This window comes from Haliotis cracherodii, unplaced genomic scaffold, assembly GCF_022045235.1.
Source record: "Haliotis cracherodii isolate W230 unplaced genomic scaffold, xgHalCrac1.p SCAF_11, whole genome shotgun sequence".
In the NCBI taxonomy this organism is placed as follows: domain Eukaryota; kingdom Metazoa; phylum Mollusca; class Gastropoda; order Lepetellida; family Haliotidae; genus Haliotis; species Haliotis cracherodii.
The window spans coordinates 47,240,187-47,527,836 of NW_027266266.1; the positions used below are offsets into that span (position 1 = coordinate 47,240,187).

At 40.9% G+C, this 287,650-nt stretch overlaps 12 protein-coding genes across 15 annotated transcripts; 4 read left to right on the forward strand and 8 right to left on the reverse strand.

The window, feature by feature from the left end:
- Positions 1-1,050: 1,050 nt before the first annotated feature.
- On the reverse strand, positions 1,051-4,283 carry LOC139455887 (uncharacterized). Its single transcript, XM_071237431.1, has 3 exons — positions 4,265-4,283; positions 1,600-1,658; positions 1,051-1,278 (listed from the first exon to the last, which is right to left on the reverse strand). The coding sequence occupies exons 1-3, from the start codon at positions 4,281-4,283 to the stop codon at positions 1,051-1,053; spliced, it is 306 nt and encodes a 101-aa protein (XP_071093532.1).
- Positions 4,284-8,358: 4,075 nt separating this feature from the next.
- Positions 8,359-31,444, reverse strand: LOC139455888 (THO complex subunit 5 homolog). Its single transcript, XM_071237432.1, has 18 exons — positions 31,301-31,444; positions 29,530-29,673; positions 27,538-27,654; positions 25,442-25,539; positions 24,262-24,337; positions 23,922-23,992; positions 22,291-22,405; positions 21,085-21,217; positions 19,822-19,899; positions 19,612-19,658; positions 18,394-18,493; positions 16,301-16,412; positions 15,422-15,523; positions 13,678-13,883; positions 12,854-13,045; positions 10,942-11,057; positions 9,378-9,562; positions 8,359-8,731 (listed from the first exon to the last, which is right to left on the reverse strand). The coding sequence occupies exons 1-18, from the start codon at positions 31,415-31,417 to the stop codon at positions 8,668-8,670; spliced, it is 2,073 nt and encodes a 690-aa protein (XP_071093533.1). The 5' UTR covers positions 31,418-31,444; the 3' UTR covers positions 8,359-8,667.
- Positions 31,445-44,644: 13,200 nt separating this feature from the next.
- Positions 44,645-50,447, reverse strand: LOC139455889 (glycolipid transfer protein-like). Its single transcript, XM_071237433.1, has 6 exons — positions 50,280-50,447; positions 49,406-49,461; positions 48,383-48,510; positions 46,802-46,952; positions 45,690-45,767; positions 44,645-45,139 (listed from the first exon to the last, which is right to left on the reverse strand). The coding sequence occupies exons 1-6, from the start codon at positions 50,386-50,388 to the stop codon at positions 45,047-45,049; spliced, it is 615 nt and encodes a 204-aa protein (XP_071093534.1). The 5' UTR covers positions 50,389-50,447; the 3' UTR covers positions 44,645-45,046.
- Positions 50,448-52,241: 1,794 nt separating this feature from the next.
- On the forward strand, positions 52,242-75,895 carry LOC139456563 (trichoplein keratin filament-binding protein-like). Of its 2 annotated transcripts, none has more exons than XM_071238346.1 (15): positions 52,242-52,388; positions 53,986-54,188; positions 55,187-55,295; positions 58,122-58,223; positions 58,520-58,576; positions 59,886-59,954; positions 60,969-61,142; positions 62,870-62,982; positions 64,952-65,018; positions 66,013-66,123; positions 66,319-66,380; positions 67,235-67,316; positions 67,789-67,974; positions 70,180-70,323; positions 73,194-75,895. In XM_071238346.1, the coding sequence occupies exons 2-15, from the start codon at positions 53,995-53,997 to the stop codon at positions 73,221-73,223; spliced, it is 1,500 nt and encodes a 499-aa protein (XP_071094447.1). In that variant the 5' UTR covers positions 52,242-52,388; positions 53,986-53,994; the 3' UTR covers positions 73,224-75,895. The 2 variants fall into 2 exon arrangements, with proteins under 2 accessions (XP_071094447.1, XP_071094449.1); XM_071238348.1 differs by having other exon boundaries at positions 53,986-54,185.
- Positions 75,896-79,789: 3,894 nt separating this feature from the next.
- LOC139455890 (serine/threonine-protein phosphatase 4 catalytic subunit) lies at positions 79,790-98,389 on the reverse strand. Of its 2 annotated transcripts, none has more exons than XM_071237435.1 (9): positions 98,297-98,389; positions 86,728-86,759; positions 85,951-86,074; positions 85,280-85,432; positions 84,521-84,694; positions 83,178-83,304; positions 82,102-82,291; positions 81,378-81,456; positions 79,790-80,505 (listed from the first exon to the last, which is right to left on the reverse strand). In XM_071237435.1, the coding sequence occupies exons 2-9, from the start codon at positions 86,751-86,753 to the stop codon at positions 80,455-80,457; spliced, it is 924 nt and encodes a 307-aa protein (XP_071093536.1). In that variant the 5' UTR covers positions 86,754-86,759; positions 98,297-98,389; the 3' UTR covers positions 79,790-80,454. The 2 variants fall into 2 exon arrangements, with proteins under 2 accessions (XP_071093536.1, XP_071093537.1); XM_071237436.1 differs by lacking the exon at positions 98,297-98,389 and adding an exon at positions 90,095-90,346.
- A 2,872-nt stretch (positions 98,390-101,261) lies between these two features.
- LOC139456564 (flotillin-2-like) lies at positions 101,262-113,316 on the forward strand. Its single transcript, XM_071238349.1, has 9 exons — positions 101,262-101,392; positions 102,957-103,038; positions 103,551-103,765; positions 105,320-105,552; positions 106,930-107,049; positions 108,396-108,610; positions 109,194-109,377; positions 110,656-110,799; positions 111,620-113,316. The coding sequence occupies exons 1-9, from the start codon at positions 101,344-101,346 to the stop codon at positions 111,656-111,658; spliced, it is 1,281 nt and encodes a 426-aa protein (XP_071094450.1). The 5' UTR covers positions 101,262-101,343; the 3' UTR covers positions 111,659-113,316.
- Positions 113,317-126,106: 12,790 nt separating this feature from the next.
- On the reverse strand, positions 126,107-146,848 carry LOC139455891 (ABC-type oligopeptide transporter ABCB9-like). Its single transcript, XM_071237437.1, has 13 exons — positions 146,780-146,848; positions 140,436-141,095; positions 138,671-138,785; positions 137,388-137,518; positions 136,572-136,667; positions 135,566-135,675; positions 134,258-134,455; positions 132,487-132,615; positions 130,469-130,657; positions 129,583-129,756; positions 128,765-128,954; positions 128,034-128,140; positions 126,107-127,634 (listed from the first exon to the last, which is right to left on the reverse strand). Exons 2-13 carry the CDS (start codon positions 141,073-141,075, stop codon positions 127,284-127,286), a joined length of 2,430 nt encoding a protein of 809 aa, XP_071093538.1. The 5' UTR covers positions 141,076-141,095; positions 146,780-146,848; the 3' UTR covers positions 126,107-127,283.
- A 3,827-nt stretch (positions 146,849-150,675) lies between these two features.
- Positions 150,676-165,656, reverse strand: LOC139455894 (actin-related protein 2/3 complex subunit 3-A-like). The gene is made up of 7 exons (XM_071237440.1): positions 165,552-165,656; positions 162,776-162,872; positions 161,850-161,926; positions 160,951-161,019; positions 159,742-159,868; positions 152,671-152,765; positions 150,676-151,088 (listed from the first exon to the last, which is right to left on the reverse strand). Exons 1-7 carry the CDS (start codon positions 165,555-165,557, stop codon positions 151,026-151,028), a joined length of 534 nt encoding a protein of 177 aa, XP_071093541.1. The 5' UTR covers positions 165,558-165,656; the 3' UTR covers positions 150,676-151,025.
- LOC139455893 (uncharacterized) lies at positions 157,258-159,071 on the reverse strand. Its single transcript, XM_071237439.1, has one exon. It carries the CDS (start codon positions 158,785-158,787, stop codon positions 157,258-157,260), a length of 1,530 nt encoding a protein of 509 aa, XP_071093540.1. The 5' UTR covers positions 158,788-159,071.
- A 180-nt stretch (positions 165,657-165,836) lies between the features above and the next one.
- On the forward strand, positions 165,837-174,266 carry LOC139456565 (GPN-loop GTPase 3-like). Its single transcript, XM_071238350.1, has 8 exons — positions 165,837-166,005; positions 166,707-166,815; positions 167,359-167,446; positions 168,259-168,338; positions 168,913-169,153; positions 169,819-169,918; positions 171,784-171,912; positions 172,358-174,266. The coding sequence occupies exons 1-8, from the start codon at positions 165,958-165,960 to the stop codon at positions 172,418-172,420; spliced, it is 858 nt and encodes a 285-aa protein (XP_071094451.1). The 5' UTR covers positions 165,837-165,957; the 3' UTR covers positions 172,421-174,266.
- A 3,764-nt stretch (positions 174,267-178,030) lies between these two features.
- LOC139455895 (adventurous-gliding motility protein Z-like) lies at positions 178,031-189,168 on the reverse strand. The gene is made up of 7 exons (XM_071237441.1): positions 189,060-189,168; positions 187,238-187,547; positions 185,848-185,970; positions 184,736-184,894; positions 183,688-183,803; positions 181,536-181,641; positions 178,031-179,606 (listed from the first exon to the last, which is right to left on the reverse strand). Exons 2-7 carry the CDS (start codon positions 187,529-187,531, stop codon positions 179,415-179,417), a joined length of 990 nt encoding a protein of 329 aa, XP_071093542.1. The 5' UTR covers positions 187,532-187,547; positions 189,060-189,168; the 3' UTR covers positions 178,031-179,414.
- Positions 189,169-195,002: 5,834 nt separating this feature from the next.
- LOC139456566 (putative transporter SVOPL) lies at positions 195,003-266,426 on the forward strand. Of its 2 annotated transcripts, XM_071238351.1 has the most exons (14): positions 195,003-195,090; positions 212,462-212,616; positions 249,367-249,575; positions 251,189-251,287; positions 251,887-251,958; positions 252,975-253,099; positions 255,405-255,468; positions 257,208-257,333; positions 257,632-257,766; positions 259,355-259,502; positions 260,800-260,880; positions 261,269-261,462; positions 262,883-263,086; positions 264,570-266,426. In XM_071238351.1, exons 2-14 carry the CDS (start codon positions 212,523-212,525, stop codon positions 264,597-264,599), a joined length of 1,581 nt encoding a protein of 526 aa, XP_071094452.1. In that variant the 5' UTR covers positions 195,003-195,090; positions 212,462-212,522; the 3' UTR covers positions 264,600-266,426. The 2 variants fall into 2 exon arrangements, with proteins under 2 accessions (XP_071094452.1, XP_071094453.1); XM_071238352.1 differs by lacking the exon at positions 195,003-195,090 and having other exon boundaries at positions 212,289-212,616.
- The last annotated feature ends 21,224 nt before the right edge of the window (positions 266,427-287,650 follow it).

Sequence of the window (287,650 nt, forward strand, 5' to 3'; positions counted from 1 at the left end):
CATGGGTACAATGTGTGAAGCCCATTTTCCGGTCTACCCCGACGTGAAATTGCTGGAATATTGCCAAAAGCGGCGTACAACCATACTCACTCACTCACACGTGATTGTTGACATTGATTATTGCAGTTTAGTTGACCGGGAGGAAGTGAAAATATTTTAGAATATCAAGAAATATGAATATAAATTAAAGTGCAGCTTTAGTTTAATAAACTTACCAATTCTATGTTATATTCTAGGTTAAAGGAAAGGTGTCCCCTGACAATATTGAATATAAAATTCCAGACAAGGAGTCCTAAAATCCGGACATCCAGATCGGACGATTCCGACAGGATATATCCGCCTACTTTTACATACATAACCTTTATGTGACTTGTTCATTATGCTCTCAATGCAGGTCTTGCCATCTCTTCTGTATTTACCGGAGGTGGTGGTGTAGCCTAGTGGTAAAGTGTTCGCTCGTCGCGCAGAAGGCCCTGGGTTCGATTCCCCACATGGGTACAATGTGCGAGCCCATTTTTCTGGTGTCCCCCGCTGTGAAATTGCGTGTATATGGCTAAAAGAGCCGTAAAATCATTCTCAATCATTCAAACTGTGTTTCCCAGTATATGTTCACAAGTTTGGTGAAACCCACGAGAACGATTAATAATAGTATGGTACTGACAAACCAAGGACAGTGTACGTAATAACGTGACCATATAAAGAAAAGAAAAACGGTAGAAAGAAAACAACCATAAAGATTCATTACTGTTTAATAAAGGGAAAATTAAAAGCCAAAAATGGTCCGAAAAGGCCAAAATGTAAAAGGCATATCACACCTTTTAAAGGTTATCCAAAATGTCCTAAATCTATGAAAGGGTCCGAATAGCTAAACCGTAAGTATTCATGAACGTATTTATTCTAAGGATTTAAAAGTATATCAAACTGTCCGAAATGTCCGAAAAATAAAAAGTGTCCAAAATGTCCAAAAAGCACTATATTATTTGAATTTAAAACGTATTATGAAATTAATTATTATGAAACACAAGTTCCAAGGGGTAGCAAGAAGTCACTCTAAGCGTCCATCTTGACACGGAACACTCTCCTCAGGAATCCAGACACACGTGACAGGAGGACTCGAACTAGGGACTGGGTAGGGGCGTTGTCATCATCGAGGTTGATATCGACGAAGTGAGGGGCATCGCAGAGGACGGGGGTAGAGAAAGGGGCGGGGACAGAGGTGGGAGGGATGGGCAGCTCTGACAGGGGTTCAAGGATGGTCATGTATCTCCCAGTAGGACGCTGTCAGGGAGGGAGAGGACATGTAGAGAGTGACAGAAGAGGCAAGTAAAGAAAGAGGAGGGTAGTTGTTTGAAATGGATTACTTACTTAATTAATTGATAAAGCGATTATTATCACGTTAGTAACTCAGTAGAACGTTGATAATAAGATAAGTGTCTATAACTGCCGGCGTGCATTAATGTCCAAGTCAGTAGTAGATATGTTGGCAGGGCGCTGTGTTAGAAACTGATTCAGTGGTTGTAATATTCTCGTGGAACACAAGCCACACAATTACAGTGTCACAATAACTCCAGTTAATTACTGATTGTCTAAGACACCCACTTGGCGAGGAGGGGCCCAGATGTCAAAGTTCAAGGGGAACCTGGTCACGAGGTCAACAGCTGTCAGGAAAGAAAGAAAGAAAGAGAGTCTTAAAATGTGATATAGAGACAGTATAGTGAGTATACTGGACATTATGTAAACGATTTGAAAACGTTTAAAGTGATCCTGCTGATCCATGTGTTGAAAACATATTTGTAAAAACGTGATGGGCTACATTGAATCAATTATCAATACCTCGAAGAAATGTGAGTTATCATCAATACGAATTACTGAAAGTATTGATTTGAAGAAAAACAAAACAGGATATACAGTTGATAGACAAAAGATACACTCTCGGTGCTGAGGAAAACTTACACAAACTTACACAACCACTTGGTAGATAATACACAAAGATTTTATTATTCCATAAATCTTTTGAGCATTAGGATTTGATATTACCTTATTACTATATTGGATTACATAAAAAGAAGTTATGGTATACGATTATATGCTTGTTCGTTGTTTAATGTCACAATCAGTAATACTTTAGCTATACCAGGGTTGGCTCTAAATAATTGAGCCAAGACCAAACAATCTAGCGATTGACACCATGGGCAATTGACCAATGCAATATTGGGATACCATGACATGCAGTCAACTAAGTCACCCATCCTGGCCACCCATCCATTTGGTCGCCTCTTACCACAAGCATAGGTTGATGGGGACCTATATTCTTACCCGTGTTCCCACAAGTCTACCTTACACAGAGGAATGTGAAACATGAAGGAAAGTGCTTTGATGAAAGTATTCTTTATTCAATAAAAAGAACCATGTTTTCTTTCAGACGTGGAGCACAATGATATGTAGTGTTGAGGGTTTTTTGTTTAGAAAATACTTGTCACTCACCCGAAACCAGCGTTAGAAACTAACATTTTTAGTCCACTAGTCCTTATAATGATATAGCAAAACCCTTAAATATGGCAAATTTCTACAAGTACTTATGATACCTCCTTAACCATTCGGCCGTTTGGCAAGGAGGACAGGACTAGTGCCAATTTCTAACATTGGAAACAATATACTCTTCCCCCAGTGTTACATCAGGGAGTCTATATACACCATTATATATGTATTGTCTTCCTGGGATTAATTCTCAGAAAATATATTTGTTTAAATGGACCTTATGGTGTACAGTCACAGTATAAAATTTGGTAGAAGTGGTAACTATAGAGATTTTATTCAAGATATTTATAGATTATTCCAATGTCCTAGTCATAGACTGTTGAATGTTTCAACCAAGGCAGGCAAGCAGTCAAAAATACATCATGACACTGATCACTGTTCAGATATTATGACTGGTGACGGCTGCGGCCCAATTATAACTGATGATAACATTGAGGTAACTTAAAATTAGTCCTAGAATAGATATCCAAGAAGCACCAATTATATGTATAAGGCCAGGGGTAAAAACTAATTTGTTTTAAGTTCTCTAGTCCTCATGATGATTACATATAGCAAAATCCTTAAAAATGGCAAATTTCTGCTAGTCCTTATGATACCTGAACTTTTTGGCAGTTTGGCAAGGACTACGGGACGAGTGCCAATTTCTAATGTTGTAAGGCCATTTTTTTCTGAAAACAGTTTACCATTATAAACGTGGGTAATGGAATGGGTGTGGGATTGGGGTGGAACTATAAGTTAGTTACTTTGGTTTAGTATTGTGGAATATCAAGCACGAATTGCTTACTCTGTCATTGTACCAATTTACCATCATTATATAACTACAAATAGTTGATCACTCGCCTGCTGGCTAACATATAATTACTAACACTAACTGTTACAATACCTGGGCATAAACATGGAGTTTAAAAAATGGCTAGTAACTGACACGACTAACTGGTAGTAAAGGCTAAATTACATTTTAAACAGACAAACAAATCCCTAATACTACTAATATGTAAGGCTACTAATTAATTACAAGGAAAGTGGGCTATCCTGTTGATAATAAAAAAAACATAAACGTTTTTGAGACATGAATCCAAACTTTTAATCGAGGTAATCAAGAATCCCAACCCCCTAACCGGCTGAACTACGAGTGCTGACACAACTAACTGGTAGTAAAGGCTAAATTACATTTTAAACAGGCAAACAAATCCCTAATACTACGAATATGTAAGGCTACTAATTACAGTGAAAGTGGGCTATCCTGCTGACAATAAAAAAAACATAAACGTTTTTGAGACGTGAATCCAAAATTTTAATCGAGGTTATCAAGAATTACCAACCTAACCGGCTGAACTACGAGTACTAAAAATATTCCACCCGAAAATAGGTAGGCCTATATCAGCCTTAGATTATCAGCTCTAACAAAACTGACAAGTAGGCCTATTTGACTATTGACGATGTTTGTTATGTGTTTGTTTGGTTGCTCGTTGTTTGAAATTGAAAAGATACATCGAATAAAACGCTAAAACATTAATTTGTTATCTATAAAAAAACACTAAGAGATTGAAAACGCCTCGATTAACGTGAAACAGACCTTAACATATGACAAATGGTCATATTTGATGGCAGTATTTTCTAGAAGTTTCTTCTTTTCCATAGATCTAGCCTAGATTGAATTAAGAAAATAAATCAGAAAAGAAACCCCAAAAAAGCCAAAATAACTAACTTAGAAATAAAGAAATACCTTGGATGTATGAGCTCATGGTGATTTGAAGCGCAGTTGAGCAAAATACGAAGCAAACAGCAGCAAAATGTAGCAATAAGATAGCAGTATGATAGTCACACAAAATGGCGATATCAAGAGTGAACTGTCGTCATGACGACGTCATAAATCTCGCGAGACTGTCATGGTAGAATTGTACTGGTTCTCTTCCTGATCTGCGTTGTGAGGATCCCAGTTATGTTCCTTGTCCATTGTTAAGCGCCTCGTTCAAAAACAAATTGGAGTTTGGACACAATCAATACATTTGAGACGAAGCAACGCCTCTTTATACGCGCACAAAGGGGGCTTGTCTGCTAGGGTGAACATAGGTATCACAACTAGATATTCACAAGTTGTTTGATATTTTCGAAACCAAAACTATATCATGCAAATAATTATGACGACAGAAAACTGAGTGAGTGAGTATGGTTTCACGCCGCTTTTAGCAATATTCCAGCAATATAACGGCGGGGGACACCAGAAATGGGCTTCACAATTTGTACCCATGTCGGGAATCGAACCCGGGTCTTCGGCATGACGAGCGAACGCTTTAACCACTAGGCTACCCGACCGTCCCAACAGACAGAAAACGGAAGAGAGTTTAATGGGGTAGATGTACTTTAAAAAACCCTAATTCCTTGGTTAAAAAATTGAATTAGTTTACAGACTACATGCGAGAAAACATACGTGTTATGTTAAACATAAGCTTTATTCCACAATTGTGAAATTTTGGGGCGGCGGATAAACCATGTTTATTTAAAAATACGCATAAGATGAACAGAATAATATTGGTTCAATGCAGCAAGGGGTCTGTGACTCGAATACATCCGTGTGGTTTAGATTTGGTTGGTTTGTTTGTTGTTTAACGCCGCACTCAGCAATGTGCCAGCTACATGACGACGGGCTGTAAATAATCGAGTCGGGACCAGACAATCTACTGATTGACAGCATGAGCATCGATCCATGCAATTGGGATCGATGACATGTATCAACCAAATCAGCGAGCCTGACCACCCGATCACGTTAGTCGCCTTTTACGACAAGCATAGTCGCCTTTTACGGGCAAGTATGGGTTGCTGAAGACCTATTCTACCCCGGAATCTTAACGGGTCGTGTGGTTTAGAAGTACGCAGGAAGACATTAATGGCAGAAAACTACTGTCAGACATTTCGAGACAGTTTGTCAAACATCTTCCCGAGGTAAGAGAGTTAATTGACTTTTAAAGTCCAGTTTCCACCCTTGCCGAACTAGGCTGGTATTATGGAATTACATTTTGGCTGAACTTACGAGTCCTCTGTGCATAGTCCAATCAAAAATCATCAGGGGTATTTCCAAATAACGCCATCCGATGAGCTTCCGCCGTTTTCTTTGCCTGTTTGTTTAGGCTGAAGAAATAAACTTTTAACATGCGCCCTTTGTCGAAATCTTCATAGATCATGGGTAACCAATCAGTGTTCAAAAATGCGTAAAACAAATATTGCCTCCAAGTTTACTTAGCTGACCTTGCAGACGGTAGCCCAGTCTCTTGTCACGCTCAGTTGCGTTAGGGAGCAAATCAACTCACGGCAGCTGGTAAGCCCTAGCGGCCAGTGTCGCATTTTTTAAAGTCGAATGAAGAATTATTATTTTTCAGATGGTTCAGTATGGTCTCAATACCAATAACATGAAAAGGGGGCTCCTTCCCGAGGCAAGGGAGTTAACCGACTATAAAAGTCCAGTTTCCAATGGTGGCCTGGAATTCCATCCTAGTTTGGCAAGGTCGGAAACTTTTATAGTCAGTTTACTCCCTGGCCTCTCGAAGAAGCCGTAGAGTAGCTTACAACTATATTTGGGGCGGTGGGGTAGCCTAGTAGTTAAGTGTTCACTCGTCACACCGAAGATCCGGGTTCGATTCCCCACATGCGTACAATGCATGAAGACCATTTCTGGTGTCCCCCACTGTGATATTGCTGGAATATTGCTAAAAGCGGCGTAAAACAAGGCTCACTATCAACAATTATAAATAAGAATCCAGAAACAAATAGCTCCCGTGGTGATACCAGGTTTTCAGCATTATCTACACGAACTGTAACTCATAGATTTGTCATCTGAAATATTTCGTTCGTATAAATTGGCCAAGTACGGCAGTTTTACACACTCTAAAAATGAGTGTTTATATATTAAACGCAAAATTAAACGCTTATTTGTCTCACCTTTTTAAACACCGTTTTGTGTTTATTATCTAAACGATGTTTATGTTATAAACAAGTGTTTACAAACTTAATAGTTTAGTTTCTAAACGGTACTGGTGTGTATAATATAATCACCTAAAGCTGTTTAACCAATGTCTCACCCTTTTAAAGCAGTGTGTACATTGCTACTTGTGCTTAGAAATTAAACAGCTGGCGATTTAACACAAGTAAACAAGTACTGTCAAAGTCGATCTACATGTACTGCAGTGGACTCCACAGGGGTCTAGTACATTTATTATACAGATTATGCTTGAACAGAGAGAGAGAGAGAGAGGGGGGGTGGGAGAGAGATAGAGAGAGATGCTACATGTTGTCACTATTCGGGCTAGTATCTGTCCCTGTTGCTGTAAATAATGCCTATCAAATAGTCTCAAGGCAAAACCGGTCATGTGTAAAGCAAGGTTTGCAAAAGTGAAAGTAGGAATAATATAATCAGACTAAAGGCTGACAACCCAAAGTAAATGTAAAGTAAGTGAAGAGATTTATTCTTGACAGTATATAGACATACCTGGATGACACAAGCTCCTATATTCACAAAGAAAGTTAACTGTTGGAATGTTATCTTTAATGTGACAATAGGAATTGTGTATTGTATAGTTATAATTCACAGTCCGAATAGCAGAATTATTAAACACACAATATTGAACTATCAGTAGAAAACTAAACCCTGTCAGTATATCAAAGTCGGATGTCCCACGACCCTGAATGCAGTAGAATTTACAACTTCTGTTCCACAGGTCACAAATTGGTCAAAATGTGAGCACATGGATCAGTGACTTTCTAAATGTTGGACAAGAAGAGGGGTTCATATCATCAGCTTTGACAATTGCATGGGTAATGGGTTTTTTTTATTCACGAACACCATCAGACTTGGCGAATGTCCGTTGGACACTTTCTGTACATCCTTGTATACCTCGTCAGGTGAAAAAAGCCGTTGATGTTCTTGCATCATAAAAACGCTTCTAACAGGACGTCTGGCTCAGACATCATCCTCATGATGGCAGTCCCACCCTGTGTGGTATTATTTCCTTCACAATCCTGAAATTGCTGCTGTTGTAGAGGATGCTGTTGCAAAATGCACAGCTGTATGAAGCATCCCAGGCAGCCCCAGTCACTTGATGTCCCCGAGCTTTTGTTGTTCTGCAACAAATTTATATCCCTGTTGGCAGCAGGTTTGTTCAACCAGTGTAGGTGATTACCACACACACAATTACGCTGCCACCAAAGCCAAATTTGATTCGCCTGCTTCCAATCGTCTGCTGAAATTTGTCCATTGTGTATCAGTTTCTCCGCTGCTGATAGATGTCTTGGCAAACGAGAACCCTTCAGTTTTGTAGACCCATTAATGTGCCTCACATGTAGGACATGTACATGCGCGGATCTGTGGTTCTCACCTGGTATCATAACTGAACACCTGTGAAGATCCGGGGTCTTCAGCAAACCATACTTGCCCTAAAAGGTGAGTATGCTTGTCGTAAGAGGCAACTAAGGGGATCACGTGGTCAGACTCACTGACTTGGTTGATGCATGGCATCGTATCCCAATTGCATGGATCGAAGTTCATAATGTCAATCACTGGATTGTCTGGTCCAGACTGTATTATTTAGATACCGCAGCCATATAGCAGGAATATAGCTGAGTGCGGCATTAAACAACAAACAAACACAATTGGACGTTGCTGCTTTTTGTTGATTCCAACGATGGCAAATTATTAACGTGGTACTAAATGACATCACATGACATCATCACATGCTTCATGTCGTTGTCTCAATTCTGTGAATCGGTATCACGTACGCTTTTGATTTTAAACGAATATAAACATAACTCACATCTCTTTTGGTAAAGTTTTATTCCAGACATATTTCACATCAAATAAGCACGGTCCGATACCATGGTTACATGGTTACAAAATAGTCAGTACAAGGTTCCAGACATCATTCTCTTGTAATACCACTCATGTCACAAACATAATATGAAAGAAACAAAGTGAATATATCCGACAGTTGCAGCTGCAGTATTAAAAGGGTTGTTGGTTGTTTGACCTCATTGGTCTAAACAATCTCCATGTCTCTGCTGAACTGTATTAGCAGTTTCTGTGTCTTGTGACACCCAGCGGTGTTTCTGGTTCAGCCTGCGGTGTGATTGGCTGGAAAGCTACCGCTGTATAAAAATGCTGAGATCCGGCATGTAGCGATAGGGCTTCTTCCTGTTGGGTCCTCTATGAAAAGATAAGCAGAAAATATGTCATTAGACAAATCTGTAGTCATTGCCTGTTCATTCTAACCATGTTCAAATTTGGTCCCTATTGACTCCATTTGTGACCAACTCGTGATATTCCGGGACAAGCCGAATAGTGACTCGTGCCCCCCTCATGGCCATTTTTGCGACCAGGTTCCGTCTTAGCGCAAACTCACATATATTTCCCCATATATTATATATATTTCAGATGCAATTAAATGCACATCGGGACGTGCAGTATTATACAGTATGATTGAACAAATTAAACTGTGTCTTGGGGATGGTTTTAGATGCAAGACACATGCAAAATCAAAAATTGTTTCTGAGGGATTCTTTGACGAAGAACTTTAAATCATACGCGCATTCTGATTGGTTTGTCGTATTTTCGCACATAACATTCATGGATAGGGGGATGAGTCTTCTTGCAGGTTACGGAAAAGGGCGGGTGGTGACGAATGTATTGACTCGTGTGGGTTATTCAGAGAATTGGTCATCCATGACTTCATTGTGGGCATGTCTTAGCCATGCTCACCCCCGGAAAACATCTTTGGACACCCAAAGGTATCATCGAGTCTCTCATGTTGTTGTCCATGCCATGCCTGTATCAATCACACGAAATATCTCACCTGGCTGTCCGGGGGAACACCTTCTCCTTGGGGATCTCCACAGGTGAGGACACATCATGCGACTCGGTCTCCAGGTAGACGTCAAAACACATGAGGAGACGCTGAAGCTGATTCGACAGCAGCTGACCTTGTGACTTCCTTCCCACCAGCTCCTCGTAGTGGATGTTGACCTCCTCCTCCAGCTCCTAAACACACAAGCGGTGAGTGAGTGTGTGAGTGAGTGAGTGAGACCTTGGGTGGGTTACTAAGTGTTTGTTTGTTGTTTAACAACACACTAGCAATATTCCAGCTATATGATGGCCATCTGTACATAATTGAGCTTGGACCAGACAATCTAGTGATCGACATCATCAGCGTCAATCCACACAATTTGCATACAATGACATGCATGAACCAAGTCAGCGAGCCTGGCGGCCTTGGCCCTGTTCAATAAAGCAAGCTTTGCTCTAAGACAATCGTAACTTCCATACTTTGATTTACGACAGTCATAGCGCTAAGATTGCTTTGTGGAACAGCGCCCTGATCCTGTTAGTCGCCTCTTACAGCAAGCATGGGGTGCTGAAGACTAATTCTAACCGGGATGTTCATGGGTCAGCCAAAATTATAGGCTGGACTTGTGAGAGTGTGGAATCCTTCCTCTCAGCACACAACCGACCAGCCAAGCGAAGTTGCAAGTATGACACAGTGGGCACATGACCAGGAAAGACTGTGCAGATCTTAGGAAGAGTGAGTGAATGTTGTTTTACACCACACTAGCAGTGTCTGAAATAACTGCCTGCCCGCCCGCGGCTGGTAACTTTCCAGACAGGCTACATACAATTTTCTTCCACCTGCCTGACAGATAAATAGATAAATTTCAGACTACTTACGTATTCAGTTTTATTATGTATACTGTAAATTTTAAAATTAATTCAGCTCCAAATTAATACAACTACTGACCTTTCCCCTCCCCACCCCCCAAAAAATGCAACTCAATATTAATGCACCCCCCGCCTCCCATCCATGTATACATATATACTGTAAATTTTGAAATTAATGCATCTCCAAATTAATGCAACTACTGACCTTCCCCTCCCCCCAAAATGCAACATAATATTAATGCGTCCCCCGCCTCCCATCCCAATCTCAAATCTCAATCCTTATGGGTAAATAATCATGTCTGGAACTAGTGATCAGCAATCTGTTGAGGACAATGACAGATGCATTACATACACCCAATCCTCATATAATCAGTTCCTAGACAAGCACGGTGTGATGGGTTTAACGCCACTTTTAACATCATTCCAGTTATATCACGTGTGGCAGCTTAGTGTGGGAGGAAAGCCAAAAGTGATGTAGTTTCAGACGTTAACCACTTGGGTGAAACCCACAGGCACAGGTATGGTGCTGACAAACCTAGAAATATAATTGGGGCGAACCGGGATTCGAACCCACAATCATAGGTTTCTGGCATGCCCAAGGGAGTATCCCAACAGGGACTTACAAGTAAGAAAGACAAGGCTATCACCACACTGCTATATATATGGGTATTTCCCCTTGATTACTGATGTGGTTGGGATGTTACCTTGACATGAATGTCATTGCCAGCATTGCGGTCCGTCTGCCAGGTGATGTTGACAACAAACATGGGTGCCACAGCGGGGTAGTCGGGCGTGATGATCACTTGTGATGTCAGCTTGGCTGTAAGCATTTCACAAAAAAAACTGAAAACATTCAACAACAAAAAGGACTCGAAAAACACATAAACTCCAAGAAGCAGAAACTTTTCATCGCGGTCATTCATGCTAACAGAAATATGTCGGGGATGCTTCAAGGGTGTGTCCTCAATTTTCTATTGTGTCTATTCAGGGTGGCCCAGTTGTCCAAGGCACCGCGATTCGCTGTGCAGAGTTGTGTCCCTTGGGCATGCCAGAAACCTATGATTGGGGGTTCGAATCCAGGTTCGTGACGATTATGTTTCTGGGTTTGTAAGCACAATACCCGTGCTCATGGGTTTCACCAAAGTGGAAAACGTCTGAAACCTGCATCACCATGATCACGTGGAGCTTAAGCTGACACGCCGTGATATAACTGGATTACTGTTAAAAGCAACGTTAAACCCAACTCACTCACTCACTCTATCTATTCTGTTGTGCTTCTTATCTAGGATCAATTTACCTCCATAGCATGGCTTAATTTTGAGTCCGGTTCAATTGGATGCGTGAAATATCTTCAGCAACCCATGCTTGTCATAAGGGGCGACTAACGATATTGCGTAGTCAGTTTTGCTGACTTGGTTGATGCATGTCATCATATCCCAATTGCATGGATCGATGCTCGTGATATCAATCACTGGATTGTCTCGTACAGACTTTTTATAGACCGCCGTCACATAGCTGGACTATTGCTGAGTGTGGTGTTAAACAACAAACATCCCACCACCACCAAACCAGTTCTATTGAGGCAAAGCTAAAAGTAGCCATCCAATCAGGTACACTGTTCTTTTTGGATTGAACAAGCTGAGATCTCACCAGAATCCGACATCTTAAATATAACTGGGAACGCCTTGTAGCATAAGGTGACGTGAGGTGAAATTGGGTTTAACGTCGCGTCCAAGATTATTGCACTTATATAGCAACGTGAATGCACGTGTGTGCGTGTGGCTGCTTGTATTAGTCCGAACTGATGCCGATTTATAGTGCTAGCCCACTGAGATACCATGCCGCAGTTTAACATGAATACCCTACTCAGACACAGTATACAGTAAACAGTATACAGTGACTCCGAGCCCACCAGTCCTTGTTTTAGCCCCTTAATGCCAAGCTCCAGACAGGGTAACAACAAGTACCATCTTTTAACATCTTTTGGTATGATGCGGCCGGGGATCAAACCCCGGACCTTCCGCTCTCCGGGCGGATGCTCTACCACTAGACCGCAGAGGCTGTCTGTAGCATAAGGACTTCACGCCCATCTTGATACTCATACATCTTTCACAGCAAAAAACAACATTGATGACAGCCTCCTGATTAAACTAAACAGATGGAGTGCTCAGAGGTAGGAAGCTGTTATTGGAAGCTGCCAAGTCTGACTACCCGATCCCAATAGTCACCTCTTACAACAAGCATAGGTTGCTGTTGGCCAATTCTTTATCCCTAGGCAGTGTTTGAAAAAAGTGTTGCCTGCCCACCTTCCAAGTTACCTGCCCACATTCAGGCATTATAAATATTGAAAAATAAAAAAAATAAGAGACAAATAACGTCTTGATTCAGTTGAAAAAATGCAAACAGCTACTTGAGAATCTACAAGGCATTATAATAAAACTGAATACATTAGTAGTCTTAAAATTATCTGCCAGACAGTTGGGCAGGTGGAGGAAATTTGATGCACCCCAACAGAAATGTGACCAGCTACTGCAGGCAGGCAGGCAGTTATTTCGGATACTGTCCCTAAGTGGGATTATAAATGTGAATTATCCCAACAAAACAACCAGTACTAACCTGATCCCCTCTCCATAGTCAGGGTGAAGAACATGTCCGTCTCTCGCGCCATGTCGGTAGAAATAGCTGACCGTGTATATGGCAAGGATGCAAAGTCTTCGAATGTCGACCGTTGCCATGACGTCACATGGGACAGAATCTTGGCAGGAAAATTCTTCAAGACATCACTGCTGACCGGGATAGAGTTCCGCTCTGACACAAAGAAGACAAAAACATGACAGCCATGTAGAAAAGGCTCTGTAAGGATAACCACTTCAACCACTTAAAATGTTTGTTGGGGTCTTATAAAAGTACTTGCCAGTTAATTTAACATGAACAGGCTAGAAAACAAACAAACGATTGAAACCATTTAGAAATGAGGACTATTGTGATTCATTTTGTCACCATACAATATATACATGGAGTCAAACCTCGTTTACTTAAAACCAGATAACTAGTATCCACATGATGTAATCAAGGGTAGGCTTGTCAGATCTTCATACAAAAGGTTGTTAGCTAAGACCCTTTTGAAGATTGATTTATTGTTTGTTTGTTTGTTTGTTAAACATCGCACAAGGCAATATTCCTATATATGCCTATATGCTATATGACAGAGGCCTGTAAATAATAGAGTCTGGGCCAGACAATCAAGTGTTTGACATCATCGAACCAGACCCCCCATCCCATTAGTCTCCTCTTACAAACATCGGTTGACTTCACGGGGGAGAGAAGTATTGGATAGGTATTGCATAGAGTAAAATATCGGAGTTGAGTTAGACTGGACTGTTTAGTAAGCAAGGCACTAACAAATGATTACAACCCTAGAGGAACACTCTGGTACTCACCAAGGGAAGCCAGCTGTTGCAGCAGTGACAAACGTGACTTGATCCGACGCCGTAGCTTCTTGATGGTCTGCTGCATGTAGCTGGCACTCACGGAACTCTTGGCCTTCTCCAAGCCGTTGTCTCCCAGGAACTGCAGCCCCCCCAGCCACTGCGCCCACATGTAGGGCCGTCCCACCTCACACAGGTATTCACTGAACTCATGCATCCTGCAACATAGTCAGTGATGTAACCTAATGTTACAGACCCCCCCCCCACCACCACCAGCCACTGCGCCCACATGTAGGGCCGCCCCACCTCACACAGGTACTCACTGAACTCATGCATCCTGCAACATAGTCAGTGATGTTACAGCCCCCCCCAGCCACTGCGCCCACATGTAGGGCCGGGCCGTCCCTACTCACACAAGTATTCACTGAACTCACGCATCATCCAACATAGTCAGTGATGTTACTCAATGTTACAGCCCCCCCAGCCACTGCGCCCACATGTAGGGCCGTCCCACCTCACACAGGTACTCACTGAACTCATGCATCCTGCAACATAGTCAGTGATGTTACAGCCCCCCCCCAGCCACTGCGCCCACATGTAGGGCCGTCCCACAATATCATTAAAAATCAGATCTCTTACTCGATACGATTCTGCATGAAGACCTGTGGCATTTTTCTGTTTCCCCAGATAAAAATTTACAAATCGAGGTGGCAACGAAATGAAGCTGAATTGTTTTAGAAACTGATATATGATTGGCCTGACAACCCATGCATCCTTCATTTAGATTGGGCGGTCATAGTGAGTGAATGAGTATGGTTTTACGCCGATTTTTGCAGTATTCCATCAATATCAAGGCAGGGGACATATGAAATGGGGCTCACGCATTGTCCCCATGTGGGGAATTGAACCCGTGTCTTAGGCGTGATGAGCGAACTCTTTAGCCACTAGCTACCCCACCACCCCCTTGGCACGATCATAATTTGACCAGGTTTCACTTCAAATCTTGTCACAGAAAGATGTTATAAAAGACTTGATTATAATGACGTTGGTTTGTCCTACATCACACAGTTACATCCTTCAGCAGGTACATATACTGAACATAAAGGTGAGGTGAGGTGAAATGGGGTTTAATGTCACATCCAAGATTATTGCACTCATATAGCAACGTGCATGCACGTGTGTGTGGCTACTTGTACTAGTCTGGACTGATACTGATTCACAGAGCTAGCACACTGAGATACCATGCCGCAGTTTAACATGAATACCCCACTCATAATACATAATACACATTATACTGACTCCGAGCCAACCAGTCCTTGCTTTACCGAGCGCCAGACAGGGTAACAACAAGTACCATCTTTTAACGTCATTTGGTATGACACAGCCCGAGATCGAACCTTCCGCTCTCCGGGTGGAACTCTATCACTACACCACGGAGGCAGTCTTGAACAAAAACAGTAGTGAACACTGAGCACACAATTTTAAAAAAAATAGCCCCAAACATGTTTGGTTCAGTATAGTCAGTCAGTCAGTTGTTGATGTTTACCACCTTGTTGAAACCCACAAGCACAGGCTTGGTGCAAATAGAGAAAGAAACATAATCAGGGTGAATTTCGGATTCAAACCCATAATCACAGGTCTCACAGAATTCCATCACCTTTGACCAATAGGCCACCTGTGCCCCTTCTCCTTGGATGAGACACTGTTAAAACGGCTTCTTGATGAATTATACATGTAACTATAAACAGTGACTTACCCTTGTTTTACCAGTTCATACTGGTTGGCCTGATTGGGCGTGGTGTTGCCATGGTCACCAGGGTAGAGTTCATTTAAGATGGAGTCCAGAGACAGCAGGTCCCTGAAGAAACAAAATGTACAACTTTGCAGACTTTACTTACTGAAAGAGTAAAAATGACCTCAATAAGTGGTGAGGGCAAATGGGTTTAACACCATGTTGAAGATTATTACACTTATATAGTGATGTGTGTGTGTGTGGTCTTGTAATCTTCCGAAATAATGCCGGTTTTATAGTGCAAGTCCACAGAGATACACGCCACAGTTTAACATGAATACCCCAAACAGTATACTGACTCCGAGCCGACCAGTCCTTGATTTAGCCGCTTAATGCCGAGCACCAGGCAGGGTAACAACAAGTACCATCTTTTGGTATGACCTGGCAGGGGATCGTACCCCCAACCTTCCACTCTCCGGGCAGATGCTCTACCACCTGACCAGTGTGGCGGTCCGTTGAAAAAAGACATTGTTGGCTTAAGGCAGGTGTATGAATACAACATTCAGAGCTGATGATTCGATGAAACTGTCCACTAAAGGTGAAAACAATAAAGGGCACAGCTTTCTCCAAGATTAATTACAAGAAACAATAAGATGCCAATTCATTATTCCATTTATATACACAAACTTAACCAAGTTGAATCATCTGCATTCAATGGGAAATCTAGCTTCAAACTCGGGTCAGCTTAGGAGAGGGGACCCCGTTAGACAACTGACTCATCGAGTCATGTCATGTTGGCCATGTGATTTCATAAGAGCCAGAATAAGTTCAGTGACACCAGCCTTGTCGGGTGTTTCAAATGAAATAGAAGTATTGTTGAGAGGTGACATATGTCCGGCTTACCCGCCTGATATGGAGTTGGTGATGGTGTCCGGACCACAGTTGACCTTGACATTGACAGTGATGATCTGGAGGACCAGTAGGTAGTGGAAGGTCAGGTGGAGACTGCTGCCATCTGGTGGGAGACAAGGGAGGTAAACAGGTATATACATGACACAATCCTCACACAGCAATACCATGCAGAGGCAGGTGAGGTAATATGATGTTATGTGGGGGGTGAGGTGAGGTGAGATGACGGGATGGGAGGGGTGGAGAGATGAGGTGAGGTGAGGTGAGGTGCTAATGGGGTCAGGTTGATGACATATACTTACATAGTGCATGCATGCATGCCTGCTTGTACTAGTCCGGACTAATGTCAGTCTTACTGTGTTAGTCCACTAAGATACCATACCGCAGTTTAACTTGGATAACCCACAGTATACTGTCTCCGAGACAACCATTCGTTGTTTTATCCCCCTCTTGCCAAGCGCGAGGCAGTGTAACAACAAGTACCATATTTTAAATTCTTTAAGTATGAAGTGGCTGGGGATTGACCCACTTGCCTAGGCTCCGGGCAGATGCTCTATCCACTAGACCACGGAAAAGAACTCCATGCTCTTGGAAAATAGGGGGAGCACACAGACCCAGTCACACAGTGAACAAAAACATCTGGTAGGTGGACACTACCAGGAACTACTTTCACAAACCTCCAGACATAGATACATTGAGTGAGTGAGTTGGGTTTAATGCCGCTTTTAACATTATTCCAGTTATATCATGGCATGTCAGTTTAATGTGGGAGAAAAGTCCAAAGTGATGCAGGTCTCAGACGTTTACCACTTCGGTGAAACCCACGAGCACGGGTAGGGTGATGACAAATCTAGAAACATCATCGGGGCGAACCGGGATTTGAACCCACAATCATAGGTTTCTGGCGTGCCCAAGGGACGCATCTCTGCACAGCGAATTGCGGTGCCTTTGACGACTGGACCACCCGTGCCCCCTAGACATAGATACAATATCTGCTAACTTAATATACCGCCGCCTAATGTTCCCAGTTTGCACAAGAGTTTCTCGGTGTGTGCATTTCTGTTACTAAACATGGATTTGTTTGTTTGTGTTTTTGTTTGTTTGTTGTTTAACGCCACACTCAGCAACATTCCAGCTATATGACGGCGGTCTGTAAATAATTCAGTCTGGACCTGACAATCCTGTGATTGATATCATGAGCGTCAATCTACGCAATTGGGATATGATGACATGCATCAACCAAGTCAGCATGTCTGACCACCCGATCCTGTTAGTCACCTTTTACGGCAAGCATAGTCGCCACTTTTACGGCAAGCATGGGTTGCTGAAGACTACACATGGAAGGACGGTGTGGGGACATGAACCTGGGTCTTCGGCGTAACATCGAATGCTTTAACTACTAGGCTAAGCCACCGTCCTTCCACTAAACATGGAAGGACGGTGGGGTAGCCTAGTAGTTAAAGCCTTCGCTTGTCTTGCTGAAGACCTGGGTGCATGTCCCCACATGGGTACAATGTTTTAAGCCCATTTCTGGTGTCCCCGCCGTGATATTGCTGGAATATTGCTAAAAGCGGCATAAAACCATACTCACTCACTCCCTCCCTACTAAACATGGTAACACAATATTTGGTACTAAGTGATATATTGTGTGGTTAATTCCAGTATTGCATTCATCAGCACTGTTTAAAGATACATCAGAGAGTCAAATTACACCTTAAACATTCATTTCAAGTTTTCTATACGAGCAGGCTTTTTTTACAAAATGAGCGTCAGAACTTCTCTATTTCTCAGGCGGGAGGTAGGGTAATACATGAATTCTTACATGAGTTTCATAAAATCAGTTTGACACACATGTGAGTGTAATCATTTGTTATTACCCAATATTTCTTAATTCTGTCAGGATTTCCCTTTATCAATCTTCAGCTATAATGTCGTTTCTAGTGTGACGTCATTCTGACATTATGTCGCAACAAATTTGGAATGACTTCAACAATCCTGTCCGGATGACGTAATCAACACACTGGTCCACGTGAAGTGAATATTTGCAAATACAATTTTTATGAACTCGGTTATGTGAATCCACCAACCTCTTGTTGTGACATCCAGTATAACAGACAGCGGGTGTTTGCGGAGAACTTTTGCCTTCTTGTCTGTCTGCCTTGCTTCCACCGTCTTCCTCCTCCGCTTCTGCAACATTGGCCGCAAAATCCATATTATACAGTTTGATGGACCAACATTTGTGTTTGGTTTTGAAGATTTCAAGGAAAATTCAGTTCAGATTCAGAGTGGAGCATGAAACGATCTCAGTAAAACTTGCCGAAAGTCAAAGTCTAAGACCGCCATAGGGACGCCTACACTTTTCAGTGGACTTTGATTGGTTGACAGTCTGAATGTGGCTGATGGTTTGTTGTGACATCACATATGCAGGTTTCGGATTACACTTAGAGAAGAACCCTTGACCTATGAGGAATTAAGGATTATCTGTCCCGAGTGAATGAATGGTATTAATCCTGAGCCTTTGGCAAGTGACTTACAGCATTCATTTACAAGGGACAGATAACCTATAATTCCAAGTGAGTCTGTATATGGCTTGTTGACATTTTAAATTCTTAGTTATTCTATAAATGACTTGTTGACATTTAAATTCTGAGTTATTCTATACATGACATGTTGACATTTTAAAGAGAAAATGAACAAAACATAAGAAATATCAACCCTACATAGAAACTTCAGTGAAGGCAGTCAATTGTTCAGATGACGTCACGTAACCAGTGATGACACAATCAATGAATGATGTGATATCGTATTTTTCTCAACAAAGAATCAGAGTCATGTCACATGGCTTCCATCAGCCAATCAACATTCAGAATCATAAAAACGTACATAGCTTCAATCAGCAAATCAACATTGAGAATCACATTAATGCACATGCGCAAATATCGGAAAGTTCATTAGACATGCTCATTCCAGGCTTATGAGTAATATTGTCTTGTAGCCAACTAACCACAAAGTCCCAAATTGAGTTTAAGTTGAACCTCAGGGTTAGAATTGGTCTTCAGCAACCAATGCTTATCGAAAGAGGTGACCAATGGGATCAGGTGGTCACTGACATGGTTGATGCATGTCATCGTATCCCAACTGTGTAGATTGATGCTCATGTCAGTAACTGGATTGTCTGGTCCAGATTTAATTATTTACAGATCGATGCCGAGTATGATATTAAACAACAAACACAAACAAACAAACATACATCAAGAAAAACCTTACATATAGTTGACCTTGAATGTACTTGACCATGAACTCACCGATTTAGATGTCTCCTGCTCCTCTTGATCGCTGTCACTCTCCTCATCTAAAGGACAAGGTTAAATACTAAATGTAACAAACATACCTGGCTTCGAATAACACGATTAAAGCACCAAAAAAGATGTGAAACTTCGGAAACAAAGACACCTTTCCCTTATCAACTAATGATGCCGCATTCACACATTATCAACATAAGTAGTGTGACATACCTAAGTCTGGTGTCGCCGTGGTAACAAGAGACCTGGCAGCATCAATATCTCCTTCTATGGTTACTTTCAGCTGTGTGTCTGGCAACAGAAAGAAGATGATAAATACACAATAATCTCAAGTTTTCTAAACAGGAGGGAGAGTGAGATGGGTTTAACACCATTTTTTAAGTATTGCAGTTATATCTTTGTACAGGGACACCAATACTCACCAATACTCACCACAAGCCTCCTTGTAGACACTGGCCTGTAGGTACAGGGAGATAACACCCATACTCACCACAAGCCTCCTTGTAGACACTGGCCTGTATGTACAGGGAGATAACACCTATACTCACCACAAGCCTCCTTGTGGACACTGGCCTGTATGTACAGGAAGATAACACCCATACTCACCATAAGCCTCCTTGTAGACACTGGCCTGTATGTACAGGGAGATAACACCTATACTCACCACAAGCCTCCTTGTAGACACTGGCCTGTAGGTACAGGGAGATAACACCCATACTCACCACAAGCCTCCTTGTTGACACTGGCCTGTATGTACAGGGAGATAACACCTATACTCACCACAAGCCTCCTTGTAGACACTGGCCTGTATGTACAGGAAGATAACACCTATACTCACCACAAGCCTCCTTGTGGACACTGGCCTGTATGTACAGGAAGATAACACCCATACTCACCACAAGCCTCCTTGTGGACACTGGCCTGTATGTACAGGAAGATAACACCTATACTCACCACAAGCCTCCTTGTTGACACTGGCCTGTATGTACAGGGAGATAACACCCATACTCACCACATGCCTCCTTGTAGACACTGGCCTGTATGTACAGGGAGATAACACCCATACTCACCACATGCCTCCTTGTAGACACTGGCCTGTATGTACAGGGAGATAACACCCATACTCACCACAAGCCTCCTTGTAGACACTGGCCTGTATGTACAGGGAGATAACACCTATACTCACCACAAGCCTCCTTGTAGACACTGGCCTGTATGTACAGGGAGATAACACCTATACTCACCACAAGCCTCCTTGTAGACACTGGCCTGTATGTACAGGAAGATAACACCTATACTCACCACAAGCCTCCTTGTAGACACTGGCCTGTATGTACAGGAAGATAACACCTATACTCACCACAAGCCTCCTTGTAGACACTAGCCTGTATGTACAGGAAGATAACACCTATACTCACCACAAGCCTCCTTGTAGACACTAGCCTGTATGTACAGGGAGATAACACCTATACTCACCACAAGCCTCCTTGTAGGCGCTGGCCTGCATGTACAAGACATACAGTGGTCGGGGAAGATGGTATGCTGTCTCATGCTGCTCGCACACTTCATCGTACTGCATCCCTAGGTAGCCCTGCACTGGCTTTGTGGCCTACAACAGGAACAGCATCCAACATCATCAGCCTCAATCTACCTCTATAATTCCTCTGGACAATGATCATGATAATCATCACATGAGTGAGCACACACAAAGATCTTATGATGTAGTTATAAGTAAACACTCCATAACTTTAGTCAGAAGTCCAAGTGCAGTAAAATCCATTTCAGTGTAGTAGGTCAGGGAATAATAGTTCATATAAGGGACTGGTCATTTATTACAGACAGGTAGTTCCCAAGAGGTGTTGATGCACTGTTGTGTTGAAAATTATTACCCTCCACTAATAGTAGTCATAGTTTTGGATGGCCCTCCCAAAGTCCTTAAAAGACAAAATGCAAACGCACTATATATATTTTTCATTACCCTCAATAAATATATGTTGGTTGGTTGGTTGGTTTGTTGTTTAATGCCGCGCTCAGCAATATTCTGTAAATAATCGAGTCTGGACCAGACAATCCAGTGATTGACAGCATGAGCATCGATCCACGCAATTGGGATCGATGACATGTATCAACCAAGTCAGCGAGCCTGACCACCCGATCCCGTTCGTCGCTTTTAACGACAAGCATAGTGGCCTTTTACAGCAAGTATGGGTTCCTGAAGACCTATTCTACCCCGGAATCTTCACGGGTCCAATAAATATATGTACTATTTTTAATGACCCTCCCCTAGAGATTGTCATATTGTTCGGATACCAGCCCTGATTCCCTCTCACCCACCAACCCGATATAATAAACAGCCGCTCCCTAGCAACACTTAAAGTCTTCAGAAAAAGAGGACAAAAGACTGATGCTGAGGGCTTTCTTCCACAGCAATCACAGTGCTACGATGATCATAACTCCCATACTTAAACAAAGGCTTGTGACAGTCACTAAGATTGCTTCATGATACAGGCCAGGGCCCTGTTCCACAAAGCAATTGTAGTGCTACGACTGTTGTAAGTCTACGTTAAAGAATGGGAGTTACGATCATCTTAGCGCTATGATCGCTTTGTGGAACAGGGCCTTGGCTAGTAGTCTCCAAGGTGGTCCCAACTTGTCAAACAGCTCATGTGTAGCCATGGTTACCTGTAGTATGGACTGCAGCTTGGGCTGGAGACTCTCGAGGTGGTCCTGCTTGGTCTTGATCTCCTGTGTGATGTCCTCTCTCTGAGTCTGAGCCTCCTTCAACTTGGAGGCCAGTCTGCAACAACATGCAACAACAAGTTAAACAACACATAATACTAGGTTAAACAACACACAATACCAGTTTAAACAATGCATAACAACATGCTAAACAACATATAGCAACATGCTAAACAACACCCTACATGGATCAACAACACAATAGTCTTAACAACAAAACACAATTTAAACAAGTATTTGTCACAAAGTGACGAAATGTCCCCCACCTGTATATACACCATAGTACCAAATATGAAGACAATCCAGCGATTAGTTCTTGAGATATCGCGGCAACACCGTTTTCCAACTCCAAAAGCAGATTTGCCTGCTGTGACCTTGAAAATGGGGTCAAGGTCACCAAAACCGACTGGTGTGTGCGGAGTCTGTATATACACCATAGTTCCAAATATGAAAACAATCCAGTGTTTAGTTCTTGAGATATCGCGGCAACACTGTTTTCCAACTCCAAAAGCAGATTTGCCTGCTGTGACCTTGAAAATGAGGTCAAGGTCACCAAAACTGACTGGTGTCTGCGGTGTCTGTATATACACCATAGTTCCAAATATGAAGACAATCCAGCGATAAGTTCTTGAGATATCGCGGCAACACCGTTTTCCAACTCCAAAAGCAGATTTGCCTGCTGTGACCTTGAAAATGGGGTCAAGATCACCAAAACCAACTGGTGTCTGCGGAGTCTGTATATACACCATAGTTCCAAATATGAAAACAATCCAGTGTTTAGTTCTTGAGATATCGCGGCAACAAACAGGTGTGACAACAACAAAACATACGTCATCAATACTGATCAACAACATATAAGAACATGCAACAACAACATAAGACTGATTCAACAACACAACAGGCTCAGTGGCACAGTTCAACAACACTCAACAACACATAAACATACATGCTTGTAACACATTACACACAGACACAGCTCAACAACATGCATGTACAAAAGGCGTAACAATAAACAAGAATACACCCCTGCAACAGCTTTGACAACACACAACATACTTCAACTCTGATTGCACAGAACAGTTGCCTGACAGAACTAGACACAGCAGTAAACGGACAACGACACACATGTATAAACAGAACACTGACTGTTTCCTGACAACTAGACACACACATATATACAGAACACAGTTTCCTGACAACTAGACACATGTATGAACAGAACACTGTTTCCTGACAACTAGACACATATATAAACAGAACACAGTTTCCTGACAACTAGACACACATATTAACAAAACACAGTTTCCTGACAACTAGACACACATATTAACAAAACACAGTTTCCTGACAACTAGACACATATATAAACAGAACACTGTTTCCTGACAACTAGACACACATATTAACAAAACACAGTTTCCTGACAACTAGACACATATATAAACAGAACAGTTTCCTGACAATTAGACACAAATATATAAACAGAACACAGTTTCCTGACAACTAGAAACATATATAAACAAAACACTGACTGTTTCTCAACAACTAGACACATATATAAACAGAACACTGACTGTTTTCTCTGTTCCAGCTCCCAGTCTAGTCTGGCCAGGGTCCGCTGATGTTTGTCCTTCTTCGTCAGCTCCTAGAAACACAATGACAAAACCATTATCAAGTTCTGAACTGTACACGAAGTATTCTCAAATGGTCATCATTTTCTAATTTATTTGAGCAAGGGTAGAATTTTCACTGGCATTATATAATAATCATCCAATACAAATTATTTCATCGTCATCAAAGGCATTACGGGCTATGAGGCAAGAGGCAAGAGGCAACAAAAGTGATGCTGTCATAAAGCTGGAATTTTGCCAAGTGCATCGTTAACCAAACAATCAAAATACATAAGCTACTCACTGGCTTGGAGATGTCTGCAGGCGCCTCCTTGTAGAAGTCTCCCACTGATACCAGCTCAATCTCCTCGTCCTTTGACCTGTACAAGACAAAGTAGCCATGTAACATGGACACGAACAAATAATAATTTGGCTTCCAGTTCCACAAAAACAACACAATTATTCACTGGACATTTCATGGATGACCTCTAACAAAATGTGTTGTGTCTACAAAAGAAAAGAGTATGTCTTGAAGCAAAACAATAACCACCAACAAAACTCCTGCTCCACAATGTGAGCCAAGTATGAGTATCAATGCAGGTCTATGTTGAAGTACAGGAGCACACAATGTGTAAAATACAATGTCGGCTTTGACATATCCACTATTTCCCTACCGAACCCTTATTTTTTTAACTCAAATTCACTTGGTGATCACATCCCAGTGTCCAAAATAGCTGCCTCCCCACTATCATGACTATCCCTTGGCTGACATTTCTGTTGAAATTTATTCTTACCTGCCCTCGAGACACTTGGTGATCTCCTTCTGGAGGTGTGACTTACTTGAACTCGAGACACTTGGTGATCTCCTTCTGGAGGTGTGACTTACTTGAACTCGAGACACTTGGTGATCTCCTTCTGGAGGTGTGACTTACTTGAACTCGAGACACTTGGTGATCTCCTTCTGGAGGTGTGACTTACTTGAACTCGAGACACTTGGTGATCTACTTCTGGAGGTGTGACTTACTTGAACTCGAGACACTTGGTGATCTCCTTCTGGAGGTGTGACTTACTTGAACTCGAGACACTTGGTGATCTCCTTCTGGAGGTGTGACTTACTTGAACTCGAGACACTTTGTGATCTCCTTCTGGAGGTGTGACTTACCTGCCCTCGAGACACTTGGTGATCTCCTTCTGGAGGTGTGACTTACTTGAACTCGAGACACTTGGTGATCTCCTTCTGGAGGTGTGACTTACTTGAGCTCGAGACACTTGGTGATCTCTTTCTGGAGGTGCGACTTACTTGAACTCGAGACACTTGGTGATCTCCTTCTGGAGGTGTGACTTACTTGAACTCAAGACACTTGGTGATCTCCTTCTGGAGGAGTGACTTACTTGAACTCCAGACACTTGGTGATCTCCTTCTGGAGGTGTGACTTACTTGAACTCCAGACACTTGGTGATCTCCTTCTGGAGGTGTGACTTACTTGAACTCGAGACACTTGGTGATCTCCTTCTGGAGGTGCATGGCTTCATACAGCAAGTTCTGCAGCTGCAGGTGGTACTGGTCGATCCTCTGCTTGGCCTGCCACACACACAACAGCAAATATGGAGTTAACGCCACTTATAATATTGCTTGGGATAGTTTTATATCATGTCAGCATAATGTGACAGGAAAGACGAACAAGGCCCAGGGATAATATCCTGTGCAACCCACAAACACAGACAAGATGCATCCAGGACAAATCTGGGGTTGAAGCAGTGTCTGAAATAACTGCCTGCTCGCCTGCCCATGGCTAGTGAAATTTCTGTTGGGCTGCATGAAATTTCCCACCACTGGCCTGACTGTCTGGCTGATACTTTTAAGACTACTTAGTTATGTATTAAGTTTTATCAGAACTCCTTGTAGATTCTCAAGTAATTCTGGCATTATTGACTGAATCAAGGCATGATTGGTCTCTTATCTTTTGCAACTTAAATATTTATGTCCGAGTGGGGGCAGGTAACTTTGAGTGAGTGAGTGAGTATGGTTTTACGCCGCTTTTAGCAATATTCCAGCAATATCACGGCGGGGGACACCAGAAATGGGCTTCACACATTGTACCTATGTCGGGAATCGAAACCGGTCTTCAGCGTGACGAGCGAACGCTTTAATCACTAGGCTACCCGACCACCCCCAGGTAACTTTGAAGATGGGGAGGCAACACTTTTGGGTCACCTGCCCGATAGACTAGGGCAAGCAATTCTGGTCAATGCACTGGTCTTAGCACTACAACTATCGTAAGCTAATGTTAAAGTATGGGAGTTACGATCATCTTAGCGCTAAGATATCTATGTGGAACAGTGCCCTGGTGCCTATCACTCTAAAACTAAATCTAGGGTACCAGCAACTAGCAAACACTAATTCTATTAAATGAAGGACCATTTTAAGTTCCAAATCTTCAGAAAGTGATTTACAATGTTTTCAGTAATCAAAATCACTTAATATCTTAGATGTTGCCAATGCCAGTACTGCATATTACAATATTTTGATAGTCAGCTTCAGATTACAACATTTTTTATTTCGACTTTAAGCTTCCTTTTCATATAAGATGTGTGTTTTTCCAAAAAGATATGTTGACAGCATTGTATGCTCTCAGAAAACCACCTTGCTGTCAAGTGAGGTCACAAGTCAGATAGTGTCAGCACACTATGATCCCTTGGAACAAGGTCTAAGTGCCAAGGTAATAATGCTCGGTAAACCTACTGCAATGTCAATGGTCATGGTCAATGTCTTTAGATCTGTCTTACATTTTTTTGATAGATCAAAAAACACAGTACGTTATTATCTGACGTTATTGACGTTAAGGTTCTGCTATATGCTATCATTATAAGGACTAGTGGACTGAAACTGTTAGTTTCTACCACTGTTTACTGTGTACCATTTTTGACATTACAGCTGACTGAATGCGTGTATCCTGTGAGAGTCAGATGCTGCTTACATTTGTCTGTTTTTGTTTAACGCTGCACTTAGGATTCCAACAATATGAGGTGAGCTAAAATTGGGTTTAACATCGCGTCCAAGATTATTGCACTTATATAGCGACGTTCATGCACGTGTGTGTGGCTACTTGTACTAGTACGGACTGATGCCGATTTATAGTGCTAGCTCACTGAGATATCATGCTGCAGTTTAACGTGAATACCCCCCTCAGACACAGTATACTGACTCAGAGCCGACCAGTCCTTGTTTCACAACCCTAATGCCGAGAGCCAGACAGGGTAACAACAAGTACCATCTTTTAACGTCTTTTGGTGTGATGCTCTACCACTAGGCCACGGAGGCGGTTTCCAACAATATGAAGGCAGCCTGTAAACAATCAAGTCTGGTCCAGACAATCCAGTGATTGACATAATGAGCAACGATCCACCCGCTCAAAATCAACCAATTCACCTTACAGCAAGCATTGATCGTTGAGGCCAAGACACAGGGACCCACAGATGTTGAATTTACCAGTCCAAGTCATAGCGTACAGGTCAATATACAGTATATATCAAATAACGCAAACATTGAGAAACTATCCTGTGTTCTATGAGAACTGACCTCACTGGTCCCCTCTCGGACCTTGCGACAACGGAAGTGAGCAAGACGGTTCAGTTTCTTCAGGACAACAAACTGCAGACTTGCATTGATTCTCTTCTCCTCTATTTCTTCTGCATTCTGTAAATATCCAGACAATCAAAATAAACTGCTGGCCAAAAGAGAGCATATTCTTGAAAATCAGATTCGACCAAAACATTACAAATATTATCAAAACAATACTAGGCTGGTAACAGTCACTGAACCACTGCAAACTTAAGATACAAACACAACTATGATACCCACATCAAACACATCACAGAGCTCCAGATAAGCTGCGTTTCTGCAAAAAATACGCATCAGAAATGCAGAAATATGCAGTAAAATAAAATCCAAACGTATCAAATACGCAACGAACATTACAGATACGCTACAAAAATAAAACTTGTGCGTATCATCAAAATATTGTGAAGTAACCCTGCGTATTCGATTAGCAAATCAGCAACTTATTTTGAAATTATAAACGGGCACTCCGTCGACCTTGCAAAATTCGCCAAACTCCACGATGACAGTTACATCATGATCATTTGCCATCACACTTTCTTGTGGAAGTATCATGGTATTTTTGAGTCCTATAAACATGATAAAGCTCTCGAACCCACATGAAACCAGTTTGCAGGGACTAGATGAATAGTGTTTTTAAATATTTAACTTAAATACCCATATGTGTAAAAACTAGTGGGTAACCGAAATTTGAATACCCAGATAAAATTACTGATACCCAATGATTTTAAAATGCATGGGTAAAATACCCACAACACCAAAAGCTTTTTCTGGAGCTCTGTAGCCACAATCAAACATGTATGTACTTTCTTTTGCCAGGTATTATAAACTAAGCAAACACAAACGGTTAACAATGATATTTTGAACAGTAATTCAGTAAAAGCATGGTTGACAGCTGAGTCATGTTAATGTGAGTGGGGTTTTAAGCCACACTTAGCAATATTCCAGCAATATCACGGCTGGGGGACACCAGAAATGGGCTTCACACAATGTACCCACGTCGGGAATCGAACCTGGGTCTTTTACGTGACGAGTGAACGCTTTAACCACTAGGCTACCCGACCGCCCCCATGTTAATGTGGGAAGAAAGCCCAGTCTTGATTGTTTACTCCTTGGCTTTGGTGAAACCAACAAACAAGAATTATACACAGGATGGATCTAGCATTCCAACCCAGGATAATAGCATGCCACAAGGGATGCCACATGTGCAACAAGGCATGAGGCACCTCAGACAACTGTGGCCTGTCTTGTGGATGAGTTCTGTAGTGTTAATGTGGGTATGAGTCTAATGGCTATTCATTTGCTGGTATCTTTACACCTATTTATCATTGTGTTGTCATGGCAACATCTGTCATGCATGATATATAGCAGGGATTTATCGGGACCTGATCAGAGGCTTATGTCTGCAGCAAATGTCCGTAAAAACTCGAAAAGGAATTACAAATTTCCTAACACATTGTAATGATTATGTTCATTTTATACAGTAATACTAAAGCTAAGGCTTTGAAGAATCTGTATAGTGAGTATAGTGTTTGTTTGTTCGTTGGTTTGTTTAACGCCGCACTCAGCAATAATCCAGCTCTATGATGGCAGTCTGTAAATAATCGAGTGCGGAAAAGACAATCCAGTGATAGAAATCTTGAGCATCGATCCACTCAATTGGATACAATGACATGCATCAACCAAGTCAGCGAGCCTGACTACCTGATCCCGTTAGTCGCTTCTTACAACAAGCATAGTCGCCTTTTATGGCAAGAATGGGTTGCTTAAGACCTATTCCAAGCTCCCAGACATTAAATAGTACGAAATCCTGAGACAAATTGGAAATACACCATAGAAATCAATAAATCCAAACTATGATGGGGGAAAAAAAGGACTTTACAACCATAATACATTGCAATTTTGAACACAGGATTCAAACAAACACATTGTGTTTACCAGTGGCTAACTTACAGCCTCTTTGTTCTGCTTCAGTTTGTTTATGTCCGAGACTGAAGCTCGCATGATGTCACAGGAGGTCTTGAAGACTTCGAGGTCATCGTGTGGGTCATGACTGTCCACCTCCTCCTCCTCCTCCATGTGGAACAGTATCGGCTCCTGCAGGTATATACGTAACCATGGTAACATTAGAACATGTTGAGTGAGTGAGTTGGGGTCTTTGAATAAAGATTCCACACTGAAACCAAAAACCACTGGTGTTTTCATCTTGTTTTCCAAAACCTGTACTGTTTTTTATCTTGAATCCTTATAACTTAACATGTTTAAAGTTCAGTGCCGATTAAAATAAGAACACATATTCTGAGGCAAGTGATTCAGGGAGAGATTGATATGTGGATCTTAAACATTGTTTAAAATACTTATAGGCCTGGGATTTATCTAGATCTGCTCAGAGGCCGATATTTGTCCACACGTCTGAAGCAAATGTCAGTACATATTCCTAAATTGTAATTAAACATTTCCCAGTCTATACTCTTATGGAAATAATGTTATGGCTTTGGAGAGGTAACTTGCATTTCACTAATCATGCATATAACAGGACCAATACAGGAGTAGAGTTTTAAACATTATTGCATTGTATGCAATGCTAAAGTAACTCTGAATTTTGGAAAACAAAAACTGTAAAAAAGACTAATAATCAAGGCATATATGATGCTGAAAGCTCTGATCGAAAACAGGACAATCCGCAACGGTTGTCCGGAATCACTAAAATATTTTTTCGGAGTATTTTTTAAAAATCTTTTATTATATTTTGACGAGGAAGATGATTTCTTCAGAGGACTACTGTTTAAAAAAACATGATTTTCCCCATTTCCGTGGAGATTTCACATCCCTGAATTTGGAAGAAAGAAAAACAAAACAATTCCGAATTTGCTGACAAGGGCACCTTGTTGAGTGCTCAGAGAAGTTAAGTACACTGTAAATCCTACACCGCACATTGGCAGACTTCTTACGGGATGGTTTGTAGCTCCAGGTAGTGACATAGAAAAACTGACACTAAATGATAAAGGGAGGAGCATGACAAGAGGATAACCACAGCTGTAACATGGCCACCGATGTGCTAACACATTAATATGTCTACACAATGGATCATTTTCATACGTTCTCTCAACCAGCTTTGTCATTGTCAACATAACTTCTTGTTCAACAGCTTAACATCATATCTACATACCTCAAGCACGGGAGAATGTAACTAATGATAATAATAAACAAACTCACAAAAACATGTAGATGGCCTCATTTGCGAGTTTGTTTGGTATTATTATTATTAGTTACATGGTCCTGTGCTAAAACACAATTAGACACATAACTTACAACACAATTTCACAATATCATGATGATAGATCTCACCATGGATAAACATTTTGACAATCATTGATTCTGTAATTTAACATGTTTAAGATCTTGATTGTGAGGTTTGCTTGATATTTTTGTAAATCTTTTTTTAGTGATAACATGAGGTGAAAATACAACTTCCATTTAGAGGGTAGTTCATCCAACCAAATTATGCCAATCATGATATCAATACTTTGTTTTGTCATACAAATTAATTAAAAAAGATATAATATATCTCATGTTCCGTTGAGACCAAAATTCGTTGTTCAGTTTTTCGATTGTCCAATAATAACTGCTGCCATTCCATCACCTCCAATGAACGAAAACAGGACAACTAATGCCGAACACTATCTTTTGTGCAATTTTGATAAAAATCGTTTAGCTATCCAACCTTAGACGCCAGGCTGTCGATCGACTTTGTCTTCTTCATGTCTGGGCTGCTAGATGTAATCTCTGGTTTCAAGAGCCGCTTCTTCTTCTTATCCTTTACGTCTAATTCTTTCGACATTATTGTATGTGAACCGGAATACGCGAAATCTGAGCGTGCAAATGGAGTTATCTCCCCTGTACCCTCGCGGGAACGACTCCATATTAGAAAAGCGCGAAATTCAAATCAATATTCATTGCCTGCTGAGCCGTCCCAAATTCTATTTGCATAATTATTTCATTGGTGCACTGACTGATTTTAATTTTCTTTGTTTTCCGCTTAATCAGTGACGAACTTCTTTTATGGCGGAGGAATGTGATTCACGTAAAAAGCATGACTGCACTGATTTAATATATAGAAAATATATAAGTGAAAATATCTACATAAATGACCACCTGTCATTATATGACTTGTCAACGTTGAACTGACGTAAATCAACAGTTTGTGTACGAGCTGTCTCGTGTAGGCCCACATAGTTCCGTCAACGTGTTATGTTCACTGCAGTGAAATATCAGGTGTTATGTTCACTGCAGTGAAATATCAAGTGTTATATGTTCACTGCAATGACAATATCACTTTTCTCAACTTCAGAAAACTCAGTTTTTCTCACTGAAGTATATAATAAATATAGTAATGGAGAAAATATACTACCGGTACATGTGTTGCACGTGTCCTTGTGATTAATTATTTAGTATATTTGTCTTTTTGATACGTGTAAATTGGGTATTACTAAGTTACTCGTCGTATTTAATCCTTTGTCTGTTTTTTTTGCAAGTTCTTGTCTTACACGTGCGGAAGCGGCCATGATGGACAATGCCGTAAACCGGACGTGTATGAGTTTACGACATAGCCTGTCGCGAGATTTTGGAAATCTGGGTACAAATAGATATGGACAGGGTACAAAACGACATGGTTACCGAAGTCTGGGTACAATTTAATATATCGATTTGTACCCAGGGTACATTTCGATGGTACCCAGATCGAGAGCGACTCTATCAGCTACAGTTGTAGGAGATATCATAAGGGAGACCGTGTATCAGGGGCAAAAGTAACACGGGCAACTTATATTAATGCAAATCAACACCAGAAACAACTCTCGCCAAGTTCGTTTGTGCCAAATGAAACATCATCACAGTAGCCTTAAAATTCAGTATCATTTGAGGTTCCATGTCCCGTCGATACATTATTATTTCGGATGAAAGGCGATGCTAGCAAGTGTTACAATCGTACCCAATCATGGTTCAATTGTAACGGGTGGATGGATCAAATGTAACACACAAAGGTCAAATGTAACAAACTGTTTAATATTGAAAATACACTAAAAAAGAACTATGAATATGAATAACTTTGTTTGAACTGGAAACAACTGTACATTCGTCATTCATCGTCATCTGATTGACGTACTTAGCAAAACTGTGTACATTTTGAAGAAGATTTCAATGTAAAATATCACATTGGGAAAACCATACTATAGTGGATTTCTTATGGTTTGCAATGAAAAGACGTTTGGGATTATCTGCCCTTGGGCAGAGGTGAAGGTTGGAGAGAATAAAAATGGCGGTAAGAAAACGACGTCTGCGTTTAGTTGTCTGTGTTATCAAGGAATAGTTCACAAGAATAATTATAGTAGAGGACAGACCCCACAACGCAACAAATCTTTGTTTTGGTGTAAACTCTTCATTAGCCCAATACATGCATGAACAACATTGTACCCATTCTTCACCTGGACGATTATTACTATTAGAAAACTTATCGCAACAAACCATGCAAATGTTCATTTCCGAATCAGAATCACTGTCAGAATCGCAGTTAAAGGGCTTAAAATTCTCCCTTTGTTTTAACGCCAGACGTTTTTGTTTTGGTTTTGGTTTCTTCTTTTCATTTGCCTTTAGTTTTTTTTTCTAACAAGATTCGTACAGGCGTACGTGTCAGTAGGAATTTGGGATTTCTTTCTTTTTCGCCCATCATTTTGTTGTTTGTGGGGCTTTATTACGAGCGCAAATTCGAATCTCCAGAAATGACGTCATGATAGAACAATGTTTTATCATGCAATAAACCACGCTTCGTAAGATACGCTTCGTTCAGCATTGTTCTTTGCGATTTATTGCGTAGCTATCTTATATTTATCCCATTTGTTTTTGTAAACATGAATCTGTTCTACATAAAATTTTATACCAGCATTTAATACGTTTATAAGAATAAATGTAAATATTCATGAAGAAACCTCGACTTTAAAAAAGAGTCCTGATTCACAACTTGCACGTGCATGTTTATGCACCGCGCACAACTTGGATGTTTGCGTGTTTGTTGGAAACATGATACTCAGACACGTGTTTTATAATGTGAACAGCACACAATGTTACAGTTTCTCATAAAAACACTTTTGTTTAACCGTAAATAACCCATAGGCAATACCAAGGCTTGCTGAAAATCAACGTATATAGGCGCCGTGGATATGCTGCAAACAGGAATGGCGCAAAACGGACATTGGCTGCCAGACATTTAATGTTCTTCGAAACACGATATCATACCTTTGGTGAGATTATCTTCAGCAGGGCAGGACTCGTGACTTGCCACGGTCATGTCGTCCATGCACGTGTAATGTCACGTCAATAAGACAACCATATTCGGCTGGGAGCATCTACGGAATCGATACCAAACTACTACATTAACAGCTCAAACAATTCCTGGTTTGAGCCCAGCTAGTGGCAGAACCGTACGGAACCGGCTGAGGGAGCACAACATTCGGCCCCGACGTCCAGAGATACACCACTTTTGCTTCCATGTGACGGTCAGACGCCTAGGCACGCCTAGCTTGGTGTAGCCGAGAGAGGAGATGGGGTTCTACAGTCAAGACATGGGGACAGCATACTTCACAGTTAGTTGTGCAATGGTCTACAGGCGGCCGAGAGAACGTTTTAGCGACGCTAGCGTTACTGAACCTCGTCACTTTGTTGGTTGGAAGTGTAATGGTATGGGGTGGCATCACTACTCATGGGAGACCGTAGCTCACCATTGTTAATAGCAACGTGATATGGTGTACGCTACTTTCTGAGGCAGCATAACATTGCTGTACTGTTTCTCCAGACCTCTCCCATATAAAACATGTCTGGGATGAGATGGAACGTCGCCTACGACAAAACCAGAACCAGCCGGAAACGTTAGCTCAGTTGGATCAATCTTTGGTTGACATTTGGAACAACAGGCAGTTTTTAATCATCTGGTGACGTCAATGTATCCACTGCTGCCTCGCATGTATCAACGCAAATGGTCTTCACACCCGATATTGACATTGTTTATTGAGTTGTTTCACCACCCCTCTTTTAGGGCGTGTCTCTCTGTCTCCCGTTACCTGGTATGGGTTGTGTCAGTGAATTTGTCATGATAAAACATGGATCAGATGATTGGATTGTTATTTTAAAAACATAACATTTACACCACTTTGTATGAAGCACAATTACTTTTTATCGTTAGTATAGTTAAATACAGCTTTGGCGTACAGATGGAAATTTGTTTTTACAACAAGAGGCGTTGCAATTATTTAACACTTTAAAATTCCTTTCATGAGTAGCCTTCGCCATGAACGCTGTGTATTTTCTGATTATAAAGCTGTAATCTCTATATAACTAAGCTATACTCACACGCAAAAGAAAAGCAAGTGGTTTTAACAGAGACCATATAATCTATTATATGGTCTCTGGTTTTAAGCAAAAAGGTAACAAACACGGAACATTAAATTGATACGAGTTTTAGCATGTAGTGAAGCCTGATGGTGTTATCAATATTTTTGGTTGCATTTTGGAAGCCCCATGTAATACGTAACATAAAAAACGAATCGCCAAAACGCACCATTTCAATGAATATGTGGGTATCATGCACCCATTTCTTGCGAAATCGAAAATGCACGAACTGCCACAAACTGTTGTGGGTATAAAACTGTGGCCGATTCTTGGACCTACCACTCCTTGGTCAACAATACCACGCCTAACTCAAATTCAGAGAAACCAGGCTATCGGACGTTTGGAAGCTGGAGAGTCTGTTCAAGACGTTGCCCGTCATTTCAACGTTAACATAACCACAATTTACCATCTCCTGCATCGATACAATGCTACACAGACCACAGATGACCTTCCTCGGAGCGGTCGTCCTAGGGTCACCACACCTCGACAAGATCGGCAGTTTACCCGCCAACACCAGCGACATCCGTTCCTAACTGCAAGTGAAAGTGCTCGACAGACCATAGGAACACATAATCGACACATTAGCCGGGACACTGTGATCCGACGTCTCCGTTCCAACAACCTCAGATGTTGCCGACCAGCACGTCGTCCTGTTCTCCAACCACGGCATCGACAAGCACGACTTCAGCGGGCACAGGGTCATCGCAATTGGCGTCATCGTGAGTGGAGGCGTGTCGTCTTCTCTGATGGAAGTCGCTTTTGTGTCTCCCATGCAGACGGAAGAGTCAGAATTTGGCGACGTCGAGGTGATCGTTTCGCTGACAGAAACATTGTGGAAAGGGATCCATGGGGTGGACCTAGCGTCATGATATGGGCAGGGATTGGATTTAATGAGAGACTTGGACCCATGTGCTTTCTGAATGTTGGTCAAGGTCGGGGACACGGCGTCACTGCTCAGCGGTATATCGACCAAGTGATCAGACCCCAAGTTGTTCCATATTTTGCACAACATCAACAACACATTTTCCAGCAGGACAACGCTCGTCCCCATGTTGCCAGAGCTACCATGGCCTTTCTGCAACAACACAACATCCGTGTTCTACCGTGGCCAGCCTCAGCCCTGATCTGAACCCCATCGAACACTTGTGGGATGAGGTTCAAAGGCGTCTGCACAATGTCCGCCCAGTCCCAACAACTGCCGATGAACTACGCACAGCTGCTCTGGGTGTGTGCAGGAGGATCCCTAGGGCCTTCACAAATCGTCTGATCCACTCAGTGTGCAGGAGATGTGTTGCAGTGATCAATGCTAATGGTGGTCACACCAGGTATTGACTGACATTTTGGGTATTGACCCGAAACTCTTGAAACTCTTAACATTTGAAAATAATAATTGTCATCTGCCTTTTAATCCATTAAACTGTCTTCAGTCAAATTTTTGTCAATCTTGCCCTATTAGTATTTCTTGTCTTTACTGTTGAAAATAAATAACATGCATACTGCATACTCTACTTGCGTTTCTTTTGCATGTTAGTATATATTGGACATCTGTGGTGTGCGGTTGTTCTTTAATGCAATGTTTGTATGACGTCTACTGGAGAATATGCCTATATTGAGAAGGATATATTTATGCTACACAAATTTCAACTTGGATTCTGTAAACTATGGCTTCTAAAGGGAAAGTATCTCTCTTATGTCGTACATTTTTTTCACATCGTTTATAATTGATAAACGTTTGATGCCTTTAATGAAACAAAACCCCATGATTGTGACAAACACGGACATTGGTTGGTTGGTTTGTTGTTTAACGCCGCACTCAGCAATATTCCAGCTATATGACGGCGGTCTGTAAATAATCGAGTCTGGACCAGACAATCCAGTGATTAATATCATGAGCATCAATCCATGCATTTGGGATCGATGACATGCATCAACCAAGTCATTGAGCCTGACCACCCGATCCCGTTAGTTGCCTCTTACGACAAGCATAGTAGCCTTTTACGGCAAGCATGGGTCACACGGACATTAAGTTCCAATTTGTGGTATATTGGACACAAGTAGTAGCGCACTGTAGCTCACCTAGATATTTAGTAAATTATTGTAAAAAAAACAAGATATTCACTGAACAAAAGTTGCAGTCACCGTTTTATATTCAAATAGTTTCTGCATAAATACGAACAAACTAACACTGACAAAATATGATGTCATGACATCATCATGGCTGCCATTTTTGAAATCGGATTTAATCTTGAACAAAGGCAGGTGTCATATTTTTGGGGGGAAAAGCATGTTTCAGATGTTTACAGACGCAGACCATGACATAAGCTCACATTACTTTCAATCAGGTGAGCTACAAATTATGACTCAAGGATAAAACTTTGATTCCACCCATATTTCACCAGGCAACCCAGCTCCAGCAAAGGGACATAACCCTGCACAGCGGGTGGCAGCACATTAGAGCTCGATGCCACTGCTCATCAGCAAAGGAAGATGTGGGGTGCATAAATAACACAACACCAGGCAAATCAGTATCCCCTTTATTGTGTGTCTGCTACCATGCTAGTTACAGTGCAGAGCTACAGATTAGCTGCATATTTGCGTAAAATACTCCCCCAAAATATTCAAAACCCAATTACGTTCAATTAACTTGCGTACAAGAACGCATGCATTAAAGGAAAAACTCAAATGTATAAAAACAGCATGTGTAAATACCCAGTGAAGCTTTTTCAGCATGCATACAACAGAGCTAATTACTAACACTAACACAGTTATGAAATAATTTACTTTCTGAGTCAAGCCTATATATTTAGAACAGTTATACACATGTACACCTGAAACATGATTTCATTTTTTTAAATCTTAAAATGTTCACAAATTTTGGGAAAAACCTAAAAGAGTGATCAATCGATGAGTGAAATAATATTGGTTACCCAATGAAAAATGTTATAACCCAATTTAATAAAAAAACCTAGAGTAAAAACTCAATTGCTCAAAGAGTTATCGGGGTCTCTGCAGTGTGCTACCCCGCTATTTACATTGTACTGGATTGAAAGGAAGAAATGCTCCATAAAGAAAAAGAAAACTAACAGCACAATGGCCACAAGAACCCTCATTTGACAAACAACCTAGCCAAGATTATGAAGTCTATCCAATAAGGCAATGATGTATCTACTGTATTTGACTTTCAAAACCATTCTGGACAAAAACACAGGATTTCAAGGATAAGCCTATATAGAATTTTGTGATTTCTATTTCAGAACTGATACATCTTGATCAAATCTGAAAATAAACAGGTCAACTCAGACAAATGTTTGTTTGTTGTTTAACGCCGCACCTGGAAACATTCCAGCTGTAGGAGTCAGTTAGTATGGTTTTACGCCGCTATTAGCAATATGCCAGCAATATCACGGCGGGGGACACCAGAAATGGGCTTCACACATTGTACCCACGCCAGGAATCGAACCCGGATCTTCGGCGTGACGAGCAAATGCTTTAACCACTAGGCTACCCGACCGCCCCTCCAGCTGTAGGAGGCTGGCCTATAGATAACTGTGTCTAGACCAGACAATTCAGTGATTAATGTGAGCAACGATCCACACCTTCAGGTATGACACCCAAACCAGCCAAGTCATCGAGCCTGACCACCCGATCCATGCGGACACCTCTTATGAACAGCATAGGTTGCTGTGGATCATGCATATCAGACAAATGAGATAAAATTTGAACAAGTATGATTTGACAGTCATTATCTTGGGTAACACTAAATCGGGCTTGTTTAATATACCAGTACAAAGACTGAACATGTGCACATCCTTAGGATAAGTAAGCTCATGAGGTCAGCATGTTGGTCAGAAATAATTGTTTTGTTCAGTGAAGTTAGGTTTTCAGTCATTGTAGTCCTTTGTGTCGGCATGAAGTTAGAGTACTGTAAGTGAGTATGGTTTTACGCCGCTTTTAGCGATATTCCAGCAATATCACGGCGGGGACACCTGAAATGGGCTTCACTCATTGTACCCATGTCGGGAATCAAACCTGGGTCTTCAGCGTGACGAGCGAACGCTTTAACCACAAGGCTACCCGACCGCCCCTCATGAAGTAAGATGAAAAGCCCAGAGTAACATAAGTCATAAATGTTCAGGAAACCCACTATCATGTGTGCTGATAAAATAATGAACATATACATGGCAAATCTAATTTGAAATGACATAACTCTGCATAGACACTTACAATGCCTTACATAACAGGATGCCGTTGTACAAAGCGTTCTTGGCACTAAGGTGATCGACAGGCGTAGTGCTAAGGTTGGTTTGTACAACGGGACCTAGGGCCACATCTGTCCCTTAGAAAGTCAACAGGATACCACTCAAGTACATGATCTGATTTTAATCTCTGTATGTACAATTCATTAATTTCCAGGAATACTGATTAAAGCAATTTGATTACTATCACAGCCGTTCTAAATAATTGACATTTACAGAATGAGCAAATATGAAATTATTTCTTCCCAAAAATGTAAACATTTTTTTAACATCTTTTAAGCAGGACAAATGTGAATTGATACAAGCTGACACAAAATATGGATGATATAAATTCATTATTAGTTTATCAATTTCATATCATTACAAAATAAGCGACCAAAGACTTGTTCTAGGACCACTGTGTTTTAACACCACACTGTGATTTATAGCTTTGAGACAGTTTTGGTCATTCCACGCAATTTAGTAAAAACAAGAATTCCTTGCAAAAAAACAGAATAAACAAGATACAGAATAAACATTCAATGACTTAATTAAGACTTTAAAGCCTCTTTTGATCGATACTTACTAGAATTCCTACTACAGTAAACTACGGTTATAACGAACTCAAAGGGACCATTAATTTAGTTCGTAATAACGATAGTTCGTTATAAGCATATATACAGCATGTCGGTCAGTTCGTTAAAAGCGTGTTCGTTATAAACAAAGTTTACTGTGCATGACGTAGTCACATGACTTGATCCAAGATGTCTGACAGTTGAAATGCTTCTAACGAACAACAGTTATAACAAACTGAAACTAGTGGTCCCTTGGAGTTCATTATAACCATAGTTTACTGTACCTGACATTTAAAGAGTGATTATAACATAATGAATTTATCTTTTTACAACTTCATTAAACTGTAATTTAAACTGCACATACACAAGTTAAAACCAGTTACTCCTCATTCTCTTCAGAATAGATTATAAAACAGTACATGTAATGATAAATAAACTACTGTGTTAAGGACCGCCAAAGTCCTTATTAGTGTACTGGATTCATCGATCAATGACAAAGGTGTTCCCACTCCCGATGTCACCAGTCAAGTGAAAAGTGAAAAAGTTCATTACCAAACCAATCAAACTAGTTCTACTTGGTTTACAGAAACTTGTAGCCAATCAAATGTGATGACACATTTCTCGTTAAAAATGAGGGTCTCTATGGCCTAGGGGCCCTTATTGGGTTGTGGGAAGAATTCATTTATCTTCGAAATACGAAATCAATCATGTTGAACTTACAATCCACCACCAAATAACATTATTCTCAACTCTGCTACATTACTACAGTTAATCAGGGTTGCCATGCCATGACAGACTAACTGTAGCAATGGGAAAGAATCGGGCGGTCCTTAACTTCTTTTGAGTAGTATAGGAGATTTCATGTCAATAATAGCTCACAGCTTCTGTGATATAGTGAGATGTACTCTGAGATAAAACACATTGATAGAACACTTGGGGGTATCACGATCCAGCTACCAAACCATAGATACTTATTGCAATACGTGCAGCATCAATAAATCCCAGCTTTGTTTCTCTATTACCCATGAGTACAGATTATTTGGTCCCAAAACTCCACGTCAGTATTTTGATCAGCCCTAATTTGTTGCTTTTTTAAATAGTTTTTTAGACATTTTCCGCAGGTTTTAATTATAACAAAAATGATTTATTTATCAGGATAGCAATAGTATACTAGATTGGTTTTTTAACATCTTACTAATTTCTAGTTTGCGGAATAGAAAAACTTCAGCTTTCATAAAGCGATTGTTTTATTTTTTTCGCATCTCCATTATTTGGAGTTAGATTCGTAAACCAATTTTTATAAAGTCTGGCCTAAGTTTGATGGTAGCCCGAGTTTTCATCAATCCGAGTTAATCATCTTCCCGAGGCAAAAGAGTTAACTGTGGCTATTACGAGATGTCACTTCTATGGACCAATCAGATTCTACCTCTCGTATCACTTGCATTTGCTAAACAAAACGGCGGCACCCAGTCAAGACGATCTGATTGAGATCAAGATCTATACTGCGATAAAATGAGTCTTACATCGCGAAGTGCATCAAATCATATGAGCACCTTCATTAAATACATGAAAAGATTTAGAAAATATCTGTTGACGAGTTGGCGGTGCACATGCTTTGCAAATCCTGCAATCGACCGAAATCTGCATGACAGTTTATGAAACGGATTTGGATTTCGTTGCACGATTTTGATTGGACTATGCATAGACTCATTAGTCCAGCCAAAATGAAAATCCATAATGCCAGAATTGTTCGGATAGGGTGGAAACTGGACTTTTATAGTCAGTTAACTCTCTTGCCTCGGGAATATGGAGTAAATGAATAACATCATACTTAATGACAATAGTTACAAAACTACAATATTAATCATTACATGTACATCTTTGTATGGACAGCATATTGTGTATCATATCATCAGGCGTATCGATACATCAGTGGATCGTGACACCCCTATAAAATACAATTCATTGTCAAACAGCACAAGCAAAAGTTATCAAATATATATACAAAGCTGGACACAGTTCTGTGTGAAACACCAGCTACTTGGACCCACTGATGACTTGTCTCTACGTCAGCATCTACAGTAAAAACCCTGTTGGTACAGACCCTCCTATTCTCTGTTGATATCAATACAACTGAAATTAAGCAGAGCTCCAGCCAAAGGGGTAGAGAGAACTTGTATCAATTTTTTAGAGATTGAGGTAATCTAAGCATGTGAAAAATCCTGTTTTGTTAATTCAAAGCATTAATTGTTGATTGTTAAGAAAGTTTATCTCTGCAGCTGTTGTAATATGCAGATACTAGCCGACTTGTCTTGCATCAAAACATGGGGTTGTGTACTCACGGGCGTATGACCACGGAGTCGTTGATCACTGCGTCAGATTAACGTGACATTAATGAGTATTTCGGTAATTCGTTGCAAATTAGGTGTGGCAGAGTCGGAGTGCGAGACTGTCAGATTAACAGGTCTAAATAGCACTGATTTAACCATTTCCCATAATACTTGAAATAGCCGATTGTCGGATTAACGAGGGACGGATTAACGAGATGACTGTATATAGGTTTTTGCTCCAGATAAACTGTGAACTTGCTAAAAATGCATATTAATTACAATTAGCAGAATTATTTTTGAAAGAATGTCCACTCAGTTTTGTAGAACTAGCCAATAGGCTAGACCCAAGGGAGGAACAAGATACTGAATTCCCAAAGAAAACTTTAAATATTTATATTACCTGATGTGAATGATAACAATTTATCTGGAACCCGGATTAAGTCATACAAATGATTCTGTAATCAGGAAATTTGATGATCAAGACAATTCCGTATTCGACGTAATAAGCGCCCAGGGTGCTCTCAAAATAAGAAATAGGGGCTCTTATTAGAATAATATTGGTGAGAGAAAAACAGAGTTGAAAGACCATAAATTTTGTGGTTTATGTTGACACCCTGAAATGTTTATATACGACAGATACATTTTTCCAGACTTTATTTGCCTATAATTTAGGGTGCATATAACACATGAGTGCGTATTATACACAAATAAATAAGTTTTGTGTACATCGATCAATAGGAAGGGGTGCTAATTGAGATTGTTCACTAGCCAATATATTAGCAAATATCGCTTATTACGTAGAATACAGTAATTATGTTGGGAACAGTTGAGTCAAGAATAACAGGTTTTCACTGCAGTGAAGAAATTGTGCACATGATCATAAATAGTAACTAATATATATTTGCAAAAACAACAAGTAACGTACAGAACAATTCACAATCCTTCAGGGACTGGTCATTTTGGGGTGCAGGGTGGGGGTGTCCATGAATACATGGTCAGCAGCAAAATATGATAGAGTCCTACCCCCCTCAAGTGACCAGTCCCTAAACATTTTATTTTCTGTAGAATATTTGAAACAGTGGCCATGCAAATAGTAGCAAATATAAAGATATACTCTCAAACAACTATCATTCAGTTGATTAAAAAGTGTTAAGGCCAGTTTCCTGGACAGCGCTGCAAGTAGTGTACATTGTTTGATGCAAATATACCCGATGAGTAGTGGTAGTCCACATCTAAAGCTAAGGATGTATTTGGGCGACATGTTCTGAAAACATGGATTTGTAACAGCTAAGTAAACAAGAATTTAATCCTATACTGAACCAAAAAGTTGGGGGGGGGATAATTTTATAAAATATCAGTCTTCACTCCCAAAAAATAACCCCAAAAATATTCATGTTTTTTTTTGTTCAGTATATTTAAAATATGTACTCAACTCAATACAATTACTTTTATTAATGAAAGTTTTAAGACTTACTCCTTACAAAACCCTTTTTTCATTTTATGGTAATATACTTAGCTTGGGCCAGTCAAAATAATTTTAAAAAACAATTGTATAGCTTGATTTTTTAAATTTTATGAGAAAGAAGTTATTTGCATCAGTTAAATTAGTGGTCGAACCGTACACAGGAATATAAAAAATAGTTTTGTCTAACTCTTTTTGTACCGAAATAAACCCAATAAGAAAGAATCACCCAAACAAAATATGTCTATTAGAGTGTGTCACCCAAATTGACCACATCACACTGACCACAAGCACTCTCTCTACACAGATAACAATAAGCCACATACTGCCAGTGTAGTGTCAGGACACTCACTTCTCCAAACATCTAAGTATTCAAGTTACCTGCAAAAACATTTTCTTAATTCAAGGGAGACACGGCTCAGTGGTCTTGCACCTATGCAGTGCAGATCTAATCTTTGTATTCAGTGCCTTGTGTGCAATAAAGACACTGCTTTTGAAGTCTGTGCCAAAACCTGAGTCTACGAGCCCAAACCTGTCACATGACATCACTCACAGTAATGGCGTTTTGCAAGCCACGAATCGCTTAGAGTAAGCAAATTAATCGCTTAGAGTAAGCAAATTAATCGCTCATACTTGGGTCTGCAACAGCTCGAAGCGCTTTTGCTCTCTTTCAAAATGGCGGCGCAACTTCCGCTTGGTTGCCTTGCCCTAATGAAGAATGTTACAGAAGAGGCTCTATGATGAGCTGATGAAGTTATGACTACTTTGAAGATGTGGTGCAGACTGAGGAGGATGGGGTGTTTGCTGTCTTTGCCCATTTTGAAAACAAAATCCAGTCAAGAATTTCTTGTTCCGCTATCGAACATAGCCACCATTTTGGTTTGAGAGCAGAGCGACCACAGTCAGTGATTGGTACGATTGCAAGCGGCTGAAAGTTAGCGCCCCGTTGTAAGGTTTGAGTGATTACATGCTTGAGTGATTGCGTGCTTGATTGCGTGCTTGATTGCGTGCTTGAGTGAGTGAGTGAGTGAGTGAGTGAGTTCACATCCGCGCTGACTCGTCTCTGTAACACAACTGACACTAAGTTTCGGCCTCCTGAATCAACTTGCACAAAATGATCTCAGCGCTAGGCTTATAAATTAATGGTGAGAATACGAAAAACGTTTTATTTAAGTTCCACAGACACACAGATAAACACTGAGTGAGTGAGTTGAGTTTAACGTCACTTTGAACAACATTCCATTATACCACGGAGTGTCAGCTTTATTTGGGTAGAAAGCCTGAAGTGATGCAGGTCTTAGACATTTACCACTTTGGTGAAACCCATGAGCATGGGTATTACACGATTAGGAAATAGCTGCCACTTTTTGTATTCCTATTGTATATTTGTGACAGAGAGCATGTGTTGGTCATGTGACACAGGTATGTTTATTCCTTGACTCCGAGGTCTTTGATAGTGGCCTCTAGAGTTTTAACATTGTCTCCCAATGATACAATGTACTCCTTTGCATCTGCTATTATCTGAAAAATAGAAAAACAATTATATATACCAGACCTTTATCCTCATGTCAGTGTGTGTGTGTGTGTGTGTGTGTGTGTGTGTGTGTGTGTGTGTGTGTGTGTGTGTGTGTGTGTGTGTGTGTGTGTGTGTGTGTGTGTGTGTGTGTGTGTGTGTGTGTGTGTGTGTGTGTGTGTGTGTGCGCGCGTGTGCGCGTTGTGTAGTGTGTAGTGTTAGGAGTTGAGTGGGTGGGTGTGAGGGGAAAGAGACATTGTGTTGTGTGAGAGGGTGTGTGTGTTGTGTCAGGGGTTGAGTGGGTGGGCATAAGGAGAAAGAGAAGTTGTGTTGTGTGAGAGGGTGTGTGTGTTGTGTCAGGGGTTGAGTGGGTGGGCATAAGGAGAAAGAGACGTTGTGTTGAGTGAGAGGGTGTGTCTGTTGTGTCAGGGGTTGAAAGGGAGGGGGGTAGAGGTAAGACAATGTGGTACATCAGGGGGGGACTCGTGTCAAAAGGGACAAGCCACAAGGGACAAGCCGCAAGGGACAATCCAGTGGGCACACACGTCACTGACTCACCATGTCGTCTGTGATGTCGTCGGAGTCTCGCAGCACTTTGAACAGATCCCTCCTGTATGGGGCAGCAGCAGATAGTGGCTGAAGCAAACACAGACCACGATCACTGCACGGTCCACATGTCTCTCCATTTTCCAAAGGTCTAGGACCCCAGCATATTTTACTGACTTGTCACAGCGAAGTAATTTGCTCATGGTTTCGTGGATCTACCTCTGTGACATATGTAATGACCACAACAAGAGATTTCACTATTTAAGAATTCATTCTCGGTGAGGCTGAGAATCAAAAACCAAGAATCAAGAAAACCATTTTCATTAGTGTGATGTATCCTGCTGGCTCATTGGTCTGAGCTGCTATCGATAACGCTGTAACCAGGCCTTTGCATGGTCAGTCGCTGCCATTTTGTAGTCATGGATACAGGGGAGATAACAATTTGAGAGAAAAACACTTCCATGATTCCGCTGATTTGTCAATCAATTTTGAAGGGAACATTTGTGAAAGAATTTCTAGGTATATTTTAGATTAAATGATACAAATTAGGACTGGGAAGAGTCCAAATTTACTACCCGGGTACCCACTGTAGGTCTGAAGAGATAGGTACAAATGTCCGACTGGGAATAGTTTGACCGTAGCCCTGGCAAAATGTATTTAGATTCTCTTATAAAATGATCTGGTCATGCATACACTGAAGTTGACTGAAGTTTTATCTTTATTCAAACATATAAAGTCAGAAGGAATGTGTACATAGTCAGAAAGAAATGCGAACATCAGTCACTTATAGAGTAACCGTGGAAGTTCCAGATAATAACGTATCACGTGACTAAATACGGGTCGGGGTAGTCCTGTGGGGACCCGGGTCCTGCTCGGGAACGATCCAACCCAAGTACCTGTCCCAGCCCTAATACAAACAATAACAAAACATATTTTTTACCTAATATACCGGTATACAGAAAACACATTGCAGTACATATCGTTTGAAAAGTGTATTGCAGTATAGCAGTATATCGGTAATTTTATACATGCTGTGCAGTCCTACTGCATATTGGACATGTGTTTGTTTGTTTTCCGTCTAACGCCGCGCCCAGCAACATTCCATCAATCTGACAGTGGTTTACCTTGAACAGGGTCCTCATGATGATGTTGTGATATTTATCCAAAGTTAGTTTGTAGGCTCCCATCACAAAGTCACGGACGTTTTCACTTTTAGTTCCATTTTCATGATCTTCAATGAGTAGCCTCAGCATTTCTTGTATAAAGTCCAATCCACTGAAACAGAACACCTGAAGATGTTAACTTAAACCCATACCTAACAATCAGTTCTCACATAACATATCAGGGGCACGGGTGGCCCAGTCATCTAAGGCGCTATGATTCGCTGTGCAGAGTTGAGTCCCTTGAGCATGCTAGAAACCTGTGATTGTGGGTTCGAATCCCGGTTCGCCCCAATTATGTTTCTAGGTTTGTCAGAACCATACCCGTGCTCTCGGGTTTCACTGAAGTGGTAAACATATGAGACCTGCATCACTTCAGGCTTTCCTCCCACATTAAGCTGACACGCCGCGATATAACTGGAATACTGTTAAAACCGACGTTTAACCCAACTCACTCACTTACATATAGATATAAGTAATCAGCAAACACATAAGATATTAGCAAAGTTTTCAATCTCATATACTAACCAGATGGCTATATAACTCACAACTAACAGATGACTGTCACTGACCACTATCCATGCTGACATGATGGCTCCACCACTCACCACTATCCATGCTGACATGATGGCTCCACCACTCACTCACTATCCATGCTGACATGATGGCTCCACCACTCACCACTATCCATGCTGACACGATGGCTCCACCACTTACTGACTTTCCATGCTGACATGATGGCTCCATTACTCACTCACTATCCATGCTGACATGTTGGCTCCACCACTTACCACTATCCATGCTGACATGATGGCTCCACCACTTACCACTATCCATGCTGACATGATGACTCCACTACTCACCACTATCCATGCTGACATGATGGCTCCACCACTCACCACTATCCATGCTGACATGATGGCTCCACTACTCACTCACTATCCATGCTGACATGATGGCTCCACCACTCACTACTATCCATGCTGACATGATGGCTCCACTACTCACTCACTATCCATGCTGACATGATGGCTCCACTACTCACCACTATCCATACTGACATGATGGCTCCACTACTCACCACTATCCATGCTGATCCGATGGCTCCACCACTTACCACTATCCATGCTGACATGATGGCTCCACCACTTACCACTATCCATGCTGACATGATGGCTCCACTACTCACTCACTATCCATGCTAACATGATGGCTCCACTACTCACCACTCACCATGCTGACTCCACCACTCACCACTATCCATGCTGACACGATGGCTCCACCACTCACCACTATCCATGCTAACACGATGGCTCCACTACTCACCACTCACCATGCTGACTCCACCACTCACCACTATCCATGCTGACACGATGGCTCCACCACTTACTGACTTTCCATGCTGACATGATGGCTCCACTACTAACCACTATCCATGCTGACATGATTGCTCCACTACTCACCACTATCCATGCTGACATGATGGCTCCACCACTTAACGACTAACTTTGCTAAGAAAATGTATACCAGGTGACTTTCACTCACTGAGCTAACCAGATGGCACCTATATGGGCATTCACTAAGACTTTATCCCCCCCAGTTTTGCTCTCTTCCAAAATGGCATTCAGTGTGCTGTACTTGACTGTGTCCTGCTGGAACTTCTTGTCAATTTTCTGAAAAAATAAAGACACTCTTAAACGTCTTGGTTCTCTCCATCGAGAGAGTCATATACATAACATCGTTTACGGGTGAGGTGCGTTGAAATGGGATTTAAGACATATTGCACTGACATAGCAACATGCATGCATGTGTGTGTCTGTGTTTTCCAGGTTTATAGTGCTAGCCCACTGAAATACCATGACGCAGTTTTAACAATGTTTCCCACTTTGACACAGTACATTGACTTAAAGCTGGCCAGTCCTTGTTTTATCCCCTTAACACCAAGCACCAGGCAGGGTAACAACAAGTACTATCCTTTAATGTCTTTGGGTATGACTTTTACAGATTTACAAATAATTATTTTTTTGTAAATCAGATCCTTCAATTTAACTTTACTTTGGCAACGATAACAATGCAAGATCAAATCCATATCAATAAGATCATTCGAACAACAATCAAATATAGCTACAATGAAATTCACATTGTATGAAGTTATGGTACAAATGTTCTAGGGTTGCGACGGGTACTCGAGTACCCAATAACGGGTCGGGTAGCATAGGACTCGAGTCCAATTTTCAGGACTCGAGTACCCGTTCAGGGGAGATAACTCTAATCGCCTTTCGTAACTCGTAAGTCACTTCAAAATGGACGACAAAGCGGACAAACGTTCAAATGTTTTAGGTAAACCATGCAGGCATTTAATAAAAAACATAATACCTTAGAATAGATCAATAGATGTTTGATGACCTTTTATTCGCAAAAGCATTACAAATAAGAGGGACAACATTGAACTACGGGTACTCGAGTCTGGTTCGGGTATTGTCTGCCGGGTACTCGAGTACAGTTTTCCTACCCGGTCGCAACCCTAAAATGTTCACTTCAGATTTCTAACAATGTTGATGGTTCTACCTCAATATTCCCTGCAACATCATTCTTCACAAGTATGAAGGTTTTGCCCATCTTGTCTGCAAACAAAAACACAAGAAATTAAGACAAACAAATTTCTGTTTCTTATTCTTTATATAAGTTAACATAACAGAAACAACTCTTGCATATTATTAGCTTTTGGTAACAACCAACAATTCATTTCTTGTTTCAACATAAATTGTACTATAATGAGACCTGCAAGACCACCTTACTGTCACAGCAATTATTGATTCACGCCTCAATGATCATGCTTTCCATTGATCAAACAGCTTCCATAGATCTTGGCCATATATTACTTTATCCGTCTCTAAGTATACCTCATTAGGAGTAGGACCCCATCATCAGACATTTACTTCTTAAGGATTAGGATAAATCATTAACTATTTAAGGGATAGGTATCTTCTAATTGGAGCAACAATATTGGTGCGATTATAGAATTTGTTTGACACTCAATTGGTGTCATAAAAAATACATCTAGCTCAAGAAAAAATATTCAGTATAGGAAAATGCACATTTGAACATGATTCTTTGATGCTTAGGGTTAGTTGTGTTGGGATAGGGTAGGTTAGCCCCAAATCTATCTATAACCATTGAATCATTGAATAGAAATAGATCAAGTGGCGAGCATATTCTACATTGGCTCGGCTCTTCAAAATATATGATTACATCACAAAAAGTTTGCCGGTAAATATTCCTTATTATCATCTTTAACAAAATCACACTTGCATGTTTTGGGAAAAGAATGTGCCCCACAAGAAGCAACAGCCTAGAATTTATTATCGACCTGGAGATGATGTTTTAGCCTACCTGTGTCACACCTGTAATCAGTAGTCAGGCTGGTTTAGACAAAACTTACCGAAGAATATCAACAGCTGCCGTGAAGCGTCTAAAAAAGGTTGTGTCAGGATACGTTTATCCTCTGGAACAGGTAGGAATTTAGGGTCACATTTGCCGAAGAATGTCATTTTGAGTTGATGTCAATTCCTCCGTGAGATACGTACACAGCTGTCGGTGCGTGTGGAAACGGAAGTAATAACAAACAAGTTTAGTACTGTATAACAATATCGTTCATAAACCAGGTATAAACGTTATTCGAACAAGCAGTTCTTCAGTACGTATTGTTCTTTCTTTACATATGACGTGTTTTGTTGGCAGGTTATTCATGGTTTGGTTTTGTATTTTGAGTTCATTATTCGAAATTGAGATTATTATTAATCAATATTAATTATCATGGACATTTTCAACAGTTGAATGTTAAAGTACTGCCATCAACAAAACTATTGTTATCATAATGTCTGTTTCACATTATAAATATATAACAAACCCGTGACTTTCATTGTGTATTATATTTGCTTTTTATTTCCCAAGTGTTTCCCATTGTGTCTTCATTGCTTCGTTCGATATGGACAAGTTTATAACTTTATCTCATATTTATATTTATAGTGCAATGTGAGAAGCTCCGCGAACCCCTAGCCGCTTCTATATTACACATGTTCCAACGTTGAATACTGTTTTCGCCCCGATTATATTTCTAGGTTTGTCAGCACCATACCCGTGCTCGTGGGTTTCACCGAAATGGTAAACGTCTGAGACCTGCATCAATTCGGGCTTTCCTCCCACATTAAGCTGACATGCCGTGATATAACTGGAATACTGTTAAAAGCGGCGTTAAACCCAACTCACTCATTCCCTCATGTTCTTACTGTTGGCACAGTGGGAGAAACGTTGGACTCAGAGCTCCAGATAAGCTGCGTATCTGCGTAAAATACGCATCAGAATTGCAGAAATACGCAGTAAAATAAAATCCAAACGTATCAAATACGCAACGAACATTACAGATATGCTACAAAAATAAAACTTGTGCGTATCATCTAAATATTGTGAAGTAACCCTGCGAATTCGATTAGCAACTTATATTGAAATTATAAACGGACATTCCGTCAACCTTGCCAAACTCCACGATGACAGTTACATCATGATCATTTACCATCACACTTTCTTGTGGAAGTATCGTGGTATTTTTGAGACCTATAAAGGTCTCGAACCCACACGCGGCAGTTTGCAGGGACTAGATCTATAGAGTTTTTAAATATTTAACTTAAATACCCACATGTGTTAAAACTAGTGGGTAACAGAAATTTGAATACCCAATGATTTTAAAATGCATGGGTAAAATACCCGCAATACCAAAAGCTTATCTGGAGCTCTGTTGGACGCAACCAATGCCGTTTCACCAATATTTTCGTTCACCCCGACGAGTTTGGCGTTTTATTTTGATATTTTATGATAGAATTAAAACGCGTTTTATTGACAGCACATTACATTCATTCCCTAAGTGGATGCGGATTATGACTGAGAAAGTACATTTCTATCAATATTAGGTACCCCGTTGATATACGCCGTCAAATCAGCTGCTTCAATCACAGGTGTTTATTGTGATTTGAAAACTCTGATTGACCCATCGGAATCGGAAGTTTGAGCCTGTTTTTTTTCAAATTTGAATGACTAAATGACAAATAAATTAAATAATAAAATTCATAGGACTTATGTAGTTTTAAAAAAATGTACAAAAACTAAAAAACGCCCCAAACATACATATCATGTCTCTTTACGCAAATCTACGTCAGCAGTCGTTTTCCAATATTACTACAACCAGACAAGTCCTTACGTGTGGTTTTATTTTCGTCCATTCCAAGTCCATCACCGGACTTAGCCTTAATGCATTTTGATTGCTTCGTAGAATACGACCCTGAATCGAACCGAATTTTGTCTGTCAAATAATACTGTTTGAAGTACATATGCGCATGCGTCGCACGACCGCCATGAATTAGTTGTTGTCATTCGAAACGAAATTTATGCTCCAAAATATTATAATGTCACGATATTCGGGCGTTAAGTGAGGGAAGTTTAAGTACAAGTTATATATCCTTGGAATATCTAATTACGTGGCAGTAAATAAAAAAATGTAAGTACCGTTGCAAAGTGTGATATATTTGCCTTAGGGATTGGGGGATAGTTTGAGAACATGATCAGTCTTGTAAGGTTTCAAGAAATGTCAGTGCTGTGAGATCGATATTGTTTTAATTGTTTCTAAATGACATGGAACCGTTTTTATATTCTGAAAACTGCCCTAGTGTTTCTATTCATTCTCAGTCACGCATGGTCTGTAAACAAACCACACATAGGGCTGCAACGAATACACAATGAGGCGAATATGATTCATATCACGAATACAGGGTAACAAATACGAATATTAATTCACAATTACAATAACAAGTCAGCAGTTTATGTCTTATTTTTTATATTCAGTGAAACAATAATATTTATTGACATGGTTTGTTTATTATCAATAAATTATACATTTATTTACTGCACTTATCCAGGTACTAGTACCTGCTCAAATGCGACAATGACCAGTGAAAACAATACTATCAAATTAAATATGATTAGAGTGTTGTCATTGAAAGAAATCTATGCATATAATATGTTATGGATATTTTTAGGTACAGGGTATGTAAATATACACGATAGCATATTCATAAATATTCGATTCTAGTGGCCAAGAATAATGAATTCAATTCATGAATGGTTACGGTTCGATTCACCGAACACACGAGTGAATCGGTACAGCCCTAGTAATTGATAACAATAAGATAGACTGAATTGAGAGATTTGCTCACGAGTATTATAAAAAAAAAATACAGTAAGACAAAATGAGCGATTTAAATGGGCCTATATCCCACCTCTGAAGTGAGATATTTAACATAATGGCCAAATCTAGCTGTGTTTTCTTGTTATGCACCAGCTCAATGGCATAAGGTTGCCTTTTATGAACTTCACAGCAACTAAGCTTCCACTTCCCGGGATTGACATTCATAGGCACAAGTCACACTATCCAGTACTGTATATGTAAAGAATCTACTAGCCAAGTCTGAGCATATGATATATGATATGCACTAGTTACCATAGTTGAAAATGTTTTTATTATTTTAAGGTATTATTTACAGATAATATTTCAAAAGAAGTAACTAGTTAATCATGTTTATTGACAGTAAGCCGTTATCACTCGCATCCAGTAATCCACAGATTGAATATCTGGGCCAGTAGAAATATAAAATAATAAAATTTCCCAACCTCTTGTTTTGTTGCCAGCATATTAGTCAAGCCCTGACTCAAGACAAGTCAAAATATATCAAGATATATTTCTGTGCAAATTTCACCTTAGATTTCTGGCAAAAGGGAATTAGTATAGAAATCAGTTATCATGAGAATGTCTCTGAACATATGTTTTCACTCAAATAACAACAGAAAGCTCAATACAATTCATAATGTCCCAAAGTTGATGTACACATGTGACAGCATGCATTTTCAGGACGAACTACTCATACTTGTGTCATGGACTGATAGCCTCATAGTCATATTGTTAAAAAAATTAATAAAGGCTCGGGAAATTTCATTCAGGCATAAGACATGCACAATGTTCGTGGGCAGTTCATCATATTATCACGCATGACTTGTCTATTTATAGATTCATTGTGATTTTATTTTCTAACAAATTTCAGATTTTTAATATGGCATTACCAACAATCCCTGGCTACTGGACAAGCCGGCGCAATATCTACGAGCAGGCGATTGTAAGTCGTCGGAATCATGAGACAGATTTCAGACAGAAGTGGTCTGAAACATCTGACCACTTCAACAAGATGGACATCGATGCCTCCAAGAAGAAGACATGGATGTCTGATCAGTCATTTCAAGACAGGTGGTACATAACTAGACGTCTTCAGGGCGGGGTAGCTCAGTGGTTGTACATTGGCTCGTCACGCCAAGACCCAGGTTCAATTCCAACTTGGATATTATGTGTTAAGGCAAATCTTGGTGTTTCCCAATAGCAGGAATATTTCTAAAGAAATGTAAAAACTGATTGATATTGCTTACCAGTGCTTATACTGCATTCAAATGTTATAGGGGAGTTGTGCAGTGTTGCGTCCCTTGGGCTTGCCAGAAACCTTTGATTGTGGGTTGGAATCCCGGTTCACCCTGATTATGTTTCTAGGTTTGTCAGCACCATACCTGTGCTCGTGGTTTTCACCAAAGCGGTAAATGTCTGAGACCTGCATCACTTCAGGCTTTCATCCCGCATTAATCTGACACGCCATGATATAACTGGAATACTGTTCAGAGCAGGGTAAAATCCCATCTCACTCAAATGTTATAGGAGTTATTGTGAATCCAGGGGCCACAGGTGACTGTGTGGTTGAAAGTATCACAAGTCACTATGCACAGTTGACTCCCTTAGCGGTGCCCATCTTCCTGAGGCAAGTGCATTAACTGACAATAAAAGTCCAGCATCCACCCTTGCAGAACTGGGCTTGAATTCCAGAGTTACATTTTGGCTGAATTGTCGTAAGAGGTGACTGATGAGTTCACACCAGTGAAGATCCGGGGTAGAATAGGTCGTCAGTAACCCATGCCTGTCGTAAAAGGCGACTATGCTTGTTGTAAGAGACGACTAACGGAATCAGCGAATCAAGTTTGCTGACTTGGTTGATGCATGTCATTGTATCCCAATTGTGTGGATCGATGCTCATGATGTCAAACTGGATTGTCTGGTCCAGACTCGATTATTTAGTGCCATCTGAATTTTCCCACTGGATATAAATCAGCACCCGCTTTGGGCACCTGCTTTAGCTATGAGTTCAATGCCAGATTATCTGCTATGAAATTCTGTATGTAAAGTGGTCATCCTATCCCTGTTTGCAGCATGGACGCCTACAAGTCACGGACAGAGAAGGATATCAAAGCTCTCAGCTTGAAGCGGCGCCGATCCAAACTAGCTGAGCTCATACACCAAGAGAATCTCCAGTTTGAGGTAAAGCAAGATAAGCATTTATTCCAATATGGCAATAAGGGATTTCATGACAAGGGTCACTTTTTCGTCAAACCATAACAATATACTCATGACATCAATCACTGGATTGTCTGGTCCAGACTCGATTATTTACAGACCACCATCATATAGCTGGAATATTGCTGAATGCGGCATTAAACAACAAACAAACAAACGAATTCATATAAACCTCCTGTCTAACTTTAATTGTCTTTTAAAAAACATTCTCATCACTGAATCTTAATTGCCATGATTGCTGTCTTATTGGGACAACCCATGTTTGTGTTACTGTGGCAAGAACGCTGTGATGTAACTGGAATACTGTTAAATGCGGTGTTGATTCGCTCTTATTGTAATTCCTGATCCAATGTTTAAGATTAATTCTGAATGTGATGTTATTTTGTCATAACCTAAGTGTAAAAGTTAATAATTGGGCTTAAAAAAATAAAAGAATTGGTTCACAGGCAATTGTTTTTTAAAATATAGTGCGGGCGGGCGGTGTCCTTTTTTTTCTTTTTTTGTTGTTGTTCAAACTAGTATGTAACCAATAAACAGTTGTGTACCATCAACCCGAGAAGGGGGCCTCCCTACAGAAATGTATTCCTTGATGAGTAAAATACTGGAATATAGTATTTGACTACTGTTGGACTATATATTTTTTTTAAATGGAAATAAAAACGAAATGTGTGGCAAAGTTTATGATGATGCGTTTGGTGCCTGAGAACCAAGACTGTTTTTTTTAGCCTTGGGTATGTTGGTGGCAACAGCATGTGCAGCTCCCATGATGTTGAACACTGCTGATTTGTCAGTGCCACACCCTGGTGAAGGGTCTTACTGCTGTATTACATGTACATGATCTGGGACTGAATCACTTCTGGATCTCCATGAGCAGCAGGTAGTCAAGTTGTTAAGTCAATCCCTTGTCCAATCTCATTAAAATCAGATCTTAGTTCTCGCTACCGCTAAACACAGATCTGAAGACATCCAATCTCATTAAAATCAGATCTTAGTTCTCGCTACCGCTAAACAAAGATCTGAAGACATCCAATAAGGGGTCATGTCAGAACGACCTTTCATCCAACCAATTAGAGTTTCGCTTACCAGATCATGAATGTGACAGTCGGAATGTGATTTCTAATCATACAACCTCGAAAACTTTAACACGGGGTATTCCGAACGATAGTTACTGTTTTAACGACTGTATCCATACAATCTAGGCCATCCTTTTGCCATTCCAGAATGTTCTTTTGTTTAGGTTTCAAATTTGTAATCGAGAATTTGTCCAAATATGTTTCGAAGCGTAGTCACCAATTTGAAATTAGTGCCGTAAAGCACGAGAAAGCTGCCTTCTGATTGGTAATTCTATTGGTCGGTCAAAGTTCGCGCAAGGTCAGTCTGACATGACCTGTAATGGGATGTCCTCAGATCTTTGTTTAGCGGTAGCGAGAACTAAGATCTGATTTTAATGAGATTGGACAAGGTCTGATTATAATGAGATTGGAGGACATCCCATTATGTCTCACGTCAGAACAACCTTTCATCAGGTCATCAGACCAATCAGAGCGTCGCTTACCAGATCGTGAAAGTGACAGTTGGAAAGTGTTTTCTGATCATGCAGCCTGTTAGTCATTTCAGTGGTCGGTCAAAGCTGCGAAAGGTTGTTCTGACATGACCCTCCATGTCCTCAGATCTTTGTTTAGCGGCAGCGAGAACTTAGAGATCTGATTCTAATGAGATTGATCCCTTGTCACGCTAGACCTGGATACAGTGTGTTTTGTCTGTTGCCATGATATTATTTTTAGCAGCAGTAAAACCCAACTCACTCCCTCACTCAGGTTCTCGATCAGTTTTAGAAACAGCTCAGCTCATCCCCGATTATCCAGTTGATTTATATACACTCAATTAGGATAAAACTTCACAAGCCAGTCACCGCCTTACCTTCATTTTGATTCACAATATGCCAAAAAATTGCTGGGTATATAAAAATACACATTTTATTACTGATCCTGCATTATGCCTTCACTGCTTACAAAAGCAGAAAGGTAGCTGTGATTGGTCCAGCTGATGAGAAGAAAAAGTGTTGTGTGAGAGATATACTATTGGAAGTTAGTGATAAGAGAAGTGGAGATGGAAGGTGTCACTTCCCAAATGAAGCTATGGTAGCGAATAGATCCAGGATGTTTATCGTCATAGAATAGAGATGATGCTTGTTGTTTGACTGCTACCTCAGGAATGACTGAAAAAAGCCTTGTAAAGACAGCTCTCATGCACTCTCTCACTCATGCACTCTCTCATGGACTTTCACATATACATTCTCTCTCTCATGCACTCTCACTTCAGCACTCTCTCTCACTTCGGTACTCTCTCACTCATGCACTCTCTCACTCATACATTCTGTCTCTCACGCTCTCTTTCTCATGCACTCTCACTTTGGCACTCTCTCTCACTTCGGCACTCTCACGCATGCACTCACTCATGGACTCTCACTCATGGACTCTCTCTCATGGACTCTCTCTCATGCACTGTCTCTCTCATGCACTGTCTCACTCATGCACTCACTCATGCACTCTCACTTTGGCACTCTCTCTCACTTCGGTGCTCTCACGCATGCACTCTCTCATGGACTCTCTCTCATGCACTCTCTCACTCATGCACTGTCTCACTTATGCACTCACTCATGCGCTGTCACTCATGCACTGTCTCACTCATGCACTCACTCATGCACTGTCTCACTCATGCACTGTCTCACTCATACACTCACTCATACACTTTCACTCATACACTCAGTCTGTTTCTCTGCTACTTCAGGCCGAGCTGCGGGGGTATTCGCAAGATAACTACAGTCGTATGGAGGACATGAGGAGTCGAGCAGATGGACTGAAGAGTGCTCGTGAGGAAAAAAGAAAAATTGTAAGACATTTTCTTTTAATATGGCTGAACTTTTTCTCCACATGTTTCAAGATTTCATGCCAAATGATGTAATGTAACCTACTCGCAAATCAGAATGACAGATTATCTGTCCCTTATGAAATGTTGCCAAGACTTGGGACTTAATTCATTGAGGACAGATTTATCCATGATACCTCATAATACCATAGATGGATCCAGAAGGAGGGTCCAGGGGGTATTTTGGGCTAGTACCCCTGTTGTAAGACTCACTACAACTGGGTTGATACACAAACATGATGATGTGGTGTTCTGTGCAGGTGGCAGAGGAGAAGCTGTACGAACACTGGAGGCAGAACAACCCTGACATTAGGAAGGTGAGCTAACACGTGTTTGAAACAGGTCCTCCTCAGTTATCCAGTGTTTTATATGTCCAATCTTTTATGACCCATGCTTGCCATAAAAGGCGACTATGCTTGTCGTAAAAGGCGACTAACGGGATCGGGTGGTCAGGCTCGCTGACATGGTTGATGCATGTTATCAGTCCCAATTGCATGGATCGATGCTCATGATGTCAATCACTGGATTTTCTGGTTCAGACTCGATTATTTACAGACCGCCGTCATATAGATGGAATATTGCTGAGTGCGGCGTTAAACAACAAACCAACCAACCAACCAATCTGTTATGATATATATCTAGAGCCCATCAACCACCTTAGTTTTGTTACAGACAGTGATTGAAACAATTTTAAAACCCAACAAAACAGTTGGTCAGCTGACTCCCAAATGTTGCCTGCCCATCTTCAAAGTTACCTGCCACATTTAGACATTATAAACATTGAAAAATTGTTAAAAATAATAGACAAATAATGTCTTGATTCCGTTGAAATAATGCTAACAATTACTTGAGAATGTACGAGGAGTTATGATAATACTGAATACATAAGTAGCCTTAAAATTATCTGCCAGAATGTCGGGTAGATAAAGGAAAATTTCATGCAGAAATTTCATGTTGAAATAATGCTAACAATTACTTGAGAATGTACGAGGAGTTATGATAAAACTGAATACATAAGTAGTCTTAAAATTATCTGCCAGAATGTCGGGTAGATAAAGGAAAATTTCATGCAGCCAGCCAGAAAAGTTACCAGCCACGGGCAAGCAGGCAGGCAGTTATTTTGGACGCTGGTTATGGAAATGATTATTGTGATAAAACCGGCTCCATCTAAATGCTTCTTATTGAAAATGTCAGCAGCAGCCAAGCCACCCTTTGATATATTCAGTGAAATTAAAATCCAGAATATTTAGGCCGGAGGAGGGAAATGATGTCATAGAGCTGAAATGTTGAGTGTGGCGTTATCAATGGTTATACAACAAACAAACTACTAAGACAGGAGTAGGGAAGTCCTTACGCTACAAGACAGATGTATTTGAAAATACACACTAAAGTCAAGTTGATCATTTCATTCAATAAAGAAGAGCGTATTTTGAATTTGAAAGCGTTGTGTTTTTCGAACCCGACTCATAATGAAGGTTTGATAGCAAATGAATCCAGGATGTTTCTGCTAATGTCATGTTTCATACCTGGATAACCAAGGACATTGACAGGTGCATGTTTAAATGAGAAGACAAGTAAATGGACAAGGTTGGGGTCTCTAGGTAAGATGTTGTTTTGTTTGTTCAGGTGGAGGAGAACCTGCTGCAGGAGCATGTGGTCAGCTCGTGGCCGGACCAGGTCAAGGAGCAGAGAGAGGTGGGTCAGTCAGCCGGTCACCCTTCTTCAGGGTCATCTACAGCATCAAAGTCATAGTCAGGGAAACAGTGGTGATCTAGGCTTCATTTCTTAGAGCTACAATTGTCGTAAGAGTATGGGAGTTATGATTGTCTTAGCCCTTAGATCACTTTTGTGAACTGTTAAAGTCAGTGTGTAATTCAATCAATTTGTAAATAACAATAATTGAATTCGATCAATCTGCATGTAAAGTAAGTCCAAGAAATTTCAGTCAAAGTTGTAATAATGATAACATTTTTAGGCAATTTGCAAACTGACTGAATTTAGACACTGACTGTAACATGTGTAGACTGCCCCTGCAAGATTAGACTGACAGGTTCTCACAGTACAGGCCTGTGCTTTTATGTGTTACCGTATTCGACATGGTAAGCGCCCCGCTCTAATATGCGCCCACAGCAATATTTGCTAATATATTGGCTAGTGAACAATCCCAATTAGCAACCTTTCAGATTGATCAATGTACACAAGACTTATTTATTTGTGTATAATACGCACTCAAGTGTTATGTGCACCCTTAATTATGGGTTTTTAAATTCTGCAAAATATATCTGTCATGTATAATATGCACAGACTTTTCTTTTGTATCATTTCAGTCTGTTAGCATAAACCGCGAAATTTACATCATTCAACTCTGTATTTTTTTCTCACCAAAATTATAGTTCTAATAAGAGCCCCCTATTGCTAATGTTGAGAGCACCCTTGGTGCTTATTGCGTCAACTACGGAAATTACATTTTAAGCAATAACACATCTTTTTAACTATCCTGAACTGTCTGCAGTCAAATAATCCTAGACTTAAAGTCTTAAAGTGATATGCTACTGTCTTATATGTTGTGGGAATGTGGCAAATATGGCTGTAGTTATTTGTATAAAGTGACATACAAACTGTATCACAGAACTCTGTATTTATTGTATGGCTTGGTGCAAGAGCTGTGGTGAGTACTGTGAGTTACACTGGCTGGCTGGCTGTTGACAGAGGATGGAGAGTGCTCGGCGAGAGAAGGAGGAGTATGAGGAGGAAATGGAGCTAGAAAGACAGGCTGCTGTGGAAGCAGAGAAACGACGTGCCGAGGAGAAGCTGGTGGAGGAGAAGAGGTTGAAGGACGTCCTGAAGGAGCAGATGATGGAGCTGAGGAAGAGGGAGGAAGAGGTGAGTAGGGGAGGGGCTTGTGTCAGGGAGGTGGATGATAAAGTGGGAGGGGCTTGCGTCAGGGAGGTGGATGATAATGTGGTTGGGGCTTGTGTTTGGGAGGTGGATGATAAAGTGGAAGGGGCTTGTGTCAGGGAGGTGGATAATAAAGTGGGAGGGGCTTGTGTCAGGGAGGTGGATGAAAATGTGGGAGGGCTTGTGTCAGTGAGGTGAAATATAATGTGGTTGGGGCTTGTGTCCTAAGGTGGGTGATAAAGTGGGAGGGGCTTGTGTCTTGGAGGTGGATGATATTGTGGTTGGGGCTTGTGTCAGGGAGGTGGATGATAAAGTGGGAGGGGCTTGTGTCAGGGAGGTGGATGATATTGTGGTTGGGGCTTGTGTCAGGGAGGTGGATGATAAAGTGGGAGGGGCTTGTGTCAGGGAGGTGGATGATATTGTGGTTGGGGCTTGTGTCTGGGAGTTGGATGATATTGTGGTTGTGACTTGTGTCTGGGAGTTGAATGATATTGTGGTTGTGACTTGTGTCTGGGAGTTGGATGATATTGTGGTTGCGACTTGTGTCTGGGAGTTGGATGATATTGTGGTTGCGACTTGTGTCTGGGAGTTGGATGATAATGTGGTTGTGACTTGTGTCTGGGAGTTGGATGATATTGTGGTTGCAACTTGTGTCTGGGAGGTGGGTGATAATGTGGGAGGGGCTTGTGTTATGAGGTGGATGAGAATGTAGTTGCGACTTGTGTCTGGGAGGTGGGTGATAATGTGGCAGGGCCTTGTGTCTGGGAGGTGGATGATATTGTGGTTGGGGCTTGTGTCTGGGAGGTGGGAGGTGAGATTGTTTCAGTAGGTTGATGATAATGTGGGAGGGGTTTGTTTCTGGAGTCGGATGATATAGTTTGAGGGGCTTGTGTCTGGGATATGGATGATAAAGTGGGAAGGGCTTGTGTTTGGAGGTGGATGATATTGTGGTTGCAACTTGTGTCTGGGAGTTGGATGATATTGTGGTTGCGACTTGTGTCTGGGAGTTGGATGATATTGTGGTTGGGGCTTGTGTCTGGGAGTTGGATGATATTGTGGTTGTGACTTGTGTCTGGGAGTTGGATGATATTGTGGTTGCGACTTGTGTCTGGGAGTTGGATGATATTGTGGTTGCGACTTGTGTCTGGGAGTTGGATGATAATGTGGTTGTGACTTGTGTCTGGGAGTTGGATGATATTGTGGTTGCGACTTGTGTCTGGGAGTTGGATGATAATGTGGTTGCGACTTGTGTCTGGGAGTTGGATGATATTGTGGTTGCGACTTGTATCTGGGAGTTGGATGATATTGTGGTTGCGACTTGTGTCTGGGAGTTGGATGATATTGTGGTTGTGACTTGTGTCTGGGAGTTGGATGATAATGTGGTTGCGACTTGTGTCTGGGAGTTGGATGATATTGTGGTTGCGACTTGTATCTGGGAGTTGGATGATATTGTGGTTGCGACTTGTGTCTGGGAGGTGGTTGATAATGTGGGAGGGCCTTGTGTCTGGAGGTGGATGGTTTTGAGGGTGTGGTTTGTGTCTGGGGGTGCTTGATACGGCTGTGATATAGCTTTATATTGCTGACGGCATTCATTCACTCTTGTGTCACATTGTTTGAGGATAGTGGGGTAGTATCTATCAGTCAAGGTATGAAGAAGGCTGTATGTATTCTGTGTGTGTAGAGAGATGTAAGTGTGCCTGTTCTCTCCACAGACAGCCATGTTGAAGTCGGAGCAAGACAGTCTTCAGCGACAACAGTGGGATTTGGAGCAGTTGGAGGACACTCGGAGGAGGACAGAGGATGCTCGCAAGAAGCAGGAGTTTGGGTAAGTCGCCATCCATGTCCTGCGTTACTGTCTCATTCACTGACTTGATTCAACAGTTTGGTTCAGTGGTTAGGTTCACTAGTTTAGCTAACTGGTTGCGTTGGGTTTGCTTGTTCAGTGTGTGGGTACAGTGGTGGGTAAACTTGCTGCTTCACACTGGTTGATTCACATGCTGGTTCACGCTGGTGGGTTCACTTGCTGGATCACACTGGTGGGTTCACTTGCTGCTTGACACTGGTTGTTCACATGCTGGATTACTGGCTGGTGGGTTCACTTGCTGGTTCACGCTGGTTGATTCACATGCTGGATCACACTGGTGGGTTCACTTGCTGGTTCACGCTGGTTGATTCACATGCTGGATCACACTGGTGGGTTCACTTGCTGGTTCACGCTGGTTGATTCACATGCTGGATCACACTGGTGGGTTCACTTGCTGGTTCATGCTGGTTGATTCACATGCTGGATCACACTGGTGGGTTCACTTGCTGGTTCACGCTGGTTGATTCACATGCTGGATCACACTGGTGGGTTCACTTGCTGGTTCACGCTGGTTGATTCACATGCTGGATCACACTGGTGGGTTCACTTGCTGGTTCACACTGGTTGATTCACATGCTGGATCACACTGGTGGGTTCACTTGCTGGTTCACGCTGGTTGATTCACATGCTGGATCACACTGGTGGGTTCACTTGCTGGTTCACGCTGGTTGATTCACATGCTGGATCACACTGGTGGGTTCACTTGCTGGTTCACGCTGGTTGATTCACATGCAGGATCACACTGGTGGGTTCACTTGCTGGTTCACGCTGGTTGATTCACATGCTGGATCACACTGGTGGGTTCACTTGCTGGTTCACGCTGGTTGATTCACATGCTGGATCACACTGGTGGGTTCACTTGCTGGTTCACGCTGGTTGATTCACATGCTGGATCACACTGGTGGGTTCACTTGCTGGTTCACGCTGGTTGATTCACATGCTGGATCACACTGGTGGGTTCACTTGCTGGTTCACGCTGGTTGATTCACATGCTGGATCACACTGGTGGGTTCACTTGCTGGATCACACTGGCTGGTTCACGCTGGTTGATTCACATGCTGGATCACACTGGTGGGTTCACTTGCTGGTTCACACTGGTTGATTCACATGCTGGATCACACTGGTGGGTTCACTGGCTGGATCACACTGAAGGGTTCACTTGCTGGGTTCACATGCTGGATCACACTGGTGGGTTCACGCTGGTTGATTCACATGCTGGATCACACTGGTGGGTTTACTGGCTGGATCACTCTGATGGGTTGACTTGCTGGATCACACTGGTGGGTTCACTTGCTGGGTTCACTTGCTCGATCCGATGGTGGGTTCACATGCTGGATCACACTGGTGGGTTCACTTGCTGAATCACACTGGTGGGTTTACTGGCTGGATCACTCTGATGGGTTGACTTGCTGGATCACTCTGGTGGGTTCACTTGCTGGGTTCACTTGCTGGATCACACTGGTGGGTTCACTTGCTGGGTTCACTTGCTGGATCACACTGGTGGGTTCACGCTGGTTGATTCACATGCTGGATCACACTGGTGGGTTTACTGGCTGGATCACTCTGATGGGTTGACTTGCTGGATCACACTGGTGGGTTCACTTGCTGGGTTCACTTGCTCGATCACACTGGTGGGTTCACTTGTTGGTTCACACTGGTTGATTCACATGCTGGATCACACTGGTGGGTTCACATGCTGGATCACTCTGGTTGATCACATGCTGGTTCACACTGGTTGATTCACATGGATCACACTGGTGGGTTCACTGGCTGGTTCATGCTGTTTTGCTGGTATTTTGGTTTTTGTATAACCATGTGATAACAAACAAGACAGCAAATTCACATAGAGATATACAGTATAACTAACCTCTGTAGCAACACTGAAATAGAATGTTGTTATTTCTTGCACCGTGTGTGTCGTGTGCTTCAGGCGAATCCTGTTGCGGCAACACAAGGCCCAGCTGATGCGGCGGTCACGGCAGATACAGGAGGAGCTGGTGAGTTACATACAGGGATATGACACAGGGTGTAACATACAGGGATATGACAGGGTGTAACATACAGGGATATGACACAAGGTGTAACATACAGGGATATAACAAAGGGTGTAACATATAGGGATATGACACAGGGTGTAACATACAGGGACATAACACAGGGTGTAACATACAGGGTGTAACATACAAGGATATGACACAGGGTGTAACATACAGGAATATAACACAGGGTGTAACATATAGGGATATGACACAGGGTGTAACATACAGGGATATAACACAGGGTGTAACACACAGGGATATAACACAGGGTGTAACATATAGGGATATGACACAGGGTGTAACATACAGGGATATAACACAGGGTGTAACATACAGGGATATGACACAGGGTGTAACATACAGGGATATAACACAGGGTGTAACATATAGGGATATGACACAGGGTGTAACACACAGGGATATAACACAGGGTGTAACATATAGGGATATGACACAGGGTGTAACATACAGGGATATAACACAGGGTGTAACATATAGGGATATGACACAGGGTGTAACATACAGGGATATGACACAGGGTGTAACATACAGGGATTTTAACACAGGGTGTAACATACAGGGATATGACAAGGGGTGTAACATATAGGGATATAACACAGGGTGTAACACACAGGGATATAACACAGGGTGTAACATACAGGGATATGACACAGGGTGTAACATATAGGGATATGACACAGGGTGTAACATACAGGGACATAACACAGGGTGTAACACACAGGGATATAACACAGGGTGTAACATATAGGGATATGACACAGGGTGTAACATACAGGGATATAACACAGGGTGTAACATTCAGGGATATAACACAGGGATATAACACAGGGTGTAACATACTGGGATATAACACAAGGTGTAACATACAGGGAGGGATATAACACAGGGTGTAACATACTGTGTGCTGACTGACTGTTTCTTGTGTGTTCAGGAACAGGACCATAAGCTGCTGGAGGCTCTGCTAGAGAAGGAGGAGGCTGACCTCGTCCTCCACACGGCCCGAAAGGAGAAGGACAAAGCTGATGCTTCCTGGATGAAACAGGTACACATGTACTCAAATATAGAGTACACAAGAGGAGATGTGTGTGATAACTGTCACCATTGATAACAACTCTGATCACTGCCTGCCATGATGAGAGTCTATTCCACTGGGAGATGACAAATCAGAGACATACACAAAGGCAGCATCTGAAATCTTATGATATAGTTTATATATTTGGCTGACTTGTTGTTTCAGGTGATCGAGGACCAGCTGAGAGTGGAGAAGGCTAGAGAGGCGGAACTGGACATGCTCTACCAGTGAGTTCTGCCTTCTGTCCAAAGCCCCAGTCTAGAAAAGTCCTGCTGCTACTTGTCCATGTACTAAGACTAAAATTCACTGAAAATAGGAGACTCTGTATGTAGTTGCAGGTTGCCAGGGGCTGCATAGGACTCTGTTCTGTTCTATATTTTGGTCATGTTGGGAGTCCCCAGGGAGCAGGTCCCCAGTGTTTCATGTTGGCCCTGTGGGGACTCTGGGTTAGGGCAGGTCCCCCTGTGTTGTGGACTGAACATGGGATTGGGTGATCAGGTTCTGTGATTTACCTGGTCAGTCCTGGGAACTTTTAGTAATACGTTTATGGGGTTCTGAGCATTAATGTATAGTGAGTGAGTGAGTTTGGTTTTACGCCGCTTTTAGCAATATTCCAGCAATATCAACAATATCAGCAATATCACGGCGGGAGACACCAGAAATGGGCTTCACACATTGTACCCATGTCGGGAATCGTCTTTGGCGTGACGAGTGAACCACTAGGCTACCCGACCACCCCCATGTTAATGTGGGAAGAAAGCCCAGTCTTGATGTTTACTGCTTGGCTTTGGTGAAAACCAACAAACAAGAATTATAAACAGGGATGGATCTAGCATTCCAACCCAGGATAATAGCATGCCACAAGGCACGAGGTACCTCAGACAACTGTGGATGAGTTCTGTAGTGTTAATGTGGGTATGAGTCTAATGGCTATTCATTTGCTGGTATCTTTACACCTATTTATCGAACGCTTTAACCACAATGCTACCCGACCACCCCGCATTAATGTATAAGTATAGCACTTAGATAATTTGTGCAAGCTGCTTCAGGAGACGGAGACTGAGCGTCAGTTGTGTTGCAGGGATGAGGCAGCACGGATGTGGCAGAAACGGGAGGCGGACTGGGAGAAGGAGAAGCAGGCCAGAGAGAGGCTCATGCAGGAGGTGGGTGATGGAGTGGGGTGGCGACAGTCTGGAAGCTGGGGTTGGGTTGGGTGAGGTGCTGACTTGTGGGGGCTCAGGGTAGGGTTGGGGCCGACTTGGGGTGAGAGACGTGCCGGGGATGTGTTGGGAATGTGTGGCAACTTGGTGTAGGGTAGGTGCCCCTTTCTCATGAAGGAATTTGGCGCTGGTGGCTGTGGAGAAGGGACACAAATGAGGAGAGATCCAATTACTTCCTGGGGTATGCTTGTGATAGCTACATGATGATAGCTGCATGCAGTTATTGTGGAGATGTGTCACTACCTGGGCACACAAACTTTCTTGGTTTGATTAGATTGATAATTAATGGATGATTCTTCTGTGCCAACTAAAAAGACTGTGAGTTGGACTTTTTGTGTTGTGTCTTGCCATGATGTTCGTGTACTGTACCTTGCTGGTGTGTTGTGGTTCACTGGTGTTATGTTGCTTTGTGCAGGTGTTGGCGAGCAGGCAGGACCAGATTTCAGATAAGATGTTGGTGATCCAGCAACGGGAGGAGGAGATCCTGGAGCAGCGGGAGCAGTTAGTGAGGGAGATGGAGATTGCCAGTCAGCTGACTCGGCGCGACCTGGAGCAGAAGGACGCAGCCCGGGAGGAGCTCAAGCTGAACCTTGCTGAACAGGTGAGATATGTAGTTATATACTTGCTGAACATGTGAGATATGTAGGTTATATACTTGCTGAACATGTGAGATATGTAGTTATATACTTGCTGAACAGGTGAGATATGTAGTTATATACTTGCTGAACAGGTGAGATGTGTAGTTATATACTTGCTGAACAGGTGAGATATGTAGGTTATATACTTGCTGAACATGTGAGATATTTAGTTATATACTTGCTGAACAGGTGAGATATGTAGTTATATACATGCTGAACAGGTGAGATATGTAGTTATATACATGCTGAACAGGTGAGATATGTAGTTATATACAAGCTGAACATGTGAGATATGTAGTAATATACTTGCTAAACAGGTGAGATATATAGTTATATACTTGCTGAACAGGTGAGATGTGTAGTTATATACTTGCTGAACAGGAGAGATATGTAGTTATATACTTGATTAACAGGAGAGATATGTAGTTATACAGTCGTGCCCCGTTTATACGGACACTTGCGTCATTTCACAATTCGTCCGTATAAACGAATTTCCGTATAACTGAAACCAGCTTCTTACTGGAAGAGTTACTTCCCTTCAATTATGCAACTCATGACAAAATTCCTTATACATATTGTTTTTATTAATTTCGGCGAAATCGTTATTAACAGCAACTACGGTCAGAATACCGCTATTGACGCCTTGAAACGAACTTTAGTTGACAGAGAATGGATACATATATCATAAATGACATACTTTGACTCGTTAAAAGTCATATTTGTTTTTGTTTGACGATTCTATGTCAACATAAAATTCTCGCGATCACGCGATCACGTGCGCGTGAGCCTTGACGGTGACTGGTCAGACTGGTTCCATTTAAAAAATAATACCCGAGAATAGCGATCAGCTGCTTCGCTTAGGGTTATCATTATTTTAAATATGTTTAGTAAAGGCTGCATATAATTAAGAAAATAATGGAATATATTATTCCTGATAAAAAAAATAGTTTCAGATACAATTGTTGTCGATCCTTGCATTAAAAATCCTATAAAGTTATATCATTGGGTGTGTCTTTACCGAATCACCGGTCGATTCCAAGAAAACGTGTGTACAGCTGATTGCTGTTTCCGGCTTAGTTTACGAGAAAATACACAAGGTAATCTTAATCCCTAGATATAAAACAATGCCTCGTAATACGTAATACAAAATTCAACCCAAGGTCCAACAAAAGCCAAACTGATACTCAAATGAAAGGAAAATTGAAACTGCTATCTCACGCCTCTGACTTGGTCACTAAAAGCACTATGACAAGGTTTGTTCATCTTGCAATCAGGCAATCTTGAAACCATTGACCACCTGTTACTAGAATGTCAAGACCATGCCCCAGCCCGGGCTAGGTTAAAACAAGAATCTGCTAGCTGTCATAGATCTCCTAAAGCCAAAAGATGCAATAGCGAAGGCCAAACTAACTCTATTTCTGAGAGATGGACAGCTGCTCGAACGTATATAAACAGAGCAGCCAATGATAAAAATGAAATCATATCAATATAAGAAAATAGAAATCATATCAATGCAAAAACAGAAATTATGTGAACACCGAAATCACAATAGATATGTGAACCCTTCTCACACACAGGAGTCCCAAAGAGGGACAGGTCAGCCGAAATTGCCTAGGCAGAAGGCGACCTCTTAAACACCTAATGCAACAACAACAACAACACGTAATGAAGTTCAACTTTGACCTCTGACCTCCACAGACGCCATATTTATCGAAGGGGATTACATGTACAATAAACAAGCTCGTCTCAAACGTAACTCTGCGTCACTGGTTAATTGACTTCTCACGAATCAAAGATATTACCACCAGCGGAAGTGTACTGTCCGGATAAGTGAGACAATTTTGAGTGCATTTCAGTGTTTTGTATATGAAAATGACCGTCCGGTTCCGGAAACTGAATTTCCGGATATACGGGTAAATTTATATAGTAATTATTTCGTTTTGAATGAAAATCGTCCGGGAACCGAGGTTTCCGGATATCTGAAGTCCGTATAAGCGGGGCACGACTGTATACTTGCTGAACAGGTGAGATATGTGGTTATATACTTGCTGAACAGTTGAGATATGTAGTTATATACTTGCTGAACATGTGAGATATGTAGTTATATAGTTCAGTGAATAGATGACAGCTCTCGTTATGTTACAACTGATATGTTTGTAATTTGTCAGGTAACCGCTCGGCGAGATCGTGAGGAGTCAGCGAGAGATCGGCTCCAGGATGAACTAAATGAAGAGAAGGTAGCAGCGGATAATTACGAGGACATCCTTCGTCATGAGACTGACAGGATGAAGATACATGGATATACACCACGGGTAGGTGATATACATCTCAGTTATACACCACGGGTAGGTGATATACATCTCAGTTATACACCATGGGTAGGTGATATACATCTCACATATACACCACGGGTAGGAGATATACATCTCACATATACACCATGGGTAGGAGATATACATCTCACATATACACCATGGGTAGGTGATATACATCTCATATACACCACGGGTAGGTGATATACATCGCACAAATACACCACGGGTAGGAGATATACATCTCACATATACACCACGGGTAGGTGATATACATCGCACATATACTCCACAGGTAGGAGATATACATCTCACATATACACCACGGGTAGGCGATATACATCTCACATATACACCATGGGTAGGTGATATACATCTCACATATACACCATGGGTAGGCGATATACATCTCACATATACACCATGGGTAGGTGATATACATCTCACATATACACCATGGGTAGGTGATATACATCTCAGATATACACTGTGGGTAGGTGATATATACATCACACATATACACCACGGGTAGGTGATACAAATCTCACATATACACCATGGGTAGGAGATATACATCTCACATATACACCATGGGTAGGTGATATACATCTCACATATACACCATGGGTAGGAGATATACATCTCACATATACACCATGGGTAGGAGATATACATCTCACATATACACCATGGGTAGGTGATATACATCTCACATATACACCACGGGTAGGAGATATACATCTCACATATACACCATGGGTAGGAGATATACATCTCACATATACACCATGGGTAGGTGATATACATCTCATATACACCACGGGTAGGTGATATACATCGCACAAATACACCACGGGTAGGAGATATACATCTCACATATACACCATGGGTAGGTGATATACATCGCACATATACTCCACAGGTAGGAGATATACATCTCACATATACACCACGGGTAGGCGATATACATCTCACATATACACCATGGGTAGGTGATATACATCTCACATATACACCATGGGTAGGTGATATACATCTCACATATACACCACAGGTAGGAGATATACATCTCACATATACACCATGGGTAGGTGATATACATCTCACATATACACCACAGGTAGGAGATATACATCTCACATATACACCATGGGTAGGTGATATACATCTCACATATACACCATGGGTAGGTGATATACATCTCACATATACACCACAGGTAGGAGATATACATCTCACATTTACACCATGGGTAGGTGATATACATCTCACATATACACCATGGGTAGGAGATATACATCTCACATATACACCATGGGTAGGTGATATACATCTCACATATACACCATGGGTAGGTGATATACATCTCACATATACACCACAGGTAGGAGATATACATCTCACATATACACCATGGGTAGGTGATATACATCTCACATATACACCACAGGTAGGAGATATACATCTCACATATACACCACAGGTAGGAGATATACATCTCACATATACACCACGGGTAGGTGATATACATCTCACATATACACCACGGGTAGGAGATATACATCTCACATATACACCACGGGTAGGTGATATACATCTCACATATACACCATGGGTAGGAGATATACATCTCACATATACACCATGGGTAGTTGATATACATCTCACATATACACCATGGGTAGGAGATATACATCTCACATATACACCATGGGTAGGTGATATACATCTCACATATACACCACAGGTAGGAGATATACATCTCACATATACACCATGGGTAGGAGATATACATCTCACATATACACCATGGGTAGGAGATATACATCTCACATATACACCATGGGTAGGTGATATACATCTCACATATACACCATGGGTAGGAGATATACATCTCACATATACACCATGGGTAGGTGATATACATCTCACATATACACCATGGGTAGGTGATATACATCTCACATATACACCACAGGTAGGAGATATACATCTCACATATACACCATGGGTAGGTGATATACATCTCACATATACACCACAGGTAGGAGATATACATCTCACATATACACCACAGGTAGGAGATATACATCTCACATATACACCACGGGTAGGTGATATACATCTCACATATACACCACAGGTAGGAGATATACATCTCACATATACACCATGGGTAGTTGATATACATCTCACATATACACCATGGGTAGGAGATATACATCTCACATATACACCATGGGTAGGTGATATACATCTCACATATACACCACAGGTAGGAGATATACATCTCACATATACACCATGGGTAGGAGATATACATCTCACATATACACCATGGGTAGGAGATATACATCTCACATATACACCATGGGTAGGTGATATACATCTCACATATACACCACAGGTAGGAGATATACATCTCACATATACACAACGGGTAGGAGATATACATCTCACATATACACCACAGGTAGGTGATATACATCTCACATATACACCATGGGTAGGTGATATACATCTCACATATACACCATGGGTAGGTGATATACATCTCACATATACACCACAGGTAGGAGATATACATCTCACATATACACCATGGGTAGGTGATATACATCTCACATATACACCATGGGTAGGTGATATACATCTCACATATACACCATGGGTAGGTGATATACATCTCACATATACACCATGGGTAGGTGATATACATCTCACATATACACCACAGATACAAATAATTGGGGGGATATACACATTAGATTACCCCAAGGGGAGGTAATATACTTTAGATTCCTCAATAGATTGACACAACCGATGGGCAACTGTATAATGTATTCTGTTTGCTTTACTTCCACTTGCAGCAACATGGGAGGAGACAAGCATGGATGTGAGGAGATGACCTTGATGGCTGTACATCACACCAGGGAATGGGGGTATACGACCTTGATGGCTGTACATCACACCAGGGAATTGGGGGATACAACCTTGATGGCTGTACATCACACCGGGGAATGGGGGGATACAACCTTGATGGCTGTACATCACACCAGGGAATGGGGGGAAAGGAGGAGACGACTATGAACGGTGTACATCGCACCGGGGATGGGGGGATAGGAGGAGACGACTATGAACGGTGTACATCGCACCGGGGATGGGAGGAGACGACTATGAACGCTGTACATCGCACCGGGGATGGGAGGAGACGACTATGAACGCTGTACACCAAACCGGGGATGGGAGGAGATGACTATGAACGGTGTACATCGCACCGGGGATGGGAGGAGACGACCATGAATGCTGAACGTCACAGCAGGGATGGGACAATGGGGTAGGGTGGGGTGTTGTTTAGTGAAGTACTGCTCAACATGGTCGCACTCACAGTTCCAGACTTGGGAGGTGTGACAGTCATTGAGGTTACACCGAGCTGGATGGTGAGAGATGTAGATGAGAGAATGAAACCAACACTGAGAAAGTTCACCATGTTGAGCATGGAGGTAGGCAGCTTTTACCTCAAAGGTCTTCTCAAACCTCACGCCAGTCACGTAGACAAGGTAGCAGGTAGACAAGTTCCTGGATGAAGAAGAGTTCTAGTTACTGCACCATCACTGCACCATCACTGCTGGAGTATAGTACCAGCCAGGTGTATCAGGCAGGGCCATGATGTCACTCTCAGTGGGCTTGTGTGTCAGTCAGTGTCAGCTGGCTGAACAGTGGTACAGGAAAGCTGAAACCCTCTGTGGTTGCTACAGAATGTGATATTTGACAAATTTAAACAAATTCCTGTGTATGGATGATTGTAAATAAGGTGATGCATGGTGACTCTTCCATGTTGGCTGACATAAGTGGAGAAGGGTCATCTCAGTAACCATGACGACAGCTGGACGGAACTGTCAATGACCCGTGTCACTCAGTGGTCACCCAGTGGCCGATTCATGATCTGACTGCCTTTTTAACTAACATTTTTTACATTTGTATATTCATCATTTCAATATGTTACATGTTTGTGACTTTATTATTTGTTACCATGGTTACATACCGATGTCAAATTGCTGATGTAGATACAGTAACCCAAGATGCAGGCACATGTAGACCTGTGTTCCTCCAGGAGACCTGTGGACCAGTTACCGGCACACAACGTTTGGGTTCATACTGAAGTCAGAACTGCCACATTTGCATTTTCACAATGATGTGCTTTTGTATTTACCTCCTGACTTGGGTATAGGTGCATTATACTGTCTTGTTACTGGTAACTATAAGCTGGAGTCCATCTTCAAACTAGGTGAACATTTCACCCATACCTTTTCAGTGAATAATCCTGCTCTTTTCAGTTTCTGAATCCCAAGGTTTGTCTTGTGAACTCCACTCTGCATTATGCAGGTTCCAGTGTTTACTGGGGGGGCATGGGTGGCCCAGTCATCTAAGGCGCCGCGATTTGTCCCTTGGGCACGCCAGAAACCTATGATTGTGTGTTCAAATCCCGGTTAGCCCCGATTATGTTTCCAGGTTTGTCAGCATCATACCCGTGCTCGTGGGTTTCACCGAAGTGGTAAACGTCTGAGACCTGCATCACTCCTGGCTTTCCTCCCACATTAAGCTGACATGCCGCGATATAACTGTAATACTGTTAAAAGCGGCATTAAACACAACTCACTCATTCACACTCCAGTGTTTACTTATAATATGTTTGTAGGTGCTGCTTCTGTTGAGAACATCCTCTGTTTCTCCAGGACTAGCATCCCTGTTGTTCTCGAAATCTAAGAATACCTGTCCTTGATTTCCATTAACATTTTACCAACCAATCAAACGTTGAGAAAAGGAAATGGGTAAGGGAGACAACTCAGACTGCCTAGACACCAAAGACAACCACAGTTTTGAGGGACATGAAGACATCCTTTCCATCAAATATATTTGAGAGCTTTCTTTTGCGTATCAGTTAGTTTTTCAGCTCTTAATTTCTTGCAAACACTAGTGTAATCAGTGAGACTGCCCACTATGTTGTTGATATCACCAACCCCACATTGAGGCTGGTTTGTAACTCGCATTCTGATTGGTACATTAGACCTAGTAGCTTAGCCAGTCAATTTGGCTGAAGGAAATCAAGGCGCAGGTATTTTGTGATTTGCGAGAACCTCGGGGATGCGTCCAGGGGTAAGTGTTGGTTTACCCTGGAGATACAGAAGATGGCAGAAGTACATTTGTCACATACTCGATACAATAAACTGTCTTAATGTTTTAAATAAAAATGATTTCTAGGCACCAGGTTTATTTTAACCATACTATTAGGATGTAGACCACTGGCACTCTTATAAACAGAGATACCCGGGGTGACATTTCAGTTAGTGTCCCTGTAAATGGTAGCAGGTGCTTGTTGCTGCCAGTAGTTTGTGTGTCGGCAGCTGTTTAGCTAAGAAACATACACATATACAGCCTGGTCGTTGTATTTGCAAACTTTATGAAAAAGTGGATGCAATGTTTTGTACTGTGTACATTTCAATTTTTTTGCAAATTTATTTTGACATTTGTATCAAAAAGGAGACAATGGAAATAGCATGTATATAGTGATTTGTGTGTAGTGTGTCACATTCCTGTACATCAAGTGTCTCCACCTTCATGCCAGTCATCACAAATAAATTATCATGACAAAAATATTTCGTCGTCTTGTCAATGTACTGAAACGACCATGAGTAGAAGCTACACCACTACTTTCAGACATAAGTTTGCACATTGAACTTTTTAGAAGTGGATCTGCAAGTTGTATATTGTCAGGATCGCCTCAAGGGTCTAGGGAGTGTCTGCCCGGAGAGCAGAAAGTTGGTGGTTCAATCCCTGGATGGCGCTCAGCATGAAAAGTGGGCTCGGAGTCAGTGTTAACCTGTGGCATGGTATCTGTACAAGCATCCACACATTTCATCTTCTTGTGCTACTCTGCACGCAGATCCTGGCACAGTGAATTCACCACGAAACTCCCAACACTTCAGATACAGCTCATAGCTTGCAGTAATGACACAACAAGCAAAGAAACAGACATGTTTTATTGTCATAATTCATTCATGTAATAATATACAATTGTTAGAGACTTGTGTGAGCACAGACAGACAGTCATACTGGACACAGCATCAAAATAGGGCAGCAATGTACAGCATGACATATGTACAAGAGGAAACTGGTGGAAACCTGAGAGGCCTCAGTGTGAAACGGTTGTCATAGAAAACCTAAATCATACAAGTTAGCAGGAAGGCTGGATGTTGATGAACGACCAAAACAGGTCCATGTACAACAGATCAAGTTATGGAATATGGAATAGGGGACTGATCTATACACTTATTGCTGATACAGCTGCGACATAATTGTTGTCGAGATCCTAGTGATTACCCTTGTATAACAACGATGGAAATGAACAGAAGCTTTTGGATTTTGTCAACAGGGCTATCACGTAAAAGGATGTTGGCAGGTTAAAGAAAAATGATGGTTTATCAAATACTAGTTTCAGCAATATTGCTGCAGTATTCCAACTTTAGGGGGCCCTGGGGTCCTCGAAGTGTGCTGCTATAGTATTGAATCAAGGGTACCATGTTTTACTTAGGCATGAAAGTCCATGTGTCCTTCCATCACTTGTGTATGATCTGCTGAAAGACAGCTGAAGCCACTCCAGAAACAAGGTACACACACATACGCCACTTCTAGCCATAGACACTCTGATGATGAAGGTAAAGCTAATCTAATGAGCTAACTGATGCCTAAAGTGAGAATGATGCTACTGTACTCTCGCACACTCATCATTTGGTTGGGACAATCTTATTTTTTCCATGTTACACCAAATTGATTATATATATGCATGTAAATATCTCAATGCTTTGCAAACGTTGAAGCATATATATTAGGTCATTTGATTCTGTAAATATGAAACAGTTTGGACACAAGTGTACATTGGCTTATGTGTAAAATAGAAAAATATTTTGATGTTGAGACATGAAAATATGACGGGAGCCTCAGTCAGCCAAATGCATATTGTCCGCCACGTACATGTTTGACAAGTTTATAAACATAATTATTATTCTGCTGTACAAATACCAAAAGTATCTCGTCTTCTAAACCAGTCATAGCCTTCAGCAATCAAAAAGTGAACAGCAAAATCATTACATGTATTCCCCAGTGCATTGCTGGGCCCACACTTTGAGAAGTGCCATATTGTTGGTGCTGACATACAGATGTGTTTCATGCCCATGGGTTTTGATATAAGTCCTATCCCATGTCTGTTGAACTGAGTATATTTTGTATTCCACATACATGGGACTTGTATATGATATATGCTAGAACTATGGGACCTGATATACCATATGCTGCGACTATGGGACCTGATAAACCATACATATCCTGTAACCATGGGAACTGATATACCATATCCTGTAACCATGGGACCTGATGTACCGTATCCTGTAACCATGGGACCTGATATACCGTATCCTGTAACTATGGGACCCGATATACCATATCCTGTGACAATGGAACCTGATATACCATACCCTGTAACTATGGGAACTGATATACCATATCCTGTAACTATGGAAACTGATATACCATATCCTGTAACTATGGGAACTGATATACCATATCCTGTAACTATGGAAACTGATATACCATATCCTGTAACTATGGAAACTGATATACCATACCCTGTAACTATGGAAACTGATATACCATACCCTGTAACTATGGAAACTGATATACCATATTCCATAATACTGGGACCTTGTATATTCAAGTGTGGGGAACGGAGCTCCTGACGCTCCCCCTCCACAGTGGTAATGCTTATTGTAAAGGTAGCTGTTGAATGACGGCTCCTATGATTGTCCTGTGTGAAGCAACAGTGTGGGCCGATCCACACATCTCTGTCATCAACTAACCTATTGAGCCGAGGCAGGAAAATCTATGAACTATCTCCCCTTTGTGCAGGCACTGACAATCATTTCTGGCTGTTTGGTCCAAGTACATGACATTCCGTGTGGTAAAGTCCACTGCCATTCAGTGTCCAGAGGAACATGTAAGGGAGATAACTGTACAACAGGTTGGGTTGCACTGTGGGATACTCACAGATGCATGGACAGAATGGTCCTGTAATATTGTTACATATTGATGAAATTGCCATAGAAAAATATACACCTCTCATCAATGATGTGCAGAGTTTAAACATGTACATACAAGCTGGGGAAAGATGATCAACACAAGAACACAGAAGCAATGACAAGAGATGAGCGTCAACTATTATATTACAATGAGTGATATGCTGTGTTGGTATATGACAAGGTGAAGCTGGGAAGTACTGCTGGTGGACTACACTCACACAGACACCATCCTCATTTATCCAGGGTATAATATCTTCGTATCAGGATACATACCTGGCACTCCTTTGCCGCTATAGATTCAAAATGTTCTGTTCAAAATATGCACTCAAAAGAAGTTTAAGAACACCCGTTTCTTTCATATTACCGTATATAACACCCTGGATGACCGAGGATGCACAAACACACAGGGTGAAGTTAACACAGGCTCATATCTTCAACACACAGTAAACAGGCAGTTCAAGGAAGTAACTCTGTGGGCTGGGTTTGACATCACCTTGAACAGTTTTCCGTCAGTTACATAACGGAGGGTCAGTTGATGTGGGAGTGATGCATGTCTTGACATTTACCGCTTAGGTGAAACCCACAAGCATGGTATGGTGCTGAAAACCTAGAAACAGGGCTAAGCTTGGATATGAACTCACAATAAAATATTTTAAGGTATGCCTTAAGGATGAAACTCCCCACAGTGAATTGTGGAGCCTTAGACGACTTGGCCCCATCAATATGAACCAGGTAGAATGACGATTCTGGGGCATGTAAGTGAAATAGCTCACACCTATCATAAAATCGGAAGGTTCTATGTAAGGGGTCTTATCCAAAATTAATAAAGCTGTGTGAAATGGCAAGATTCCAATCCTGTTTTGGTCTTACCCAGGGTGTGGAAACATACTGTAGCCTGATCTCAGACACTAAGTAAATCACACATCAGAAGTGAAATTTTGTAGCTGGAACCCTGGGACATCAAGACAAAACCCAATGATGATATTAGGATATTATTCTGTCTTGGCATGTTGCAACAAATCCACATTCTAATCAAACAAAATATTTTTATCAGCAGACAGATTAAATATAATCTAAAATATCAGGATATATGTCCTATCTTACTTACAACACAGCAGTGCTTCAGATTGTCCAAAGACCAGGTCATTGATCCCTTAAATTACAAATCACCCTCTATTTCTGAGCTATTAGGGTCTCCATGGCCTGCATGTCGAATACCGGGCCCATCGTTCACAAGTATTCAACCAATCTGAACAATCTGAAGCCATGGTACAGTGCTATATACCTGCTACCTGAAGCCCCCCATCCCCACCCCACCCAACCCCTCCCCTAGCCATACACTGACAGACCATACAAATCCTTTACAAAACTGACACACACACACCTGATGTCACACAAAGGGTCAGCTTCAATCTAGCTCTGAGGACAGTGGGGCTGTGTCGCTGTCCAAATCAGTGTGATATATGTCAGCGTTCGACACAGTCACTTCCACAAGCTTGTTTCAATGTTAGTAACTATGTCTCCATTCCAATGTGGAATGACATCAACATGATCAAACATACACTAATTCATCATCGTCATCATTTCGTACATCTAAAATGTAAACAGGACTTGTTCAAATTCTTTATTGTACATGAATATCAACAATTTTGGAGAAAAAATAAAATACAAATATAGGTAAAATGACAGGTAGCTAGATTCAGTAGTCTGAGAACACACTGAAGTGTTTCTCCACAGAGGCCAGAAAACAATCACACAATTTCTTCACAGTTTCCACAGACTGCAGTGTACAAGGTGTCAGCGATGCTGTCATGAATCCAGACACCCAAACACGCAGCACTTGACCTGACCTCGGTCTCGGAGGTCATGACACTGTGAGACAGGAGAGACCTCCAGTTCGGCTGCTGACACTGTCTTGTGTCCTCTGTGTTGATGATGTGATGACGGTGAAATGAGTATCTTACAATGGGATGAGCATGGAGACTACAGATGACGCTGGTTAAAGGAAGTAGTCCGGCTGTGGTTTCTTTGACGGTATACCTCGTGATTCCTGGAACAGGTGACCACAAACAAGATGTCAGTGAAATAGTTGTATGAAGTTTGAGGATACCTCTAAATTGTAAAGAGTCAGGGGTTGATTTAACTGCTGGCCAGTTAGCCCATCGCCACTTAAAATTACAAAGAGCTTGCTGAAACATAAAGTAGATGGCCTGTCTGGCAAGTCAAAATTTCATCCCTTCTCCGTGAATGCTTCATTTTTTTAACTGGATCATCTCAGTAGAATGACAATCGGCTGCCAGTTTGTGATGTTGTGTCCATGAAATTCTTTATTTGCTCATAAATCATTACGAAATGAGGCAAACGAAAGCCAAGATTTAATCTCAGAGAGCAGAAAAAAATGTTTCAGCGGAGAGGAGTTCTAAAATTTAGAGCTATGCTATCACAGGTTCGGCCAATTCCCGACCATTTAGTTGTAGGCCAGCAAGTTTGGAGAAGGGCAAGTAACTTCAAAAGGAGCAAGCCATGCTGGCTACAAACAAATTTGTTGTTAAATCTACCCCTGAACATTTCATGAAAACATGTTTGTCCATAAAGCCATATGTAACAGAAAGATACAATTAATTAATTATTTTGCCAAATGAAATGTGTTGATAAGGAAGGTTGATAGATTGTATCAACTTCAAGCTCTTGCAAGAATATCCCCACATTCAACATCCTGCATGGTCATGTTTGTTTGTTTTGTTTGTTTGTTGTTTAATGCCGCACCCAGCAATATTCCAGTTATATGACAGTGGTCTAAGTAATCAAGTCTGGACCAGACAATCCAGTGATTGACATCATGAGCATTGATACATGTTATTGGGATACAATGACATGCATCAACCAAGTCAGCGAGCATAGTTGCCTGTTACTGTGACATACCTGTGGTGCTGCCTCAAAGATTGTGAAGTCCCTCTGCAAGTGTTCGTCTAGCTCCAGGATAGCAGCCACATTCCCACATCTAACAAACACACCAACAATCAGTCAACAGTGATCCAAATGTACAAAATAAATATAAGTAACAGAGCAATATTCAAGCTATATGACGTTGGTCTGTGAATAATCAATTCTGGACCAGACAATCCAGTGACTGATATCATGACCATTGATCTTCGCAATTGGGATACAATGACATGCATCAACCAAGTCAGCGAGCCTGACCACCTGATCCCGTTAGTCGCCTCTAACAACAAGCATAGTCGCCTGCTATGACAAGCATTGGTTGCGGAAGACCTATTCTACACCAGATCTTCACAGGTCATGATCAATACTGACTATCATATAGATGGTGGAAACAGTAATAGAAACTAACAGTTTTAGTCCACTATTCCTCAAAATGATAACATATAGCAAAACCCTAAAAAAGGCCAAATTTATACTAGTCCTTAGGATACTTTAACTATTGCACAATTTGGCAAGGACTATAGGACAAGTGCCAATTTCTAACGATGTGGAAATAATGTATTTGATGTTTGCGGCAGGTTACTTCATCTTTAGGTCCATGCAGTGACTGGTATCAATATTTGTTGCCAAGTGAATTCTAAAGGCCAATGCAGCCAAATCAGTCCAAATCTAGATCATACAGAGTTAACTATTGTAGACGTACCTGTAGCAGTAGTTGGGGGCGGACCACACTGTTAATACTGTTTCATTGAAATGCCACTTGTATCCCTCCATCACCAGCTGATGAGCTCGGCAGATCAAGTCGATGTCGTTAGCAGCATTAAACTGTGCCACAACGTCACTGCCAAACAGGTACCCTGCTCCCCGCGGACTCACCCCCCAGCCCTGCATATCTGAAGAGAGACATTCAACATGTTGACAAACACTCTTGGGACACATTAGTACCTAATACATTAACCAGGTGACAGTGAGTGAGTATGGTTTTACGCCGCTTTTAGCAATATTCCAGCAATATCACGGCGGGGGACACCAGAAATGGGCCCACACATTGTACCCATGTCGAGAATCGAACCCCGGTCTTCAGCTTGACGAGCGAACGCTTCAACCACTAGGCTACCCGACAGCCCTTAACCAGGTGACAACTCGGGGGGAAAAAAGTACTGGGTCAGCACAACTAGCTTTCATTTTCTGTATACAAGAGCTAATCATTCATGAATAAACGTGGTGTAAACAAAGACTGATTCGTTAAACATACCTGGGTCCCAATCCACAAACTGTTCATAGGTTCATATTTTTCATTTGCAAATTTGTTATAGCTAGACCAGTACTTTTCAACAACTGTCCATAAAATTCAAGAACTTTTCCAGCACTTTGATGGTAAAATGACAGAAGCAGAATATATTGAAGGAGTAAGCATATACTTCTAAAATTGTGTTCCTCATAACAAAGAAGTTGACATCCATAAATTCCTTATGTGTATCACTTCTAAGTGCCTTTCAAAGACTTAATACATTTACTGTTTTCATGAAAACATTTGACTTTTATATTAAAATCAAATTTAAAGTAGTCAGAAATGCTGGTTGAATCATTTTCAAGATGAGATAACCCAGGAAGTCTGTTTGAGAGACATGGTTGTTCAGGACCTGGGCCCCGATCCACGAGGTGTTGGTAGCATTACGAGCCTTTGCAACTATACACAGGGTTCGCACAGATTTGAAAAGTGGTTGAATTAAACCATGCTTTTTTCTGTGACCCTATCTGTGACATGCTGTGACCTACCTTCTGGATCCGACCACAACAGGTCACACATGGGTCCGTCGTGTGGCACTTCCTGTTTACGATCAATAGCCCGGATTTGATCAAGCGTCTGAATAGACGGTGAGAGGCCACCATGTACGCAGAATATCTGAAATAGGAAACAAGATTGTATACACTACTCCGTATTTGTTCTGGGGTGTGGAATATCACATCATAAAACATTTGTCAAAGTACTCACTTGCTGGTGTTTTGTTTGTTGTTTAACGCCGCACTCAGCAATATTCAAGCTATATGACGGCGGTCTGTAAATAATCAAGTCTTGACCAGACAATCCAGTGATTGACACCATGAGCATCGATGCACGCATTTGGGATACAATGACATGCATCAACCAGGTAAGCCGCATGCATGGGTTCCTGAAGACCTATTCTACCCCAGATCATCACAGGTCAAAGTTCACAATTCTTTAGCAACACAGCCTGCTAGATCTGACAAGATCTGTTAAGCATTTGAGGCCAATGGCTTATTATGAAATCATGTTGTGACATGATGCTCTGGAGTGAGTGAGGGAATGTTATTTTACAGTTGACAATGCTCCAGATATATCTTATAATCATTTCTGCTGGTAAAAAATCAGATCAGAGCCTGGAATGAGTTAGTAGAGTTTTATGCGTCTTTCATCAATACTCCACATGACATGGGCTTCAAACATTGAACCTATGAAGGGAATAGAACCTGGACCTTTGGTGTCCCAGGCAAACATTTAGACAACTAGGCTACCCCACCATCACCTGACAATCCAGTGATTGACAACATGAGCATCTATCCACCATTTGGGATATGATGACATACATCAACCAAGTCAGCGAGTCTGACCACCCGTTCCCGCTAGTCGTTGTTATGACAAGCATAATCACCTTTTACGGCAAGCATGGGTTGCTTAAGACCTATTCTAGCCAGGACCTTCACGGTTTCAGGGTCTAATGACACACATTCAGACAGGTCATACACAATAACCACCCGATCATTACCGTATGTGGCTTATGTGACACAGCCTATCGAAGACCCATTCTCAGCAGATTCCAGGATGAGATCCTGTTCTCAAATGCCTCTTACAACATCAGAACAGGTTGACATGGCAGTCAAGTGCAGCAGCAAGCTACACTGTTCTTTCCAGACAGAGATATAATTATTCAGACCTACACAGGCTGAAAACATGTGGGGATTCCAGACAAGGTTCATGGTCATGATGTTAATCACTGGATTGTCTGGTCCAGACTTGGTTATTTACAGACCACTGTCATACAGCCAAGATATTGCTGACAAACAAACAAACAAACAATATACAGGTGGTAGACACCTACCTTCCCATCAATAATTGCTGACAAGCTGAGATAGTCGAAGATTTCTGTGCAATATCTCCAAACAGTGATGGAGCCATACTTGCGAAGACACTCATCATAGAAGCCGTACACCTGCGTGATCTGCCGACTCTCGTGGTTGCCACGGATCAGGGTTATCCTGTCTGGGTATCGGACCTAACAACAGAGCACATCAACAGACCTGTTAGACCTGTTGCAAAGCTAAACTACAACATACCCGTGTTAATCAGTAAAATACAAGTAAGAACATGAATTCCAGACACTATCCATTGCTGGGATCAGCCTGAATATTATACACTCTCTTCACTGAACACTTCTTTTCACCATGAAAGTCATAAGAGTAATACAGCAAGTCTAATAAAGGTGCCTGCTGAAACTGTTTTTTTCATTCTTGAATAAGTGTTTTGAATTCAGGACAGTTGAGTGAATGAGTGAGTATGGTCTCACGCCGCTTTTGGCAATATACCAGCAATATCACGGGACACCAGAAAAGAGCTTCACACACTGTACCCTTGTTGGGAATCGAACAGGGCTGTTGAGATGTTGCCTGGACGAATAATATAATAATTTGACAGGCAATTAAGAGTCAGCTTTAACACGGACAAAACAGGCTGCTTAAACAACATAGCATTGTGATTACCCATTTCACAAACCTGGTCGAGTTGGTTCGGAAATTGGAACATCAAAAGCGTGAGTTTACTGGTTTGCAAGGGAAAAGATTTGGACTTGATAGTTACATACCTTAAGAGCTAGAAGTAGTAAGAATGTTTCCACACTGTAAAAGCCCCTGTCTACGAAGTCCCCCATGAATAGGTAGTTTGTGTCAGGGACATCACCTCCAACTTTGAACAGTTCCTTGAGGTCATAGAATTGACCATGAATGTCTCCACATACCTGCAACATCAATAAAAAATGATGGTCATAAAGGATCATGACAGATTCCTTGCTTGTTAAATAAATGCTTGCTGTAAAAGGCAACTATGCTCGTCGTAAGAGGCGACTAACAGGATCAGGTGGTCAGACTTGGTTGATGCATGTCATCGATCCCAATTGCGTGGATCGATTCTCATGATATTAATCACTGGATTGTCAGGTCCAGACTCGATTATTTACAGACCGCCATCATATTGCTGGAATATTGCTGAGTGCGGCGTGATCTACAGAATTGGGATATGATGACATGCATCAACCAAGTCAGCGAGGCTGACCACCCGATCCCATTAGTCGCCTCTTACACCAAGCAGTATCTGACATGTAAACAGGCGGTTATAAACACTCATACAGTCGACCTATGCTAACATGGCTTTAATCATGATAATCTAAAAAGACAAATTATCACATGGGTTGTAACATGTTTAAGTCACTTCTATATTTTTCCAAAATAAAACTACTCCCACCCTGACAGTACTTACCGTGACAGGGGAGTCAACTCTCTGCACGTTGCTCTCTTCCACCAGGATTTCCCGCGCTTTGGCACACAAGGCCTTCACCTCACTCTCCTTGATCACCTCGCAGCGACGCAGCTGCTCAATTTGTCTGTCAGAGAAATACAACATTACTGGCTACTGACAAAAGTCACTTCATCTACAGCACCAACTGACACACTTGGTCACGGACATACTACGAAAGTAAAATCATGTTCAAAATTGGCTTTTTCCAAACTCATAATTTTCTAAAATTCATAGGTATATCGTAACATTGCACTCAATGCATTAATGTAAAACCGTGCATTAAAACCTCCCTCTTTATTTGTCCTGTTTTCAGCAAAATAGAAGTCACCTCATAAATAATAAGTGCATTTATAATGTGCCAGATTCCATTCACAAAGTGGATGCTCATGGCGCTACACTATTATTACCCCGGTCAATGGATCAGTGAGCACTCGATTTTCATTCTCAGCCCAAGCTGCCTGTAGGGTGCTAGAAGGTTCACAGCCACATTACCATCTCATCCTACCGGGTACCCACCCATGACATTAGTAATAATTATATGAACATGAATTAGATGTTTTTAATTTTTACTGACAATTCTTGCAGACATGGGTTTGATTATCGTTCTGAGCAGGTTTCAATAAATCCCTGTCCAATGAACAGGGAAAGATTATTCTAAGGGATAGCATAATATTTCATGTTTCAGGGCATTTCTTCATACCAACATCGAGTTGATCTCTACACCTGGTTAACACTCACCTGTCAAGGTCACTCATGTCGCTCATCTTGACCTGAAACAAACAACATAAAATATAGAATCTGATCAATATTTGTTTGTTGTTTTAGCCACAGTAAGCAATAATCATGTCAGCCTCCAAGTAATCAAGCATGGGCTAGGCAAACCAGTGACTGAAATAACGTACAAGTGAGTGAGTTGGATTTAATGTCGCTTTTATCAGTATTCCAGTTATATCACGGTGTGTCAGCTTAATGTGGGAGGAAAGCCCGAAGTGATGCAGGTCTCGGAAGTTTACCACTTCGGTGAAACCCACGAGCACGGGTATGGTGCTGACAAACCTAGAAACATAATCGGGGCGTACCGAGATTCGAAGCCAAAATCATAGGTTTCTGGTGTGCCCAAGTGACGCAACCCTGCACAGCGAAATGCGGTGCCTTAGACGACTGGGCCACCCGTGCCCCCCGGCAAACCCGTCACGGAAATAACATACAACATACCAGCTTGACGTATGACACATGCAGACACGACCACAAGTCTGTTAGTCCGGGGCCAGAGAAAATCCAGAGGAACTATGTTTTCAACCTAAATCTAATTATTTTGCATGAGCCATAGTCCGATATGAGCCATGGACTAGTTGGTTTCACCCAAAGTGTCTACTCCTGTACATGTAATAACTAAGTCACAGAGCCTGACCACCTGATCCAACTAGGTCGCCTGTTATGACAAGCATTCACTGGGGACTCACTCTAACCAGACCCCACAAAGTCTGATACATAGTAACAGGCAACACACGGATGTACTTGGACTTCATCTTATAGTCATGACATTAGATACTCCACTGCCAGAGTCTGTGTGTCTTGTGACACAGTTTTCCTTTACAACATGTACATGAACCAGGAAATTGATGACTGGCAAATCTACATAATAATGAATCAAGGCAGAACGATGACCATAATAACATAACACCATGGCAGTAGTGATTCTAATGAAAGTCCTTACCATGCTTACCAAATACTTATAAATCACAAATATGAAACTTGACCTGCATCATGTACCATGGAAATAGATTTTCTAATAAAAGGCCTTACCAAATATTAATACCGGTAAATCACAATATGAAAATTGACCCAAATCATGTACTACGGCAGTAGAGATTCTCATGAAAGGCCTTATCAAATACTTATAAATCACAATATGAAAATTGGCCCAAACTGGCACCCTTGGTAAAGTATACACACAAGTGATATGATAGGTACAGCCTACTGATGCATATAGGATTCCATGGTTGTAAGCTAGAATACATTGCATCCATGTATACCGGTATTCCACAAACAGCTGTCAGTGGACCTGCAGAATGCAGACACTAGAGATACAATATCACCAACACAATGCATAAATAAATATTTAAGTATTTCCCTGCTGGTATTCCACCCACCACGGCCACAGCTGGTACTGCGAGACAAACATCCACTTGACAGCTTGTACACTGCCTCCATATCCCACGCACTCATGCAAATCAAATGATGCTCCTGATGTCATGACGTAAACATGAGCCTCTCATTTGACATACTGACCGACTACCAGCTGTCAATCACCTGGACTTCATGTCATGCATTCGTACAAACAGGGGGCAAGGGCACTGTCAGACATGCAACATCATGGGGAGTGGATCACTGTATTCTCAGAGTGCTCTACCTCAGACAAGACAGTGGTCAAGACAAGAGCCACAGTTTAACATGTATACTCCACTCAGACACAGTATTCTATTCTGACACTCAGACACAGTATTCTATTCTGAGTCGAGCACTCGATTTTCTTTCTCAGCTCCCTGGGAAGTGTACAACCCAAGCTGCCAGTGAGGCGCTAGAAGGTTAACAGCCACATTACCATCTCATCCTACCGGGTACCCACCCATGACATCAGCAGGAAAACAACAAGTGCCATCATTTAATGTTCTTTGAGGCCAGGGATCAGGGAGAAAGAGGGTGTGGCTATGTGCTTAAATTCTTTAATTGTTGGATGACAAGGTAGACACAATTATGCATTCCGTATTCGACGTAACAAGCCCCCATGTCGATATTTGCTAATATATTGGCTAGTGAACGATCCCAATTATCACCCCTTCTGATTGATCTATGTAGACAAGACTTATTTATTTGTGTATAATACTCACTCATGTGTATATACACCCTTAATTATGGGCAATCAAATTCTGGAAAATATATCTGTCGTGTATAGTATGCACCGACTTTTCTTTGTATCACTTCAGGCTGTCAGCATAAACCACGAAATCTTTCAACTGTTTCTTTTCTCACGAAAATTATATTCTAATAACTCTTTTGAGCCCCCTATTTCTAATTTTGATTATGTAGAATACGGTAATAACTGTAAAATAAAGAAGTTGTTACCCATAAATTGTGTCTACCTTGCTAAAATTCTTACAATACAGTAAATTTGGAAAGTTTTGCACCATGAAATAATCTACCACTAACCTTAACTGTGTCTGGAAAGTTTTGCGAGACTCTGTTGATGAGACTACCAAAGATCAAAGCTACTTCGGCACATGTTAGTTTTTATAAGCAGAAAACAGCGTGATGAAATTGTATCTCAGTGTCAGTCAGTGGGTTTTTGTAGTTGGCACGGAGGTTGGAGAAGCGTGTTTATCTAACAGTATAGACTGGCTTGGGTATTTCAGGATTAAGTAAGCAACTTGACGAGATGTGGCAGGTCAGTGAACTTTCCTGATTAGACCACTGACACTGAGTGACCATGTGTAATTAGGGTTACCATGGTAACAGGAAGTGATGGATTATTGATTTAATTATGCAACTGGCTGGTTGAAAATATGTGGAAGTAAATAGAAGAAATATACCTCCTTACGTTTTTTGCTTGTTTTGGATCCACAAAAAAAGTGCATCATGAAACTATTGTGAGTGTGTTACTCACAATATTCACAGTACTTTCCTGCTCGCAAAACTTTCCAGACTTACAGCATGTACAGTATCCTATGAGGGAACACATCCAGAATAGAACCTGGTCCATTCAGCATGGGTGAACACATAACTGCTGGGCTACCCCACTGCCCTATATTGTTGTGTCGTGACTATCAATACAGTAGCATCATCATTACGTACCGTTATTCAGATTACAACATGAACAGTCAATAAATTGTAGTCAGAACAAAAGCCACGGGTATCCTCAGAAATAACAATGAAAACTTAACTTTTCAAACACTTCAAATCTTATACCGGAAAACATTTTACGCAACTCATACCGATCACTTCATTCTTGAAATGTTCTCAGAAAAAGAGTAAACAATGACATGTATGCTTTTAACCAGTTCAACACGATTATCTCAGGAAAAATATTAAAATTTGTTATTCTTACTCCGTTACTTGTCAGGTTTCCAACAAAAGCTATTAGGAGTTTCCACTCCGAGATGACTTGGTATTGTCAGACAAGGTATGTAACTCTGATATCCCTGCTGTAATCGCAGATACAGCACGTAAGCTCACACACTGACACTTCCAGCAGTAGGATCCATGCAGCACCTAGAGACGTCCCACTCTGTATATGCTCTGTAAATATTGGCTAATTTGATAATGCGTGAAACCGGCGAGCCTCTTGCAATGTGTTCGTACCAAGGCTGTCAACAGACAACTGCTGGCCACATGGCTGTGTGTGTATTTATACCTGGCCACGGGGAGCTACACCTGTAATCACTGACTGAGTAATACACCTGGGATAGGTAGACTGGCCCACTGACCTCTTCACAAAGGCTTATAGTAGCTGATATCTGACACTATAAAGTGACAACTCACTCTCTGGTCACAGCAATATTTACTTGTTCCAGATCACGTTTGACCTAAATTCTAGAGGCACGTCATATACATATATAATGCTGGTCCGTTGTATACTAAACCATGCTGATAACCTAGATGTGCTTGATAACACATAGATAACTTGAAAGATTACATCAAGCTAACATGGTTAACTTAATGACTCAGATGCCAATTATATATCATTGACTCATGAAGAATCACGATATTGTAAGCCATAGTTTGGAATACATCATCTGCCACTTTAAAACGGCTGTCATTGATTGGAAATAATACTACTCATATAGACTCAACAGCTCAAAAGTATCACTATATTTCAATTAATCAAAAGATTATTGAGAAAATATACCTGAATATAAAATTTTCCCATGTAAACCTTCAATTTAATGCCAAAAATTAATTTGGCTGATCCAATAAATGCTAAAAATTGATTTTTCAACCTTCTCATTGTCCTTCTTAGCCAGGGTAATCTTGATAAATTGAAACATTTCTGCAGCAGAGAATTATTAATTTAGTATCAATATTCACAAATTTGTATTGATACAGCAGCGACAAAACAATTACATCAATATCACAATATACAGTGACATCCCTAGATTTTAGCCCGAGGTCAGAGTCCTGTAAAATAATTGTCTATTCTAGTAAGATCAGCCAATAATCAATGATAATACTGAGAGTCCACATACTCCCACCAAACATGCCAAAATCTGGAGAAAATGATGCCAAAAGACACTGACTTACAATTGTTAAGCACAGATTTGCATCATTGAATGTCAGTAATCTCCAAAACATCCAAACTAACTTCATGCCCCAGTGTATACATTCACCTTGTAAGCAATTATGCCTTACCTGAGCCAGTAACTAATTACATGATTTCATGTACTGATTTGGCTGTGGCTGCCAGACTGGCTTAGGCTACTTAAAACATGTAAAAAGTAACGCCATGTAATCCACACTCCACATAGCCAGATATATCTGTTGCCAACATGTACACGATATATGTAAGGAGCTAGTCTTCCTCAGTGAGCCTGTGTATCCTAATTTTATTTCACAACAGACGATTTCGCACAAAAACAACATATTTCATTTTTGAGTAATTTAAGGTTAAAAACTGTTAAAATTCAACATTATTTGGTTTCTTCTTTATTCAGTTTTAAGTAGAATATGTCAAAATAACACATTTGTTTTCCTCATATATACAATTTCAAAACAATACCTTACCATATTCATCCTTATCACATAATGTTTACTATCATGAATATTGATGCAAACCAATACAAATAATGTCACAGGCAGGTACAGCAGAAGAAATTGGCACTGGTCCTATAGTCCTTGCCAAACTGACCAATAATTAAGGTATCATCAGGTATAGTAGAAATTTGCCCCTTTTAAGCGTTTTGCTATATGTTTCAGGGTTTTACACAACGCAGAAATGTGCGTCCAGTACGCACAAATGTATAGTTCCTGTAAATAAAGTAATTATATAAAATATTACTGTACAGTAAACTACACCATTTCATTACTTTATTTCCTGTAAGGACCCTTAAAATTAGTAACTGTTTCTGGGCCCCTAGTTTTGTAGGTCAAGGTAGAACCCTGATGTTATCATTATACGGAGTAGTGGACAAAAACCTCTCGTGTCTATCGCTCAGGTACTGCCTTTAGTAAACTCATTTGTATTCCTGTATAAATTCTTAAGTTACTCTGGTGAAACAAAATGTGTCTTTGATAAGCTTAAGTGAGTGAGTATGGTTTTACGCCGCTTTTAGCAATATTCGAGCAATATCGCGGCGGGGGACACCACAAATGGGCTTCACACATTGTACCCATGTCGGGAATCGAACCCGGGTCTTCAGCGTGACAAGCGAACGCTTAAACCACTAGGCTACCCGACCGCCCCCTGATAAGCTTAAGAATGACATCATATGATGTGTGTTTTCTTATTGTCATGCATTAGGAAACAAAGTATGAACACTTGCCACAAGCTCACATACTACACTTTTTATTCCTTATATTATCAATACGAAAACACACTTGGCTAATAACCATGCTGATTAATAATCTCTCACATACATATATATCACAAATCAGTTGGGTCACTAAGCACAGCCACAACACCATATTTATGTTCTGTGGTGCACTCAGTCATGAAATTGAGGGTTTCACACACACACATTGATACAGCTCTTTGTAAAAGGCAGGGTTCATGTTGTGATCATAAGTTAACACAACACCTGTTGACGACTGCAATATCCATGTAGCAATTTGTGCTTGGAAGACATGTTATCTTTATTGTTATTGTTATAGTAATATGATAACACTTACAATGTCCATTCATTGGTGTAAGTTCCAAATGTTTAAACATGATCACGATGATAACTGTAACATATGCATCAGAATGGGGAAGCAGGGTTCACCCCAACACACCCTCCTGGAACTGAAGAAGTCATGCCATATAGATGCATCACTGACTAATTGGTAGGTAGGATAGTAACTGTTTTAATGTCAACACAAGTGACACGATAGCAGCATACCGTATTCGACGTAATAAGCGCCCAGGGCGCTCTCAAAATTAGAAATAGGGGGCTCTTATTAGAATATTATTTTCAGTTGAAAGATCATAAATTTCGTGGTTTATGCTGACAGCCTGAAATGTTTATATACGACAGATATATTTTTCCAGGATTAAATTGCCTATAATTAAGGGTGCATATAACATACGAGTGTGTATTATACACCAATAAATAAGTCTTGTGTACATTAATCAATTTTAAGGGGTGCTAATTGAGATCGTTCACTAGCCACTATATTAGCAAATATCGCCGTGGGCGCTTATTAGAGCAGGGCGCTTATTACGTCGAATACGGTAGTGGTCTGTCAGGGCCCAGTTCCACAAAGCGATCTTAGTGCAAAGACAATCACAACTCCCACACAGGTCTAAGATGGCTTAATGGCACTGGGCCCTGGTCAGGTGGTTGGATTGAAATTCACAAACTTTGACTTGCTGATAGCTATATCAACCACATTCTCCGTACAGGTAAGGTGAGGTGAAATGGGGTTTAACATCATATTCCAGATTATTGCACTTATAGAGGGACGTTCATGCACATGTGTGTGTGCATACGTGCACACTGGTACTACTCCAGCCTAATGCCGACTTTATAGTGCCAGCCTAGTCTGTCTCACAGACCCTGATACAAATATATCAAATACAGCCCATGCAAGTCCATAATCTTTGGCAAGTCTAGATTTCTGCAGTATCTGAAAATGAGAGAATCTCTGGGCCCCTTTTTATTAATTTTTAAAAAGATAATTTAACAACTGTTGTTTTTTTTCTGTACGATATGTCCATTTCAGAGACTAGATGTTAGTTTGTGCCAGCCCACTGAGATCCCATGCCGAGTGTCCACTCCAGCGTGTTCTGCAAGAACCTTGTAGCATGCCTGTAGCTACAGTCTCTCCCAACACTTCATACACTGGGAACAGTCTTGGGTAGGCAAAGTCTGTACCACTGCCAGGAAATGGATCAGGTATCATAACTTGAGAATGTTGTAGATTGAAAATATTAAAACGCTCTCATCATTTGCTTGTAACATGCATAATTCATCAAGTTGTACCAATCACTGAACATAATCAGACTCGGCTCTTAACCATGCTAACATTTTGCGTACTTTCCAGAAACTGCATGTCGAAGTTTATAAATTATAAATCTAATAAATATGTTAAATAACATTGACGGTGTCTAATATTGGTTGCATATTAGTGAGCAAGCATGGTTACACGCTGCTTTTGACATTACTTCTGCTACATTTTCGGTTATGTTACCATGGTTACTGTCAGCTTATTGTAACAGGATAAACACCATTGGTCAAATCCCACTAGTCTGCAGCTAATTTTGGATGAGTAGTTTATGTGAAAGATAGATTTTTGTAGAAATCAACAAATCCCTGAATTTTTTCACTAGTCTCCGATCAAAGGACTAGTGGCAGTGTCTACCCCTGATGTGGGAGTAAAGTCCGAAGTGATTGCATATTAGTCATGATATTCATGTTCATCAGCGGTAGAAACTAACATTTTTAGTCCACTAGTCCTTACAATGATATTAACATATGACAAAACCCTCAAAAATAGCAGGTTTCTACAAGTCCATGTTCTTAACTATTGGACAGTTTTGCAAGGTCTACAGGACTAGTGCGAACTTCTAACGCTGTTCATTTGTGTAATAATTCAAAGTATAATCATTATAAAGTAATCAACAATTCAGAATTTGAAATAATAAACCAAAATATACAGCACTATTTTTTCTCCACGCCCAAAGATGATTATTTCCAATCAATCACTGCATCAACAAAGGGTGGGCTGTAAGCTTGTTATCAGAAGATCAATATAAGATATCATTGGGATATAAATGTCTTTTTATCAAGTGTGCCATAGGGCACTCATGAAGATGTTTTGGTCTGCCCTTTGGGATCTAAAGATTCTTCTTTTGTACTCTGTGAATGTCATATCACCAAGAGCTAGATATAAGAGGTTGTATAACACAATGTTTTTCCCTTGCCTTTCATTGACATGGAGATTCCTTTTCATTTCTGAATGCCCAGGCTTATTTTGTTAATCACACTATTCATGTGATGAGGTGAGGTGAAATGGGGTTTAACGTCGCGTCCAAGATTATTGCACTTATATAGCGACGTGCATGCATGTGTGTGTATGGCTGCTTGTACTAGTCCGAACTGATGCCGATCTATAGTGCTAGCCCACCGAGATACCATGCCGCAGTTTAACATGAATACCCCACTCAGACACAGTATACTGACTTTGAGCTGACATGCAGTGTTAGAAATTGGCAGTAGTCCTATAATCCTTGCCAAACTGCCCAATACTTAAGGTTTCATAAAAACTAGTAGAAATTTGCCCTTTTTAAAGGTTTTGCTATTTGTTATCATAATAAGGACTAGTGGTCTAAAACTGTTAGTTTCTAACGCTGACATGTCCTTGTTTTAGCCCCCTAATGCCAAGCGCCAGACAGGGTAACAACAACTACGATCTTTTAACGTCTTTTGGTATGACGCAGCCAGGGATCAAACCCTGGTCCTGGTGGACGCTCTACCACTAGACCACGGAGGCAGTGTTCATGTGATGAAGTAAACTATCACCTGCTACAGACAATGAACACCACCACAAAGCTGTTTACTCTTATGCCCTTCTACAACCGTACAACAACACTGAAATTGCGATTTGAACTGTGCCTTGGGCACTAGAATGCAAAGAATGTGAACCTGACAAAATATATAATCATAATAATTGCAATTTCCATATCAAGCTTTAGTCTTAACATGTGTAATATGGTTGAAATGAGTTGAAGACTAACAGTGCTCGAAATTAAGCATGAAAATCCTTGTGTCCTTGTCTTAACCATCACGCTAAAAGTAAAAATTCAGAGTGTCCCCCATACAGCTATATTCAAATACTACAGGATGAAACCTATCCCAGAACCAGCCTTCTTCGCTATATGGTTGTAATAATGCTGATCTGATGTTAAATTTTAACTCACTCAACTAGAACCAGCCCTAATTTCTAACACTAAAGTTGGCCTAAACATTAACATGAATAACTCATTACGTCATTTTTTATGTTGCTGGAATCTAGCAATAATAAAGCTTGATTGAAATCAATAGAATTCCTTGTATGTTTTGAGTATTAATAAATAAATGCATTCTAATCAATATGTAATATTACAACCCGTTTCCCATGACAACAAAAGGGATGACTTCATCCTTTATCCTGAGCTCAAGTGACAATGGTTCAAAAATTTATCTGGAGACCTGATATAGTGTGGGATGTTGCTTTTACAGTTAGAAAAAATAAACATAATTGCCTTCTGCCTTTATTTTTTTTTTAATCTGGATAAAAATCTACTCATGTCCAACAGTTGCCAGTTAATCGTGATAAAAACAAACATGATAATCCTTGACTGACATGTGAATCACAATATTTTTCAAACATACAAATATCCTTCAAGAATCTGATTTTGACAGTAACACTGACAATGCAGTGTGATATGAGCATGGTGAGTTGCTCAGTACTAATACAGTAAGTCATACTATGTATCCATGTCATAGGTCTCATATTGTCTCAGCATGCTGCACAGGAATGTCAAATTAGGATATCATAATATCATCATGACTTGAAATATTTTTAAGGGTGTCCAGCTATTAAGATGCAAAATGAGAAAATATTGCACATGTCTTAAGGATTGTGTTTTGTCTAAACAATCCAAGCTATGTTAAACAAAAGTTAAACATGTTGAAAGAGTGGAAGGACTTCATGATACAACGAGTCTACCTTGGAATGATAAATCTAAAGTTTTGTCCACAGTTTTGTCTGGACACTCAGAATAATTACCATAATATTTTTCAGAATCTATCAGTATGATCAGGTCTAAGGCTAAACAAACAAAAATTAAATGTTAAAGTAGACAATTTATGGATAACAACTTCTTTCATTTAATTGCTCATAATTAAAGGTGCATATAACACATGAGTGCGTATTATATGCGAATAAATAAGTCTTGTGTACATTGATCAATCGGAAGGGGTGCTAATTGGGATTGTTCAGTAGCCAATATATTAGCAAATATCGCTGTGGGCAGCTTAGATGCGTAAAGATACAGTTGGGATGCGATATCATATATAGGTATCCAGATATTATCATGATTATAGGTGCGATATGATTCATATTCCGATAGAGTACTTGGATATCATAAGTTGATATTCTTTCTTTACACCAAATACTAAGTAGTAGTGAAAATTAGTAGTGAAACCATAAATATTTTCATCCATTGTCTAATCAGACTGCAGATAAGACTACTTATGTTTTTAGTTTTATTACAACTTCTTGTAGATTCTCAAGTGATTGTTAGCATTATCTCAACTGAAGCAAGATGCAATTTTTTAACATTTATAATGTCTGAATGCAGGCAGATAACTTTGAAGATGGGCAGGCAACACTTATAGGCCATCTGCCTTGTTCGAGTTTTAAAATATATACTGTGTAAGGGGAGGGAGGGGGTTCTTGATTCAAATACTGTAGGAGCAAACATCAGTGTCCCCAGGATCCCACTCAAATTTGAACACGCCACTAATTCACAACTCATTTTGGACTTGTAGTTAAGGCTATGTAAAATAACTAGATTTTGAGCATGTTTATGATGTTGAGAGTAATCCAAACAACTAGTCCTCAAGATTTGGATTAAGTCTTGGATTAACAAAGCTAAACTCTAGACTTCCAAACTAACAACTGTACCATGTGAGTGTCTGTGGTGTTGCGGTATGGCTTGATCCACTGATAATGTTGGAAGCGAACTTTGTTGTGATTTGAGATGACGTCCCTTTCACCCAAATGAAGTTCATGTCAAGAGTAGTTCATTCATTAATCTTCACTGCGATCACTCACGTAACACACATACGCCTTTCAAACAGCAAAATAAAACAAACAAGGCACCTTAAACCATAGCAATTAACAGATGAAAGCATAGACTAACCCTACGGTTTTCATAAACACTGGACATCACATAACACTTGAAAAGTCAAACGGTGACAAAGTGTCTGCGCTCCTGTCGATGATATCTCATCGCCTGTGTGAACTGGAACTATTCTCGGGTCAAGATTTTCAACAGGTGGTGAGATTTTTATGAAATAATCATCAGATAAATAAAATCATCTTTAGTATCATAATAGAAAACACTTACAGATAAATATGATATCCCGATCGTAAGAATCACCGATTTTCCCCCTCCGGTTACTGTCGAAACAAGTCCTGAATGGACGACTAACCCCGTTCTTGGCAGTCGCGTGCTTTGTCCGTATATTCCTAACAACTAGTAATGTTCATAATGCAGGCGTCAGTTATCTGAGATGAACTTGACACACATTTTGCGCTAAGTGTGTGGAAAAGCATTATCGGTGAAGTTTGAGTTTTAGCTTTTCTTTATATAGTATTCTTTGTTTACTGACAATGTAAATAGAATTGGTACATTTCGCTCTGACGTCTTAATATGCGTTGTTCAGGGCGCCCGCCCCGAGGGAGGAAGGCCCTATGTTCGATCCCCGACCGTGCCATACCAAAAGACGTTAAAAGATGGTACTTGTTGTTACCCTGTCTGTCGCTCGCATTTAGGGGCTAAAACAAGGACTGGTCAGCTCGGAGTCAGTATACTGTGTCTGAGTGGGGTATTCATGTTAAACTGCAGCATGGTATTTCAGTGGGCTAGCACTATAAAATCAACATGGGTCTAGTACAAGCAGCCACACACGTACGCGCGCGCACGCACACACACGGACACACGCGCGCATTCACGTTGCTTTATAAGTGCAATAATCTTGGACGCGACGTAAACACCATTTCACCTCACTTCTCACGATTTTGTACCCAAACCTGGGCCCGTGATTCAGCTACCAGACGCTCAACTGTATAGAACACTGTTGAATTTAGTGCTTATATGGTGCTTAGTGCTTGTGACTTACTTATTGTAACAATGTGTCCCTATATTCTGCTTAGTTACTATTGTTTGCAATATACGTGTAAAGTCATATATTATTATATACTGAAATATATATTGTTGTATATTCTTGGGTAAAAAGTCGCATACATCCCTTTCTTTGCACTATTATCATAGCATAATACAGTCTTGTAAAAAATTATAAAATTATGACTGTCACAAACCCTGCTGTCACTCCCACAGGTGTCACTCTCACAGGTGTCAATCTCACAGGTGTCACTCTCACAGATGTCACTCTCACAGGTGTCAGTGATGAGACAAACAGATTACAAACGCGTCTGAATTACGGACAAAGGTTAAAATACTAAACCCATTCCTACTTAATAGAGTAATTTCTATCTACTCCAAATACAAGATACGAGAGATATTTCAGTATTAAAGTCCTCGTGGCCAAGATTTCATAAACCATCATATGCTTTACTTTTGATTGTTTGTCTCACAGTAGATACTGAATAAGACTTTGACATCTACGTCGTGACACCTACTGATGTGAACACACAAAATAAAATTAAAAAGATAGAGACGCTAGTTCGAATATCACTTTGCTCTGAGACAGCTTTGTCAGTAGTACAAGTACATATGCTGGCTGATTTCTGCCAATGTCACACCGCGCCGCGCCGCACCGCACCGCACCCCGTCGCACCGCACCCCATCGCACCGCACCGCACCGCACCGCACCCCATCGCATCGCACCGCACCGCACCGCACCGCACCGCACCGCACCGCACCGCACCCCATCGCATCGCATCGCACCGCACCGCACCGCACCGCACCGCACCGCACCGCACCGCACCGCACCCCATCGCATCGCATCGCATCGCATCGCATCGCATCGCACCGCACCGCCATACGCCCGCGCTACGTTGACTCAGAAGAGGCTATACCTATGAATCATGATAAACATAAGTAAGGGTCAGATGATAGGAAGAGAGGGTTTGACAAATAGGCGCAAAATTCCACATCTGAACAATAACTGAAATAATATTGTTTATTTTTTTTTTTCGGCCGCTCTATGTTTGAATAAAACACACGACCACCGAAATCTTACAAAAACTATCTATCAACTTGCTAGATAATAACCGATCAGTACATTGTATGTTTTGTGGTCACTGTAAAGGAGAACAATGCCTCATCAGAATCAAATGCGCTTAGGATACTTGTTACCGTAAGAATAGTATAAACATTCTGAGAATAAGCATTTATCTTTACATGCTATATTAAGATATTTGCATGCTATATAAAATTAAAATCATATTGAAATACATGACGTTTTTTCAATTCCCTTTTTTCGATCGAACCAAACTAATTGGTCAAAATTTGTCAACCATGTAAACCTTAAATGACAACATAGCAGCTTCACCATTCAACTGTCTGATCGAGCACAAGCCGATTCCCGTCACGCACGGATGCAGATAGGGATGATTTCTGATGGTAAAGTACTCCCAAGAGTAAAAGTAGCATTTTTCTCTTCGCGACATTCTGCTTATATACTCCCCTGTAACTATTTTTGTCATTATGAATAAGTGAGTGTGCTTTAACGGATTTTTGAACGGTAATTAAGTTATTTCCCGGCGTGTTAGTTAACTAGGTATGTACCATTTGGTGAAACCCAAGGTCATATGATGCTGGCACGCCTAAGGGACGTAACTTTGTGTACTTAAATGAGGTACCCTAAACGACCGGATCACCTTGTCCATATGTAACCAATTGCAGCCGTATAGACGTGAAGTTAAGATACCACACATCTAAACTATTCCATACCAAACAATTCTTCCCAAACGAAAAATGATATCACATCTTGTCCAAAACTCAGGTAATATTTCCTCCATAGACAGGTATTGATCTAGAGTATTTATTTCATGACAGTGGGAAAATATTCCCTATCAGAGGACAAAATTGATTACTTGATTATATCATGTTGTAACAGTGTCACTTTGAATTTCGTCCATCCAACCAGCAGAAGTATATCCAAATATGATTAGTTGTACGACCAATATGGGATACGAAATTTTCATTGAAAAACACTAATATTCTGTAATTATTCATAATTCACAGCGAGACAGCATTCTGTATGTATAGAAAAAGAGGGGATACAATTTTGCTAAATTTTTTTGATTATTAACAAATTCTCGATATCCCGAGAGTGACATTTCAAGGTCGGCCATATTGACCTGGATAAGCGAAGTTCCCAAACAAAGCTGCAACACAGCAACAAACTGTTGGCATTTTAACTCATCATGGGGAATATATACACGACAGGACCCAACGAAGCTCTTGTTATTTCAGGTGGGTATTTTTTATGCAATGACATTACTTGGAAATCGTAGTTTTGTAACAGAATCGTCAGGAATGCAGCTGCAGCCGACACCCTCCCCGTTCGACAGAGGTTCCTGGAAATATTCTAAGTATTTCACAATATGAACCAGTCTCATTAATTATCTGATGTATTGTTTTTCCTTTTTATGATGCAAAGAACGTCTTGTTAATCATCATGTATATATCTTGATTGTTCTCGTTCCTTGTTGAATCGTAAATTTGCTTGTGATTCTTATGTTTCGGCGGAATTTTGATTGCGAAACCTGCATACGTTATGTTGAAATATGTCACGATAATTGCACAAAATGCGACGCCAGTGCACCGATTACGATCATTAATTCCCAACTTTCATGTTTTCAGGCGTATTGCATGCTTAAAATACAGTTACGAGACCTAACAAGCATAATGCAACTGCATCAACAACATTCTAATATATGAATATATTGGCCTATGTTGTAATGTAAACATTCCCCTTAGAATGGTATGTTTAGTCCTGACTTAGGGTTCAGGTTGTAGGTGTAGCTGTTATGTACTGTGCAATGAACACATACATCTCACATCAGTCCAATGTACACATCCACTTTACCAGATACCTATCTGTTATGTCTGTTTGATGCTCCTAATACATGTGTATCATGGCACATGATACTTGATAGCTTACATACATCAACGCTAGGTGCACCAAATGCAAAAGTAGCTGACCATTTCACGCATGCCTTTTTTTGTTTTACTTATTTCAATTGAAGTGAACATGATGAAATATTGAGGCATTTTATAAACAGATGATAAACAACATTGAAAGTTCTCAGTTTGACATGTGCAATAGTGACTGAAGGAGCAAAAAAAGTTTGATGATGGCGTGTGACAACCATACTAACACAGTGACATCAACATGTAGACCAAGTAATGTTTACATTAGTACCATTTTATGACTTGTATGGGGCATGCCAATATTCAACCAACATCAATTACTAGGATTCCCACAAACACCTACCAGGCTAAAAAAAAATTGTCTTGGTTCTCAAGCACCGCCTGCATCATCATAAAGTTACCATGTCTCATTTTGATTTCTATTATAAAAAAAATATTAAGAAATCCTTAAATATTCCAAGTCTAACGTTAGTAAAATACTGTATTCCAGTATTTTACTCATCAAGGAATACATTTACATTTATGTCGGGGCCCTTTCCCAGGTTGTTTACAATTGTATATCTGGTTTCACAACTGTTTTATCTGGTTACACAACTGTTTATTTTGTCACATACTTGTTTGAACACACACACACACACACACACACACACACACACACACACACACACACACACACACACACACACACACACACACACACACGTAAAAAAATTAATAAATAAAATTAATGACACTACCCATTCGCAATATATTTAAAAAAAGCATTGCCCGAGAAACAATTCTTTTATTGTTTTAAGCCTTATGCTCATTCATATGTGTGCAACATGTATGCCAATTATTTTTCCAACAATGTGTTATCTGGTGTTTGATGTGTTTGTTTCAGGTGGCTGTTGTGGTGCCGAGGGCAGAAAATACATCATTGGAGGCTGGGGATGGGCATGGTGGCTGGTGACCGACACCCAAAAGTAGGTACATCACCATGGCTTGGGAAGAGGGTTCGTGACAAGACACCCAAATGTCGGTACATCATCTTGGACTTCAGTCCGATATCTGATCATAATGTTGTGATTTTATTATATGGACCCCAGGGGTTTATCTCGATCTGCTACAAGGCCAATCTTTAGCAAATGCCAGTCAACATGGTAAAATTCTTAATTTGAATGAAAAATTTCCCAATTCCCAAGAAATATCTAAAAAAAGAACTGAATAAATCCAGTTTTGAACAATATCACAAGTTTTTTCCCAATTTGCCTGCCACAGTGCCAAGGGCACTTCTCTGGACCTGTGATAAAAGAGGTCGCCAGCACTCTATTTCTGGTTGTAATTGTGTGTCATTGTGACCCGATGACATGACTTGTTTTCCATCACTCGTTAACCTGGCTCTGATTATTTCCAGGAGTTAAATAAAATTCAATGTTCCCTCACTCATTTTGATGCGTATGTAGACCTTGAAGACTACATGTTGACCCTCTTCCAGGATCTCCCTGGAGGTGATGACCTTGAACCCTGTGTGCGAGAGCGTGGAAACCTCAGAGGGTGTCCCGGTCACTGTGACCGGAGTTGCGCAGTGCAAGATCATTCGAGAGCCAGACATCCTGAAGAATGCCTGTGAACAGTTTCTCGGCAAAGATCCTCGGGAGATTCAGAGCGTCATCCTGCAGACAATGGAGGGCCACCTGAGAGCTATCCTTGGTAACCTATCTTCACCAGCACTAAGAACTCATCCTCAATTACTCAGTGTATAAATTCAGTAGACCCATTTACTGCCATAGGTTCTTCTTTGAGAGTCATTTAGAAGTTGGTGTGATGAACAAGGACATGTGCTTAAGGATGAATAAGCTTTCAGTATAGCTGTGCTCATCTTCTCGAGGGTAGGGAGTTAACTGACTGAAAGTCCACTTCCACCCTTGTCGAACTTGACTGGAATTATGGAATATATTTTGGCTGGACAAACAAGTCTATGCATAGTCCAATTAACATCACATCGTGAAATCAACTTCCGGTTTGTAAAACTGCCGTGCAGATTTGGGTCAATTGCAAGGTTTGCAAAGCATGCATACCATCAACTTATATAAACAGATATTTTCCAGATCTCTTCATATTTATGATCAAGGTGCTCACGTTATTTAATGCACTTCGCAGAGTAAGACCCGTTTTATTACAATACAGATTTGATCAGATTGTCTTCACTTGGTGCCGCCATTTCTTATGAAGTGATATGAGAGGAGGAATCTGATTGGTCAATACAAGGGACATAGAAAGGACATAACTCGTAATAGCCCAGAAATTCCAGTCTAGTTCGGCAAGGGTGCAAACTGGACTTTTACAGTCAGTCAGCTCCCTCACCTCGGGAAGATGAGCTTTACACTGCAACTGAAATAAAGATTCATATTCATGTCCTGTAAAAGTTGTTTACCCATCAGAACTTGTTCTTGTTCATCACACCAACTGCTATAAATCAATGACATCTAGATCAATTGATTTTCTGCGTTTCCGTGGAGATTTCACATCCCTGTATATGGCTGAGACATTTAAATTATTTAGAAATTTACAAAAAGTGAGAATTTTGGAAATGGAAATGTTGGTATGATTTTACTGCAATATATGAATTTCTGAAGAATCTTCAGGTATTGAAGCAAATGTGACTTCCATGTTTTAGCAAACAGTGTTACCATGATTCCAAGTGTGTTTACAGGGTTTGTACAGGCTTAAGAAGTGTGATCATTGCCCTAAATGCGATGGCTGAAGTTTGGTAAAGCCATGATTAAGCTTGACCTCCATTGTGTTAAGCCTGACCTCCAGTGTGCTTAGCCTACCCCCAGTGCATTAAGCCTGACCCCAGTGTAATTAAGCCTGACCTCCAGTGTGTCAAGCCTGACCTCCAGTGTGTTAAGCCTGACCTCCAGTGTCTTAAGCCTGACCCCAGTATAATTAAGCCTGACCTCCAGTGTGTCAAGCCTGACCTCCAGTGTGTCAAGCCTGACCTCCAGTGTCTTAAGCCTGACCCCAGTATAATTAAGCCTGACCTCCAGTGTGTCAAGCCTGACCTCCAGTGTGTTAAGCCTGACCTCCAGTGTCTTAAGCCTGACCCCAGTATAATTAAGCCTTACCTCCAGTGTGTCAAGCCTGACCTCCAGTGTCTTAAGCCTGACCTCCTGTGTGTCATGCCTGACCTCCAGTGGGTTAAGCCTGACCTCTAGTGTGTCATGTCTGACCCACACTGACCATGTGTTTGCTGTGTTTCAGGAACCCTCAGCGTGGAGGCTATCTACCAGGACAGGGATCAGTTTGCCCAGCTGGTGCGTGAAGTTGCCTCCCCTGACGTGGGTAAGATGGGCATAGAGGTCCTCAGCTTCACCATCAAGGACATCTTCGACAATGTGGAGTACCTGTCCTCGCTCGGCCGTGCCCAGACTGCCAACGTCAAAAGAGACGCTGACATCGGCGTGGCAGAGGCTAATAGAGATGCTGGCATCAGGGTTGGTATTAGTGAAATGATGGGTAGAAATGTTGAACTGCGTGATTATTCTTGATCTGTACACCATGACCATGATGACCATAAGGGAACAGAGAGCAGCTCAAAGTAGACTGACATTGAATACACAATGCCATTTAGAAAGTGGTCAAATGTAACAAATGTTATATTTGGGATAACACTTTCTTACTAAAGTACAGATTCTAGTACTTTTGGGGGGGGGGTTGAGTCCCATCCAGGATTCGAACCCACACTTGCCAGAATGAGGCACCTAATCGCCAGCACACAAAGTCAGCGATCTAACCCACTCAGCCACGGAAGGTTATGCAGAAGCCCAAAGCAGTCACTGCATTCAGTTTTACTCAAATGAGGCAATATTTCCCCAGCTCAGTCTGGATCCGGCTAGAGAATAGTCTTCAGCAACCCATGCTTGCCATAAGAGGCTTCTATGCTTGTCGTAAGAGGCAACTAACAAGATTGGGTGGTCAGGTCCGCTGACTTGGTTGGTGCACGTCATCGTATCCCAATTGCATAGATCGATGCTCATAATGTCAATCACTGGATTAAAGACTTGATTAGTTACAGACTGCCGTCATATAGCTGGAATATTGCTGGGTGTGGCATTAATCAACAAAGTGTGGATGAGTTTGTTTCTGATCCAACATTTTCCATGTCAGGTCAGTGTCTGTGTGTTTGTTTCTGGTGCAACATTTTCCATGTCAGGTCAGTGTCGGAGTGTTTGTTTCTGATCCAACGTTTCCCATGTCAGGTCAGTGTCGGTGTGTTTGTTTCTGATCCAACATTTTGCATGTCAAGTCAGTGTCGGTGTGTTTGTTTCTGATCCAACATTTTCCATGTCAAGTTAGTGTTGGTGTGTTTGTTTCTGATCCAACATTTTTCATGTCAGGTCAGTGTTGGTGTGTTTGTTTCTGATCCAACGTTTCCCATGTCAGGTCAGTGTCGGTGTGTTTGTTTCTGATCCAACATTTTCCATGTCAGGTCAGTGTGTTTGTTTCTGATCCAACATTTTCCATGTCAAGTCAGTGTCGGTGTGTTTGTTTCTGATCCAACATTTTCCTTGTCAGGTCAGTGTCGGCGTGTTTGTTTCTGATCCAACTTCTCCTATGTCCCTGCTCAGTGTCAGTGTTTTTTTCTTATCTAACTTATCCATTGTGGCCCATTGGGGTTCAGCAGTGTGCAGTGTCAGTGTGTTTTTCATTCTAATGCAGGTTCTCCTACATGTCCTTACTCAGTGCTCTGTGTCGGTGTGTTTGTTTCCGATCCAACTTCTCCTTGCTCTGAGTGTTTATTTTCATGTTTGTCCCCTTTGTCCCAGATCAGTTTGGGTTTTGTTGTTTCTAACCCCCTTTCTATGTTACAGGAAGCTGAGTGTGAGAAGGCTCGTATGGATGCCAAGTTCCAGGCCGACACCAAGGTCGCGGACTCCTCCAGAGCCTACCAGATGCAAAAGGGCAACTTTGACATGGAAGTCAATGCAAGGGTATGTATTGTCAGGGCTTACAGTCAAGAGCCTTTTTACAATGTTTTGCTCCAGACTGTGATAATGATTGTCATGAGGAGCGTGAGAATTATATTAAACTACCTGTAGCTTGAGACAAGTCAATATTTGATCATGTAGTAACGACTGTGATAATGATTGTCATGAGGAGCGTGAGAATTATATTAAACTACCTGTAACTTGAGACAAGTCAATATTTGATCATGTAGTAATGACTGATAATGATTGTCATGAGGAGTGTGAGAATTATATTAAACTACCTGTAGCTTGAGACAAGTCAATATTTGATCATGTAGTAACGACTGTGATAATGATTGTCATGAGGAGCGTGAGAATTATATTAAAGGGCAAGTTCACACGGAAATGAACCTTTTTTGCTTTTACTTTTTCCACATTAAAAGTGTTAACATAGAAGTGTCATAGACAAAAATATAAAAACATCATATTCAATTAACATATTTTTTGCACTAAAACGATTTATATTTTTCACATTTTCCAAGTGTTCTATTTCCATAACAAAAACACCATGGCTTATGTCCCTTGCAATATGACGTCATTGGTGCCAATTGATAAACATTATGACGTCATCATGCTTTGTTAGAGCCGCTTCGCGTGGTGTAGGTACAGTTTTGTGATTCTAGCATCTCAGATGCCAGCCAGAATTGTGTTATGCTGAGTCACCACTGCGCCGGAGTGTGTCGTAGACCATGTTGTTTTACCGCAAACTGGTCCTTGATATCTTTTGCGTTGAGAATAGACAGGGACCCAGTTGAATTGGCACCAATTACGTCATAATCTAAGGGGGATAACTCAGGCCTATTTCGCTCGTAAAACGAAGGCCTCATAACGGCATATCACTTTCACACTATTGTGAGCTTCCTACTTTCACTGTGAAAAAAAATGAGTGTATATTTTCAAACACAGATACTAACTAATTCTAAAATTGCGTTTTGTTTAGAAAAAGAAAGAAAGTGATTTTTGCGTGTACACTTCCCCTTTAAACTACCTGTAGCTTAAGACAAGTCAGTATTTGATCATGTAGTAATGACTTATAATGATTGTCATGAGGAGCGTGAGAATTATATTAAACTACCTGTAGCTTGAGACAAGTCAATATTTGATCATGTAGTAACGACTGTGATAATGATTGTCATGAGGAGCGTGAGAATTATATTAAACACACACACACACACACACACACACACACACACACACACACACACACACACACACAAACACACGCACACATTGTTCGACTTGCATGGGTTACTGAAGACCAATTCCAACCTGGATATTCAGGTTGTAATAGACTGCCATGTTTGTTGCAGAAAGCTGAAGCAGAGCTGGCCTATGAGCTACAAGGGGCTAAGGAGAAGCAGAAGATCCGTAGTGAGGAGATCGAGATCGAGGTTGTAGAGAGACGTAAGCAGATCGATGTTGAAGAGAAGGAGATTCTGAGAAAGGAGAAGGAGCTGATTGCTACCGTGAAGCGCCCTGCTGAGGCTCAGGCCTATAAGATGGGACAGCTCGCAGAGGGTTCCAGGTGAGTAAAGAAGTTCTGTACATCACAGTTAATTACAAGGGCTGTGTATTGGCAAGACAATTGTTATTGCGATAAAATGAGAGGTAAAGTGATTGGCACTTATTATACAAACAGATTCTATTTTCTAATGAAGTAAATATTACTCGGTATCATCAGTCCCCGCTATTTTGTAGTCATGGATACAGTGGAGATAACAATGTGAGAGTGAAATCACTTCTGCATTTCTGGCGTTTTGTCTTTCAATTCAAAGGGAAACATCATTTGTGAATATATTTCTGTGTCGATTTTAGGTTAAATGATAGAAGAAATAATGAAACTTGTTTTGTATTTTTTGCCTAATAAACCATGACACAGTTCAAAATATTGCAATATGTTTAGTTTGAAAAGCGTATTGCAGTACACCAGTATACAGGTAATACCGTGGGGTCCTATCAATTAAGAGTTAGAGAATCATATTAATTAATAATGCTTCTCACAATTATACCAGTTACATGACAGTGGCCTGTATTAAACAAACACTATTTCAATAGTAGATCGGCAAGCACCACGGTCATATCTTGATCTCAAATATCTTTCTCACCAGGACTCAGACTGTGGAGGTTGCAAGAGGAGAATCAGAGAAGATCAAACTGATTGGAGGAGCAGAGGCTGAGGCTATTGAGGCTGTGGGCAAGGCTGAGGCTGAGAGAATGAGGCTGAAGGCTGCTGCGTACAAGCAGTACGGAGAGGCTGCCATGTTGAACCTTGTTCTGGAGACTCTTCCAAAGGTTGGTTGCCTCTCTGCATTTGTTCACAGATGTAGGTAGTCAATAGTCAAATGGGTAGATTACATGAAGCCTAAGTGAAGGAAAGGGAAAGGGGGAAAGTCAGAGATGCCTCCCTTTTCGATTTTGGCGTAATCTTGAACCTAAAATTACACTATTATACTTGTCCTCCAAATTATTCTTTTTGTCATTTTTTTCAACATATCACATAAAATATGATGGAGCGGTAATTGTAAAAGCACAATTGACATTCTACAGTGAGCCTATGCTGACCAATTAGAGCCATTGTTTCAGTTCACATAGTGTTCAATATCCATTACCTAGTGAGAAAGTGAGATCTGTGATTGTTATATAAGTACAAACTCAAGTCATTTTATCGATCAATTTTTTTCGCAAACAGAGCTTCTGGTACTGTTAAATTTTCTCTTTTTCCCATGGAATTACTCTTTTATAACCCACTGATTACTCCAAAGTTCAAATGGGGTTGGCATCTCTGAAAGTAAGACCTGAAGCTGTTATTTACTGATGGAATTTCAGAGCGTTTGTCTCCTGGTCAGAGACCAGAGTGAGTGAGTTAGGTTTAATGCTGCTTTTAACAGTATTCCAGTTATATCGCGGCGTGTCAGCTTAATGTGGGAGGAAAGCCTGAAGTGATGCAGGTCTCAGACGTTTACCACTTAGGTGAAACCCACAACACGGGTATGGTGCTGACAAACCTAGAACCATAATTTGGGCGAACCTGGATTCGAACCCACAGTCATAGGTTTCTGGCGTGCCCAAGTGACGCAACTCTGCACAGCGGATCGTGGCGCCTTAGACGACTGGGCCACCTGTGCCCCCCTCAGAGATCAGAAGTGTGGCAGGGTTCTATTAGGAGCTGAATGTTATGTTCATGTATTGATGCTTTAGATTTGTGTGTGCAGCTCTCTTCCCATTAAAACGGCTTCATGCTGTGTGTTTTCATGGATATGCTGTTGTCTGCGACCAGAATCTTTTTCTTATTTTGTCAAAACACAATATCAAGAACACATTTATATCTGTAATGAATCAAATTATTTTCGATTTGGTGTTGTAACTTTAGATTGGTGTACATAAGTAACTTCTCCATGAAGTAGGATTTATGCAGTGTTTTCGTGATAATCCACAGCTTATCACCCAAACTCTCTGCAAAATCTTAACCTGAATTGAAGTAGCTCACCTGAATCAGAGGTTCATGTGAACTTATGACATGTCATGCACATGTTTCTTCCCATGTTCTTGATCAATCCTTCCTTTTAACAGATTGCAGCCGAGGTATCTGCACCACTGTCGAAGACGGACGAGATCGTGATGGTGGGTGATGACCGCACCACTAGCGAAGTGAACCGATTGGTCAGCCAGCTGCCCCCAGCCGTCCAGGCCCTTACAGGGGTCGATCTGTCAAAGGTCAGAACAAAACCGACATTACAAGGGTTGGAGTGTTGGGGTTTAGACCAACTGACAGCTCAAACACCTCTTTATTAGTCAGACTACTTACTCAAATTGCAATTAATTATTTATTGTAGGGAGATGGGGTGGAGAGGGAGAGTGGTTTATTGGGATTGGTATTTGGACTGTATCATGTTTTACTCACACACTCCCCACCCCCACCACCCATTTAATATGGAATATTTTTTTATAAATACAACTGTCATGTTTTACCTTACCTGACGCTACACCTATAGCACTGTGTAGCATTAGGTAATTTTAAAAATATTGCATTTAATCAGAAATCTCATGTTTTTACCTTACCTGACGCTAGTGCTTTAGGTGTAGCGTCAGGTAAGTATAAAAACATTGCATTTAATCAGAAATGCTTATTTCTGCATGCCCCCACGCCCCACCTATAGGTCTGTTTATTCTTGACACCCCATTTTGCGGGGTGCGTCATCACACACACTCTCTTCTGATTTTTGTGGTCCAAAATATCACAGGTGTGAACAATAACATTCACCATTGATGTCTAGCGTAAAATGCTGTGTGAAGATCATGGTTGTTTTTACTTATTCTGGTCGTGACCTTGCCCTTAGTTGGAAGTTGCCACAGACACAATATGCAAGCAAATTCAAGTGTGTTGATTTTTACTTCTTCTGTATGTTTTTGTCAAACATATTTCATTGACATTCAGAGGTCAAATGGATTGGGAAATTGATGCCAAGCTTGTGACGCCCTTTCCATCAACATATATACAGAAAGTTTTAACACACTCTCTCCTTGTTTGTTTCAGGTACTGACGAAGATTCCTGGAGCAACCGCGAGTTCCTAGGTGCCCTGCTGAGACGACATTGTCAGCTTCATCCTAGCGCAATACATCGTCAGTGTTGCCTCTTCATCAGACATTCATTATCTGTATTAGTCGTAGTTACCTCCCCTGACAGCCTGACACTACATGGCTGTATTACAATCGCATTCAAATCAGACCTCAGTTCTCGCTACCTCTAAACAAAGATCTGAGGACATCCCATTATGGGTCAGAGTGACCTTTCATCCCACTAATCAAAGGCATCGCTTACCAGATTATGAAAGTGACAGTTGAAATGTGATTTCTGATCATGCAGCCTTGAAAACTTTAACTCTGAATGACAGTTGCGGGTTTAACGACTGTATCCATACAATCTAGACCATCTATTAGCCATGCCAGAATGTTCTTTTGTTCAGGTTTCAAATTTGTAATCGAGAATTTGTCAAAATACGTTTCGAAGCGTAGTCGCCAATTTGAAATTAGTGCCGTAAAGCACGAGAAAGCTGCCTTCTGATTCGCACAAGGTCGGTCTGACGTGACCCGTAATGGGAAGTCCTCAGATCTTTGTTTAGCGGTAGCGAGAACTGAGATCTGATTTTGATGAGATTGGGCTGTACAACAACCATCAAATACTATAATGGTCGATTGTCTAACAAGCTAGAATTAACTCCACAATTAAGAGTTCTAGTAGGAAGTGAATTGAGACAATCTGAATTTGCAATACAGCTGTTTCCTTCTTTGTTTCGCAAAGAGAGACTTTCTGATGACACTTGCCAGACCGGATGAGAAAGAAGGAACGTTTATTCCTACATTTTGTATATTGGATCTTATACAAGAAATTCAAGCAAAGTAACTGGATACTTATACAGGTTGCGACTTTTGTTTTATATTCTGAATTGTGAGATATACTATTAGTGTCTGAACTTTTTGATGAAGTTCTGCATGTTGTGATTTTGCCTAAGCTGTTGGTGAATTTTTTAGAAATGATGGAATCAGTTTGTGTGTTAGTATGTTGTAAGATAATCTTTGTTGTCGTCATATGAATGTTTATAGGTTGAACAAACTATTTATGATTTCATAATTTATGATTATGCTTCAACGTTGAATTCTTCATGTGTCTTGCCTGGAGATGCGTCATCTGTATTGTTCTGGACCATCATTTACATGGCAGTCTGTTCAACAGTGAGATTTTATATTTTTAACAGGACACATGGCTAGCGATGAATTAAAGAATGGCCCCAGCCTATTGCCTTTTAAGGGTTGGTCAGTAAAGCCAGTTTACAAACCACAGGTTCACTGAGGCATTGTATGACACTAGTCTTCATCCCGGTTTAACATGGATGCTGAATAGTTCAGTCAGCGCCGACACACACTTAGACTGGCTGGTCGGTTAGGACACTTGGACTGGCTGGTCGGTTAGGACACTTGGACTGGCTGGTCGGTTAGGACACTTGGACTGGCTGGTCGGTTAGGACACTTGGACTGGCTGGTCAGATAGGACACTTGGACTGGCTGGTCGGTTAGGACACTTGGACTGGCTGGTCGGTTAGGACACTTGGACTGGCTGGTCGGTAAGGACACTTGGACTGGCTGGTCGGTAAGGACACTTGGACTGGCTGGTCGGTTAGGACACTTGGACTGGCTGGTCGTTTAGGACACTTGGACTGGCTGGTCAGATAGGACACTTGGACTGGCTGGTCGTTTAGGACACTTGGACTGGCTGGTCAGATAGGACACTTGGACTGGCTGGTCGTTTAGGACACTTGGACTGGCTGGTCGGTTAGGACACTTGGACTGGCTGGTCGGTTAGGACACTTGGACTGGCTGGTTTGTTAGGACACTTGGAATGGCTGGTCGGTTAGGACACTTGGACTGGCTGGTCGGTTAGGACACTTGGACTGGCTGGTCGGTTAGAACATTTGGACTGGCTGGTCGGAAAGGACACTTGGACTGGCTGGTCGGTTAGAACATTTGGACTGGCTGGTCGGATAGGGGAAAAAAGCAACAGGACCCCCACATGATGTATCCAGTTTGTATCCTTATAGCTGACACTATCCAGGTTGAATCCATCTTATATCAACTTTACACAAGATACTTAGCTGTGTGACACACAGAGGCTTCACTTGACACATATACTCAACTTTCCATGTTGCAGTTGTTACTATGGTTACGAGCATACTGTTACCATGGTCACAAGCATGTGCTGTCAACCATTAGCATTTATGACCATATATACTGGCTTTTTATTGTTTTATGTCACTAGTAAGCCTATTTAAAGCTAGTTCTTTGTATATATATATCAATATTGGCTATGAAAGTATTCATATTTACTTGTCCTCTCCTGATTCTCATGTATGACAGTGGGCCCCTTTTAAGTCTTAGGCTAAAAAAAATAATAGACGTTCTTCTCAGGCACTGCCCGCATCGTGTAAGTGTCCGCCGCACGTTACATTTTTATTTCCATCTTCAAAAAATAAAAAAATCCTAATACTCAAAAACAATGCAATCCAATACAGTCGAAGCCACACGGTTACTTACCTTGACATGTGCACACAACTGTTTATTTAGTTACATACTAAAATAAAACCACCTTCCGCCTGCACTATATTTTTTGAAAGTCATTGCCTAAGAACCAAATCTTTTATTTGTTTTAAGCCTTAGTGACTAGTCCGAAGCCCCAGTCAAGGAACATTCTGTTCGGTCTAGTAAGCTCAACTAATAATTGTTCATTTAACATATAAGTCAACTGAAAGTGATGCTCAGAGCCAAGTTTGTGCAAGTAGACTAGTTTTTGGCACAGACTAAGTCACATACTAAAAGTGAACTATCCTCATGCTAAATGTGCATGTAAAATACAAAATATTTCCGAAGTAGAGCAGGCCTTTTCTTTTGTGGAAGATATTGCTTGAAAAATATTGAAACATTAAGTCACACCTTGGACCAGTAGAGCTGTAGGATGTAGTTGATAGTTATGGAGGTCAACATTTAATTGAGATTATTTTATGGATTTCTTTCAGATACCCTGCATGTTTTCCCACGTGTTCATTCATCATCTCTACTAGTCAGTGAATACAAGATTCTGTCCTATATCAAATATAGCTTAAGTATTCATGTAGCTGAAAAAATATTTCTAATGAATTCAGAATGTTATCACAATTGTAACAAGACTTTGACATGATTTAATACAATGAACTAGCACTTAGCATGTTAAAGAGTATTCAAGATTTTCGTATAAAACAGTTCCTACTGCATTTTTTGAGCAAGAAAGTTTATGTAATCAGTATTATCGTCCATCAATATCTGTAGGCATTAGTCATGTTTATAAAGCAAGGGATTTCATCTCTTTGTTTATTCTTAAAACAAATGTGACTGTTGATTTACTAGTGGTTTTATTTTGTTTTATACGTGATGTAATCATTTTCGATTTTTCAAGGCATGTGAACCAACCTCTCTGCTCAATGAGTTAGATCGCAGCTGTACAGTTTTTACAAATGATTTAGTCACATGTACTACTAGCGTGGTTGACAATAATCATGTATAATGTTGTCCTTTTAAATTACAAACTAATTAATTAACTTTTACATTCAAATTAAAAATCTATTTGTGATATTGTGTTATGTTCTATTTGATCCTGTTGAAACAAGGGGGCCTGGGGGCCTCAGTCATCTAAGGTGCGGCAATTTGCTGTGTAGAGTTGCATCCCTTGGACACGCCGGAAAGATACGTATTAGGCAGGGATGAGAATGGATATTTTCCTTTTCTGCTGAAACTTCTTTGCAATGGAGAGTGGTCCATAATTTGGGGGTGTTTATGTGGGAAGCCATCAGATTTTAACAAATTTGTGGTCACTACAATTCGCATAAGGTTCTCATCCCTGATTATGGGTTCGAATCCTGATTTGCCCAAATTATGTTTCTAGGTTTGTCAGCACCAGTACCCATGCACATGGGTTTCATTGAAGTGGTAAACATTTGAGACCTGTATCACTTTGGGGTTTTCTCCCACATTAAGTGAGTAAGTATGGTTTAATGCTGCTTTTAGCAATATTCCAGCAATATCACGGCAGGGGACACCAGAAATGGGCTTCACACATTGTACCCATGTCGGGAATCAAACTCGGATATTTGGTGTGATGAGCGAACACTTTAACCAATAGGCTACCCTCCCACCCCCTCCCACATTAAGCTGACAAGCTGTAATATTACAGGAATACTGTTTAAAGCAGACTTAAAATCAAAATCTCACTCACTCAGGAACACCTCTCTTTAGTATTCTGGAAATATTGTCTTCATGTTGAAAACAGACGTAAATCTGTGGGAATGCCCCTTTTAGAAGCAGGTTTCTCGATAAAACCAAATCTTTGCGTAAAAACATGCATATATTTAAGAAAGGATAATTGGATACAACTCTGTATGTAACTATGTGGCCAAAGTGGCCTTTTCAGCCTGGGTAACCTTATTAGCAGCACTATGGCATGGGCCTGCTTTAAAGTTTGGTTTGAATTTGACTGCCGCCCAAACCTTACAGATCTTTCTAGAAACTACTACAGAAAGATTAAGGTCTTCCAAGATTATTCTTCCGAAAGGACCTGGAGAATTCTCTTGATGCATAGTGTGAACAGGTCAAGGGTCACAAGAAAATATTCAATTTAATAAAAGTTTTGGTTAAAATTTGTGTGTACACACAGTGTACGAGGTACTGGTGACCTGCCATGGTATAAGCTGAGATTTTTTAAGACCAAAATCCAGGGTATAGTGAGTGAGTGAGTGAGTGAGTTGTGTTTAACGCCGCTTTTAACAGTATTCCAGTTATATTGCGGCGTGTCAGCTTAACGTGGGAGGAAAGCCCGAAGTGATGCTGGTTTCAGATGTTTACCACTTCAGCAAAACCCACGAGCACGGGTATGGTGCTGACAAACCTAGAAACATAATCGGGGCGAACCTGGACTCCAACCCACAATCATAGGTTTCTAGCGTGCCCAAAGGACGCAACTCTGAACAGCAAATCGTGGCGCCTTAGACGACTGGGGAACCCGTGCCCCCCCAGGGTATTGGAATGTATACTACTGAAATGAAATTCAAGAACACCTGGCATGACAGATTAACTATCGTGAAATGAAAGAATCAGGTGTGCTTTAACTTCTCTTCAGTAGTATATTTTGGAGAAACACTCGTATACAATAAACCAATCCAAAGAGATATCAAGCTGCCACTGAATATTTTAACACCATGTTGTCTTGTTTATGTACATTTGGAGAAAAATAATCCCAAAAACATCAAGAAAATTTAAAAACTCATCCATACTTCCAATTTATGTTTTGTGACAAATATACATACACATATGAACTCTGAGAAAGTGTCAAAATGAGATTATGATCGATGGCAGCAGTCAGGCATATTTGTTGTGGAGATACAAGAAATGGCATTAGGCCACACATTTTTTGTTTGTATTACGAGCCCGCTCCCCTTACTCAAGAGCAGCCGATCCAGGAAAAAAAAATTATATAAATATAATTATTTTTCTTACGTCTACATCACTATCAGTGATTCAAGAGGCCACCTGCAGTTTTAACTCCACGGGAAAATGAATGAATGAATGAATGAATGAATGAATGAATGAAAAAATAAAAAATAGCTATTTACTTTTATTTCAACCGACCTTGTGTGGAAAAGCTGGAATAAATCTGTGAAACATAAAATTACAAAAGTGTCGCATTGCGGTGCAGTGTTAGAAATACCCATAAACACAATCTCATTAAAATCAGACCTCAGTTTTCGCTTCCGCTAAACAAAGATCTGAGGACATCCCCTTAGGGGTCACGTCGGAACGACCTTTCATCCAACCAACCAGAGCATCGCTTACCAGATTATGAAAGTGACAGTCGGAATGTGATTTCTAACCATGCAACCTCCAAAACTTTAACTCTGAACGATAGTTACGGGTTCAAGGACTGAATCCTTACAATCTAGACCATCTATTAGCCATTCCAGAATGTTCTTTTGTTCAGGTTTCAAATTTGTAATCGAGAATTTGTCCAAATATGTTTCGAAGCCAATTTGATATTAGTGCCGAAAAGCACGAGAAAGCTGCCTTCTGATTGGTCATTCCATTGGTCGGTCAAAGTTCGCGCAAGGTTGGTCTGACGTGACCCGTAATGGGATGTCCTCAGATCTTTGTTTAGCAGTAGCGAGAACTAAGATCTGATTTTAATGAGATTGCCATAAACATGGTGGGAGAATTATAAATGCTGGGAGGGGGTCAATGCCCGTCACCTCATGTAACAAACAACTGCAGCGATTTAGACTTTTATTGTTGGTTGAACCATGTACACACACCCTTATCACAGACAGGCTACTCTCCCTGTAAATGCGGACATTCAGATCTACTGACAGACGGAGTAAAGTTTACATCTTGCACACATTTCCGTTTAAATGGTAAAACATATATAAACAACATTTAATAGATTAAGATCTTCAAAAGTAGAGTTTCGATTGGCTGGTTATCTTTAGATCTATGTGGTTTCACAAAAACTGAGCAGTAGGTTACCATAGCGATGTTCCATGAAGATGTGAACATCAAGTACCTGGTGACCTTGCTTTAAACGAAGTGGTTAGCAGCCAAGAAATTAATTACAAACTGTATATACATAAACATTGCAAAAACATAACTACCGTATTCGACGTAGGGCGCTCTCAAAATTAGAAATAGGAGGCTCTTATTAGAATATCATTTTGGTGGAAAAAAGAGAGTTGAAAGATAAGTTTTGTGGTTTATGCTGACACACTGAAATGTTTATATGCGACAGATAAATTTTCCAGAATTTAATTGCCCATAATTAAGAATGTATATAACACATGAGTGCGTATCATACACGAATAAATAAGTCTTGTGTACATTGATCAATCGGAAGGAGTGCTAATTGGGATTGTTCACTAGCCAATATATCAGCAAATATCGCTGTGGGCACTTATGATGTCGAATACAGTATTATCACATTATAATATACTACTCCACTTTTGATAGGGATGTTTTCATCTTTCCATGAGACCCTTAAAGATCCGGGGTAGAACAGGTCTTCAGAAACCCATGCTTGCTGTAAACGGTAACTATGCTTGTCGTAACAGGCGACTAACTGGATCTGGTGGTCAGACTCGCTGATTTGATTTATTCATGTAATTGTATCCCAATTGCATGGATTGATGCTCATGATATCAATCACTGGATTGTCTGGTCCAGACTCAATTATTTACAGAACACCGTCATATAGCTGGACAATCAAACAAATCAAAATCTTTCAATGATAAACAAAAATGATTCTCATGATATGTCAAGTGTATATTTAAATCCAATTTTTGATTTCATTATCCCTTACAAAAGTTGAGTAGTATACACTTTCTTAACAAATAACAAGATAGCACAAACTGCCATCAGTGTAGAAAATAAACAGTTTTTATATTCGGGATAGTTGTATAGTTGAGACACGCTAAATCTGGTAAAAATGCTGATATAATAAGTAGGAAGACTGAGTGAGTGAGTGAGTGAGTATGATTTTACACCGCTTTTAGCAATATTCCAGCAATATCACAGCAGGGGATACCAGAAATGGGCTTCACACATTGTACCCATGTCGGGAATCGAACCTGGGTCTTCCCCGTGACGAGCGAACGCTTTAACCACTAGGCTACCCGACCGCCCCGAGTTGTGTTTGACCACGGGGGGAGGGGGAGACACCAGAAATGGGCTTCACCTTGAGTGTAAGAAGAACTCAGATGTGCTCAGAGAAAAATGTTGGTTGCCTCTGCCGGACTACGTTGAGTTCAAGACCACTTCGAACAGTAATTAAGTTGTATCACTGACAGGTTAATATGGTAGGAAAGCCCGAAAGCCTGACATGATAGAAGTTGATGATGATTACATTTTAACGAAACCCACAAATATGAGTACAGTACAATGATCACAAACAAGGCAAATGTGTCAGCTATGATCTGTAGATCCTGGTACATTAAAGGGACACAACTCTGCACAACAATTGCAGCAGCTTAGACCCCTGGGACTCTTGTGACCCCAGAATGGACAATGAACACATGATGGAAACCAAATGATGAACATATATGATAAATCTCATAAATCCTGTAGAGCTTTACATGTGGAGGTAAAGTGGGTTACTTTCTTTGGCAAGCTGATATTAAAGAGGTACTGACCTCAGGCAAATTGGCTTTCCTGGCCAAATTCTTTGAAGGCTTTCAAATATGTTATTTGCTAACCTGGCTTACCACTTAATTTGCCCTGGCATCCAATTTAAGAATTTGTGAGTCATATCAGTGTTTTGTTTGTTTCATGTTGTTTAACACCGCACTCAGCAATATTCCAGCTATACGACGGTGGTCTGTAAATAAATAAAATCAGATCTTAGTTCTCACTGCTGCTAAACAAAAATCTGAGGACACCCTATTACGGGTCACGTCAGACCGACCTTTTGCAAACTTTGACCGACCATTGGAATGACCTTAAAAGAAGTCGACATTAGCCAATCAGAAAGCAGCTTTCTCTTGCTTTACGGCACTAATGTCTAATTGGCGACTACACTTCGAAACATATTTTGACAAATTCTCAATTAAAAAATTGAAACCTGAACAAAAGAACATTCTGGAATGGCTAATAGATGGTCTAGATTGTATGGATTCAGTCGTAAAGCCCGTAACTATCGTTCGGAATACCCTGTGTTAAAGTTTTCGAGGCTGCATGATCAGGAATCACATTCCGACTGTCACTTTCATGATGTGGTAAGCGACGCTCTGATTAGTCGGATGAAAGGTCGTTCTGACGTGACCCCTAATGGGATGTCCTCAGATCTTTGTTTAGCGGTAGCGAGAACTAAGGTCTGATCTTAATGAGATTGAAACATTCCCTGGCATTGTGCTGTGATTTTGCAGAAATTCATAGCAGTAACGCCACTTATCTGACATGAGCTGCCTGAAATATTTTTGAATTTCATATCCAATAACAATATAGCCATACTTTCCAAATATCATGACACACATATTCTTCATGTTAGACAAGGCTTACAAACACACCCTAACAACATAACGTTACTTTCCAAATATCATGACACACATATTCTTTATGTGAGACAAGGCTCATAAACACACCCTAACAACATAACGTTACTTTCCAAATATCATGACACACATATTCTTCATGTGAGACAATGCTTACAAACACACCCTAACAACATAACGTTACTTTCCAAATATCATGACACACATATTCTTTATGTGAGACAAGGCTCACAAACACACCCTAACAACATAACGTTACTTTCCAAATATCATGACACACATATTCTTCATGTGAGACAAGGCTTACAAACACACCCTAACAACATAACGTTACTTTCCAAATATCATGACACACATATTCTTTATGTGAGACAAGGCTCATAAACACACCCTAACAACATAACGTTACTTTCCAAATATCATGACACACATATTCTTTATGTGAGACAGGGCTCATAAACACACCCTAACAATATGACGTTACTTTCCAAATATCATGACACACATATTCTTCATGTGAGACAAGGCTTACAAACACACCCTAACAACATAACGTTACTTTCCAAATATCATGACACACATATTCTTTATGTGAGACAAGGCTCATAAACACACCCTAACAACATAACGTTACTTTCCAAATATCATGACACACATATTCTTCATGTGAGACAAACACACCCTAACAACATAACGTTACTTTCCAAATATCATGACACACATATTCTTTATGTGAGACAAGGCTCATAAACACACCCTAACAACATAACGTTACTTTCCAAATATCATGACACACATATTCTTAATGTGAGACAAGGCTCACAAACACACCCTAACAACATAACGTTACTTTCCAAATATCATGACACACATATTCTTCATGTGAGACAAACACACCCTAACAACATAACGTTACTTTCCAAATATCATGACACACATATTCTTCATGTGAGACAGGGCTCATAAACACACCCTAACAACATAACGTTACTTTCCAAATATCATGACACACATATTCTTCATGTGAGACAGGGCTCATAAACACACCCTAACAACATAACGTTACTTCCCAAATATCATGACACACATATTCTTTATGTGAGACAAGGCTCATAAACACACCCTAACAACATAACGTTACTTCCCAAATATCATGACACACATATTCTTTATGTGAGACAAGGCTCACAAACACACCCTAACAACATAACGTTACTTCCCAAATATCATGACACACATATTCTTCATGTGAGACAAGGCTCATAAACACACCCTAACAACATAACGTTACTTTCCAAATATCATGACACACATATTCTTTATGTGAGACAAGGCTTACAAACACACCCTAACAACATAACGTTACTTTCCAAATATCATGACACACATATTCTTTATGTGAGACAAGGCTCACAAACACACCCTAACAACATAACGTTACTTTCCAAATATCATGACACACATATTCTTCATGTGAGACAAAGCTCACAAACACACCCTAACAACATGACGTTACTTTCCAAATATCATGACACACATATTCTTCATGTGAGACAAACACACCCTAACAACATAACGTTACTTTTACAAATATCATGACACACATATTCTTTATGTGAGACAAGGCTCACAAACACACCCTAACAACATAACGTTACTTCCCAAATATCATGACACACATATTCTTCATGTTAGACAAGGCTTACAAACACACCCTAACAACATAACGTTACTTTCCAAATATCATGACACACATATTCTTTATGTGAGACAAGGCTTACAAACACACCCTAACAACATAACGTTACTTTCCAAATATCATGACACACATATTCTTTATGTGAGACAGGGCTCACAAACACACCCTAACAACATAACGTTACTTTCCAAATATCATGACACACATATTCTTCATGTTAGACAAGGCTTACAAACACACCCTAACAACATGACGTTACTTTCCAAATATCATGACACACATATTCTTTATGTGAGACAAGGCTCACAAACACACCCTAACAACATAACGTTACTTTCCAAATATCATGACACACATATTCTTCATGTGAGACAGGGCTCACAAACACACCCTAACAACATAACGTTACTTTCCAAATATCATGACACACATATTCTTTATGTGAGACAGGGCTCATAAACACACCCTAACAATATGACGTTACTTTCCAAATATCATGACACACATATTCTTCATGTGAGACAAGGCTTACAAACACACCCTAACAACATAACGTTACTTTCCAAATATCATGACACACATATTCTTTATGTGAGACAAGGCTCATAAACACACCCTAACAACATAACGTTACTTTCCAAATATCATGACACACATATTCTTCATGTGAGACAAACACACCCTAACAACATAACGTTACTTTCCAAATATCATGACACACATATTCTTTATGTGAGACAAGGCTCATAAACACACCCTAACAACATGACGTTACTTTCCAAATATCATGACACACAAATTCTTTATGTGAGACAAGGCTCATAAACACACCCTAACAACATGACGTTACTTTCCAAATATCATGACACACATATTCTTTATGTGAGACAAGGCTCATAAACACACCCTAACAACATGACGTTACTTTCCAAATATCATGACACACATATTCTTCATGTGAGACAAGGCTCATAAACACACCCTAACAACATGACGTTACTTTCCAAATATCATGACACACATATTCTTTATGTGAGACAAGGCTCATAAACACACCCTAACAACATGACGTTACTTTCCAAATATCATGACACACATATTCTTCATGTGAGACAAGGCTCACAAACACACCCTAACAACATAACGTTACTTTCCAAATATCATGACACACATATTCTTTATGTGAGACAAGGCTCATAAACACACCCTAACAACATAACGTTACTTCCCAAATATCATGACACATATTGTTTATGTGAGACAAGGCTCATAAGCACACCCTAACAACATAACGTTACTTTCCAAATATCATGACACACATATTCTTCATGTGAGACAGGGCTCATAAACACACCCTAACAACATGACGTTACTTCCCAAATATCATGACACACATATTCTTTATGTGAGACAAGGCTCATAAGCACACCCTAACAACATGACGTTACTTCCCAAATATCATGACACACATATTCTTTATGTGAGACAGGGCTCATAAACACACCCTAACAACATGACGTTACTTTCCAAATATCATGACACACATATTCTTCATGTGAGACAAGGCTCATAAACACACCCTAACAATATAACGTTACTTTCCAAATATCATGACACACATATTCTTTATGTGAGACAGGGTTCACAAACACACCCTAACAACATAACGTTACTTTCCAAATATCATGACACACATATTCTTTATGTGAGACAGGGCTCACAAACACACCCTAACAACATGACGTTACTTTCCAAATATCATGACACACATATTCTTTATGTGAGACAAGGCTCATAAACACACCCTAACAACATAACGTTACTTTCCAAATATCATGACACACATATTCTTCATGTGAGACAAGGCTCATAAACACACCCTAACAATATAACGTTACTTTCCAAATATCATGACACACATATTCTTTATGTGAGACAGGGTTCACAAACACACCCTAACAACATAACGTTACTTTCCAAATATCATGACACACATATTCTTTATGTGAGACAGGGCTCACAAACACACCCTAACAACATGACGTTACTTTCCAAATATCATGACACACATATTCTTCATGTGAGACAAGGCTCACAAACACACCCTAACAACATGACGTTACTTTCCAAATATCATGACACACATATTCTTTATGTGAGACAAGGCTCACAAACACACCCTAACAACATAACGTTACTTTCCAAATATCATGACACACATATTCTTCATGTGAGACAAGGCTCATAAACACACCCTAACAACATGACGTTACTTTCCAAATATCATGACACACATATTCTTCATGTGAGACAGGGCTCACAAACACACCCTAACAACATGACGTTACTTTCCAAATATCATGACACACATATTCTTCATGTGAGACAAACACACCCTAACAACATAACGTTACTTTCCAAATATCATGACACACATATTCTTAATGTGAGACAAGGCTCATAAACACACCCTAACAACATAACGTTACTTTCCAAATATCATGACACACATAATCTTTATGTGAGACAAGGCTCATAAACACACCCTAACAACATGACGTTACTTTCCAAATATCATGACACACATATTCTTCATGTGAGACAGGGCTCATAAACACACCCTAACAACATAACGTTACTTTCCAAATATCATGACACACATATTCTTCATGTGAGACAAACACACCCTAACAACATAACGTTAATTTCCAAATATCATGACACACATATTCTTCATGTGAGACAGGGCTCATAAACACACCCTAACAACATGACGTTACTTTCCAAATATCATGACACACATATTCTTCATGTGAGACAGGGCTCATAAACACACCCTAACAACATAACGTTACTTTCCAAATATCATGACACACATATTCTTCATGTGAGACAAACACACCCTAACAACATAACGTTAATTTCCAAATATCATGACACACATATTCTTTATGTGAGACAAGGCTCACAAACACACCCTAACAACATGACGTTAATTTCCAAATATCATGACACACATATTCTTTATGTGAGACAAGGCTCACAAACACACCCTAACAACATAACGTTACTTTCCAAATATCATGACACACATATTCTTTATGTGAGACAAGGCTCATAAACACGGTGCATGAGTGCGGGAGAGAGAGATAGAGAGCCGCAGACAGAGAGATATACCGTATTCGACATAATAAGCGCTCGGCTCGGCTCTAATAAGCGCTCACAAATATATTGGCAAGTAAACAATCCCAATTAGCACCCCTACACAAGACTTATTTATTCGTGTATAATATGCACGCGTGTGTTATATGCACCATTAATTATGGGCAATTAAATTCTGGAAAAATATATCTGTCATATATAAACATTTCAGGCTGTCAGCGTAAACCATGAAATTTACGATCTTTCAACTTTTTTTCACCAAAAAATTATTCTAATAAGAGCCTCCTATTTCTAATTTTGAGAGCACCCTGGGCGCTAATTACGTCGAATACGGTACATCATTTTGGCAACTGGCAACACTCTGTTTTTTTTGGTTTGAATAGGACCCCAGTAACCTATGCTGGTCGTACGAGGCAACAGAATGGATTGTGTTGTCATCACAGGATGTTACACATAATATCAATCACTGGACTGTCTGGTCCAGATTGATTATCTACAAGCTGCACTGATACAGATGGAACATACCTGAGAACACTGTTAAATATCAAACACAATAGCGACAGTTATAGTGTATCTCTATATCGACAAGGGTGTATCATCAGTTGTATATCTACAAAAGTCTACAATCACCATAGCAACACCTGGCACCAGGCAGCATACAACTTTGGTGCTGAATATGTAATACAGAAAATGTTAACTTCAGGGTCTTACACGGCACAGAACTGAGCATCCAGAACAACACAAATGTACATAATGGATGCATCAACAAAAAATATCCTGAGAAAGCAATATTACTTGTTCCAAATTTTTGACAAGGAATATAAAGGTCCTGTAATCAAATAATTATCAAATCTTACAGTACAGTACACTACACCATTTTATTACCGTATATGACCATGTATAAGCCGAATTTTGAGGACCAGAAAAAAAATCTGTAGAAAGGGGTCGGCTTATCCACGGGATACACTTTCATGATACTATTTTTCAGATTGTGATCTGTCAGACACATCGCCTGAATGACGGTCGGATTGATTACAACTTCCCGAAAGTTTGGAAGTTGCCACGACTTTACGGAACCGTTACAATTTATTATTGGGATCCCCTGGGCCCCTAGCTGTGAAGGTCAAGGTAAAACCCTGAAGCTGTAACATTCCCTGAACAGTAGCTTATAACTATCATGTTCTCATGATGATTATGTAGGTAAACTGAAAGACAATGGCAATTCTGAGAACCAGGAGTTTAAAATCATTTAGAACCTCCACAGAATCCACAGTGAGAGTCAATACCAGGACACTTCATGGAGTGAGTGAGTGAGTGAGTGAGTGAGTGAGTGAGTATGGTTTTACGCTGCTTTTAGAAATATTCCAGCAATATCACAGCGGGGGACACCAGAAATGGTTCCATTGATGGATACATGGGCAGATGGCATCTGGATTTCAAGTTGTTGCACCAAAAAGTTCATAATCTCTCACTCACTCTGATAGCAAGGAGGTTTGAATAAACCAAATAACTCTCCACTTCTGAATTGGTCGTGTGGTCCTGAGTAGGTCCTGTGATCCTATATTTCTTAAAACCTGGCTATTATTCCACAAGGTTAACTTGAACCCTCTGTATCCAAAACGACCTTGAACTCATCTCCATCCTCTTCATTGATTCCTGAAGCTCTTCACAGGTCCTTTGAGATCCGAACTCAACTAGTAAAACTGGCGTCTGCTACACAGGTCAAGGGTCAGAGAGTTGAGCCAACATGGAAGGAGGCTCGGGGAGGGGTGCTGCTACACGATCGGAAGTCCGGGGACACTGACCCTGCATGGACAGACACGTGTGACGTCATAGTTCGTGGAGCGGAATGATAATGAGTATCATTTTTAGAAGACATCTCATCAAAACCAAGCATCTGCCTCTTGACGAGGTTGGCGTACATGCCTCTGTTGGCAAGGAGCTCCATGTGAGTTCCTTGTTCCACGATGGCACCCTTGTTGATGACGACGATGCGGTGAGCTCGCTCAACTGTGCTGAGCCGGTGAGCTATGATCAACACAGTCCGGCCTTTAACGTTACTGTACAGGGCTTGCTGGACCTGGAGGAGAGAAGGACAAACACTTCTACCAGAAACATACAGAGATTAATAAATTACAAGTCATTCCATGGTAAGAGTGAGTGAGTGAGTTGTGTTTAACGCCGCTTTTAACAGTATTCCAGTTATATCACGGCGTGTCAGCTTCATGTGGGAGGAAAGCCTGAAGTGATGCAGATCTAAGACGTTTACCACTTCGGTGAAACCCACGAGCCAGGTATGGTGCTGACAAACCAAGAAACATAATCAACAAAGCATTAGAAAAAACAAGCCTGCCCATAACCATATCATAATGAGTACGAACACTGAGAGTTCAACATAGGATTGTGATCCAGACACTGAAATGTTACACTTTATCAAATGTCAGCTGTTGTCTCCCCAACACAGCAACTCGTCACTAACCACATGTTCTGACTCCGAGTCCAGAGCACTCGTCGCCTCGTCCAACAGTAGAACCACCGGGTTCCGGATTAGCGCCCGCGCAATAGCAATCCTCTGCTTCTGTCCCCCTGCACATTAAACATGATCATAAAACTCTATTCAGATTTATCCATCAGTGCAAGACACTTGAACTCTAAGATTTATATCAAAACGTTTTGCAGGTTGTGCCGCTAAAACAGGGGAGGTAATTCAGATAAAGGGTTATCTGACAGTTATTTCCCCTGTTTGAACATCTATCATCAGAATGTGTACCCCATGACTAGACCAAATTTGATGGTCTAAGAGAAGTGGAATCACGTAGATAAATAGTAGTTATTCACCTTGCCCAAACATGGCATTGTCAATCATTACATCTGCAATTGTCTACTTAAAATGTGTTTGCTATGTGCAGACCTTTTGGGCAAATTATAACCCTCCAGTTCCTGCACAATTCCAAACACCTGAAACATTCATTGTAACTCTTCTAACTATAGAATGTGCATAATATTGTTAACTTTGTGTGACTGCTCCAAGACGAAGTGTGTAGCATCTTGGTCTAACGTCTTTTGGTATCACACAACCGTGGACCGAACCCCTGACCTTCCGCTCTCTGGCAAGAAGCTCTACCACCATACCATGAAGGCGGTCCACTACCCTTAGAATGCATACCATACAACTGTTTTATATAGCTTCGTCGGAGTGACTTCCCCTACCTGAGAGTTGTGTCCCCTTCTCGCCAGTCTGTGTATCATATTTGTCCGACATTTCAATAATGAACTGGTGAGCATTGGCCATGATGGCGGCCTGCTCGACCTCCTGGTTCGTGCAATCGTCCAACCCATACCCGATGTTCTCCCGGATACTCCGAGCATACAGCACCGGTTCCTGACCCACCAGGGATACCTACAGCATCAAACAGTGACAAACAGCTTTAATAACCACCAGGGATACCTACAGCATCAAACAGTGACAAACAGCTTTAATAAGAGTTACTCCCCCTTCCTGAGAGTTGTGTCCCCTTTTCGCCAAACTGTGAATCATATATCTACATTGTAGATATCACTGCAATGAAACTGCGTCATAATGCTTTGCAGACCATTGTGACGTCATTGGTTACCATGACATCACAGTCAAATGACATCACTAATGTTGCTACTGAAGCTGTTAGCAGTACATTTTACACTTGTTACTTGTTACTGTCTACAAACAGAAAAAGTTGGAATAAGGATGTTGGGTAATAAATAAAATCTCACCTGAGTGTCTTTTGATATAAAATATATCAACACTCGTTGATAAAAGTGGAAAAAAACCTCGGCAAGCCTCAGAGTTTTTTCACTTTTATCAATTCGTGTTGATATATTTGATATCAAAAGACACATGGGTGAGACTCTCTATTTCCCTGTTATTTTAGAGCTCCTCGTGATAGGTTTTCAACTTGAAACTCGGCCAACTCGGAAATACTTCATAGGGGACCTCGGACTTGGAACTGTGTTGAGAACATAGAGACAGTAAAATATATTGTGTCCCTCACCTTTCTGTGCAGGTACTTGTGGTCATACTGGTGTATCGGCACGTCGTCCAGCAGGACGTCCCCAGTAGCTGTCTCGTAGAAGTGTTCCAGTAGGTTGACACAGGAGCTCTTGCCGCCTCCACTTGGACCAACTAGTGCCACCACCTCCCCTGGACGCACACTGAACGACACATTCTAGACCCCAAAACATAATATTGTACAGAATTAACCTATCAGCACCAGACAAACAAACATTATGACTGACCAATCAGAAAGTGGAATCATCCATTTCGTCCAAACTTTTAAAACATGTCTGACTTTCAAGAAAGTTATAGGTGTTGAGGTTAAATTGAAGGTAATGTAATTTTGGAGATTTAAAAAATATAAAATAAGATAATTTTTTGTCCAGAAAACAGTTTGGGTAGAAAATGCTACTGCATTCGACGCAATAAGCGCCCAGGGCGCTCCTAAAATAAGAAATAGGGGGGCCTTATTGGAATATTATTTCGGTGGAGTTAAAGGATAAATTTCGTGGTTTATGCTGACACCCTGAAATGTTTATATACGACGGATATATTCTTCCAGAATTTAATTGCCCATAATTTAGGGTGCATATAACACACGAGTGCATATTATACGCAAATATATAAGTCTTGTGTACATTGATCAATCGGAAGGGGTGCTGATTGGGAGTGTTCAATAGCCGATATATTAGCAAATATCGCTGTGGGCGCTTATTAGAGCGGGGCGCTTATTACGTCGAATACGGTAATTGTTTTAATCATTATTTCAGAGCACATATATTATGAATAGAAGGAGTAACAAAAATACCAGCCCCTACACCCGGAATATAAAATCATTGTTCCCTTACTTGCTTTCATCAGTAGACAAAGACAGCGCCACCTACCTTCAACACCAGGGAGTCAGGGCGGGATGGGTAGGAGAAGCTGACATTCCGGAACTCTAGATGACCTTCCATCTTGTCCGGCGCGTAGCTTCCTGTGTTTGTGATCACTGGTTTCCTGTCCATGTACTCGAACACTTTCTCAGACGCCCCGATAGCCTGCATCAGGCCAGTATACACGGAGCCAATACTCTAGAACAGACATCACATGTGGGACATTTCATTAGGTGATAGCATTCGGTAGTTTGTAACTTCGATTATGCTAAAAATACAAGAAACAAAGAAATTTCAATAATGCTCAGTACTAACTGCTTTCCCCTCTAGACACTGAACCAACTCTACCTGGAAGAGGACTTACCTTATCTTAGCGCTAAGATGATCGTAACTCCCATACTTTAACATAGGCTTACGATAGTCTTAGCGCTAAGATCGCTTTGTGCAAGTGGGCCCTGCTCTTTTTTGTTGTGTGGAGATGATTGTAGTTTTATTTGTAGTGAGCAATGGCAGCAAATTATTGGTAAAGACACGCTGGTGATATGTCTGGTAATGTCATGGTCATATTTAACAGGAAATGTGATTAGAATGACCTCCCTTGGTTGTTGACACACCAAACTCCTTCCCAGCACGTGACACCTTCATTACTCTCTCAGTAACATCGCTGCTACCAGAATGGGCGCAGCCATTACAAGAATCTTGAAATATGCCCTCTAACTGCAAATGTATTAATGTTTATACTCTTGTTTATGTCTTTGGGTATGCCATCAAAGTGAATTTTGATGAGGTTTATGACTGAACATATTTCCAGGATAAATTTATCTTTTTGTTCACATTTATCAGATTGGTTCGAGAGAGCAGGCAACAGAAAAACAACCAACTCCCACCTTACATTCTTACTATGTCAATTACATGATACTGTAAATCATGAAATTAATGCAGCTCCAAAAGAATGCAACCAATGGCCCCTAGCCAAAAATGCAACTCAATATGAATGCGACACCCCCTCCTCTCAAGCATCAGTGGATTTATATCTAAGGAAAATGTTCTCTGTCAGGTTTACAGGAGAATCCTCACCTTAATCCACTCTTCAGCGTATGTCTAAGTTGGTATTTCTGCTATCCAAAATGTCTTTTGGTTGATATAAATGCGATATTTAATAATGCGAGCAAAGACCATATTTCGCATTTAATGCACGCTCGCGATAGTATGGAGAGCTCCATGAATGGGCTATCGCTGGGAGGAGCTTGTTGACAAACCAGGGGAAGCTTGATGGTTTGAGAAGTTTCGTGATGGGATACTTTCTAGAAGGCTGGCTGTGCCAAGAGTGACACGTGGGTGATTCAAGGCCTTTTTCACCTGACTTGCATCTTACCTACTTGCAAAGTTCAGATTGGTTACCTTTCTTACAACACTGAATTCCTGCCAGCTTACAACATTATTCTGGATTAAACAATTGAGACAGGCCTGTTTCAAGGCATTCAACAGAGTGAGTGAGTGAGTTGGGTTTAACACCGCTTTTAACAGTATTCCAGTTATATCACGGTGTGTCAGCTTAATGTGGGTGGAAAGCCGGAAGAGATGCAGGTCTCAGATGTTTACCACTTCGGGGAAACCCACGAGCACGGGTATGGTGCTGACAAACCTAGAAACATAATCGGGGCCAACCAGGATTCGAACCCACAATCATAGGTTTCTGGCTTGCCCAAGGGACACAACTCTGCACAGCGAATCGCGGCGCCTTAAATGACTGGGCCACCCGTGCCCCCAATTCAACAGCAATAATAGACATTCATGAGTGCTCTGATATATATACTGTAGGGCCATTACTTATTGCGGCTGCCTCTTACTTGACCTACTGTATTGCATATTTTCATTGTAAACCTAAATTGTGTGTTTGATTATCATTTATTGATTGCACATTGATCTTGTATGGTTGTTTACTGATTTCACAATTTGCACTGATTTGTGGTTAACCTTTGCATTTCAATTTGGAAGTCACCTCGTAACACTATTTCATTACTCACCTCCAGACACTGGCCCAGCTCTATCTGGTACAGGATGAAAGACACAAGGTTGCCACCACTGATCAAGTTGGCTATCACAAGATGGCCGCCATAGTACAGCACCCCGACAGTGAGAGCCAGCTCGAACAACTGGGGAGGAAACAGCAGACAGATTCTTTACATGCTGCCAAACATCTACCATCCTATTCATACATACTGTATTCATTGCATATGGCTAAAAGAAAAGATATTCTTGGTTCTCAGGTAATGCCGCATCATCACAAAACACGTTTCGTTTTTATTTCCATTTTCAAAACAAACAAAAATCCTTAACTATTCCACGTCTTTAACACACACGACCCTGGCAGTGACATGCTATATTACTTAAAAATAACACGAACCAATAAAGCATGGAGTTACTTCCCTTTACATGCTCACTGATGCACTTCGCATCTCGTGTTATGGTCATGGTTGCAATAGTTGTGTGCTTGCATCACTAGATATGATGATTTACAAATTCAATGGTATTTGTGTACTGTATGGCGGACAATGTTTCATATGCATAGAATATGATTACATGTGTATTTGTCTCGTAAAATAACCCAGAAATAGCGATCAGCTGTTTACACATTTTCTCCCTGATCTATGTTTAAAAGATATCTAGTTTAAAAGACACTTCATGTCATGCCCAGTATCATAACTAAAAAGAAAATTGATAGGAAGACTGAAGACTTTGTATCTCCAACGACTAATGTTCATTTCAAGGCACATTCACAGTGATCATCAGATCATACATGATTTCGCTGAAACTGAATGAAATCTTGTAGAAAAGTTATATAATGGATGACAACGTAAGTCCAGATACACAATGAACACTTTTATAGCCAGATGTGTAATAATAGGAGTAACTTGCGTACTTCAGAACAGATTTGTTGACACGCTTCCTCTGGTGTTATGTGCCAATGATAACGTTTTTTTGCATTGTGAAATGGAATCAAAACTCATTGTATGCGAGTATTATGCATTTGCTGGTAGTTCGACGATAGTCAAATACTGTATTCCAGTATTTTACTCATCAAGGAATACATTTATGCAGGTAGGCCACTTCCTTGGTTTGTTGTACACAACTGTCTATTTGGTAACATACTAATTAAAAAACAAAAGGCTGTTTTTTCAAACACAGGGTCAACAAAAGTTAAGAAATGCCTAAAATACACAGAAATCATTACGGGTCCATATGAAAAAGAATTTGACTTCATATCAACACCTGCATCAAATTCATAGGTACTGCTTTTTCCTAAAAACATGTAATCCACTTTCCCTCCAAAATTACATACTTGATCAGAAGTCCCAAATATACAAGTTTAGGGGATAAAAATATATTATTTGCCAGCTCTACATATCTGATAATTTTCAAACCAATATCTCAAAGACTTTTAAATGCATTTACAACGAGCCAAAAAGGATCCGTATCCTTTCTCAATTCACGAATGCTGGGACTTCCGGGGTCAGATGGCATTCCACTGTGTCCCCAACATTTTGTTGACCCGTGAACATCCAGAGTAGAACCCATGCTTGCCGTAACAGGCGACTCTGCATGTCGTAAGAGGCCACTAACAGGCTCGCTGACGTGGTTAATGCATGTCATTGTATCCCAGTTGCGTGAATCAATGCTCATGATGTCAATCACTGGATTGTCTGGTCAAGACTCAATTATTTACAGCCTGCTATCATATAGCTGGAATATTGCTGAATGTGGCATAAAACAACAAACAAACAAAAATGTTGTTACCTGGTTGGACCACAGGTAGCCCGCATACACTATAGCCTCCTTCTTGTACAGCTTGTAGGTGTCCGCCATTGACACCTTATATCTTGACACCTCGCTCCGTTCGTTAGCGAAACTGCGGACCGTCCTCAGTGACGAACAGGCCTCCTCTGCTATCTCGTTGGCCTTAGCCAGGCTGTCTTGGACCTGCTTCGCCAGCACCTGGTGGGGAGCAAAACCAGGGTGTCCAGATTAACATCAGGTGTCGAGAGTAATATTAGGTGTCAGATTAACATTAGGTGTCGAGAGTAATGTTAGGTGTTAGATTAACATTAGGTGTCAAGAGTAATATTAGGTGTCAGATTAACATTAGGTGTCGAGAGTAATGTTAGGTGTCAGATTAACATTAGGTGTCGAGAGTAATATTAGGCGTCAGATTAACATCAGGTGTCGAGAGTAATATTAGGTGTCAGATTAACATCAGGTGTCGAGAGTAACATGTGGTGTCAGATTAACATTAGGTGTTAAGAGTAATATTAGGTGTCAGATTAACATTAGGTGTCGAGAGTAATATTAGGTGTCAGATTAACATCAGGTGTCGAGAGTAATATTAGGTGTCAGATTAACATCAGGTGTCGAGAGTAATGTTAGGTGTCATGATTAACATCAGGTGTCGAGAGTAACATGTGGTGTCAGATTAACATTAGGTGTTAAGAGTAATATCAGGTGTCATGATAAACTTAAGGTGTTGAGATTAATATTAGGTGTCATTATATACTTAAAATGTCTTGATTGACATTAGGTGTTTTGAATGACATTAGGTGTCTTGATTGACATTAGGTGTTTTGAATGACATTAGGTGTCTTAACTGACATTAGGCTAAGACTAAGAGATATTCTGGCTACCATGGATAGGCCTACTCTAAGTTTTGAAAAAAGTATAATATTAATATAATATAAATGAAAATATGTTATGTTTTGATTATGTATAAGTATCAAGGTAACACTTTTTTTCATTGTTTGGTTAATGGATTTGTGAGATAGGTACCAAAAGCCACAAAAACATACAACACTCCAACAAAATCAACTATTAAGTAGTTCTTAAATAATAATTTATCAAATGATTTAAAAACTAATTGATCAAATACATTGATGTTGTTTCTTGTTTCTTTTTTTGCGATTGACCGAACACTAAGCTAAAAGTTCTAATCTCCCTCAGTAAGCTATATCTTATTTATTTGCCTAGAATGTTTTGTCAAATGACAAAGAAAGCTGCAAAACAGGACATTAAATTGGCTTGGTTGCAGTAGGGACACCCTGTAATGTTGCCTACCTCATAGAAGTCGCCGTAGACTTGAGCAACGCCGATGACGATGGGGAGACCAATAAAGGTGACAAGGCTCATCCTCCAGGACAGCTTGATCATGAAGAACACTGTCCCACCTGTCATGGAAACAGTTACCATGGATACACACATTCTATTGTGGTAAGTGCTGGCGACATTAGTTGTCAGGAGTTATCGCCTGTTACCCATGTTTTGTGCTCATGAGGGGGTGGTTGGGTGGTTTGAGTAAGTAGTTGAGTGAGTGGTTGAGTGAGTGGTTGAGTGAGTGGTTGAGTGAGTGGTTGAGTGAGTGGTTGAGTGAGTCGAGAGTGAGTGAATGAGTTTAACCCTTGTTAAACAGTTTAGAGACACAGCAACCTCCCTGCACACCTGTTGCTATGGCACTGGATAATCAGTTCTGTTACCATGGTTATACAGTATAGAGACTTGCAGCCTCCATGCACACCCGTTGCTATGGCACTGGATAATCAGTTCTGTTACCATGGTTATACAGTATAGAGACTTGCAGCCTCCCTGCACACCCGTTGCTATGGCACTGGATCATCTGTTCTGTTACCATGGTTATACAGTATAGAGACTTGCAGCCTCCCTGCACACCCGTTGCTATGGCACTGGATCATCTGTTCTGTTACCATGGTTATACAGTATAGAGACTTGTAGCCTCCCTGCACACCCGTTGCTATGGCACTGGATAGTCAGTTCTGTTACCATGGTTATACAGTATAGAGACTTGTAGCCTCCCTGCACACCAGTTGCTATGGCACATGACAATCAGTTGGTGGATCTAGTGACTTGAGTCGAGTCAAGTCGCGTGAGTGAGTGAGTGAGTGAGTGAGTGAGTGAGTGAGTGAGTGAGTGAGTGAGAGATTGACTGATTTAGTGAGTCAGGTCGAGTCGAGTTGAGAGCCCTTTGGTGTGCCTGGTTCCTCACACACTATAGACATATGCTATCTTCATGAATTTGTGATACATCAGTTTTAAACTAGAGGCTTACATGCTGTGATGAGGCTCCTGAGAAAGATGTTAACGTTGAGTGTGATGGCATCACTTGTGGTCGTCGTATCTGATGTCAGCCTTGATGTGATGTCACCTAAAACATCAGTTCCATACAATAATAAAAATACACAACTCTTAACATATTGTATGAGTGAGTAAGCTGGCTTTTACAGCATTCAGCATTTTTAAAAGGGAGGGGTCCAATATATCAAAATTCTCTCTCAGATAATTTTACTGCCAACAACACTACATTTGGTTTTCAAAATGTGCAGACTCCCTGGACTCTACCAACTGGATCCGCCTATGATGTCAGCTTAATGTGAGAGGAAATATTGTCAGTTGGTTAACACTTTGGTGAAACCTAAATCTCACTAACATCAGATCTTAGTTCTCGCTACCGTAAACCAAAGATCTCAGGACATCCCATTACAGGTCACGTCAGAACGACCTTCCGTGAACTTCTACCGACCAATGAAGCGACTAACAAGAAGTCGGCATTAGCCAATCAGAAAGCAGTCCTCAGATCTTTGTTTAGCTGTAGCGAGATCTGATATTAATGAGATTGGTGACACCAACCAGCACACTACGGTAGCTCTCGACAGGTGAGTGTATGTCATGTGACACAGTGACAGAACATTAGTTCCCAGGTATTACTTGACGGCAGCTCACCTGTCTTGACAGTGTCGAAGAAGCCGACCTCCTGTGACGTGATGGAAACCTATGAGCATATTACGGTAGCTCCTGACAGGTGAGTGTATGTCATGTGACACAGTGACAGACCATTAGTTCCCAGGTTGTATTACTAGATGCTCACCTGTCTTGACAGTGTCGAAGAAGCCGACCTCCTGCGTCATGATGGAGGAGAACAGAATGTTCCTGATGCGGATGTTGAGTCTCTGCAGCGCCAGGAACAGACAGCCTCCCCTCACACCCGTTGCTATGGCACTGAAGAAAAAGTTGTGTCACCATAATTACTAGCATAATAACTAGTCCTTGCCAAACTGCCCAATATTTCAGGTATCACAAGGACTAGCAGAAATTTGCCTTTTTTAAGGGTTTAATTTGCTATATGGTATCATTATAAGGACTAGTAGACTGAAAATGTAAGTTTCTAACTAATTACACAGTATAGAAACACTGCAGCCTCCATGCACACCGGTTGCTATGGCACAGAATAATCAGTTCTCTTACCATGTTTACACAGTATAGAGACACTGCAGCCTCCCTGCACACCTGTTGCTATGGCACTGGATAATCAGTTCTCTTACCATGGTTACACAGTATAGAGACACTGGAGCCTCCCTGCACACCTGTTGCTATGGCACTGGATTATCAGTTCTCTTACCATGGTTACACCGTATAGAGACACTGCAGCCTCCCTGCACACCTGTTGCTATGGCACTGGATTATCAGTTCTCTTACCATGGTTACACAGTATAGAGACACTGCAGCCTCCCTGCACACCTGTTGCTATGGCACTGGATTATCAGTTCTCTTACCATGGTTACACAGTTTAGAGACACTGCAGCCTCCATGCACACCTGTTGCTATGGCACTGGATTATCAGTTCTCTTACCATGGTTACACAGTATAGAGACACTGCAGCCTCCCTGCACATCTGTTGCTATGGCACTGGATAATCAGTTCTCTTACCATGGTTACACAGTATAGAGACACTGCAGCCTCCCTGCACACGTGTTGCTATGGCACTGGATTATCAGTCCTCTTACCATGGTTACACAGTATTGAGAAACACCACAGCCCTTCTGCACACCTGTTGCTATTGCACTTGAGAATCGGTTCCATTACTAAGGTTATTCAGTATAGAAACACTGCAGCCTTCCTGCACACCCGTTGCTATAGGCTGAAATGGTTGCTACCATGGTTATACATTCTACAGACACTGTTGCTTCCTTGCTAACTAATTTATCTTACTTAGAAATCAGAAAACAAAACTGTTTACCTGATCTTGATAACATTATTAATGTAACCTTGTGCTTATTAATTGCTGTTTACAATAAATGCTGTTTACAATAAATTACCTATCAGTCTGTTTGTTTAAATTGTGGTAAATAATGACTATTCTTATTAACTTACCTGCCGACTGAAATTAAGGCCATGATGATGATGGCATTGGTGAACTTTTCCCGAGACTTCTCGATAGCGATTCCATCAATCACAAGACCCGTGTAGTATGGAATGAAGACATTCGCTGTAATATATACATCAGTAGTACACAACCCTGTATGACCATTCACATAGACTAACATATAGTCTCTGAAATGAACATATCATACAGAAAATAATCTAGACTTGCCAAACATTATAGACTTGCATGGGCTGTAGTTGATATAAATGTATCAGGGTCTGTAAGACAGACTACCATTCACAGTTAGGAACAAGAACATAGAAGCAGCCCCATACCACTACTTCCTGAATGCCCCCAAACTTTGTCACCAGAAACCTGCATCATCAACCATTTTCACTTTCCCAAATCGGTTGACAGTTTACCTCACCAATATCTATCTCTATTTATCTTTGATCCCTAATGTTGTTTAGTGCAGTACAACATGGTCCTACCTTAATAACGAGTCAAAACACAGTGAAACTATGAAACAGAAAAAAGTCAAAACACAGTGAATCTCTAAAACAGAAAACTCCATGCCTCTAGTCACCTTAATAGGTGAGGGGGAATGGGTTTTAACGCAACGTCCAAGATTATTGCATTTATAAAGCTGTGTGTGTGTGTGTGTGTGTGTGTGTGTGTGTGTATGTAAGGCGACTAATGGGATTGTGTGTGTGTGTGTGTGTGTGTGTGTGTGCGCGCCAGACAGGGTAACAACAAGTACGATTTTAACGTCTTTTGGTATGACGCTCTACCAATAGACCACGGAGGCGGTCGCTGGTGTGTGTGAATTTGATAGAGGCACTTGATACAGGGTTGAGAGTGGGCCAGCATTAATATGACTTTATGAAACATGTGCCTGATAATTTATGCTGTTTACAATTTTCATAGAAAGGAAACATAAATTAGTGAGGTGAGGTGAGGTGAAATGAGGTTTAACATGGCATCCAAGATTATGGCACTTATAATAGCGACTTGCATGCATGTGTGTGTGTGTGTGCGTGCGTGCGTGCGTGCGTGCGTGCGTGCGTGCGTGCGTGCGTGCGTGCGTGCGTGCGTGCGTGCGTGCGTGCGTGCCTGCCTGCGTGCGTGCGTGTGTGTGTGTGTGATATTGCTGAGTGAGGCGTTAAACAACAAATAAACAATAAAATGAAGGATACCAGGTAGGAGCTCTCTAACATCTGTCATAAGTGGCTGAGCAGCCAACTGTGGCAGCAGCAATGCCTTACAGAGGCATACCATCTCAATAATACAATGTTATTATGAAAAGAATTCATCAACACAAGCAGATCCTGTAAACAAATGTTAAATCATGCATATGGACTAAAAGCTACAACACTATATTTTGTGTGAAAAATAATAATAACAATGAAATGTTTTCATCAGTCAGACCAGACCAAATTTTGTTCCTGTATTTACCAGATTTTACAAAAAATAATAAAAATGAAACTCAAATAAAAACATAGCTGAAATGGGTAGTTACCTCAAAACACGATAAAAGCAGAGACTGTTGAACCTGGTCAAGTTTATTGCCTCCTCTATCCACAAAATTTGGCCTCATAAAACCATAAAACACAATATAAAAAACATTGATTTCTGCCGATTTTTATAAGTATTTTCATTCTTCAATCCAACCAATTTAGTCCAAAGTAATACAAGAACAAAAAATTGGTCTGGCCTAAATCAAATTTGAACTCTGGCTTAGTTTCTTGGATAAATAAATAACCCAGTTCTCACCTACAGCAGCTAAGATGAGAAATGTGAACCCTGTGCATAACAGGAGCCAATCAGGTCGCATGTAGGAAAACAACCGAAATACTTTTTTTCTGGTTAATTTAACATTTTTCTCTTTGTCCTCTTCCTTTGAATCATGCTTATCTTTAGTCTTTGAGTCATTAATCAATGGCTCTCTCTCTTCATCGTCCCCAAGCAAGTTTGGTTTATCACAGACTTTTGTTTGACACAGAATACGCCATTGTATATAAAACAAGATGGCTGCCACAATGGCCCAGGCCAGCATGCCCCACATCCAGGGGTTGTGCAGGTTGCTGCTGCTGTCGGCGAGGGTGAGGAGTCGGATGACAGTCCACATACACATCGCTATACACAGCCCTGCGATGTATTTACTGACATATTTACTGCGGGACACTGAAGGGGACGGATTTCGTATTATTGCAGTGACCAGTCCCAGAATGAACGAAACACGGATTAGGGTCAGTGCCCAGAGATCGAACAGGGAACGGCTGATGTTGTACTCATAAGTCTCAACTAGGAAGTGATAGCGAAAGTCTGTTCCGTGGGAAAAGATGACGGTTGTGATGGCAAGGTCGGACAGAGACAGGAATGCACAGATCGGAACAGATATACATCTCCTCATGGCTGGCGTTGGAAATGAAGCTGAAATGTAAAATGATTGAGAAATTCAGGATGAAATGATAAAGCAAGGTCACGATACAATACATATCATGATATGCATATTTACGTCAAATCACCAGGAAAATATTTCAGAGCAGGTTCACTATGAAAAGCTAGATGTGGACACATGTTCGTAGTGGATATTTTTAGCAGTGAACTTGAAACGCTAAATTACAACACATTCTGCGAAATTTGACAAAAAAAACTCTGGGGGTCATGTAATTCATTTTAGTATGTATATCGTCTTGTTTAGATACAGAAAAAAATGTGTCTGGAACTGCATCATGGCATGAAAACTTACGATGCACCAGTGTGAGTTTGGGAACACAGTTCCGATAGTTTTCAATCTCATTAAAATCAGACCTTAGTTCTCGCTACCGCTTAACAAAGATCTGAGGACATCCCATTACGGGTCACGTCAGAACGACCTTTCATCCGACCAATCAGAGCGTCGCTTACCAGATCATGAAAGTGACAGTCGGATTGTGATTTCTAATCATACAACCTCGAAAAGTTTATCACAGGGGATTCCGAACGATAGTTACGGGTTTAACGACTGAATCCATACAATCTAGACCATCTGTTAGCCATTCCAGAATATTCCTTTATTCAGGTTTCAAATTTGTAATTGAGAATTTGTCCAAATATGTTTAGAAGCGTAGTCACCAATTTGAAAATAGTGCAGTAAAGGACAAGAAAGCTGCCTTCTGATTGGTCATTCAATTGGTCAGTCAAAGTTCGCGCAAGGTCGGTCTGACGTGACCCGTAATGGGATGTCCTCAGATCTTTGTTTAGCGGTAGCGAGAACTAAGATCTGATTTTAATGAGATTGGATAGTTTTGTGAGTACATGTATTTTTCTCCAAATCTAACTGGACATGAGCGTAGGTCTCCTCTGTCCTGTCTGCAAATAACTTTGATCACTTTGATCTTAAAACCATGTATATTTTGACTTTTATAATCTAGTAGGGAGAAGTATCAAGAAAAGAAATGCTGACGAGGCCGTAAGTTGATTAGGTACAGTGTTCCCTCGTTGCTGCGCTCTTCAATAAAGCGCCAGCTCGGTTATAGAGAGTGGTAAAGCATGGCTCCCAAAATTTACTAACATCTTTAATAAACTCAAGTTTTCCAATGACACGACGTTTTCGTTATCAGCTGATCACAAATTGCTTTGTTAATCAACTAAGCCCTTCACATATTCGACAGTTGGGTTCTGGGCACTAAAGCGCGAAACTTGGCTTTTTGATAATCCGGTACTGAACATTACAATGTAACAATTTCACCATTAGATAGTTGGGACCTACCATATAAAAGATTTTCGAGACTTCGGCCATGAATTATTGTCAGTATACTGCTGAGTTACTATGTCAGGCTTTGAAATTCACGCTAGTCCACTAGCCTGAGACTACTCAATCAAAAATAGAAAAACAAATAGACTTCAGTAGGCTAGCTCAATATTTTAAAAGATGGGCATGAAATTGTTTGGGTCAGTCAGTGAAAAAGTGAAAAAAGAGGAAGTTTTGGTTAATATTGTCTACATAAGGAAGAGAATACATGGATGTTGACTTCTTTATTATGAGGAACACAATGTTTTGGAGTATATGCTTCCTCCTTCATCAGGTGAATGAATGCCATGAGGCAGTGAGACATCTAGGTACATGTAGCACTAATTTTGCAAAGGGCAAATTGAAGCCAGCTAGGTGACAGCCCCCCCGCAAAAATCAAAGCAACAAGCTTAGAGTCAACAAAGTCATCTATATCCCCTGCCCATTTTAACACGTTATGGTCCCAAACCAGGTAACTGACCCAACATTTCTCTTAGCCCATGTCAAAATAGCTGCACTGGAAATTCTAAAATAAACATTTCTAAAACTCCTTAATATCAAATGGCACTAGTTCAGTATGTGCCTGGTAGACATGCAAAGTTTTGTAAGAAAGTATTTAACTGTTTTTGAGTTATGCTCCGGAAATGAACACCACCCTTATAGAACCTAAGTCCAACTTGTTGCCATGGAAACGTAAAAAATAAAAATTTCTAAAATTCCTAAATAGCAATAGACACCAGTTTAGCTCGAGTCTGATAGACATGCAAAGTTTCTTGGAGAAATATTTAGCGGTTTCTGAGTTATGCTCCAGAAAAGATTTCGGATTGAACCCATTTCAATATCCCCTGCGAACTTTGTTGGGGTGGGGGATAAAAAGTCCCAAGCATAGCCCTGAAACATTGTTACAAACAATAGAGAAGTCTCAGTGTCACAACTTCATGGTATAAAGGGGGGATCGGGTAGCCTAGTGGTTAAAGCGTTCGCTCGTCACGCCGAAGACCCGGGTTCGATTCCCGACATGGGTACAATGTGTGAAGCCCATTTCTGGTGTCCCCCGCCGTGATATTGCTGGAATATTGCTAAAAGCGGCGTAAAACCATACTCACTCACTCACTCACTCATGGTATAAATTGCTGGAAAAAGACTTACGTGGTAGCAGGCCCACTTTGTAAGAATCAGTGATATTACCAGCATGTCCAGGTATGACTGTCAACGTCACTACAGGAAAATGCTTTCAGATTATTGATTACTCTTAAATCACTAGTTCCTTGTCAACCCCAATGAATTATAAAACTGATGATAATCTAACTTGGCAATCAGACAGAACAAAGGTCTCAATCTGTTGCACAACATGTAAAATATTAACATCCCATCCTGGATGTGATGAGTGTTGGCGGCAGCTGTGCAGTCATCCCAGTCTACAGATACACAGGTGCTCATTACCAGCTGATACACAATACTGACAACATCAACTGGTGTGTGTGGTGAGGTGAGGTGAGGTGAAATGGGTATTAACGTTGTGTCCAAGATTATTGCACTTATATAGCGACGTGCTTGTGTGTGTGTGTGTGTGGCTGCTTGTACTAGTCCGGACTGATGCCGATTTATAGTGCTAGCACACTGATATACCATGCCGCAGTTTAACATGAATACCCCACCCAGACACAGTATACTGACTCAGAGCCGACCAGTGCTTGTTTTAGCCCCTTAATGCAGAGCGCCAGACAGGGTAACAACAAGTACGATGTTTTAACGTCTTTTGGTATGATGCTCTACCACTAGACCACGGAGGCGGTCGCTGGTGTGTGTGAATTTGATAGAGGCACTTGATACAGGGTTGAGAGTGGGCCAGCATTAATATGACTTTATGAAACATGTGCCTGATAATTTATGCTGTTTACAATTTTCATAGAAAGGAAACATAAATTAGTGAGGTGAGGTGGGGTGAAATGAGGTTTAACATGGCATCCAAGATTATGGCACTTATAATAGCGACATGCATGCATGTGTGTGTGTGTGTGTGTGTGTGTGTGTGTGTGTGTGTGTGTGTGTGTGTGTGTGTGTGTGTGTGTGTGTGTGTGTGTGGATGCTTGTACTAGTCAAAACTAATGCTGATTTAATAGTGCTAGACCACTGAGATACCATAGTGCAGTCTAACATGAATACCCCACTCAGACACAGTATACTGACTACGAGCCAACCAGTTCTTGCCTTAGCCCCTTAATGATCAGCGCCAGGCAGGATAACAACAAGTACCATCTTTCACGTCATTGGGTATGACGTGGCTGGGGATCGAACCCCTGACCTTCCACTCTCTGGACAGACGCTCTACCACAAGACCACGGAGGCAGTCCCATAAATTAGTGGGTGGGTTTCGTTTTATCCTGTAGTCAGTATAGTAAGGGCATCTCTATTAATGACAAGGGATATTATGGATAACATTTATTATTTCATTCGTTTGTTGTTTATCGCCGCACACAGCAATATTCCAGGTACCGGTATATGATGGTGGTCCGGTCCCGCTAGTCACCTCTTACGACAAGCATAGTCACTTCTTACGGGCATTATGGATAATAACGTCCTTACCATACATACACAATGTTTCAATGTGTGCATAGTCAGAAAGAAATGAGAACATTAGTGACATGTATTGTAACCATAGAGTCCCAGATAATTTCTATCATTAAACAATATATCACATGACTAACCACGGGTATGGGTAGTCCTGTGGGTACCCGGGTCCTGTGCAGTACCAACCCGACCTGAGTATCCGAGTTACCTGTCCTTGCCCTACTGTATGCTACAGTAAGTCATAACAAAGACAGCTACTGATAATCCTTGTCACCAAGTGAGAGCATGCATCAGACACATAAGGAAGTCTAGGTACAAAAGTTCCAACTGTTTGCACATTGTTATTGTTAGGGAGCAGTTAAAACATATGATACAGGATATTTTATTCTACATTATTCGCCTGATTAAGCACCCTGCTCCTATAAGCACCCTCCAGTCAACTTCTATACCAGTCTGTAAGTAATATGTATACAAGCGAAAATTTGAAAACAATAAATTGAACAAGAATACTCTGACAAGTACATTTATTTGCAAGCTCCCATGCTGTCCCTTAGACCCCCTAAACAGCTCTTATTCATCCTGGTCCTTACAAACAGAACCATAGTATATAGATAGTGTTCAGATTGGTGATGTTTGGTTGAGTGCAGCATAACTGAATAAATAAATATCTAATTGACTGCATAATAATGAAAATGACTAAATGAAAAAATAATATTTATATTAGTTCCAATTTATGATCCCATTAGATTCATGAATATTAAGCTGACACTGAAAACAAGAATATGTTCAAAATAAATATGCTTTCATAGGCTCAACATAAGGAACTGGGAAAAGGCCGGCAATATTTTCATGAAGATGTGAAAAAGAATAAATTGACTAAGATTAATCGACTAATTATTTATCAACATTTGCCACAGTACTCTTTTATATATAAAATCCTATGTTATTAAGAGTTTAACAGTGAAATGACTGTCTATTTTCTCTGTCTTCTCCCTTTCTTATCCAACATAACGTATTCGACGTAATAATGGCTATAGTGAACAATCCCAATCAGCACCCCTTCCGATTGATCAATGTACACAAGACTTATTTATTCATGTATAATATGTGTGCTATATGCATCCTTAATTATGGGAACTTAAATTCTGGAAAAATATATCCGTCGTATATAAACATTTCAGGCTGTCAGCATTAACCACGAAATTGACAATCTTTCAACTCTGTTGTTTTTCACCAAAATAATATTCTAATAAGAGCCCCTTTATTTCTAATTTTGAGAGCGCCCTGGGCACTTATTATGTCGAATACGGTATTACCTTTCAAACAAAAGCATTTAAAAATCGTATTATTCAAGCGTACAACATCGTGTATAATGTTTTTGATGCCGATTAACAATATTCAGGCTGATATTTCCCATGCTTCAAATCAAATTACAAATTGATCGGACCTCCGGTTGATTTCTTGGTTGACCGCCCGTCATCGTACTCCGAGTCCGTTGTTCACAACATCAGCAATGGTTTGTCTGATCCGGACCCCAGTCCGTCGTTCACAACATCACCAATGGTTTGTCTGATCCGGCTCGATCATTTTGCAGTAACATTGCTGAGTGCGGCGTAAATAAACAAACAAACAGAAATGATTCGTCTGCTTTCGCGGCATGGTAGGCTTCGCATTTGCTCCCCACGAAACAGATCTTCTGTGGACACAATTCATAAATCAGAACTAAAAGCGTTAAATCAGCGGTCACTAACGCCCGAGTAACATTACCTACCGTCACTGGTCACTAGATGTTTTTTGGTGAATATATCTTGTTCCCTTGTGGCCCAGCTGATTGACCCACGTTGACAACGTGTGCAATAAAATTCTCTTACAAAAACTGAAACTGTTACTTTAGCAGGAACGCATATTTCCTAAAGTTTTGTTCCCCCCAAAGTCATCATTGTTCTCTGCGTTTTCATCTTGCACTGCCATTTTGAAATTCAATAACATGTTACAGTTGCCAAATGATCGAGATATATGCAAAGGTACATATATTGTCACGCACGGATTTGTGTGTATTTTCCACACGCGAGTTGCAATTTTTGTAAAAACTAAGCTCGTGTAGTACAATACGCGAGCTGAACAGCAAATGTTAAACTGGTTTCCTGTTTGAATGCGTGAACTACTAGACACATGAACACTAGTCACAAAAAGAATTACATGTATACATTCATATGTAAGAAAGTGTAGTTTCCTAAATCTAATCAAACACTACACTAATGATGCCTTTTTACATTTGAAAAGCAATATTATTATTTTCAACTTAGTACAGTGAACAGACAATGAAAGATAGCTCCATCATTGAATAGAAACTTGTTCATCGATGTGCTTATGTTTCCTTTAGTTTAAATTTCAGAACATAATTCTTTGACATTTTGTACCTGACCTCATGTATAATTCTGATCTATCGAGTATTTGTATTTGTTTCTTTCTGAAAATATTTTGATCTGTAAATCATTTTTTTCTGGAAAAGCATGCTTTGTTGATGTTTTGCATTTGTTAAAATGGCGGCTGATACAATTAAATAAAGGATTCACAGATTGCACTAAGATGCACTTGATTATTTCATGTATGTTTTTGCATGTAAATAGTATAAGTTCTGTGGTACAAAATCATCAATTTCTTTTCTCAGAAATTTTGAATGTTAAATAGTGTGTAAGTGGGTGAGTGAGTGAGTTGAGTTTAATGCTGCTCTTAATCATATTTCAGTTATGTCATGGCATATCAGATGTTACGGTAGGTCTTTAGGTGCCTAAACGGATCAAAAGGGTATTGTACCTGATGGTGTAGATTATTACTCATATTCATACATCATTCATACCAGCCAGTATTAGTCTTTGAAATGTTAATCTGTTTGATACGTTTTAACGGTTTTCTGTACACAAATCTTATCCTGTCATTATCCCTTTTATCAAAGTTTACTCTTGCTGGGATATAAGTACATATATTTTAAAATACCATTCCTCGTCGTTACTTCGTTACAGCATTGACTGTATTCTTCTTCAATCATTCCACATCTTCCCGAGGCAAGGGAGTTTATGGACTATTAAAGTCCAGATTCCACCCTTGCCGAACAAGGTTGGAATTTCCAGACTTGATCGTAGCACCGCCTGTGGCGATTACGAGTCCCTTCTATGTCCATAATATTGACCAATCAGAAAAATGGTGGCACCAAGTCAAGAGGATCTGATAGATAATCAAGATCTATATTGTCATAAAATGGGTCTTGCTCCACGAAGTGCATCAAATCACTTTCAAGAGCACCATGATTAAAAACATGAAAAGATTTGCAAATATTTGTTGATGCCCAGTTGGCGGTAAACATGCTCTGCAAATCCTGCAGTCGACCGAAATCTGTACATTGAAATCCATGTTGTTTTACGAACTAGATGTCTAGTTCAATGTGTGATTTTCATTGGACTATGCATTGACTCCTTGCCAAAATGTAACTCAGAAACTCCAGCCTAGTTTGGCAAGAGTTGAAACAGGACTTTTATAGTCAGTTAACGCCCTTGCCTCGGGAAGATGTCATTCCACTATCCATACTTATTTGTGTGTGCGTGCGTGGCTGTTTGTTCTAGTACAGGCTCATTTTTATAGTGCTAGCCCACTGAGATACCATGCAGTTTAACATGAATACTGCACTCAGACATAGTATATTGACTCCGAGTTGACCAGTTCTTGTTTTAGTGCTTTAATGCCGAGCGCCAGGCAGGATAACAAGTACCATCTTTTATCGTCTTTTGGTATGTTGCAGCCGGGGATCAAACCCCAGACCTTCCACTCTCTGGGCGGACGCTCTACCACTAGACCATGGAGGCAGCCTGCATCGTGTGAGACTTACAGTGGATATTATTTGTGTCCATTCTTTATTTGTATGCATATAGGATGCAGTAGATCCAGGAAGACCCTGCACATCAATCTCTCACAGAGTAAGGTTTGGGTGAGTTGGGTTTAACGCCGCTTTTAACAGTATTCCAGTTATATCACAGCGTGTCAGCTTAATGTGGGAGGAAAGCCTGAAGTGATGCAGTTCTCAGATGTTTACCACTTTGGTTAAAACCCACGAGCATGGGTATGGTGCTGACAAACCTAGAAACATAATCAGGGTGAACCAGGATTCGAGCCCACTAACATAGGGGGCGCAATCCTCAATCCTTTAAATATGCAAATGAGGACACCAAGGAGGAGTGAGTGAGTGAGTTTGGTTTTACGCCGCTCTTAGCAATATTCCAGCAATATCACGGCTGGGGACACCAGAAATGGGCTTCACACATTGTACCCATGTCGGGATTCAACCCAGGTCTTCGGCGTGACGAGCAAATGCTTTAACCACTAGGCTACCCAACCGCCCCACACCAAGGAGGAAGTACTTTTAGTGGGCTCTGTACGTTGATTCTGTGTTCAATGGCTCAAAAACTATTGCATTACATTCCCTGAATCTTTAGACGGTGGGTTCCCCATGTGTGAGAGTTTATGTAGACCGGCATCGCTTCCAATGATTTGGGGCTGTTCTCCTGAGTTTAAAAAAATAAAAGAATTGGTACTCAGGCAATAACTTTTGAAAATATAGTGCGGGCGTTTTTTTTTTTTTAGGCTTGTTCAAACTAGCATGTAACCAAATAAACAGTTGTGTACCATCAACCTGGGAATGGGCCTCCCTACATTAACAAGCATACTAACTCCAATCGCCACCATGACCATAGCTCGAGATGCGCAGTACAGCAGAACACATGTAAAGGGAAGTAACTGTGTGGACCCAACAGTAGTGGATCGCATTGTTTTGAAATATTAGGATTTTTTACTGTTTTTTTAAAAATGGAAATAAAAACGGAACGTGCGGCAGACTTTAAGATGATGCGGGCGGTGCCTGAGAACCAAGACTATTGTTGACTTAAGTGACTACAGTGAATAGCAATGTGTCTTAAACTTCAATTATTTTAAGCATGATATTATATGTTAAAGACATTATTACCGTGTGTATTTCTGCGTCATATACAGTCAAGTCTCGTTAATCCAACACTCGTTATTCTGACAATCGGCTTTATCCGACACTAATGATGGGAACCAATTAAATCAGTGCTATTTAGACCAATTAACTGACAGTCTCACACTCCGAATCCGACACACCTAATTTGAAACAAATTACCGAAATCAGTCATTAATCAGTCACGTTAATCCAACACAGTGATCAGCGTACTCCATGGTCATCTGCCCGCGAGTACACAGCCCGTGTTTTGATGCGAGACGAGTTGGCTGATAGCTGCATATTTCAACGGCTGCAGAGATAAACTCGCTTAACAATAAACAATTAATGAACAATTAGTGTTTGTATCGTTATCTATTGTGTAGGTGTCGAATTTTCGAATAATGAAGGATCATACAACTTAATTTTGTTTATCTGACATACTCATTAATCTGACATAATCATATGCAACAGACAATGTCGGATTAACGAGACTTGACTGTACTACGTAAAAGACACATTAAAGAACACCCAATTCTTTCATATTACTATAGTTAATCTGTCATGTACCAAGGGGCAGAATCCATGCTGTGACAAAACTCCGACCAGCTACCAGAAGTTCTGACGTCCATGTTGACATGACAAAACAACAACAACAACGCTACATTACAAATAATGTTTAATGTGACATAAACACCTCATGTACAATACAAACATGCAAGGAATGAAAGACATTTCCATCTTGTGTTCTTGCTTCTGTCAAGTCCCGTAAATAACCGTTTCATGGATCGTTTATATAATATAGAAACATTTTCCTTCTAAAACCACATGAAATAACCTAATATTATTTCCCATAATTTTCTTGATATATTTTCTTAATTTGGTTAAAGTAATCGTGACTATTGAGGTTAAGCATGTTGCCATGGCAACTGATGCAGTGGAAGAGGCAGTGACAATAATGAGTGACAGCAGATATACATTAGTCAAGGAATATTATAGTCTGGTTGTTGTGTTAGTATCCTGGAGCGGATAGACTCTTGTCCATAAACTTCCTCTTGGCAAAGCACAGCCACCACTGGAAAGAAAGATATCAACATTGTGAATTAAGGAGTGAGTGAGTTGTTTTTTTGCTGTTTTTACCAATATTCCAGCGATATCACGGCGGGTGACACCAGAAACAGGTTTCACACATTGCACCTTTGTGGGGAATAGAACCCCAAGCATGGGTTGTTGAAGACCTATTCTACCCCGGATCTTCACTGGTCCTTAAGTGATGATGTTGCAGATTGTTATGACTTGGGTGAAACCCACAAGCACGGGTCTGGTGCAGCTGCAGTTACTGCATCCCTTCATCATTTTTTATCAGTCATACTATGTGCATACTGGTGGCTCCAGGTCGACCAATTAGAAAAGCGTACAAATGTATGTTGTGAATCCTACAGCAAACATTTACATTTACATTTACATTGGATACAAACATATTTTTAAACTGTTCAAACTAGTCCGTCCCTTAATCTTCCTTCGAACAAGGATTCCAGGATGGAAAACAAGAAGAGAACCTCTATGAAAGCACTCACGGTATTTTTGTTCTTGATATTAAATCCTTAAAAAGGTTCCCCTCCAATGTATAGGTATTTGAAGGTGAGTGAGCAGGAGATTAGTACATGTATAGAGGTTTACTAAATAAACAGTGCACTGTATATCCTACACTGGCACACTTTTCAGACGGATCAATCCATTACCCCCAGTTGAGTGACAGACGAATATAATTAACAATGGACAGGTGGAGGGATACAATATGGTGCCGACAACCCAAGACTCATAATCAGGGTGAATCTTGGTTGTGACCAATGGCCACGACATGTTTTGTTTGTTTTGTGGAGGCTTGTTATTCCAGCTATAAGCAGGGATGTGAGCAGTTTTTGCCCCAAAATGAGGAAAACTCTAGGTGCGTCTGATTGCATTTTAAGCAATTTCGTGCAGTTTGGACAACATTCACACTAAGAAATGTAATAAGTCAATGGCAAAAGTCAAGTCAAATAAACAAAGATGGCAGATGCAGTAAAAGTTAAAAAATCAAGCATAGCTTCCGCGCACCCAGCTACAGGCCAGGTCTGGGAGCAATACTGCCATAAACTTCACCCACCCCTCCCCCTGACACAAGGGGGAAGAAGATTTTTTTCCGAGGACTAGTCCCCCCCCCGGCCGGGATTTTCCGTATTTCCACAGAGATTTCACATCCTGGTATATGGCAGCTGTCTGTTTAAAATCGAGTATGGACCGGACAATCCAGTGATCGATATTGTAAGCAAAGATTAATGACATCTGGTACAATCACATACAATCAACCAAGTCAATGAGTCTGAGCACACAATTTATTTGGTCGCCTCTCACGACCAGCATATGTTGTTGGTAACATATCCTAGTCCAGAATCAGCATAGATATAGGGAATCTCTATCCCATAAATATCTACCTTCAATGACAATAAGTAAAATACCAAATGACTGATGGATTGTTTGTCCCTCGTGAAGGTATGCTGCAAGTCCCTCAAAAGCCTCAGGGCTACCATCATCCCTTCAGTCAATAGATATCGGTAATTCCTTGTAGCTCATAGGTTATTCTCTACATATTTAAGGATGGTGGACAGTTCACTCACCTTGCTTGGTTTGTCTGTGGCAGCATCAAACACCTTCTCACACAGCCGGAGTCCCGTTTCCTGGCGAATTTGTTGCAAGTAGGCTCGCATTGTGTCTAGCAACACAATCACAAATCATGAATACCTACGTTAGCATGGTTAGCTACATAAATCACTTAAGAATAGACTTAAGAATATACAACACCCTCACAACACACACTATCCCACCCACACCTACAGATCCCCACCGCACACATCACTTAAGAACAGACTCCAACATTTTTCGTTTTGGATGTATAAACATAAACACCAATCTCTTGAAAATCAGATCTTAGTTCTCGCTGCCGTTAAACAAAGATCTGAGGACATCCCATTACAGGTAACGTCAGACCGACCTTTCGCGAACTCTGACAGACCAATGGAATTACTGACAAGAAGTCGATATTAGCCAAATAGAGAGCAGCTTTCTCGTGCTTTACGGCACTAATTTCAAATTGATGACTACGCTTCGAAACATATTTTGACAAATTCTCGCTTAAAAATTTGAAACCTGAACAAAAGAACATTCTCGAACGGCTAATATATGGTCTAGATTGTATACATTCAGTCGTTAAGCCCGTAACTATCGTTCGGAATACCCCGTTTTGTAGAATTTTCCTATTCGGAATATTCTATAAGTAATACGTTACCACTGTTATACCGAGGCTGTTGTCTCCCACAACTGCTGCTATAGCGAAATCTACCACAGAGATCTCAATTACCTCATGCAGCACGTGCGTAGCCACCTAGCTGCCATGTGACACCCTTCACTCTTGTCTCCTGCGAGAGCAAGTGCTCGGGGGACGGACGGGCGGGCAGCAGCCCAGTGGTAACGTATTACTTATAGAATATTCCGAATAGGAAAATTCTACAAATTACATTAAGTAATACGTTACCACTGTTATACCGAGGCTGACTACCACAGTAGGCGGTGGGGAGCACCGACAACCCGAATCCTGACTGCTAGCGTTCCTTCCGACCAGCGGAAGTAAACACCAAGGCGGAAGCACTCGATGCGCATGCACCTAGCTAGGCGTTACCCTATAGGAATACCAAAGCACTGTCAAGCGCATACCGTAAGGCTCAATCGTCATTGCCAAAACGATTGGTGACTCCAAACGGCCCCACTGGATAGGTATTTCATCGCCGCAGCGGATGGGAACACTGTATCCGCGTGAGCTTAATCTTAGATCAGGTTAAACAGTCGAAAATTAATTTCCTTCAGACCGTATATCCCAGAGCAAGCCTACTTAAAGTATGCATTAGGCGCGTGACCTAATTCCAGTATTCGTAAGCAGGTATCACAAGGTTGGAATACACGACAGACAATTAAATGAATAATTGTCAAAATACAAATAAGGATAAAACACACAAAAAGCCGCCTCACCTGTGGTGTGAGTGCGCTGGTTTGCAGGACCCCCACTCCTGTACCCACGGCGTGGGAACATTGGAGACGACCCAGATTGACCACCGTGCAAGGACTGACGACTGCGGAGTTTGGAATTGCGCTGGACACACCCCCTAGATGACCGCTTGTGCCGCGATCAGCGGCCCAAGACGGTGCACCCCCTCCACGTCTTCATCAGAAACCTTTCTGAGGTAATGATTGGCAAAAACCGAGTCAGAACGCCAGTAACAACCTCGTAATATTCTGTGAACAGAGATATTCGAGTGTAGGGCAAATGTTGCCGCTAGCGCCCTGATCTCGTGCGGGTTTGACCCCGCTACCGGTAACCCCCGAGACCGGTACGCCAGATTGATGACAGAACGAAGCCACAACGCAATCGAGTTGCGTGTTATGTCAACCGTGCGATTAGGGTTACACGATATGAACAGACGGTCACGCCCTTGTCTACGTTCATTCGAAGCCTTAAGATAATACTTAAGGGCCCTAACCGGACACAGCGCTCTGTCCTCAGTATCAGCAGGATGTAAGATTTCTTTGAGGGATCTTACAGTGAATTCTCTCTCCGTTTGCCCGACTCTCTGATTCTTGGCGACGAAGCCCATGAGCAGGCCCAGGCGGACCGCTCCTTCGTCACCCCTATCGAATCGTACCTTGGCGACATCGAGTGCATGAATTTCGGATACACGTGCCGCCGTGGCAAAGGAGAGGAGAAATGCTGTTTTCCAAGTCACATGCCGGAACGAAGCACTATGCAAGGGTTCATACGGAGCTTCCGTAAGTGATTGCAACACTAGGGAAAGATCCCAGGCCGGTGCCCGAAGGCGGCCCTTCTTAAGATCGTGCTGTTTGAAACCCTTGATAATACCCCGTATCACCGGCTCTTTGGAGAGACTGGTACCCATAGCAACGTCCCGTACCGTAGCAACGGACGAAACATAGTTGGCAATGGAACCCCCGGAGAGTTTCCGGGTCTCTCGCAAGTGAGACATGAAACGAGCAATATCCTGCACAGATACCTTATCTGGCGAATGAATGTGATGTTTACAACACCACTTCGTGAAAATAACCCAACGTGCATTATACACCTTCTGGGTAGAATCACGATGCATACTAACGTATGCCCGAGACGCCCGGCGAGAAAAACCCTTACTCCTCAGACGCTCGGTGACAACATCCACGCGTGCAGATTGAACTGCCCTGCGTTTGGATGAAGCTGACGGGTGTGAGGGTGGATCAAGAGATCCGGTCTCACAGGCAGTGGAAGTGGCGACTGCGTGACCTGGGTCAGCAAGTCGGGGTACCACGATCTGTTCGGCCACATGGGCGCGATCAGTAACATTCGACAGCGAACTCCTCGAAGCCGGCTTAGAATGTGTGGTATCAACGCTGTCGGCGGGTAAGCATAAGCGTCCAAGCCCGTCCAGTCTAACGCGAGAGCATCGTGATCGATGGCCCTCGGGTCCGGGACTGGTGATACAAACAACGGGAGTTGATTGTTGAACCGTGTTGCGAACAGGTCGACCATCGGACGACCCAAACGTTCGCACAGCCACTGAAACACTACTGGGTTCAGCATCCACTCTGTGGGGCTCGGATCCTGAGGCCTCGATAGAGCATCGGCCAGTACGTTCCGCACACCTGGGATGTGACGGGCGCGTATCTGGCACGGGACACTGTCCACCAGAGCGTAAAACTCGAACGTGAGATCGAGTAGCGAGTGACTGTGGGTTCCCCCCAGTTTGTTCACATAGGACACTACCGTCGTGTTGTCGGTCGCCAGCATGAGCCGGGCGTCGACGAGACGATGCTTCCAGTGATTGACTGCGTTGATCACTGCCTTGAACTCGAGACAATTGATGTGAAGACCTAGTTCGTCTACGCACCACAGCCCCGAGCTCACCTCCCCCTCCAGATGGGCGCCCCAGCCCACTAGAGAGGCGTCTGTATACAGGTTCAACGTGGCCCGGTAGGGCCGCATAGAGACTCCTGATAAGACATTGTAAGGGAGCGTCCACCACTCCAGATGCGGTCGGAGCCGATCCGGGAGGGCGACGGTCGCACTGTTCACCTCCGTTGCTAACAACTGGATTAAAAACCGTTGCAGCGGGCGGAGTTGGAGACGACCCCGTTCGGTGCAGTCCTGGGCTGATACAAGTAGCCCTAACAGCTGTTCCCAAAAGTGAACAGTCTGTTGCACCGCTAAGACTTTGGCAATCATCGCCTGAATTTTGTGCCACCGGTCTGGGGGGACAAATAGGCGATGGGACACCGTGTTGAACCGACCTCCGATGAACTGCAAGTTCTGAGAAGGGGTTAACTCGCTCTTGGGGAGATTGACAATCCACCCCAATTGCTCCAAGAGCCGACGTGCGAAAACGAGATGGCGTGACAGGGTGTCCGTCATTCGATTTGCTACTAGCGAGTCGTCCAGGTACGCGAAGTACCGGACACCCCTCCGGTGGAGGAACCCCACTATGGGGGTGGTTAACCGGGTGAACAGCCAGGGAGCGGATGAAAGACCGAATGGGAGTACAACCCACTCGTAGTGCCTGCCTTGAAAGACAAACCTGAGATACTTGTGATGATCCGAGTGAATCGGAACATGCAGATAAGCATCCTTCAGGTCGATCGAAGCTAGCCAGTCGGCCGGCATGATCAGTGCTTTCAGGTCCGTCAAGCTCAACATTCTGAACTTGGGCGGCTTGCGCAGGTAGAACTCGTTGAACGATTTCAAGTTGTGAATCATTCTGAGTTCGGCACTGTCCTTCTTGGGAACGAGAAATATCCTGGAGTAAAACCCCGGTGTTATTTCTGGTAGAGCTAACTCCCGAACTGCCCTCTTCTCCACCAACCTGCCGATGGCATCGGCGAGGAAGGGAAGATCGGTTTCCGAATAGAAACCTGCCGACGGGGCAACGGTGAGCGGCGGATTCGCTTTGAGATCGAGCCGATAGCCGTACCGAATCGTGTTGACCACCCACGGGTCGTCGAACACTTGTTCCCAATTCTCCCAATAAGTCTGGAGTCTGGCTCCCACTGGGGACAGAGAGGGGGGCCGGACGGGCTGCGGCAGGCGCAACTGTCCAGGGCCAAGTGACTCGGGTTCGCCTACGGGCCAACCGAAGTTGGCGCTGTCGGCATACGAACCCCTCCAATGAGAGTCACCTGGAGGGGCCCTTGCCGTCCTTAGACGACTTCGGCTTCCCCCAGTTCCCCTTCTTCCCGCGAAAGGGCTGCTGAGAACCCTTACCGGAGCCCTCAGAGCGGGGCTTCTTCCCGGAGGAAGAAGGACCCGACCCCTTAGGCCTGCCGGACGCAGCATCCTGGGGCGCGCTCCGCTTCGGAGCGGCACCCAGGCGCCTATGCAAGGACCCCACAAGATCCAGTGTGTGCCGAGAGGCATCGGCAGACACAGCGGCCTGTTGTTCCTTCAGAACCCCAGGGATCTTGTTATTAAACAGGGTCCGAGCAGACCAAGGCTGCGAAAGGAGCACCTCCTGATTGGCAGCGTCCAACCCTGAAGCAGCCAGATACGACTGGCGCCGAAGAAAATGGCACGTGCCGGAAATAAAGGCCGAAGCCCCGGCAACGTACTCCAGGGAAGCATTCAAACCGAGCAAGCAGTTGTAAATGCGCTGGTCTCGGTCCGTGGGAGAACCTTCGACCAGACTGGCCGCTGCAGCCAGGTATGTGTCTCCGTGAGACAATGCCAGCATGGAGTGTCGAGCGAGGGTGTCCAGCTGTTGCAAGGTACCTTGTGGTACCGTGGCAACCGGTGGGGCACGGACCCCCAAACGCTCCACATGGGCTTCCGCAGAAGGACCAGCCTCGGGAAAGGCAAGGTCATGTACTGGGAAAGACCCTTTTCTCCACGACGGGGGAGGTAACGGGAGACCCCGACCGGAGGCAGCCGTGAAGGCCTTCTCCAAAGAAGGCTTAATCCCGCGCAGCAAGGTTGATGCCGGGAAAGCCTTGTCGGATGTCTCGTCGTATACCTCGGAGGAACCCACGGAACCGTGGATTCCCCGCGGTATCGGCAGGGGCTTTGGCATGTCCTCGAAGAGGTCATACACCATGGCCACGCGGTCCTTAACCGATAGCGGAAGCAACGGTTCGGGGGAAGGACCGGTAACCACGGCAGCCGCCGCCGTACCGGTGGACCCCGCGTCCGAACCCGCGGCCACCGAAGAGGCCGGGGACGGAACAGCCAGCGGCCTATCTTGCGATAAGGCCGCCAGCTTGGAGTCCACAAGTTTCGACAACAATGCGGCGACGGAATCCCCAGACAGCCCGAGGGCCGCAAGGGGATCCGCCGCAGCCGAGGAGGTGGTACCCGCACGGGGACCCCGACCGGACGAACCAGCCACCACAGGGGTGGAGACGGACTGTACGTACAGCCGGTACCGCTCAAACTCCGCAGGCCCCAGACCTTCGCACAGGGTGCACCGGGTGTCCCCGCAAGGAACCCTGCACCGCGGGCAACGATCGTGGGGATCCCGGGACGACAAAAACTTTCTGCACACCCCACAACTCCGAGGAGCAGGGGTAGAGGGGGTGGATACTGGGGACATATCCATGTCAGACATTGATTGTTTGCTATAAACAAAGAACAAAACATGGTTACAACGCACGCACCACAATGATTCACAAACGAGCATTTTCACAAGAAAATAAACGAGCAATGTGAACATATAACATACACATATAACTTTTATTAAAGAAATAAGTTATGTTAACCCCCAAAACATACAAGAACAGGGGAAACGTAAAACACAACGTGCATACGCGAACCCCGCAAGTATATAGAAAAAAGGGCGGGAAAAATTTTCCGTTTGGCGGGAAAATTATAACCAAGCGTAGCTACCGCAACGCCCCATAAAAGCACAGTTTATTAGAGAATAAACTATAATAAATATCACCAAATCTTCAGGAACGCTTCAGCAGGAGAAAAAACACGTCTTGCTTAGCAGACGAAAGAGACAAGAGTGAAGGGTGTCACATGGCAGCTAGGTGGCTACGCACGTGCTGCATGAGGTAATTGAGATCTCTGTGGTAGATTTCGCTATAGCAGCAGTTGTGGGAGACAACAGCCTCGGTATAACAGTGGTAACGTATTACTTAATGTAATTTAAAGTTTTCGAGGCTGCATGATTAGAAATCACATACCGACAGTCACTTTCATGATCTGGTAAGCAACGCTCTGATTGGTCGGATGAAAGGTTGTTCTGACGTGAACCCTAATGGGATGTCCTCAGATTTTTGTTTAGCGGTAGCGAGAACTAAGATCTGATTTAAATGAGATTGCATAAACACCAGTGTACATGCTATGTCTATCCTTTGGCATATTTACACAAAGCGTGCACATTTTATACATTCATAACTCCGTAAGTGCAAAAATATGTTGAAGTCAATTCATATAAATAAATATATCAACAATAAAAACTTCACAGAATGCTTATTTGATCATTAACACAAAAAAACCTGTACACGATAAGAAATCCGACATCATCTGCACAACAATGAGAGACAAGCTCTGCCCATTCAATCATCAACAAGTCCGAGAATCAGAGAATGCCGTAGAATCACTTGCAATCCTGTGATAGACACCTCAATAGACCCCCTCCCCACGCTCTGCCCCTACGTACCGTCCTCTCCCCTGTTGGCAGGCTTGGTGTACATGGCATTGAGGGGGAACTTGGGCTCCCCAGGGATGGGGAAGTTGGAGATCCCAAGGGTGTACATTTCCTTCTCTCCATGGTTCCTGGAGGTGCACTGTGGAGAGAACGGACAACTTGAGAAACATGAATTACACTTGAGGAAACAATCTCGTTGACAAAAGAAAACAACATCAACATGTAAACTTTCAACATGTTCGATCATATTACATGTATAACCAAAAGCCTGCTTTGTGTGGAGCATTAATCACAGGCCTACCAAAGAAAACTAGCAGAGAGCTAACTAACTATGGAATATGTACACACTTTTAATTGAAACAGATATGGCCACACAAATTACAAACAAATACACAATCCCCAAACCTGGCACATTTTCAAAGAATCCAAACACAATAACGCAGGCTGCAACAAATGGTTAAAAGATTTACTGTATTCAATTACTTTGAAAATCTGCCGGTTAATTTTATCGGGATTGTGTCTTTGTAATTTGTGTATCTATTTCTAATTAAACCGATACATATTCCAAAGTTTTGTAGCTCTCTGATGGATTTCTTAAGTAATATCACCAAGTTCTAAAGGTGAGGTGAAATTGGGTTTAACATTGCGTCCAAGATTATTGCACTTATATAGCGACGTGCATGTACTTGTATGTGTTTGTGTGGCTGCTGGTACCAGTCTGGACTGGTGCCGATTTATAGTGCTAGCTCACTGAGATACCATGCCGCAGTTTAACATGAATAACCCACTCAGACACAGTATACTGACTCCGAGCCGACCAGTCCTTGTTTTAGCCCCTTAATGCTGAGTGCCAGACAGGGTAACAACAAGTACCATCTTTAAACGTCTTTTGGTATGACGTGGTCTTTGATCGAACCCCAGACCTTCCGCTCTCCGGGCGGACGCTCTACCACTAGACCAGGGAGGCGGTCCCAACTTCTAAATCTTTCAGTGGTATGGTGTACCTTGATTGAAACTGCTAATAAATATTTTCTCCTTTATCTGATAGTATTACTTTACAAATATTTACACAACTTCTCAAGTTATTTATTGAACCTTACTGTTTTAGCAACTATACCTGTATACTAAACCAGTAGTCAGATGTGACTAAAATTTAAACAAATACTATTTTCCTTTCACTTCTTATATGACAGCTGATGGTGTCTTCCTAACAACTGTTACCTTCTGAAGTTTCTTGAGACACTCGCTGATGTAGAGTGTGATGTAGATAAGAGTCCGATCCGCCTCACTCTGTGACAAACAACACGATTTAAAGTTCAATGACACAATGAGAGATGGGTGGGGTTAATAATAAATCTCATTAAAATCAGATCTTAGTTCTCGCTACCGCTAAACAAAGATCTGAGGACATCTCATTAGGGGTCATGTTAGAACGACCTTTCATCCGACCAATCAGAGCGTCACTTACCAGATCATGAAAGTGACATTCGGAATGTGATTCCTAATCATGCAACCTCAAAAACTTTAACACTGGGTATTCCAAACGATAGTTACAGGCTTAACAGCTGAATCCATACAATCTAGACCATCTATTAGCCATTCCAGAATGTTCTTTTGTTCAGGTTTCAATTTTTTAATTGAGAATTTGTCAAAATCTGTTTCGAAGCGTAGTCGCCTATTTGAAATTAGTGCAGTAAAGCATGCGAAAGCTGCCTTTTGATTTGCTAATATCGACTTCTTGTCAGTCATTCCATTGGTCGGCCAAAGTTCGCGCAAGTTCGGTCTGATGTTACCCGTAATGGGGTGTCCTCAGATCTTAGTTCTTGCTACCGCTAAACAGCAGTAGCGAGAACTAAGATCTGATTTTAATGAGACTGGGTTGATAATCTAAAAAGTAATTTCTTATTGCATAATCAGATTAATAGTTCACATCAATTATTAGCATGATCTATAATGTAAATCATAGCAGAGCCCTGGGTCTCATTCTTCTTAATAGGCATTTAGAGGTCATTTCACATCATACAGTCCACATACTCTGTATATCAATGCAGAATTGAATCCAGATGAAACAACTTAACTTGAATACATGTTTCAATCTCCTAACAAAACCACTTACTTACCTTAATTTCATAATTTCTGAAGAAAATATTTGCTTTGAAGAAGTAAATAGCTTCATCTATGATGTCCATATCGGATGCTGAAACACAAGGGTTTCAATCAATCAATTAATTGTACTTCCTGTTAGGCCTTAATTAGGCCCACATACAAAGTAAACAGACATTAATTAGAACATGGAGTGGTATTGCTAATGATGTGATAAGCATCAGGTGCTGTGGACGTATTTTGACCTGGAATCTCCTCTGAGATATGCATCAGGTGCTGTGGACCTATCTTAACCTGGAATCTCCTCTGAGATAAGCATCAGTGCTGTGGACCTATTTTGACCTGGAATCCCCTCTGAGATAAGCATCAGGTGCTGTGGACCTATTTTAACCTGGAATCTCCCCTGAGATATGCATCAGGTGCTGTGGACCTATTTTAACCTGGAATCTCCTCAGAGATAAACATCAGTGCTGTGGACCTATTTTAACATGGAATCTCCTCGGAGATAAACATCACATCCTGTGAACCTAATTTGACCTGGAATCTCCTCTGAGTTAGGCATCAGGTGCTGTGGACCTATATTGACCTGGAATCTCCTCTGAGATAAGCATCACATCCTGTGGACCTATTTTGACCTGGAATCTCCTCTGAGATAAGCATCAGGTGCTGTGGACCTATTCAGACCTGGAATCCCTTCTGAGATACGCATCAGGTGCTGGGAACCTATTCTGACCCAAATAAAACCCAATTACAACATCATGGACTTGAAGATATTATTGTTAATACTGCGATTATCATAAAAGACTTCTGCGCCCACTTGCACAAAGCGATCTTAGCGCTAAGAATATTGTAAGCCTATGTTAAAGTATGGGAGTTACGATCATGTTAGCGCTACGATCGCTTTGTGCAAGTGGGCCCAGGACAGACACTTGAGTGTACTCACTGTCCCGGGGTGCTGGTCCCTTGTATGTCGTCCTCAGTGGGAGTAGGGCCATGTTCCCAATCAGCTTGGGTGGGTTGGTGAACTGGGAGTGATATGCCTGGCAACACCCAAAATACATGTCAAACTCTTCCTCTGTGTGCAAGCTTTAAACTTAGAAGTTGACATTATCTCCCGAGTGAGTGAGGTAATATTTAACGTCACATCGGCAAATTTTCAGCCATTTAGTGACAAGACCAATTTATATATCAAAAGTAAATACATTTAGAGTTCATAAAAATCTGTCGACAATGGACAGTCATTTTCTCCAGAGAACAATATGGTTGGATCCCTCTGCATACTTTACAGATATCCTTTGATGTCAAAATTTATGAATATCTTAAAAACTATTTGAAACCATAATCAGGCAGTCATCCATTTGAGGGCGTGAGTCTGGTTTAACGCCGCTTTTAACAGTATTACCAGAGCTCCAGATAAGCTTTTGGTGTTGAAGGTATTTTACCCATGCATTTTAACATCATTGGGTATCAGTAATTCTATCTGGGTATTTAAATTTTTGTTACCCACTAGTTTTTACACATGTGGGTATTTAAGTAAAATATTTAAAAACTCTATTCATCTAGTCCCTGCAAACTGGTGTCTTGTGCGTTCGAGAGCTTCATAGGACTAAAAAATACCACGATACTTCCACAAGAAAGTGTGATACCAAATGATCATGATGGAACTGTCATCGTTGAGTTGACAGAATGCCCGTTTATAATTTCAAAATAAGTAACTTATTTGCTAATCGAATACGCAGGGTTATTTCACAATATTTTGATGATATGCACAAGTTTTATTTTTGTAGCGTATCTGTAATTTTCGTTGCGTATTTGATACGCTGGGATTTTATTTTACTGCGTATTTCTGCATTTCTGATGCGTATTTTACCCCGATATGCAGCTTATCTGAAGCTCTGATTGTCCTCCCCTTCAGCAGTCACTTAGGGATATTTCCCATACTGTATTCGACGTAATAAGCGCCCCGCTCTAATAACCACCCACGATATTTGCAAATATATTGGCTGGTGAACAATATCAATTAGCACCTCTTCCGATTGATCAATGTACACAAGACTAATTAGTTCACGTATAATACGCACTCGTGTGTTATATGCACCCTTGATTATGGGCAATTAAATTCTGGAAAAATATAGCTGTCATATATAAACATTTCAGGCTGTCAGCATAAATCACAAAATCTATCTTTCAACTCTGTTTTTTTCATCAAAATAATATTCTAATAATAGCCCCATATTTCTATTTTTGAGTGCGCCCTGGGCACTTATTACGTCAAATCCGGTATGTCGAAAAATTTGGGAGATTTTAGACTGCTAAGACAAAGCCATTTGTAACAAAAAGAACAATAAAGTCAATGTTGTCTCTTTTGACCTACTGAAGTGGGAGTAATTGACCATGTTTCAGGCATACAAATGAATGACCGCCGTGTTGTGACAGCAACTACATGTGTGTGACAGTGTCGCCTCAAATTGGATTGCCCACTAATTAAGAATATAAACTTCGTTTGTGGTTCTCTTTTATTGCATGCATGCGCTTCTAAGATCAAAGGTCGATAGTGTGAAAAGTTAACTAGTTGAACAATCGTATTTCCGGGACTTGCCGCGGATGTTTTCAAACAGATTATTAGAACTCCATTCAGCGATAAACGGTTGATTATGCAATGAGAAGCGTTATGTGCAAATGAACAACGAACAACAATACAATTATGTCTGTGTAAAACTATCAGTAATAAAAGTGTACATAAATTTTGGGAGCCATGCGTTACCGCGCGTAGTAACCGAAGTAGCGCTTTATCGAAGAGCGCAATAGCGAGCGATCACTGTACATCAGTGTAAAAAATTAGGAGGTCCATGGATCCCTGAGGTTTACTGCTTCACTGCTTCACTGTTTTTAGCATTCTAATCAATGGACTTCATTAATCTTTTACCAATGGGTTACGACAAGGCTCCCTCCACTGACATGAGAAGACCCATATATTGCTCAAAAGTTAGAAAAAATATCATTTCAGCGACAAATAATCCAGATGAGGCATCCTAGGGGCAGACAATACTTGAATACTTTGACATAAAGGTTCTGCTGTTGGGACATTATGGTGTGATGAGTTCTCTCCCTTAGTTACAGACCCACTCCCTTTCGCAAGTTTAGTATATCAAATGTTACTTTCTTTCTATCATGCATATCAAGTTGTAACATATTATAGGCATCATAAGCTATAAAACAATCTTAATGCAATTCAAAAAGTCATATGGGAAAGGTACTTTTCATCAGTTGATTACAATTACATAAATTCAACTTTAGTCAAATTCTTCTGTCCTAAATATCAGTATTCCATGAAAATATGAAATCTCTGTAAACTGACATTATTAATACAATTATTCTTCCAGTTTCCTAACTTATCAGTTTATTTTATTTATTTTAATGCTTTCAATATCTAAAGATGTCACGGAATACGATAACTCACTGATCATTATATTTGACGTTTATTCCTCATATGCATACTCAAATATTATGGTTGGAAGATAAACTCAACTTTGATAATACGATTATGAACATGATAAACTGACAGACTAAGAGTGAATGTCTTCCTGGTGGGCCCGGGACAACATGTCAACGTCCATTTGCAGAGAAATGAAATAGTGATCACAATCATTGGCAGGACACGAATACGCTTCTGATTATGAGAGAAAGAGCTGGTTCCTGTAAGGAATGTTTATACTTACTGGCATTTTGAAATCTGCTTTCTACAAACGTTGAAATATTAGTCAGAGACCCTCCTCCGCCCAAAGCAGCACTTCTTCCTTCCGCTTACCTTACTTCCTGCTCATCACGTGACATTTTTCAATGATTTAAGCCTATGTGTTGAGAAAACAATGTTATTGATATTATGGTTGAACAAGCTCATAACATCACTCATGTATATAATCTGTAATAATATAACTCTAATGTTTCTGTACAATGCCAAAACAATAGTTTGTGAATTATATATGGGGCATGGAAAACGGAAGTTGAACATGTCGCGAGCACGTAAACAACGAGGCGTGTGTCGAAACCGATGTTGACGAATTTACGAAGACTTGGTGATGATCGAATTGAATATTTAGATTTTTGAACGACAAACACGCCATTATGACAAGGTTTGCTCAGCTGGTAATGGGACCGGCTGGAAGTGGTAAGGTAAGAAATATGTAGATCTACACTGGCCTCTGGACCACACAGGTGGAACTGGAAGATATTAATTTTTATTACCTTTTTATCAAACCTCAGATAGCTTACTATAAATCATTCGAAACCACAATGACAAATGCTGTAAGCAAGACATAAAGGGAGAAGTGAACTTTGCAGGGCGCCGCGTAGCGGATGACCTCAAGTCACCAGCTTTAAGTTAATTTGGGCTAATAAATTTGTGTAATTAGTCAACACCGTACCACGGGACCATGGACACTATCATAAATAACTAGTTCTCGTTTACCAAGTCATCAGCACCTGATTGTTTGCCTTTAGTCACATTTGCTGTAATCATTTTCTCCACAAAACTTGATAAAATTTGTTTATGAGGTATTTTGAAGTACGTATTGCAAAGTATGGCGTTATGGCTCTTATTATCTCCTAAACATTTTTTACCACAAAAACTGTGCGGACAACGTCACATCGTTACCTTGTTTGTCATCAGACCGTCTAGTTCAGGTCGATAGAGAAACTATTCTCACTATGCTGCACGAAGCAACACCTATCAAAGGATCGAGGAATGAGAATCTGCATATAATAACAATGGTATACAACAAAGAGCTGAGCCAAACTGACATATTTTTTTAACGTTGATAGCCATGATGTCGAAACTCTGGAGTAACTATGGCAACCTGTAACCTATGTTCCAGTCCACATACTGCAGCAACATGGTGAAGCACTGTGAGGTGTTGGGGCGGACGGTCCATGTGGTTAACTTGGACCCTGCTGCTGAACAGTTTGACTACCCAGTCCTTGCAGGTGACTATCTCTATGTCTTAAAAGAATGCATGGAAGACCTAAAGTAACAGTAACACGTGACCTAGATACAGTCAAGTCCTGTTAATCTGACAATGTTGGTTGCATATGATTATGTCGGATTAACAAGTATACGAAATTAAGTAGTATCAACGGTCGGTCATAGTTCACGAAAGGTTGTTCTGATGTGACCTGTAATGTGTTGTCCTCGGCGATAGCGAGAACTTGTATCTTATTGTAATGAGATTGGGGTAATCAAAGTATGTGATTAATCCTGTTTTCTTATTAAAGCATTAATTGTTTATTGTAAAGCAAGTTTCGGTAATTCGTTGCAAATGCAGTGTGTTGGAGGCGGAATGCGAGACTGTGATTAACGGGTCTAAATAGCACTGATTGAATAGGTTCCTATCACAAGATTAAGCAGCACTTTGAATGAGCTACCTTTAAGTTGCATTCAGACAACATCCGATCATAGTCCCAGTTCGTCATCTGTGATCAGTTTCAACATTGCTGACACAATTTTAAATGTCTTTACTCCCCTTGCAGATGTGCGTGAGCTAATTCACATTGATGATGCCATGGAGGATGAAGCCCTCCAGTTTGGTCCAAATGGAGGCCTGATCTTCTGTATGGAGTAAGTACACCTCTATATCTAGACTGTCACCATCTTCCCTAGGCAAGTGAGTTAACTGACTATGAAAGTCCAGTTTCCACGCTTGCCGAACTAGGCTGGTATTATGGAGTTACATTTTGGCTTGACTAACGAGTCTATGCATAGTCCAATCAAAATCGCGCACCGAAATCGAAATCCGGCTCGTAAAGTGTCATGCAGATTTCGGTCGACTGCAGGATTTGCAAAGCATGTGCACTGCTAACTCGTTGTCAACAGATATTTTCTAAATCTTTTCATGCTTTTAATCAAGGTGCTCACCTGATTTAATGCACTTTGCGATGTAAGACTCGTTTTATCACAATATAGATCTTTAATCGTTCGTACATTATATATCAATGTTGTAACAATGTTCTAACCTAACAATTGACACATAAAACCCCATGTACCCTGAGTGATCCTGCTACAATGAATTTATCTTACCGACATGTATTCATAGGACAAAGAATTAAAACAAATTCAAAATTGATAGAAAACAGCTGTTTGGTTGAGCGGAGGTTAGCTTGTGCTATGTGACGTGACTTTCATTGACATGGAAAAGGCGTGCAGCTTTTTGCTTCGAAGCAGGGTATAAGGGATTTATTCATCCTCTCAGAAATCCATGTGCAGCCTGTCTTGCTTATGGTGGGGTATAAGGGATTTATTCTCACACCGAGAAATTTATTTCATTTCAAGGCAGGATACAAAGTATTTTATCAAGATAACATGGACCAATCAGATCTCATCATTCTGACATGGAGGTATGATAAGACACATCGCACATGTCTGTACTTCAGGTACCTGGTACAGAACCTGGACTGGCTCCGTGAACAGTTGGATGACGTCGAAGACGACTACATCATCTTTGACTGTCCTGGTAAGTGAGAGGCTCAGATATCCTGGAAATCGCAAACCAAATTGTCCAAATCCAGAAAGTCGTATTCAAATACGGGACACCTCCTTTTCTAACCTCTAGATTGTGGTCTATACCCCTTCATGTTCAGAAGTCCAACTCTGTTGGACTTCAGTGCATTGATTGTTTTAATGGGATAAATTTTTATATTATCAGGACTGTGGTACAGAAGAAGTAACTAAGAACATGCCAGTTTTTTGTGTTTTCATGGGATTGTCTGGTCCAGACTCGATTATTCACAGAACCCTGTTACATACTTAAAATATTGCTGAGTGCGACATTAAACAACAAACAAACAAACTAAATCAGAGTAAAACAAACAAACTCTGAGGTGTGTACTTGTTAATGAATCCTTCGTGTAGCAAGATTTCTATATCGGGGTCCAAGGCCCACTTGCACAAAGCGATCTTAGTGCTAAGGTAATTGTAACTCCCATACTTTAATATAGGCTTACGATAGTCTTAGCGCTAAGATCGCTTTGTGAAAGTGGGCCCAGGTACCTGGAGAATCAAAATTTCAGTTCACTGATTCTTTTCAGGTCAGATTGAATTGTACACACACATCCCCGCCATGAAGCAGTTGGTGGAAACCTTGCAGAACTGGAACTTCCGTGTGTGTGGCGTGTTCCTCATCGACTCCCAGTTCATGATAGAGGCGTCCAAGTTCACATCAGGCGTGCTGACGGCGTTGTCCACGATGGTGAACATGGAGATCACTCACGTCAACATCCTCACAAAACTGGACCTGCTCAGTAAGAAGGCCAAGAAAGACTTGGACAGGTGAGATCAGATTCACTCTCAAGTTCATACACTAAAAACTGTATCATGTTTGTGAGACCTTGGCTTGTGTTTCGCTGACTTGATTGATTGATGTCATTATATCCCAATGGCATAGATCGATGCTCATGATGTCAATCACTGGATTGTCAGGTGGGGATGAGCTGCTTCTGTTTTTGCACCTGTTGCAAACACCTTTCTAGTTTAAGACTGGCTTTTGAGATTACCAGTCCCCCCCCTAAGTTTTGTCAGTCCCATCTTTCAACGAATGAAAAAACATGAAAATTACGTGGTTTTCATTCTTTCAACTCTCTTTTTTTTAATATTTCAAGACTAAATCGCTGCAAATATATATTTAACCTTGTAGCGAAATGTTATTTATTAGCGCTAAAAATAGACAAGGGGAAACCGAGTTGGCAAAAGGACAAGCTTTGTTCGAAAAGTATACTTATATGAATATGTTTTGTTTAACAACAAAGCAATCATTAGGTACTCTATGTAACCTTTAGTAACATGAATTGCCGGTCCAAGCCTAATTTTATCGGTAAAAACTGAGACAGTAGACAATTAAGCAAGTCCCATGATTGTAAGTCACAAGACCCAAACACAAATCCTCAGAGCTTCATTGTAATTTCTCTGTTAGTTGTTCAAGTCGGTGTATTCTGCAGGTACCTGGACCCAGATATGGAAACCTTGCTTCAGGAAGAATTCATGGACGAGAAATTCAGCCACAGATTCAAGAAACTCAACCAAGCTGTAGCGAAGCTGGTGAGTAATCTTCTGTACTATCTGGTGGTACATCGCCAAGATATTGCCGAAGAGTAAGGGTGATTAACATAGGGAGTTATAAGGGATATTGTCCAGTTGATCAGTTGCTAATAATGTTTTGTCAGATATCCCAGTTGCAAGACTTAAGAGTGAGTGAGTGAGTGAGTATTGTTTTATGCCGCTTTTAGCAATTTTCCAGCAATATCACGGCAGGGGACACCAGAAATGGGCTTCACACATTGTACCCACGTCGGGAATCGAACCCAGGTCTTCAGCATGATGAGCGAACGCTTTAACCACTAAGCTAACCCCCCAAGACTTAAGAAAATTCAAACATAATTTATGGAAGTCATTAAAACCATGTTAGCAATTTTTGTCTGATACACAGTTTATCTGATATATAAGAAAAGCTTTTAGTTTCATCAATCTCATCATAATCAGATCTTAAATACCTTGATATCTGTCTCTGAACAGCATCTTTGGGCAGGTTTACTGTTTGGAGTAATACTACTAATAATATGCATATTTATAATGCGCTAAGTCCACACCCTAAACCATGCTCAAAGTGATACATTATTACCCCAGTTAGTAGATCGATGTGCACTCATTCTCAGCTCCCTGGGGAGTATGGAAATCAAACTCACAGCTAAAAGAAATTTTGATGATTGAAAGATGCAACTGAAATGACAGGGTGTAAAATATCCACAGCAAAATGTGGCCGTAATTATTATCCATTCTGAACTGCCCATTTCCTTAAATTTCTTTAACTACAAAAGCAAGATTTACTGTTCTGAATGCTTCGCTTGCTTGTGCAAGGAGTTACGAAGCCTTGACTGGATGAATAAAAAGTTCACCCAAAATGACCTCCTGTGGGAGTCTTGTCAGATCTCGACAGAGAGAGGGGCGGTCGGGTAGCCTAGTGGTTAAAGCGTTCGCTCGTCACGCCGAAGACCCTGGTTCAATTCCCGACATGGGTACAATGTGTGAAGCCCATTTCTGGTGTCCCCCGCAGTGATATTGCTGGAATATTGCTAAAAGCGGCGTAAAACCATACTCACTCACTCGACAGAGAGAGGTATCAAATCTGATTTGAGTGTGATTTAGTTTTACAAGTTTATAAGGATCACAGTACGGCAAGGCATCATACCACCAATGGTTCTTTGCTTATGCTAACCAACAAGCCTGGAGTTTGTTGTACAAACTGTTGTGATATTACTAAACTATTCCTGAGTGTGGCATAAAACAACTCATTCACTTCACTGCTGACAGTCTCTCGTTTGCCTGGCTGTGGCTCAAGTATTTGCAGGCTGTGATAGAACTGTGAGATTGCTGACTGGTGTATCACAACATTCACTCCCTCACTGACTGGACAGAATCAAGTATTTGCAGGCTGTGATAAAACTGTGAGATTGCTGACTGGTGTATCACAACATTCACTCCCTCACTGACTGGACAGAATCAAGTATTTGCAGGCTGTGATAGAACTGTGAGATTGCTGACTGGTGTATCACAACATTCACTCCCTCACTGACTGGACAGAATCAAGTATTTGCAGGCTGTGATAGAACTGTGAGATTGCTGACTGGTGTATCACAACATTCACTCCCTCACTGACTGGACAGAATCAAGTATTTGCAGGCTGTGATAAAACTGTGAGATTGCTGACTGGTGTATCACAACATTCACTCCCTCACTGACTGGACAGAATCAAGTATTTGCAGGCAGTGATAGAACTGTGAGATTGCTGACTGGTGTATCAAAACATTCACTCCCTCACTGACTGGACAGAATCAAGTATTTGCAGGCTGTGATAGAACTGTGAGATTGCTGACTGTGATGTATCAAAACATTCACTCACTGACCAGGTGGACGACTACAGCCTGGTGAAGTTCCTGCCCCTGGACATCACGGACGAGGAGAGCATCAACGACATCCTGTTGCAGATAGACCTGGCCATACAGTACGGGGATGAGCTGGAGCCTCGGGAACCCAGGGTAGGTACCGGTGGCCAGTCTGAAGGTACCGGTCTGTAGGTGGCCGGTCTGAAGGTACCGGTCTGTAGGTGGCCAGTCTGAAGGTACCGGTCTGTAGGTGGCCGGTCTGAAGTTACAGGTCTGTAGGTGGCCAGTCTGAAGGTTGATGCTGATTTTATGGTACAGGGACTAGCTGGAGACAGGTTTGCTTGTTTGGACAGTGTGCTCCTTGCAGAGTTTTTTACAGAATTCCACATATTACAGTAGTCGTATTCCATTTCATGTTAAGTAACCGATTAGTTGCTTGTGATAATCCTGATGATTTGTGATGTTTCTCCATTACAACCTCTGGTTTTCTGGTCCAGGCTTGATAGTTTACAGTTCAGTGGGTTATCACTGGTTATAGCTGGAATATTGCGGACTTTGGCGTAAAACAGCACTCACTTGCTCCTGGTTTTACTTTCAGGACCCAGAAGACCTAGACCCAACGGAGGAGAATGTGGACAGTGGGTATGACCAAGGAGAATAGGAGAAGCTCTCTTAGGCCTGTCTATAGTGATGTGAGTTGGAGCATGGTGTCTCAAGAAGCATGAGGTCGAAAGAGGTGGCTCTTCTGGTCTACAGCAGTAGAAGATGGACATCCTTGCTGGAATGGTTTGCTCTTCTGGAGTGAAGCTAGTACAACAGGATGGATATGTTTGCTGGAAGTGTTGGCTCTTCTGGTCTTCAGGAAAGATGCCTGTACAGAGGTTGGGCATTTTTGCTGGAAGTGTCGGCTCATGTGGTTATTTTGTTTTTTATCTGCAAGACTCAGAAGGGGCATTGTCATGGCCGATTTTGAAGTCAATTATATGATTTTGGTTTGGTTTGTTGTCTTACACCGCACTCGGCAATATTCCAGCTATACGAAAAGCATGTCAATTGTATGATGTCATTTAGATATCTAGTGCAGATTCTCAAATGTATGACACGTTACCAAACTGAACTGCTACATGTCCAGACTGAAACTGTTAGTATTCTCTGTACATCTGTTTATCCTGATGATGTCACTGTCGGCATGGTGTCATATCCTACATGATATTATTGTCTAAATGATGCCATGTAGCAATGACTTTTTAATTCAGCCACAATTGAGACAGTCCACCCGAAGAGTCCTACATAACTTCTACAGAACAGATGTTAAACTGGAATCGCTGGTTTGCCAGGATATGGAGCCTGCAGAGTCCTGGCCTATCACATTGCCATCTGTAACATGATTCATTGTATATATGGTTGTAAATATGATATTAAAACACTGTACCTGTAGTCTGTATTTCTTTATTTCATGAATTAAGAAATGGTTTAAATCAGCAATAATGAATCAATAAATGAATAAAAGTAAATGTAAAAATGTATATATTCTTAAAATATGTTCAATCCTTTACCATGTTAATTCCTGATTAAGGAACACAAGTTCAACATTTATCACAGTTAGGCACACCCACGTACCAATTGTTAGGATGGACGGATGGACAGCAGTTCAATTACTGGCTAGTAGTTGTGATGTTTTCAATTCCCAATTACTGCCTGTTTTTTTCCAGTGAAACACAACATATAGTAGCAGCCTTTTTGATTAATTTTAAGGGAATTTTTTTTATTAAACGAAACAATCAAGGCATAATTATGTGTACACCATATTTGAATATTTTCATCCAATGACTAAAGACGACATGTCAAGAGTCAAGACTTTCGCTACTTGGGGACAATAAAATGGTATGGGGTGGTGATATGAGGATGAAAATCTATTGTTTGATGGCGATAAAACAAAAAGCAAGTAATGGGAAATTGACAACATCACAAATTTGTGGAACCAACTTAAGTACATTACACAGAGTGATGACAGTACAACATAGGAATTAGGTAACAATGTCATTGTATATCATATCAATTTTTCGCTATTATGTAATACTGTATTCATACAAATTTATGAATAGTGAGTGAGTGAGTTTGGTTTAATGCAGCCTTTAACAGTATTCCAGTTATATCGTGGTGATCAGCTTAATGTTGGAGGAAAGCCCGAAGTGATGCAGGTCTCCGACGTTTACCACTTTGGAGAAACCCACGAGCACAGGTATGGTGCTGACAAACCTAGAAACATAATCGGGGCGAAACCGGGATTCGGACTCACGAGCATAGGTTTCTGGCTTGCCCAAGGGACGCAACTCTGCATAGCGAATCGCGGCATCTTAGATGACTGGGCAACCCGTGCCCCCATATATGAATAGCAATAAAAAACTAATCATTCACTGTCATGAAAACGTTCACCTTTGTGATTACCATTGTTGAAATGGACAACAAGAAGGCAATATTTTGGTTTATATTTAGAATTAACTTGTAGGTCTATTTTTGTAATGTTTATTTATGCACATGCATAATAAAGAAACTTATTAGTCTATATATTGTGATACTTATGAGTCAATTAATCAATACTAAATTTTCCAATCAATGACACCAGTAGTGTTAGCTCATGTAGTCCTGCAGTATATAGCATACACAACCTCTACAGTATTTAGTTACATCTGGATACAGTGCTTAGCAGTCAGTAAAGGATGCGTTGCTCTCTATACAAAGTGTGTTGCTCATCACTTTACTTGTAAAAATACCTATTAAGGCCTTATATGTTATTTTGTAGGTTTACAGGACAAGCTGACAAAAATTCCTGAAATTAAAAATAACATGACTCAATTTTATTTTGTTGTACACTATTTTACAAATAAGTGAAATGAATAAATTCTAACACTACTATTTGTAAGAAATGGTGATTAATATGTAAAAAGTTTATTCTAAAGAGAAAAAAATGGTCTATCATCTCACAATCATACTTCTGTGATGGACCTACGAGTTTGTTTTTCATTCGCAGTAGTAATGTTGAATTGCTTAGATCGATGCTCATGATGTCAATCACTGGATTGTCTGGTCCAGACTCCGTTATTTACAGACTGCCGTGATATAGCTTGCGGCGTTAAACAACAAACAAAAATATTAATGTATTAGTTGAAAATTAATGCTATTTTATTCCAACCTCCTACATTGAATTTTAGATCAAATCTTTTGTAAACCAACTAATACTAAAAAGGCCTAAAGAGTGGGACACTAATTCAGTTAGGGATAGCTGCTTTTATGGCTGCGTGTTCACCATGCAACTTTAACTGTCTTGCATCAGGGATGATCAACCTACTTTATGTCACTCTGTTAAGGCAAACATCAATCACTAAAAGTCAGTCCTGTATTCTTACAACAAAGTGAGTGGGTATGGTTTTACTCCACTTTTAGCAATATTACAGCAATATCACTGTTGGGAGACACCAGAAATGGGCTTCACACATTGTACCCTTGTGGGGAATTAAACCCGGGTCTTCGGCGTGACGAGAGAACGCTTTAACAACTTGGCTACCTGACCACCCATCTTACGACAAGGGGGAATGCGAGCATTTTCCCGAGGCAAGAGAGTTAACTGACTTTAAAAGACCACTTTCCACCCTTGCCGAACTAGGCTGGAATTCCTGGGCTCGATTGAAGCGCCACCAGTGGCTATTATGAGTTATGTCTCTTCTATGCCTCTCCTATGGACCAATCAGATTCCACCTCTCGTATCACTTGCTTTAGCTTCGAACAAAATGGCGGCTTACAGTCAAGACGATCTGATCGATAATCAAGTTCCATAATGTGATAAAACGGGTCTTACATCGCGAAATTAATCAAATCATGCGAGCACATTGATTAAAAACATGAAAAGATTTGGAAAATATCTGTTGACAACGAGTTGGCGGTGCACATGCTTTGCAAACCCTGCATTGACCGAAATCTGCATTTCAGTTTACGAACCGGATTTCGATTTCATCGTGCAATTCTGATTGGACTGCATGGACTCGTTAGTCCAGCCAAAATCTAACTCCGTAATACCAACCTAGTTTGGCAAGGGTGGAAAGTGGACTTTTATAGTCAGGTAACTCTCATGCCTCGGGAAGATGGAATGCGAGTAGCACCACAATGTTCTAAACAATTTGAGTGTTTTGAGTGATGTCATCAACTAAATGTCACTGCATGTTAGAACTTAAGGAAATATTAAAGCAGTGTTAGAAATTGGCACTAGTCCTATAGTCCTTGCCAAGCTGCCCAATAGTCAAGGTATCCTAAGGACAAGTAGAAATTTGCCCTTTTTCAGGGTTTTGCTATGTTACCATTATAAGGACTAGTTGGCTAAAACTCTTAGTTTCTACTGCTGTCAAAAGTGCATGAAGAAATTAGCATACTGCAATTGAAATTTGGATGTGTTCTTATAGATAAAAGTTTTATCAATAATTGAGGTTGAAATGTTTTAAGTAGTTTGCTATTATTTGTTATTCTTTTATGCCAAACTGTTGACAATGGAAGTGAGTTCCCTATACACCTCTATTGGGAATGATGAACTTGATGTTATACCAGATAAGAACAAGTGCACTAGAATACACAATGACTCTCTCCTTTCTTTATTAGGACATTAAGATGAAAAAGATAACTTTGAAAATGTTAGATACTCTGAATACAGGAAAGCAATCAGAACCAATGTGTGTCAACTTAATATGGGAGAAAATCCCCCAAAGTGACACAGATCTGGGATTTCAACCGACATCAGCAGATCCTGGAGCTCCTTAGGAGACAACTCTGCATGGTAACTGTGACTGAATGAATATCCATTAATGCAATATTATTACTTATGTTATATATTAAATGTATTACCATATGATAAATCAAGAAGACATGATTAAAACATCACTAATTAGTACTGTTTTTTTCAACTTACTGGTACTATAGTCACTATAGTTACTACTGGGAACTATTGAGAGCCTGAGGACAACATTGTCAAAATTGCAACAATCCAGAATCCAGCAGTATGGATTGTTACAAACACTTGGCATACTTTGATCACATTTCACCAGCTGTACAAGCCCTTTGATTGGTTACCAATTAAACAAGGAATTGAATTCAAGACTCTCGGATCACACAACTGCATCTATAACATGGATAACCACCCATGTTTATACCTCAGGAATCTCCTCAGGATGCATAAGCCATGTCATTCTCTCAGCTGCTGATGAATGCTTACTGTTATACAAGCCCATGTATAAACACATCATCGGGTGACTTCTCAATAGCAGTCCTAGTACCTTGGAACAACAAGGAACATGTCAGCCCCACTAATTTGGAGCTACCTTCCTCTTTCTATCAGGAACACAGCAGCCCCAGTAATTTGGAGCTACCTTCCTCTTTCTATCAGGAACATGGCAGCCCCACTAATTTGGAGCTACCTTCCTCTTTCTATCAGGAACACAGTGGACCCATGTCTTGGAGCTACCTTCCTCTTTCTATCAGGGCCACAAAAGTTCCGTGCCTTTGAACAACCTTCCTTTTTCCAGCAGGACCACAGCGGATCCATGCCTTGGAACAACCTTGCTCTTTCTATCAGGACAACAGCAGATCTATGCCTTGGAACAACCTTGCTCTTTCTATCAGGACAACAGCAGATCTATGCCTTGGAACAACCTTGCTCTTTCTATCAGGACAACAGCAGATCTATGCCTTGGAACAACCTTCCTCTTTCTATCAGAACCTCAGCATTAAATGCCATTATTATTATCATTATCATTATTATATCACAGCTTACTTCAAAGATCATGTGCCTACCAGACTAAGAACCACCTATTTGATATGGAAATTTGTAGTTAGCGGTGCTTGATTATATTCCAGGTGCATGTGTTTCTGTTATTTACTTCTCCAGGTTTGCCAGGCCAATAAAAATATAGCAACGAAACTACATTTACAAAAATAACTATAACAAAGTACAACAGGAAGTATACCACTGGTTTGCAATGAATTGTATAATGTTTAGTGGTATATACAACAATCAATAACATTTTGTCAATGACAAAGAAAACACATCAAACTGTTTTGGCATGAGGAATGTTTGAAGTTCTGAGTCATTTAATACACTCCTGCATGCATCAATATTGATGTAAACATTTGATGATATGTGATGTGTGAAAACAGCCTCACGATGCCTCTGTGCCTGGTTTACAAAGACTGTCTTTTCAAAGAGTACATGTGTACCTTCATTAACTACCCCGGTAATGTATTGTGTCACTTATGCTTAAGACATTCACAAACAGGCACACACTGAATACATCACATGAATACTCATCCCATGCTTTAGTTACCTGACATTGTGTAGATTGTAGACTAGAGAGGGAAGATACATGATAATGTGGTTTCTGTGATTTCCAACACCAGTTTCCAGAACCAGGCTTGTCCTAATTTGCAGATTCTCAGACTAACTGTATTAGCCATTCTTCATATAAATATGTGGTTTACAATGAAATGTTCTTTCATGTGGCACAAAGAGAATACTGGCATGTAAAATGATATCGACAAATAAGTTGAGTCTGCAGTTCAAACTGCATACATATTAAATACAACGATTGCAATTTAATGAGCTACATACAACAAAGATGTGATAAATTCTGGGATTCAAACAAAATCAAAACCACTTATCTTGGTTATGTTACTTTACTCAGAATTACCTTCAACTTCACTTCCAACATAATATTAAACATAATTATAATTGTGCTATAATGTAATGCTCAACTGATTTACTCAACAAATATTCATCAACAAATAGTTTTCACTATCAGTGAGTAGATGATTAAGCAGACAGAAAAATATCTTTGAAGACATAAAACAAACTGAGCCATTGTATGTAAAATCAGTGTAACAGAGCTGCACATGGGTCCCATGCTTGAAGGCAAGTCTTCCCTGTGCTGTCCTGGAGGACAGTATCAGTGAGTAGATGAATCAAGCAGACAGAAAAATATCTTTGAAGACATAAAACAAACTGAACCAATGTATGTATAATCTGTGTAACAGAGCTGCACATGGGTCCCATGCTTGAAGGCAAGTCTTCCCTGTGCTGCCCTGGAGGTATGTAGTATGAGTAGATGTGACCGTACATGTATTGGCTGTGGTGAGCTGTTAATGTCAAGAGTCAACAATGGCAGAAATATTTTTCATCTGATGAATCTGGGAAGCAAAAGATTTTCACTTAAATGATCATGTTCGTTTTCAAATCTATGTATCATGTTTCGCTGGCACGTCTTGCTAGAATATAGCATGCGATCTGCATAATGAATGACATCAAAGATTGTCCATGGCTAAACGTATCTGAGATGCACCAATTTCAGGAAAAAACGTAATCTCTGCATTCCTCTGTCCATCTATTTAGACAACAGACAGAAATATTGAACCTCTTAGCTGTCTCAATAAAAGTCACTTTCTTTCTGAAAGAAATATCATGTCTTAATATGTCCATATTATGTCTTTATGATATCTCAATGTGAGTAATACCCTTTGGTGCAGAGTTGGTCAAGCTGACAGGCAAAAATTATCTCCATGCAGCCATGCAGCAAACCCTGGCAATGAGTCCCTGTTGATAATCACTAGTTCAGTGTGGGTCATTTTGGAAGTGGCACCTTGTAGCCCTTGCTGTCTGCCCAGGACTTGAGGAGCTGGTCCTGCTGAGTCAGCTGTTTCTCCATCTTGCTGCACACAGCCTTTATCTCCTTCACGGTGTGATCTCTATCCTTCACCATCAGGTGGGCACGGTCCAGCTTGGCCATCATGTCGGGGCAGTTAGAGCAGCTACCCTGCAAGGGGAGACAACACACTGCAGACTACCGTGAAGGGATTGATGAATTGTAATGACAGCATCCATTGTTGGAGTAGGTGCTGTGGCAGCAGGAGCAGGAGCAGGAGCAGAAGAGAAGCAGTCATGGTAATAAATATTAACAGTTGCAGGAATAGTAGCAGCAATAATGAAAATAAAATAAATACCTGGATAGCTGCAGTATTATAATATTATAATAATAATAATAATTGAAGTAGTATTAGCAGCAGTAGTAGTGGTAGTAGTAGTAGTAGTAGTAGCAAGATGCAGTAGCAGTATTAGCAGCAGTTATAATAAATTTTAGCAGCAATTGAGCCACTTTAGCAGGAGTAGCAGTAAGAATTGCTGTAGTACTAGGTAACCTATTCTGCGGAGGACTGTTTGTGACTGGGCTGAAAGTAGTAGAAGTTACAAGGGGAGATAACTGCATGTCACAAAACATGATTATATCAATTTTAGCGCTGACTGGCATGAAACAACATTCACTGAATTGCTAACTTGCATCAAAGACTTCCAGTTCTCATACAATATATCGCTGATGGTATCAAGTCACGATGGTTTCATCAAGTGATTTTTAATACAGGTTTCAACCAATTTGCTCTGATTTTGAAACCTAGTTTCAAGTTAAATTCAGAGATATGAAAACTGTGACATAATACACAGAGGGATTAAGCTGTACATGAAGTGTTATACGACATGCCAGGAGGTAGACGTTGGGAGCAGGGTTTAATGCGACCACACAAATGTACGTCCAGTATGCTCAAATGTTGAGATTGGCCGTAGAATGCATGAAGAACAGTTACGAATGTCTATCATTTCATCCATCACTGTCCACATGTTCATTGGCCGCTGTCCACATGATCATTGATTCATTCCAGACTCTAGAGTAATTATCTAAACATACAGTACTTTACAGGACCCTCATGTTGCCTGCAAGGACCCTTAACATTAATTATTGGGGGTCTCCTGGACCCCTACTTTTTTAAGTCAAGGTTAAACCCTGTAGGACCCTGCACAATCTGTTGCAAAGACAATTTCCAAGCCTATACTGCCTCCATGATCTAGAGAACAGAGCATCCCCCTGCACAGACACACACATTGCTATATAAGAGCAATAATCCTGAATGCGATGTTAAACCCCATTTCACCTCATTTCTTGGCTTCAAATACTCATAACGGCAAATCTAAAATAATAATGTTTATCACCATGAAACTGATGTCCCTCTTAAATGCTATAATGGATGACATCATATGCTTCCGTGACTATTTTACATGACTGGTTGGCATAATGCAGGGAAGGAGAGGTGAGGTGAAATTGGGTTTAACGTCGCGCCCAAGATTTTTGCATTTACATAGCGACGTGCATGCACGAGTGTGTGGCTGCTTGTACTAGTGTGGACTGATGCCAATTTATAGTGATAGCCACTGAGATACCATGCCGCAGTTTAACATGAATACCCCACAGTATACTGACTCCGAGCCGACCAGTCCTTGCTTTTGCCCCTTAATGCCGAGCGCCAGACATGGTAACAACAAGTACCATCTCTTAACGTCTTTTGGTATGACGCAGCCGGGGATAGAACCCCGGACCTTCCGCACTCCGGGCAGACGCTCTACCATTAGACCACGGAGGCGGTCGTCATAATGCAGGGAAGAATCTGCTAAATCAAAATTGCTTTTGATCAATACTGATGAAAATAAATATATGATGAATGTGGTATACTTTTTGCCAAGCTGTAATCATGTTTTCTAAATCTGAGGGTGAGAAGTAAAAGATACTTATCAAGAAAAGTATTCCCAGTCCAGAAGATTCGGGGTTAGAAATCCCAACAACAACTATCAACAACTATCAAAAAATCAGATTGCACAAAATGCTTCCATTCATTTTACAACAGGGTAATCACTGTACCGCCTTGTTCTTGGCATAAGCCTTGAGTTTCATCCTCAGGAGGTCGGCCTCGTCCTGAATACGTGCTAGTTCCTTGGTCAGCTCCTCCAGCTGTTGTTGCCGTTCCCTACAGCAAGATGCAATGTAACCATGGTGATAGGGATTAGTTACCATGTAATCAGGATAATGGTAGACTACGAATTGTTTGTGTCAAAAGTCCCTTCTGCTGTCAAATGACAACTCTAACCCCTTGAAAGTCCTCCTGAACCTTCCCTGCTCATTTGACATCTCCCTGTCCTTCTGACAATCTCCCTGTACACTTGACACCTCCCCTTCCATCTCATTCGTCCCTGTCCACTTGACCCGTCCCCTTCCATCTGATCTTTCCCTGTCCTCCTGACCCTCCCCTTCCATCTGACATCTCCCTGTTCTGACCCCTCCCTTTCCATCTGACCATCCCTGACCACTCCCCTTCCATCTCCCTGTCCTCCTGACCCCTCCCCTTCCATCTGACATCTCCCTGTTTTCCTGACCCCTCCCTTTCCATCTGACTATCCCTGACCACTCCCCTTCTATCTCCCTGTTCTCCTGACCCCTCCCCTTCCATCTGACATCTCCCTGTCCTCCAGACTCCTCCCTTTCCATCTGACCATCCCTGACCACTCCCCTTCCATATCCCTGTTCTCCTGACTTCTCCCCTTCCATCTGACATCTCCCTGTCCTCCTGACCCCTCCCTTTCCATCTGACCATCCTTGACCACTCCCCTTCCATCTCATCCTTCCCTGTCCTCCTGACCCCTCCCCTTCCATCTGAAACGTACTTGTTCACCTGACCCCTCCCCTTCATCTGACATCTCCCTGTTCTCCTGACCCCTCCCTTTCCATCTGACCATCCCTGACCACTCCCCTTCCATCTCCCTGTTCTTCTGACTCCTCCCCTTCCATCTGATCTTTCCCTGTCCTCCTGACTCCTCCCCTTCCATCTGACATCTCCCTGTCCTCCTGACCCCTCCCTTCCATCTGACCATCCCTGACCACTCCCCTTCTGTCTCCCTGTCCCCCTGACTCCTCCCCTTCCATCTGACCATCCCTGACCACTCCCCTTCCATCTCCCTGTTCTCCTGACTCCTCCCCTTCCATCTGACATCTCCCTGTCCTCCTGACCCCTCCCTTTCCATCTGACCACTCCCCTTCCATCTCCCTGTTCTCTTGACTCCTCCCCTTCCATCTGATCTTTCCCTGTCCTCCTGACCCCTCCCCTTTCATCTGAAACGTACTTGTTGACATGACCCTCCCCTTCCATCTGACATCTCCCTGTTCTCCTGACCCATCCCCTTCCATCTGACCATCCCTGACCACTCCCCTTCCATCTCCTTGTTCTCCTGACTCCTACCCTTCCATCTGACATCTCCCTGTTCTGACCCCTCCCTTTCCATCTGACCATCCCTGACCACTCCCCTTCCATCTCCCTGTTCTCCTGACTCCTACCCTTCCATCTGACATCTCCCTGTCCTCCCGTCCCTCCCTTTCCATCTGACCATCCCTGACCACTCCCCCTCGATCTCCCTGTTCTCCTGACCCCTCCCCTTCCATCTGACCATCCCTGACCACTCCCCTTCCATCTCCCTGTTCTTCTGACTCCTACCCTTCCATCTGACATCTCCCTGTCCTCCTGACCCCTCCCTTTCCATCTGACCATCCCTGACCACTCCCCCTCGATCTCCCTGTTCTCCTGACCCCTCCCCTTCCATCTGACCATCCCTGACCACTCCCCTTCCATCTCCCTGTCCTCCTGACCCCTCCCTTCCATCTGACCATCCCTGACCACTCCCCTTCCATCTCCCTGTCCTCCTGACCCCTCCCGTTCCATCTGACCATCCCTGACCACTCCCCTTCGATCTCCCTGTCCTCCTGACCCCTCCCTTTCCATCTGACCATCCCTGACCACACCACTTCCATCTCCCTGTTCTCCTGACCCCTCAACCTTCCAGCTGACATCTTGCTGTCCTCCTGACCCTCCCTTTCCATCTGACCATCCCTGACCACTTGACCCCTCACCTCCCATTTGACATCTCCCAGTCCTTCTGACCTCAACCCTCCTATCCAAAAGACCCTTTCCTGTCCACTTTACCCTTCCATGCCTAATTTACCCCTCCCTGTCCACTCCACTTACCAGGAGTTTCCCTTCAGAGTGTCAGCCATCTGTTGCTTAAGCCTGTTGAGTTTGACATCACGTATCGAGATCTCTTTGTCTTTCTCTGTCAACATCTCTGCATAGTTTTTCTCCAACTACAATAGATCACATAATGGAATAAATCGACCATGACAGTAATGTCTTGATACCAGTTAGTGAGTGAATGACATCTTAGTCTCCACTCAACAGTGTATACTAGCTATAACATGACAGTAAGTAACCAAGTCTGGACGAGGCAAACTAGTGGTTGGGCGCATGAGCAATCTCATTAAAATCAGATCTTAGTTCTCTCTACCGCTAAACAAAGATCTGAGGACATCCCATAAGGGTCACTTCAGACCGACCTTGTGCGAACTTTGACCGACCAATGGAATGATCAATCAGCTTTCTTGTGCTTTACAGCACTATTTTCAAATTGGCGACAATGCTTCGAAACATATTTTGACAAATTCACGATCAAAAATTTGAAACCTTAACAAAAGAGCACTCTGGAATCGCTAATAGATGATCCAGATTGTATGGATTCAGTCGTTAAACCCGTAACTATCGTTCGGAATACCCCGCGTTAAAGTTTTTGAGGATGCATGATTAGAAATCACATTCCAACTGTCACTTTCATGATCTGGTAAGCGACGCTCTGATTGGTCGGATGAAAGGTCGTTCTGATGTGACCCCTTATGGGATGTCCTCAGATCTTTGTTTAGCGGTAGCAAGAACTAAGGTCTAATTTTAATGAGACCAGGCGCATGAGCAACTATCCATGCTGTTGTCAAATGTTTGTCTTTCTGCAAGTGTTTCACCAATGCAACACTGCCAACTCTCCCAAATGCATGACTAAACCTGCCTGACAGCTAGACACATTGAATACTTCCCAGGGAACTGAGAAAAAAATTAAAATGTGCACAGATCCATTGACCAGGGTAATAAGGAGTAGACATGGTGAAATATTAATATGCAGTATCATTATTATTATCCCACACAGTACAGATGAGCGAGTATTGTACAGCCACATGGGACACATCCTCACCTCTGTCTTCTGTTCACTGAGTTTGAGGGACATGTCTCTGCGTATTGCATCTTCCCGATCCTGTGCATCCTCCAATTCTGAGCGAGTCTCCTCCAGTAAAGCCTGAGTGTCTGCGTGTCTACTTTTCTCTTTCTGCAGGATAACCTTGTGCTCTTCCCCCTGAACAAGTAAATAAGTAGGTAAGTAAGTAAGCCCTTTGTTCTCTTGAAAAGCATTTTCCTGAAGCAAGAATGTACACTATCATATATTTAAGTCTAGTTTTCATCCTTGCTATCCGAAGCCAACTTGTCTGTGCTAAAATATGATACCAACGCACATATAGATAGTTCAATCAGAGAGCATTTTACAAAATCAACATATGGGTTCCAACCACTCAGTGGTCACGGTTGTGGCCTCAGCCGTCACATGTCTGAAATTATTCCCCAAATTATGCAATAACAAATATTTTCGAAATGGCTCAAAGTTTTCAATGAACTCACCCAAGTACTTTCATATAGTTGAGTGCTAACTTCATTGTTTTTTAACTCGAATGACTGAATGCTTATCACAGTGACTGAGAGCGTTTCCCTTTACTGCAATGTGCAGCGTTACTTGATACTGTGTAGTTGGTGTGCGAGTTGGGTTTTGAGTCGCCATGAAAAATATTTTATTTGTTTGACAGTACAGCTTTGTGTGGGATTTAGGCCCTAGATTATGAAGGTCTGAGACATTTATCACCTTGAAGAATCCGAAAAGCATGACTATGGTGTTGTCATACCAAGGATCATAATCAGGACAAATCTGGGATTTGAAACTACATTCATAGGATCCTGGACTCACTAAAGGGATGCAACTCTGCACAGCAACTTTACTATCACATTATTTTCATAATGAGTGATGCAGGTATTATTTGCAAAAGTCCAGCAACAGATCCAGAATGGGGCATATTCAGTCTCACTTGATACACTTAGGACTTGAAAACACACCATTGTCAGCCAAAGCATTTAAAATTGTAAATTTTAGCTGAATACAAAAATAGATTAAAGGAAAACAAAAAACTAATAAAATCATTTGACTCCAGTAGACCCTTATAAGCCTTCTAATCAATGCTATATCATCTGCTAATGTCTAACCTGTGTCCGGATCTTGTCCTTAAGATCAGCTATCTCCTGGTCTCTCAAGGCCAGCAGGGCCCGTAACTCCTCAATGATTTTTTCTAGGTCTGCAATCATCAGCTTTAGTTCCTTCTCTCTTGCCTAACAATACACAGAGACATTTCACACAGAGCAAAATAAATATGAATTGGGTATTTTTATTTCTTGTGTAAATTTCATAAACAAGTTGTGTCAACAATTTCATCTACATAACGCAATTCAAAACATGTTGTAAACTATGTTGGTTGATATGGGGTGTTTTTGTTTGTTGTTGAACAGAACACAATGCAATTCAAATTTAGTCCAATTCGAAACCTCTCTCCAAAGAGAGTGTGTTGGATTTAACACAGCTTTGAACAGTATTCCTGTTATATCAGAGCGTTTCAGCTTAAAGTGGCAGGAAAGCCTGAAGTGATGCTGGTCAGAGACGTTTACCACTTTGGGGAAACCCAGGAGCATGGCAATGCTGCTGACAAACCTAGAAACATAAATTAATCAGGACAAACCAGCATTCAAACCCAGGATCATAGGTTTCTGGCATGCCAATTTTAGAGAGTTGACATCTGACTGGCTATGCACCCTTTAGTTAGCTACGGATTCACCGAACTTGTGCTCTTATGGAGGATCTGTCAGATCTTCATAGAGAAAAGTATCAATTTGGAGAAAAAGGCTTGATTTTAAAGTAATTGCATTTCAGCATACCAGTACATTGTTAAAATCATGATGATAACACTAAACAGGTCTCATACTCTTCTCCATTTAATAATGATCCCTGGACCCATTCATCAATAATAGTTTGGCTTTGAAAATGACATCAACATCTCCATCTCACTTGCTTACCACCAAAAAAACCCACAGATCTTCGCCCACTCACTGGCATGAAATCAACAACCAATCAATATTTCCCAAACCTGCATTTTTGGGTCAGTGAGTATGGTTTTACGCCGCTTTTAGCAATATTTCAGCAATATCACGGCGGGGGACACCAGAAATGGGCTCCACACATTGTACCCTTAGGCTTTAACCATTAGGCTACCCAACCGGGACATCATAAAAGAAATACACCGGATAATCAGGTCTAATTAAGAATTTTAGTATCATTTGATAACAAAGCTTAGTCGAGAATTTGTCTGAGGTATTTATCACAATAAAATGGAGATATAAATCACTGGATAATCGAGTCTGAATAAGAAGTGTCACTGGTGATATCATTGCTTGTTTGAATCATGGACGAAACATTGAAGATGTCATTTGATAACAAAGCTTAGTGGAGAATAATACACTGGGTAATCGAGTCTGAATAAGAAGTGTCACAAACTGTGTCCCATCTTTCATACTGTGATACATCTATACTAGTTTCAGAACTTACTAAAGCATCTTTCAGTTCCTTCCTATCCACAAGGTCCTGGGACTTGACACTGGATGATCCAGTAGACCGGGCAGAATTCTTCCCCTTGTCTGCATCTCCAGAACTTTCCCGCTGAGTTGATTCCCGCGATGTTGGCGGGGGTACAGACATTGCGTTGCCTTGGATACCCTGATACGTCCCATCTATCTTGCTTGTCAGTCGAGGGATGTGTAGTATTTTGTCTGGTGCCGAGATATTGTGTCGGAGTGATCCAAGAGGCCGAGTTGCCTTGCCTTTATTTCCTGTTCGAGACATGGTGGTATTCAGTCAGCTGTAAAACAGAAGAATATACATGAATATGTGTATTTGTAATACTGACTTAAAAGTTGCTAAAACAAATATCAATAATTATTGCTGACATTAATGCTGACATTAAGTGGATTCTTAATATTTCTTCTCTTCTTGCCAACTGAAATTGCTGCCATAACTGGTATAATGAATACACCCGTAAAGATCTGGGTTAGAATAATTAACGTCACCAATACTGAATTAAATTTAAATGAAATCAATAAAATAGATAAAAAACATAAATCCAGATGTACAATGAACACCAGATAGTGTAATAACAGGACAAATTTGTGTGCTTTAATACAAATTTGTTGACATGCTATTTTCCATGTTTTATGCTAGCGGTTATTATAAAACTGTCTTTCCTTGGGGACAGTAATCAAAACGTATTGTCTGCATGTATGAGGCATATTCCACTCTACACAACAGTAATATCAGAGCTCATGATAAGCTGCGTATCTGCATAAAATACGCATCAGAAATGCAGAAATATGCTGTAAAATAAAACCCAAGCGTATCAAATATGCAACGAACATTATAGATACACTACAAAAATAAAACTTGTGCGTATCATCAAAATATTGTGAAGTAACCCTGCATATTCGATTAGCAAATCAGCAACTTATCTTGAAATTATAAACGGGCATTCTGTCAATCTTGCCAAACTCCACGATGACAGTTACATCATGATCATTTGCCATCACACTTTCTTGTGGAAGTATCGTGGTATTATTGTGTCCTATAAAGCTCTCAAACCCACATGACACAAGTTTGCAGGGACTAGATGAATAGTGTTTTTAAATATTTTACTTAAATACCCACATGTGTAAAAACTAGTGGGTAACAGAAATTTGAATACCCAGATAGAATTACTGATACCCAATGATTTTAAAATGCATGGGTAAAATACCCACAACACCAAAAGCTTATCTGGAGCTCTGTAATATTTGTTAATGAGTACATTATACACAAGGAAATATGATAATATCATTCATGTTGTATGTTAACAATATACACTATTTAGATCTAATTAAATTTGAATAAAACGAATAAAATAGATTATAAAAAAATGAAGCCAGATGTACAGTCAACACTTCTTATCACCAGATTTGGTAAGTGGTACTTTGTAATATGACTTGGTAACTTAAGAGACTCGACAATTGTGTTTGTATTTCTTTTAATTTATTGTTCAGAATATTCTGACAGAACTTAAACAAATTGTTGATTTTGGAATTTTGGGCTCACTTGTTTGGAGCAATATACCCTTGCCTTCGAAAATGGTCCATGGAAGTCATTTTCAAGGAGCAGATTTCCTTCCTAATCACCGAGTGTCTACCCCAGTATGTGCTGTCCTTACATTGAGTACTCCGCCGGATCAAAACCGTCCACCGAGGCACTGTTTGAAGTTTCATATCCTCAGTCTTCTCTTTACACATTTAAACTCAGAAGAAGAATAGCGAAATAAGTGAAAATGTTAAGCCTGAGTGCCGCTTACCTCATGCTATTGTGAATGTAATATCCGAGAACCCATGTTGTCCGATAATATCTTTCCTGGGAAACTTCTTAACGTCACCTGGAACTTGAATAGCGTCCTGTAACCATGCTGAATCGGATCGGGCTTGACGGATTTCTGTTAATTTGATTGGTCCATAAATAAACAAGAGGAGATAACTCTCTTGACAAGTGCTCGCTAGCAGACGATCCACGTAGGGCGATTCTTCTGTTGCTTCACACACAGGGCCACGTATAGCCATACTGTACTGACACACTAAAAAAAGAGCTTCTCTTTTTTTAGTGTAACCAGTACAGTCAGTATAGTATGGCTATACGTGGCCCTGTGGCTTCACATATCCCGGTATCATTGGTTTTCGTTTCTGATAAGACATAAGTGCTCATAAAATAAAAATGAAAACATAAAAAGACCTTCAAATTGTCTAAATTTCGACGTGTTTGAGCAAAATTTTGAATTTGAGAGACAAAATACTACCGCATAATTCGGGAAACAATTTGTGCTTGTTATAAAAAATAAAATCAATATTATTAGTTTGTCTTTCTGTCGAAAATATGGTATTGTTTTCTCTAATAATATTTTTTTCTCGTTTTATTTGTCCGATCCCTGGATATTTCTACCCAAATTTCTGAAACAAATAGAGATTTACTCATTCGTGATAATGTTAGTCGTAGAATCAGTCAATATACAGTACATCGGTGTCATTTTCAGGCAATTTGCATTGCGCATGAGTGAATCAAAGAATTTGTTAATTGACTGAGATGTGTATACAAGGACCGTGACATATTATACAATCCTCAGCGTCGACGTTTTGAAGTACAATGTATGTATTTGTTTTTTGTTTAAGCCGCACTCAGCAATATTCCAACTGTATGAGATTCATCAGACGACAGTCTTGAAATAAGTTAAACGAGCCTGGAACGGACAATCCAGTGATTGCCATCGATCTACTCAATTTGGATACGACAACTTGCATGAATCAGTGAGCAATTAGTCGCCCCCGACAAACATGGGTTGATGAATATTAGTTCAAACTGAACCTCACGGGTGAAATTTATGTGAAATATTAGAGGCAGATCATACAGCTGCTCGATCAGGTTTAGCATGTTATATACTAGAGCATTAATGTTAAATACACGACACTTTTGTTATGGATAGCAACTTCTTGCATCCTTTATATAGAATATAAAGAATAAAATATTAAGATATGTATAATACAATGTATATGAGGGAGTTGCTTTCCATAGTATAAAGAATAAAAGCAGTTGCTACCCATAAAAAAACGTGTCATGTATTCATGTTCTCCCATGCAACTTCTAAATGCCCATCAAAGACTTCATTAGCGTTAAAATAACATAGCTGCGAGTAACTGATTTTCCTGGATTAATGCGAGCAAATAATATAACATAAAAAAACACTTGCACCATCTGTGTCCTTTGTTAAGCGTCAGTACGTTATATAGAAAAAAATGTATTTCACAAGCATTGATTTCTTGTTGGTCCATACCATGATCACTGCTGATAGTATTTCTGTCGTATATTTTATTGAAATCTCATTTTTATATTTATATGTCACCCCCGGGTTTGATGTAAGAAGGTATAGGACATTTCTGGTACCAATACAGCGCCATTGAAATCTGTCGAGCTTGTTCTAACGTAAAGAAAATGTCTGGTGTACCCCGGTCGCGATTTTGACAGAATATTACCAATACAGCGCCATTCAAAACCTGTCGAGCTTGTTCTAACGTGAACAGTATTGTGCTTTTGGGAAGAGTGTTTCAGAGCATGGTTATAACCAACATACAGTTTATAAGCCAGTTTTTATCTGTGAATGCAATATACGCTTCAGAAATAAAAAGATATTAGGCAGTAATAATTATAAAATGGAGGATGTAGCATGGTTGTCGGCAAACGTGTCACTGTACTATATTGACAAGATCGCCGTCGTGATAAGCACCCGGGCGTTATCATTACCGTATTTCCTCTTTTACGATCAAAGGTTTTTGGTGTGCCAAGGGACGTGACTCTGCACAGCGAATTGAGAGGCTTAGACAACTGGGCGACCCGTGCCCTCGCCTCTTAATAGAGTCTATACGGTTGATTTCTAGGTCCCTCGCGGTTGTGATTTTCTTAGCTCACCTGAACGGTTCAGCGACCGCACGTGAAGCCTCTGGGGCTTATTGTATGCATGGATCAATGAAGGTATTACAATTGCATATGAGATATATTTTAAATAACAATGGACTATTACTCACCTATCTTTACAGGTGTCAATGTAAATATTATCGATCACAGTGTGATTTTATGCAGTATTTTTAAATTAATTTATTTCAACTCTTGTGTTTTTGGATCTTTACCATTTATTGAAATTATTTAGTTACGCTTTTCCTAAACTGAATTAAAAATTATAAATATTCAAAAAGCCATTTAACATATTCTTCTCTTAAACAACTAGACCAATGAAGCTTGCATTTTCCAACTTTACAGATGTCACTGGCGCTTGTTCCAAAGGTTTTGGGCTAATCGTTACTTATTAGCTGACCTGCCAAAAATAGGCAACGTAAGCTAGTGGCGTCTCAAGCCGACCGCCGTCGTCGTCCACAAACATTTTACTTTCTCGACTACTCCAGATAGATTCAGCTGAAATTGTATGGATGTTTGTTACTATACGGAGGTTGCGGTTTCTTCAAGCCATAAATATTCGAATTGTTATCCAGGTATCTTTGGTTAAAACAAGAACAAAAATAGAAATCTTTTTCTCAAAAACTTAAAGGGCCACAGCAGCCATATTGAAAAAAACAAACATTTATGCCTAAAATGTAATGTTATGGTCTCAAATTATCTTTATATAAGTAACGCAGTCTTGAATCTGTTAACGTCTTTGAAATTACCAGAATGAGGAAGCTGAAATTTGGAATATATGGTTCTCTTTATGATGACGTATGGAGTGGGTGGTTAGTTAGTATGGTTTTAGACCGCTTTTAGCAATATTCCAGCAATATCACGACGGAGAAACGCCAGAAATGGGCTTCACACAGCAACAGTGTGGGGAATGTAATAGAGATCTGTGCCATCGGCATGACCAGCCAGCGTTTTAAGCACCAGACCCCATCACCGTTTGGCATAGAGGTCGCAGTGTATGAACACATTTTTGGACATACAGACATTTGATAGTGGCCCATGGTCATCGTATCAGGGGTCTGTTTCGCAAAGCTATCGTGGCCCTAAGGTGGTCGTAGCTCCCATACTTTAACACACACTTACCCGCTACGATCGCTTTGGTTGTTATGGTTTTGTTTGTTGTTTAACGCCACACTCAGCAATATTCCAGCTGTATGGCGGCGGTCTGTAAATAATCGAGTCTGGACAAGACAATCCAGTGATTGATATCATGAGCATCGATCCACGAAATTGGGATACGATGACATGCATCAACCAAGTCAGAGAGCCTGTCTGCCCGATCCCGTTAGTCGCCTCTTACGATACGACAAGCATAGTCGCCCTTTAAGGTAAGCATGGGTTGCTGAAGACCTATTCTACCCCGGATCTTCACGGGTCACGTCGCTACACGTATATAAAAGAATAATCTTAGACGCGACGTCAAACCCCATTTCACCTCACCTCCTATAAAGAAAATTAAGCATATCTTAGCTTAAAATATATATGTATGTATGTATGTGTGTGTGTGTGTGTGTGTGTGTGTGTGTGTGTGTGTGTGTGTGGATATATATATGTGTATTATTTGTCAGTTATTATTTGTAAATTCATGATGATGAGATTCCGTAGTTTCCACCCTGCCAATATAACCGACACATCTTTATTGATATTCATGAAAACATAAATTTCATACAGCACCAACACAGCCTCACCTACACCATTTAGTCAACATGTAGGTTTGATAGACGAATATATATATATATATATATATATATATATATATATATATATATATATATATATATATCATACACACTATTATATACAGTGTATGTACGAATTGATTCGATATATTGCGGAGGCTAATGCTGTGAGTCCGAATTGGATATAGAGATTATTAGCCGCGAGTGGGTTGCTGTGTTGTAAATATCATATACATGTCTTAGGAATTAAAATTGTTTATCTGAGGCTTTGGCGAACATTATGCATTTTTGCGTTCCTGATACTTGATATTTACAATACGAAAACACACGAGAAATATTTCTTTTTCATATAATGTCATTCTTGCAAATAATCATTGTTTGGTTTCTTTCATTAAAATCGCGTATGAATACAGTGTTTGAGTGAACAGCCCCATTTATCATGCAGTGTCAAACTATTTGACACTGCGACGTGTGGCCATAGATATTCGACCGCCTCCGTGGTCTAGTGGTAGAGCGTCTTCCCGGAGAGCGGAAGGTCCGGGGGTTCGATCCCCGGCCGCGTCATACCAAAAGACGTTAAAAGATTGGAATTGCAGTTACCCCACATGGTGCTCGGCATAATGGGTTAAAACAAGGACCTTGTCGTCTCGGAATCAGTATACTGTGTCAGAGTGGGGTATTCATGTTATACTGCAGCATGTTATCTGCAATAATATTGAACGCGACGTTAAACCCCATTTCAACGCACCTCACCGTCTATCATTAATCAACCACTATTCACCCACACCCACACCTACAGGAGAACCTATCGAAACGATAAGGTTAGACAATGGTCTATTTAGCAAGCAGACATTAAATCGGTATATAGAGATCACGAGTAGTTCCTGCTAGGTGACTATTTACAAGTTTAACGTTTATCGCATTGATAACATGAATAAGGTATATATCCGGAGTTGATCTAATGGTGATGTCGATGCTTTATGCTGTGTACGTAAACGTAACTCAGTGTCACTTGGTTAATTGACTTCTCACGAGTCAAAGGATTACCATCAGCGGAAGGATTATATGTATTGTCCGGAGAAGTGAGACAATTTTGTGTGCATTTCAGTGTTTTGTGAATGAAAATGACCGTCCGGTTCCGGAAACTGAATTTCCGTATATACGGGTAAATTTATATAGTCATTATTTCGTTTTGAATGAAAATCGTCCGGGAACCGAGGTTTCCGGATATCTGAAGTCCGTATAAGCGGGGCACGACTGTATTAGATAAGGCATCTCGTGTATTTATTGACTGTAACACTATATGGATGATAATGTATCCCCTTTTAAGCAATTCCAGGACTTATAATATAGTAACACTATCCCAACAGGTGGGTGAGGTGAAATGGGGTTAAACATTGCGTTTAAGAATACTGCACTTATGTAGCGACTTTGCATGTTTGATGGTTGGTTAACGCCGCACTCAGCAATATTCCAGCTATGTGACGGCGGTCTGTGAATAATCGAGTCTGGACCAGACAATCCAGTGATTGACATCATGAGCATCGATCCACGCAATTGAGATACGATGACATGCATCATCCAAGTCAGCGAGACTGACCACCCGATCCCGTTAGTAGCCTCTTACGACAAGCATACGTATGTGTTGCTGAAGACCTATTCTACCCCGGATCTCTCCGGGTCGAATTAAAAATGTACTATGTGTGGGCGAATTTGAAGCCTGATATCAAGTTGAATTGAAGTCAACACTAAATTTCTTGTCTACAAACTGATCTTTTTACGCGGACCAGTCCATGGCTACGTTGATCACACGTGAATATACGGCTCCAGCTCCGGGTATGCATGACGTGTCAGACTATTATGATTTCATATATTTTTGATCGCTTGCTGTCTGATATTAAGGAATTTAATCTTGCACCAAGCATGTATATTTGCAAGCATATTCGCCCGACACGAGGTAGTATTTTGATATACACCTGACAGTTTCCATAGAAATGAGACAGTCACGCGTGACATACCGGTGTGCAGGTCACGTGACAGGGTCAGCTATTTATGTCCCGAAAGATATACCGTACTTGCCTTATCTTTGCCACGAAAGCGAACTCGGATTGAAAAGTTCACCGCCATTGGTTCCGGACAGTTTCGAGACAACACAAGGTGAACACAAGCGTTGTATTATCACACACTATAGGTGGGATCTACAGCACTGGACATGCTGCGATGTGGTTATGGGAGGGGATGTGGTTATGGGAGGGGATGTGGTTATGGGAGGGGATGTTATTGTTGCCTTCTCTCTACCGGTTGAGGAAGCCGTACACACGTAAACAGTCTCGTGATGACACAGGTGGAGGTGAAACATATGGAAAATCCTTTCCTCGAATGTGATCACTCAATCTGAAGTACCAGATATTAGATTCGAGACATAACAGCTGTGATCGATTGATTGCTCAAAAGCTCTTGATTTATTACGTGCTTTAAGCTTTTTGACCACAACCTTTGAGACTGTGGTCGATAAAAAACAACTAAATTAATACCATAGTGCTAAAAAAGAAACGTGATAATGTAACTGTTTCTTATGACAAACAGTTACCCCCATTCCTGTATCAACATAAGTGGAATTCAGTGGACTATGCCAACAGTGTTTTTGTCATCATCAGAGCTAGAAATTGTCACTGGTCATATAGTTTTTTTTAGGTCTTTGCTATTTCTTATCATTATAAGGCCTAGTGAACTGAAAATGCTAGTTTCTTCCACTGACTATAGCATCAGTGTTTTTGTCATCATCAGAGCTAGAAATTGTTACTGTGAGGACTAATAGACTGGAAATGTTTGTTTTTGTCGCTGATCATGACATCAGGCTAATCACCATGACAGCTGTGTCATGTTTGTGCAAATGCTACCTCAACTGTGACCTTCATTAAATACAACTACAATGAAAATATAAACAATCAATATTCATTGGGATGTTTTTAATGATCCTGTGAATCCTGTTTTCTCACTCCTGTAATCATGGTAATGAAGCTGCTGAGACTGCAAACTATCATCATAATCTCACCGAATACAATCACAAGACAATCCAGTGATTGACGTCACGAGCATCGCTCCGCCCAATTTGGATATGATGACATGCATCAACCAAGTCACCCGGCTGGACCACCTGATCCATTTAGTCGCCACTTACAACCAGCATAGATTGTGGTAGGCCTGGATCAATATCCAGTACACTGGTACATATGCCAAAAAAATATATCGATACAGTCTTTTTACAACACTTTTTACAAACACCATTAGAAAATAAAAACAAATTTTCAAGTATTATGCTCAGAGAAAACTACATCGTATCCCTTCATCGAAACGGTAAACGAACAGTCGATAACAAATTTGGTAAATAATATTTTGGAATTTGAGATAAAACGTAACCAGACATGATGATTTACCATTTACACTGTCTTTCATGTTCTGCTAAACCTGACCGTGGTTGCTTTAAATACAGTGAGATTGAGCTATGTACCGATCACTTCACAAAAATTAATGTAAACAAAATTGAATTAAATTTTCAATAAAATCAGTAAAATAGATAACAAACACAAGTCCCGATGTTCAGTGAGCACTTTTTATAATCAGACAGTGTAATTATATGATTAAATTGCGTAAATCAGTACAGATTTGTTGTTTGGTATTTCCAGTGTTACATGCACTTGGTAAACATCAAAACTCATTATGGCGTGTATTATGCACACCTCCCTTGACAAAGGTGTGTGTTTTTAAAAAAAAGTGCCCTCTAAACTCAAGAAAATTTGGTACATTTCAAACTTTTATTGAGAGGAAGTTAAAAAACTGACTTCTTACAAACACAGCAATAATTAGGCTGTTTGTTGTGGTGTCGGCCATGATCACTCTCCTACCCAGAGTTCCATGCTGCCGACCTAGTACCTGGAACATTTTAGTTTGTTTTATTATTAAACAAACTTTTCACGACATCTGGACAAAATATGTTGACAGATGATATTCCCCTTAAGCATTGGTTTGGTGGGAACGTCATACAGTGTATTTCATCAAGGAAGGAAGGGAACGCAAGCAGGGATTTTCTTTGTCTGAGTATGGTTTTCCGCTTTCCCATCCCTGCTGTTTTCCACGTCCTAAAAACATGTCTACACGTTTAAAACCAGCTTTCAACTCACATGTTAAAATACTGCAGTGTATTCGACGAATTCTGCGGCAGATACAAAATTCTCTATGAGTTTTGCACAAAATGGGATTTTCTGCGAGATAAGTTTATTTCTACTCTGAGAAGACATTTCTACAAAATCTTCCGCAACTGACTTTTAGCAGCTCAAACAACAAAGCTGCTCATCCATGAATTGTCCAATCAGAGGAATTAGACATTACATTTAAATTATTGTTGTTCATAACGCTATTAATGAGTTCTCAGTGAGTTGAAACAGTTATTTTATTAACACATTGAAAAAACTCTGCAATATTTGCAATCTAGGTGTCTCCTGCTGTGAATAGCTGGAATACGACCGACCGTTGTGCAGCAGAGCTTGTAGTCATCCCATTGATGACATCTAATCCTTGTCAGCTTGCTGATGGGGTTAACCTCTTTGGTCATGTGGATAAGGCATCCGACCTCACATCAGAATATGTGTGTTTCAAATTCCATCTCGGGATTCAGAGTGAGGGAGGTTTTACACCGATTTTAGCAATATTCCAGCAATATCACAGCAGGGGACACAAGAAAGGGGCTTCACACATTGTACCCATGTCGGGAATCCAACCCGGGTCTTCGGCGTGACGAGTGGATGCTTTAACCACTTGGCTACCCGACCGCCCCAGGGGACTCAGAAATGTTATGGTTGCAGCAGCTGTATTGAACCAAAGTCAGTAGCTCCATTTGAAAATTCCAGCAAATTCTTGAGAATTCAGAATTAACATGGTGTTAATTCCACTTGGTTAGCTCGTTCCTGTTGATATTAAAAAGTCCTTCTATGATTGTATTATGGGTTATGGTTAATGTGTGTGGCAGGGATTGGTCTGTACATGGACAATGCACTGCCCCTCTTTGTACAGAGATTTATGGAGCTTATAAACACTGTTTGAATCAAACAAAAAATACCCCATTATTCTTTCCCACAAAATGTCTTAATGTAATCGTCAGTAACAAAAATCAGAAATAAGGGTAAGGGTTGATATAAGTAACATTATAATCAGTTCTTAGATTTTTTCTGCTAAAACAAATATAATGAACCCCAGATTTTTTCATATGATGAATCTGTGCCGAAATTAGCTTTTAACATAATTTTCAATAGAATAGTTCGTGGTCGCTCGATCATGAAGTATGTTTATTTATGCAGAAGTTGTAATGGAAGCTAAATAAATTGGCAGCTGGTTCCGTGGCTGTTGAATAGCTAACTGAGCAACTGTTTTTGTGTTTAAGTTTTCATAAACCAAACTAATTTTGTATTATTGTCTACAGTTGTTTGTGTTGCTGATGAAATAGGCAGTGTGTGAAGTTATTGTTGATATATTTATTTATATAAGCATTGATTTTAGTAAGTTTTGAGTTTTAACAACTTCATTTTGTCACACCCTACAGGACACCGAACCCTTGCATATAGGAATAATCAAATAATCATTATGAATATTATGTGGGTCTCTAATAAATATGCAAAATGCGAGTCGTAGGCTTGTAGTATATACAAGTTTGCTTTATACAAGTAGGTATGTATACGAGAAGCACTTGTGTCAGGTCAGCAGTGATTGTTGTGTTGGTGCTGGAGCACCTAGCCTACCCTAGCTAGGTTTAGGGTAAGATCTTTTTGTTCATCCCTGGACCAAGGCTTATATATCCAAGATTATCTGACACAGATGAAGTCATAAATATAATCAGTAATAATGAGAAGTGACATAGTTGCACAACTCGTTCAGGATGGCTCGTCAGTGTACAGGCGAATGGGGATTAACAATTGGTATTAGCTATGTTGATCACAACATGAATTTCAAATTCTTGATTCTTTATTCTTTTCTTATTCTTGTGTCTCATGTTCAAACATTAGATTGACTGTAACAGATAGAAAGAACTTCATGGTGTATATGGCTTATAATTTCCCTAATATAACACATTTACTTCATAATACAGCAATATTATACTAGGTTGGGCTGTTTTCTTCACAAAGGTTGACAATAGTGTAAATTACAGCTCAAACTTGGAAACTACACAAAGTACATAATAACCCAATAAAATCTGCAAAAATACTGCACTAAATAAACAGGAAGCTTAATATTTCATATACCTTTCATAACAACTCTAGGCCATGAGAATACTTATGTATAACAAAAGTTGAAGTGTAGGCCATATTTCCGTTCGCCAAGTGTAAATTAGGGTTGCGACTGGGTACGAAAACTGAACTCGAGTACCCGGCAGACAATACCCGAACCGGACTCGAGTACCCGTAGTTCAATGTTGTCCCATTTGTTTGTAATGCTTTTGCGAATAAAAGGTCATCAAACATCTATTGATCTATTCTAAGGTATTATGTTTTTTTTTAAATGCCTGCATGGTTTACCTAAAACATTTGAACGTTTGTCCACTTTGTCGTCCATTTTGAAGTGACTTACGAGTTACGAAAGGCGATTAGAGTTATCTCCCCTGAACGGGTACTCGAGTCCTGAAAACTGGATTCGAGTCCTAAGCTACCCGACCCGTTATCGGGTACTCGAGTACCCGTCGCAACCCTAGTGTAAATCACCACAAACCCTGAATTATAAAGAATTAAGTTACTATGTATGGTAGAAATTAAGAAGATGCATTTGCAAACGAATTCCTATCTATGAATTGCCATTTAAGTGAATAATTGTGCCTTACTATTACTTTAGAATTCACTTACATTCCTCGCATGACTTCCCCATGCATGTTGCTCAAACCACATAGTGATTTGACCATACCATTCTGTGATTATCTCCCTTCTTGTTAAGGTTGGCATAAAATTGGCACAGGATTAAAAATGATACATAACATTCAAAACCATGAAATTAAAATAAACAGCTTACCCATTACTTTTATTATTCAATACTGTATAATACTGTTGTTATATGCAATTGACAGTTTGTGGAAATATTATTAACCAGATTTGATACCTTCTTACACCAATTGAGCTAACATTACTGATAGGAAATAGAGTGAGCAATTTGACCATGACAAGCATCTTGTAAGCATGATAAGTAAGGCAATTAAGTGATTCTTATCATGAACATGTCATGACTTCAGGGTAACCATGGTAACTAGCCTTTGGAATTAAATGTTCAAATTAAATGTTCATTCGACAATGGTTGTCCTGAATCGGTCACTATGACAGTTTTAAGGACATTGACGAAATATAAATGTTTAAATCAAACAGGGCTGGAGTAGTTTCTGGGAACTCCTAGATTATAGTTATAACCTGGGGTAGATTCTTGGAACTACCAGATTATACCCCGGGGTAGATTCTTGGAAATTTGCGTAAATTTGCTGTGTGCAAAACATATTGAGTCAATTCTACACTAGTCTTACTTGGAAGAGGGCTATATATGACTGTATATTGCCACAGCTGTCTCCCACAACCCAGTGTGTTATATTACTAGACCCCAGTCAATCAGTATTGTTAGTCACCTGTCATTTGCTTTTGCTGATTTGATTAATTGTTGATTATTGGACTGTTAGTTATTAAAAATTGATAATTCCATTGCTGCAGCAAATAATCAGGACTCCAGCTGACAACTGATGGTCTGATTTACAGCTTAATAATGAACATTAAATAGTTCAAGTAGGACAAATTGTAATTACATACATCGTCGCTGGTGAGTGATTCACAATATCCCCTGAAGGGGCGTGGCTATTGGGGCAGCAGTTGTTACTGAGTATTATAATGTGTGTGCATGGTGATTGGCTAGTTCATGCCAGTTGTTTTATTTTGTGTGAAGTGCTCATTGTGATGCATTGTCACAGATGACATCAGCCATTGTTCATGATGTTAGTCTGATGCCACCATCTATTGTTCATGATGTCAGTCGGATACCATCACCCATTGTTCATGACATCACAGTCTGATGCCACCACCCATTGTTCATGATGTCAGTCTGATACCATCATCTATTGTTCATGATGTCAGTCGGATACCATCACCCATTGTTCATGACATCACAGTCTGATGCCACCACCCATTGTTCATGATGTCAGTCTGATACCATCATCTATTGTTCATGATGTCAATCTGATACCATTACCCATTGTTCATGTCAGTCGGATACCATCACCCATTGTTCATGACATCACAGTCTGATGCCACCACCCATTGTTCATGATGTCAGTCTGATACCATCATCTATTGTTCATGATGTCAGTCGGATACCATCACCCATTGTTCATGACATCACAGTCTGATGCCACCACCCATTGTTCATGATGTCAGTCTGATACCATCATCTATTGTTCATGATGTCAATCTGATACCATTACCCATTGTTCATGACATCACAGTCTGATGCCACCACCCATTGTTCATGATGTCAGTCTGATACCATCATCCATTGTTCATGATGTCAGTCTGATACCATCACCCATTGTTCATGACATCACAGTCTGATGCCACCACCCATTGTTCATGATGTCAGTCTGATACCATCATCCATTGTTCATGATGTCAGCCTGATGCCATCAGCCATTGTTCATGATGTCAGTCTGATACCATTACCCATTGTTCATGATGTCAGTCTGATACCATCAGCCTTTGTTCATGATGTCAGTCTGACACCATCAGCCATTGTTCATGACGTCACAGTCTGATGCCACCACCCATTGTTCATGATGTCAGTCTGACACCATCAGCCATTGTTCATGACATCACAGTCTGATGCCACCACCCATTGTTCATGATGTCAGTCTTATACCATCACCTACTGTTCATGACGTCACAGCCTGATGCCACCACCCATTGTTCATGACATCACAGCCTGACGCCACCACCCATTGTTCATGACATCACAGCCTGATGCCACCACCCATTGTTCATGACATCACAGCCTGATGCCACCAGCAAATGTTCATGACGTCACAGCCTGATGCCATCACCCATTGTTCATGACGTCACAGCCTGATGCCACCACCCATTGTTCATGACATCACTGTCTGATACCATCACCCATTGTTCATGATGTCACTACCTGATGCCAACACCCATTGTTCATGATGTCACAGCCTGATGCCACCACCTATTGTTCATGACGTCACTACCTGATGCCATCACCCATTGTTCATGACGTCACAGCCTGATGCCATCACCCGTTGTTCATGACATGACATCGCTACCTGATGCCATCACCAATTGTTCATGACATCAATGTCTGATGCCACCACCCATTGTTCATGACGTCACAGCCTGATGCCACCACCCATTGTTCATGACGTCGCAGCCTGATGCCACCACCCATTGTTCATGACATCACTGTCTGATGAGATCACCCATTGTTCATGATGTCACAGCCTGATGCCACCACCCATTGTTCATGACGTCACAGCCTGATGCCATCACCCATTGTTCATGACGTCACCAGCTGATGCCACCACCCATTGTTCATGACATCACTGTCTAATGAAATCACCCATTTTTCATGACATCACAGCCTGATGCCATCACCCATTGTTCATGACGTCACAGCCTGATGCCATCACCCATTGTTCATGACGTCACCAGCTGATGCCATCACCCATTGTTCATGACGTCACTACCTGATGCCATCACCAATTGTTCATGACGTCACTACCTGATGCCATCACCCATTATTCATGACGTCACAGCCTGATGCCACCACCCATTGTTTATGACATCACTCTCTGATGAGATCACCCATTATTCATGACGTCACAGCCTGATGCCACCACCCATTGTTCATGACGTCACAGCCTGATGCCATCACCCATTGTTCATGACGTCACAGCCTGATGCCACCACCCATTGTTCATGACATCGCTGTCTGATGATATCACCCACTGTTCATGACGTCACAGCCTAGTGACATCACCCATTGTTAGTGACATCACAGTATAAGTTGTAGCAGTATCACAAGGGGTACATAGGGTTTTATGTGTCCCGCGTTAGGTTTTATACAACTTTACTATCACGCATAAACCACCATATATCCTGAGTGATCCTGGAACAACGAATTTATCTTACTGACATATTAGCATTGTAAAAGAATTAAAACAAGTTCAAAATTGATAGAAGACAGCTGATTGAGCTGAGGTTAACCTGTGTTATGTCACGTGACTTCCATTGAATCGTGAAAAGCGTGCAGCTTTTTGCTTCAAAGCTGGGCATAAGGGATTTGTTCTGCCTCTCAGAAATCCACGTGCAGCCTGTCTTGCCTGTGGCAGGGTATAATGGATTTATTCTCACGCTGAGAAACTATTTCCCTCCAAGTCGTGCTCGTGGTATAAAACCTAACGCGGGACACATGTACCTCTCGTAATCCTGCTTCAACAAATTTTTCTTACTGACATTTAATAATACATTGTAAAATAATTCAAATAAATTCTAAATTGATAGAAAACAGCTGCTCGATTGAGCTGAGGTTGGCTTGCGCTATGTCACGTGACATCCATTGGCATGGAAAAAGCGTGCGTCTTTTTGCTTTGAAGCGGGGTGTAAAGGATTTATTCTGTCGGTCAGAAATGCACGTGCAGCCTGTAGTGCTCTAGGCGGGGTATAAGAGATTTATTCCCCTGCTGAGAAATTTATTACCCTCCAAGGTGGGTTTACACAGTATTTTACCAAGATCACGTGGACCAATCAGATCCCATCATTCTGACCTGGAGGTATGATAATAAGTTTTATGTGACATTGCTCCATATCATTCAGTTGACTGAGCTGATTTCACCATATTCCTCAGAAGAAAATTACTTTGGATAATATTTAGAATCTACTAATTGCAACTCAAACTGAAAGATTATCTTCCTTTGTCATATACCATATTTTCTTGAGTGTAGTGCACACTTTTTTACTGAAAAACAAAGCTGGGTAGAAGGGGGTGCGCATAATGAGTTTTGATATCCCCCCCAATTATTGACAAATGCCCAGGTATGTATCAAATAAAAGTTAATTCACTCATTGCTCTTAGCCTCTTCTAAAACTGCAGGGATGTACCCAGGGTTCCAAACCATGTACCACTGGCAGCATCGTATCCAAATTGAGTGGATTGATGCTCTTGATGTCAATCACTGGATTGTCTGGTCCAGACACGATTATTTACAGACCGCCGTCATATAGCTGGAATATTGCTGAGTGCGGCGTTAACCAACAAAACAAACCAAGTACCACTGCCAGGCATATTGGGAAACGTTAATTATTAAGTTAAATCATTTTTTGTAAAGTTATTATTTTAGTTCAAAATTGTATTTTGTTAAGGTATTATTTGAGTTCAAAATTGTATTTTGTAAAGGTATTATTTTCTTAAATTCAGCTGTATTTTAACATATTGAGATTGCATTTTATGCAATAATATAAAACTAAGCATGAAAGCCTCTTCCTCTTTGTTGGTCTTATTATCAGTGAAATAAAGGTAATCTCTACACAGACATAAACATGATAACATTAGTTACAAATTATATCCCTGTTTTACGGGTTTTCAGATGTTTTAAAAAATATTCATTGTTTTCTCTCTAATCATATGAACAACTGTAAAACATCTCATTCACTTATAATAGACAATTTCTCTTAAAAACAAGCCATCGTTTGAATATTTACAATGTCTGTGTGATGTTACACCCCCTGTTATTGCCCGAGTTATAAAAATAACCATAACTGTCTGAAAACGTATGATGTCCAAAAACCTATGCTCCGATAATATATATTAACATGAATTTGACAAGTTTAAGTTCCAATTTGGGAAGATTTAATGGCATTTGCTGCAGACTTGGTACAGAATATAGGCATCTATGCAGGTCTAGATCAATTCCTGAATCGATCATCATCATGTTGTTATTTTGTTGGAGACTGCCTCCGTGGTCTAGTGGTAGAGCGTTCGCCCAGAGAGCGGAAGGTCCGGTGTTTGATCCCCGGCAGCGTCATACCATAAGAAGTTAAAAGATGGTACTTGTTGTTACCCTGTCTGGCGCTCGGCTTAAGGGGCTAAAAAAAGGACTGGTCGGCTCGGAGTCAGTATATTTTGTCTGGGTGGGATATTCATGTTAAACTGCGGATGGTATCTCAGTGAGCTAGCACTATAAATCAGCATCAGTCCGGACTAGTACAATCAGCCACACAAACACACACAAGTACATGCACGTCGCTATATAAGTGCAATAATCTTGGACGCGATGTTAAACCCCATTTCACCTCACCTCACCTCACCTTACCTCACCTATTTTGTTGGAGAAAATGTACAGCGAAGCACATGTTACTGCAATTTCCTTACCATGAATTGATCAAGTACTGTCTACTGTTGTAAATATATTCTTCTTTTCAATCAGAGAAGGCATCACTGCTGATGTATAAATCTATCTAACTGTCGGATGCATCTCAATAACAATCCTGTAATGATTAGCAACAGATGTTGTGTTAGAGACTCAATCTGTGACTTAGTGAAGGATTGCAATATCATACATGTACTTATTACCTACAAAGGAAAACATATCGGGGTTCATAAAAATCATATGTGCCCTAGGGTCATATCACGTCACTAGACAACAGTGTATTGTTTCCGTCATCCGGATGGCATTGTTGACATCATTTGGATCTTATTGTGACGTGAGGTCGGAATGATGTCACACTAGAAGCAACTTCACAGCTGAAGATTGTTGACGTCATTCGACAAACTTGCTGTTATTATTGGTAGACACTAAAATTTGTCTCTGTATGTAGACATCTTCTTTGGTAATATATAGAACATTATATGAGTGTTCATGTCATACAATGTTTACGACACTCGTGTCTAAATTCCGGTATTTCCCTCTCTATCATGGGGAAAATACCAGAAGCATGCTATGACATGAACACTCAAATAATATCCTTTGTGTACTTCATGGATGGAAGGTCCAGTCATCTAAGGCGCTGAAGTTCACAGAGTCAATCTCATTAAAATCAGATCATTACGGGTCACGTCGGACGACCTTTCATCCAACCAGTCGGATCATAAAAGTGACAGTCGGAATGTGTTTTCTGATCATGTAACCTCGAAAACGTTAACATGGGGTATTCTGAACGACAGTTACGGCCTGTACGACTGATTCCGTCAAAATTATTGTCTATCTCTCGCTCCGTGAAGTAAACATTTGAATAGAGGAGGCGTTGCACAGTAAGTGGGAAGCACTGCCATACAATCTCACCCACTTATTCGACTTTCCCGATTGTTCGTTTGCTCAGTTTTCAGATTTTAATTGAGAACTGTGTGAACATATTTTTCAAGTGTAGTCTGACATAGAAGTTTCTAGGTTGAAACGAGTACCGTAAAGCTCGAGAAAGCTGCTTTCTAATTGGCTGATGTCGACTTCTTGTTAGCCATTTCGGGTGATCGGTCAAAGTTCGCGAAAGTTCGTTCTGTGACCCGTAATAAGATGTCCTCAGATCTTTGTTTAGCGGCAGCGAGAACTTTGATCTGATTTTATTGAGATTGTGCATCCCTTAGATGAGCCAGAAACCTATGATCATGGCTTCAAATCCCAGAATCTACCTGATTACTGTAAACAGCTTTATTTCTGCGCCGTTAAAATATTGCGAATACCACACCAAAGACAATACTGCGACGAGATATTTTTGCGAGTTGCCGTGTTGAGATGACCGCTCGATTACCAAACAATAGACAGCTTCTCTCCGAAGCTAGTTAATCTGAGTTGGCCGGAAAGAAGGCAGGGTTACTGTGAGGTAACAGTGACACTAATTGGTCTGTTTACACTGTCATTTGTTATGTATTGTGTAACCATTCTGCATTCATTTGTGTTTTTAACTTATTGAGTAACTTGTGGTTCTGGTTGATGATTTCAACATTTGATGACGCGTTGCAATGAATAAAATATATATGTATTATTTATACTTATTATTGCGTTTTTAATTTTTGCGATTGAGTCTCGTTCGCAAAACTCTCAATAATAAAACGGTCGCAAAAAATTCCCTGTTTACAGTATATTTCTAGATTTTTCAGCACCATACCTGTGCTTGTGAATTTCACCCAAGTAGTAATATGTATCACTTTAGTCATCAAGCTTAAAAATGCCGTGATGTAACTGAAATACTCTTTAAAGTAAGAGACAAGTCAAAACTTACTCCCAGGATTCTCAACTTGGGTACCTGTTGTTGGTCTTAAGAGTTAAATGTTGTAAGTTTTTTTCAATATTAATTTAACACTACCATAAATTTAAAGATAGCAAGGTCAGTGGAGTTGCCAAGTGGTTAAAGCGTTCGCTTGTCACGCCAAAGACCCAGGTTCGATTCCCCACATAGGTGCACATGCTGGAATATTGCTAAAAGCGGCGTAAAACCATACTCTCTCACTTAAAGATAGCACCATGGGAGTGTCTAAACACAAGCCAGTATATGATTGCAAATTATCACACCGGCTTAAACAATTACATTTGTAGACAAGTCAAATAGTATTGGAAGTTCTCTTAGCATGATAAGGGTATAGCCTGTCAAAGGCATTGTTTACCTTATTGGATCTGTGAAGATCAGGGCCAGAATAGGTCTTCAGCAACCCATGCTTGTCGTAAGAGGCGACTAATGGGATCGGGTGGTCAGGTTCGCTGACTTGGTTGATGCATGTCATTGTATCCCAATTACATGAATCGATGCTCATGTCCGATTGGGAAAAACTATTCAAATACATGGATAAAATGCCCTTTTCACAAATATGTAAAAGGCAGAAATGGGAAGAACTATTCAAATACATGGATAAAATGCCCTTTTCACAAATATGTAAAAGGCAGAAATGATGCCATGCAAACCTATTCATCAACTTGTAGCGATAATCATGGCCGATTTGTTGTTATGCTTAGTCGTCATAATATATATCATGTGACCAACCACGGGTCCATGGGTACCCAACCCGGGTACCCAAGTTACCCATCCCAATCGTTAAACCAATTCACTCACTCTGTCCTAGAAACAGTTTTCAAGAACATTTTAAGTCATTTCATAGCAGACCATTTTATTATTCAGACATAGATGTTCTGTTGTAGCATTACATCTTGATATGAAATTAATATTGTGTGTTATGAGTATGAGATATTGAGATACTACAACAGGTGTTTATAATATGTTCAGCTCATTGCTCAACACACTTTATGTGTCTGGTGTGCTTGTAGTATAATACACTGCCCGTCCGTCTATAGTATTGAAGGTGTTTGGCTATCTCATAGTGACCTAGAGAGGTACAACTTTCAAATGAGGCCTTCTTAGACATTTTATATTTGAATTTTAAGACCTAGGTTTTGCTGTTCAATTGTTTAAACAGCCATTTCATATGCATCTAATATTGATTTTTGACGGGTTAGCATTTGTAACCCACTGAGCCACTGGGGCATGTGATGGAAGGGTGTTCAGTCTCATATGTCATGACTTCATTTGTATGCATGTTGCACATGGTCTCTCTCTCTTTCATGGTCTACTGTCTTCGAATTTGTTTAATAAGGTATGCCATTGTTTTTTTTCTTTCTGGTATTATATGAATTTAGATGGTTCATAATTACTAAAAAAACCTTCTCCACGAGGTTTTGCATTATCAACCAAAATGTTGGAGTTGTGTTTTAACTTTTTTGCATTTTTGCAAGGTCTGACATATAGACCATGTAGATGTTGCGGCCATAAAATTTCCGAGTCCCGTGATGGGACTCGAACCACTGACCTTCTGATCTGAGGTCGGACACCTTGTCCACAAGACCAAAGAGGTTAACCCCATCAGCAAGCTGACAAGGTAAGGATGTCACCTGTGGGATGACTCCAGGCCCTGCTACATACTCCCCCGTCAACAGAAGGCACGTCCCGGGCCGCATAGTAGGGTACTGAGTCTTATTTCGCTCAAATTTGATATGAATGTGCTCAGCCCCACGTTGGACGCCAATGTAGCGGCCATAAAATTTCCGAGTTCCTTAATTGGATTTGAACCACAGACCTTCTGATTTGAGGTCGGACACTTTGTTCACATGACCTGAGGTTAACACCGTCAGCAAGCTGACATGGTAAGGATGTCATCTGTGGGATGACTCCACGCCCTGCTACATAGACATGAAGCGGTTTTATATATAAAGATTACTACACTAGTGTCTGTCAGAAACCATTTATCTTAAAATGATTTATTTGAAAAGGCATCCAACGAGCGAATGTGAGCTTTGAAACAAGTTTTGATATACATTGTATCTAACAGGCATGAGTGCAGTAATCTGTTTCTTACACACCCGAAGATAGCGCCATTTTAGCATCGATTCAATGCATATTGCACATGGCACAATAATACATAACAACGGTCATTTGTGACGTCATCCGACCTACTGCTTACTACACATATCTAGTGTGACCCTACACAATAAAAGTGTCCACCATATCTGTGTATCATCAAGGTGATAATGCAAACATTTATTAACACTCTAAATCTGTAAAGTTTCTACACAGACGAAGGTGAATTTGACCAAAGCACAACTTGTCCATGAATTACAGTCAGGAAAAGTAGTACGTCATAATTTGACCTCAGGTCATGACCATGGAGTAGCCAATCACGGCCCTGGAATTCATATGTTACATACCGGTTCTGAAATGGGTTTCTCATGTTTGCTATTTTTATATATACTGAACCAAATTAAAAACTTCACTATCCTAAAATTTTAACATTTTGACCAGTTATCATTGTGGGCCCTTATTGTGTATTTAAACAGTAATGGCCACGTATTGTCTTCAGATGACACCCGTTTTTGTGCAGGTGAATCGATCAAAATCATGTGCACAGCAGTATAGTGGCAAAAGTGTTTTTTCACGTGCAACTAGTCACGTGGCCATAATACCGCACGTGTTTTCAGCCATACTTGTTAGCAGTCATTAACAAAAAAAGAAAAACACAAGAAATCAAAAGTCTTTACGGCCATTTGTCATGCCACGCCTTTCAAATGTGCAACATGAACGTGCCATCAGCATGTTGCAGACGGGAACGTCCGTAGCTGAAGTCGCAAGGACGATGGGTTGTAGTCGATGGACTGTTTATGATTTACAGATGCGTCTACAGCAAATGGGTACCACAGCTGATCACCTTCGGCCAGGTTGACCACGTGTGACGTCACATGCAGAGGATTGTCAGATTGTCTTACGTCACCTCTGTAAACGATTTTTTACGGCTAAATCAACCAGAAATGAACTGTTTAGGGGTAGACTGAGTGCGCAAACTGTTCGAAACCGTCTGAGAACTGCTCACCTTCAAGCACAACGGCCATACTGCGGGCCGATTTTGACTCAATTACACAGACGTCAACATCAGTTGTGGGCACAGCGACACTTACGATGGACTCAGAGGAATTGGAATCAAGTCGTCTTCAGTGATGAATCCCGATTTAATCTTCGATTTGCTGATGGTAGGGCGAGGGTGTGGTGGCGCCGTCATGAACGTTACGCCCAGTGTTGTGTACAGGAAGCTGACCGATTTCGAGGCGGAAGTGTCATGGTGTGGGGTGCTTTCTGTGGCAATGCACATTCCAGGCTTCTTGTCATCCGTGGCAATCTCAACGCTGCTGCTTACCGCGACCAGGTACTGGCACCAGAACTTCTGCCCTTTATGGCAGCACATGGACCCGGTGCTTGGAACAAATTATGGTTACCACCGTTAATTAAAATCCTTCTTTGGACATGAATGATTAAAAATTACCTTCTCTGATACAATTGTCTGTTGTAGATCATATATGGGATTACTTTTAAAAATGTGAAGTTTTTAATTTGATTCAGTTTACTTTGATTTAGAGCTCACATTTCCATAGTAACCGTTTGCAATGATTGTAGCTGACAACTTAATTAACTAAAATATGTACATACAAATTTACTGCTTGTCTGTATTGGTTTTCCATGGTTGAGTTTGTAATAATTCTCTTGCTCAAGTGTGACATGCCATGCATAGTTTTATAAGAATGATTTCACATGTCAAATTATTTCCGCAGGAAACAGCCAGTGTTTTGATGCGAGACGAGTCAGCTGGTAGCTGCATATTACAAAGCTGCAGTAACTTTGCTTAACAATAAACAATTTATGCTTTAAATAAAGAAAACAGGATTATTCACATGTTTAGATTACCTCAATCTCATTAAAATCTCTATCGCTATCGCTGAGGATATCTCATTATAGGTCACGTCAGAAGAACCGTCTGCGAACTATGACCGACGAACTTTGGTACTACTTAATTTCGTTAATCCAACATACTCGTTAATCCGACATACTCGTTAATCCGATATAATCATATGCAACCAGCCATGTCGGATTAATGGGACTGTATTGGTTGAACTGTGTCATGCCTGAAATTACAAATATTTACTCACTGTCCAAAGAAATGCGAATACCATACATGTTGGTTAATAAATGACTCATAACTAAGAGATATTAGATTGGTTTGCTGCACACACGAACATACTGGTATGTTTTGTGAACTGGTGCTCATGACCGCATCATGTGAAGTCATGGATCCATGACTCGATTTGCACCATGTGTCTCGTGCAGGATTAGTGTGAAACCTTTGGAAATCACATGCAGCATATCGTGATAAGAATACAAACACTGTGGCAACACTTGACTGATTGTTAGTTTTGTCTTTAATTGGTACACATTGAAAACATCTCTTCTTAACATAGATACTTCTCTATATGATTCTATGGTTTGCGGTTCTTTTGACGGTCACTGTTCAAACCTCTTGATCAAAATTTTCAGCACCAAAGAACAGAATGCCATGTTGTCCCAATCTCATTAAAATCAGATCTTAGTTTTCGCTACCGCTAAACAAGGATCTGAGGACATCCCATTATGGGTCACGTCAGAACGACCTCTCGTGAACTTTGACCGATCAATGAAATGACTGACAAGAAATCAACATTAGCCAATCAGTAGGCAGCTTTCTCAAGCTTTACGACACTATAATACACACTCGTCTGTTATATGCACCCTTAATTATGGGCAATAAAATTCTGTAAAAATATATCTGTCATATTTAAACATTTCAGGCTGTCAGCATGAACCACAACATTTTGGATCTTTCAACTCACCTTTTTTCACCAAAATAATATTCTAATAAGAGCTCCCTTTTTCTAATTTTGAGAGCGCCCTGGCTGCTTATTACGTCGAATACGGTAATCTTTTTTTACTTACCTCCTAAAGCTTCATGTGTTAGTGTTTTAGAATGTTTTTGAGAGTGTTATTGACCACAGCAGGACATGATGTCCATGATGAATGCTGCACTGTCCATGATAATAGCTAATGAATAGGCATATATTGTTAGTGTAATATGAAACTGTCTGTCATGTCTATGCATGTTTGTATTCATGCAGGTACTCAGTGGCTGGTGGGACGAGGATTAGTAGTGGGATGCTGACTTTGTGAACCAGGAAGATGTCACGGAAACTATGGAATGGAAGCATCGGGAAAAGGTTATCTGGGATGGGATATTCTGCTTTGAAGACTGCTGCAAGGGAATATGACGAAGGTAAGACATATGTTGTGTATTTTTTGTACGGTTGATTTACTGGTGTAAAATTATTCATGAAGTCACCACTCATTTAGCTTGGGAAGCCTTGTGTGTGAAACTGATGGACAGATAAGGATCCTATTTGAAACCATTGATATTATATTAGTAACCTGTCATTTTAATAAGTAGATCGAGATGTGGGGATGAGGCCTTGGGGTCGGGGATGAGGCCTGGGGGGTGGGGATGAGGCCTTGGAGGATGGGGCTGGGTGATGAGGCCTGGGGCTTGAGGATGATGACAGGGGGTTGGGGCTTGAGGATGATGCCTGGGGGTTGGGGCTTGGGTTTGAGACATGGGGGTGGGGATGAAGCCTGGTGGTTGGCTAGGGGATGAGGCCTGGGGTTTGGGAATGAGTCCTGGAGGTTGGGGCTAGGGAATGAGTCCTGGAGGTTGGGACTAGGGGATGAGGCCTGGGGGTTGGGAATGAGGCATGGGGGTTGGGCCTAGGGAATGAGGCCTGGTGGTTGGGGCTAGGGGATGAGCCCTGGGGGTTGGGGATGAGGCCTGGAGGTTGGGGATGAGGCTTAGGGGATGAGGCCTAGGGATTGGCGCTAGGGGATGAGCCCTGGGGGTTGGGGAGGAGGCCTGGAGGTTGGGGGATTAGGCCTAGGGATGAGGCCTGAGGGTTGGGAATGAGGCCTGAGGGTTGGGGATGAGGCCTGAGGGTTGGGGTTGAGGCCTGAGGGTTGGGGATGAGGCCTGAGGGTTGGGGATGAGGCCTGAGGGTTGGGGATGAGGCATTGAGGTTGGGGGATGAGGCCTGGGGGTTGGGAATGAGGCCTGGGGGTTGGGGATGAGGCCTGAGGGTTGGGGATGAGGCCTGGAGGTTGGGGATGAGGCCTGGGGGTTGGGAATGAGGCCTGAGGGTTGGGGATGAGGCCTGAGGGTTGGGGATGAGGCCTGAGGGTTGGGGATGAGGCCTGGAGGTTGGGGGATGAGGCCTGGGGGTAGGCGCTAGGGGATGAGGCCTCGTGGTTGGGAATGAGGCCTGAGGGTTGGGGATGAGGCCTGGGGGTTGGCACTAGGCGATGAGGCCTGGAGGTTGGGGGATGAGGCCTGTGGGTTGGGGAGGAGGCCTGGAGGTTGGGGGATGAGGCCTAGGGATAAGGCCTGAGGGTTGGGGATGAGGCCTGGGGGTCAGGCGCTAGGGGATGAGGCCCGGGGGTCGAGGATGCGGCCATGGGATTGGGGATGAGGCCTGGAGGTTGGGGGATGAGGCCTAGGTATGAGGCCTGAGGGTTGGGGATGAGGCCTGGGGATGAAGCCTGAGGGTTGGGGATGAGGCCTGGGGGCAGGCGCTAGGGGATGAGGCCTGGGGGTCGAGGATGCGGCCTTGGGGTTGGGGATGAGGACTGTAGGTTGGGGGATGAGGCCTAGGGATGAAGCCTGAGGGTTGGGGATGAGGCCTGGGGGTAGGCGCTAGGGAATGAGGCCTGGAGGTTGGGGGATGAGGCCTGGGGGTAGGCGCTAGGGAATGAGGCCTGGGGGTTGGGGATGAGGCCTGGGGGTTGGGGATGAGGCCTAGGGATGAGGCCTGAGGGTTGGGGATGAGGCCTGGGGGTAGGCGCTAGGGAATGAGGCCTGGGGGTTGGGGATTAGGCCTGAGGGTTGGGGATGAGGCCTGGGGGTTGGGGGATGAGGCCTAGGGGATGAGGCCAGAGGGTTGAGGATGCGGCCTGGGGGTTGGGGATGAGGCCTGGAGGTTGGGGGATGAGGCCTAGGGGATGAGGCCTGAGGGTTTGGGGATGAGGCCTGGGGGTTGAGGATGCGGCCTGGGGTTTGGCGCAAGGGGATGAGGCCTGGGGTTTAGGGCTAGGGGATGAGGCTTGCTGGTTGGGGCTAGGGGATGAGGCTTGGGGGTTAGGGCTAGGAGATGAGGCTTGCGGGTTGGGGCTAGGGGATGAGGCTTGGGGGTTAGGGCTAGGGGATGAGGCTTGGGGGTTAGGGCTAGGGGATGAGGCTTGGGGGTTAGGGCTAGGGGATGAGGCATGCGGGTCGAATATAAACATTTCAGGCTGTCAGCGTAAACCACGACATTTACAATCTTTCAACTGTATTTTTTTCACCAAAATAATATTCCAATAAGAGCCCGGTATATCTAACTTTGAGAGCGCCCTGGGCGCTTATTACATTGAATACGGTAAGTCCAGAAAAGCAACTGAGCCGCAACTGTTTCCTATAACATGGAAATGAAAGCTACACACATGTTGTGAGGAATTAAGCAGAAAATTGAAATTTATTTAAAAAATAATATGTTGAATTTTATGTTTTATTTGTATTATAAGATATGTCAGTCAGAAAATGTGAAATATGCACATCGTATCATAAATTTATCAGAATATTAATGTACTGTATTTATGAAAAAAGAAAATAATAAGCATGTTCAATGTTTTTCAAGTACATTTTCAGTGCAAACACTGCTGTCTGCAATTTGAGACACTTGGTAAAACATGTTCCGTATTCGACAATAAGCTCTCAAAATTAGAAACAGGGGGCTCTTATTAGAATAAAATTTTCGTGAAAACCCCCAGAGTTGAAAGATCGTAAATTTCGTGGTTTATGCTGACAGCCTGAAATGATAGAAAAAAGAAGTCTGTGTGTATTATATTTTCCAGAATTTAATTGCCCCAAATTAAGGGTGCATGTAACACACGAGTGGGTATTATACAAGAAGAAATAAATCTTGTGTACATTGATCAATTGGAAGGGGTGCTAATTGGGATTGTTCACTAGCCAATATATCAGCAAATATCGCTGTTGGCGCTTATTAGAGCGGGGCGCTTATTACGTCGAATATGGTATGTCCAAAGCCTGTGTCAAGTAAAATTTGTATGATCTAGTCTAGTAAGATCTGCTTGTACTGGCCCATATAGCTACTGACAATATCGACAGTAGAGACTAGTAAGCCTAGTAGACTCAGATGTATTTGTCTGGAGTTGGGACCACTTACACGCGAACAGTGACATAGAGTGGATGAGTTATTATTTCATTGTCACATGTCACATCACGTGACAGAAAGAACCGTAAAACAGTATTTAGATATTCAAAAAAAATTCTGAAGCCTCTGTTTTTGTTTTTACATATGCCTTTTGTTGTTGAAAAGATATTAATGTACAGACTCCAGGTATATAAATGTATCCTAACATCATATCCTTACGTCACAAACTTCATGTCATAGGATCACATAGATACATATCCATGAATTGGAACATTAATCCAAATATAATATACTTAATTATTGCACATTCTGTTAAATATTATCATCAATTTATTTATGAATATCAGCATAAGCGCTATTGACGGATATTGCCCATTGTGTTGATACACTGATCACTTCCAGCAAGTGATCTGCTACCAGATAGTTTACCAGATGTTTCTACTACCTGTACGTATCAATATAAGTTGTAGCGCGAAGGGTACATGGGTTTTATGTGACGAGAGTTAGGTTTTATACCACGAGCCGGAGATAAAAGAATTAACACAAATTCAAATTGATAGAAAACAGCTGTTCAATTGAGCTGAGGTTAACTTGTGCTATGTCACATGACATCCATTGACTCAGAAAAAGCGTGCAGCTTTTCATTTTGAAGTTTGGTATAGAGGATTTATTCTGTCGGTCAGAAACACACGTGCAGCCTGTACTGCTCTAGGTGGGGTATAAGAGATTTTATTCCCCTGCTGAGAAATTTATTACCCTCCAAGGCGGGTTACACGGTATTTTATCAAGATCACGTGGACCAATCAGATCCCATCATTCTGACCTGGAGGTATGGTAATATAAGTTGTCACAGGATCACGAGGGGTACGTGGCGTATTACGTTTCCCACATTAGGTTTTATACTATGAGCCGGAGGTGAGTGGTATAAAACCAAGCGAGGGACACAAAAATAAAACTTGTACCCTGACTGATCCTGTTACAACAAATTTATCTTACCGACATGTTTTAACGTGACATTGTAAAAGAATTAACATAAATTCAAAATTGATAGAAAACAGCTGTTCCCTTGAGCTGAGGTTAACTTGTACTATGTCACACGACTTCCATTGCCTCAGAAAAAGCGTGCAGCTTTTCGCTTTGAATAAGGGATTTATTCTGTCTCTCAGAAATCCGTGTGCAGCCCGATTTGCTCGTGGTGGGGTATAAGAGATTTATTCCCACGTTGATTCATTGATTCCCTTCTTAGGAGGGTTACAGAGTATTTTATCAAGGTCACATGAACCAATCAGATCTCATCATTCTGACATAGAGTTATGATAATGGTATTTATCAGAATAGAATGGACATATGGTACACTGGATACTGGAGGATTATGTCAGTTTGTCTATGACATGATTTTGTTCATTTTGTGGAATGCATAGAATGTAGGGCTGGGACAAGTCCAAATTTACTACCCGGGGCCCGAAAAATATCAGAAAAGTCATTGTGATTTTATTTGGATTTTTCATGTCGTTAGATCAATAAACCAACCAAAAAAGTTAATCTTCTTATGTGAAAGGTCTACTTAAAGCCTTTTAGTTTTGATTGCTTTGCTGTAAAAAAGCAACCAACATTAAGAAACTGAAAAATAAAGGATTTTGGAGAGGCAGCTGTTTCACAAGTAGGTGTAGTTCCAGGGATGTGTGACGTCATGACAGCTAGTGGGATTGACACACTTGATGATGTCCCCAACTTGCTGTCAGTTTTATTTCATTATAAGTAAGTTAATTTTGAATTTTGAATCAAGTGAACATATTCCGACCACCTAAATAGAATTTTTGGCCAAACATTTTGTAAACCAACTAGAAAAAATATAAGGCCTCAATGATTCTAATCATCGAGTTGAACAAACAAATATAACGGGAATATGATTGGCATGTTTGAGCGAGTGAGTGAGTTTGATTTTACGCCTCTTTTAGCAATATTCCAGCAATATCACGGCGGAGGACACCAGAAATGGGCTTCACACATTGTACCCATGTCGGGAATCGGGCCGAGCGAATGTTTAACCACCTATCTACCAGACCGCCCCTTAGAATGTTTGAGAGTATCCAGTTACCTTTGTTTTCAAGGATGACTTAACAGGTTATTTGAGGTGTTAGGATGAATATCAAGTTAGCAGTTACTGATACCGTATTCGACATAATAAGCGCCCACGGCGATATTTGCTAATATATTGGCTGGTGAACAATCCCAATTTGCACCCCTTCGGATTGATCAATGTACACAAGACTTATTTATTTGTGTGAAATACACACTCGTGTGTTATATGTACCCTTAATTACTGGCAATTAAATTCTGGAAAAATATGTTTGTCGTGTATAAAACGCATAGACTTTTCTTTTATATCATTCAGGCTGTCCGCATAATCAACGAAATTTATGATCTTTTAACTATGTTTTTTTTTCACCAAAATTAGGCGACATTTTTTTTATTTGTTGGTTTACGAATGCGCCGCTCTTTCAAAGTCCAAATGTTAAAAAAAAATAAAAATGAAAATTACCCTTTTTTTTATTACCGCCGATCTTTTCGACAAAAAGTTCAAACAAAAAAAGATTTCTTTTCCTCGTCGAGCATAAAGCAAAGGGAAGTCACTCTGATATTTCTTGCTGGGATCCCTCTTTATACCATCAAAGCTTGTCAACGCAAAGCGCAGTGGTGACCAGTTTAATTATTTCAACACTGTTGGCCGTTCAAAGCCACAAGTCACACCGCATGGTAAACCGTCCAAGCCACGTCAAAATAGTTTATAATTATATTAACCTACTTGTCATATCATTCATTTATTAAATCTATCACATTTCACAATGTCTGAAATACCTATTCCATTTGATTTTATCATTTTTTTATCTATAGATTAAAAATATATTCACTTGACACTATTTCCCGCAATGTTATTGAAAATAAAATTCTCGGACACACTTCGACAACGGGTCCTCACGAGCTGAAACGTCTTTATTTACAAAGTAATAAAATCATCAAAAATGTATCTATAAAAGTTGCCAAACTGACATCTTAGTTATTATTTCCAACTTTTCGTGCGATCGCATATCGTAAGTCAAATGACATCTCGGCTTTCGTCGCCTGGATTTCTCGGCTCGGACACGATGTCTTAATGCCAAAACATATGCATAAGAAATCTTTGTCACAGCTCGTAACCTAGCACTATACATCCATAAAGTTCCATATTTTTAATATAGATCGCGATTTCATGCTAAAACGTTCAGAATAACATGATTTAACACAAACCTTTCGCCAAAGTCTGAAAATTATCTTTGCTGTAATTTGATTAGCTGCCTTAGGTCACGTGCTTAAATTTGACTAATCACGAACCTTGTAGCAGATTTTGTCGGTGAAACAATTTAAGTTTTTTTTAATGTATACTGACATGGCAGGACGTATGTGTTATTCATACGAAGCTTTGAAAACCGAGGTATTTCCTCATGTTAGTGAGCGGACAGCCACTATCATCGGGAAATGGGTGATGACAGATATTATTTGTAATTCTTTTTAAAATAATGTTCAACGTAAACAAATGAAAATTAAAAAGAAATAGGTAAGTGGATTTTATGAATTCTTATATTTGCCGAAAAAATCGTTAGATTTGCGCTAAATTTGGACGTTATGAATGTTTTAGCTTACATTATTATTTATTTAAAACAAACTTTATTTAGTTGTTCATGAATTATTTAAATAATGAAATACACATAACTTTCATATTTATAAACAATAGGATTAATTAGACCTTTCAAATAGTGTATGGCCAAACATGTAGTAGCAAAGATGTTAATTTCAGCAGATAATTCATTGATAAATGTTGGTTTCATCTATCACACAAGAGTCTCTGGGAACTTGGTGTCACAGCAGTAATCTTCTGGTTGGCTGGTGATGAAAGAGTTAAACGTTGCCTATGCTGCCAAAATAGCAGCGTCTTTCATGCATTTCCACCCATGACATGAATATTGTTATGTTGTCATCCCTGCACAAGCTGAGTGCAAGGGATATAATAAAATGTTCTTGAAAAATTGAGTTATTTTACTTTTATTACGCCAGGATATTTTTTTTCATACCTACCTAACTTTTTAGGACAAAATTCAGGTAAAAAAAATGTGAGAGGCTTTTTTTTTTCTTTTTTTTTTTAATTGGCCTGCCTCACTTTTGAAATGAGTTTGAAATCCGTAAACCAAGAAATAAAAAAAGTGTCGCCTTATATTCTAATAAGAACCCCCTATTCCTAATTTTAAGAGCACCTTGGGCGCTTATTACGTCGAATACGGTATTCTTTTTGACAGAGACTGTAATGTCTCAGATTCGCACATGGCACTGATCATGGTAACTACAATGTAAAAACCTATTGGCCAGAGCATTGTTTGATTTGATTTGATTTAATTTAATTTAATTTAATTTAATTTAATTTAATTTAATTTAATTTAATTTAATTTAATTTAATTTAATTTAATTTAATTTAATTTAATTTAATTTAATTTAATTTAGCGCCCTGCTCAAAAAGAACCCCTTGACCAACATTTAGACCAATCTGTAAGTACTCTTTATAAGTGCCCCTTGAAAAAACGACAATTTATGGGACAGTCCCTATTTTCCTGTGTATATTACAGAATGTTTACAGCAGAGTAGAAGGGATATATAATTGCTTGTAACTATCATAAAAAAATGTTTTTGTTTCAAAATGTTGGAACTAAGGTTGGTCACTAACGTGTGAACTCCGAAAACAGATTCAAGTTGTGGTGTATGGTTTTAATAAGCGCCCCTTTGTCAATTCTGAGCCGCCTGGGGCGCCTATTATAGACAATAAGAGTACATAGTATTGTATAACAACCTGTCCTGTAAACATTTCCATTCTCCCACTAAACCAACAAACCTAAACAACTTCATGACAAATAAAATAACAATAAAACAGACAATATTTTTTTGTTTATCCTTATGTAAGTTTATTGGTCCACTAACTAAATCCACTAACTAATAAATATAATATTATGTCCTGAAGGCACCATCTGTCATGGATTATTAATATGTTTTTCTTGCTGATCTGTCATTGATAGATATCATCACACGTATCATCAAGCCCGACAATGTTTAAATGTTCCTGATAGTTCATACTCTCTTTCACAGTAGACAGCTGGTGCCTTCTCAGACAGATAACATAGAGTTCACATCACCAGAATTGTCTCATGTGTACCTGGAATTCTTATCTGCTTTATCAGAATTTCTGAACTTCAACGTAAATGTTTACATATGAAGGTGTATATCAACACATTTTTGCCAGGAAGGTAAGTGACAGTATTTTGTCAGGGGTGTGTATTGATTTGAGATTTCAGATTTGAAATTTTCTTAATGGAGTGGCTGTGTGAAAGACGATATATACCATTCAAAAGAAGTTTGCCATGCCATGACCTGTTAACTATAGTAATATGAAAGAATCGGGCGTTCTTTAACTTCTTTTGAGTAGTATATATACTGATACAAACATAGGGATCGAAACCCATAAAAGTATTTAAATATTTCAGGATATTTTATCTATCATGATATGTTTAGATTTGTTTGTAAGTTTGTTAGTTGTTTAATGCCACACTCAACAATAGTCCAGCTATTTGATGGGGTTCTGTAGATAATCGAGTCTGGACCAGATAATCATGACATCATGAGCATCGATCCACGCAATTGTGATACGAAGACCTGCATCAACCAAGTCAGCACGCCTGACCACCCGATCCCTGTAGTCGCCTCTTTCGACAAGCATGGGTTGCTGAAGATCAGTTTTACCCCAGATCTTCACGGGTCTCATGATATACTCAACAACAAAAGTTCCTGTGACACCAATATTTTAGTGTATTTTTCAAACAAGTATAGTTTGGTTTTCAATATTGTAGTACATGTATGGAATCAAGTCACAAAAATTGACTTTTAAGCAAGCCCCATGCATTTCACTACCCAAGAATGGGTATAAAAACATGTGTGTTAAAGGGATTCCATATGCATTGTTTAGCATTGTGCTGACAACAACCACTCAGAAAAACAACAAAATTGTTCAATTATTCAACATTACGAAATGCCACGCCTGTCCGAAAATGAGCGTCTGCAAACTATCAACGTGATGTTGCAAGACAATTTAACATCCACAGAAACACCATTTGGTGTTTATGGCAACGTTGGCAACAGAAGAATGCAGTCAGAGACCATCCTCGGAGTGGCAGGCCACGCGTAACCAATAATCGACAAGACAACTGGATTCGAACAACACACCTACGAAATCGATTCCAGCCAGCAACAGTGACAGCAAGAAGCATCCCTGGCCTTCGACGGATATCTTCACAAACCATACGTCGTCTCCTCAGATGTGCAGGGATTGTCGCCAGAAGACCCGCCAGACGTCCCATTTTGACAGGAAACCACTGTCAAGCACGTCTACAGTGGTGCAGACATCTTCTATTCACTGACGAGTCTCGTTTTCACCTAAGCCACAGCGATGGACGTTACGTCAATCATTTTGTCATGGAAGAAGATCGGTTCGGGGGCGGCAGCGTTATGGTATGGGGTTGGATTACAGCAAGACAGAGGACCCGTTTGATAGTGGTAGAGGGAAATCTCAATGGACAGCGCTACCGCCACGGGATAGCGGTTCTACCGTTTTTGCATCGTCATGGCCCAGGCATTACCTTTCAACATGACAATGCCCAGCCTCATATTGCTCGACTTGTTCAGGATTCTCTTCAACAAAACAACGTGAATGTCATCCCCTGGCCGGCTTGCTCCCCTGATCTGTGATTGAGGAAACTATTCCATGAGTTCCTAGATGCATATAATTTAATCAGGAGAAGTTTCCGATTTCCATTTCCATGACTTTCCAAAAGAGGAGGTGATTCTTTCTGCTTGAGCTGCCATGCTGACACTGCTTCCCGGCCTTCAGTCAATTAATTGTCACTTATACTTAGCTTCTGCAATTTATTTTCAAATGAAGGGCGAAAACATCATCACAACATGTTGACTGTATCTCAGTATATAATATCTGTACTTGGTAATCCAAGGTTTTTTAAGTCTCTCATCGCGTCTGCTCTCTATAATACAGCTGCATCTTGTGGAGTACATTCCTGTAGATTGGAGACTTTGATGGGGATGGTTGGTGTTCATCCTTGACATTGCTTCTTTTTGACCTTTTGGGTACATGACGACTTCCATTGTCATTAAACTTTTGTTTCTTGCTGTATGGTGACAGTCTTTAAATAATAAGTCTGGACCAGATAATCCAGTGATTGACATCATGAGCATCAATCTATGCGATTGTGATAAGCATCAGCCAAGTCAGTGACTCTGACCACCCGATCCCACAAGTTGCCTCTTACGACCAACGTGTTGCTGAAGTCCACTTCTAACCTGGATCTGCGCAGGGGTACGAATGCACACCCTCGCTCAATGGAACAATTTTTTGGGGCAAAGATTTTGTCATGACAACACTGTCACCATGGGTCTAGCCGAATTTCATTTTAAAAACGGAAAGTTAATTTAGCACTGATATGAAACTTTTATTTAGCAGAAGCTCACTGACTGCTCTTGAATCAGAATGCTTTTTCTTCAGTGCATCTGTCATGGTATAAACCTGAACAAAGAGAGCAAGAGTATATTCATTACAACAAATTTTGGTTACAGATGATTTCTGAAGTAAAGTGAGTGAATGTATGGTTTTACACCGCTTTTAGCAATATTCCAGCAATATCACGGGGAGGGGGGACACCAGAAATGGGCTTCACACATTGTACCGATGTAGGAAATTAAACCCAGTTCTTCGCCGTGACGAGTGAAAGCTTTAACCACAGAGGCTACCCGACCCCCCCTCCAAAGTAAAGAATGGCAATTCATTTATTTTTATTTAGTATATTGTTTACATAATTTTGGTGATTGATTTGGTGTGGGGCAATATCTCATGATATAAACAGGTCTTGAAACTTGGTACACTATGGTATAGATTTTTTAATACAGACATCAAACTTGCCTTGTCGGTATTTATGTCTTGAACATTGCTTTGTAAGTATTGTTTTTATAATGTATTTTGTTTATTTATGCATATTTAAAAATAGTGTTACAACCCGGCATCACATTCACATCAAGCAGCGTGAATACATCCAGTAACCTTGGAACTAATATGCGATAGTCCAGCGTATGTTGTTTCACAGCAAGGTGAATGGAATGACCTTGGTACATATGTAGCAGTGGGAAGACAGCCTATCAGAGAGTCATGATACGGTGCTGTAAATGTCTGTCACTGTAAAATGTCATTTAGAACAAGATGATTGATGAGACCATCACTGGGGGCTTTTGGCATCATATGTACTTGAATACACCACCCTGATTTTACACTGTTTATGCTAAAATGAATGAATGAATGAGAGTGAGTTGGTGAGTGAGTGAGTGAGAGAATGTTGGGTTTTACGCTACTTTTATCAATATTCTAGCGATACCAGGGCGGGGGACACCAGAAATGGGCTTCAAACACTGTACCCATGTGGGGAATCAAACCAGGGCCTTCAGCGTGACAAGTGAATGCTTTAACCACAAGGCTACCCCACCCCCCCAATGGTAAAGTTGTACACTTTCGACTCTTGCATTGGAGTTGGCAGATTTTCTGTGGTCCTTTAACCTACTGACCAAGTTGATATTTTGACCCTGATACAAGTAATCTTTGATAGCATTATCAACGTTAACAGCTCTCGGTTCAGAAATTCTTAGGTTGTGTGATGCCATTTTGATTAATTTGATAACTCATAAATTTCAAGTCAACTGAAGGACATCAAGAACTGCAACTCTGCCAAAACGTTTAAAGGGAGATAAATAGTGTTACTGGCCAGGTCTACAGATGGGGATCTCCTTGTTGGAAGAATTGGCAGAATGTCTGAAAATTGATTGTGTTAAGATAGGTGAGCATAGTGAGAAACCCTGTGAACATGCTTCAATTTGATTTGTTTCAATTATTCCAACATGTTTTGCACTCAATGGATCTCGCAGTAGACATTATCTGTGTCTATTCTTAATTTTATGCATACGGGACATGATATTTTGTGTCTGGAAAAACACAGGTATGAGTAAATCGTCAGAATGTCATCGCCATTCATGGAACTTTAAATATTGCTTCATTTATTTATTATATAGAAACAGGCTCTGTCCGTCCGTCCGTCACGTTTCATTTCCTGAGCGTTCAATATTTTTTCATGAAACTTTGCAGGTCAGTCAAGTACACGCTGAACTGGTGCCTTTTGCTATTTAGAAATTTTTATTTTTTACATTTCCATGGCAACAAGATGGACTTAGGTTCCAAACTCTTCTTTTTTTACAATTTCTATGACAAGTTCCACCTTGGTTAAAGGTTAGGGTTTGTTTAGATTTAATTATGTCATAAATTCTGCAACAGGGGCGGGGGATATAGCCACGTTAGTGGTAAACTCTTGTTACAATTTCAGTGTATTTATATCATTGAAATGCATTCAGCTATCAAATTTCAAGGTTTATTCATATCAAACTTATATGCATACTGATTTATGTTTGCGGCTGGTGTTAACCTTTGACATATACTTTTAGCTCACCTGTCATGTGACCTTATACGGTGGAGCATTGTCTGCCGTCCGATTGTCCGTCCATCTGTTAACTTTTACATGTTTTACATGAAACTGCTCTGAAACTACAAGTCTTATGGAGCTGATGCTTTTATGACTGATCCCAGCTTGTGGGTTTCTGAAAGTGCTCACAGAATTTCGATCTGACTTTAGGCTTATTGAAAATGTCATTTTCCCCATTGACCATGCATTTCTGTATCATTCTTTAGTATGTAGTATGTTGTATGACAAGTAGTATTTTTGGTGTGCAGATTGTGATTTTCTATCAACCAACAACCCTTAACACCCCTGTTTTTCTGTTACTGCATTTTCGACATCTCCGAAACTACGAGTCCTGTGGAGCAGAAACTTTGTATGAATGATCTCAGCTAGAATTTATCTAAAATGTAATCAGACTTTAAACATGGCCGCCAAATAATTCTTTTCATAATTCAGGTGCGCTAGAGAGCATTCATGCTCAGCTTTTCAGTTTGTTAGGTGCCGCTTCGTTTGCACCATCCAAGGGATATGTGTGACGGTTATCAGATTTCTGATCATAGTGTATCGCTGTCACTCCACCAGATGGCTCTGTACTGACTGTGTGGCAGATGTCATGTTTCCCCAACACAAAAATAAGATTTTCTTGCTTTTGCGGACCTGCACTCATATTAAGCCCAGCCTTCATAACTCATGCTCGTCCTCTAGTCCGAGACTACTATACTGGGCTTGGGACAACTAATAACCCAATGATGGTAGTCGGCAATGACCAGTAAGTTTACACTGTGAAACTCGACAGGTGGTAAATCTGTGGTAACATTTGAGAGCTATAATACTTCACCAGTTCTCCATGCTTTCATTTTGCTACAAGGGGTCATGGGCGGATACAGCTTTTTTGAAAAGGGGGGGTGCACAATTAAGATCTATTTATTGTCTTTGGTGGTAATTTATACAGAAATAAAGATTTTTTTCAAAATAAAAAGGGGGGGTGCACACCTCCGCATCCCCCCTCTGTATCCGCCCATGGGGGCGGTCGGGTAGCCTAGTGGTTAAAGCGTTAGCTCGTCACGCCGAAGACCGGGGTTCGATTCCAGACGTGGGTACAATGTGTGAAGCCCATTTCTGGTGTCCCCCGCCGTGATATTGCTGGAATATTGCTAAAAGCGGCGTAAAACAACCTCACTCACTCACTCACTCACTCATTTTGCTACGAGTGGGTCCAGCAAGACTAATAGTCTGTCTCCGAGACCCTAGAAAATTAATTAAAAAATGAATCCATCTCAAGTCTAGAATGATTGGGCAAGTCTAAATTGTCTCAGCTCTAGCCTGAAATTAAGAGTTGCTCTTGGCTGCTTCTGGATTTTATAATTGTTATTTTATAGATATATATTTTTGAATAAGATAACTTTATTTCTGGGACTAAGTGTCAGTCTACAGGACAAGCTACAAACTCTGAGGGACCCGTGAAGACCCGCTGTGTTGGAATAGATCTTCAACAACCCATGTTGCCGTAAAAGACGACCATGTTTGTCGTAAGAGACGACTAACAGGAATCATGTGGTCAGACTCGCTGACTTGGTTGATGCATGTCATCGTATCCCAATTGCATGGATCGAATCTCATGATGTCAGTCACTGGCTTAGACTTGATTATTTACAGACCTCTGTCATTTAGCTGGAATATTGCTGAAAAACAAACTAAAAACAACAAACTCTGAGGACTTGTGAGATAAATTTTGCACTCAACCTCTGAACTCATCTTGAAAAATACCAGTTTCTAAGGCTGGAGGCCTGGGCAGGTCTATTTCACAGGCAATCAAAGCATGAGTGTGAGAATTCACCAGTATCCTCGGGGCAGCCATCCTTGCTTGCTGTCAATAAGGTTGCTGTGATAAATGTTCCACGTAGCATATGTCCGGTCATGAGCCTGTGGGTTTTGCCAGTGATGGAACGGATTGAGATACAGGATTGAGATTGTATAATTAACTGTTGGAAGTAAATGGATGTACCATGATCTCTGAATAGAGGAGGGGGCACGGGTGGCCCAGTCGTCTAAGGCGCCGCAATTCGCTGTGCAGAGTTGCGTCCCTTTGGCATGCCAGAAACCTATGATTGTGGGTTCGAATCCCGGTTCGCCTTGATTATGTTTCTAGGTTTGCCTGCACCATACCCATGCTCGTGGGTTTCACTGAAGTGGTAAACGTCTGAGACCTGCATCACTTCGAGCTTTCCTCCCACATAAAGCTGACACGCGGTGATATAACTGGAATACTGTTAAAAGCGGCGTTAAACCCAACTCACTCACTCACTCACTCTGAATAGAGGAACTGACTCACGTTTTATTCTTCTTAACAACATTCAGCCTGACCAGAGAATGATTATGCTTTTAGTGTAATACCTGTGGCTAAATTATTAGTGTATCGCTGTCACTCCACCAGATGGCTCTGTACTGACTGTGTGGCAGATGTCATGTTTCCCCAACACAGAAATATGATTTTCTTGCTTTTGCGGACCTGCACTCATATTAAGCCCAGCCTTCATAACTCATGCTCGTCCTCTAGCCCTAGACTACTATACTGGGCTTGGGACAACTAATAACCCAATGATGGTAGTCCGCAATGACCAGTATGTTTAAGCTGTGAAACATGACAGGTGGTAAATCTGTGGTAACATTTGAGAGCTATAATACTTCACCAGTTCTCCATGCTTTCATTTTGCTACAAGGGGTCATGGGCGGATACAGCTTTTTTGAAAAGGGGGGATGCACAATTAAGATCTCTTTATTGTCTTTGGTGGTAATTTATACAGAAATAAAGATTTTTTTCAAAATAAAAAGGGGGGGTACACCCCCCCCCGCATTCCCCCTCTGTATCCGCCCATTGGGGCTGTCGGGTAACCTAGTGGTTAAAGCGTTAGCTCATCACGCCGAAGACCCAGGTTCAATGCCCAACGTGGGTACGATGTATAAAGCCCATTTCTGGTGTCCTCCGACGTGATATTGCTGGAATATTGCTAAAAGCGGCGTAAAACAACCTCACTCACTCATTCACTCATTTTGCTACGAGTCGGTCCAGCAAGACTGATAGTCTGTCTCCGAGACCTTAGAAAATAAATTAAAAAAGGAATCCATCTCAAGTCGAGAATGATTGGGCAAGTCTAAATTGTCACAGCTCTAGCCTGAAATTATAAGAATTGCTCTTGGCTGCTTCTGGATTTTATTACTGTTGTTTTGTAGATATATATTTTTAAATAAGATAACTTTATTTCTGGGACTAAGTGTCAGTCTACAGGACAAGATACAAACTCTGAGGGACCCGTGAAGACCCGCTGTGTTGGAATAGATCTTCAGCAACCCATGTTGCCGTAAAAGACGACTATGCTTGTAATAAGAGGCGACTAACAGGAATCATGTGGTCAGGCTTGCTGGCTTGGTTGATGCATGTCATCGTATCCCAATTGCATGGATCGAATCTCATGATGTCAGTCACTGGCTTAGACTTGATTATTTACAGACCTCTGTCATTTAGCTGGAATATTGCTGAAAAACAAACAAAAAACAACAAACTCTGAGGACTTGTGAGATAGATTTTGCACTCAACCTCTGAACTCACCTTGAAAAATACCAGTTTCTGAGGCTGGAGGCCTGGGCAGGTCTATTTCACAGGCAATCAAAGCATGAGTGTGAGAATTCACCAGTATCCTCGGGGCAGCCATCCTTGCTTGCTGTCAATAAGGTTGCTGTGATAAATGTTCCACGTAGCATATGTCCGGTCATGAGCCTGTGGGTTTTGCCAGTGATGGAACGGATTGAGATACAGGATTGAGATTGTATAATTAACTGTTGGAAGTAAATGGATGTACCATGATCTCTGAATAGAGGAGGGGGCACGGGTGGCCCAGTCGTCTAAGGCGCCGCGATTCGCTGTGCAGAGTTGCGTCCCTTTGGCACGCCAGAAACCTATGATTGTGGGTGCGAATCCTGGTTCGCCTTGATTATGTTTCTAGGTTTGCCTGCACCATACCCATGCTCATGGGTTTCACCGAAGTGGTAAACGTCTGAGACCTGCATCACTTTGGGCTTTCCTCCCACATAAAGCTGACACGCTGTGATATAACTGGAATACTGTTAAAAGCGGCGTTAAACCCAACTCACTCACTCACTCACTCTGAATAGAGGAACTGACTCATGTTTTATTCTTCTTAACAACATTCAGCCTGACAGAGAATGATTATGCTTTTAGTGTAATACCTGTGGCTAAATTATTTTTTTCCAGTATTTTTGGAAACATTTTTTTTTTTGATAATCTCAGGCCCACACCCTAGAATAATAATGGTCAGACCATTAATAATGTCAGTTGTCTGTGGAATATATCAGTGTAAGTCTAATTTAAAAATGCATCAATTTAATTCATTCATTTAATTGATTAAACAGAATTTTATGCAACAGACCAACTATCAACTATTTCCAAAGTTATGTATTCACTAGGTTTTACATCAGGACATGTATTCTGTACATGAAGTGTTTGTTCAGAGGGAATAATCGAGTGATAGCTGGTGGAGGCGTTGTGTGTACACATGCTGGTCACTGTCAGGGGCAGCTGAGGGAGGACAGGATGTAATCAGATGCTGGGACAAGATTCTTCCCTCAGTCTCCGCCTCACCCCTGCTGCAGACAGCCCTGACTCGTGGCCTTGACACCTCCAGCTGGGACCAGGTCTGTGTGGCCAGTATATAGAGTGGGTGATAGAGTGAGTGAGTGAGTGAGTTGGTGGGTGAGTGACAGAGTGAGTGAGTGATAGAGTGAGTGAGTTGGTGGGTGAGTGATTTGGTAGGTGGATGAGAGGATGGCCAGGTGTTTGGGTTTGGATGGGAGAGGTGGTGAGTGGGTAGGTGGGTGAGAGGATGGCCAGGTGATTGGGTTTGGATGGGAGAGGTGGTGAGTGGGTAGGTGGGTGAGAGTATGGCTAGGTGTTTGGGTTTGGATGGGAGAGGTGGTGAGTGGGTAGGTGGGTGAGAGGATGGCCAGGTGTTTGGGTTTAGATGGGAGAGGTGGTGAGTGGGTAGGTGGGTGAGAGGATGGCTAGGTGTTTTGGTTTGGATGGGAGAGGTGGTGAGTGGGTAGGTGGGTGAGAGGATGGCCAGGTGATTGGGTTTGGATGGGAGACGTGGTGAGTGGGTAGGTGGGTGAGAGCATGGCTAGGTGATTGGGTTTGGATGGGAGAGGTGGTGAGTGGGTAGGTGGGTGTTGAATGAGTGAGTGAGACGATGGGTAGATGTGTGGGTTGGGTAAGTAAATGATAGGTGGTGGGGTGTGTGTGTGTTTGAGGTAAAGTGAAAGTGATGGGTTCAACAATCCTTTTAACAGTATATTACTGTATGTCAGCTTAATGAAGAAATAACTAGAATTAAAAATTTAACATGTCAAAGTAACTATTAAAATCTTAGATGGCAATTGATGAAGTACATTGGGTGTAGCCTTACTACAACCCTATTAATATCTTGCGCCATCCTCTCACAACAGGGGCGGTCGGGTAGCCTAGTGGTTAAAGCGTTTGCTCGCCACGCCGAAGACCTGGGTTCGATTCCCGACATGGGCACAATGTGTGAAGCCCATAATGGTGTCCCCCGCTGTGTTATTGCTGGAATATTGCTAAAAGTGGCGTGAAACCATACTCACTCACTCACTCACTCACTCACTCACTCACTCATGTATCAGCATTAGGTTTTCCCCATTAATCAAACTCACTCACTCACTCACTCACTCACTCACTCACTCACTCACTCACTACATGGCACTGTCTCACACTAACATCATACACAGTGTATCAGCATTAGGTTTTCCCCATTAATCAAACTCACTCACTCACTCACTCACTCACTCACTCACTCACTCACTCACTACATGGCACTGTCTCACACTAACATCGTACACTGTATCAGCATTAGGTTTTCCCCATTAATCAAACTGGCTCAAGCTAAAATGAAACATATTAAAGACTACAAAAGAAAGTTCAGCTAATTTATATTTCGAACGACCTACCGGGTGAAGATATCGTTTGGGGAATCTGTAATCCATGGAGCGTTGCACAGGCCAGTGAACTGAGCCACACAGACAATTCCCTTCAACAGGTTGTAGTTATAGCTGATCAATACCCGTTATTGAACGCATCTACTACTTATCAGCAGGTGTTAGGTGTAATTGGTCTTCTATCACAGCTATTCTGGATGACTAAGTGCAAGGGGAAGTGCGATAGTATTAGCATGTATTGATCATAACTATTTTATTATTAAGAGAGCATATCAGTAATTATCACTGTGTGAATTTCCAATTTCCTCGGAAAAAAATGACATAGACATGTTTATTTGGAATATGCAGTATTAGAATTTATTACATTGGATATGTGGAGGCCCAATAATCTAAAGCACTACAATGCACTATACAGAGTTGTGTCCCTTGGTTTCCAGGATCTGCATATCTTGAGTTCATTTCCGGATTTCCCCTAATTATACGCCTTGTTTTGTCAGCACCATGGTCGTAGTAAACCTTTACCTCATGCGTGACTTTGGGCTTTTTTCTAACATCAAGCTAAGAGGCATGAGATGATGTTAAGAACACTGGAAATTAGGGCTGGGACGAGTCCAAATTTACTACCCGAGTACCCGACCCTCTATTACCCGACCCTACCTGGGTACCCACTGCAATTCTCAAGAGTAGGGAACAAAATGTCTGATTGGAAATTGTTTTACCGCAGCCCTGGCTAAAACTACTTAGATACATGTATCAAACAATCAGATCATGCGTTCACTGAAGTTGACTGAAGCTTTATTGTTACTTAAACATTTACAAGTCAAAGGGAATGTGTGCATCGTCAGAAAGAAATACGAACATTAACGACTTGTAGTGAAGCACTTAGCTATAGTGAGTTTTTGTCATCAAACAATATATCACGTGACTAACCATGGGTCTGGATAGTCCTGGGAGTACCCGGGTCCTACTCAGAACCCACCCGACCCGAGTACCCGAGTTACCCGTCCCAGCCCTAGTGGAAATCCCCACCTACTTGTTCACCTACATAGAACATGTACATATACATGATATAAGTATTTCCGATATAGAATATGTACAATATACATAAAATAACTATTTCCCATATTGAATTTTGACAATTAAAGTATTTCCCACATAGAATATGTAAATAAAAATGATATTAGTATTTCTCACATGGAAAATTACACAGTATATGAAGATCACACATGATGTGTGTACCAAAAAAGTACATACGGTAAAATATGGTAATAATGATATTTATCACTTAAGAAATGTGCAATATAAATATTTATCACATGAGATGTGTGCTATATAAATATTTATCACATAAGATGTGTACAATATAAGTGTTTATCACATAAGATGTGTATATTATACTTTAAACAGGGAATTTTTTGCGACCGTTTTATTATTGCGAGTTTTGCGAACGAGACTCAATCGCAAAAATTAAAAACGCAAAAATAAGTATAAATAATACATACATACTTTATTCATTGCAACACGTCATCAAATGTTGAAATCATCAACCAAAACCACAAGTTACTCAATAAGTAAAAAACACAAATGAATGCAGAATGGTCACACAATACATCACAAATGACAGTGTAAACAGACCAATTAGTGTCACTGCTACCCCTTGCAGTCAATTTTCCGGCCAACTCAGATTAACTAGCTTCTGAGAGAAGCTGTCTATTGTTTTGTAATCGAGGGGTCATCTCAACACAGCAACTCGCAAAAATATCTCGTCGCAGTATTGTCTTTGGTGTGGTATTCGCAATATTTTAACGGCGCAGAAATAAAGTTGTTTACAGTAGGTGTTTATCACATAAGATATGTGCTGTATAAGTATTTATCACATAAGATGTGTACAATATAAGTATGAGCAGCATTGCTGTGGTCCGACGTGTACATTCACTGGTTCTACACTCTTAGTTTGTCTCTCACAGTATATGCTTCATATAAGTATTTCTAACTTAGGGCATATACTGTTGATTCATTTCTAACATAGGAGAGATACAATAGAAGGCCTAAAGATTGCTGTGTGGCCGTGGTTGAGGGTGTATGGCATGTATTGTTGGATGTGGAGGTATTGATATTTATTGAGGGCATCATTGTTTAGCTGTAACACCTGGCGATAGATTCAGTGAATGCACACGTCGGAACACAGCAATGCTGCTCATATTTGCAGGACATGTCTTAAGCACATAGGATAAGGTAAGAATACATTTTTAGGTAAACAGTATTTTTATTTGGTTACCAAAACAAGTATTTGCTGTAGATATATCATGTAGGTATTGATAGACAATAAGAGAACGCTTGAATCTTGGTCAACTGGGTTGAAATGCATCGTTGTATTGTGTTGCATGGTGCTGCAGAGTAAATCACCAGCTATTCTTATATAATATTTGGCTTTTCAGAAATAAGAAATTTGAATTTTTAATATTGTACTGGCTCTTAAACAAGTTAAAGAATACTTTAGATGCAACCCGTGAAGATCCGGGGTAAAATAGGTCTTCAGCAACCCATGCTTGCTGTAAAAGGTGACTATGCTTGTTGTAAGAGGCGACTAACAGGTTTGGGTGGTCAGGCTCACTGACTTGGTTGATGCATATCATAGAATCCCAATTGCATAGATCGATGCTCATGTTATCAATCACTGGATTGTCTGGTCTAAACTCAATTATTTACATACTACTGTCATATAGCTGGAATATTGCTAAATGCAGTGTCTAACAAAAAAACAAAACAAACAAACTTAAAATACTAAGTTGAAATTAGTGACAAAAATAACGCAGTAACTAAGATGCTCATAAGTGACAAAAAATATGTTTGACGTAATTCCCTATTTGACTTCTGCCACATACTCTCATGTTTTTTACTGGCAGGTGACTTGCTTTTGTGACTATAATTTCTTAAAAATGCTGGTGTATACTATCTGTTACTTTAAGGGGCCTCTTGTCGTGATTGAATATTGTTATTATATTTATGGAGGCGATGGGGTAGCCTAGTGGTTAAAGTGTTGGCTTATCACAGAGAAGACCCGGGTTTGATTCCCCACATGGGTACATTGTGTGAAACCCATTTTCCAAGTCCCCCATCGTGATATTGATGGAATATTGCTAAAAGTGGCATAAAACCATACTCACTCACTCACTCACTATTATATTTCTGTCAATTGAATTATGAATTGAAAAACCAATTTGTAAACTGTATGAATAATACATTCAATCATGTCAAAAGGTACAATGAATGTATTGCTTACTTAATATCGATACTAAAGTCAAACCAAATATTTCTATTCAGTTGGTCATTATGCAAGATGCAGGAGTGAATTGGTTTTAATTTGAGTTATATCAAGAATGTTTGTTTTAAAAAAGTTTTATTTCTTTCACCTGTATTAAGGCAAGATAAAATGAATGGTCAACTGTATGCAAATATTAAACATCAGCGCCAGAGAATAACCGGTCTAAATTTCTGACGAAACAGGTTTTATTGGGCGTAAATGGCAAAATAGCAATCAAAATGATATGAATGGATCAATGAAAATCAGCGATAACACCAGTTGCTTGCAAAAATAGGTAAACCTACCGTTAACATCTGCCCGTATTACCACAAAAAATAATGCATGCAATAGTTCTTTAACTGAGATACAAACAATACATGATTTACTAACACTGCTCACATGGCAAGTTTTTAAAAAACCCAAAACAAACCAAAAAATTTCCTAACCTGATCAGTTCACAAACCAAGAAATATATATTCCAGTAAGATCATGATTTGCGTAAGGGACTAGTCATTTTTTATTATGGGGTGGGAGTATTGATGGAGTGGGATGGGATGGGAGTATGGGTGGGGTGGGGTGGGTTATGGGAAAGAGAGATTAAGGAGGTCATGCAAAATGACACAATAAAGGGGTTGTGAAATTTATCACGACTACATGGATGGGGAATGAAAAAATGACATTCTTCTAATTGTTATAAATTCGAACGTCCTTTAGGGACTAGTCGGTCACTACAGGGGGGTGTCATGAAAAAATGTTACAGATTATGGGAGTCAGCAAAATATGATACAGCCCCCCCCCCCCCCTCCAATAATATACGCCCAGTCCCTTCGCCAGTTTTAAGGCAAAGTTGTAAAACCAGAAACAGTGATGGTATAGTGGTAATGATAGTTTTAGTTGAAGGTGAAGGGAGCTTTATTTAATTGGATGTATTTAATGTGTCTGATGGATCTGAATCGGTGCCTGATTAACTTGTGTAGATTTGCTGGTGCACCACTGCATATGGACCAGTGTTAAGTGAGCAATTACCGGGAAATGAAGACTTTGTGAAAATGTCACCAACAGCCTTGTTGAATGTCAGTCTTGTCGCCATGTTGGTTGAGGCAATGTGGACGGTGTCAGCACCAGCCTCACTGATCTAATTATTGCTTGTACTTAACATTCCTGCATTATTGCTGCAACTTTTGTCGACTCGGGATCGGATTGCGTCGAGTAGGTACTTGATTGTTGCTGTAATGTTTACAGACACTGGCTTGGATGGCTTGAAGTAAGTATTGCATGTCCATGATGAAGATGTTATATGAAGTCATATATATGGAGAATCTCACCCGTGTGTCTTTTGATATCAAATATATCAACAAGTGTTGATATGTTTGATATCTAAAGACACAAGGGTGAGATTTTATTTATCATCCAATATCATTCTTCCAACTTTTCACTACTTTTGTAGTGTTCTGTAACTTTTCTTGAGTAGTATATACTCAATTGAAGTTTTGTCATACTTTTCTTGAAACTTTACAATAGTTTTTAGTGGAGTAGTCTTAATGTAGATCCCAGTTGCTGTGTTACTGGCTTATGACAATGTTTTCATTGTGGAAAATAAGCAGGAAGCAGCTTATTAATATTTTCCTGATTTTGAGTTTTCACCCTTTTGATATATATTTGCCATGACTGTAAAAAACTCAATTCTGATTGGTCAGTTAGATGTTTCAAATCAGAATAACCACCACTTATTGAAACAGCATATCTGACAGCCATGATTATATCATATGTAATTGTAGGTTACAAAATGCCCCGTTGTGTTTCCTATCCTAAAGTATGTGTGGAAGAAAATTGTCTTTGGGTGTGTATTGAATTATTGGGGACAACAGAGAGTTTGAAATTTGGCATCTCTCTCTCCCACAACTGTGACGTCGTGTCTTTTGTAAAATAGTGATGCACACTGAAATAGGTTCTTTATGTTCGACGCTGATGTTATATCCTTTGTAACACAGTGAGAGGTGTGTGTCATAATAGTGATGTGCGATGTGGAAGATCAGGGGTAGAATAGGTCTTCAGCAACCTAAGCTTGCCATAAAAGGCGACTGACTATGATTGTTGTAAGACGGACTAACAGGATCGGGTGGTCAGGCTCGCTGACTTGGTTGATGTATGTCATCGTATCCCAATTGCATGGATCGATGTGTCAATCATTAGATTGTCTGGTCCAGACTTGATTATCTACAGACCGCCCTCATATAGCTGAAATATTGCTGAGTGTGGCGTTAAACAACAAACAAAACAAACAAACAAACTAAACCTAACAAGGCTCACTTCAACTTCCTTTAGTGTCTTTACTTACAAAATTGCTATTCTACACACTTCCAATGCCTCACATATGGGAGTAAAGTATAATGGTGTTAAAAGCAATCTTAAGGTATGGGGGGCCCAGTCGTCTAAGGCGCCGTGATTTGCTGTGCAGAGTTGCGTCCCTTGGCACGCCCAAAACCTTTGATTGTGGGTTCAAATCCCGGTTTGCCCCGATTATGTTTCTAGGTTTGTCAGCACCATACCCGTGCTCGTGGGTTTCACCGAAGTGGTAAACTTTCGAGACCTGCATCAATTCGGGCTTTCCTCCCAAATTTAGCTGACACACTGCGATATAACTGGAATACTGTTAAAAGCAGCGTTAAACCTAACTCACTCACTCACTTAAAGTATGAATGAAATACTTAGTTTGGAGACTATTATCAGAAATTCCTTAATTCAGATCAACATGTTTACTTCCCAATTAACGCTTGTCGAATTCAATCGTTAGTTTAAGCCCATTAAAGCTGGCATAACAATTTAGAGTGTCAGATGTTGTATCAAAAATCATTTTACAGCCATTTAGTAAAATTATAGTATTATTTAACTATTTCATTTTCTCTAAGCATTTACAAGAATTCTGCACAGATTAGAAATAAATAAGGTGAGAGGGTGTCACCTTGTCTGCAACCTCTTGGTATGTTAATATACGTTTAAGCCAGAGGACAACCAGTCCTGATTATTTGACGAAACAGACCACAGTGGATATAAAAGGCAAAAAATGTGAATAGACCACTGAAAATGGGAAGCATGTCCCGCTCCACTGGTAGCCGTCCTGTCACGCATACAATTTGCATAAACATGTAATCGTTTGTTTGTTGCCTGACATGGCACAGGAGTACTTCTGCCTCGCGGCAGTGGCTTGTATGCAAACCAGACAATCAAGTGATGGACCAGACAATTCAGTGTCACGGTAGTGCATATATTGATTTTGTTGAAACTTAAAATGATATGTTAATTTTGAATAATGTCTGCTGTGTACAAGTGCAGAGATTTAAATTTAAACATTGTTGGAAGTCCATTTACAAGGATGCTGTACTCGATATCATTATAAAGTTTGTTTCTCCATTGCCTAACTGAAGTGGCAGTTAAGGAGACTGTGTCAAGGGTATCTGTTCTTCTATAAAATAACTATATGAAAAATTATTAAGCATTTCTTAAGCGCTGGTATCCAGTTAAGAAAACTGCTCAAGAGCGCTATCAGGAAACCCTAACACAGATGGGGTTCTACTGGAAGTAAGTGATCCTGAAGAAGTAGGTCTTCAGTCTGCTCTGGAAGCTGCCCAGGTCTTGGGAACTTCTGATGTAGAGTGGTGGGCTGTTCCACAACACTGGAGCTGCTCGTGCAAAGCAGTGATCACCAAATCTGGGTGTTCATGACGTGAGTATGCACAGTAATTGCATCTAGGTTCATACTCACAAATCATGTTCTATATATATATGCTGGTGCAAGACCTTGTCTTGCTTTGAAGATCAATGTTTCAGCACATTTGGTATGACAATTACTAAGCACAGCCATGGAATGAAATGGTAATTAATGATAAATAGTTACACTCATTGGAAAATGATCAACATTATGTATGAAAGTGATTGCCTGACTGGGTGTTGATCAGCTCCCCAGTTGTTTGTTTGTTTGTTGTTTAACGCCGCACTCAGCAATATTACAGCAATATGACGGCGGTCTGTAAATAATCGAGTCTGGACCAGACAATCCAGTGATTGATGTCATAAGCATCGAACCATGCATTTGGGATTAGATGACATGCATCAACCAAGTCAGCGAGTCTGACTTCCCGATCCCGTTAGTCGCCTCTTACGACAAGCATAGTCGCTTTTTACGGCAAGCATGGACTACTGAAGACCTGTTCTACCCGGATCTTTATGGGTCTTCCCAGTTGTAGCCAGTCCATGGGACCATGTCGTTAAAATGAAGGCATTCGGAGAACCAACTGTGTGGAGAAATCTGTCACTGTCACCAACAATCTGGTGTCCTTCCTCGTATTCTGTCCTCCTGGTATCCTGCCATTTGTTTCACACTGTAACAAAACAGGCCAGGGATGATTGCTCCTCCGATTGTGGCAGGTGAAAGAGCCGAGAGTCTTTGTAGAGAGAAGTGTCGATGTGGAAACTATCTTATTATATACAGAAAGAGGTGAAGTGAAAGGATGTTTAACAACACTCAAGTATAGCTCCATTCATGAATATTAGTGTGTGTCTCTGTGGTGTGTGTGTGTGTGTCTGTCTGTGTGTGTGTGCGTGTGTGTCTGTCTGTGTGTGTGTGTGTGTGTGTGTGTGTGTGTGTGTGTGTCTGTCTGTCTGTCTGTCTGCCCAGTGCTAGCCCACTGAGATACCATGTGGCAGTTTACTATGGGTTTCACCCACAGACACAATTTTCTGACTCTAAGCTGACCAGTTCTTTTTTCATCCCCTTAATTCAAAGCACCAGGCAAGGTAACAACCAGTGTCATTTTTTAACGTTGTTTGGTTTGATGTGTTGCCGGGATGGAACCTCTGACCTGCCACTCACTGGGCAGCCTCCACCTCCGTCCACTACATTGACCTTCACTTTGTGTGAGTTCATTGGAGTATGATCCTTAATAGAGTGAGGGCCAAACTGTATGAACGTTGGAGCTTGAGACGACGTTCATACAATGTTTTGCCCTCACTCTATGAAGGTTCATACTCCAATGAACTCACACAAAGTGAAAGTCAATTCTTATATTTTTTTTATCACAATTTCGTACCTAAAAGGATGTAGGCCAAGATCTAAACACAATTATATTTCGTACGTACGTGTGACTTCATGTTTACACTGACAGCCATACAACAACCAGCTATATCGCGGATTAAAATAGTTCCTCAAAAAGAGAGGTATGGATGCACAACTTGCTCTTCAGAAAAATCTTATGCAGCACATGTGTTCAAATCATCTCATTAGATGAGAAAGGTCTGTAAAGAACTACCTCAGTAAGTCAGTCATGATGACAGCGACAAGTACAAGACGTTAAAATGGCCGACACGATAAACGTGACGTGAGAGACCTCCAAAGTTGTTAATGAACCTGTGGCGGTTACATGTGTTAGTCATCATTGATCAAATGGCCGATCATTGAAAGATGAATTAAGATGCGTCAAACAGACACAAAGGCAAATTCCTAGATTGCTGGAGACGGTCAATGTCAGCCTAGGCACGGATCGAGGCGACACTACGATAGTTTAGATGTGCATTTCTTCGGTTGTTCATTATGGGCCGTAGCGAGGATATTCGTGAACTATCATGCAGTCACGCTCTCTGACATTTCTGAAAGTATACTGAAACGCTGAGACCAAGAATAAAGATTCTAAATGATCAGAAAGAACGCTTATGTATGTTTACGTGCGAGGGAATTCCCAGGGGTTTCCCCAGGAATGTGGAAGTAGTCTGTCAGTGTTTACATCAATTCAAGAACACGGTCTCGTCAAAAACGTATGAACGTCAAATTGTGTCGTTCATACACTTATGAACATCAATTTCTCGGTCATGTGACCAAACCTCTTGTCCAATGGAAAAGCCGTATATCGTGTAAACTTCAAAATAAAAATTTTTCAACAGTGTACATGTAAAGCCCAACATGGTGGATGAAGCAGGTATTAATCTACCTGCCCGAATTTTTTTTTTACAGACATTATCGTCATTCCACCTTCACTATCATTTCATCATTTCCCTTATTTTTTGTCGGTAGTATATATTCCAAATCTTTTATGTCTATATTTCCAAAGCATGACTCCAAAAGATTTGATATCACGTGACTAACCACGGGTCAGGGTAGTCATCTGGGTACCCGGGTCCTACTCAGTACCCACCCAACCCGAATACCCGAGTTACCCATCCCAGCCCTAATATTTTTGCTTTAACCCTGAACTGTCCATGAAAATCACTTTGTATATGTTTTCGCTACCTCTAGTAGAGGTATTTATATTGCTTGACATGGCGTACATGTTGATTGTTTCTGAATGAAAGTATTTGCCAGACAAATTACCACCCCATCTCCTACTCCCTTAGAGTCCAGGAAAACTGATGACATTTGTTTTATACTGTCACATTTTAAACCACACAAAAATGTTGTATAAAACATATTGTTTTAATTTCTGATAATATACTGTTTAAAATACATTATTCTGTTGAAGAATGAATAAAATATATACTCTAGATCAAGTCAGTATCTGTTATTCCGCTATGTTAATTTCAACAAAATTTGTTTTATTTTTTATAAATTAGACATGCATTATGTATTTAAGAAGAAAGCTTGTTTTGGTTAGTAGGTACATCAGTAATGCAATCATAATATTGTATATTGTATATACAATTAAGTAAAACCTAACTTCGCTCTTACATTGAAAAATAGATCAGTATATCACATGCCTTGTCAAAAATTTACTACTCTGAATTTGTTAAGGACATCCTTTGCCAAGGATGACTTCTGGTCCTTAGCAAATGTTGAGTAGTATTTTATATATATATATATATATCAGCAAATAGACAGCAACCCGTGACAGCGTAAAGTACAAGTCAAACGCCACATGTGTTGATTTTGAAGGGACCTATGTAAATACTTCAAGTTATCCGAGGTTCAACCCAACCGAAAATGATGAATGAAGAAGGAATACGCAAGAAGCAACTTTTACTTTGAGACAACCGCAAGTGTTTGGTGTTCTTTTGTGTACAATAATTTTCTTTCATGGTTTATAAGCTTAAATTGGTAAAAGTATATACAATTTTACTTTATTCAACATGAAGTTCTTTGTGTGTGTCCGTTTTGCGGGAGAAACTAAGCACTTATACTGTTTCAATTGCAGACTGTTCATTTTTCAGCAACTTGTATGTTATTACTTCGGAGATTTTTTTATCTTTGAAGTTTGCTGTGGCCTAAGAATATCTGCACATTGCATTTCATCTGTTATTATTCATGATGTTAATTGTTGATTTGGTAGAAGTTTGCAGTTGTAGAATATGTGATTCTGATTGGTTAAAATGAGGTATCAATTTTCCATTTGATACCTCTAAATTAAGCCTTTTCACAACAAAAACATGCACATAAATACATTGATAACTCACATATTGATCCATAAAAAATGGCTGGTGATAACCCATCATAACTTTGTACGTTCAATATCAAAGTATAGAATGTTTTTGACATTCTAGACCTTAACCCTGCTAAAGCGCACGGATCCAAATTGAAAATTTAGAGATATCTATTTTACAGTGAGACGACCTCATATATTAAAACTCCTAAATTTTAACCATTCTGATTGTGGAGTTTTACTTTGTATACTGTAAAATGTAATAATGTCTCAACTAATGATTTCAGTTAGAGTACAATGATATTTGCTACTTTTTTTTCTTGCTGTCTGTTGGACGTTTGGCGTTTGCTTGTTAAGATGAAGGCCTGGGTTTGATTCCCCACATAATAACAATGTGTGTAACCCAATTCTGGATTCCACTGCCATGATATATTGGAGTTATGCTGAAAGTGGTGTAAACCCCACCTTCCAGAGACAAGGGAGTTAACTGACTATTAAAGTCCAGTTTCCACCCTTGCCGAACTAGGGGGCACAGGTGGCCAAGTCGTCTAAGGCGCCGCGATTCGCTGTGCAGAGTTGCGTCCCTTGGGCACGCCAGAAACCTATGATTGTGGGTTCGAATCCTGGTTCGCCCCAATTATGTTTCTAGGTTTGTCAGCACCATACCCGTGCTCGTGGGTTTCACCGAAGTGGTAAATGTCTTAGACCTGCATCACTTCGGGCTTTCCTCCCACATTAAGCTGACACACCGTAATATAACTGGAATAATGTTAAAAGCGGTGTTAAACCCAACTCACTCACTCACTCACTTGCCGAACTAGGCTGGTATTATGAAGTTAGATTTTGGCCTCACTAACAAGTCTATGTATAGTTCAATCAATGAAATCAAAATCCGGTTCGCATAACTGTCATGCAGATTTCGGTTGATTGCAGGATTTGAAAAGCATGAGCACTGCCAACTCAGAGTCAACAGATATTTTCCAAGTCTTTTCATGTTTTTAATCAAGGTGCTCAAGTGATTTGATGCACGTCGCAATGTAAGACCTGTTTTATCACAATATAAATCTTGATTATCGCCGCCATTTTGTTTTAAGCAAATGCAAGTGATACGAGAGGTGGAATCTGATTGGTCCATAGGAGAGGCATAGAAGGGACATAACTCATAATAGCCACTGGTGGCGCTACAATCAAGCCCGGGAATTCCAGCCTAGTTTGGCAAGGGTGGAAACTGGGCTTTTATGGTCAGTTAACTCTCTTGCCTCGGGAAGATGGGTGAAACCCATACTCACACTCATCCTTTCTGTAATATGCTTGTGCATTTGGCTTGGGTAGATCAAAATACGAATTGGAATAATGTTTTTCAGTTTGAATATTTTGTTCGCATAACATTAGGTAACTTGGTGAAGTGGAGATTATCATGATGGCACTTTGATGGAATGAGATTTGTTCACGGTGTTACAATTATCATATTATTAAATTATTTTGAACTTCTTTTTCCAAGATGTGAACTTGGTGTTATATTGTGTCTTTGGGTGGATCTGGGGCACAAGGTCTGAGAGTTGACTAAAATGTCAATATTAGGCCACAACTAATTTTGGTTTCTTCAAAATGTGAAATAGGAGCCTTCCAAACATTTTGTTATTTTTTGTCGTACAAACTGCCCAAGACATAGGTGTAAATTAACAGTCGATGGATGTGACGTGACATTAATGTTTAGTACAGATATTTATCTGACATATTTCATCATACAGAGAGGGCGGTTTTCGTAGCCTTGTGGTTAAAGCATTGGCTCTTCACACCGAAGACATGGGTACAATGTGTGATGCCCATTTCTAGTCGTGATATTGCTGAAATATTGATAAAAGAGGCATAAAACTTCACTCACTCACTCACTCATCATACAGAGTAAGTGAGTGAGTTGGATTTTAACGCCCCTTTGAACAGTATTCCAGTTATATCACTGCGAGTCAGCTTGATGTGGGAGGAAAGACTGAAGTGATGCAGGTCTCAGATGTTAACTTGAGCATTGGTTACAAACAAACATGATTGGGGCAAACTGGGGGTTCGAAGCCAGGATCATAGGTGGTGCTGCAATTTGTAAAACATTTCGAGTTTAATCAGCTTGTTCTGCCGTGAATATGATAACTGCATTCCGAGGTGCACAATGTATTACGTCATTCCTCGTGCACTCACCGTCTGATGTGGACATAGAAATCCGCCCCCGTCTCGTTATGCAAAGAACCAAAGGAACATGCATGTGTAATATACGAGTTTACAAATTACTTTCATGTCTCATGTTGAGTCAGAAGCAGGTGCTTGCACAAGTGATTATTGTGTTAGGAAGGCGAGGTTTATTGCCTCTGTCCATTGAATGCATCAATTGTCCTTCTAAATGTATTATTATGATGTTGGAATAAGTGCATAGACAATCAATATACTTGTCCTTGAGATATCAATACTCCCATAACATCCTGGCTTCATATGAAACTGCATTGTCCAACTGCATCATTCTACATGGCCATAGTGTTTTCTACAGTCTAATTACCATGACCCCAGAGATGAAAGTGAAATGGGTTTAACATGTTTAATGTTGCGTTTAAAATTATTGCATTTATATAGCGACATGCATGTGTGTGTGGTTGCTGGTAGGAGTTTGGACTTACGTTGGTTTTATAGTTTTAATGTGGTTACTAGGGCTGGGACGAGTCCAAATTTACTACCCGGGTACCCACCCCCCTATTACCTGACCCTACCCGGGTACCCACTGTAGGTATCAAGAGATGTCTCAAAATGTCCGATTGGGAACATTTTAAGCATAGCCCTGGTGAAACGTATTTAGATACATGTATTAAACAATCTGGTTATTCATACACTGAAGTTGATTTAAGTTTTATTCAACCATATGAAAAATCAGATAGAATGGGGGCATAGTCAGAAAAGAAATGCGAACAGTAATGACTTGAAGTGTAACTATAGAGTTCTAGATAATTATTGTCATTAAACAATATATCACGTGACTAACAACAGGTCTGGGTAGTCCTGTGGGTACCCGGGTCCTACTCAGTACCCACCCGACCTGGTACCCGAGTTACCCGTCCCAGCCCTAGTGGTTACCCCACTCAGTGAGTGAGTGAGTGAGTGAGCATGATTTTACGCCGCTTTTGGCAATATTCCAGCAATATCACGGCAGGGGACACCAGAAGTGGGCTTCACACATTGTACCCATGTCGGGAATCGAACCCGGGTCTTCGGCGTGATGAGCGAACGCTTTAACCACTAGGCTACCCGACCGCCCCTTACCCCACTCAGACACAGTATACTGACTCCTAGCTGTCCAGTCCTTGTATTAGCCCCTTAGTGCTGAGTGCCAGGGATACCATCTTTTAAAGTCTTTTTGTATGACGTGACCGGGGTTTTAACTAGACCTCTCCTTTGATAATCCAGTGTATTATGTACACATTATATCCCCATTCTATTGTGATAAATATCCAGGACCCATTCCCCATAATATTTTAATATTTTCATTCAGATTCGAATTACACAATTCCAATAGTCATCCAATTGAACATTGTTGAATTTCCATCTTCCTGAAGCAAGGGAGTTAACTGACAAAACATATCTACAATGTAGATATCGCTTGATCTAACGCAAGTGATATCTCCTGTGGGAGCCAGTTTTTGATGATAAAAGATTTTTCATGTTTAATTTTACATAATTCTGTTGTTTGCATAGAATAAAGTGTTAATATACAATATTGAATTTGAAAAAAAAAGAAATGATAAAACTCCCAATTTTAACAAAGTAACAATTGTTTCTCAATTTGGTTCTCTAGGTGTGGTACCTCCACATAACAAACACTGTCAGTCTTTAGAACTGTGTATATTGTTCATAAGGTTGGCGTGCACATTTGCTGATCACCGGAATGATCGCCATGCTGTTACAAGAGGGAGCATACATTGTATGAGAATGTTCGATGTACATTAGGGAGTGGAATCTATTACACAAGGGCACTCAGTTTTGAATCCTAGACAACTCCCATCTTATACTTCTATAGTTCCTGACTGTGAACTATTCTGGTCCATGTGTAGTAGACCCGTGAAGATTCCGGGGTAGAATATGTCTTCAGCAACCCATGCTTGCCGTAAAAGGCGACTATGCTTGTCGTAAAAGGCGACTAACGGGGTGGTCAGGCTCACTGACATGGTTGATACATGGCATCGATCCCAATTGCATGGATCGATGTTCATGATATTAATCCCTGGATTGTCTGGTCCATACTCGATTATTTACAGCCCGCCGTCATATAACTGGAATATTGCTGAGTATGGCGTTAAACAATAAACAAACAACCAACCAACCGTCTGTATTACATGTATTGTAGGCTATATGTCAACGCATAATTATATGACATGGATATGTACAGGAGTTGTGATGAGTGCAAGTTTTGTAAAAGATGGGTTCATAGCTAAACAAAGTGGAGCAGTGTCAATTAAACTAGAATTAATTGTGTGTCTAACTCAGGGGTCCGGAAAATTTAAAATCCCAATCGGACATTTGCATTTAGGCCACGCCCCCTTCAAATAGCGTATTTTAGTACAACTTTTCACACACATTACAAGTTGTTACGTATTCATAATATGATGAATTATGAATTGTTTCAATTTGAATTGTTAATTCACCGGACAATTAATAACAAATAAGATCATTTTAGATATACATGGAAAACATACCTGTGTTTCTGTTATAATAACGATCTGTTAACGTAGTGAATGGTCTAATTAATTTTCATGAGTTATAGTCATGAGTCTGCTCAAGTGTACGCGTTGTAACATTTGGATCGAGACTATTATCCCATATTTGGTTATCACGTTTAAACCGGACATTTGAGATTCCCAATCGGACATGTCCGGCGCATATGACGGTTTCCGGACCCCTGGTCTAACTGCCTGGAATAGAATGTCATAGTCTCTGTAGTTTGGCTGCAGACATGTTGATGTGCTTCAGGGTAACTCTAGAACACAATGCCTGCAACTTTTGTACTGGAGAAATCTCTTGAATCTGATTCTGTAATGAGAATCAACGAGCCTGTATGGCGAGTTGATCCAATCCCGGAATCTATAGATTCAAGTGATTATGGTTGATATATAATTTTTCTGAAACTTTGCATTATGACCTATAGTGGTGTCATAGCGACAGATTTACGACACCCATTGTCTGAATGAACATTTAATTCCAAAGGCTAATTTCCCTAGAGTCATGACATCTATATGCCTTGAAACACTTAATTGCTGTTATTTATAAGATGCTAATCCTAATTGTTAATCCCCATTGTATTGTACATTGACTGTCTGCCATCCTGAACGAGATGTGCAAGTATGTCACTAATGAATTACTGTTTACATTCATTTATGACTTACAGTGTCAGTTGACCTTGGCTATATAAGCAGAGCTCCAGATAAGCTTTTGGTGTTGTGGTAATTTTACCCATGCATTTTAAAATCATTGGGTATCAGTAATTCTATCTGGGTATTCAAATTTCTGTTACCCACTAGTTTTTACACTTGTGGGTATTTTAATTAAATATTTAAATACACTATTCATCTAGTCCCTACAAACTGGTGTCGTGTGGGTTCGACAGCTTTATAGGACTCAAAAATACCACGATACTTCCACAAGAAAGTGTGATGGCAAATGATCATGATGTAACTGTCATCGTGGAGTTTGGCAAGGTTGACGGAATGCCCGTTTATAATTTCAAAATACGTTGCTGATTTGCTAATCGAATCCGCAGGGTTACTTCACAATTTTTGATGATACGCACAAGTTTTATTTTTGTAGCGTATCTGTAATGTTCGTTGCATATTTGATACGCTTGGATTTTATTTTACTGCATATTTCTGCATTTCTGATGCATATTTTACGCAGCTTATCTGGAGCTCTGTATATAAGCCTTGATCCAGAGATGAAAAAGAGTGAGAGAGGGAGGGAAAAAGAGAGAGAGAGAGAGTGAGAGAGAGAGAGGGGGAGAAAGAGAGAGAAGAAAGGTCTTACCCTTAGCCTAGTTGGCGTTAGGCTGGTTGCTCTGGGGCACCTAGACAACAACCACTACCACTATGTGCTGACCTGGCACATAGTGTCTTTTGTATGTATATATCTACATGTATAAAGTAAAATTGTATATACTGCAAGCCATCGTCTCCAAGTTGTCACTTCCTACTGAGAGCCATACGCCAAACCCTTGCAAATTATTCATTAGCAGCATCATGTGTGTCTGCAACACATGTGCACCAACGCCAGTTTTACTTCTTTAGATGCTTGTTTGGAATGGCAAGTGAATTCCAGACTTTGAGGGGGCACGGGTGGCCCATTCGTCTAAGGCACCACGATTCGCTGTGCAGAGTTGTGTCCCTTGGTGACGCCAGAAACCTATGGTTGTGGGTTCGAATCCTGGTTCGCCCCGAATATGTTTCTAGGTTTGTCAACACCATACCCGTGCTCGTGGATTTCATGGAAGTGGTAAACATCTGAGACCTGCACCACTTTCGGCTTTCCTCCCACATTTAATGAAGCTCACACCCCAGGATATGACTGTAATACTGTTGAAAGCAGCGTTAAACCCAACTCACCCACCCAACTGACTCAACTGCAACAACAATAGAGCGATGTCATCATAATGCTTGACATTTCTGTGACAAGGGATCCCCTCCACAAAGTTATTTTAGCGCTAAGGTGATCGTACCTCCAATATTTTACATAGACTTACGACTGTCGTTGATCTTTGAGGAACAGGACCCTGATTATTAGTTTGCAAACTTGCAGATGTTACCGAGTATTTATTTGATTAATTTCGAACTGACTGTTTCAAATGTTAAAAAACTTTAGAGTAAGGAAATTCTTTCCATGTAAGTAAGATCTCTCAAACTATGTGTTTCATCTGAGGTCAGTCAACAAAATATTTTGGTTTTGATTATTGACTGCAGCTTCTGAAAGAGGTCAATAAATGTATTGTTGCTACCACAACATCTTCAGTTGTGAGAAAGTGAGGTAGCAAGATGGGTTGAAATGCCATTGTGAATAGTGTTTCAGTTCTTTCATACAGGATGAAACCCAAAGTGATGCATGTCTTAGACATTTGCAACTGTGGTAAACCAGTGAGCTCATCATATATGGTGCTGACGAAACAAAGATTTTAATCATTCAGGGTTAATCTGGGATATTAACACATCCTTGCTCACCTAAGGGACACAACTCTTGGGCGATATGGGCAATCCTATCTTATTCCGAGCCATAACTTATAAACTCTTCAATCTTTTTCAATGAAACTTGGTATATGGATTGCTCATCATCTGTTTTTTTTTATGAATGAAAACATATTTTAGAGTTATTACTGTTATTCTTCAGCTTCCCCTGAGACTACTGCCTTCCTGTGTGAGGACGGACATACCGACTCGGATGACGAGGTGCTGTTTGAGATGCACTACACAGAAGAACAGGAGGATGATGGGAAGAAAGAAAAGGTCAAGGACACATTCACTGTGGAGGAAGCGGTGGAGTCAATTGGAATCGGCTGGTTCCAGTTAAAACTCTTTGTTGTCTGCGGCATCATCACGGTAAGTCGGCCGTGGTGACCCCTGAATAAAGTACCAGTTATCTCCCCTTCTAAGTACCGCTAGTTATATACCCTTCAATGTAGCATTAGTAACCCCCTCTATCTAGCATTAGCTATCTCCCCTTCTATGTTGCATTAGTTATCTTCCCTTCTATGTAGCACAAGTTATCTCCCCTTCTATGTAGAACTAGTTATCTCCCCTTCTATGTAGCATTAGTTATCTCCCCTTCAATATAGCATTAGTTATCTCCCCTTCAATGTAGCATTAGTTATCTCCCTTCAATGTAGCATTAGTTATCTCCCCTTCAATGTAGCACGAGTTATCTCCCCTTCAATGTAGCACTAGTTATCTCCCCTTCAATGTAGCACTAGTTATCTCCCCTTCAGTGTAGCACTAGTTATACCCTTCAGTGTAGCACTAGTTATCTCCCCTTCATTGTAGTACTAGTTATATCCCCTTCAATGTAGCACTAGTTATCTCCCCTTAAATGTAGCACTAGTTATGTCCCCTTCAACGTAGCACTAGTTATCTCCCCTTCATTGTAGTACTAGTTATATCCCCTTCAATGTAGCACTAGTTATCTCCCCTTAAATGTAGCACTAGTTATGTCCCCTTCAACGTAGCACTAGTTATCTCCCCATCAACGTAGCACTAGTTATCTCACCTTCAGTGTAGCACTAGTTATCTCCCCTTCAGTGTAGCACTAGTTATCTCCCCTTCAGTGTAGCACTAGTTATCCCCTTTTTGTGTAGCACCTGTTGTCTCCCGTTCCATGTAGCAACTCGAGCTCCTTTCCAGCGTGTGACACCTTTGTTACACGCTCGGTAACATCGCTGCCACCAGTTTGGGCGCGGCCATTACAAGAATCTTGAAATTTGCCCTCTAACCCCAAATGTAGTAACGTTTATACTTTTATGTCTTTGGGAAAGCCATCATATTTCATTTTGAAAAAGTTTACGACTGACCATGTTTTCCAGATGAATTTACTTTGTTGTTTGTATAATCAGATTGGTTCGAGATTGCAGACTAACGGAAAATCAACCAACGTCTCCGTTACATTCTTACTATAACAATTACATGATAGTTTTAATGAAATAGAAATTCAAATTGACAAGCAAAGAACAGTAATTTAGCAGCGGTTAGTGTATTCGGCGTCACGACAGTCGTCACTTGTTTGTAAACATAACGGTCATTCGGTTGGAGTTCATCTCCAAGCATGGTTGGGACCACCTATTACAGTGGGGAGTTTTGACAGGGATAGTGTAGAGAGCTCCATGAACAGGCTATCACTGTGAGGAGCCTTGTATCAAATGTTGTCTCCCCTTCTATGTAACACCAGTTATCTCCCCTTCTGTGTAGCACCTGTTGTCTGCCCTTCTATATAACACTAGTTATCTCCCCTTCTGTGTAACACCAGTTATCTCCCCTTCTGTGTAGCACCTGTTGTCTGCCCTTCTATTTAACACTTGTTATCTCCCCTTCTGTGTAGCACCTATTGTCTCCCCTTCTCTGTAGCACCAGTTATCTCCCTTCTGCATTATATGTCTGAGATCAGTTATCTGCCTTGTATGTACTCCGCTGTATCTTAATTTATGTATGTGTTCTATCTTTAGGCTGCAGATGCCTTGGAAATGTTGCTCCTTGCAGTTCTCTCCCCTGCCTTGAGATGTGAGTGGAGTCTGGAACACTACCAGGTGGCACTGCTCACAACGGTAATGCAGCCATCTTTATTTGTCTGGATTATTTATTTATGATTGATTTATAAATGCTTTTTACGTAAAAACAGTCTTTATTATTTATGATAATCAATATATTAAAGCTCTTTAATGTGTGTTCTATGAAAAATACATGATCTACTTTGTCATGATTGGTGCATGACACAATCGCAATTGTCTTCTCGTGAACTAATTTGCAAGATTCTGCTGCGATATCTGTTTATGATAAAACTAGTTACACTGAACATATTAACATAGCAGCTAGCCCAGAGCTAGTAAGGCTTCCTTCTGTTTATTAAGCTCATGCAGCTATTCATAACTGGCTAATGTAATATTTTGGCTCTTTTGTTATTTGACATGCTATTGAATGCATGACACTTTTTTATGGACAGCAACTTTTTTTATTCTTAGTATGACGTTTTAGAGCTAATTCTTGTTCCTTCATCAGGTGAATGAAGGTTCATCGATAAATAAGTGTAATGCATTCATATTCTCCCAACTTCTAAATGCCTATCAAAGACGACATGCCAAATATTTGTTATGCATGTATCATTCTTTGTGTGGTATTTTAGATCTGTGTTCATCATTCACTGCAGGTGGTGTTTCTTGGCATGGGAATAATGTCACCAATTTTTGGAATGTCTGGAGACAAGATTGGCAGGAAAATGGTAAGATGTTGGAAAGCTATTTGATATAACTCATACATGATATATAATTGACATGGGACATAACTGACATGTGATATAACTGACATGATATAACTGACATGAGATAACTGATGTAATATAACTGACATGTGATATAACTGACACATGATATAACTGACATGTGATATAACTGACATGATATAACTGACATGTGATATAACTGACACATGATATAACTGACATGTGATATAACTGACACATGATATAACTGACATTTGATATTGCTGACGTGACAACTGACGTGTAATATAACTGACATGATATAACTGACATGTGATATAACTGACACATGATATAACTGACATGTGATATTGCTGACGTGACAACTGACGTGTGATATAACTGAAATGATATAACTGACATGTGATATAACTGACACATGATATAAGTGACATGTGATATAAGTGACACATGATATAACTGACATGTGATATTGCTGACGTGACAACTGACGTGTAATATAACTGACATGATATAACTGACATGTGATATAACTGACACATGATATAAGTGACATGTGATATAACTGACACATGATATAACTGATATGTGATATTGCTGACGTGACAACTGACGTGTAATATAACTGACATGATATAACTGACATGTGATATAACTGACACATGATATAAGTGACGTGATATAACTGACACATGATATAACTGACGTGTAATATAACTGACATGTGATATAACTGACATGATATAACTGACGTGATATAACTGACATGTGATATAACTGACACATGATATAACTGACACATGATGTAACTGACGTGTAATATAACTGACATGTGATATTGCTGACGTGACAACTGACGTGTAATATAACTGACGTGATATAACTGACATGTGATATAACTGACACATGATATAACTGACATGTGATATAACTGGCCTGATATAACTGACATGTGATATAACTGACACATGATATAACTGACGTGTAATATAACGGACAGGTGCTTGTTTCCACAGACTCTGTTCATAGTGGTTGTGTGGATTGGATACTTCGGAATGTTGACTTCCGCCAGTCCCAGCTACACTTGGATCCTCATTCTACGAAGTTTGGTGGGCGCCGGAATGGGGGGCTCACCCCAGGGGTAGGTTTGTTACATACGAGGGTGGCCCTATATTGGGGAAGTGTTCAACATACTGGGTGGATCCAAGAGGGGAAAGTGTTCAATGTGCAGGGTGGCTTCAAGAGGGGAAAATGTTCAACACATTGAGTAGGTCCATAAGGGGAAGTGTTAAATATACTGGGTTTCTCCATTAGGGGAAGTGTTAAATATACTGGGTTTCTCCATTAGGGGAAAGTGTTAAATATACTGCATTTCTCCATTAGGGGAAAGTGTTAAATATACTGCATTTCTCCATTAGGGGAAAGTGTTAAATATACTGCATTTCTCCATTAGGGGAAAGTGTTAAATATACTGCAGTTCTCCATTAGGGGAAAGTGTTAAATATACTGGGTGGCTCCAAGAGGGGAAAGTGTTAAATATACTATGTGTCTCCATTAGGGGAAAGTGTTAGATATACTAGGTTTCTCCATTTGGGGAAAGTGTTAAATATACTGGGTGGCTCCAAGAGGGGAAAGTGTTCAACATAATGGGTTTCTCTATAAGGGGAAAGTGCTTATCATGCTGGCTCCAAGGAGTAGGTCTGTAAAGTTTAGGCTCCAAGAGGCATGTGTTTAACATACTGGCTCCAAGAGGCATTGTTTAACATACTGGCTCCAAGGGGCATGTGTTTAACATACTGGCTCCAAGGGGTAGGTGTTTAACATACTGGCTCCAAGGGGCATGTGTTTAACGTACTGGCTCCAAGGGGTAGGTGTTTAACATACTGGCTCCAAGGGGTGGGTGTTTAACATACTGGCTCCAAGGGGTAGGTGTTTAACATACTGGCTCCAAGGGGCATGTGTTTAACATACTGGCTCCAAGGGGCATGTGTTTCACATACTGGCTCCAAGGTACATGTGTTTAACATACTGGCTCCAAGAGGCATGTGTTTCACATACTGGCTCCAAGGGGCATGTGTTTAACATACTGGCTCCAAGGGGCATGTGTTTAACATACTGGCTCCAAGCGGCATATGTTTAACATACTGGCTCCAAGGGGTAGGTGTTTAACATACTGGCTCCAAGCGGCATGTTTTTCACATACTGGCTCCAAGGGCCATGTGTTTCACATACTGGCTCCAAGGGGCATGTTTTTAACATACTGGCTCCAAGCGGCATATGTTTAACATACTGGCTCCAAGGGGCATGTGTTTAACATACTGGCTCCAAGGTACATGTGTTTCACATACTGGCTCCAAGGGGCATATGTTTAACATACTGGCTCCAAGGGGCATGTGTTTAACATACTGGCTCCAAGGGGCATGTTTTTAACATACTGGCTCCAAGCGGCATATGTTTAACATACTGGCTCCAAGGGGCATGTGTTTAACATACTGGCTCCAAGGTACATGTTTTTAACATACTGGTTCCAAGAGGCATGTGTTTCACATACTGGCTCCAAGGGCATGTGTTTAACATACTGGCTCCAAGGGGCATGTGTTTAACATACTGGGTTTCTCTATTAGGGGAAAGTGCTTATCATGCTGGCTCCAAGGAGTAGGTCTGTAAAGTATAGGCTCCAAGGGGTAGGTGTTTAACATACTGGCTCCAAGAGGCATGTGTTTCACATACTGGCTCCAAGGGGCATGTGTTTAACATACTGGCTCCAAGGGGCATGTGTTTAACATACTGGCTCCAAGCGGCATATGTTTAACATACTGGCTCCAAGGGGTAGGTGTTTAACATACTGCCTCCAAGGGGCATGTGTTTAACATACTGGCTCCAAGAGGCATGTGTTTAACATACTGGCTCCAAAGGGCATGTGTTTCACATACTGGCTCCAAGGGGCATGTGTTTAACATACTGGCTCCAAGAGGCATATGTTTAACATACTGGCTCCAAGGGGTAGGTGTTTAAGATACTGGCTCCAAGGGGCATGTGTTTAACATACTCGCTCCAAAGGGCATGTGTTTCACATACTGGCTCCAAAGGGCATGTGTTTAACATACTGGCTCCAAGGGGCATGTTTCTCACATACTGGCTCCAAGGTGTAGGTGTTTAACAAACTGGCTCCAAAGGGTTGGTGTTTAACATACTGGCTCCAAGCGGCATGTTTTTCACATACTCGCTCCAAAGGGCATGTGTTTCACATACTGGCTCCAAGGGGCATGTGTTTAACATACTGGCTCCAAGGGGCATGTTTTTCACATACTGGTTCCAAGGGGTAGGTGTTCAACAAACTGGCTCCAAAGGGTTGGTGTTAAACAAACTGGCTCCACTTCAGGATACGGCTATGAGTTGTGAGAAGCTCACGACCCCATGTTTGATGATGCCCCACCATGTTGCAGGTTTGCCTTGCTGGCGGAGTACGTCCCATCCAAGTATCGAGCCAGACTGCTTATATCAGGCCAGGTGAGTAGCCATGACTGGTAGCCCATGACCTATGAGTGTCCATGCTGTACCCACACAGACACCTTTAGACTGTATGGAAGCATAGGCTTTATTCATATTGCATTATTTGGTCCATAAAAACATTTATTGACATCATATAGATTGAACATACCAAACTGTGTTAGCTACAATAACCTTTGGAGGTTCCAACAAACATAGATATCTGATTGGTTTAGGTTGGGGAATAACACTTCCAGGTAATTCCCATTCTATTTATTGCTTGCTGGTAACTCTCTAATCCGAAATTCATCGTACCTTGACGGTAACCCTCTAATCCGTAATTTTTCATACCTCGACGGTAACTCTCTAATCCGTAATTCCTCGTACGTCGCTGGTAACTTTCTAATCCGTAATTCGCTGTACCTCACTGGTAGCTCTCATCCGTAATCCCTTGTACCTCGCTGGTAACTCTGATCCGTAATTCCTTGTACCTCACTGGTAACTCTAATCTGTAATTCCTCATACATCACTGGTAACTCTCTGATCCGTAATTCCTGGTACCCCCGCTGGTAACTTTATCCGTAATTCCTCGTACCTCGCTGGTAACTCTATCCGTAATTCCTCGTACCTCACTGGTAGCTCTATCCGTAATTCCTCCTACCTCACTGGTAACACTATCCATAATTCCTCGTACCTCACTGGAAGCTCTATCCGTAATTCCTCCTACCTCACTGGTAACACTATCCATAATTCCTGGTACCCCGCTGGTAACTCTATCCGTAATTCCTCCTACCTCACTGGTAACACTATCCGTAATTCCTCGTACCTCACTGGTAGGTCTATCCGTAATTCCTTGTACCCCACTGGTAACTCTATCCGTAATTCCTCGTACCCCACTGGTAACTCTATCCGTAATTCCTCGTACCTCACTGGTATCTCTATCCATAATTCCTCGTACCTCACTGGTGACTCTATCCGTAATTCCTCCTACCTCACTGGTGACTCTATCCGTAATTCCTCGTACCTCACTGGTGACTCTATCCGTAATTCCTCGTACCCCACTGGTAACCCTATCCGTAATTACTCGTACCCCACTGGTAACTCTATCCGTAATTCCTCGTACCTCACTGGTGACTCTATCCGTAATTCCTCGTACCTCACTGGTGACTCTATCTGTAATTCCTCGTACCCCACTGGTAACCCTATCCGTAATTCCTCGTACCCCACTGGTAACTCTATCCGTAATTCCTCGTACCTCACTGGTGACTCTATCCGTAATTCCTCGTACCTCACCGGTGACTCTATCCGTAATTCCTCGTACCTCACCGGTGACTCTATCCGTAATTCCTCGTACCTCACTGGTGACTCTATCCGTAATTCCTCGTACCTCACTGGTGAGTCCCAAATGAATGAATAGTGTAATCCTGGAACCAAGGTGAGATACATCACCGAAATTACTGAAATCATCGTTCTGTACAGATGATGTAATGATATCAAAGTCTGACATCATGAACAATGCTTGACCTCATAAAGTATTTTTCTCAACATTGAAGCAGTATGATGTGGACATTCTTCAGCTGTCCAATCAGCATTGAGAATCCGTAAAGTGCGCATGTGAAAGTGTCGTAAAATTCTTACATTTAATCTTTCTACCTGTATGGTAACATTGTATGTTATTTTCCTGTAAGTATATATCATAATTGAAAATATCCAACTGAGTGTTTCTGTGGCTGCAGATATTCTGTGTTTTGTGTCTGCAGATATTCTGGGCGTCTGGCAGCATGTTTGAGATGTTCCTCGCGTCAGTGGTGATCCCCACGCTGGGCTGGCGATGGCTGCTGGTTCTGTCTGCTATTCCCATTGTTATGGCCTTGTTCTTTCTCTGTGTAAGTAGTCCTGTGTGTTCACACATTCAGGAGACATCCAGAGTGAGTGAGTGAGTGAGATGCGCTGAACATGCTTCTTATGTTCTTATGTTGAGTCGTTTTTTATGTATGGTTCTGTTACATATGGAGTATTGTTCTGTTCCATGTGGAGTATTGTTCTGTTACATATGGAGTATTGTTCTGTTACATATGGAGTATTGTTCCTTTACATATGGAGTATTGTTTTGTTACATATGGAGTATTGTTCTGTTAATATGGACTATTGTTCTGTTACCTGTGGAGTATTGTTCTGTTACAGTTTATCCCTGAGTCTGCTCGGTTCCTGGTTGCAGCCGGTCGGCATGACGAGGCGCTAGCAGCGTTACAGCGAGCTGCCAAAATAAACAAAACATCTCTACCAAAGGGGAGATTAGTACAAACAGAAGCTGTGGAGGTGGGTACAGGCTACTACAGGCTACTACATTTGGTTTTCAAAAGGAGGTGTCTGGCAGTAAAATTATCGGAGAGAGGATTATATATTTAGGCCCCCTCCCTTTAAAGAATGCTTGATCCGCTCTTGCACAAGAGGTTTTCAAGGTACAAATGAACAACGAACAACAATACAATCATGTGTGTGTAAAACTCTCAGTATTAAAAGTGTACATAAATTTTGGGAGCCATGCGTTACCGTGCATAGTAACCGAAGTAGCGCTTTATCGAAGAGCGCAATAGCGAGCGATCACTGTATGATGTTACTAAGGACTATGTTTTCTTTGACCAGCTTAATTGTGACTAGTTAGGCTTCGAAATACTTTTGATAAACAACTAAGGGAGGAATTAGGTAAGTGTTATATAAGTATGGGACATAAAATAAAGCATGTGTATGTGTGAGGGAGGGCAGAGTACAGTGGTGGATGCTTACTAAAGCAAGGCCCTTAGCAGTGTATTAACATTCCCCACAATTTCAGTCAGACAACTGGACTGGAGACATTGCTAAGTTACTGGACCAAATAAAATGTTGCCAGTCAGGAATTTTCTAGGCTGATGAATAAAATTTACAAAAGGGCAAACTTAAGAATAGTACTGTTTAATGTGAGTTCTGCTAGTTCTCAGTCAATATAAATAAACTGGTGGATTGGTAACTTGGTAACTTTATTAAACTCATGACCACTGGGCATGCAAATTTTCAAAACTGACCATCCGTCAGCAAAATAGACCATCTTGGACTGATGGTCAGCGGGTATTTTAAACACTGCCCTTAGTACATATGAGGAACACTGGTGATTCTGGGATAGAATTATTCCCCAGCAACTAATGCTTGTTGTAAGAGGCAACCATGTGGATTAGATGGTCAGGCTCAGTGATTTGGTTGATTGTGTGTCATCGTACCCTGACGACATGGATCATTGCTGGCAATAACGACCACTGGATTGTCTGATCCAAAGTCAGTTATTTCCAGACCACTGGGGTCGGTCGGGTAGCCTAGTGGTTAAAGCGTTGGCTCGTCACGCCGAAGAACCGGGTTCGATTCCCGACATGGGTACAATGTGTGAAGCCCATTTCTGGTGTCCCCCGCCGTGATATTGCTGGAATATTGCTAAAAGCGGCATAAAACCATACTCACTCACTCACTCACTCACTCCAGACCACTGTCAAACAAAAAAAACAAGTATAAGTTGTAGCAGTATCACGAGAGGCAAATGTGGTTTAATACAACAAATTTATCTTGCCAACATGTTTTAATCTGCCATTGTAAAAGAATTAAAACAAATGGAAGATTTATTTGACTTTGAATTGGGCTGCCCGCCCTGGATTTTGTTTATAGAAAACAGTTCTATTTGACTTGAAAATACAAGTTGTGGACAGGTGATACTTGTTCAAATATTTGCCCCCCCTGTCAAAAAAAGTTAACTATGGCCTTGTGTGCAGTATTCTCATGTTGAGAGTGACAAGGTTAAAAAACCTTACGTCTGCAGCTCTCTTGCCAAAAATAGACGTCTACTGATACACTGTAGTGAGCATACAATGTGGCCATGTTTCAGGTGGAGCGTGGCAAGTTTTCTGACCTGTTCAACAAGAACTACCTCCGCTCGACCCTGCAGCTCTGGTTGCTGTGGTTTGGGACAGCCTTCTCATACTACGGCATGGTGCTGGCCAGCGCTGAGATCCTGCGAGTAGAAAATGAAAAATGTAACTACAACTTTAGGGTGAATTGGTTTGAACGCCGCTTTGAACAGTATTCCAGTTATATCACAGCGTGTACTAAAGTGATGCACTTCGGTGAAACCCATGAGCACGGGTATGGTGCTGACAAACCTAGAAACATAATCGGGGCAAACTGGGATTCAGACCCTCAATCATAGGGTTCTGGTGTGCCCAAGGGACATAACTCTGTGCACACTGAATTGCATGCCTTGTATCACCTCCCCTGATGTGATGTTGCTAAGAATGACATAAAACAATACTCACTCACTCATGTTTTTGAATTGCCCGATTTGTAAATGTAGTTATACTATGTACTATCATCAACAAGATCTGTGTCAGTGATGTGAGATGTGCCAGTGAATGTTGTCTCCTGTTTCAGAGAGTGATGTGAGATGTGCCAGTGAACGTTGTCTCCTGTTTCAGAGATTGATGTTTGATGTGCCAGTGAATGTTGTCTCCTGTTTCAGAGAGTGATGTGTGATGTGCCAGTGAATGTTGTCTCCTGTTTCAGATAGTGATGTGTGATGTGCCAGTGAATGTTGTCTCCTGTTTCAGATAGTGATGTGTGATGTGCCAGTGAACGTTGTCTCCTGTTTCAGAGAGTGATGTGTGATGTGCCAGTGAACGTTGTCTCCTGTTTCAGAGAGTGATGTGCCAGTGAATGTTGTCTCCTGTTTCAGAGAGTGATGTGAGATGTGCCAGTGAACGTTGTCTCCTGTTTCAGAGAGTGATGTGTGATGTGCCAGTGAACGTTGTCTCCTGTTTCAGAGAGTGATGTGTGATGTGCCAGTGAATGTTGTCTCCTGTTTCAGAGAGTGATGTGAGATGTTCCAGTGAACATTGTCTCCTGTTTCAGAGAGTGATGTGCCAGTGAATGTTGTCTCCTGTTTCAGAGAGTGATGTGAGATGTGCCAGTGAATGTTGTCTCCTGTTTCAGAGATTGATGTGTGATGTGCCAGTGAACGTTGTCTCCTGTTTCAGAGAGTGATGTGTGATGTGCCAGTGAATGTTGTCTTCTGTTTCAGAGAGTGATGTGAGATGTGCCAGTGAACGTTGTCTCCTGTTTCAGAGAGTGATGTGAGATGTGCCAGTGAATGTTGTCTCCTGTTTCAGAGAGTGATGTGCCAGTGAATGTTGTCTCCTGTTTCAGAGAGTGATGTGTGATGTGCCAGTGAACGTTGTCTCCTGTTTCAGAGAGTGATGTGTGATGTGCCAGTGAATGTTGTCTCCTGTTTCAGAGAGTGATGTGTGATGTGCCAGTGAATGTTGTCTCCTGTTTCAGATAGTGATGTGTGTTCGTGCAATTACCTGACGGCTGATGATTACAGGACGATGATTATATCAACACTAGGAGAATTCATATGTAAGTATATGTCTAGCAGAGTTCATGTATGAGGGATTTATTCAGGATTCAAAACTATGTGCCTTTAAGTTGGCAGGCAAACTGAGGGGAAATCACAATATTGGTTAAATTGGAAATTTTACTGTCATTTGCTGGAGATTTGTGGTCGAATATGGCCTCTGATCTGGTCGAAATAAACCCCTGTGTATGCACATGTCATTAGGTTAGCTTTCTAAAGGTTTGGACAACCTTTCTGTCGAGGCATATTTGGAGCCCAAGCCAAATCTCCTGATCGAAATAAGTATGAATAACCTTACTTTGGGCTCCCGCTTACTGACTATTGATTGTCTTGTAGATGTAGCTGAGTACCTGAGTCAACTGACTGCTGAATGACCCTGTTTTGTTATAGGTTTGCCAGTCAACTGGCTGCTGATTGACCGGGTTGGTCGTCGGATCACAGGAACAGTGAACCTATCTGGGTGCGGTCTATTCTTCATCCTCCTCCAGATCCCCGTGTCCAGGAGCGTCCTCACCGGCTTCATGTTTGCTGTCCGAGGTTTCTCTGCCGCCACCTTCAACTGGATATATATATACTCATCAGAGGTGAGGTCAGGGGTCACTCATATATAGTCATCAGAGGTGAGGTCAGGGGTCACTCATATATAGTCATCAGAGGTGAGGTCAGGGGTCACTCATATATAGTCATCAGAGATGAGGTCAGGGGTCACTCATATACACTCATCAGAGTTGAGGTCAGGGGTCACACATATAGTCATCAGAGATGAGGTCAGCTGTCACTCATATATAGTCATCAGAGATGAGGTCAGGGGTCACACATATATAGTCATCAGAGATGGGGTCAGGGGTCACTCATATATAGTCATCAGAGATGAGGTCAGGGGTCACTCATATATAGTCATCAGAGATGAGGTCAGGGGTCACATATACTCATGAAAGGTGAGGGGTCAAATATATACTCATCGTAGGTGAGTTCATTGGTCAACTAATTAGTCATATCATTAGTAAGAAACTATAAACTCAGTGATGTTCGAGGTCAAGGCACAGCATGTTAAGTAGGTCAGTAGACGGTGATCAAGATTCAGGATAAATATACTTTGAATCAAGCAGAATGTTTGAATAATTAGAAATACTGAGAGTGATATGTATATTCACTGTTAGTAATAAGTTGGTGCTGGGGCTGGGATGTGTACTTGGGTTCTCTGGTCAGGTGGGTACTGAGAAGGACCCGGGTCCCACAGGACTACCCCATCCCGTGGTTAGTCACTTGATATATTGTTTAATGACAAAAATGATCTAGAACTATATGGTAAATTTGGACTCGTCCCAGCCCTAATAAATATGAGCATTTCTGATTAAATGCAATGTTTTTATACTTACCTGACGCTACACAGTGCATCTGGCCAATTCAAGATGCACACTGAAGCGAAGTAGCAGGGATTTGCCCAAGGTTGTCCGAGTGGGTGTGGTTTAAGTTGGAAGAGCAGCAATGTAGATCGGAGCATGCTTATACACCTGTACTCAAGCTAACTAGTCTGTATATACTGACATTGTAACTGCTATCGGTTCTTAGTTGGTGCAGGGGGCACGGGTGGCCCAGCCGTCTAAGGCGCCGCGATTCGCTGTGCAGAGTTGCGTCCCTTGGGCACGCCAGAAACCTATGATTGTGGGTTCGAATCCCGGTTCGCCTCGACTATGTTTCTAGGTTTGTCAGCACCATACACGTGCTCGTGGGTTTCACCGAAGTGGTTAACGTCTGAGACCTGCATCACTTCGGGCTTTCCTCCCACATTAAGGTGACACGCCGCGATATAACTGGAATACTGTTCAAAGCGGCGTTAAACCCAACCCACTCACTTAGTTGTTGCATCCTGAAATAGTCATGGTCATGGAAATTGCCCTGTAAAAAGTTCAATATCATCACAAGTGTTCCTCTTCCACCTATTGTTAGGCATATATTCACTGTTTCTGTCAACGACTGTACAAGCGCTGTGACATGTTCCAGGTGTACCCGACGTCTATACGCACGCTGGGCATGGGGACAGCCTCCTCCTGGGCCCGCGTCGGGGCGATGATCACCCCATTTGTAGCACAGGTCCTTCTGGCAGCATCCATCATTGCAGCAACATGGCTGTACGGCTTGCTTTGCTTTATCTGTGCCATCACAGCATTTCTCCTGCCCATAGAAACCAAGGACCGAATAATGCCGGTGAGTGATATAGTTGGAATGGCACAATGGACTTTCTTATGCTTATGGCAAGGGTTTCTGTCACTTTACATGGCTGTTGTAACCAATGACCGTGCTGTGCCATGTCATGTTTGTTTGTTTGTTGTTTAACGCTGCACTCAGCAATATTCCAGCTATACGACGGCAGTCTGTTAATAATCGAGCCGGGACCAGACAATCCAGTGATTGACATCATGAGCATCGATCTACGCAGTTTGGATACGATCACATGCATCAACTAAGTCAGCGAGTCTGATCCCATTAGTTGCCTCTTACGACAAGCATAGTCACCTCTTAGGGCAAGCATGGGTTGCTGAAAACCTATTCTACCCCGCATTTACCTGAATCAAACAATTGAGACATGGTCAGGGTATTCAGGGCAATCTTTGACCGAGCCATACTGGTTTGTGTTTGTCAGGCCTGTTGAGACCAATGGCTGAGCTCTGCCTATTGATTTTGAGCAAAGATTAAGAGCCCACTGAAACAGTGATTGATTGGCCAGCCTCTCATTGTCATTGACCAAAAGACGTTAAAAGATGGTACTTGTTGTTACCCTGTCTGACGCTCGTCATTAAGGGGCTAAAACAAGGACTGGTCAGCTCGGAGTCAGTATACTGTGTCTGAGTAGGGTATTCATGTGAATCTGTGGCATGGTATTGGTATAATCAGTGGGTTGGTTGGTTGGTTGGTTGGTTGTTTTACGCCGCACTCAGCAATATTCCAGCTATATGATGGCGGTCTATAAATAATTGAGTCTGGACCAGACAATCCAGTGATTAATATCATGAGCATCGATCCACGCAATTGGGATTGATGACATGCATCAACCAAGTCAGCGAGCCTGACCACCCGATCTGGTTAGTCGCCTTTTACGACAAGCATAGTCACCTTTTACGGCAAGCATAGGTTGCTGAAGACCTATTCTACCCCGGGTCTTATAATCAGTGGGCTAGTGTTATAAAATCGGCATTAGTCCATACTAGTACAAGCAGCCACAAACACACGTGCATGCACATGCTATATAAATGCAATAATCTTGGACGTGATGTTAAACGCCATTTCACCCACCTCTGGTTGTCATTGTACCCTGACAACATGATCCATTACTCAAAATATCAACGACTGATTTGTCGGGCACAGACTTGATTATTGGAACAACATTCACTCATGCACTAACAAAGTACTGGGTGTAAGTTGTTTCTTGGGGGGGGGAGAGGGGGGTAGCCTCATGATGAAAGTGTTTGCTTGTCAAGCCGAAGACATTGGTTCAATTCCCCACATGGGTACAATGTGTCTCCCTGACGTGATATTGCTGGAATATTACTAAAAGCGGCGTAAAACCATACTCACTCACTCACATAGCTGTTATGACTCCCCATTTGTAAGAATATGATAATATCCTGTTTCCCGTTCTCATAAAATCATATATCAAATGTTATTTGATTCAGTATTTTTTGTAATTCAGCAAACTGTGGCATACAAGCGGATGAAGTGATGTGACCTGATGGCTTGTCCTCTCGGAGAACACCTCTGCTTTGCTGACAACGTCACCTATTTCCAAGTGGAAACAAACTTTGTGATCTTCAGACGGTTGTTATTGAGCACGTCCATTACAACCTTGACCTTACTTGACAATGATAGCTGACAACTAATATTCTATTTGACCTGGTAGTATTTCTACTGGAAGATCTCGGAGTATCTGTGTTGATATGATATCGGGAACAACGTGTGAAAATACTTGTGATAAACTTGACCTTGGGTATAAATGACCTTGGGTACTACATGTATGGTTGATTGTTGGTACAGATGTATAAACTCAGCTCGTGGATGGCATCCTCGTCCATGTTAGAGCCATCGGCTTCTGTGAACAGTATCTGGTGCTTTCTTTTATGTCGAGTTTCTGATACTGGATCCACTGTCTTTTATATAGAGTTTCTGATACTGGATCCACTGTCTTTTATATGGAGTTTCTGATACTGGATCCACTGTCTTTTATGTCGAGTTTCTGATACTGGATCCACTGTCTGTTATATAGAGCTTCTGATACTGGATCAACTCTCTGTTATGTAGAGTTTCTGATACTGGATCAACTGTCTGTTATATAGAGTTTCTGATACTGGATCCACTGTCTTTTATATGGAGTTTCTGATACTGGATCCACTGTCTTTTATATGGAGTTTCTGATACTGGATCCACTGTCTTTTATGTCGAGTTTCTGATACTGGATCCACTGTCTGTTATATAGAGCTTCTGATACTGGATCAACTCTCTGTTATGTAGAGTTTCTGATACTGGATCAACTGTCTGTTATATAGAGTTTCTGATACTGGATCCACTGTCTTTTATGTAGAGTTTCTGATACTGGATCCACTGTCTTTTATTTTGAGTTTCTGATACTGGATCCATTGTCTTTTATATAGAGTTTCTGATACTGGATCCACTGTCTTTTATGTGGAGTTTCTGAAACTGGATCCACTGTGTTTTATATGGAGTTTCTGTGATGGTCACAGGATGCATAGTATCACCATGCATGGTTCACAAACTGAGATTATCTGTACATTCATGAAGATCATGTGATTCTGTGAAAGATACATTTGAATTATACTGTATTTGACATAATAAGCACCCAGGGCACTCTCAAAATTAGAAATAGGGGGCTCTTATTAGAATATTACTTTGGTGAAAAAAACAGAGTTGAAGATAAATTTTGTAGTTTATGCTGGCAGCCTGAAATGTTTTTATACAACAGATATATTTTTCCAGAATTTAATTGCCCATAATAATTTACATTGATCAATTGGAAGAGGTGCTAATTGGGATTGTTCACTAGCCAATATATTAGTAAATATCGCCATGGGCGCTTATTAGAGTGGGGCGCTTATTACGTCAAAAACAGTAATTATGTTTGTTTAATGCCTATGTCAGCAATATTTTAGCTATTCCTCTGACAAACAAACAAGACTATGCCCTACATTGATACAGTATCGGCCAAGACCCATTTTAGTTGACTCTTTGGACGGCATGAGGTAGCCTGGACCAGTTGTTCTGGAAATCTCACCATCACATATATACAGTCACATTACTCTGCCCCCGTGAACCCATGATTCGTTAATCCGGAAATTTATTAATCCTGATGATTTCACAAGGAAAGGTACTTACTAGATTAACGAGTTTTCACTGTACTGAGATGTCTTGTGAATGATAAGATAGGCAAATATGTTGAATATGTCATTTACTTTGTTAATATGTAATGCTGATGCGATGATAATGAAATGTAAGTTGTGTTTTGCATGTGGCAGTTGGTGTAAATAACTGTTACTTGATATAGTAACTGTTACTTGGTATCACCAGTATTTACAGACAGCAGTGTATAAACTGTTTAGCCATGTGCAGAGAGTCTTCCATCCAGCTAACCCTAACCCAGCCACTACCCAAAACCTTAACCCTAACCCAGCCACTACCCAAAACTTTAACCCTAACTCAGCCACTACTCAAAACCTTAACCCTAACCCCGCCATTACCCAAAACCTTAACCCTAACCCTGTATAAACTGTTAAGCCATTTTCAGAGAGTCTTCCATCCAGCTAACCCTAACCCATCTATTACCCAAAACTTTAACCCTAACCCAGCCACTACTCAAAACCTTAACCCTAACCCAGCCACTACCCAAAACCTTAACACTAACACTAACCTTGACCTTAACCCTAACCCATCATTATCCAAAACCTTCATCTAAGTTCCTATCCCAGCTGTGTGAATTGTGTCCCTTGGCTGCCAGTGTCATGGGTTTGAATCTGAGAATCACTCCAGTTATGATCCTTGGTTTGTCTTCACCAGGCTTTGACTATGAGTTTGACCAGATGTTTGTAGAAAGGAGGGGCGAATATTAATACGAAGTGATGCAGGACGTCGACCTTTTCTGCTCTGTGCCAACAATTTTGAGTCTACTATCCAGAACTCGGCTCTTGGCATCATTTAAACATTTTACATTTTAGTGTTATCATATGGACTCTTTATAACTGAACTTATTGGACTAAAGCGAAATTTACTCGACTCGGTCTTCAATCTCATTAAAATCAGACCTTGGTTCTCGCTATCGCTAAACAAAGATCTGAGGATATCCCATTACGGGTCACGTCAGAACAACCTTTCTTCCGACCAATCACATCGTCGCATACCAGATCGTGAAAGTGACAGTCGGAATGTATTTTCTAATCATGCAACCTCGAAAACGTTAACACGGGGTATTCCGAATGACAGTTACGGCCCGTACGATTGATTCTGTCAAAATTATCATCCATCTCTTGCTTACGTAGGGATAAACATTTGAACGGAGGAGGTGTTGCACAGTATGCGGGAAGCACTGCAATACAATCTCAACAGTATATTAGACATTCTGGAATGTTCATTTGTTCAGTTTTCAAAATCTGTATCGAGAACGGTGTCAACATACTTTTCAAGCGTAGTCTGAAATGGAAGTCGCCAGGTTGAAACGAGTGCCGTGAAGCTTGAGAAAGGTGCTTTTTAATTGGCTGATGTCGACTTCTTGTTAGTCCTTTCAGTGGTCGGTCAGAGTTCGCGAAAGGTCGTTCTGACATGACCCGTCATGGGATGCCCTCAGATCTGTGTTTAGCGGCAGCGAAAACTAAGATCTGATTTTAATGAGATTGACTCGGTCTTTGGACTAGTGGTTAAAGTCAATGACTGCATATACCACCCATGAGCATTATTATATTGCTGACAAACCATAATCAGAGATTCAAACACAAGGTCACAGGATCCTGGCAGGCCTAAAGAACACAGCTCCAACAACTGCCTTAGACAACTGGGCCACCTCCACCCCTCCCTGGTTTATTGGGACATATCACGTAAGGTCAAACACAGATAGGCATACACATTTGTTTTGTGCTTCTGACCTCATCATTTCATTTCTTTATGAGTGACATGTTTTTATTCTGCCACAGTATGCACCTATTTATTAATGAAGATTTGGTTGACAAGGAATCCGGACTAAATGTTTGAGAAAAGTAGCACAGACACACCTTGTTCACTTCTTGTAAGTTGATGTAGCTTTGACATATTGATGTGATGTATACTACTCAAATGATGTGATGTATACTACTCAAATGATGTGATATATACTACTCCAAAGAAAGCCTGATTCTTTCATATGGCTACGGTTAATCTGTCTTCCCATGAAAGATTAACTTTAGTAATATGAAACATGACAGATTAGCTATAGTAACATGAAACATGACAGATTAACTATAGTAATATGAAACATGACTTATTAACTATAGTAATATGAAACATGACAGATTAACTATAGTAATATGAAACATGACTTATTAACTATAGTGATATGAAACATGACAGATTAGCTATAGTAATATGAAACATAGAATTGTGAATGATTGTGGGTTCGAATCCCGGTTCGCCCTGATTATGTTTCTAGGTTTGTCAGCACCATACCCGTGCTCGTGGGTTTCACCGAAGTGGTAAAGGTCTGAGACCTGCATCACTTAGGGCTTTCCTCCAACATTAAGCTGCCGCGCCGTGATATAACTGGAATACTGTTAAAAGCGGCGTTAAACCCAACTCACTCACTCACCAAAACTTCAGGAATCAACATTCTTATCTGACATTAAGCCTTTGAAGGCCTCCCCATGGAGGTGGTTGACATTGTATCAGGATGTTCACTATCAATGGGAGAACGGTTATAAAGTGACTTCATGGTGAGACAAATGTGAATGATTTCTTTGTGATCTGTATTGTATATAGCTGCTAGAGTACAACACCCCAGAAGTAGATATAACATGGGCATTCTCTCAATGGTTATTTCTTACTCAAAAGTTAAGGACCGTCCAATTCTTTCATAGGACCAGAGTTAATCTTTTGTGCAGATAACATTGTTAATGAATTTTTTGAAAGACATTTAGAAGTTGGAAGCACATAAAAACATGACACTTTTAATGGATAACAAGAAGAATAAATGAAGTTGTTATCCATAAAAAGTGTCATGTAAACATGGTTAATGTAAAAACATCTGGCAAGCCAAAATTATGTTCAACAAAATCAAAACAAACTGTTATCTGTTGTGGGCTTGACAAGTGTACAGTTAGATGCATACTATTGAAAAAATGCCAACATTTTGCCAATGTGAGTTGAGATAGTATTAGCCTGAACAAGTTTCTTGTTTAACTGATTTCTCAGCCAGTTTGCCAGGATACAATAGCAAAACTAGAATGTATTGAGTGTTAAAAAATAAAAGACAGGGCAATGGGATTTATTTTTTAAACAATTTGTTCCACAAATTTGTTCCATGTCGTGAAAAAACGTGTTGTGGGCTCCAAATGTGATGTGCACCTCCGTTCCGAGAAAAGAAGCTAATGTTTTAAAGTTTTTACTGACAAGATATTAGGGTCCCTGAGCTCATTTTTGGGGTGCCCTCTGTGATACTGCTTGGATGTTGAAGTTGTGTAATACCATACTCTCACACTCACCAGAGTGTTTACAATATAACATGCAAGATTGTTTTTTGTTTTATTTTACATGGGAAACATAAATATATTTTCAATGCGAAGTTTTGTGTTATTTTTTATCCACATACATCCGCTCCTTCACAGAACATCAGCTGGAACATCATCTAGTACTCCCGATGGAACTTTTCAACTGTTTCTTCATGGGGGGGAACATATTGGATCAGATGACTGGACCAGAGTGCCACTGCAACATGATGTTTATTGTTAAATGCCTCACTCAGCAATATTCCAACTTTTTGACGGCAGTATGTAAATAATCAAGTCTGGACCAGACAATCCAGTAGTTTACATCATGTTAATCGATCCACACAATTGGGATACTATGACATGCATGAACCAAGTCAGCAAGCCTGACCACCTGATCGGTTAGTTGTCTCTTGTGGCAAGCATGGGTTGGTGAAGGTCTATTCTACCCTGGATCTTCACGGGTCCAATCAGTTAAAATAGATGAGTATTGACAACATCTTCCTAGTGTCATCTTCCTGAGGTAAGGGAGTTAACTGACTATAAAAGTCCAGTTTCCACCCTTGCCCAACTAGGCTGGTATTATGGAGTTAGATTTTGGCTGCACTAACGAGTCTATGCATAGTCGAATCACAATCATGCAACGAAAATCGAAATCCAGTTTGTCAATTGTCATGCACATTTCGGTCGATTGCAGTATTTACAAAGCATGTGCACCGCCAACTCGGTGTCAACAGACATTTCCCCAATTTTTCCATGTTTTCATGATTTGATGCACTTCGCGATGTAAGACTTGTTTTATCACAATATAGATCTTAATTATCGATCAGATCGTCTTGACTGGGCGCCGACATTTTGCTTGAAGCAAATGCAAGTGATAAGAGAGGTGGAATCAGATTGGTCAATAGTAGAGGCCTAGAAGGGACATAACTCGTAATAGCCACCGGTGGCGCTACAATCAAGCCCAAGAATTACATCTTAGTTCGGCAAGAGTGGAAACTTGACTTTTAAAGTCAGTTAACTCTCTTGCCTCGGGAAGATGTCCTAGTGTGTATATCAAAATGCGCATGTGGCAATTCTCTGTGATGCATCAAAGACGTATATATGTATGTACGTCTGTGGATGCATGTAGTGATTACTTGGGCAAGTATGGCAAGGGTCCATAAATGGTACAGTCATCCCTCGCAATGATGCCCTTCACTGTGGATTTGGTTAAACAGCGGGGTATTCAATTAATCACTCTAATATGACTATAATTTCGATTTGTTTGTCTAAACTATGTTTGTGAATTTGTAGTATGAGAGTGTAGATATCATACCCTAAATCAGATTTCACTGCCTGAATAAATGGGATTGCCTAAAAGTCCCAATAAATTCGTTTTGATAGCAAATGTACAAAACACGCAATAACTTCCTGTTTAAGCTGTGCGAACACTGAGCGAGTCGCCACCACGGGTTTCACGTGAGCTATGATCTGAGCCTATGCACGTGTACCTCTCCATTTGGCGACTCGGGTTATGGAATACATGTCACGGGGCATGTATACATTTTATATAGGACCAACTCCAGCACATTTATCAATCACCTAAATATTGCCTACCTATGCTGACGGCCTTTTATGAGCAAATGTTGAGTGACATTCGTGACCAACTCGTGTTATTCCGGGTTACGGAAAGGGACGAGTGGTGACGAATGGTTGAGTGAGTGAGGTTTGTCAGCACCATACCTGTGCTCGTGGGTTTCAGTGGTAAACGTCTGAGACCTGCATCACTTCGGGCTTTCCTCCCACATTAAGCTGCCACGCCGCGATATAACTGGAACACTGTTAAAAGCGGCGTTAAACCCAACTCACTCTCTCTAATCACAGGTTTATAATAACCGTGGAATTAGAATTTGTTGAGTGCTCCTTTAGGAGCAGCATCAGTCATTATGTTATCAATGATTCCATCATGGCTGGGTTACCAACAAAAGACGATATATTTGAGAGCTGTTAAAATGGCATGTGATTCGGCTGTAAAAATGGAACTTGGTAGTTGGGATAATATAGTCCTGGATCCAATGACAGGGGCGATGGCAACTATGTCACCCTTGTCCAAGGGTGTAATTGGCCCTCGGATGGTAGCTCAGGGTGATGACGGATGACAAAACTCAGAGGTGAAGTTTAAGACGACAGCTGCCATGTTTATTGTTGATGGTTTGGAATAAGTCGAAAAGGTACATGTTGATAATAACGTGACAGAACGCACACCGGGGACGAGTGGCCAATCTTCCCGGGTGGAGACTCGCTCTGTCACCTACCTTCTGGCTGTCTCCCTGACTGACCATGTCAGTCAGGTTTGGTAGATCGAGGTATTATGTAACTTGTGGCGAGGGCATTGTCCCACGTGTATGTATATACGTAAGATCCGGCGACGTAAGGAGGTGTTAATTGAAATTTATAGATAGCGCTGGAGATTAAGGGTCCTGTTCGGAGGGGCTTATGATAAGAGGGGATACGCCGAATGTTTGCTGAATATATACACATGCACAAAAGTTAAGCGCCACCCACCATATTTGTGAGCTGTTACTTTTGGCACTTAATGATGACTATTATAACGAGATGTACGATTGTTATAAGCTGTATATGTAAACCTCATGTGATGCAAAAGTTCCTAAAGCAAGTTTATGTTGTGTTCCAAAAGAATATGAGCAGAAAGGAATTTTACCGAAGAACAGAAATTGAAGGATTAGAAAACATTGAAAAACTTTTATTGTCATGTAACCGTCATGATATCAGCAGACCATATCAGGTGTCACATAGACACCCTAGGGAGTGCAGAGTCTATTGCAAGACAGAAACGTCAGTAACATGTGTATGATCCACGGACATTGACCACAGCTTCAACCCTATGCCTCATACGCATTACAAGTTGTTGAATGCTTCTCTAAGGCAAACGGATCCATTCTTCATGAAGTGCGGCTTCAAGTCCAGCGAGATTTTGAACTGGGGGATCACGATGTCTGATTTTGGGGCGAAATTGTCCGAGAGATGCTCAATCGAAATTAAGATCCGGACTACAGGCCGGCCAAGGAAGAGTGGCAATAGCTTCTTGACGCAGATAAGCCAAAACTGCCCTAGATCTGTGTGGTCTAGCATTGTCGTCCATGTAAACAGGTCTTGTCTGAAGAGGATGGTTGTCAAAATGAGGGACTAAGACTGGACGAAGAACGGCATCTTGGTATTGTTGGCCATTCAGGTTTCCACGAATTGTCACCAGCGGAAGTTTGCAGTCGAAGGAAACACAACCCCATATCATGACAGACCCCCGCTACATGCTAAGGTCTTCTTGGTGTTCCTTGGTGCAAAACGAGTGTTACGTTGCCTCCAAACACGCATTCGACCATCAACAGTTCGTAGCAGCATTCGACACTCGTCAGACCAATGGATCCTGCTCCAGTTGGCTAAGTTCCATCGACTACGGGCACAACACCATATCAGACAATTCCGCATGTGCCTCTCAGTCAGTTGAGCACATTTTACTGGTCTTCTGGCTTTATAACCAGCCGCTCTGAGGCGACGCCTTACGGTCATCGTCGAAAGTCTCTGATGGGTAATCCACTGCAGTCTTAAATCTGTTGAAGTGGCAAATGGATTTTGTCTGACTATCCTGAAAAGACGTCTATCCTCTTTGTTGGAGGTCTTTCTTGGCCTACCAGACCTATGCCTGTCATTGACATCATTGGTTTGACCATGTTTGACAATCAAACGAGTGATAACACTGTGATGACGACCCATTTGTCTTGCAATGGCCCTGCATGACATGTCAGCATTTTTCATGCCTATCACTTGCCATCTTTCAGCGTTCGTTAACTTTCTTCTCACCATGGCTGATTTTCAACCTCTATTGGAAGGGGAATCTCACACAGGAGCAAAATGCAACCACGTGTCTGAAACTTGAATTTCACTATTTATAGGGTTGGAGAACTGCAGCAATGCGTAAAGCACGCTTTCAATTCCTTGTGGTGTCTGGACACATTTGAGTTCATGAAACTATGGAAGCCTAATTCAGTCATACATCATCATGTTTCGTATTTCTGATTCCCACACGTGAAATCAAGAGACTATGAATATGGTGGCGCTTAACTTTTGTGCATGTGTATATTAAACAGACAAAGGGCATAGAATTTTTGTGCACTTGGAAACATATTGACCCAGTTAGATATTTAGATAAATGCAATGGAATAGCTGGAACAGCTTGAAACAAACTTTTGTTACTAGTTTTCAACCATCAGACAATTTCATGTGTTGGTATTGGCGATCAATCAGCAACCTCCTGAATCAGTATCAGATTACATCAGTAGGTTACAGCAAGCTACCTCCATTAAATCCATACAAGTCAACATCTTAGTTGCCATAGGTGTGAATGGTCTGTGCCCTTCCAGGGGCACGGGTGGCCCAGTCGTCTAAGGCGCCGCGATTCGCTGTGCGGAGTTGTGTCCATTGAACACGCCAGGAACCTATGATTGTGGGTTCGAATCCCGGTTTGCCCCGATTGTTTCTAGGTTTGTCAGCATCACTTTGGGCTTTCCTCCCACATTAAGCTGACACGCTGTGATATAACTGGAATACTGTTAAATGCGGCGTTAAACCAAACTCACTCACTCACTCACTGTGCCCTTCCGTCAGACAATAGGTCTATAAAAAAGAACCCAAAACATTGAAAGAAGTGCGTCAACAGGGTGAACTAGCAGCCAAGTCATACCTCAGCATCCAACAGCCAGATCAAGCTAGCCACACAGACCTGGTCACTAAGCTATCAACACTAGTGACGTCTCTAATGGGGAGCCATCAGAAGCCTTTGGCAGCTGCAATGTCCACACAACAGGAGACGCTCCATGATGACTGTCAGAGAAGGGTCAGGTTCCAGTCACCACCTCGACTTGATGACCACAGCACAAGACAAGGTCATCAGTCATCTTATGCCAGTCCACAGTCGCAGCACAGGCCATGGGACTTCATACGAGAGCAACTCCGACCATCCAGCAGAAACAACAGAGAAAGATGCTCAGGATGTGTTGGGTATTGTTCTCAGCGTAATTACTGTCCCCTCATGCAATGTTTGAAGAAAGAAAGGTCACCATACATCTGTATGTTACCAGGTTCTTCTGTCTAAGATAGATAATCAATGGGGACACGTGCCTGATTCCAAGGATCCACCTAGAATCAGGCACCCATTCAAACAATCTAAACCATCCGACCCACCCACTAGGCATACTACCCCTACTTCCCCATCCTCTACTAACTCTAACCAGCATCATGTATCTCTTGTAGTCCCATTATCTAAAAGCACCATTCAAGTTAAGGTCAGACAAGTCAAAACAAGAGCATTGATAGACACAGGAGCAACAATCAGCTGTGTTCATATGGAATTTCTGAAGAAAATAGGACTCACTGAGTCTCACCTTTAGAAATCTCTTCAGATTCTTGGTGTAGGAGGAGAACGCCATCCTGCGTTAGGTTTAGTCACTCCACAACTTAACATCGGCCATGCTTCTTATTCACAAGATTTCATGTCTTCACATCATTACATCACACCATCATTAATGGTTTAGACTTTCTCCAGTGAAACCATGTCAAAATTGATCTATCAAACCGCACAGTTCACCTGCATGATGGTTAGAAAAGAATGTACTAAGCAAATTAAGGGAATGTTAGACGCAGTCATAATAGAACCAAGTCATTCTGAATGGTCGTAGTCGTGGTCAAGAAATCTGACAACAGTTTTGCGGTCAATTGGATTTGCGGTCAATTATCGCCAGCTCAATGCAGTTACGAAACCAGTATTTTTCCCACTTCCACGTCATAGATTCTATTGGTGAAAAATATGCTCAGATGTTCTCTGTTCTTGATTGTACAAGATATTTCTTCACCCTGAAACAAAACATAAATCTGCCTTCATCAGCTGAGATGGCATTTTTGAATTCAATCGTCTTCCTTTCGGTCTCAAAAATGCACCAGCAGCTTTCCAGCAAACCATTTATTCTCCTCTTCAAGCTATGAATTGGAAACATATTTTAATATATGTGGACGATATCATAATCTACAGCAGAACATTTGAAGAACACTTACATCACCTGAAATGTGTTTTTGGCAAACTTAAAGAAGCTGGTTTTACCTTAAAACCAAGCAAATGTAGATTTGCAGCTAAGAGAGTAACGTATTTAGGCCCCGTCTTCAGCAAAGATGGAGTAGAAGTTAACAAATCAAAGGTAGAAGTTGTTAAAAGCATCCCTTCTCCTATAAATGTCCATAATATCAGACATTTCCTGGGTCTTGCTAGTTATATTACTACCACAAATTTGTCCCAAATTTTGCCCGCATAGCATCACCATTGTATAACTTGCTTCAAAATGATACCACCCTGTCTTAACATATCCTGATCCCAATAAACCATTCATTCTAACAACGGATGCTTACACCTCAGCCATAGGGTATATCTTAGGTCAACGAGATGCTTCTGGCCAAGAACACGTCATCTGTTATGGTGGCCGTGCCCTTCATGCTGCTGAGAAGAAATGGGGCATCACTCAACTAGAATGTTTGGCTGTATCAGAAGGCATTAGAACTTTCAGGGTGTATCTCACATGTCAAAAGTGTAAATTCTTCACATATCATCATACTCTGAAATGGCTTAAGGACATCAAACAGGAAACAGGTCGTCTTGCTAGATGGTCTCTCATGCTGCAGGAATATGATTATGAGATCGAACATCGAGCAGGTAAACCCAATACAAATGTTGATGCTGTCTCTCACATTCCATATCCTGCATAGATCATAGAACATGTCGCCTCAATCAACTACACCTCAGCCACCATCCAGTCAAATCATCATCCAGCGTTCATATGCTGAAGTGGTTTCAACACCACCCACAAATCCATCATCAACAACCCATCACCAGATTGCAGCAGATGATGAGTATGGGATATCTAATGAATGTTCAACTTCAGAAAACCTTCATTTATCTGGTCAGAAGGCTATAGCACCTTCTTCAGCATCGTCGATAGATCTGTATGTTGAATTCTGTTATCAATATGAGATTCCATCAGGACCAACAGTTCAAACTATTGGAAATGATATAACGGAAAACAATCTTGCAGAGAGACAGCAAAGTTCACAAGATTTCAAGCCTATCATTGACTTACTAGAGAATGGTGAGTTTCCCTCTCATTACACTGATTCTCAAGTCAAAGGTCTCCAAGGTCTCTCACAGGAGTATGATCTATGTCATAATTTCTACCTGCCAAAGCATAGAGGACATAAGAACGGCCGTCACCCAATGGTTACGCAACTGGCAGTTCCTATTTCTGACAGGAAATCCCTGCTGTATGATTACCATGATTCAAAAGCAGGTGGGTGCCACTTTGGTCGGGATGCTACCCGTCAGTCCATTTTGACCAAATACCATTGGCCAGGCTTGTACCAAGATGTTGAAACATACATCAAATCTTGTGAAGAATGTCAAAAAAGCAAACGTTTGGCCCATTCAAAACCAGCTCCAGTGGTACCAATGCCTATTGAAGACAACTTTTCCAGGTTACATGTTGACATCCTTGGACCTCTTCCTCAAACAAAGGATGGGCATAAGAATGTTCTTGTATCTGTGGATTCATTCTCAAGGTGGATTGAAGCATTCCCATTGCACACTCAAGATCACATGGAAGTAGCAACAAAACTCTTTAATGAGGTCTTCACAAGGTACGGTGCACCTCGAACTCTAGTCACCGATAGAGGTCGCCAGTTCACATCAAAGCTGGTCAATGCTAACTGTGGAATCTTTGAGCTTAAGCACCACTTCACATCCTCGTACCATCCTCAGACAAATGGAATGGTTGAACGGCGTAACAGTACAATTGCACAAGCCTTAAAATCTTACTGTAAGCCTGACCAATCCAACTGGGCTGATATTCTTCCAAGTGTTCTCATGTCAATGCGAAACACACCGTGCCAATCAACTGGTTACTCACACACCATATGCTCTTTGGCAGAGAGATGTGTCTTCCATTTGATACTAAACTCACGCAAAAGCCAACACTTGGTAAAAATGCAGAGACACATCTCCAGCAGCTCATCCACAATCTGAAGGTTGTCAAATCTTTTCCTCGCGACAACATGCTTGTAAGTCAACAGATAGACAAGGAGCATCAGGAGCTAAAATCATCAGAACCTTCATTCATGTCAGGTCAGCTTCTCCACACCCCTGTAGTCAAACAAGGACTTTCCCCGAAGCTGTCCCAATCATGGACAGGTACTTATTATATCACAGACATTGGTCCAAACCACACCTTCAAAATTCACAGATGTTCAGATCGTTGGTCCATGCCAATTGCCTGAAACCCTATGTCCTCAGAGGTAATGTTGCCGGCATGTTGAGTCATCAGGTTCTTCTGCACCTACATTGATTTCAAGCAGAGCACAGGAACCGTTACCAGACCCTCCTGCACAAAAGTTGCAAGGCAGCCCTCCACTAGACTCACCAGGCTCTAACGAAAAGCCAAATGCAAAAGCAGATGAAACTGTGCCATCAGAGCACAATCACAAGGAAACAAAAGATCACAATCGAGATCAATTCTATGATGTTGAAAAACTCTTGAAGTACAAAGACATCAATGGCATACGCCATTTTCTTGTCAAATGGGTTGCGTATCCTACACCAACATGGGAGCCACACCTTAACATAGGACAAGGACTTATCAGAGACTTCCAGGTGCATAAAACACAGGCTGGACGCAGTCGTAAGCACAAACGATCACACAAATATTTTGTCTAATCTCTAATAATATAGTTATCCATGACTTTGATAGTACATGGCAGTTAGTTTCATTGTGAGTAGTTAAATGTTGTTGACAAACCTGCAGGGCCTCCTGTGTTATTAAGTGCTCGAAGGATGATAGTTGCAAATGTCATCTCTTCAAACATGTTGTCAACACTAATCAACCCACTTGATCTTCTCTCACAGTTGTCAGATTCAGTTATGTATTATTTTAGATTATGCTGTTATAATGGTGTATATTTCAAAATCAAGACAAACGTTATGTCCAAATATGACACTATTTGGCCACGTTCATTCCCATAGCTATTTAAAACTTTAAACTTAATAAAAAACACAGTTTAGGTTGTATGAACTGTTACTCAGTCATGAAATAAACCAACACATATATATGACCTCTTTCATCAGTCAAGTTTTCAAATTGCCGAGTTCTGCTGAGAACAATACTCTACATGTTCTATTAAGCCAGATGTTGCTAAAACTATTGTATTATGCTTCATCATGTTGTACTTTTTTCGGTTCTCATAACAGATCGATACTCTGTCATACTTTTTTTCAATACCTGTATTATGTTTGTTATCATGACAAAAGGATATCGTATCTTTCAGTAGCATTCGTTCCATGTAACATATTTTGTGTGTTTATGGTCAATAGCTTCCCACAGCAGAGGGATATTGTCATAGTTCTAAAATCACTATAATTAACCCATAATTATAGTGGTCATATTTCAATAATACGTATTTTTCTCAGTATTTTATTTAACAACTAGCTAAACCTTAATACATTTCTGTAGAAAATGTTAGTCAGTTCTCGTTCACGTAACTGACCGTCACAAACCAGTGACTCTGGATTATCTAACTCAGCCAGGCGGCCGGGCCGCTCTAGGGTTACGCCATGCTGTGTAACATGCTGTGTATGGCCGGTCGCACCATCATTGTAGTATCAGATAGGTGGAATATAAAGGATGTTCCGTGGTCAGTGCACTCCGTAACTGTCCAATATTTGTAATTAATAAACCATGCATGTGGCAGATTTAGATCATAGCTTCACTATTAGGTAACTAACGCATTCTACAGAAGGCCTGAGTCCCTATATATACGGTGTCCAGTGACAGATACTTCACTCTGCCACGTATAAAGACTTAAAGGGACTCAGCGGCCTTCTCTCTGTTTTAAAGGTGATAGCCGAGTAATCAACTCTACCAAGTTAATTCCCCCACTATCTTGGTGATTGTGACGTAGCAATTTATTTATTTTCTTGTTAAATTCTCCTTGTCTTCAACGTATATGATATCCTATGCAAGCAACAATATTTCTACCATGGTTTGTAATATTTAAGAATAAGTTATATGTCATTCGTTATACCGCAAAGCAACTTCAATGTTAATTGTATGTGTGTGTTTATATAGATGTTAGTAGATTAGTCCACTTGTACATTAACTGTTGATATGCCAAGTGATAGATAAAGCCGTACATTACATAGCTTGAGAAAGAGTACATTTTGGTAAAAACACGCGGGTAATCTCACGTAAATACCGTCTCATTCGAATTTTGGTTGTGCTACGTCTATCATTGGGTTAAGCATTTACGGCATTGAGTGAGTGAGTTGGGTTTAACGCCGCTTTTAACAGTATTCCAGTTATATCGCGGCGTGTCAGCTTAATGTTGGAGGAAAGCCCGAAGGGATGCAGGTCTTAGACATTTACCACTTCTGTGAAACCCACGAGCACGGGTATGGTGCTGACAAACCTAGAAACATACCCAAGGGACGCAACTCTGCACAGCGAATCGCGGCGCTTTAGACGACTGGGCCACCCGTGCCCCCTTACAGCATTTGAATTATACAGTATGTTAAATACATATGTATGTAAAATACATTTGTAACGCAAGAATGCCGTAAATGTAAATGTTAACAGTTCCTGTATAAAATGTCTTAGCAAAAAATACTTCCCAGTCCATTATTATTCACTATTCGCTTTTTGTACCTTATTTTAGAACAGTCCTGTTAAGAAAGTTCAATCCAGTCGCTATCAATTCATGTATGGTTGACAATTATAAATTTAATGTAACAAGTCATTAACTACATCTATCTTGTAATGTAATATTGTTTAAATATCTGTCTATATACGAAATTTCACTCTGCCACGAATAAAGACTTAAAGGGACTCAGCAGTCTTCTCTCTGTTTAAAGGTGATAGACGAGTAATCAGCTCTACCAAGTTAATTTCCCCTCTATCTTGGTGATTGTGACGTAGCAAACAGGACCACGCCAACACAAGGCAAAACGGTTCCCAAAGACAAGCTACGTCACCATCATTGGACCCGTCTGTAAATATAGATTTGTAAGTTTCATATGTGTTTCGTAACTGATCATATTCTGGTTAATAAATAAAGTTAATTTGTTTCAGATTTCTTTAGTTCAGTTAATTTTAGGTTTACCTCTGGCTTTACCAACTGCCATGGAGGAGAAAAAAATCCTGAAAGGAGAGATAATATCTTTACAGGGAGGCGATGATTGCACGTTCTAAAAAGTATTAATTTATTCACCTATTTGTAGGTAAAATATGAAAGTATGATTCCATTTTCAACTCCCCATATCCCCATATACCGCAAAGTTTGACGCACTGGCTTTTACGCATAGAATTTTTCTTAAAAAAGTGATACATATGTACACTTTCAATTATTTTAATATCATCATAATAGTCTGCTTTTTTGCAGTACAACGTACACGCCTTATTCGCTGGATCCCGGTCACAGATAACACGACAATAATGTCAATAATGTCATGAGTGAGTGAGTGAGTATGGTTTTACGCCGCTTTTAGTAATATTCCAGCAACATCACGGCGGGGGACACCAGAAATGGGCTTCACACATTGTACCCATGTCGGGAATCGAACCCGGGTCTTCGGCGTGACGAGCGAACGCTAATAATGTCATGACATATCATGAACCGAAGTAACGTGATGTGAGGTGGTTTAACGTGGCATTCAGGATTATTAGACCTGTATGTAGCGACGGGGATGCACACACGTCTGTGTGTGTGCGTCCGTCCGTCCGTGCGTGCGTGCGTGCGTGCGTACGTGCGTGCGTGCGTGCGTGCGTGCCTGCCAGAAAATCCAGTGACTGACATCATGAGCATCGATCTAAGCAATTGGGATCGATGAAATGCATCAACCAAGTAAGCAAGCCTGACCATCCGATCCCGTTAGTCGCCTCTTACGACAAGCATAGTCACCATTTACGGCATGAATGGGTTGCTGAAGACCTATTCTACCCCGGATCTCGCATTTATTGTGCTTGCCCACTTTCATAGCATGCAGCAGTTTAACATAGCTACCCCACTCAGACACTGTATACGCACTCCGATCCGACCAGTCCTTGCTTTAAAACCGTAATACCAATCGCCAGGCAGGAAAACAACAAGTACCATGGCAGACCCTGTATCTACTACACCACGGAGGCGGTCATTAACTAAAGTGACATTGCATATATATAAGTGTGAACACACCATGTAGAAGGAACTTCCGCTAAATATGTTTTCGTTTGTTTGTTTGACAATATTCCAACTATATTACGGGGCCGTAATTACCGCAATGGTTGAACAAACCCCGACCTGTGTGTGTGTGCATGTGCGTGTGCGTGTGCGTATGCGTATGCGTATGCGTGTGCGTGTGCGTGTGTGTATCTAACCTCAAGCAAAATAAAATAAACATGCTATCATTATTATTATTATTATTATCGTGATGCCTGATCGACGTAGCCGGGGAAAACCGTATATAGAAAACAAGTCAAACGCATTCAAGTTTCATTTACATTCATTCATTCAAGTGAAAATAAAATATTTAACAAAACACACCTCATAATTCTCATATTAAACTCAAAGTCATATATGTTATTTTAGTACAGTAATACATACAATCGTAATTATTATTTAACTACATTATAATCTTAGCAAGAGTCCAGTTAAACGGTATTGGGGGCGGCGGAAAAGTCTTGGCGTAAAACCATACTCATCCACACTTGAAAACGGTATGGCGGTCCCCAAAAGAGACATCACACCAAGCGTTTAGGATAGTCTTTCGACGGGATTGCATCCCATAGGCGTATCAGAAACGTATGGTCGTGGGTTCGAATCCAAGATTATCTGATTTAGATTGTTCCTAGGGTGTCGGCATCAGACCCGTGCTCGTGGGGTTCACCAAAATGGTAAACGCCTGAGACCTGCATCGCTTTGGTCTTTCCTCATACAGGATACTTTCACACTTTTACAGAATTACCATTCTAACCCCACTCGCTCACCTTGAAAAATGGATTTTAACATTTTTTTGTTGGCGTGACACTGAAACACTAAAACTAATAATTTGAATCGGCGGTTTTGGGCAGCCTAATACTGCACGGATTTCAACCTTGCTCCCGCAGAACTCGTTGCTGTTTACGGTCTGTACTGAGAATGTTGTAATATTTTATGAGTGACGTACGGATTTAATTTCGAAAATGAAAAAAACCAAACAATCTTCGTAATGAAAAACATCTTCTCAAATATCATGTCCATAGCTTTGAACAGAAGGATTTTGACCTGGCAGCAGGGTAGCCTAGTGGTTAAATTGCTTGCTCATCACACGAGATCCAGGTTTAATTCCCCATCTGGATACATGTGTTAAGCTAATTTCTCGATATTCCGAGATCACAGATTGAAGCGGCATAAAAACCTACTAGTTCACTTAAAAACCTGAGTTTTGAATGATCCGTCTGGGCAAACAATGAAAAGACGTTACTAAACAAGAGTAGTCTTTAAAGAAGCAAAGTTGGTGCACATCAGGCCTGTTACTTGGTTGATTGCGATGGCATGAATCATTGCTCACAATTTCAATCACTGGATTGTCTAGTCCAGACTCGATTATTTAAAGGGTGCAGTGCAGTATTATACACAAATGAAAATGTAAAAGTATACATTGACGTCCAGTGGATGTATGTAAATGTCAGTGTTTTTTGTGTAGTTTTCCGAAGGTGCTAATAACTGACCACAACAATCCATGGACAACAGGGTTGACAATAATTTCCAAGTGATCAGTACCTGTGAGTGTGTCATCTTCATCAATTAATGATTCAGCTGTCGAGATACTAAGATATAAGCCATTGTAAAATAAATTCTTTATTTTCTCCAAAAATATTGTGATTTCAACCAATGAGATATATGATAGTGATGAATCCCCATGCGATCAACACGTGTTTATAAACCAAACACGACTGAAACCCTTGAAACTAAATCTCATTACCTTGGTAGCTCATAAACGTGTATCACACATAAGACATAAAATTATACATAAAATGTGAATATCATGCACTTGAATTAAAACCCATGAGTATTATACATAAAACATCTCAGATCTGAACAAAACAGGAGCTTGCTACCATAGGTGTTCACACATCACAAAGGGCAAGGTTTCAGTCTGTGGATGCAATATATGCGACTTTAATTGTCTGCTGACAACTTATATCCATATCCACTCTTCCTGAAAAACAGTATCATTTTAATTGTGAAATAATATGGGATGGGTTTGCAATAATACAGTCATGTACTACTGAGCAGCAATACCAAAATGGCATAGTATTACCAAAATGGCACAGTTTTACCATAATGGCACATTATTCCCATTATTATCACACGGTGCCGGAATAACAAAATGGTGCAGGATTTAGAAAATGGCGCAGGTTTAACAAAATGGCACTGTATTAACAAAATGGACCAAGAATAACAAAATGGACCGAGAATAACAAAATGGCACGAGAATTATAAAATGGCACCGGAATAACAAACTGATATTATATGAGATCAATAAAACGAGTGAAACACATTCTCACAGTGCTACTCACAGCCCCTACAACATACCATACAAGTCAGTTGTCAGTCAAACCCTAAAGTGTCGGATATTCATTGACACATTGTTCTGTTTCAGGTACACAAATCACGTAAAATCTTGTGCCGTTCTCTCTTTTCCATCCAGTCTTTGGCCAGAGCTGCTATCAGACCAGTATAAGTTGATTGGATGTGGGCATCCTCCATCCAGAATGAGAACATCATGAGATAATAACACCCTTATTGGTCATGATGATTGAATACTAATGAGGCATTCAATATATAAGTACTTCAATATACAATTGCTCATGTGGACTACACTCAACCATCTTACAGGATACCGGTCATTGTTTAACGCCGCAATCAGCACTATTCTAGCTATGTGAGGGAGGTCTGTGAACAATCATGTCTGGACCAGACAATCCAGTGACTGACATCATGCACATCCATCTTGGCAATTGGGATACGATGACATGCATCAACCAAGTCAGCGAGCCTGACCACCCATTCCCGTAAGTCGCCTCTTACGTTGCTGAAGAGCAATTCTAATCCTGATCTCCATGGGTCAGCATCACGTCCATCAATTAGGGTAATTAGCACCACACTCAACCATTGTGATGTCATACAAGGTATCTAGCACCACACTCAACCATTGTGATGTCATACAAAGTAACTAGCACCACACTCAACCATTGTGATGTCATACAGGGTAACTAGCACCACACTCAACCATTGTGATGTCATACAGTGTAACTAGCACCACACTCAACCATTGTGATGTCATACAGGGTAACTAGCACCACACTGAACCATTGTGTTGTCATACAGGGTAACTAGAATGTACCACACTTAACCATTGTGATGTCATACAAGGTAACTAGCACCACACTCAACCATTGTGATGTCATACAGAGTAATTAGTGCCATAATCAACCATTGTGATGTCATACAGGGTAACTAGCATCACATTCAACCACTGTGATGTCATACAAAGTAACTAGCACCACACTCAACCATTGTGATGTCATACAGGGTAACTAGCATCACACTCAACCATTGTGATGTCATACAGAGTAACTAGCATCACACTCAACCATCGTGATGTCATACAGGATAACTTGCACCAAACTCAACCATTGTGTTGTCATACAGGGTAACTAGAATGTACCACACTCAACCATTTTGATGTCATACAGGGTAACTAGCACCACACTCAACCATTGTGATGTCATACAGGGTAACTAGCATCACACTCAACCGGTGTGATGTCATACAGGGTAACTAGCACCACACTCAACCATTGTGATGTCATACAAAGTAACTAGCACCACACTGAACCATTGTGTTGTCATACAGGGTAACTAGAATGTACCACACTCACACCATTGTGATGTCATACAGAGTAATTAGTGCCATACTCAACCATTGTGATGTCATACAGGCTAAATAGCACAACACTCAATCGGTGTGATGTCATACAGGGTAACTAGCACCACATTCAACCATTGTGATGTCATACAGGGAAACTAGCACCACACTCAACCATTGTGATGTCATACAAGGTAACTAGCACCACACTCAGCCATTGTGATGTCATACAGAGTAACTAGCACCACACTCAACCATTGTGATGTCATACAGGGTAACTAGCATCACACTCAACCATTGTGTTGTCATACAGGGTAACTAGAATGTACCACACTCAACCATTGTGATGTCATACAGGGTAATTAGCACCACACTCAACCATTGTGATGTCATACAGAGTAACTAGCATCACACTCAACCATTGTGATGTCATACAGGGTAACTTGCACCAAACTCAACCATTGTGTTGTCATACAGGGTAACTAGAATGTACCACACTCAACCATTGTGATGTCATACAGGGTAACTAGCACCACACTCAACCATTGTGATGTCATACAGGGTAACTAGCATCACACTCAACCATTGTGATGTCATACAGGGTAACTAGCATCACACTCAACCATTGTGTTGTCATACAGGGTAACTAGAATGTACCACACTCAACCATTGTGATGTCATACAAAGTAACTAGCATCACACTCAACCATTGTGATGTCATACAGGGTAACTAGCACCACACTCAACCAATGTGATGTCATACAGGGTAACTAGCATCACACTCAACCATTGTGTTGTCATACAGGGTAACTAGAATGTCCCACACTCAACCATTGTGATGTCATACAAAGTAACTAGCATCACACTCAACCATTGTGTTTTCATACAGGGTAACTAGAATGTACCACACTCAACCATTGTGATGTCATACGGGGTATCTAGCACCATATTCAATTCAAGTGTAAAAGATGTAAACGTTTCTCAAAAGTTTCTCATTCATTTTGGAAAATCCTGCGTCTTAAGAACAAGGAACAAAACTTGAGATGTGTTATTCATGGAATCAGCTTCGACAAAAGAATTTGGCTAAGCATCACATTGAACATAGTATTAGTGTGTAAAAAAACACAGCAAAACTACAATATATTTTTGTCTATGTGATGTTTCATACGTGTAAAAAAAGTGCATTCAGAACAAAATATATACTAGAACAGAACCTATTTGTTTAACATGGGACATAGCAATGCTCTGAACATGTCACTAATCGTCCTGATAGTTTTGGCATCTCATGTGATTGGCTGGGCAACAAACACTGGTCTGTGTTAACATCGAAACACTAAAATTACACTTGTTAGATGAAATTATTGCTTGATCTTCATATAATGACATGATAGGAAGGACATCCTCTATAATCCAGGATGTTTTATCTCCATTCTTACGTGGCAAAACCCTTGACCCACACAGCTTTGTTTACACACCAATTTGATGTTTGTTTGTTGTTTAATGTCACACTCAGCAATATTCCAGCTACCGAATATGACGTCGGCCTGTAAATATTCAAGTCTGGACCAGACAATCCAGTGATTGAAATTGCGAGCAACGATTGAGACCATCAGGGTTCGATGACAGGCAATAAACCGAGCATGTCCATCTGATCCATTGATTTGCCTTAAATGTTGCAGGAGCAATGTTAATTAGAGCTGTCTAATCAAATTAGTATGCTTGTTGTAAGAATCAACTAACGGGATCAGGTGATCAGACTTGCTGACTTGGTTGATGCATGTCATCAATCCCAATTGAGTGGATCAATGCTGATGATATCAGTCACTGGATTGTCTGATCCAGACTCGATTATTCACAGACTGCCATCATATAGCTGGAATATTGCGGCATAAACAACAAACCAACCAATCAAATTAGACTGATATATGCAAGAGGAAATTACTGTCATGAGAGATGGCGATGGTGGTATTATGTTTCAAAAGTCAGTGATTAAAATGTAATGTTGCAT

Bases quoted from the DNA above. Each gene is read 5' to 3' on its own strand.
- LOC139455890 (XM_071237435.1), bottom strand. From the start codon at position 86,753: ATGAGCGACATGAGTGACCTTGACAG. The intron at 86,075-86,727 runs GTGAGTGTTAAC...TTTCTCTGACAG, and splicing joins GACATGAGTGACCTTGACAG to ACAAATTGAGCAGCTGCGTC. The intron at 85,433-85,950 runs GTAAGTACTGTC...TTGATGTTGCAG, and splicing joins GAGTTGACTCCCCTGTCACG to GTATGTGGAGACATTCATGG.
- LOC139456566 (XM_071238351.1), top strand. From the start codon at position 212,523: ATGTCACGGAAACTATGGAATGGAAGCATCGGGAAAAGGTTATCTGGG. The intron at 259,503-260,799 runs GTAACTACAACT...CTCCTGTTTCAG, and splicing joins GCGAGTAGAAAATGAAAAAT to ATAGTGATGTGTGTTCGTGC. The intron at 260,881-261,268 runs GTAAGTATATGT...GTTTTGTTATAG, and splicing joins AACACTAGGAGAATTCATAT to GTTTGCCAGTCAACTGGCTG.
- LOC139455894 (XM_071237440.1), bottom strand. The intron at 161,927-162,775 runs GTGAGTACACTC...CTTGTGTTTCAG, and splicing joins GGGACCAGCACCCCGGGACA to CATCCGATATGGACATCATA. The intron at 161,020-161,849 runs GTAAGTAAGTGG...TGTTTGTCACAG, and splicing joins TCAGAAATTATGAAATTAAG to AGTGAGGCGGATCGGACTCT.
- LOC139456565 (XM_071238350.1), top strand. From the start codon at position 165,958: ATGACAAGGTTTGCTCAGCTGGTAATGGGACCGGCTGGAAGTGGTAAG. The intron at 167,447-168,258 runs GTAAGTACACCT...TCTGTACTTCAG, and splicing joins GGCCTGATCTTCTGTATGGA to GTACCTGGTACAGAACCTGG. The intron at 169,919-171,783 runs GTGAGTAATCTT...CTCACTGACCAG, and splicing joins ACCAAGCTGTAGCGAAGCTG to GTGGACGACTACAGCCTGGT.
- LOC139456563 (XM_071238346.1), top strand. From the start codon at position 53,995: ATGGCATTACCAACAATCCCTGGCTACTGGACAAGCCGGCGCAATATC. The intron at 59,955-60,968 runs GTGGGTCAGTCA...GGCTGTTGACAG, and splicing joins AGGTCAAGGAGCAGAGAGAG to AGGATGGAGAGTGCTCGGCG. The intron at 62,983-64,951 runs GTAAGTCGCCAT...CGTGTGCTTCAG, and splicing joins CGCAAGAAGCAGGAGTTTGG to GCGAATCCTGTTGCGGCAAC.
- LOC139455889 (XM_071237433.1), bottom strand. From the start codon at position 50,388: ATGACATTCTTCGGCAAATGTGACCCTAAATTCCTACCTGTTCCAGAG. The intron at 46,953-48,382 runs GTGAGTGAAAGT...GTTCTGTTTCAG, and splicing joins GGTGCCATCTGGTTAGCTCA to TGGATTGGACTTTATACAAG. The intron at 45,768-46,801 runs GTAAACCACTGT...TGTTTGCTTCAG, and splicing joins TCATGAGGACCCTGTTCAAG to CCACTATCTGCTGCTGCCCC.
- LOC139455891 (XM_071237437.1), bottom strand. From the start codon at position 141,075: ATGAGGAGATGTATATCTGTTCCGATCTGTGCATTCCTGTCTCTGTCC. The intron at 138,786-140,435 runs GTGAGAACTGGG...TATATATTACAG, and splicing joins TCTCATCTTAGCTGCTGTAG to CGAATGTCTTCATTCCATAC. The intron at 129,757-130,468 runs GTAGGTGGCGCT...TTTGGGGTCTAG, and splicing joins CTGACTCCCTGGTGTTGAAG to AATGTGTCGTTCAGTGTGCG.
- LOC139455888 (XM_071237432.1), bottom strand. From the start codon at position 31,417: ATGTCGAAAGAATTAGACGTAAAGGATAAGAAGAAGAAGCGGCTCTTG. The intron at 29,674-31,300 runs GTTGGATAGCTA...ATATACCTGCAG, and splicing joins TCGACAGCCTGGCGTCTAAG to GAGCCGATACTGTTCCACAT. The intron at 21,218-22,290 runs GTAACCATGGCT...TTCCTGTTGTAG, and splicing joins AGCTGCAGTCCATACTACAG to GCCACAAAGCCAGTGCAGGG.
- LOC139455895 (XM_071237441.1), bottom strand. From the start codon at position 187,531: ATGTCTCGAACAGGAAATAAAGGCAAGGCAACTCGGCCTCTTGGATCA. The intron at 184,895-185,847 runs GTTAGACATTAG...TTACTTGTTCAG, and splicing joins AGGACAAGATCCGGACACAG to GGGGAAGAGCACAAGGTTAT. The intron at 181,642-183,687 runs GTAAGTGGAGTG...ATCTTGCTGTAG, and splicing joins ACTCTGAAGGGAAACTCCTG to GGAACGGCAACAACAGCTGG.
- LOC139456564 (XM_071238349.1), top strand. From the start codon at position 101,344: ATGGGGAATATATACACGACAGGACCCAACGAAGCTCTTGTTATTTCA. The intron at 103,039-103,550 runs GTAGGTACATCA...ACCCTCTTCCAG, and splicing joins CTGGTGACCGACACCCAAAA to GATCTCCCTGGAGGTGATGA. The intron at 107,050-108,395 runs GTATGTATTGTC...TGTTTGTTGCAG, and splicing joins ACATGGAAGTCAATGCAAGG to AAAGCTGAAGCAGAGCTGGC.
- LOC139455887 (XM_071237431.1), bottom strand. The intron at 1,279-1,599 runs GTGGGTGTCTTA...CCTCCCTGACAG, and splicing joins TCTGGGCCCCTCCTCGCCAA to CGTCCTACTGGGAGATACAT.
- LOC139455893 (XM_071237439.1), bottom strand. From the start codon at position 158,787: ATGTTCACATTGCTCGTTTATTTTCTTGTGAAAATGCTCGTTTGTGAA.